The sequence below is a fragment of the Lampetra fluviatilis genome, chromosome 40, assembly GCF_964198595.1.
Source record: "Lampetra fluviatilis chromosome 40, kcLamFluv1.1, whole genome shotgun sequence".
Lineage (NCBI taxonomy): Eukaryota > Metazoa > Chordata > Hyperoartia > Petromyzontiformes > Petromyzontidae > Lampetra > Lampetra fluviatilis.
Window position 1 is genome coordinate 7,295,989 of NC_136314.1, and position 224,231 is coordinate 7,520,219.

At 51.2% G+C, this 224,231-nt stretch overlaps 6 protein-coding genes across 9 annotated transcripts; 3 read left to right on the forward strand and 3 right to left on the reverse strand.

Moving 5' to 3' along the window:
• Window positions 1-2,656: 2,656 nt before the first annotated feature.
• LOC144946183 (mitochondrial-processing peptidase subunit beta-like) lies at window positions 2,657-17,802 on the reverse strand. Its single transcript, XM_078875008.1, has 13 exons — window positions 17,676-17,802; window positions 14,397-14,543; window positions 13,088-13,174; window positions 12,460-12,589; window positions 11,790-11,988; window positions 11,271-11,350; window positions 10,401-10,516; window positions 10,070-10,213; window positions 9,445-9,605; window positions 9,123-9,208; window positions 8,405-8,493; window positions 7,643-7,718; window positions 2,657-2,899 (listed from the first exon to the last, which is right to left on the reverse strand). Exons 1-13 carry the CDS (start codon window positions 17,730-17,732, stop codon window positions 2,835-2,837), a joined length of 1,437 nt encoding a protein of 478 aa, XP_078731134.1. The 5' UTR covers window positions 17,733-17,802; the 3' UTR covers window positions 2,657-2,834.
• Window positions 17,803-18,512: 710 nt separating this feature from the next.
• On the forward strand, window positions 18,513-87,174 carry LOC144946188 (prestin-like). 2 transcript variants are annotated; one of them, XM_078875014.1, is made up of 22 exons: window positions 30,728-30,796; window positions 40,060-40,140; window positions 54,849-55,075; window positions 57,431-57,570; window positions 58,141-58,251; window positions 58,851-59,062; window positions 59,784-59,948; window positions 60,614-60,766; window positions 61,736-61,818; window positions 62,806-62,953; window positions 64,435-64,548; window positions 64,737-64,814; window positions 65,490-65,585; window positions 66,843-66,949; window positions 67,735-67,804; window positions 67,952-68,044; window positions 68,704-68,826; window positions 69,403-69,546; window positions 77,555-77,609; window positions 78,649-78,824; window positions 79,027-79,095; window positions 80,971-87,174. In XM_078875014.1, the coding sequence occupies exons 3-22, from the start codon at window positions 54,912-54,914 to the stop codon at window positions 80,992-80,994; spliced, it is 2,325 nt and encodes a 774-aa protein (XP_078731140.1). In that variant the 5' UTR covers window positions 30,728-30,796; window positions 40,060-40,140; window positions 54,849-54,911; the 3' UTR covers window positions 80,995-87,174. The 2 variants fall into 2 exon arrangements, with proteins under 2 accessions (XP_078731141.1, XP_078731140.1); XM_078875015.1 differs by lacking the exons at window positions 30,728-30,796; window positions 40,060-40,140; window positions 54,849-55,075 and adding an exon at window positions 18,513-18,516 and having other exon boundaries at window positions 57,448-57,570.
• Window positions 87,175-91,652: 4,478 nt separating this feature from the next.
• LOC144946184 (protein phosphatase 1H-like) lies at window positions 91,653-109,499 on the reverse strand. 3 transcript variants are annotated; one of them, XM_078875009.1, is made up of 12 exons: window positions 108,634-109,499; window positions 106,331-107,031; window positions 105,605-105,731; window positions 102,248-102,500; window positions 101,836-102,110; window positions 100,939-101,051; window positions 99,635-99,719; window positions 97,823-97,941; window positions 97,241-97,304; window positions 95,960-96,067; window positions 94,951-95,120; window positions 91,653-94,721 (listed from the first exon to the last, which is right to left on the reverse strand). In XM_078875009.1, the coding sequence occupies exons 2-12, from the start codon at window positions 106,894-106,896 to the stop codon at window positions 94,520-94,522; spliced, it is 2,082 nt and encodes a 693-aa protein (XP_078731135.1). In that variant the 5' UTR covers window positions 106,897-107,031; window positions 108,634-109,499; the 3' UTR covers window positions 91,653-94,519. The 3 variants fall into 3 exon arrangements, with proteins under 3 accessions (XP_078731135.1, XP_078731137.1, XP_078731136.1); XM_078875011.1 differs by lacking the exon at window positions 108,634-109,499 and adding an exon at window positions 108,558-108,575; XM_078875010.1 differs by lacking the exon at window positions 108,634-109,499 and adding an exon at window positions 108,487-108,504.
• Window positions 109,500-113,873: 4,374 nt separating this feature from the next.
• On the forward strand, window positions 113,874-120,174 carry LOC144946259 (uricase-like). The gene is given in 8 exon segments (XM_078875153.1): window positions 113,874-114,134; window positions 114,293-114,409; window positions 116,356-116,434; window positions 117,272-117,384; window positions 117,386-117,468; window positions 118,381-118,504; window positions 118,916-118,999; window positions 119,691-120,174. Coding segments are annotated over 8 exon segments (936 nt in total). The 3' UTR covers window positions 119,766-120,174.
• A 753-nt stretch (window positions 120,175-120,927) lies between these two features.
• LOC144946185 (monocarboxylate transporter 2-like) lies at window positions 120,928-150,934 on the reverse strand. Its single transcript, XM_078875012.1, has 7 exons — window positions 150,811-150,934; window positions 131,427-131,685; window positions 130,973-131,116; window positions 129,208-129,596; window positions 127,928-128,185; window positions 126,723-126,966; window positions 120,928-125,812 (listed from the first exon to the last, which is right to left on the reverse strand). Exons 2-7 carry the CDS (start codon window positions 131,641-131,643, stop codon window positions 125,529-125,531), a joined length of 1,536 nt encoding a protein of 511 aa, XP_078731138.1. The 5' UTR covers window positions 131,644-131,685; window positions 150,811-150,934; the 3' UTR covers window positions 120,928-125,528.
• A 1,294-nt stretch (window positions 150,935-152,228) lies between these two features.
• Window positions 152,229-216,836, forward strand: LOC144946260 (creatine transporter-like). Its single transcript, XM_078875154.1, has 17 exons — window positions 152,229-152,330; window positions 194,406-194,477; window positions 195,073-195,158; window positions 196,236-196,326; window positions 202,217-202,445; window positions 204,643-204,774; window positions 205,292-205,598; window positions 205,927-206,059; window positions 206,822-206,956; window positions 207,736-207,839; window positions 208,930-209,054; window positions 210,458-210,570; window positions 211,567-211,704; window positions 212,896-212,998; window positions 213,661-213,761; window positions 214,277-214,447; window positions 216,218-216,836. The coding sequence occupies exons 1-17, from the start codon at window positions 152,229-152,231 to the stop codon at window positions 216,314-216,316; spliced, it is 2,241 nt and encodes a 746-aa protein (XP_078731280.1). The 3' UTR covers window positions 216,317-216,836.
• Window positions 216,837-224,231: the final 7,395 nt, after the last annotated feature.

Sequence of the window (224,231 nt, forward strand, 5' to 3'; positions counted from 1 at the left end):
CTAGCCCTAGTCAATACCACACCAGCCCTAGTCAATACCACACTAGCCCTAGTCAATACCACACCAGCCCTAGTCAATACCACACTAGCCCTAGTCAATACCACACCAGCCCTAGTCAATACCTCACTAGCCCTAGTCAATACCACACTAGCCCTAGTCAATACCACACCAGCCCTAGTCAATACCACACCAGACCTAGTCAATACCACACCAGCCCTAGTCAATACCACACCAGCCCTAGTCAATACCACACCAGCCCTAGTCAATACCACACCAGCCCTAGTCAATACCACACCAGCCCTAGTCAATACCACACCAGCCCTAGTCAATACCACACCAGCCCTAGTCAATACCACACCAGCCCTAGTCAATACCACACTAGCCCTAGTCAATACCACACTAGCCCTAGTCAATACCACACCAGCCCTAGTCAATACCACACCAGCCCTAGTCAATAACACACTAGTCAATACCACGCCAGCCCTAGTCAATACCACACTAGCCCTAGTCAATACCACACTAGCTCTAGTCAATACCACACTAGCCCTAGTCAATACCACATCAGCCCTAGTCAATACCACACCAGCCCTAGTCAACACACCAGCCCTAGTCAATACCACACTAGCCCTAGTCAATACCACACCAGCCCTAGTCAATACCACACTAGCCCTAGTCAATACCACACCAGCCCTAGTCAATACCTCACCAGCCCTAGTCAATACCACACCAGCCCTAGTCAATACCACACTAGCCCTAGTCAATACCACACCAGCCCTAGTCAATACCACACCAGCCCTAGTCAATACCACACCAGCCCTAGTCAATACCACACTAGCCCTAGTCAATACCACACCAGCCCTAGTCAATACCACACTAGCCCTAGACAATACCATACAAGCCCTAACCATAACCACAATCGCCGACAAAATACTATCCCGAGCCATAACCACACTAGCCCTATCCATCACCACACTAGCCCGAGTCATAAACACTCGCCAACCAAATGCTTAATCTAACCACAACACTTGGCCTGGCCATAAACACACAAGGCTACCAAATTCTAACCCTAACCATAGCTACGCTAGCCCTAACTCTATTAGTCAAATACGAGCCTCATCTCAAAGAAACGAGCCCACCATCGAGTTATCGCCTTTCTGCTGACCAGATCTCCCAAAGCAGCTCGCACACGAGCATTAGCACGACGTGGTAGCTTACTCAGCCAGCTACTAACCAACCTTCAGAATTACCACTCACCCAAACCAGTGTAACCACGAGCGAATCACCCCTAAATCTCACCATAACCAAATATTTCCCCTTAAAAGGCAGTATTGACGAATTGTGAGCGTTGTTATTTGTGCATCACTGCCAACGCAACATCACTAAATCACGTTTTGAACCAATTGCTCTAATCAACCCTATCCCTAACCCCACTGAAACCACCTCTAGTCCGACCCCATTGCTCACCAGCCAATCTCCTGCAAGGACTAGGCCTCTCACTGGGACTCAGGCGAGTGGGATTCTCCGGACGAGAAAACTCCCTCCAAATGAAACGGTGAATGTGGTGCAGAATTTGACAATGATGAATATGACCCCATCGGCAAATGTCAGGTTGTCATGATGCAGACAGCTGATTGCAATTTATTACATTCATTGGTACTGCTGGCAAATATCCCAAGAATGCTGATAATTACTCAAGTTTTACGATGTATTTTGAGTGAATATAACCGGGAGATGATTTATCATGACGGTCAGACACTCGCACACACACTGTGCCCACCACAACCGGACAGCAAACCAACAAACGGACACGGAGCTTGGCGGAGTCAGAGGGGAAGTCAGAGTTCGTGCTAGGCTCAGTGCAAAGTGTAATGTGAGGTTACACCTGAATGATGATCGACTCTGCCGGCCTCAGCCCACAACCAATGGGGAGTCGAGTTAGGGGCGTGGCCCTGGGGCCGTAGAGTGGGCTCTGGAAGGTTCCGGGGATGTGGCTGAGGATTGGCTGCGAGGCATCACGTGGGCCAGGGATTAAAAGGGGCGGAGACGGACAGCACGTGGTCAGAGCTTGGAGGAACGAAGGTGGAAGCCACGTGGCGGGTGCCGTGGTCCGGAGCCTGCCACGTGGCGGGCCGCGGCAGTCTCTCTCTCTCCCTCTTACGCTGTCTGCCAACAGCGTGAAGGAGCCATGGAGCAGAGGAACGAGCATAGTGAGGGCTGTGAAAGAAACTTAATGAAGAATACTGAATTCCAGACGTTGTCCCAACGACCTTAATTACAATAGTATGTTCTATTGTTATGATTACTTTGTTATATTCTTAGTTCCTGTTTTATTAAGCTTGTTTACCCAGACTAATGACTGGGTGACTAGTTGGGTACGGTCAGGGCGAGGGCTGATGCCCTGGGTGGCTAGTTGGGTACGGCAAGGGGCTGGTACTAGTCACTGGGTGGCTAGTACCGGTATGGTCAGGGCGAGTACGCCGATGACGATCGAAGCTTCACACGTCCCCAGACTGCGCGTGCCTCCTTGCTCGCTGCATCGTGCGGCCTCTCTCAGGACGCTTGGCCTGTGCTTCCGTGGTCTCAGAAGGGCCCCCCCCCAATCCCGTCTCCCCGGCCACGCAGGGTCACGCGCACAAATTCACTCGGCGCTTCGGCTTGGCTATGACGAGACGTTCAACCTTTATTGTTCAGGGGGACGATGGACGGACGCGACGTGCGCACGCATCATCTCAGTGGGACGTGAACATTTTTGTTTTGTGTTTAGTATTGTGGAGTGGGGTGGGGGGGGGGGGTTGCGTTGGCGCGGTCGCCAGTTCCGTGTGCCACGCCAGCGGCTACAGACGCAGCCAATACATGGCACTGCGAATGCGGTTGTAGTCGGGCAGCTGCTCGATGGGACCTGCAGGCATCGGGGAAGGATGGGAAAGATGAAGCACACGGTTACAGAACGTTAACGGTCTCAACTTTGAGCGCGCCGTCTCCGCCACTACCACACAGAATCCACTGTGTCGGTGGCAGAGGTCGCAAACGGGTTTTGATTCCTTACCCGTACCCGGTCGCACCAGGGTCGCAAATGGGTACCCGTACCAGTACCCTACCCGATACCCGGCTACCCGTACCCGGCCGGGTACGGGTACCCGATTGCGACCTCTGGGATGAAGCCATGTTGCAGGCGTGGGTGGGTTGATTCTAGGAACTTGAATTGTGAGAAGAGACAAGACGTTGGGAAATGAGTGACAAACAGTTACTCACTAGTGACTCAAGGCCTACCCGTACCCGTACCCGGCCAGGTACGGGTAGCCGGGTATCGGGTAGGGTACGGGTACCGGATACCCGATCGCGACCTCTGGTCGGTGGGGCTCTGTGTCTGGGTGGAGCTGAGTGTGGGTGGAGCTGAGTGTGGGTGGAGCTGAGTGTGGGTGGAGCTGTGTATGGGTGGAGCTGTGTGTGGGTGGAGCTGTGTGTGGGTGGAGCTGTGTGTGGGTGGAGCTGTGTGTGGGTGGAGCTGTGTGTGGGTGGAGCTGTGTGTGGGTGGAGCTGTGTGTGGGTGGAGCTGAGTGTGGGTGGAGCTGTGTGTGGGTGGAGCTGTGTGTGGGTGGAGCTGTGTGTGGGTGGAGCTGAGTGTGGGTGGAGCTGTGTGTGGGTGGAGCTGTGTGTGGGTGGAGCTGTGTGTGGGTGGAGCTGTGTGTGGGTGGAGCTGAGTGTGGGTGGAGCTGTGTGTGGGTGGAGCTGTGTCTGGGTGGAGCTGTGTCTGGGTGGAGCTGTGTGTGGGTGGAGCTGTGTCTGGGTGGAGCTGAGTGTGGGTGGAGCTGTGTGTGAGTGGAGCTGTGTGTGGAGCTGTGTGTGGGTGGAGCTGTGTGTGGGTGGAGCTGAGTGTGGGTGGCGCTGAGTGTGGGTGGAGCTGAGTGTGTGTGGAGCTGAGTGTGGGTGGAGCTGTGTGTGGGTGGAGCTGAGTGTGGGTGGAGCTGAGTGTGGGTGGAGCTGTGTGTGGGTGGAGCTGTGTGTGTGTGGAGCTGAGTGTGGGTGGGTGGAGCTGTGTGTGGGTGGGGCTGAGTGTGGGTGGAGCTGAGTGTGGGTGGAGCTGAGTGTGTGTGGAGCTGAGTGTGGGTGGAGCTGTGTGTGGGTGGAGCCGAGTGTGGGTGGAGCCGAGTGTGGGTGGAGCTGTGTGTGGGTGGAGCTGAGTGTGGGTGGAGCTGTGTGTGGGTGGGTGGAGCTGTGTGTGGGTGGAGCTGAGTGTGGGTGGAGCTGTGTGTGGGTGGGGCTGAGTGTGGGTGGGGCTGAGTGTGGGTGGAGCTGAGTGTGGGTGGAGCTGAGTGTGGGTGGAGCTGAGTGTGGGTGGAGCTGAGTGTGGGTGGAGCCGTGTGTGAGTGGAGCCGAGTGTGGGTGGAGCCGAGTGTGGGTGGCGCCGAGTGTGGGTGGAGCCGAGTGTGGGTGGAGCCGTGTGTGGGTGGAGCTGAGTGTGGGTGGAGCTGAGTGTGGGTGGAGCCGAGTGTGGGTGGAGCTGTGTGTGGGTGGAGCTGTGTGTGGGTGGAGCTGTGTGTGGGTGGAGCTGAGTGTGGGTGGAGCTGAGTGTGGGTGGAGCTGTGTGTGGGTGGAGCTGAGTGTGGGTGGAGCTGTGTGTGGGTGGAGCTGTGTGTGGGTGGAGCTGAGTGTGGGTGGAGCTGTGTGTGGGTGGAGCTGAGTGTGGGTGGAGCTGTGTGTGGGTGGAGCTGTGTGTGGGTGGAGCTGAGTGTGGGTGGAGCTGAGTGTGGGTGGAGCTGTGTGTGGGTGGAGCTGTGTCTGGGTGGAGCTGAGTGTGGGTGGAGCTGTGTGTGGGTGGAGCTGTGTCTGGGTGGAGCTGAGTGTGGGTGGAGCTGTGTGTGAGTGGAGCTGTGTGTGGAGCTGTGTGTGGGTGGAGCTGTGTGTGGGTGGAGCTGAGTGTGGGTGGCGCTGAGTGTGGGTGGAGCTGAGTGTGTGTGGAGCTGTGTGTGGGTGGAGCTGAGTGTGGGTGGAGCTGTGTGTGGGTGGAGCTGAGTGTGGGTGGAGCTGAGTGTGGGTGGAGCTGTGTGTGGGTGGAGCTGTGTGTGTGTGGAGCTGAGTGTGGGTGGGTGGAGCTGTGTGTGGGTGGGGCTGAGTGTGGGTGGAGCTGAGTGTGGGTGGAGCTGAGTGTGTGTGGAGCTGAGTGTGGGTGGAGCCGAGTGTGGGTGGAGCCGAGTGTGGGTGGAGCCGAGTGTGGGTGGAGCCGAGTGTGGGTGGAGCTGAGTGTGGGTGGAGCTGTGTGTGTGTGGAGCTGAGTGTGGGTGGGTGGAGCTGTGTGTGGGTGGAGCTGAGTGTGGGTGGAGCTGTGTGTGGGTGGGGCTGAGTGTGGGTGGGGCTGAGTGTGGGTGGAGCTGAGTGTGGGTGGAGCTGAGTGTGGGTGGAGCTGAGTGTGGGTGGAGCTGAGTGTGGGTGGAGCCGTGTGTGAGTGGAGCCGAGTGTGGGTGGAGCCGAGTGTGGGTGGCGCCGAGTGTGGGTGGAGCCGAGTGTGGGTGGAGCCGTGTGTGGGTGGAGCCGAGTGTGGGTGGAGCTGAGTGTGGGTGGAGCCGAGTGTGGGTGGAGCTGTGTGTGGGTGGAGCTGTGTGTGGGTGGAGCTGTGTGTGGGTGGAGCTGTGTGTGGGTGGAGCTGTGTGTGAGTGGAGCTGTGTGTGGGTGGAGCTGTGTGTGGGTGGAGCTGAGTGTGGGTGGAGCTGTGTGTGGGTGGAGCTGTGTGTGGGTGGAGCTGTGTGTGGAGCTGAGTGTGGGTGGAGCTGAGTGTGGGTGGAGCTGAGTGTGGGTGGAGCTGAGTGTGGGTGGAGCTGTGTGTGGGTGGAGCTGTGTATGGGTGGAGCTGTGTGTGGGTGGAGCTGTGTGTGGGTGGAGCTGTGTGTGGGTGGAGCTGTGTGTGGGTGGAGCTGTGTGTGGGTGGAGCTGTGTGTGGGTGGAGCTGTGTGTGGGTGGAGCTGAGTGTGGGTGGAGCTGAGTGTGGGTGGAGCTGTGTGTGGGTGGAGCTGTGTGTGGGTGGAGCTGAGTGTGGGTGGAGCTGTGTGTGGGTGGGGAGCTGAGTGTGGGTGGAGCTGTGTGTGGGTGGAGCTGTGTGTGGGTGGAGCTGAGTGTGGGTGGAGCTGTGTGTGGGTGGAGCTGTGTCTGGGTGGAGCTGTGTCTGGGTGGAGCTGTGTGTGGGTGGAGCTGTGTCTGGGTGGAGCTGAGTGTGGGTGGAGCTGTGTGTGAGTGGAGCTGTGTGTGGAGCTGTGTGTGGGTGGAGCTGTGTGTGGGTGGAGCTGAGTGTGGGTGGAGCTGTGTGTGGGTGGAGCTGTGTGTGGGTGGAGCTGAGTGTGGGTGGAGCTGTGTGTGGGTGGAGCTGTGTCTGGGTAGAGCTGAGTGTGGGTGGAGCTGTGTGTGGGTGGAGCTGTGTCTGGGTGGAGCTGAGTGTGGGTGGAGCTGTGTGTGAGTGGAGCTGTGTGTGGAGCTGTGTGTGGGTGGAGCTGTGTGTGGGTGGAGCTGAGTGTGGGTGGCGCTGAGTGTGGGTGGAGCTGAGTGTGTGTGGAGCTGAGTGTGGGTGGAGCTGTGTGTGGGTGGAGCTGAGTGTGGGTGGAGCTGTGTGTGGGTGGAGCTGAGTGTGGGTGGAGCTGAGTGTGGGTGGAGCTGTGTGTGGGTGGAGCTGTGTGTGTGTGGAGCTGAGTGTGGGTGGGTGGAGCTGTGTGTGGGTGGGGCTGAGTGTGGGTGGAGCTGAGTGTGGGTGGAGCTGAGTGTGTGTGGAGCTGAGTGTGGGTGGAGCTGTGTGTGGGTGGAGCCGAGTGTGGGTGGAGCCGAGTGTGGGTGGAGCTGTGTGTGGGTGGAGCTGAGTGTGGGTGGAGCTGTGTGTGTGTGGAGCTGAGTGTGGGTGGGTGGAGCTGTGTGTGGGTGGAGCTGAGTGTGGGTGGAGCTGTGTGTGGGTGGGGCTGAGTGTGGGTGGGGCTGAGTGTGGGTGGAGCTGAGTGTGGGTGGAGCTGAGTGTGGGTGGAGCTGAGTGTGGGTGGAGCTGAGTGTGGGTGGAGCCGTGTGTGAGTGGAGCCGAGTGTGGGTGGAGCCGAGTGTGGGTGGCGCCGAGTGTGGGTGGAGCCGAGTGTGGGTGGAGCCGTGTGTGGGTGGAGCTGAGTGTGGGTGGAGCTGAGTGTGGGTGGAGCCGAGTGTGGGTGGAGCTGTGTGTGGGTGGAGCTGTGTGTGGGTGGAGCTGTGTGTGGGTGGAGCTGAGTGTGGGTGGAGCTGAGTGTGGGTGGAGCTGTGTGTGGGTGGAGCTGAGTGTGGGTGGAGCTGTGTGTGGGTGGAGCTGAGTGTGGGTGGAGCTGAGAGATGGTGGAGCTGAGTGTGGGTGGAGCTGTGTGTGGGTGGAGCTGAGTGTGGGTGGAGCTGAGTGTGGGTGGAGCTGTGTGTGGGTGGGGCTGTGTGTGGGTGGAGCTGAGTGTGGGTGGAGCTGAGTGTGGGTGGAGCTGAGTGTGGGTGGAGCTGAGTGTGGATGGAGCTGTGTGTGGGTGGAGCTGAGTGTGTGGGTGGGGCTGAGTGTGTGGGTGGAGCTGAGTGTGGGTGGAGCTGAGTGTGGGTGGAGCTGTGTGTGGGTGGGGCTGTGTGTGAGTTTAGTCATGAGCGTGGATCCCCCAGGCTGACTGACCGACGGCGGCAACGGCCGGGCACTTGTCGTAGATGTAGTGGGAGCAGACCCTGCGCAGAACCTTGGAATCCACAGCCTAGACACGCAGTACATACGCACACACACACACCGTGTTACACACACACAGACGCATGACATGCACGGCCACACACCACGGAACACACGAGCCTCGAATAACACACACACATCACGCTACTCACACGCACACCGTCATACACACACACGCACCGTCTTACACACACACACGCACACCGTCTTACACACACACGTACGCACCGTGTTACGCACACATTGTCACGAACGTGTTCCTCGTAATACCACACACACAATCTACGGATGCACCAAGCGACATGCACACTAACACAGCTCAGCTGTAGCGTGTTTGCAGCTTGTTGCGGAGGTCCAAGGTAGAAACCTGGCAGGCTGCCCTGGCCGATTGTACGGCGTTAACCGTAAATACACACCGATGCCCACTGGCATGCTGGTGCCGAATCACATTGCGCAGCACATTGGGGGTTACCCTCCAAATGTTTGAGATGTCATGGAAGGCAAATTTGAGTTGCCGAGGCATTTAGGCGAGCGCCATGTGAATGCAATGATGATTATGAGATCGTCATCTTGGAGTTGTCCCGGAACTGTACTCGGAGCCAACGGGGGGGGGGTGCAAGTATTGGGGAGTAATGTGGTCTCATTCACAGAGGCCACAGCGAGGCCACAGCGAGGCCTGCGGCTTCACGGGGATCAGCGCGAGCGCCCACGTACGTCGATTCGCGCCTCCAGCTCGGGCAGGGGAATGCGCCGCCCGTAGCAGAGCATCTGCCGCCCGATATCCTCGCAGATCGGAGTGGAACCTGGGTGTCGCACGCGGGCGCCACACACAGACGACGGTGTGAGAACCACGACCCCCGCCGGCCACCCCCACCACCAACGAATGCCGGGCAAGAGCCAGCACCGCGCCATCAATGCCGGGCGGTGGCCGATGGATAGTCGGGTAGGATTAGTGCGTGGTTAGCTACAGTGATTCGCGATATGCCCATAGGTTGGCTAGTTGTCTAGGGTTAGTACTCGTGGCTGGTTGGCTAGATTTGTATGTTTACAGGGAGGGATAGCACTACAGGCTGGTTGGCTCGAGATGAGGTCAACATTGGCTGATGAGGAGTTGGGCCAGCATCCGGCTGTTGGAGAGCATCACCTGTGAAGGCCGGTACGGCACATGATGGGGTGGGTGGCCAGCAGTATGCCTGGCAGTCTTCGTCTCCCCAGTGCTGATGTTTACACTCCGCACAAGATACTCATTTGAGGCCGAGCCTACCTAGGGGAGGACTTGGACTTCTTCAGATAACCGTCACTGGTGTTGGCTGCGAGCGGGAATCGAACCCGGGCTGCTGGGATCGTAGTGCAGCGCTCTAATCGCCGTCCTTACCACTGCTCGCTCGGCTACAGCACTAACGACAACACGCACACGCTCACAGGCACGCACCATCGAGCTGCAGCAGCATGTTGGTCTTGAGGAGGTTTTTGGCGCGAGTCACCTCACCGTCGGTCACGGACGTGCACAGGCGCATCCTGCAGGGCGAGATACACGGCACTGAGACACGGGACGGTGGTGACACAAAGCACAGTGGTGACACACGACATGGTGGTAAGACATTGCACGGTGGTGACACATGACATGGTGGTGATACACGGCACGGTGGTGATACACGGCACGGAGACACGGCACGGTGGTGGGAAGTTGGAGGAGCTGAAAGGGGTCGTTGGATGGCAGAGAACAGAGGACGGAGAAGACGTCGCATACGCACCACTCGGCCTGCACCCAGTGGAGCGTCTCCTCGATGCCCATGGAGTCGCACACCATGTACGTGCCCCAGAGCCCCGTGTCAGAGTAGCACGTGTTGAACGACTGGTAGCTGTGGCAGACGCTCTTCTGCGCCAAAGTCTGCGCCAGCTTGCTCGACAGGTTCTGCCAAGGAGTGGGGCGCAAGAAAACAGTGGGCGGGCCGTCCACACGGCTGACTCGACAGCTCCACAAGCAGCGCGCGGCTGAACGCGCACGGGACCGCACACACGGCTGTAAACACAAGATAGCTGGAGATGCACGCAGGCAGCTGCACGCACACAGCTGTAGGCATACAGACAGCTGAAGACACACAGCACACACACACCTGTACAGAGACAAAGACAGTTGTAGACACACACTCGCACACTACACACAGGCAGCTGGAGACAGACGCACACGCAGAGAGCTGTACACACAGGCAGCTACACACACACAGGCAGTTGTACACACACAGACAGCTACACACACACAGGCAACTGTACACACACACAGGCAGCTACACACACACAGGCAGCTGTACACACACAGACAGCTACACACACACACAGGCAGCAGTAGGCATACAGAGCGGTGGGAGTGTGACTCACGGCGCCGCCCCCGTAGGAGCGATCCCAGTTGCCGATGAGCGTGTTGGCCACCATGAGGGGGATGGTGTCGGCCTCGGGCCAGCCAACGCTCTCCACGGCCAGCGCCACGTGAGCCAGGGGCATCTTGTCGTCGCGCACCAGGATCTGCGCCGCACGCATACGGCCACGTCAGGAAGGGCGCACCACTGGCTAGGGCAGGCATCGCCACGGCCGCCCTCGCACGGCACACACGGGGGGGTCGCGGGTTCATCACGGGGGGACCTCGGGGTCATCGTGCCGGGTGATCACGGGGGGTCATTGCGGGGGGGGGGGGGGGGTCCCGGAGTCGCACCTCGCTGCCGGTGAAGCGGCACATGGGCAGCACGGGCACCTTGTCCCCCTCGTACTGGAAGGGAAGGTTGCCCAGGTGCTTCTGGGCCAACTGCACCAGCTCTTCGTGGCGGACGCCTGCATGCGACGCAGAGACGCACAGCGGCATGCGCAGAGACGTACACGCACACACGCGGAGAAATGTGTAAGAATACAAACACAGAAACAAAAATCAAGCACCCATGAAAGTGGTGGTTTATTTCCACCACTAACACTCGACCATTCCTCACTTAAAAAGATCTTGACTGAATTTAACATTCTTGTGTGCGCGTAACTGTGTGCGTGTGTGCATTCAAGTGTGTGCAAGTATGCATGTGTATCAAAGTGTGTGTAAGTATGCGTGTGTGTGCAAGTATGCGCATGTGTGTAAGTGTGCGCGTGTGCGTGTGCGAAAGTGTGTGTGCGTGTGTGTGCAAGTGTGCGTGTGTGCGCAAGTGTGCGTGTGTGTGCAAGTGTGCGCGTGTGTGTGCAAGTGTGCGTGTGTGTGCAAGTGTGCGTGCGCGTGTGTGTAAGTGTGCGTGTGTAAGTGTGCGCGTGTGTGCAAGTGTGCGCGTGTGTGCAAGTGTGCGCGTGTGTGCAAGTGTGCGCGTGTGTGTGCAAGTGTGCGCGTGTGTGCGTGCAAGTGTGCGCGTGTGTGTGCAAGTGTGCGTGTGTGTGCAAGTGTGCGTGTGTGTGCGTGTGTGCAAGTGTGCGTGTGTAAGTGTGCGCGTGTGTGCGTGTGCGTGCAAGTGTGCGTGTGTGTGCAAGTGTGCGTGTGTGTGCAAGTGTGCGTGTGTGTGCGTGTGCGTGCAAGTGTGCGCGTGTGTGCAAGTGTGCGCATCCGTGTTCGTACCTCCTGCGGCCGACAGCACCATGCGGGGCCCCTTGTAGTGGGTGCTGATGTAGTCGACCAGGTCTCCGCGCGCAATCGACCTGCACACGCCGCATGCGCCCACACCCGGCCATCAGCGCCGGCTCGTTTCACGTGGAGGCACGACCTCCGTGCCCCACGGATAAACGCGGCGCCGCTCTTGGGCGCTCGCATTGGCCGAGCACAAATACAAAAACGCGCTTAATCTACGCGGGACAACATAATTATATCTATGGGACCATTTGAACATCACGACAGCTGTATTATTCTTCACCTGAAGACGGCTGCTTGCGTTGTAGCCGAAACGTCGTGATAATTATTTTATTATGTTTTATTTTTATTATTTTATTACTTCCCTTCTACGTGACTTTACCGAAAGAACCAAGAAGCTGTATTATTGCCGCAAAGGGTTAGGCCTACTCCTTTTTCACCGTAATTATAACGGACCTCGGCTCGGCTCTAACCATACGCGAGCGAGGCGGGAGAGGCGGTAGCGCGTACTTTATGTTTTTCGTGGGCCCCAGGATGGTCCTGCCGAGCGCGGTGCCCTGGTAGGCGGTGGCGTGGAGGTAGTCGAACACCACCTCCTGCATGTTGGTCTCCACCTCCTGCATCTCGCGCAGGATCACCCCGCGCTCGCGCTCCATCTCCGCCTCGCCCAACGTGCTGTTCTGAATGATGTCCGCCAGGATCTCCACAGCTGGAGGCGCACGCGGTCACACACACATGCAGTCACAAAGACAAAGATCCCCCCCTATAGACTTAACAGACTGTTGGGGCAAGTGGTGTTAAGCAAGCACATATGCAGGCCGGCATGGCACACGAGGGGGTGGGTGGCCAGCACAACGCCAAACCACCTTCGATGGCAGACAGCTCAAGCGTGTACACGGGTCGGAGGAGCGCGGCGTCACACTCGTGTAAATGTGCTTGCTAAGGCGGTTCATAGGTCACTGGGTTCACAACGAAGAGCCCTAACCACAGCGCCACTTCTCCACCCGCACCAGGACACGGGCTGCCTGGTGCGAGCCCAGCACCAGGCCCGGCTGCGGCTACTCTCGGACAACGAGGGCCAGCAGAGCTATTGTGTGGGGGCCACCGTGACAATGATGTTGCACCGAGGAGGAGAGTGAACTTGGGTGGTGCGGGGACCACCCTGGCGCAGCGCACTCACCTTTGGGCAGGTCCTGTGCGAAGGCCTTGGCGAAGTAGACGGTCTGCTCACGCGACGTGTAGGCATTGAGGTGAGCGCCCATGTTCTCAATCTCCAGCTCCAGGTCGAGCTGGGAGCGCTTCTTCGTGCCCTATCCACGTACACATTCATGCACACACGCGCAGGCACATAAACACGCGCAGGCAAACAAAGACAAAGATCCCCCGTGTAGCCTTTAACAGACTTTTGGGGCAAGTGCTGTTGGCGAGCAACTATGAAGGCCGGCATAGCACGACACGGGATGGGTAGCTAATCCATACCCGGCCGCCTCCGTCTATCCGGTGCTGATGTTTACACATCGCACCAGGTAATCATTTTAGGTTGCGTTTACCTAAGGCAGACAGAGCACTGGCTCCAATACTCACCATTGTTTTTGTTTATGACCAGGAATCTACCTCTGGTCGTTGGGTTCGCAGCAGTGTGCTTAGCACTACACTCCCACATCCCAGACACAACACACACACCCGCACGCAGGCACAGACAGACAGACAATGGGAATGAGCCATAGCAGAGCCCTGCGGTGGTTGTGGGAGGAAGGGGAAGGCGTGGGGGTCAGGGCGCTCACGCTAGGTCACGTGACCACTCGCACCTTGAAGGCCATGTGCTCCAGGAAGTGGGCGGTCCCGTTGTTCTTCTCGTTCTCGTAGCGGCTGCCGGCGTCGATCCACAGCCCCACCTGCTCACTCCGCACATGGCGAGATGTTATCTCCCTCGCCTGGTATGCAGGAGGTCGTGGGTTCGACCCCCACCCTGATACCTGTATATTTGGAATTTGCATGGTTCTCCCCGTGGTCGCGTACATTTTTCTCCAGTTTTTCCCTCCACATTTTGAAACGTGCATTTGGCTGGTTTAGATTGCCATGTGATAAGTCACTTTGTTGAGCGATCATTTGTGGTCAGGTCGCATCTGAAAAAGCGAAGTAGGCTTTACCTGATATATAAAATAAACTAGATTTAAAGTATTTAACCAGAGCCTCCTCACAAGCACAGCCCTGATAACAGGCAACTCTAGTGTCGTAGGGCTCAATAGGTATTTAAATTACCCTTTGTTGGCTGTCATTGCAAGCACGACACAGAGGCGTTGTTTCTCTGTGTGCCTATGTGTGTGTTTCTCTGTGTCTGTGTTATCACTCTCTGCTTGTGTGTCTTTCTATGTGTCTCCGTGTCTGTGTTTTGTCTCTCTCTCAAATTTAGCAATTTTTGGAAGAACGTAATCAACCATGTAGGGTGTTGACTGTTACGTTAACCGACTCTCTGTGTTGTATTGCATTGTATTTCTAAGTTTACTAGGTTTGTTTTCTCTCTCATTTGTACCTGATGATGATTGCTTGTGTTGCAATCGAAACGTCGTATGCTATTATTTAATAAATTTTCTTTCTACGTGACTTTACAGAAAGAACCAAAGAGTAATTCCTGCAGTCACGAAAGCCCCAAATCAAGTTTTTAGCACCACTCCTGTAATTCAAAGGGCCTCTTATTGTGACAGAAGTGACTAAGTGTTCTAGAATTTGAAACACGGTTCAAAATATTCCCCATAGTACCCGATTAGCCGCAAAGTGATTGATAAATATAATGCGGGCTGTTTTAAAGTGGGAGGCCTCGTGTGGTCATGGGCCGTGTTTGTCCGATGGGCCGTAGGTTCCCCATCCCTGACTCAAGTAAAATACGACCCAGATGGTGACTGTGCTGTGCCCTTTTGTGATAGTAATGCCAAGGAGGTGAGGGTGGTGGGTGGTAAGGGGTGTGTGGTGGAGGGTGGGCAGCAATAACATCCATTGCCCCACCGGTCTGTTGAAGGTTACACAGAGGATCTGTCTTTGGGGGCAAGGGTAATGTGAGGGGTAAGTGTAAGAGTGGTGGGTGGTGTGGGTGGTGGGGGTGGTGAGGCTATCACTTACCGTGCACGTGTGTAGGCCCGAGTTCTCGGAGGCCACACGGAGGCCATTGTCGAGTGTGGACACCTGCGTCTCAGGGATGTTGAGCAGCGCCTGTGCGTAGCCCACATCACCCACGGTGCTCATGCAGCGACTCACCCGCCATGGCGCCTGCATCGGTCAACAACAGCGGAAAGCCGCTCTCATCAAATCAAGTTAAAAAAAACATCGCAAACGGCACGGCGAGAGCCGAGAAGTGTCCCCCCCGGGGCGGCGCGCGAGCCGAGCTCGGGACCGTGCTGGACGGGGGGACGACGACGACGGTGGGTGGTTCAATGATTGAGACAAAGGGAGACGTGTCAGCAGGTGGAAGAGACAAACAATAACGGGAGATAACGAATACAGGCGGGAGACGAGGGGACACCGATGGGCGATGGGTGGGGGACACACCGGACAGATGGGAGACGATTTGAGACGTCAGGGAGACAGGAGACAATTGAAGATACAGGGTCATGTAAAAAGTCAAGAGACACGTGGCAGACAGACAAGTAGAGACACAAGGTCAGATGGGAAACAGGAAGGGGAGATATGGCAGACAGTAGACAATAGGAGACATACCGGTAAAAGGGAAGACAATACGATGCATAGGGCAGACAAATATAAGAGGAAAAAGATGCAAGGTCAGATGGAGTATGACAAGGTGAGACATGGGGCAGGATGCTACATACAAGGGGGGTCCCAGGGGGTGGGGTCAGACGCAGGATAGAGACAAAATTAGATGGGAAACAGGAGGGGAGACGGCACAGGTGGAAGGGACAAGGGGTGTACAGGTTCCAGGAGACACAAGGTCAGCCTGCAGACAAGGGGATGGAAGGTGACAGGTAGGAGACCACAAGGGGAGACGCAGAGCAAGGCGAGGTCAGATGGGAGAGACAATTTCAGCGCCACTACGTGGTTCTTATTTTATCGACCCGGCCTCACTTTTGCACGAACGCATCTGATGACCGCTGGGAGACACTGGGACGCTTACGAAGCGGCAATTGCGAATCCCACACAAGCCAGCCGGCGTTTATTCATCCTGACGCGCACAACAACCAAGCGACTAGCAAATCTGCGCGATAACAAAAAAATAACCCACAGAAATCTCACAACTCACTTTCCTCCTTCACTCGAGGAAAGCCGCTCTCGTCAAATCAAGTCAAACAAACACCGCAAACGTCACGGCCAGAGCCGAGAAGTGTTACCCCCGGGGGGGGAGGGGGGGGGCACGCGAACACGCGAGCCGAGCTCGGGGGACCGTCATGCTGCTGCGGCTGCTGCTGCGGCTGCTGCTGCGGCTGCTGCTGCGGCTGCTGCTGCGGCTGCTGCTGCGGCTGCTGCTGCGGCTGCTGCTGCGGCTGCTGCTGCGGCTGCTGCTGCGGCTGCTGCTGCGGCTGCTGCTGCGGCTGCTGCTGCGGCTGCTGCTGCGGCTGCTGCTGCGGCTGCTGCTGCGGATGCTGCTGCTGCGGCTGCTGCTGCTGCGGCTGCTGCTGCTGCGGCTGCTGCTGCTGCTGCGGCTGCTGCTGCGGCTGCTGCTGCTGCTGCGGCTGCTGCTGCGGCTGCTGCGGCTGCTGCTACGGCTGCTGTGGCTGCTGCTGCTGCTACTGCTGCTGCTGCGGCTGCTGCTGCTGCGGCTGCTGCTGCTGCGGCTGCTGCGGCTGCTGCGGCTGCTGCTACGGCTGCTGCGGCTGCTGCTACGGCTGCTGCGGCTGCTGCTGCTGCGGCTGCTGCTACGGCTGCTGCTACGGCTGCTGCGGCTGCTGCTGCTGCTACTGCTGCTGCTGCTGCGGCTGCTGCGGCTGCTGCTGCTGCGGCTGCTGCTGCGGCTGCTGCGGCTGCTGCTACGGCTGCTGCGGCTACTGCTGCTGCTGCGGCTGCTGCTGCTGCGGCTGCTGCTGCGGCTGCTGCGGCTGCTGCTACGGCTGCTGCGGCTACTGCTGCTGCTGCGGCTGCTGCTGCTGCGGCTGCTGCTGCTGCTGCTGCGGCTGCTGCTGCTGCGGCTGCTGCGGATGCTGCTACGGCTACGGCCTCGCTGTAACGCAGAGGCCGCGTGCGACGAACGCCGCTCTCTGCTGCTGCCTCGGCACATCCCACTGGGACTTTTGCACAGAGCGTTGGTGTGCAGTGCTTTTTGTAAGATTTTTGCTGTTTTTTCCTGGATTTTTCTGTTTGGCATAGTCACTTTAAGATGAGTTATGCGCCTTTTGGCGTCATCTGGTCCAACACCATGTGAGACTAGGCTCTAAGGAAAGCTGTCTCGGGTGTGGACCAATCAACTTCAAGGACAGTGCACATTATCAGAGTTGTGTTTTTTGTTTGCATTATGACCGCAGGTATTGTGGTCTATGCAAACATGACTCCTTGTAAAAAAAGGTGTCAGTTTTGTTGCCAGATGAAAGGGTAAAAAAACAATTATCACTTTAAGATTCATCTTCTTGGTTCTGTCGGGGAGACAGCGTCATTCAGACGCTGTCTCCCCTAGAGACCTGATCTTCACCTGAGGACGGCTGCTTGCGTTGTGGCCGAAACGTCGTGAGAATTATTTTATTATGTTTTATTTGTATTATTTTATTATTTCCCTTCTACGTGACTTTACCGAAAGAACCAAGAAGATGAATCCCTGCAGTCACGAAAGCTTTACATCGAAAAAAAAGATGATGATGTTGATGATGATAATGTTGATGATGATGATGTTAATGATGTTGATGTTAATGATGATGATGATGTTGATGATGATGTGAATGACGCTGTCTTCACGACAGACCTGTTCTTCACCTGAGGATGGCTGCTTGCGTTGTGGCCGAAACGTCGTGAGAATTTATTTTATTATGTTTTATTTTTTATTATTTTATTATTTCCCTTCTACGTGACTTTACCGAAAGAACCAAGAAGATGAATCCCTGCAGTCACGAAAGCTTTACATCGAAATCACTTTAAGATGTTTTCTTGTTCGTGTTTCTTGTTCGTTGCGGTTGCACCCGATTCAAGAGCCGACAACTCAACAGGGTTTTAACTAATAAATGAAACTAAAAAACAACTGAAACGTCTCCCACCGTGGCCCAAATCCCCGATACCGCCGCGCGGCCTAGCGAGCCCTGCGTGGGACTAGCGTCCCCGTGACCTCGACGCCGCGCGCTTCGCAGGAGATGGCGCGTGGCCTCCCCCCCACCGCCGCCGCGATTAAGTCGGAGCGGCTTGACGAGGGGGTGACGAAGGTGGACGATGAGGAGGAGAATGAGGAGGGTGGACGAGGGAGCGACTCACCCGAGTGGCGCGACGGGTAACGCCGCGCAGAGCCCGAGACAGACACAGCGACGCCATCGTTGGATCGAATCGAAGTGCGAGAATCGTCGCGTCAATTACGCCACGAAACGATTCCTTTGCGTCAATGCTATTCGCGTGTAATCGATTCGATAATTGTGGGCGAGACGACCCCGGGACATTGAGACGGGACCTGACACGGAGAATCGATTCAAATGGTTCGATAAGTGCCGTTGGATCGAATCGATTGCAAGGTCGGGGGTTTGACACGTGGGTGTGGATCGATACAGTTGCGTAGTCGATTAATAGATTCCCACTATATTTATCTTGTCGGAATCCGATGAGCCATGAAGCTCTTTGTCACAGATGTGTCACAGACTGAACAGTCGGTCAGCAAGTTAGAACAACAACCAATACAAACAAACGACACAAGTGCAACATCGAGAAAAGGAACTCACTGAAACATAAACAAATAAAGTGCACAAGCACAAATTGCTCAAGTAACATACTGTACATTCCTGTAGATTTGTCAACACAAATAATGAAGTTGGAGACACGCTCGTGCTTGTGAGTGTGGTAGTCCACTGATGGGGGAATCAAACTTTACAGCCTCATAATACGAGGTTTGTTTTGCGTTAGATCGTGTAAATATATAAATGTGTCGTTAAAACCCGCCACCACCCGACACAGCCAACTAGTAAGTGTTGTCACGTAAACAGAACGTGCCAATTCGTCACTAGTCCAGCACACCGGTTGTGTGTTGGAGGGCAAAGCCGCACAACATTTACAATCTGAGCACGACGTTTCGCCAGGAATTGCAACCGGCATCATCAGGCGGCAGCCACTGCACACAGGATTGTAGCGAAACTACAGAATGCAATCTCCATCACGGGACCTCCTTTGCCAGTTCCAAAATATGTCTCTGGTGTGGACCAATCAGTTTCAAAGACAATGCATATATTATCAGTATGTTTTTTGTTTGCATTCCGATCACAGGCATTGTGGTTAATGCAGACATGATTCCTCGTAAAAGTTTCAGTTTCGTGTTTTAACATCTTAACAGCTGTTTTGTTTCCAGAAAAAAGGGGAAACCCTATTCTCATACAGAATGCAATGTCGAGCACCGCATCTCGTCTCGCGTGGTGGTGAAGGTGGTGGTGATGCAGCGCCTCCAGTGGCTGCAGGGGTTACACAGGCCAATCGAGTCTTAACCCGACATACACACGCAAGAGTTCAAGTTCAAGTGCATTTATTAGGTATAGCCCTGTGAGCCATTCGGCTCTTGAATCGGGTGCAACCGCAACAAACAAAAAACAAAAACATGAACAAAAAACATCTTAAAGTGAATATGTGACTAAGTGCAAACAGAAAATCCAAGAAAAGACAGCAAAATATTACAACAAAAAAAAACACCGTGCACACCAACGCTGTGTGCAAAAATTCCAGTGGGATGCAAGTCAAACAACCAACAACAACCACAAGACAACTTAGATTAAGAGACAATTCACTTCCAGTCTATACAAATAAATTGATGCACATCCCATGAGCCACACGTCCTTCTGGTAGTAGTGCATTATATCAGCAGCATCGCTTGAACACAAGCAAAACTCTGGACCGGGTTCGACATTCGATGTTTCTCATCAGCAGTGTCAGGGTGAGGGAGGGGCTTTTGTACGCAGCATGGACGGGTAGTGCCTTTTCTGTAGGATTTAATTGTTTATGTACGTGATGTTTAGATTTGTGTACAATGAATTTTAGGTGAATCTTGTAATTTTATTGTTTGTTGCGGTTGCACCCAAATCAAGAGCCGAATGGCTCACAGGGTAAATCCTGATTTAAAGCATCGTGACTGCAGGGATTCATGTTCTTGGTTCTTTCGGTAAAGTCACGTAGAAGGGAAATAATAAAATAATATAAATATAAAACAATAACAATTCTCACGACGTTTCCACTGCAACACAAGCAATCATCATCAGGTGTGAAATCCACAGCAAGAAAATTTCAAAATGTTCTTGCTGTGGATTTCACACCTTGCTGTGGATTTCACACCTTGCTGTGGATTTCACACCTGATGATGATTGCTTGTGTTGCAGTCGAAACGTTGTGAGAATTTTTATTGTTTGATATTTATATTATTTTATTATTTCCCTTCTACGTGACTTTACCGAAAGAACCAAGAATATGAATAGGGTAAATCCTAATAAATTAAACTGAAACTGAGGCTGGCTTGTACCAATGCTGCTGACCTGCCAGATGTTGCTCCTTCCGCTTGCTGACCCAGGAAAACCTCACCGAGTCCCAAGACTTGTTGTTGTTCAGGAGAGTGCTGCTACGTTTGTCGCAGTACGGGGGCGATGTTGCCGCTGCTGTGTGTGATCCCAATTGAGTCATTTGCGGGACATTTTTCAGCATTTGGGATTTTTCCACCAATACGAGTTAAGTTTTTTTTTTGTACGGAAGGAAACCGGAGGAAACCCGTTGCAGGAAAGAGGGAGAGAAAATATACAAACTCCATACGCCCGAGTCGAGAATCGAGCCCGAGAACCGAGGCGCGACTTCCACCACCCTGTCGCCCCAGATGCGACACGGCACCGTGTTGGACAGATGCCACCACTCCGATCGCTGTCAATGGAATAGCATCTGCAATGGCCCTCTCTAGCCTCTCCCCCACCCTTCCCACACCACAATTATCACCATGGTAAAGTATGGTCAAACAGCCCTCAAGGCTAACACGGTGCGGAGAAGCCTGCATCCATATACAGAGCTGTGAATTATTCTATAATTATTATTAATGATATCAGTCAAGTTATTTCTCCAGCTAGTCCCACGGCGGCTCATAATTTGAAGCAATCTCGCTGACACCGACCGAGCGTTCCTCTCCGAGGCTCGCGGTAGCCTGCGACCACTGCCCACCTCTCCACGTTGACCACGTGCTGCGTTGACCACGTGCTGCGTTGACCACGTGTTGGAGTTTGTTCGATGTGACCTCGCGGTGACCCGAGCAGAGTCACCAAGCTAGCCGGTGTCGCCCTCGCAACAATGATTCACCATTGACCTAACCCACGCAGATAGTGGGGGGTGTGCGGGGTGGCGTTCTACCAAGACGCAGATGCTGGAGTTTGACCCCAGATTCTGATGTTCACTGTGACAATGGCTTGTCTCACTGGACTGTGGACCGCGGGTCTCCCCTGCAAGTCATTGTGAACTTGCACTCGGATAGTGTTCTTGTCACCCCTGCCGTATCGACCGCAATTTGCAATCAAAGGCAACTCCTGTTTATATTTTATTCTTATATAGTCGCCTTCACTTTTGTTTTTTCACTCCAAGAGATATTCCTGTTGCCTGCCACATCCCACTTAACGCTACATCCAACGGTGCGCTCCGCTGATATGGAACTAAATAGAAAATAACAGCGTTGAGTCGAGCCAGTCGTAAAACATGTACACGTTCCTCCGCACATGCGTTTGTCCCAGGAGAGAATATCTGTTCCCCTTGGGAACAAACATTTGCACGCCTTTTGTTTTTCACATTCTACTCTTGTGTACGCCAGCAATCTGTTCAGGAGCCCGATTCCAGTGTCGAGGTCTCTGGTCACGACGAGAGGGCTTCAGCAGAGAGAGAGAGAGTTCGTGTCATTAAAGCCTTTATATTAAGTTCACTTGCTTGCTTACGACCGTGCAAATCTTTTGGTCGTTTTTTAACCCACTTCCCGTGATCCAATCGAGCTGTGCGTGACAATGTATTTTCGTGAATTTTTTTTTCCAAAATTTTACACCTTTTAGGAATTTTTTTTTATTTAATTACCAATGGCTTAATGGTGGCAGACAATCATCTGACCCATAGGTGGCAGCCATCTCAAGCCAGAGGACGAGAGGACTCTAGCCGCCCGTTTCAAAGACCAATATGGGCTGGGTTGTGGCCTATTGAACACGCATATAAAGGATTTATAGTGAAAAACTTTGTTTTTACGGGTTATTTTTTTTGCTGTTCCTCCTCCTCTGTTGATTGAGCGCAGACGACAGTGGGTTTACCGTGTGGTCCATAGTTTGAGTTGCATGGGCACAATTGCACTACTGTGGCGTGTGTCTCTAATTGTTCATTTATGAAGGAGATGCGTGCATCGACCTGGTGGTATTCTGATGTGGTCGATGGTTACACCGATGTCTTGGTGGAGGAGGAATGTCCAAGCCAAGGTGTGCAGTGTTTGGGATCGGACGCCCACGTTGTTCTGCTCTATTCTGTTCTCCGGCATTCGTTCGGGTCTGGGTGAGATTCTAGGATGGTGACATTCAATTACAACTAAAACCTTCGTGTAATACCTCTCTCCAAATGACTTTGTGAAATAACCCCCCCGCCAAACCTCCTACGCATTTCACAAGTAGTACTAATAGCATATCTGCATTTCCCATAAATATGCTAAATTCCTCTTGATATGCAAATTATTTTGTCAATGCGCCCTTCCCCCCTCCATCCCAGCTTAAATAGTCGCTCCAAGCCTGGAGTGTGTCATTCAGACTGTCTACTCAACAGACCTGCTCTCCACCTGAGGACGGCTGCTTGCGTTGTGGCCGAAACGTCGTGAGAATTATTTTATTTTGTTTTATTTTTATTATTTTATTATTTCCCTTCTACGTGACTTTACCGAAAGAACCAAGAAGACTTTGTGAAAGTTTCTCCATTTGCTTTCAGTACTGTATAGTACATTATTGCCATTTTATACTCTTTGTGTGTTGCTAACTGTGTCCTCACCAATGCAGTGCCTAACCTCTAACCCTCACCACTGGACCCTAATCACCGGACCCTAATCTTTATCGCTTAGCTTAACCCTGACGTGGGAGTACAAGTGAGCAGGTCGTGAACACACGTTCTGCCGTGGGAAAACAAATGTGGATTAATTCATCTTTGCCTGTGCCACCTTGGAGATCACATGGCAACTATAGTCTCGCTGCAGTGATCATCTGTGTTGACTGCCCTAAGCCAGGAGTAGAAATTCCTCATTCCTATGGTGGGAAATAATTCACAGGATGGCTGTTTATTTTCCACAAAGTGTTGCTGAGACTATTTGTATCGACCGCAGAGGAATGATGGGCTGAGCGGACCCCTGAGCGGAGTGTGTAAAATCGCGTCAATTCACAACCTGCTATCAGCTGATCTCTCTCATCACATCACTCAACGGCCATCGCTGGAACCACTCAATAACACTGGTCAACAACAAAAATTATTTTTTTTTGGCCTGGAATTTTGCAGCTGTTCTAGACTAATTTCAGGGTGCTGATTCCAAATCTGATCTCAGATTTGCTCTATCACATCTCATTTTTATGCTATCGGCATTCCCCATTTTCATTGATTTTACCCGAAATTAACTCTGTCACTTATGATTGCAAGTTGTTGCGAGTCAGTTACTTCTTTAGTGTTAAAATATGGTGCTGTATTTTTAGGATAGTGTGTTTATAATATCATTTTATATAGATATCCACATTTATTTAATATTTTTCTTCTGCAGTTTTTATTGAAAATGCAATATTTGATATCTCAAAAACCTGATGTGATCGACAAAAACTGATGCCAGCTTTGGAATCAGCACCCACAAATTACCTTAAAAAAACCGTTGGAATACCTTATGCCAGAAAAAGTGTGTTGACCAGTGTTATTAATCTCGATGACTGCACACAGTTGGTGTTCGTGCCCTTCTCACTGCGCAATGCCATCACAAAGACGCTGTGTGTCACAGGAGGGGGCGATGTTGCTGCGTGTGATCCCGATTGAGTAATTTGCAGGTTTTGAATTTGGCAAATTTGGACCATGACGATTCGCAGTGGATGCCCCATCCGGGAGCACGCGGCACTGTGACCTCTGTGCCATGGCTGGACAAAACTCCTTGGACGTGAGAAGACGTTTTCACTGCAGGGCTATTCTAATTTACAAGGCGACTGTCCGTAGATGTGTGCTCTATTTGTCTCCCCTGCTGTTATTACCATTTGATAATCCTAAACATTTGTGAGGCGCGTCTGATTGCCTTAGAATAGTTCTCATATTTCGCACACGATTTGGATCAAAAGCATTTGTCGTAGCTCCTCAAAAGAGTTTGGAACCACCTAGTTTCGCCTCTTGGCATCTACATTCTGCCATCGCTGTCCTCATTAATAGCTATTAAGATTTTTTATGTTGAGTATGTAATTGTGGAATGCTGTGATTCTGTCGGGAAATAAACTTCTGAATCTGATACAATGGCTCACTCGTGTTGAGTGATGTATAGGCGCAGAGTATTATTTCACGGTTAATCGGCCCACAGTATTTACTCGAGTGGCTTGCCGAATTGGAACCACAAACCTCTCCAGCAAGCGGCGAACGTGAGGGGCCACGTCACCCGGTAATGTGGCACTAACAACCCGGTAATGTGGCACTCACAACCCTGTAATGTGGCACTCACAACCCGGTAATGTGGCACTCACAACCCGGTAATATGACACTCACAACCCGGTAATGTGGCACTCACAACCCGGTAATGTGGCACTAACAGCCGCGAATGAAAGTGCGGAGCCTAGGCGAGAGAATGCAGTATCGACTGCAGTCTAGAATACAGTCTAGAAGTGTCGTACGCCACATCAATGGCTTCACTGAACGGCCGTATTGCTGCTCGCAACGCAACTCAGCCACAGTCTATAGCACCTGTTATGCACAGTGGACTCCCATCCAAGCGCTCTCCAGGCTCGCCCCTGCTTTGGTCCTGAGTTTGGCTGCTTTCCTGGCAACTCGGTCACGGGCTTACACATTGCAGTGGCGTTCAAATGAGAGAAACTCACTGAGAATAAATAATAATGGTAATACCCTCACTGCGGGAGCTGTGATTAAGAGCTGTTGGTGACAGTGAGCCGGCTAAGCCGAACTTGATTGTGACGGAGATGCTGAGTTTTCGCAGTGGGAACTCGCAAACACCTTCTCGCGCGCATTCCAGTCGCAGTGGCTTTCTCTCGCTCGAGCAAGCCAAGCTTCACCAAAGGGGTCGATTTGAGGCGCGCCAATAAAAATAACAACCACGCCTTCGAAACGTCATGTTCCACGGCGGCTAGGAGACGTTAACGACCTCGCTTGGTATACAGGAGGTCGTGGGTTCGAACCCTGACGCCTGCTGTATATTTGGAGTTTGCGTGCCTCTCTCTCTCATCATCATCATCACGGTGGCTGGGAGATTTTAACTACCTCGCCTGCTATACAGGAGGTCGTGGGTTCGATCCCGACCCTGACGCCTGCTGCTGTATATTTGGAGTTTGCGTGCCTCTCTCTCTCATCATCATCATCATCACGGTGGTTAGGAGATGTTAACTACCTCGCCTGGTATACAGGAGGCCGTGGGTTCGATCCCGACCCTGACGCCTGCTGCTGTAGATTTGGAGTTTGCGTGCCTCTCTCTTTCTCTCATCATCATCATCACGGTGGCCAGGAGATGTTAACTACCTCGCCTGGTATACAGGAGGTCGTGGGTTCGATCCCGACCCTGACGCCTGCTGCTGTATATTTGGAATTTGTGTGCCTCTCTCTCTCATCATCATCACGGTGGCTAGGAGATGTTAACTACCTCGCCTGCTATACAGGAGGTCGTGGGTTCGATCCCGACCCTGACGCCTGCTGCTGTATATTTGGAGTTTGCGTGTCTCTCTCTCTCATCATCATCATCACGGTGGCTAGGAGATGTTAACTACCTCGCCTGCTATACAGGAGGTCGTGGGTTCGATCCCGACCCTGATGCCTGCTGCTGTATATTTGGAGTTTGCGTGCCTCTCTCTCTCATCATCATCATCACGGTGGCTAGGAGATGTTAACTACCTCGCCTGCTATACAGGAGGTCGTGGGTTCGATCCCGACCCTGGCGCCTGCTGCTGTATATTTGGAGTTTGCGTGTCTCTCTCTCATCATCATCATCATCACGGTGGCTAGGAGATGTTAACAAGCCTGGTGTACAGGAGGTCGTGGGTTCGATCCCGACCCTGACGCCTGCTGCTGTAGATTTGGAGTTTGCGTGCCTCTCTCTTTCTCTCATCATCATCATCACGGTGGCTAGGAGATGTTAACTACCTCGCCTGGTATACAGGAGGTCGTGGGTTCGATCCCGACCTTGACGCCTGCTGCTGTATATTTGGAGTTTGCGTGCCTCTCTCTCTCATCATCATCATCACGGTGGCTAGGAGATGTTAACTACCTCGCCTGGTGTACAGGAGGTCGTGGGTTCGATCCCGACCCTGACGTCTGCTGCTGTATATTTGGAGTTTGCGTGTCTCTCTCTCATCATCATCATCACGGTGGCTAGGAGATGTTAACTACCTCGCCTGGTGTACAGGAGGTCGTGGGTTCGATCCCGACCCTGACGCCTGCTGCTGTATATTTGGAGTTTGCGTGTTTCTCTCCCCGTGGTTTCTCCGGCTTTTTTCCACATTTATAAACATCACGCGTCTAGGGTATTTAGCGGCTATGCATTTCCACGTAATACACCGCTTTGTTGAGTTATCATTTGCGGCCAGGTCGCTTCTGCAAAAGAGCTATATAGCTAAGAAATAGTTAATAATCGCGCTGGAGAGCAGGGCAAATGCCAGATGCGTAATTTGTTTTTCTGCTTGACTTAACCTTGATTAAAATAAAGAAATGCTTTACTCTTTCTGGCATAAATACAAGGAGGTGTTGAGATGTTGAAGCAAAAAAAAACCTATGACAAGGCATCAAGTCTGCATCAACCACACAAACTTGTGGTATAAAATGCAAGCAAATAAAAAAAATTACGCACTGTCCTTGGAAGTGATTGGCCTGCACAAGAGACGGCCTTCTTTGTGGCGTTGTCTGTCACCGGTGCTACAGAGCCAATGCCTCTAAAAGGCGACCAGTACAAGGACGATGCAAACGCCACACCACGGATGGCTCGGGATACACAGCTATAACCATCTTAATACCTGTATTTATGCCACAAAAGATAAAGCCTGTTTTTTATCATCTTGAGACAGTACTGGCAAAAAGGGTCCCATTGATTTAAAGCTTTCGTGACTGCAGGGATTCATCTTCTTGGTTCTATCGGTAAAGTCACGTAGAAGGGAAGTAATAAAATAATAAAAATAAAACATAATAAAATAATATTTTATTATGTTTATTACTTCCCTTCTACGTGACTTTACCGAAAGAACCAAGAAGAAGGGTCCCATTGACTTCGCATTGTTTGCAAATCTCTCCCCAAAATCCGTCTCCACCCACCCTCTCCTCCACGCTCCGCACGCCGCGACGCGCGGGCGAGGCCACTGCCATCCGCAGCCTCCACCGCCGCTCCGCCGGCTCTCGATCCGATCCTGGATCAGCCTCCCGGCTCCTCGTCGACTCTCCACCCCTCCCCTCGTGCTCCTCTCCTCCACTCTTGACCAGGGGGTTCTTAGCTGAACTGGCTCTACTCGGTTCAATCATTTGTACAGCCCGAGGTGTACAACTGTTCACATACTCTGTTCTGTTTTCCGATTGTGCGCTTCTAAACAAAATATTTAATAATGATAATAAAGTATTGTAGTTCGTTTCGTGAACGTATTGTGCGCTTTTTTTGTCGTTTTCATTTTGTCTGGTTGCGTTTTTTTGTGGTTAGAGAACGACCCGCGGAAGTGGATCTCACAGAGCTACGCCTCCACAATCGATTCAGGCGACCCCTGGTCCACGCAGTAGGGGACAGCACTCCCACACCAGCTCGTTATCTGCGTGACAGTCCACCCGATATTTTAAAACAATTCAGAGCTGGAATTTGGCCAGATTAAGCGCAGATCCAAATCTAACTCGCTACACGCGAATGTAATCCTCCCCTTCATCACAATTGCACTTGAGCCCACTCTCACCACGTGTCCACACTATTTCAGCGATGCCTCCCCTCATCGCTCTCGACACTGAGATGGCCTCTGCTTGCGGAGTTTGTCTCCTAGTCGATGTGCACTGATGCCTGCTTTGTTGAGGGCGATATTGGCATGCCAATTAAAGATTGATTGATGACTGACTGTGTAGTTTCAGAACGCTACTCGGTGTGTTGTTGGTGCAAGTGAAGTAGATGTCTCAGCTAGGGTGTTTAGGTCACAGTTGGACGTTGAGTTACAGAGAGACAACGTGTGTCCTTCGGTGAGTTCGGGCCGATGAGTTCAACTGAGAATTCGCGTGGGCCGTGTCCCTATCGGAAGACGCAACACGAAACACAACTCAGATGACTCCATTCGGAGGGGCAGCGGTGGCACGGTGATGAGCGCACTGCGATATAAACCTGCCACCCCGAGTTTGATTCTAAGCCACGGCTAACATCAGGGGCAAGTGATATCTGAACTAGTCCTGTTGGGTCACCCCCCCCCCACCACGCTTCACTGCTGAGATTGTGGGTGGGCACGGAGGTGTTCTGGTGCAGGGAGTGCATCGTCTCGGTCCGGTCACCAATAACTGCACAAAACAATGGTGTGCATTTACCTTGACAAATTACAGCCGTGAGAATTCATTACGTTTGTTTGATTGCCTACGACAACGTGGTCCTAATTATTCTCCACAATATGGGAGCACTGCTTTATCATCTGTGAATCCAGCAACATGAAAACAAAACAACTCCTCCCCACGTTTGCAAAACTTTTTCGGCGAACGCTTTGGGAAGAGAGGCCCCCATCCAGGGGACGATGTTTGTCACCGGTGTAATCCGCGCCGCACACGGAGAGGAGGAGGAGGAGGACACTCCGAGTCGCTTTCATTTCTGCAGATTCATTGTTGACGATCGCCGCAGCCGCCTGCGTGCGGGGTGCGCGTCTCCACTCTCCCTCCCTCCCCACGCTATCGTGCATCGGAGCGCCCGAGTGGAACGGCGAAGACGCAGCCAGCCAGCCCCCAGCGAATGTTCCGTCGGGGTCGCGGCGGGTAGGTGGAGCGCGAGTCGGCGCCAAATGGGGAGGAAAATAAAACACTGGCCCATACGCCCCGGTCCAACAACTTGTGCGGGAGGACGGTTGAGTGGAAATTACTGAGCACGTTTTGAACGGAATCAATTATTCGTAAAGCGCGCACGCGTGCACTTAATTTGCCCGGGCAGCACTAATTATTGACCAGAGGCGCGTCTTGCAGTCGCTTGGAAAATTACTTTTGAAACCACGTTTTGTTTTTACTTCATGACATAAGCTGGCTTTCTCTTGATGGTAGCCCTCGATGCTGTAGCTCGTAATCTGTCACGTGACTGCTGCTGCTGTGTGTGTCGCCGCTGTAATGACGCACCTGTAATACTGGCTCAACGAAATCAGCAACAAAAAAACTCAACTCGCTCGTCAACAACACTGAGGTCTTCAAAATATATATAATAGGCGAAATTTCTGCCAAGTTCCTTTTTCCATGTGTTCATCCCGAGTGCACTGTGCAATCTGATTAACTCCGGCAGGTAGGAGAAACATAATATCACTGCTCCATTCTCAGCAGGTAATCAGATTACTTTCATAATAAGCTATTTTGTGAGGATGAATAAAGGGGCGTTCCATAGAAATGATGATGTCAGCAGCTGATGCCCTCAGCTCACACGGGAGGGCAATCGTGGAGGTGATGCAAGCGAGGAAATAAAATCTCGTTACGTAAATTCCAAAAACTCCGGTAATCAGTAATCAGGCACTGATTCACCTCACGCACAGCATTAATAAACAGATGAGCAGGCAAGGGACAGTTGTTTCACAACCTCACCATTAGAGTGACATTTTAGTCACTCAGCCAAACAGGCAAAAGAGGCCACACTGCATGTTGGTGGGAAGTACCGGATCAGAAAGTTTCTTTGGAAATTAAAGGCAAAGCCACTGGAGTGCCTAGTGTGGGCATGCAACCCAAAATGAAGACCGTACAATAAACCACCGTAGTCTGCGCTCCTTTAATGGAGTAGGAACAGAAACACGACACGAACTCTCTCTCCTGAACTCCTCTCGTCTTGGCCATCAGACCTCGACATTGGCGTCTAGCTCTTGCACACATTGACATCGTGCACAAGAAAACGATTAGAATGTAGGATGATGGCCTGGAACATGAAGGTGATGAGAATGTGCTGAGACAGACTCGTGCCTGATAATTGATTTTTTACCCTTCCATCTGACAACAAAACTGACACCTTTTTTACAAGGAGTCATGTTTGCATAGACCACAATACCTGCAGTCATAATGCAAACAAAAAACATAACTCTGATTAAAAAAGGTGTCAGTTTTGTTGCCAGATAGAAGGGTAAAAAAACTATTATCATATTTTTTACTGGCAAATGAGGTTCCAATGGTGTAAAAGACTCGTGTCTGTTTACTAATTGCACGTCTGGAAGCCCAGGGTTTGAAGGCGTTGCTTACGCGAGTTAAGAAAACGGAGCCTCGATGAGACGCCTATCGCCTTGCGTCCGTCAGGGCGAGCAGCGGCGTTCTGTGTTGCCGTCCAAGTTGCGGAGTCAGCGAGGAGTGAGCGCCACGGGCGGGACTCTACGAATTCTAGATTTGAAGCTTTCGTGACTGCAAGGATTCATACTCTTAGTTTTTTCAGTAAAGCCACGTAGGTAAAAAATGAAATTAAAATTAATAAAAATAAAATAATAAAAATCACGACGTTTCGGAGGCAACACAAGTCTCCGTCATCAGGTGGGACCGTCACAGCCAGATTTGCTGTATCAAGTGGCCTCACTTGATACAGCCGTCACAGCCAGATTTGCTATATCAAGTGAGGCCACTTGAAACAGCAAATCTGGCTGTGACGGTCCCACCTGATGACGGAGACTTGTGTTGCCTCCGAAACGTCGTGATTTTTATTATTTTATTTTTTATTAATTTTAATTTCATTTTTTGCCTACGTGACTTTACCGCAAAAACTAAGAGTATGACTCGACGAATGTCTGAGACGCCGCCGGTGAACGAGCAAAGCGGCCGTTGCCCGACGACGCGTTCCGCCGTTTGGTTTTAATAGCCACGGTCGCGGTGAGTTAGACCGTCAGTAAGCCGCGAGACCAGCCCAGCCCAGCGCGAGCGCGCCGTGCTGATCAGACACAGCGCGTCGCTCCGTGGAACAACAACACGGAGTCAAGTCCGCTGCAAACCCGCGTCAGGCGGCTTAACGACGGCCCACGGGACATCTGCTGCAGGTCACTGAGTGGGGCATCTCTGGGTGGGGCACCTCTGGGTGAGGCATCTCTGGGTGGGGCATCTCTGGGTGGGGCATCTCTGAGTGGGGCATCTCTGGGTGGGGCATCTCTGAGTGGGGCATCTCTGGGTGGGGCATCTCTGGGTGGGGCATCTCTGAGTGGGGCATCTCTGGGTGGGGCACCTCTGGGTGAGGCATCTCTGGGTGGGGCATCTCTGGGTGGGGCATCTCTGAGTGGGGCATCTCTGGGTGGGGCATCTCTGAGTGGGGCATCTCTGGGTGGGGCATCTCTTGGTGGGGCATCTCTGAGTGGGGCATCTCTGGGTGGGGCATCTCTGGGTGGGGCATCTCTGAGTGGGGCATCTCTGAGTGGGGCATCTCTGGGTGAGGCATCTCTGGGTGGGGCATCTTTGGGTGGGGCATCTCTGGGTGGGGCACCTCTGGGTGGGGCATCTCTGGGTGGGGCATCTCTGAGTGGGGCATCTCTGAGTGGGGCATCTCTGAGTGGGGCATCTCTGGGCGGGGTATCTCTGAGTGGGGCATCTCTGAGTGGGGCATCTCTGGGTGGGGCATCTCTGAGTGGGGCATCTCTGGGTAGGGCATCTCTGGGTGGGGCATCTCTGAGTGGGGCATCTCTGGGTGGGGCATCTCTGAGTGGGGCATCTCTGGGTGAGGCATCTCTGAGTGGGGCATCTCTGAGTGGGGCATCTCTGAGTGGGGCATCTCTGGGTGAAGCATCTCTGGGTGGGGCATCTCTGAGTGGGGCATCTCTGAGTGGGGCATCTCTGAGTGGGGCATCTCTGAGTGGGGTATCTCTGAGTGGGGCATCTCTGAGTGGGGCATCTCTGGGTGGGGCATCTCTGAGTGGGGCATCTCTGAGTGGGGCATCTCTGGGTGGGGCATCTCTGAGTGGGGCATCTCTGGGTGGGGCATCTCTGGGTGGGGCATCTCTGAGTGGGGCATCTCTGGGTGGGGCATCTCTGAGTGGGGCATCTCTGGGTGGGGCATCTCTGAGTGGGGCATCTCTGGGTGGGGCATCTCTGGGTGGGGCATCTCTGGGTGGGGCATCTCTGGGTGGGGCATCTCTGAGTGGGGCATCTCTGGGTGGGAGCCCCATGTGAAACAGCGCTGGCAGGGCCACCGCACCAGGTTGTCGCGCGGGGTGGAAAATCATCGTGACTCCTCCCCCCCCCCATTACCACTGCCGTAAGAGACGGACAGACAGGGCTTGCACTTTAGACCTTCGTTGGGAAAACAAACTAATTAATTATGTTCTTGGTTCTTTCGGTAAAGTCACGTAGAATGGAAGTAATAAAATAATAAAAATAAAACATAATAAAATAATTCTCACGACGTTTCGGCTACGTGACTTTACCGAAAAAAACCAAGAAGATGATTGCTTGTGTTGCAGTCGAAACGTCGTGAGAATTTTTATTGTTTCATATTTATATTATTTTATTATTTCCCTTCTACGTGACTTTACCGAAAGAACCAAGAATATGAATCCCTGCAGTCACGAAAGCTTTAAATCAAAATTTCATTAATTATGGTTTATGTGCAGTCTTTGATGAGCACGCTCAAGAGAGCGCAGTGCACGAAGTGGGGCCAACACCCTGGGACTGAACGCGTCAGTGCGGGCTCTCAGTGCTCTGACGAGGCACAAGGCGAGATGCCTCTATCGTAAGCGTGAGAATATGTTTTAATTGACGTAGCAATGAATAATGATAATTTAGTAGGTTTGGTTCTTTTGCTAAAGTCACGTAGGTATAAACTAAATTAAATCACGACATTTCGGGCGCAACACAAGCGTCCGTCATCAGATGGGACAACCACAGCAAGAAACAATTGCTGAAGTGGGCAAAAGAGCTGCTGTAACAAGAGGCTACATAGGTAAGAAAAGGGGGGAGGAGCAAGGGGGGGGGAGATAGAGAGGGGGGGGGCACCTGATGATGATTGCTTGTGTTGCGCCCGAAACGTCGTGATTTATTTTATTTTTCACCTACGTGACTTTACCGATAGAACCAAAGAGTTCAATTCCCAGTGGAGTCATTCGCGGTGTCACTTTGGTGAATTTTGGCAAATTTGGGCCGTGACGCAGATGCACAATGGAACGAACCACCCGTTTGGGACGACCTCGCGGGCTCTTTCACGTCCACCGCGAAGAGAGGCGGCGCGCAGTGATCGTTAGGGTCGACCCACAGCGCCCGACCCGTCTCGCGTGCCTCGGCAACGAGGCCCGTAGCGTCCCCTCCTCGACCCCCCCCCCCCCCCCACACGGAGTTAGATGCCCACGGCTAGCCGGTCAGCCAGCCAGCCAGCCAAACAAGCTGAATGCCACTCGTGTTGGGGTTATTAATTAGCCTGTACCACACAGGCAAAACGCCAGTCATGCTGATTGGTTTTCTCGCTGCATTGTCACATGCAGTCATCAGAACGAGGAGATGCACACTGCGAGTGATGCACCCTGATGGAAAATCACGGACGGAGAGGGAGGTCCGTGGTCGCGCCTTCTGTCCTGTTTGCACACCGGTTTGATTGTGAATATAAACGTTGGTTATGGCCATTAATGAAGTCTCCTCTGTGTTATTGGACGTACCAGCTTGGTGATAAACTGTGGCTAAACTGTGGCTATGTTGGATGTAATTCATCCCAAATAGTAATTACAACAATTAATCTTCTTGGTTATTTCGGTAAAGTCACGTAGAAGGGAAATAATAAAATAATAAAAATAAAACATACAATAATTCTCACGACGTTTCGGCCACAACGCAAGCAGCCGTCCTCAGGTGAAGAACAGGTCTGCCGGAAAGACAGCGTCTGAATGAACACCACCAGGCTTGGCAGCGTATATTTAAGCTGGGTTGGAGGGGGAAGAGCGCCTTGACAAAATAATTTGCATATCAAGAGGAATTTAGCATATTTATAGGAAATGCAGATATGGGATTAGTCACTACTTGTGGAATGCGTAGGAGGTGGGCGGGGGGTTTTATTTTTATTATTTTATTATTTCCCTTCTACGTGACTTTACCGAAAGAACCAAGAAGATGAATCCCTGCAGTCACGAAAGCTTTAAATCGAAGCAACAATTAAAATAACAATAGTTTAAGCCTTGACTTACAGCTTCCGTGACTGCAGGCATTCATATTCTTTGGGTCTTTCGGTAAAGTCGCGTAGATAGGTTCAAAGAAAATAACAATAAAACTACGACGTATCTACGTGACTTTACCGAACGACCCAAATAATAGTAATAATTTAAGCCTTGTCTTAACCCAGTGCCGAATGAAGGCCTGCCTACGATGCATCGGCCACGTGGCGTTTTGACGACATTGGGGAAGGGCAGGGCCCAGCAGTGGGTCAGATCTCAAGCCAACACTGATGTTAGCCGTGGCTGGGACTCAACTCAAGTCGCTGGCTTCATAGCGCAGTGCACGCACCACTGCGTCACTGTGCCACTGCTGCGCGGCAATTGCAAATTAAAACTCACATCTTTTCAGATGTTCTTCTGTTTACATTGCAAATGTTCAAATGTTGACTGTTCGAGTGAGCCAAAGTTAGAAGCGGCCGGGGAAAGACGTCCATGGCTCCATTGGCAACGTTCCCCACAGAGGGGACATTGCCTAGGCAGTTCATCGGGGTGAGCGGTCTGCGCGGCCACCCAGCACTCCAGAGCAACCGCTTTTGTAACATTTATTTGCTTATCCAGGAGAGACACACTGAGTCATGTGGCTCGTTTTTATGAGGGTCCTGCCTCTGCTACATTTTTTTTATTTGAATCTGTTTCAACCAATCAATGACGAGTCGTGTTTATTATTCAGGCGTGGGAGGAGGAAACCGAAACACCCGGAGACAACCCACGCCTTGCGCGAGGGGGCAACACTATACTCCTGTACAGATGGAAACAGATGGCGATTAGTCCACTCGCTGAACTGCCTCCTCCTAGCGAGCCAGGGAACGGTTCCTCTTCGACGCGCAGGGGAAGGGAGCTTCACAACATCTTTGCGGTGATGGACAAAACCCTCGCTGCTGCCTCCACAGCGCTGGGTCAGAACAACCACGTGCAGCAGAGTGGCCACTGAAATGGCCGAGTACAGAGAAGTTTACAGTTGTTGTTGTTGTCGAATTTTGACAGAAGCTTTGTCGCGTGGCGCATGCAACGGACAACACTCACATCTTCTTGGTTCTTTCGGTAAAGTCACGTAGAAGGGAAATAATAAAATAACGGCTGCTTGCGTTGTAGCCGAAACGTCGTGAGAATTATTTTATTATGTTTTATTTTCATTATTTTATTATTTCCCTTCTACGTGACTTTACCGAAAGAACCAAGAAGATGAATCCCTGCAGTCACGAAAGCTTTACATCGAAATTTAACACTCACATTGTTGAGTCACAATGAGATGTGACTGACAGCGAGTGGCAGGCTTAACGTCAGGGGATTGCAGCTGAGGGGTGATGTAAAAGTCGCGAGAGAGACAGGCGTGTGACAGGGAGGTTTGTGGTCTGCCCGTCACGACGTGAATGTGAACCGTCGCTCGTTCTCGTCGCTGACGCTTCATTCCCGCTCCCTGTACAATTCTAGATTTGCAGCTTTCGTGACTGCAAGGATTCATACTCTTAGTTCTTTCGGTAAAGTCACGTAGGTAAAAAATTAACTTAAAATTAATAAAAAAATAAAACAATGAAAATCACGACGTTTCGGAGGCAACACAAGTCTCCGTCATCAGGTGGGACCGTCACAGCCAGATTAGTATGAATCTCTGTACAATCTTAGTGTTTGCGCTGAATGTGCGCACTTCTGTGGATGGGTGTCGCCGCCAGGACCCTAGCTGGTGTGGTGGCACGCAGGCGTGCGGTCCCAGTGCGTACACGAATAGACCTGTGGTGGCACACCACGTTGACGTTGATAATTGTTTTTTTACCCTTCTATCTGGCAACAAAACTGACACCTTTTTACAAGGAGTCATGTTTGCATAGACCACAATACCTGCAGTCATAATGCAAACAAAAAACATAACTCTGATAATGTGCACTGTCCTTAGGCTCTAAGGAAATCTGTCTCGGGTGTGGACCAATCAACTTCAAGGATAGTGCACATTATCAGAGTTATGTTTTTTGTTTGCATAATGACTGCAGGTATTGTGGTCTATGCAAACATGACTCCTTGTAAAAAGGTGTCAGTTTTGTTGCCAGATAGAAGGGTAAAAAAACAATTATCATATTTTTACTGGCAAATGAGGTTCCCATGGGGTCACGTTGACGTTGTTGAACCAGGTGAGGAATTGGGTGGCCAGGATGAGTCGCATGTGCAGGCGTGACTTGGGGCACTGCACTGTCCGGAAGGAGGCGCCGCTCACTGCTTTGTGAAAACTCCCAATTAAATGATTTGTGGGTCATTTGAAAATTTGCCAAATTTGAACCCTGATGCCGACACACAATGGCCTACTCCTGCGAATGACGTCAATGGATCGTTAATGTCCACTGTGAAGCAAACGGCGCGTGAACATTACTATGATTAGCACACGGCACCACCGCAGTATTAATCAGGGAGGCTGCTGGATTCGAACCGTGAACCTCTGCTACAAGAGGCGAACGCGAGGCCACGTCACGGCCCCGAGTGTTTAGCCGTCCAAGAGTGTGCCCCGTTGTGTAATTCATAAACTTTTCTTGGTGGCTTTTGCCGCGTGTATTGCTCCAGTAGTTTTGACCTAAATTTAGCAATGTGATTGTTATTATTATTATCATCTGCAGTCATCTGGAATGTCGCCACGTGGGTTCCGCATTTTCGGGTATCTTGGCATCCGTCTTTCCTTGCACGAGAGAACTGTTGTCTTCAGCTGTAGCCATTCACCCTCACTGACACGATGTCGGAATTGAGTGCGATACCAACACCGTTAACACGAGGTTCAAATGCGGACTTAGCATTTTGAGTGGCCACCACATTACTCGTGGCCACCAAAAACAAATTGAAATTATTTATCAAAATTTACATTAGAATGCATTGTACTTTAAATCAACAGAATAAATAAGCAGGCGATACGCCTTCTTCCCACAAAATATAAACGTGTTTTTCTACCCATTCCATCAGCCACAGCACGGTCTTGTTGTGGTGCATCACTTCAGCAGTGTCTGGTTCAACACGAGCAGAACCCTGGCCTGGTTGTGCCAAGCAGCGAATTATTATTCCGTGTTCATGAAAGAAAAATCACATTGGAGAAACCGCCACCAAACTCGTTCACAGCTTCTTAAAAATCCATCCCACGTAAGAGCAGCCACCTTGAATGGGCATCACTCCGTACGTCCGCACATCGTGACTCCTCAAGTGTCGGGGCGACTACCACCAGCACTTACTCCGCCACTATTCACTTGTTTCCGCACGATGGCAGCAGCAGCAATGCGTTCAGGAGCTCGATGCCAATGTCGAGGTCCACTGGCTATGACGAGAGGGCTTCAAGGGAGAGAGAGAGTTCGTGTCGTTTTGCTGTTCCTCGTCCATTGAAGGAGCACAGACTACAGTGGGTTTGCTAAATGGTCCATATGGTGGCATGGCAACAATCGCACTGCTGTAGCTCGTGTCTTCAATATTCATTTTTGAATGAGATGTACGCGCATTCCAGCACTGGATGCGGACTTTGCAAGGCCCCGGAGAGACACCCACACACACTGCTGATCTAACTATGACCCCAATCTTATGCCCCAGGTACTCTATATTCATATAAAGCACATGACCAAATCATGTCAGATCTCGAAAGCTCAGCAGGCGTTGACAAAGGACGGCTGTGCAGGAAATGGATGATTGAATGCACCTGTGTAGACCTTTGATTGTTCTACTCTTGTCCAAACACATATGCATTGAATCGGCCAAATATCCCACGGTCTAATAAATGTAAACCTTTGCCCCAACCTTATCTCAGCCCGCCTCCCCTCGTCCTCCACGGAGACAACGATCTCGGAACCGCTGTGCGCACAGCCACCTGTCCCCTGCTTGGGGTGTCACGGTGCGGGCAGGGGGTGGAAGGTGTGGGGGGGGGGGCATCGAATTAATGTCTATTTTTTTTTTTATAAATGACAGTACAATCTTGATTTGAAGCTTTCGTGACTGCAGGAATCCATACTCTTTGGTTCTTTCGGTAAAGTCACGTAGGTAGAAAATAAAATAAATCACGACGTTTCGGGCGCAACACAAGCGTCCATCATCAGGTGGTAAAGCATGCTACGTGACTTTACCGAAAGAACCAAAGAGTAATGACAGTACAATTCCTGAAAGGTGCGACGAAGAATTTCGAGACGACATAAAATGAAAGCAATTGACAGGGTAGATGGAGGCGAAGGCTGAGAGGCGATGGGAAACGGACGGACGATGACGTCAGCGACGTAATTCGCGGGGTTGAGGCAACGCACATCGGGTAGCGGTGTTAATAAAGTGACGACGACGTCTTCTTGGTTCTTTCGGTAAAGTCACGTAGAAGGGAAGTAATACAATAATAAAAATAAAACATAATAAAATAATTATGCTGAATTCCTCTTGATATGCAAATTCTTTTGTCAAGGCGCTCTTTCCCCCCTTCCAACCCAGCTTAAATATATGCTCCAAGCATGGTGCTGTTTCATTCAGACGCTGTCGCCTCGACAGACCTGGTTTTCACTTGAGGACGGCTGCTTGCGTTGTGGCCGAAAAGTCGTGAGAATTATTTTATTATGTTTTATTTTTATTATTTTATTACTTCCCTTCTACGTGACTTTACCGAAACAACCAAGAAGATGAATCCCTGCAGTCACGAAAGCTTTAAATCGACATTTGACGACGACGTGTTCGCGAAACGACGTTACATGGGGAGACGTAAATTGGGGGTATAACCGTATATTCATTTCAAAGGTCCTCCACCTCCGATTAGCACGGTTGGCTACCGTACGGTGCGAAAGAAATTCAACAAACATACGGCAAGGGCACAGTGACGCTCCTACACCACAATATTTGCGAGTCACTTCAAGGTGTGAACGAAGCATTGCCCTTGTGTCAGTCTGGCACCCCGCAGCCTCAGGCGTGTAGCTGCAGGGTCAGAGCCAGCTCTCACTGGTAGGAACCTCATGGTCACACCAGCCCACAGGGGATTGTTGTGTCCGTCCGTCGTGCAGGGAGGGGCTGGGTGGGGCTGGGTGGGGCTGGGTGGGGAGGGTGGGGAGGGTGGGGCTGGGTGGGGAGGGGCTGGGTGGGGAGGGTGGGAAGGGGCTGGGTGGGGAGGGTGGGGAGGGGCTGGGTGGGGGGTGGGAGCGGTGGGGCTGGGTGGGGAGGGGCTGGTCATCCCGTGGTGCCCTTATAAAACTCAACGTTTAACCTACTCACGCCGGCTTGTGCCCGCCCTCACAGTCGGCCATATTTGCGGAATACACCACGCCGCCTTTGACCCTGGCCATTGACCGAGCAACCCAACGCTCCTACCAGCTCCCTCCGCAGGAATGTGTTCTTGGTCCATGTCTTCATGTCACGAAGGCCTCAGTAGTGCTCAGCCTCAGTGGGTTTCCCAACGGTTAAATAAAGGAGAATCACACCTCCCCCGCCTACCTGCCTACCCATCCAATCTCGCACAGGCTCTAACTGCCCCCCAACCCCCCTGTTTGAGATTTCGCTTGAGTAATGATGTTCATTTCTTTAAATAAACTCTGGATGTGTTGTGTTCAGCCAGGCACTATTTTATTCGCCGTTTGATGCCATAGACCCAACAAGAACAAAATGCTTGAGAAAAAGTTTCGAGAAATTATTTTACGGATTGCCCAAAAGTAAACCCTCTTGGAAATCTCACGGCTATCCCACGATTAAATAAAGCACGCGGCTCCCACTAACACATCTCAATGTCCCATCACGGCTACATGAAGCACAGCTGTAGCCTTTGCGAGTTGTATTAAGTTGCAGGAGCGACAGAGGTAGCGGTAAGGCCTCCATCCAGCAGTGGATTGGCCCTGGCTGATGCTGATGATGATGATGCTGCTGCTGCTGCTGATGATGATGACGATGATGATGCTGCTGCTGATGATGATGCTGCTGATGATGATGATGCTGATGATGATGCTGCTGCTGCTGCTGATGATGATGCTGCTGCTGCTGCTGATGATGCTGCTGCTGATGATGCTGCTGCTGCTGATGATGATGCTGCTGCTGATGATGATGCCAGCATGACTTCACATTTATCTCGCCCGCCCCCCTCCGCCCCCACCCCCGCCCCCCGTGACGTCACACGCGCGTGTGTGTGCCTGTGCGCACCCCGCTTAAAGGCACCGCTCCGTGCCGTGGACGCTGCTTCCCGCTCACGGATGCCAACCTGGAACGTCGGGCAGCAACAGCAGCAGAAGCAGGTACGAGGCACCTCGGGCCGGACCGAGAGGACCCCCCTCGGAGCCAGGGAAAGTCCGGGCGGCGCGTCGAGGCGGAATCACCGAGGCGAGGCCTAGTCGGGCGAGTCAGACACCGGTGCTTGGATAGCGGCTTACCCGGGCGCGCTCGGCCTGGGGACCCCTGCCCGGGCGTGGTCGGGGGCCGGTGCGCGGGGTGACCCCTGTGGAGTAACGGGGGTGTGCGCTCTATGAATGGTCGCCTGTTACTGTGGCCACCGTTCGATTCGGCAGTCGTTTATTTTTTCTGGCACGTTCCTACAACGTCGTCTGCCCCATTAGCCTAGACACAGCAGCAGCAGCAGCAGCCTTGCCCTATCTACAGCTGGATGAAAGCTTTCCCACACACTGTCGCCACCGCTCGGGGTTTCGCGATGCGCGTCTGGCACGGCCCCACGAGCCGGTTTCATCGCTCCGCGTTTCCCTCCGTTGGCTGCCGCTCCGTTGTTAGTCTCGACCACCGATCGCGCCGTCCGTGTCGCTGCCCACTCGCCGCCATCGATCATCAAAGGGGGCGAGCCGGTGGGTTCATCTTCACCCTGTCTCCACGTGTTCCTCGGTGACCTTTCCGATTGTGTTCCATCTCCTTCGTCAACGCGCGTGTGTTCTCACCCACGTGTGATCGCTGTTGCTCCTCTAACCCCCCCAGTTCAGTCGTCCGTGTTCGCCCGTGAGCCACGATTCGGCGGTCCACTTGATAATAATAATAGTTTTTTTTATCTGGCAACTAGACTGACACCTTTTTTTACATGGAGTCATGTTTGCATTGACCACAATACCTGCAGTCAGAACGCAAACAAAAACACAACTCTGATAATGTATGCACTGTCCTTGAAATTGATTGGTCCACACCCGAGACAACTTTTCTTAGAGCCCAGTCTCACATGGTGTTGGACCAGATGACGCCAAAAGGCGCACAACTCAAAGACAATGCACCATCAGAGTATGAGAGCTCGGGGTAAGCATTTACACCTTGTAAAAAAGGTGTCAGTTTTGTTGCCAGATAAAAGGGTAAAAAACAATTATCATATTTTGCTACTGGCAAAGGAGGTTCCAATGGTGTAAACACGTGAGTAATGTTACAGAGTCCGGGAGCGGTGGCGCTCTGGTAAGCGCACTGTGATACCAACTCGGCGATTCGCAGCCACGACTTTACATCAGTGGTGGTTATGTGACCGGGTGTTGGGCCTCCCCTAGGTCGACTCGGCCTCCAATAGATAAACGAGTGTTTTTGTGCGGCGTGTAAACGTTAGCACTGGGGAGAGACCAAGACGGCCTGGCGTGGTGTTGCCCACAGCACACATCCGTAGCTGTGCAAGGGCTTCATAGGAGCTTGCTGAATAGCACTTGCGCAAACAGTGTTATGTGGGATACAGCGGGGTGTCTGGCTCTCAAGATAATGCAGAGTTAGTGGACCGTAGGTGACACCAGGGCAGATGGGGAACATGAAGGGATACACGGTGATGTTGTAGGCACTCTATAGACGAAGAGGCGACGGAGTAGACACCTTGAACAGGATAAGTAATCTTGATTTGAAGCTTTCGTGACTGCAGGAATCCATTCTCTTTGGTTCTTTCGGTGAAGTCACGTGGGTATAAAATAAAATAGATCACGACGTTTCGGGCACAACACAAGCGTCCGTGTTGCGCCTGAAATGTCGTGATCTATTTTATTTTATACCTACGTGACTTTACCGAAAGAACCAAAGAGTCAGGATAAGTAAGAGGCAGTGTTGCATCACAAATAGCCCAGGGGTGGACATGCACATCGCCGCGATGTAAATCTGCGACGGGAGTGATTCCCATCGAGTGGAAGACGGCTGCAAGTTTTGATGGAGAGGCCTTTGTGGCTGGAGTTTGAGGACACGGAATGGGTGTACAGCGAGATGAGAGAGGTTGGACAGAGTTCATGAAAGCATGAACTGGTGTGTAATAACGGGTTATGTAACCCGTTTGGTCATGCTAGCCCGTCTGAGTCACCAAACTCTTTACACTGCATTGGGAAAGTTCACAAATGTCTTCCTCAAAGGATTTGTTTTTTACTTCGTGTGGGTGGGAGCTGGAGCGTTACATCCAACACGCGTCCGAGGGGGTGTTACACTCGCTGTGTGCACGGACAGACAGGTTCATCCACCAACCCCCGTCGCTCTACTACTGCCCACTTCGCAGCCGTGTTCGATCGAGAAGGTGGAGCGGTCTCTTGCCGTGACCCCATCAACTGTTGCCGCCACAGAGCCGCGTTGCTGCCTTGTTGTTCCACGCCGTGCTGCTGCCGTTTCCAACGCGTTCTGCTGTTTTTATTGAGCGGAAACTGTGCATCGCACTCGCTGGCGGGGGGATTGGGTATGGGCAGGTGTTGCCCTTAAGAGTCGTGTTACATGGATACAAGGAGCGGAGCGCTGTGCTAAATACGGAACAGGGTCTGAGCGGCTTATTTTTCGAAAGCCACTGTCTCAACACGGCCAGCAGGTAACGATTAGAGACCACGAAGTGATTGCTTTATCGTCCCGTACGGTGGCCAATTTTTACACTTTGGAATTTTCTGCCTTTGCTGGGCGTGTTGAGAATCGGTTCTCCGTTGAAAAATAGACTCGTGGTGTTCATGGGCTTCTTACCTGTTCACAGATGAAGGTCCAGCACTGCTGTGTGACGAAGGTCATTCCACTGTCTGGAGTGGTACGTGTTATTTAAAGCAGTGAAATGTGTGAGGGAGTGGGGAGCAGTGGTTGGTGGACCTGAGTTTAATTCCCGGACACGGTGGACGTCAGTGACAAGCCATACATGAAAAAGTCCTGGATCTCCCACCCCCCACCTGCCACTGACCTCGATCAGTTTGGTGAAGTATGGTCAAAACCCGAACACTATGAGTGACATGGCAGAAGGCCTTTCGCGCTGAATTTTACAAAGGGTCGTGAATTCACACAGCCCTTTTTAAAGCCGCAAAGCTGTTTCATTCGCTAAGTGTTGCGTACGTGCGTGTGGGCGAATGGTGCGTCTCAGCAAATTCTGGTTCTAAAGGAAGGTTCACCACGTGTCCCAGACTCGCAGAATCTCTTACTTTCCCACTATACTTCGCACCTGTAGAGAGTGGTGGCGCAGTGGTTTGGGTTGGGCTTAGATGAGATGGGAAAGTCGGGGATGAGATGGGATGGCAGGCTATACATGGTGTTACTGCCCAGCCCGTGTTTTGGTTTTGATTATGTTATTTAGTTTTGTCTTGTTGGACTGTTTATGTTCATAGTTAAATAGTATATACATTAAAATTTGCCTTATTACATGCAGATGTTTATTTATTGCCGTAATTTGTTTATTTATGATCGGGCAGAACCCATTAACGTGTAAACTCTGTATTGTAAGGCAGATTTGGGTTAAAAATACAAACATGTTATACAGGCTGTACAATTACTGCTCTGCTTTGAACTTGATAATTTAGACATGTCTCCTACAATAACACTTAGCATTAACAGATACAATGTCCACATCTGATTGGGACCTTGTAGATAACATGACTGTTTCTTCTGCCACGACAATGTCAACCAAATGTAAAGTTAACCTGATTGCTAAATTCAACATCATGTCAAAAAAGAAGCCAGATCCACACATTAAAAAGTTAGATGTTGACAAGATTGTCATCAATCAGAGTAACAGCCCAATTTCCGATAGCCTAAAATCGGTACTAGCTAGAGGGCTGAATTTCGCAGTCACCCCCAAACACATCCCAGTGGATGATATCATTGCCCAGGTTGACGTAGCCCTCAAAGGCTTGGGTCACATCACCAGCAGACGTGGCAAGATCTGAAATCGCCGCCATCCTCAAAAACGCTAAGAAACCCATTAGTAACGTCAGCAGAGACGAGCGCTCTGAACTCGCTCAATTGAAAAAGAGAGATGACATTGTCATCCTTTCAGCCGACAAGGGCAATGCCACGGTCATCGTGGATAAAACCACATACAACAACAAAATCCAGGATCTTCTTAATGATGGCAGTTATACCAAAATCAACAAAGATCCTACCAACCATACTTTTTGTTTTTTTCAGTAAAGTCACGTAGGTAAAAAATAAAATAAATTAAAATGAAAACAACTAAATTAAATCACGACGTTTTGGGCGCAACACGAGCGGCCGGACGCTTATTTTTTACCTACGTGACTTTACCGAAAAACCCCAAAAAGTATGCATCCTTGCAGTCATGAAAACTTCAAATCTAGAATCCTACCAACCGCCTGGCTACAAAAACCCAACAATATCATCACGAATTCGACTTTTCTAATCGAACCGACCAAGCAGCTCTCTCTAAAACCTTCGGCTGCTAGACCACCCAGATTTTATGGCCTTCCAAAAATCTATAAAGAAGGTACCCCGCTCCGTCCTATCGTTTCCATCATCAACTCGCCTACCTACGAACTGGTCCGATTTCTGTCTGAGACCCTGCTTCCATTCACGGACAAGACCACCTCAGCAGTACTTAACTCAGCTCACTTGGTTTCTCTAATCAAGGACATTTCACCGTCTCCAGATGATTTGCTTGTCAGCTTCGATGTAGTCTCTCCGTTCACCAAGGTACTTGTACCTGCCACCATAGATTATTTTTTATTTTATTTTATTGTTCTACCTACGTGACTTTACCGAAATAACCAAAGAGTATGGATTCCTGCAGTCATGAAAGCTTCAAATCAAGATTAGGGTGTACAATTCTTGCATATCAGAACATTGTGACCAAGATTGTCAACATAAATAACGCAAAGATTTGTGAAAATTCTAACTATACATTGACACCGCCCAGCAGTAGCACGTTCACCGCTTATAATTCTAGCGGCCGCCCCGGTTATTGCTACACGGGCAATATAATAGTAAAATACGATGTTCCATTTGCTTTGTCAGTGGACTTTAAAGACCCCGTGATGTCATTTGCAAGAGTCGGCTGTCGTGTGCCGCCGTCGGGGCCCAACTTTTTCAAATTATCAAATGACCCCCAAACACACTCGGTTGGGATCACACGCAGCCATCACCCCCCCCTGCCCGCCCCCCTACTGGCAAGGCGATGCCCCCCAGGTCGCTCGGCAAATGGGAGCCTATCCTGGCCTCGTGAGTTCTCATCTCGTTCGGCAAAATCAACTCGAAACTTTATTATCCTGTGCTGCGGGATATTGCACAACACCGACATGATTGCTCTAACAACGCAAAGGAAATACACGAGGTACTTTATGAGAAGATACTAGACCGTGCCTGACAATTTTATGAACTCCGGTTACTGTACACGTTTACATGTAAAATGTGTAAAGCGTGTGAACGGAAGCGACAGGATTTGAGTGAATCATTAAGTCGGAATATTGACTTTATTGATTGCTTGGAAGTCTTAAGTTTTATAGTCTTCAATTTTGGCCACTGACAACGAGAGCTTATGCTGTTGCTACGAACCTACTACGGGTTCAGACTACACGTCAGCTGCCACGTGGACTCATGTTGGTGTGGAACGAATGGCCCTCGCCTCCAATTTATTGTCTTTTCCACCACAATGCACCACGACGGCGCATCACAGTTTTCTTCCCCGAGTTTGTGATGGACGGACATCGACCATTGCGGACAGAGGGCCCTTGCCTGTAACATTGGGCAACTCGGTGACTATTGATTAACATGACTCTGTTGATGAGACTCAGATATATCTAATCCAGTGTAGGATGGGACCGCTCAAAGCAATGTTGCTCAAAAGCTTTTGTCCCGGTGAACCATAAACTAACCATGCAAAAAAGATTTAACTACACATTTTTGGACCATCTTATCTGACGGGCACTCTTTTACTTTACCGAGTGTTAACATCCCCAGCGTTTAACAGTGTTCTCCTTTTTCGTATTTGATTGTCAGCCAACACTGGTAAAAACAACATGAGCATTTTCGTTCTCTTCTGTCATGTGCACCAACAGGTGCTTGTGCACAAACAGGTCCACGTACTCCTAGTCCTTTCTTTTAGCCCCCCCCTTCCAATACGTCATCATGTGCACCAACAGGGGCTAGCACACAAACACGTCCACGTCGACGTCTACGCACACCTCTTTTAGCCCCGCCCCCCCCCTCCCAATACGTTCCATTCATTGGCTACCACATTCTGATAAGCTCCCCCCCCCTCCCCCTTAACTTGTATTTAAGAACTTGCATCTTGGAATCCCTGCCTCACTTGATACAGCAAATCTGGCTGTGACGGTCCCACCTGATGACGGAGACTTGTGTTGCCTCCGAAACGTCGTGAATTTTATTATTTTATTTTTATTAATTTTAATTCCATTTTTTACCTACGTGACTTTACCGAAAAAACTTAAGAGTATGAATCCTTGCAGTCACGAAAGCTGCAAATCTAGAATGAGCCATAATCTGATGGACTGAATGGTTGGGGTTACACAGCGAGTCGGAAGCGGCTGTTGGTTAACGTCCGTCCGTCTCCTGCTCTGGGGTAAGCAGCCCACTGGAACCACACGGCTTGTCAACAGGAGCGGTTCTTTTCATTCTGCACGCTCAACCATTCGATCTCCTCGCCCCCATTCCCCCGAACCATCGCACGCCTACTCCAGTGTGTGTTATAGTCACGTGTGTGAACCGCCTGCTTGATGTATCCACTGCTGGATGAGGGCTTCACGACATCGTACGGGTTTTTGGGAGTCGTTTGACCATACTTCACCGTGCTGGTTATCGTGACTTGGTGAAAGAGGGGAGCATAGACTTTGACAGTAGAGTACCGTACAGCAATGGACGTTGTTGCACGGCTTCCTCGTGACAGCATAGCCTCGCGGCAGCCTATAGCACCTGTTTTTATAGAGTACATGGCGGTGGTCGCCATCCAGGACGGTGAAGGTGCACTCCGTACGATTTGGTCGTAGGGTTTAACCCCATGCGTTTTGAATAGGGGCTATACATTCGACGAATGTATAAATATATATGTGTGTGTGTGTGGCTCATACAGTGTGGGAATTGGTGGGTGGGTGGAGAGTGTCTTTTACAAGCCACATTCCAGAGGCCGGATCTACCAGTGGGGGCCTCATTAATTAACCCACGCTACCTGTCTGGTCAAAGACTTTCAGGAATCATTGGTGAATCAAAGGAGGGGGGTGATCAGGGTGGAAGAGAGGGCTTTTGCTGAGCTGAGCTTGATAATGAAACGCAGCATCGCAATGTGCCTTCAGGATAACGTTTTTAATCATTGCATATGTTAACTTTCTGGCCTGGGTACGAAAGTAAAAAAAAAATATGCACACTGGCAAAGTAAATGGAGCAAAAGGCAGAATATTGGGCAAAGAATCCGACACGCGGCTTGGGATCGCACAAGGGCAGTGCGAGAGGGACGTGTGGGCCAGGGAACAAACACACATCGTAGATGTGGCGTACACTCTTAAGGAAAGCGAGAGAGAGAAGGCGCGATAGGCTGATGGACAAGGTCCACGAAGGAATGGCAGCCAAAGGACATAATTCGCCTGAGAAGACGATCATTGTCGAGGTTGAGTGATGATGTGAGCTCGTCCTTGTGTGTGCACGTCTTTGTGTGTACCTAGCCTGGAACAAGCTCTATGGCGATGTAATTGCCACTTACTGACAATGAACAGCTGATGTAGTTTGTATACCTGTGTGTATATTTAACGTCTTTTTGAGTGCACACTGAGTACACACTCACGTGGTCTCGCATTGTAGTAGGTAGCGCATTGCGCTACAAGCCTGGCGACCCAAGTCCAAATACCGCTCATTACCAAAAACAGTGACGAATATTTGAACCGGTCCTCAGCCTTCCCTTGAGCGACTCTGCCTTAAATGAGTACCTTATGTGGTGTGTGTAAACAATAGCTTTGGGGAGACAAAGGTGTTCCATGCCGGCCTTAATATGTGCTCGCTAACACCACTTGCCCCAACAGTCTGTTAAAGGCTACACGGGGGATCTTTGTTTTTGTTTTCTGTGTGTGTGTGTGTGAGATGGAGGGATGAGATCAGTCGATGTCCATTAGGAAGATGGATTGTGGCTTCACAGCACTGAGAGGTTAGGGTCAGGGAGACCTTCATCTAACGGTAGATAGACCTTCGCCTGCGATGTTCTAATGATTTACCACCTCGGCAATTCCAATCCGTTTTAGAGTACGTGCAACGAATCGTACATGCAGGAAACGATTATTTGCAGAAATTAAATGCAAATGTTACCGTTAGGTTATCGGGGATGAACGAGCCAGAACAAACAAGTCCTACGATATAAACGAAACAAACGAGATAAACATAATTTATTCTCGAATCAAATCGTGACCGGATTTCTCTCTCTCTGTCTGTGATTTTCACGTGGATAGTGAGGAGCCAGCGTCAGCCGATTTGTGCACACAGCGTTGGTGTACGGTGCTTTTTCTGCAATATTTTGCTGTCTTTTCTTGGATTTTCTGTTTGCACTTAGTCACATAGTCACTTTAAGATGTTTTCTTGTTCATGTTTTTTGTTTGTTGCGGTTGCACCCGATTCAAGAGCCAAATGGCTCACAGGGCTACACCTAATAAATGAACTTGAAGTAGTGCCGTCAAGGTCTCGGCGTGCTTGGAAGTTGGCGAACCCTGTGCATCCTCGCACTGTTTATTCCACGAATGTCAACCCAACAAAGGTCATCGCCGCTTCACGGCCTGCTAACGGCGCCTGGTGGTGCGCTGAGACGCAGTCGTTCCGTCGCTGTGCACGAATGCAGGGCTACCTTGCACACAGACGCCGGCGCGGTACCTTGTACGGTGACTGAAAACACCGCGGAGAATCTTGGAGTTGTGAGTAATAAGCGAACAAAGCAATAAACTAACGAGCCAAGGGTCTGCCTCGGCCCAAAACAGAGAATCAACACCGACTCGGTGGGTTTTCCTCGACTGGATTCGTATTTTTACAGTGGCGTTTGTTGTTTTGCTTGGTGTCATCAGCAAGAACCCATCCATGGCTTCTCAGCTGCCACAGGTTTACTGCTGTGGCCAATTTCATTTTCATTGTGCCATGTCACTAAGGGACTGTGTCTTGTGTGGTCTAGGACTGGTTTTTGTTGTTGTTGTTTTGCTGCCTTGCCCAAGCTTGTATTTGTGTTGAAAATTCGGCAGGAATGTGTATACTTATGCAATTTGTATATGTACTGTCTATTTAATTTAATTATTTTTAGTGACTGCTATTGTTTGTTGTGATAGCTCGCTGACCCACACCTATTAGACATCTGTTAAAACGAGCTCCATAGCTCATGGGATTCCAGCAAGATGAATAAAGATTCTTACTCCGATTCTGAAGTCAATTTATTTTTGGTTAACGCGTGGCATCTTTCTGGCACAAATCTGCCACCCCAAAGGGCCCCACCGCATCATTTGGATTGCTTGACGCACTCTGCTGCTGCTGCGGCTTCGCTGTTGATTCCTCGCGACGTCTGTGGCCTTCTCTTGCCCTCGCTCGTCACGTTTGGCCACCCGGAGCCATTGGTTTGTGATGCCGTACCTCGCTGGTGGCAGGGCGGAAGTCAAAACCGGTGCAGTGTCTGAGAAATTGAATGGACGTCACTGGGGAGCGTCACACTGCAAGAAGAGCTTTAGGGTGAGAAATAAAACATATGGTGATGGAACAAACTTTTGGAGGGTTTGGTTTATTGCTTCTGTTGGCCACACTGCCTAATGTGGTTATAGTGGAGAATAGTCGCTTGGTGTGGGTATGGTGGCGAATGGTCACTTGGTGGGTATCGTGTATAACGGTCACTTGAATGTTTGGTCTTCTGCTGTGTGTGCAGTCATCTGTTGACTTCCTCAAGCTGTCTGTGGGAGTGACAACAGAGCTTTTCACTTTGTAGCCCAGTGGCAAATGTAGTCGCAGACTTCTGGTTACCACCGTGAGCTGTATTTTGACTGCAGGGAACGGCTATATAGGAAGCCGCAACCCAAATACACATTTCCTGTTATTTCATTTTGCTCCCCAAAGGAGCGCCCAGCCACACAGCGGCAGATGTAATCTGCTGCTTTTAATAGCAGGCTGCCTCTTCACCGACTGCTAGTTGTTTGTGTGTGTTTCTATATATATACCGTATATACTTTCTAACAACCAAAATTAACATGGAAATAAAAGTAAGTTTAGGGTGGGTGGAGCGGTGGCTCAGTGTTTAGCGCGCTGCCCTATGAACCCAGCGACCCAAATTTAATTCCGGGCCACAGCTGATATCAGTGATGAGTGATATTTAAACGGTTCCTAGCAAAGTCCCTTTACCGACGACCCGGACTCACTAGCATGGTGAAGTATGGTCATTCAACCCCCATGACCGAAAGGGTGTGGGGAGGCCTGCATCTGGCAGTGGGTTGATGATCAGTCGCATAATCGTTTGCGGCCTTGAGAATATAAGTAGCAAAATACATAAACAGACAATATGCATCCCGAACAAATATTTGCCCTCCGCATTAAATGTAAAATTTTTTTTGCAAATCCCATCAGCCACATGGCCTGCTGGCGTTGCATGTGTTCAACAGCATTGCTTTAGTAAAAACAAACTCTGGGTCGGGTTTTGACCGGCATGCAGGCTGGCGAACTGCCAGACCTTGGTAAGTAAAGTCCCTCTCTGGTAGCCGTGGGTCCCAGTTGAGGCTTGCTGTGTTTTTGAAGTCGTGTGTGCACGAGGGCTTTGCTGTGCGTTTGCATTGCACTTTGATTCGAGGCCACATTCCACCACGGCTCTCTCTCTCTTGAGAGAGCTCCTGAGGGTGGCAGCGAGGGTCCTTGAGCGATCCGCGTGCCCTGAGCTCACCCACAGACACGGCCCCCTGTGTTTTCTCGGCTTCCCATGTCTCTTGGCTCCCCGTATCTTGGATTCGCGGCCAGCGCCATGTGCTGCAGCCGCTCGTGATGTCTTGCCACGGGCAGCATTCAACACCACGGCGCACGGCTGTACTCCCGGGTCCCGTCTGCACTCTGCGGTGACGCGTACAGATTTGTCGGGCGGTCATGATGCTGGGCTGTGGTCCGGTAGCGTGGAGGCAGCGAGGGTTGCCGTCCCATTCGTTTAATTTGTGGAAGAACGCTTGGCGAACGGAGTGGAACAACCCGGACGTGCAGAATAGACTCCTCATTCGAGACCCAAAACATCACATCTCCTGGCTTTGACATTCCTCCTCCTCGGAGGCAGTGGTGTGACCATCATCCGCATGGGAACATCAACAGATCGATGCGTGCGTCTCCATCATAATCGTCGTGCGATTGTGGCCATGCAAACCGAACCATGGACCACAGTAAACCCACTGTAGTCTGCTTTACACCCTCTCTCTCTCTCCTGAAGCCCTCTTATCGTGACCAGCTGAACTTGACATTACATCTGGCTCCTGAACGTTGTGCTGCCATATCCAAGAATAGAACAGAATTTGAGGAATTGCCTCGGTACAGTCGATCATCGTGTGCCAAAATTGTAGCCCAATTGCCACGTTCCACATCGATGTACGCTTCTATATACGGTATGTGAACATTGCCGCCCATCGTACCCCGCGTGTGCCGTCCTCACGAGGACCGCGCGAGGCTAAGTAGATGGCCCCGTTCAGCCTCGTACATTTTTGTGTACGGTGCTTTTCTGCAATATTTTGCTGTCTTTTCTTGGATTTTCTGTTTGCACTCAGTCACATATTCACTTTAAGATGTTTTTTGTTCATTTTTTAGTTTTTTGTTTGTTGCTGTTGCACCCGATTCAAGAGCCGAATGGCTCACAAGGCTATACCTAATAAATGAACTTGAACTAGTAGGGGGTTGGTGCCCGCGAGTAGATTTCTCAGCAGTAGGGGGTTGGTGCCCGCGGGTAGATTTCTCAGCAGCTGCAGCTTCAAGATTATAGCCACAGGTTGGTGGTGGGCTTCGGGGGAAGCATTTGCGGTCGGGCAGTCCGCTGCAATACGAACGCTGCCAGCGCATGCGGCACCCGTTTCACCAACCATAGGATTTCTCCAGAATAAATAAAGATTCTGATTTTGGTCCATTGGCAACACACGCACCGAGTTGGGGTTGAAACGCGAAATCGTAGAATCGAAGAACACAGAGTGCTGTCTGCACCGCCACTGAATAATTACGTAACACCGTTGCGTTACTATTAACAACATATTACGAAACGCGGCTTGTGTAACTCAACTGATCGCGACCGATGCGCTGCATTCCAGACAGCTGTACGTCACGAGCAGGGCTTGTGCTGTGCCCGGCTGCACTGGAAATGCGCATATCAACGTTGGCAGGCGGCGTCTCTGGCTTGCAGAGAGCCGCGTCGTGTCAGCGGATTCTGTTATTTAGTTTCTTTTCTCCCCTCCCTTCTGGGGACGATTGAACAATCCCTTGGAATAACTTGACGAAATGTTGAATTGATACGAGCGAGTTCTTGAACACAAAATGGTGTGGGAGGGATTGCGATTCCCAAATGGCCAACGTCTACACCGCATAGGGTTTTTCCCCTTTTTTCTGGCAACAAAACTGACACCTTTTGCAAGGAATCATGCTTACACATTGACCACAATACTTGCAGTCAAATGCAAACAAAAAACAATACTCTGATAATTTATGCATTGTCTTTGAAACTGATTGGTCCACACCAGAGACAGCTTTCTTTTTGTTTTGTTGCCAGAAAAAAGGGGAAAAACCCTATTAGTATATTTTGGTACTGGCAAAGGAGGTCCCATGATGTCTACACTGCAGTCGAGGTGTTGCCATCTTCCACTTGCAGAGCTGTCGGGAGCAGACGTTGCTTTGTGTGTCCTACTAGTTTGCCGGTTGTGCTGTTGACGTCCAATTGTCGTGACATCACACGTGTCCGGAAACGGCCCCAGCAGATGACCCTGGGCACTAATCCTACCCTATTTCTGTCGTCTCTTCAATAATTCTAAATTTGAAGCTTTCGTGACTGCAAGGATTCATATTTTTAGGTTTTTTTCGGTAAAGTCACGTAGGTAAAAAATTTAAATTAATAAAAGTAAAATAAAATAAAAATCACGACGTTTCGGAGGCAACACAAGCTTCCGTCTTCAGGTGGAACCGTCACAGCACGTGGCTTTACCAAAAAAACCTAAGAATACGTCTCTTCAATAGCCCATCTTACCCACACTAGCCGGTGCGGGCTTTAAAGTCGTACCTGACCTGCTTCATGGAAATCATTATTTTCACCGCGGAAATCTGTAGATTTAAATGAAAAATCCGAACGAATGTGGTTTGGTTTTTGTGCATTCAATGGTGACCATGGTGTGTATGTATACTTGTATATACACACTTAAGAACCTAGTTTCATTATACGCCGGTTAAGTGCATCAGCTAAAGACACGGCGGTCAAAAGCTCACCCAGAGGGCACGTAGTGGTGCTGCTGCTGCGATGGCGTTTGTGAAGGGCTCTTTTTTGTCACATCCACCACCTCTGCAGAATGACATTGATCAGCCGCGGCCCGGTGACGGGATGTGCGCAAGTCCCAACGCGCCCTGCGGCGAAACATTGCTGCAGGCCTCTTTCTCGACGTACCTAATTGTGTTTTGTTTATTTAATGAGTATTTAAATAAATGATGATGATCATCCTCATGATCATTACAATCATAGTCGGCGCTTATCTATCCACGAATAGATGAAAGCTCTTCCCACACCGACTCCGTGGTGGTGGTGACGTGTGGGAGTGGTGCTGAGGTGGTGGTGGTTGTGGTGGTGTGCGGGAGCGGTGCTGAGGTGGTGGTGGTTGTGGTGGTGTGCGGGAGCGGTGCTGAGGTTGTGGTGGTTGTGGTGGTGTGCGGGAGCGGTGCTGAGGTGGTGGTGGTTGTGGTGGTGTGCGGGAGCGGTGCTGAGGTTGTGGTGGTGTGCGGGAGCGGTGCTGAGGTTGTGGTGGTTGTGGTGGTGTGCGGGAGCGGTGCTGAGGTGGTGGTGGTTGTGGTGGTGTGCGGGAGCGGTGCTGAGGTTGTGGTGGTGTGCGGGAGCGGTGCTGAGGTGGTGGTGGCGACGAGCGGGAGCGGTGCTGAGGTGGTGGTGGTTGTGGTGGTGTGCGGGAGCGGTGCTGAGGTGGTGGTGGCGACGAGCGGGAGCGGTGCTGAGGTGGTGGTTGCGGTGGTTGTGGTGGTGTGCGGGAGCGGTGCTGAGGTTGTGGTGGTTGTGGTGATGTGCGGGAGCGGTGCTGAGGTTGTGGTGGTTGTGGCAGTGTGTGGGAGCGGTGCTGTTGTGGTGGTTGTGGTGGTTGCGGTGGTTGCGGTGGTTGCGGTGGTTGCGGTGGTTGTGGCAGTGTGCGGGAGTGGTGGTGATGGTGGTGATGGTGGTGATGTTGGTGGTGGCGACGTGCGGGGAGCGGTGCCCCAACGGCCGCGCGTTCGCCGCTTGCTGCATAGTTTCGCGGCTCCAATCCGGCAGGCCGCCCTGGTTAACACTGCGCGCCGTCTGCGTCACAGCTGACGTGGAAGATCCCGTGACGTAATTTGAGAAGAGAAGGCCATTGTGTACCGGCATCTTGGTCCAAATTTGTCGAATTAGAAAAATGACATGGCACATTACTGAATTGGGATAACACACGGCAACATCACCCCTGGCTGTGCAACGACTGCAGACTGCGCGTCTCGTGAAACACACCAACGCCTTCCTGCGTGATGGCCGTACGCTTTAACAATGGCGCGAATACCAAATGTACTAAGTTATGCATTTTCTCCCTCCTCTATTGCGCGTTGTTGTGTGTAGCGTTGGCCAAGTAGGACGTGCAACTGAACCGATTGGACCACGACGCCGGCTCGCGGATCCGCGATGGCTCTGAGCGACGGGTCGCTGCCGCGGCAGCGAGAGCTGGGAGGGCGGTCCACGGAGGGCTCTGCGTGCCATCCGATGAGCCAGGCGGACCTGGAGGGGCTGGCGATGCGGGCGGAGCACCCTCCGCCCACGCTGCGGGAGCGCCTGTTCTCCTGCGTGCAGTGAGTCGCGGCATCCCCAGCGTTGCTCTGCATCGCGCTTTCGGCCGGGGACGGCTTCCGGTCAATTGCATAACACTGGTCAAGAAAAAAACACTTTTTTCTGGCCTGGACTTTTGCAGCTGTTTTAGACTAATTTCAGGGTGCCGATTCCAAATCTGATCTCAGATTTGCTCTATCACATCTCATTTTATGCTATCGGCATACCCCATTTTCATTGATTTTACCCGAAATTAACTCTGTCACTTATGATTGCAAGTTGTTGCGAGTCAGTGACTACTTTAGTGTTAAAATATGGTGCTGTATTTTTAGGATAGTGTGTTTATAATATCATTTTATGTAGATATCCACATTAATTTTATATTTTTCTTCTGCAGTTTTTATTGAAAATGCAATATTTGATCTCAAAAACCTGATGTGATGGACAAAAATTGATGCCAGATTTGGAATCAGCACCCCAAAATTACCTTAAAACCGTTGGAATACCTTATGCCAGAAAAATTGTGACCAGTGTACTCGATCGCGTCCATTGCTCGGCTCGTCGGACGACATAAAGTTAGGCGGGGGGGGGGGGGTAAAGGTCTCTCCTGTGTTCCCAAGTGTCCCGCTAGTTTCAAGTTGATTTGAAGCTTTCGTGACTGCAGGAATCCATACTCTTTGGTTCTTTCGGTAAAGTCACGTGGGTAGCACGATGTCTGTCGCAATTTTGAGAAATTTGCGGGTAATTTACGAATTTGACATTTGGATCGGGACGCCAGCGCATTATCGCCCAGCCTTACGAATTATGTCACGGGATCTTTAAGATCGACTGATGGGAGGTGATGAGAGAGGCTTGGTGACGGTAACGGCATCAACAGGCGTGGCTTGGGCTTGTCGGGGGTTTCCCTCCTTCAGGAAGCAGGATATGGGTGTGACCGTGAGTTTTAGAGGGCTGAGTGATTTACAATTGTCCGTTACTAGATGGACGAATCATCCCGGTTGTCACTGCGACCTCGTGCGATCTCCACCAAGGCACGGCGTCTCGAGACGCGTTGCATTAGTGAGACCGCAATCGCTGCCCCTTGCCAATCCACTGCTGGATGAAGGCCTCCTCACGCTGTATCAGTCATGGGGATTGTTTGACCGTGGGCAGTGCGAATTGGTCAGGGTGGGCAGGACCTGGGGCCATTTCCGATATTCCCCCCCCCCCCCCCTGCTGATGTTAGCAGTCACCAGGAGTTGACCTTTGCTCACTGGGTTCATTGCGTAGTGCGCCAGATGCCGCACCACCGCTCCTCCCTGCAATTTCATTCTGCGCTTTGTTAATGTCAAATGTTGTTGTTCTCGGAACCACTGAGATACTTGTTACCATACCAGGAAATGTAACCTTTGCCCGGCTCGGTCTCTTGTGCTTTGGATGGACACACCGCACATGTGTTCACTAAACCCCCCGTGCATCAGTCGCCGCCATTTGTACGGTACAGTTCTCCCCTACCGGTGCTCAGATTTGTATCGCCTTCGGGCAGGATTAGCGCTGAAAGAATGTCAAGAATTCCTAGGTTTTGTTTCAAACTTTTTTTTAAACTTCACGCTGCCCGAAACACGCGCACAATAAAGGTGGGCAGGCTACCCAGACCTGAAACCAGCTCTTTGTTTTTATTTGTTGACGAGGGTAAGAAACCTTCGGCCGTAAACGGCTTTACAAGAATGGGGTGCTGTACGAGCAGGCTGTGAAGGTAAGTCGTTGACTCGACAACAGTTGTGAAATCTGGCAGAGGGGTATGAGCGATGGCAAGACGTGGTGGCCCAGTGCCATCTCCACACCTCTTGACCTCAATAGCCCTTGCGAGTCACTTTTGCCATCTGAAAATGTAACAAGTTTGTACTTGTGTGTGTGCCTGTACGTGGCTTCATGTGTCCGCACGTGTCTGCGTTTGTGTGCTTCCATGCGTTTGTGTGTGTGTGTGCGCGTGCGCGTCTGTGTGTCTGTATGTATGTTGAACTTCTTTCGTATTGTACGTAGCTAACCATAGGCAACTGTGCGCGCGTGTGTGTGTGCGTGCACGTGTGGGGAGTGGTAGTGTAGCAGTTAGCGCGCTGCGCTACGAACCTGGCGACCCGAGTTCGATTCCAGCTCACGGGCAACACCAGTGACGATTATCTGAACCGGTCCCGGGCCTCCCCTAGGTCTACTCAGCCTGAAATGAGTACCTGGTGCGGTGTGTAAACATCGCCACTGGGGAGACAAAGGCGGTCGGGCGTGGTGCTGGCCACCCACCCCCTCGTGTGCCGTTCCGGCCTTCATAGGTGCTCGCTAACAGCGCTTGCCCCTACAATCTGTTAAGGCTATATGGGGGATCTTTGTCTTTGTGTTTGCAGCTGCTCTCGCGCGGACCTGAGCGCCCGGATGAAGCTCGCGTTCCCCGTACTGTCATGGCTGCCGCGCTACCGTCTGCGCGAGTGGTTTCTGGGAGACGTCTTTGCTGGCATCAGCACCGGTGTCATCCAGTTACCGCAGGGTGGGTGGCTACGCTCGCTCTCTCACTCGTGGCCCCCTCCAAGCCTCTCCTCCTCTGCCTTTCAATGATTGGCTGCCCTCTCAGTAACGCGTTTTCGATATTCATTGAGATCTACGTTGGGTTCTGTTCATTGAAAAAAAAAAATGTCGGTCGCTAATCTGCACTGTATCTGGCCAACTCTTGAAGACCACCGGCACACCCCGAGGAATATTAAGATGAACGTCAATTGTTGACGGTCAGTCGTTGATAGTTCCGTGGAAGGTCGCTCCGATTCGGCTTCTGCTCCTGGGGTCTGGAATTCTCTTCTTCTTGAACTCCTCCGTGCGGTTGACACTCTGCTGCTGCCCTTGTTCAAGTCAACACTTACGACCCCATTTGTGTTCACGTTATAGTTCCCCCCCCCCTCTTACCCCATTTGGCATCTGGAGATGTGGTTGCATTTAAATGCTGCTACGGGAATGTACATCGTATCGTATTGATGTTGGCGTTGCTGGGTTTTATTGATGCTTGCTTAACCACACTTGTCCCAACAATTTGTTGTGGCTATACGGGTGATCTTTGGCGTTCCAGGAATGGCGTACGCTCTGCTGGCCGGAGTACCTCCCATCTATGGCCTCTACGCCTCCTTCTACCCAATGCTCGTCTATTTCTTCCTCGGGACATCTCATCACATCTCCATTGGTGAGTGCGGAAGCGAGGCCGAGAATTCGCATTTCAAGTTGAATTCCTATATCTAGGTGAGAACGCAATAGATCAGGATGCAACAGTCACCTGGAGCATTACTCTGATGTCTGTAGGGGGCCTTGGTTCCAATTGAGTAATTTATCGAATGTGGCAAATTTGGAGCCCGTTGCCGGCGCACGATGGGCTACTCTTGCGAAAGACGTCGGGCAATATATAATGTCCACTGTGAGTGAAGCGGACAGCGGGTAGTGTTATCATGGTTAATACACCCGTGTTATTAACCAGGGCGGCCGCTGGGTTTAAACCGCGAACCTCTGCAACGAGCGGCGAACGCGCTACCGCTGGACTGCGTCACTGCAGTTGTTACTCTGGCGTGTGTCCATGTGTGTGCGTGCGTGGGCGTGTTATGCGCTTAGTGCACTGCGCTGCGAACCCGGCGACCCGAGTTCGAATCCTGCTCACGGCGAACACCAATGACAATTATATGAACCGGGTTCCCGCACACCGCCACGCCTGCCGTGCCGGCCTTCCCAGGTGCTCGCGTAACGGCACTTGTCCCAACAGCCTGTCGAGACTATGGGGGTGACCTTTGTCAGGCACGTTCGCGGTGCTGAGCGTCATGGTGGGCGACGTGACGGAGCGCGTGGCGCCGGACGAGGACTTCCTCCTGCCGCCGGCAAACTTGACGGGCACCAACCAGACCCTGAGCAGCATGCGATTGTCCCTGGAGGGCATCGACGTGGCAGCGCGCGACCAGGCACGCGTCTCCGTCGCCATCGCCGTCACGTTCCTCTGCGGAATCTTCCAGGTGTGGCACGCAACCACGGCACGCAACCACGGCACGCAACCACGGCACGCAACCACGGCACGCACCGCTCTGCTGGTCAGTCTATTATATAAAGACCTGGTCAGAGACTGGGCTGTTAGTCTATTGCACTGGTCAATACACTTTTTCTGGCATAAGGTATTCCAACGGTTTTAAGGTAATTTTGGGGTTCTGATTCCAAATCTGGTATCAGTTTTTGTCGATCACATCAGGTTTTTGAGATCAAATATTGAATTTTCAATAAAAACTGCAGAAGAAAAATATTAAATAAATGTGGATATCTACATAAAATGATATTATAAACACACTATCCTAAAAATACAGCACCATATTTTAACACTAAAGCAGTCACTGACTCGCAACAACTTGCAATCATAAGTGACAGAGTTAATTTCGGGTAAAATCAATGAAAATGGGGTATGCCGATAGCATAAAAATGAGATGTGATAGAGCAAATTTGGAATCAGCACCCTGAAATTAGTCTAAAACAGCTGCAAAAGTCCAGGCCAGAAAAACAGTTTTTTTTTTTGTTGACCAGTGTTGTCTAGGGAAAGCTGTCGGTGGCCACCGGCGGTCAGATGTTGGTGGTCATAAGAATGTTTTCACCTTGCTACCCACATTTCATCACTGCAGCGCATAATAACATGACCCCCCCACCCCCCCCCCACACTGCGTCCGTGCCCCGTGCACCCCGTGACGGCAGCTCTCCCTGGGTATGCTGCGGTTCGGAGTGGTTGCGACGTACCTCTCCGAGCCCATGGTGCGCGGCTTCACCACGGCCTGCTCCATCCACGTGTGCGTCACCCAGTTCAAGTACATGTTCGGCGTCAGCGTCTCGCGCTACAGCGGGCCCCTGGCCATCGTATACGTAAGCAGGCGTGCGTGCGACGTGTGGCTGTGTGCCAGTGTGTATCTGGTGTGGGGAGCGGTGGCGCAGCGGTTGGCGCGCTGCCCTACAAACCTGGCGAGCCGAGGTACGATTCCCGCTCGCGGCCAACACCAGTGACGATTATTTGGCCTCAAATGAGTACCTGGTGCTGTGTGTAAACATCGCCACTAGGGAGACAAAGGCGTCCGGGCGTGGTGCTGGCCACCCACCACCTCGTGTGCCGTTCCGGCCTTAATAGGTGCCGCTCGATAACTGCACTTATCTCAACAGTCTGAAGGCTATGCGGGGGATCTTTGTCTTTATATTTGCATATGGGGGTGTCTGTTTGTTTGGTGGCTCCACGGTGTGTCTGCACTTTGCTACAAAACCGGCAACTCGTTGAAATCTTGCTCATGATCAATAAGAGAGGTGTATATGTGAACCAATCCTGGGTCTCCGCTAGGTTGATTCGGTCCTTGCACGAGTACCTGCCACGGTGCGTATTAAACATGAGCATTGGGGAGACAAAGGTGGCCAGCTGTGGTTTTGGCCAACCTCCCCCACGTGTGCCATGCCCGGCCTTAATAAGTGCCCGCTAACAGCACCCGCCTCCAACAATCTGTAGAAGTCTATATCTTGGGGGACATTTGTCTTTGTGTGAGCAGACCACGATAGAGTTCTGTTCCCGTCTGGGCCACACCAACCTGGTGTCGCTCCTGCTGTGTGTCATCTGCACCGTGGGCCTCGCTGGGAGCAAGGAGCTGGGCGACCGCTACAGGAACCGCCTGCCCGCGCCCATCCCGCTGGAGCTCATCCTGGTACGGCTTTGTGGTGGTGGGAGTGAGGGGCTCTCGCGGGGCTGGTCGCCACGCCGACGGCCCCAACCCCAGCCGCCCCCCTCGTGCGGTGACGCGTGGCGGGCCGTTGATGCGAGGTTTGAAGCGTCGTTTATACGGCGCGCACGTACGCCGCTTTGACCCAAGCCGTGAGGGTCCGTGGGGATTATTTGAGGCGCTGTCTCCCCGACAGACCTGTTCTTCACCTGAGGACGGCTGCTTGCGTTGTGGCCGAAACGTCGTGAGAATTGGATTTTATTATGTTTTATTTTTATTATTTTATTACTTCCCTTCTACATGATGACTTTACCGAAAGAACCAAGAAGATGAATCCCTGCAGTCACGAAAGCTTTACATCCAGATATGCAAATTCTTTTGTCAAGGCGCTCTTCCCCCTCCAACCCAGCTTAAATATACGCTGCCAAGCCTGGTGTTGTGTCATTCAGACGCTGTCTTTCCGACAGACCTGTTCTTCACCTGAGGACGGCTGCTTGCGTTGTGGCCGAAACGTCGTGAGAATTATTTTATTATGTTTTATTTTTATTATTTTATTACTTCCCTTCTACGTGACTTTACCGAAAGAACCAAGAAGATTATTTGACCCTGTTGATTATTTCGGGTCGCTGTTGCAAATTAATTCTCACCTCGTTTTTAAACCAAATAAATGTGACCATACTTCACCACGCTTATCAGCGAGAGTTGAGGACCAGCAGAAAAGATGTAAAAGCGTAGAAGTATAGCACGACGGTGGATTTTACCGCACCGCCCTCTGCTGTCTAAGACGCAGCCTGATGACAGCCTGTTGGGCAGGCTGTCACCTGTCGGCACTGTCCGGGCTCAAACCCACTTAGCCTCCGAGCTCGAGTGAGATGGCGTGTTGGCTTGGCACGGGGCACGCGCGGGAGACTCGCCGCGTCCTCACTCGCGTCCCTGTGTGGTCGCGTGGCCTAGGTTGTACTTGCCACGCTCGCGTCCAGCGGCCTGGAGCTCAACGAGAAGTATGCGGTGGACATCATTGGAGACATTCCCACTGGGTGTGTATGTGTGTGTGTTTGTGTGCGCGCCAGTGGTGCAGCGGTTAGCGCGCTGCGCTATGAACCCGGCAACCCGGGTTCGATTCCCGCTCACGGCCAACACCAGTGACGATTATCTAAACTGGTCCCGGGCCTCGCCTAGGTCGACTCAGCCTCAAATGAGTACCCGGTGCGGTGTGTAAACATCGCTATTGGGGAGACGAAGGCGGTCGGGCGTGGTGCTGGCCACCCACCCCCTCGTGTACCGTTCTGGCCTTCATAGGTGCTCGCTAACAACACTTGCCCCTACAGTCTGTTAAGGCTATACGGGGGATCTTTGTGTGCGCGCCGGCACGTACGGACGCACTCGTGTGCGGCTGTACGCACGGTGGCGATGCATCTGCCAGTCATCTCGGTCAACCCGTAACACCTGGGTCTGTCCCATAACCTTGCCAGCAGCGAACCATGGATACTTTGCGTGACCTCGGGGTGCACCTGGCCTGGCACAGGTGGCATGGTGACGGCAGTTGTGTTGTGTTGGCAGCGTTAGTGCAGTGGTTCGCATGCTGCACTACACAACCAAGTGAACACAGTTCTATTCCTGCACGTGACCAACGCCAGTGACGATTCTTTGAACAGGTCCTGGGCCTTCCCTATGCCTACTCGGCCTCAAATGGGTACCTGGTGCGGTGTATAAACATCGCTATTGGGGAGACAAAGGCAGCCTGGCGTGGTGCTGGCCACCCACCCCCTCGTGTGCTGTGCCAGCCTGCATAGGTGCTCGCTAACAGAACTTGCCCCAACAGTCTGTTTAAGCTATATGGGGGATCTTTGTATTTTTGTGCGTGTGTCTGCACGCGTTGCTGTATTGGTGCGTGTCTGCTTATTGTGATTGTGTGTGATTGTGTTTGCGTGCTGTGGTTGTCTGTGTCTGTGTGCGTGTGTGTACACGTGTCTGCACGCTGTGCTGCGTGTCTGTCCGTGTGCGTGCCCACTCGCGCGCTGCAGCCTGAAGCCCCCGGTGGCCCCACCGTTCGCTCTGTTTGGCAAGGTGGTGGTGGACGCCATCACCTTGGCCATCGTGGGCTTCTCCATCGCCATCTCCATGGGCAAGACGTTCGCCCTGAAGCACGGATACAACATCGACAGCAACCAGGTGAGTGGCGCACTCCACACAACACTCCACACAACACTCCACACAACACTCCACACAACACTCCACACAACACTCCACACAACACTCCACACAACACTCCACACAACACTCCACACAACACTCCACACAACACTCCACACAACACTCCACACAACACTCCACACAACACTCCACACAACACTCCACACAACACTCCACACAACACTCCACACAACACTCCACACAACACTCCACACAACACTCCACACAACACTCCACACAACACTCCACACAACACTCCACACAACACTCCACACAACACTCCACACAACACTCCACACAACACTCCACACAACACTCCACACAACACTCCACACAACACTCCACACAACACTCCACACAACACTCCACACAACACTCCACACAACACTCCACACAACACTCCACACAACACTCCACACAACACTCCACACAACACTCCACACAACACTCCACACAACACTCCACACAACACTCCACACAACACTCCACACAACACTCCACACAACACTCCACACAACACTCCACACAACACTCCACACAACACTCCACACAACACTCCACACAACACTCCACACAACACTCCACACAACACTCCACACAACACTCCACACAACACTCCACACAACACTCCACACAACACTCCACACAACACTCCACACAACACTCCACACAACACTCCACACAACACTCCACACAACACTCCACACAACACTCCACACAACACTCCACACAACACTCCACACAACACTCCACACAACACTCCACACAACACTCCACACAACACTCCACACAACACTCCACACAACACTCCACACAACACTCCACACAACACTCCACACAACACTCCACACAACACTCCACACAACACTCCACACAACACTCCACACAACACTCCACACAACACTCCACACAACACTCCACACAACACTCCACACAACACTCCACACAACACTCCGCTTATCCCGCCGTAGTGCGACGCGTGACGATGATCATGATGATGCCTTCAATCCCCGCCCAGCTCCCCCTCCTGTGGTCAAGGGCGTGTGCCAATTGTGTGGCAAGTTGTGGTCGACTAATACTTGTGCGTCTGTCCTGTGTGTGTGTGCGAGCGCTAGTGTAGTGGTTAGCGCGCTGCACTACCAACCTGGCGACCCGGGTTCGATTCTCGCTCACGGCAAACACCAGTGACGATTATCTGAACCGGTCCCGGGCGTCCCCTAGGTCGACTCGGCCTCAAATGAGTACCTAGTTCGGTGTGTAAACATCGCCGCTAGGGAGACAAAGGCGGTCGGGCGTGGTTGCTGGCCACCCACCCCCTCGTGTACCGTTCCGGCCTTCATAGGTGCTCGCTAACAGCACTTGCCCCTACAGTCTGTTAAGGCTATACGGGGGATCTTTGATCTTTGATCTATATCTGTCTGTGTGTGCACGTCTGTGTCTGTATCTGTGTGCGCCTGTAGGAGCTGGTCGCCATCGGCCTGAGCAACATGTTCGGCTCGATCTTCCACTCGTTCACCATCAGCTGTGCCATGTCGCGGAGCCTGGTGCAGGACGCGACGGGAGGGCAAACGCAGGTACATCCATTATTGTTGGCCGTGAGCCAGAATCGAACTCGAGTCCACTTGCGCACACACACGCACGTATAGCAAATGCATTGATGACACGTATGCCCGCATACTAAATCTCTAACTTGTACAGAATTAATTTACACTGACTTATTGACGCCCGTGCCCGCCGGGATAACTCCGCGCCGTCTTTGCAGGTGGCCGGTCTGGTGTCGGCGTTGTTGGTGCTCATCGTAATTCTGGCCATCAGCAGCCTCTTCCGGCCTCTGCCCAGGGTAAGGTGGCTCTCCCCCGGCCCCTCTATCCAGAGGCTGTGAGGCTCGTGCCAAATGAGGCAGCGCAGCAAGTGGGCTGCTGTGCCGGCCGTCATAGGCGCTGCTCCCAACAGCGCTTGCCCCAACGGTCTGTGGAGGCTCCGGGGGGGATCTGTAAGCGCGTGCGCTGTACGAGTCGTTGTGCGTGCGCGCGTCGTTGTGCGTGCGCGCGTCGTTGTGCGTGCGCGCGTCGTTGTGCGTGCGCGCGTCGTTGTGCGTGCGCGCGTCGTTGTGCGTGCGCGCGTCGTTGTGCGTGCGCGCGTCGTTGTGCGTGCGCGCGTCGTTGTGCGTGCGCGCGTCGTTGTGCGTGCGCGCGTCGTTGTGCGTGCGCGCGTCGTTGTGCGTGCGCGCGTCGTTGTGCGTGCGCGCGTCGTTGTGCGTGCGCGCGTCGTTGTGCGTGCGCGCGTCGTTGTGCGTGCGCGCGTCGTTGTGCGTGCGCGCGTCGTTGTGCGTGCGCGCGTCGTTGTGCGTGCGCGCGTCGTTGTGCGTGCGCGCGCGAGTCGTTGTGCGTGCGCGCGCGAGTCGTTGTGCGTGCGCGCGCGAGTCGTTGTGCGTGCGCGCGCGAGTCGTTGTGCGTGCGCGCGCGAGTCGTTGTGCGTGCGCGCGCGAGTCGTTGTGCGTGCGCGTGCTCGGCAGGCGGCGCTGGCAGCTGTCGTTCTCGTCAACCTCAAGGGGATGTTCAAGCAGTTCGCCGACGTGCCCCAGCTGTGGAGAACCTGTCGCATCGACCTGGTGAGCGGCTCCCCTCCCCCTCTCCCTCCAGAAACACTACGAGAGTATGCGAGTTGATTTTGTTTAACCTGGCGATTAACTCGGGAGACCACGATCGTCTCGTTCGCAAGAGCGACCCGGGGCACGAGTCTGCCGGCAGGGGGCAATGATTGCTGCCGTGTGATCCCAATTGGGTGATTTGGTTTCACTTCCACCGCACCAGCCGATCGGGGAATACCGAAGCAGATGCACCTCGTGATGCCCATTGCTGGTGGAGGGGGGGGGCTGAAATCTCTGTCCCTCGTGGGTCTCTCCCTCTAGCTATGGGAACGCGGTGAAGTGGCATTGTCAAACGTCGACGGGTGGGGGACAAAGGTGCCCGAGCGTGCGCGGGTATTGGCCTCATTGCACCGCTCGTGTGCCTGTTCTAGCACCACCTGCCTGGGTTGTGTCTCTTCAGCGACGTTTGTCTTCGTACAAGCGTGTGTGTTTGTGCAAGCAGGATATATGATGGGTGTGTAATTTGACGACGCATATCTATTCACGTGGCACACATTTGACCACGTGCATCTATTCATGTGGCACAGCTGGGACAGTGCGCGCGCGCGCGTTGATGATACACAACTCCACGTCAGCACGGCGATTCATCCGACCGGAGTTTGGTTCCTGGCAGCGATGTACGACATCGCCACCGATAGCCAATTAAAATCCAACTGGGTTTGAGCCTCCCCGTGGCAGTTCAGGGAAAGATGATGACCCAGTGCGGTGGCCATGTGGGTCAGAGGTCGGAGCTGACACCGCGGAGATCCTGGGCTCGCGTCCATTTGGTTGCCCGTACCCAGTTGATGGTCATCAAGGACTGGACAGAAATAAAAATCGCACTTAATGTGGCTCATCCATTTGGCTCAATTCCAGCTCCGAGAATTAAGCACGGCAGTTTAACCGCCATACGAGGAACGCTCCTCTCTGCCGCAGGTCAGGGCTGGGAAATGGCTGCCCCCGAGTGTGGTCCAGAGTTCACGTAAAGGTCACGGATTTTTCTGCCCATGACCCTGAAAACCGAACAGGGATGAAACCGGGGGGTGGGGGAGAAAGATAAAAAACTATTTCGAAAAGGTGACTCTTCAAGTGTGGTGCGGGGGAGACAAAGGTGTCTGGGCAGCCATCGCGCTGGTTACACTACCCTCTTGTGAGCCGCTCCGGCCTTTGTAGGTGCTTCCCCTGTGGAGGCGGTCTGTGTGGCCTACAGAGCGGTCCGTCGTCCCTTGCGTGTCGCAGGCCATGTGGATGGTGACCTTCTGGGCGTCCGTGCTGCTGGGGCTGGACCTGGGCCTGGCCGTCGCAGTGTCGTTTGCTCTGCTCAGCGTCGTCATCCGCACCCAAACGTGAGCCCCAGCGGATCATCTGCGCGGGCATGGCACGCTGGTAGCGCACGCACAGCACCGGCGTCGATCTGCGACGTGGGATGACGGCGCAGGGATGATGGGGCTCGTGGTGGCATCGGTCGTGTGTGCTTCATGACCACCACGGAAACCACTACCACCGCCGCCACCGTCATCACCATGATCAACTACCACTGCCACTAGCAGGCGCTCACCTGTGATCCAGCACGGTGGAGGTGGTGAGGGTTGATGGGTCACACAGATGCTGTGAAACTCCCTTCCCGTGAGTGTCGAGCAAGAGCCGTACCCTGGCTCTGCAGGAGAACGCAGCAAAGCAAAGACTCCAGCCGTTCCGTCTGTACGGGATAGTGTTTCCCCCTCGCACGTGTGGGTTTTCTCTGGGTACTCCGGCTTCCACCCACGTGTAAACGCTCATTAATTGGTGGATAACACTTTCATAAGAAGAGAACCGCAGAGCTTGGCAATTGTTGCCACCGGCTGTGTGGCTGCCTTCCCACTCGTCTGTGGTTCCTCCTCCTGGCGCCTCTGAGTCGTCCTTTCTCTCTCTCAGAGAGCGAGCAAATGCTACGTGGTGGCACGTTGTAAGTTCACAATATCACCACCACCACCACCACCAATCATCGCTTCGGCTGAGCTGCCACTTGCACGATGGGGCCCGTTCGACACGAAACACAAGGAAGCCGGAATCGACCGCGTGCCGTTGTGAAAGGCGATGTTTGTGTGCCACCCCTCCATGTCCCCATCCCACGCCCTGCTGCCGTTCCAAGGCCCAAGTACTCGATTCTGGGCAAAATCCCCAACACCGACATCTACCTGGACCTCAAAGAATACGCGGAAGTAAGGACACGCACTCATGGAAGCGAGGATATTTGACGGCTTGTGTCCACGAAGCGCGGTGAATGTCCCGGGGCTGTTTGCCGTGCGGTCTGCGGCGAGTGTCGGTAGCGCGCGTGAACGCAGCGCCTCTCTTGTCACGTGTGCCAGGCGAAGGAGATTCCCGGGATCAGGATATTCCAGACCAACGCGTCGCTCTACTTCGCCAACGCGGATATGTACACGGAGGCGCTGATCAGCAAGGTGGGGCTGTCCTCCGTCAGTTTCATTTCCTCTTATTTCTCCATTCTGTTATTTTTTTTTCCCAACGGCTTGAGAATTAACTTTAGCCATGAACAAAAAAACAAATAGGTGGCCATGTTGCTCGGAAGTCTGAGCATTGAGCCGATACCGCTGAGAGTTCGGGGTTCACGCGTGCGTGTTAACGCGTGCGTGTGTTCTTTGTTGTGTGTGTGTGTGTGCGGTAGTGTAGTGGTTGGCGCGCTGCGCTATGAACCTAGTGACCCGGGTTCGATTCCCGCTCACGGCCAACACCAGTGACGATTATCTGAACCGGTCCTGGGCCTCCCCTAGGTCGACTCAGCCTGAAATGAGCACCTGGTGTGGTGTGTAAACATCGCCACTGGGGAGACAAAGGCGGTCGGGCGTGGTGCTGGCCACCCACCCCCTCGTGTACCGTTCCGGCCTTCATAGGTGCTGCTTAACTAACAGCACTTGCCCCTACAGTCTGTTAAGGCTATACGGGGGATCTTTGTGTGTGTGTGTGTGCATGTTTGTGTGTGTTCACACGTGCGTGTGTGTGTTCTTTGTGTTCATGTGTGTGTTAGCGTGTGTGTGTTAACGCGTGTGTGTCTGTGTGTGTGTTAACGCGTACGCGTGTGTCTGGGTGTGTCCACACGCAGACCGGTCTGGACCCCCGGTCGCTGATCGCCGTGCGCAAGAGGTTCCTCGCGCACCAGCAGCGCTTGGAGCGCAAGCGGCGTCGCGAAGCCGGGACGGAGGCAAAGAGCGCCACACTCAATCTGGTGAGGACCTCGGGCGGCCTCCCACTCGCCGCCACGGGGCTACAGCCGCAGCATCAGCCGCGTGTGGGGAGGGGGGGGGTTCGGCTTTCGCAATTGATTCTCGCGCTCGTGATGCGTGCGTTGTGCCTGCGGGAATCGACGCTTGGGAGTGCGCGCACTCGCTGCTGCGCACGTCGGTTTAGCTTGACCGCGTGAGAACCTGGGAGACGGCAACGAGTCTCGTGTGCAAGAGTCACCTGGGTGGCAGAGGTCGCAAACGGGTACCCGTACGCGTACCTGGCCGGGTATGGGTACCCGTTCCCTACCCGTACCCTACCCAAAATGAGTGACAAACGGTTACTCACCGGTGACTCACGGCCTACCCGTACCCGGCCGCACCAGGGTCGCAAACGGGTACCCGTACCCGGCCGGTTACGGGTAGCTGGGTATCGGGTACCCGGTTGCGACCTCTGCTGGGTGGTCAACGTGGCGATTCAATTTGGTCCCATTGACGCCGTGGGGTGCGGCTGTGGTGCGGCTGCGGTGAGGCGAGTGCTCTGCTCTGAGCCCGGGGCGTTGTTGTGCCGTGCGTGCCAGGACTGCGCCGAGGCGGGGCATGTGGTGCTCCCGCTGGAGGAGGGCGAGGAGCAGGGCCTCACCACGACCGCGTACCGCTTCCTCGTGCTCGACTTTGGCGCCGTGACCTTCGTGGACTCGCCCGGGGTCAAGATGCTCAAGAGGGTACGTACGCTCACCGGGCCGTGTGTGAGTGTGTGCGAGTGTGTGTGAGTGAGTGAGCGTGTGTGTGTGTGAATGAGTGCGAGTAAGCGTGTGTGTGAGTGAGTGCGAGTAAGCGTGTGTGTGTGTGTGTGAGTGAGGTGTGAGTAAGCGTGTGTGTGTGTGAGTGTGAGTAAGCGTGTGTGTGTGTGTGAGTGAGTGTGAGTAAGTGTGTGTGTGTGTGAGTGAGTGTGAGTAAGCGTGTGTGTGTGTGAGTGAGTGTGACTAAGCGTGTGTGTGTGTGTGTGTGTGAGTGAGTGTGAGTAAGCGTGTGTGTGTGTGTGTGTGAGTGAGTGTGAGTAAGCGTGTGTGTGTGTGTGTGTGAGTGAGTGTGAGTAAGCGTGTGTGTGTGTGTGTGAGTGAGTGTGAGTAAGCGTGTGTGTGTGTGTGTGTGAGTGAGTGTGAGTAAGCGTGTGTGTGTGTGTGAGTGTGAGTGAGTGTGAGTAAGCGTGTGTGTGTGTGTGAGTGTGAGTGAGTGTGAGTAAGCGTGAGTGTGAGTAAGCGTGTGTGTGTGAGTGAGTGTGAGTAAGCGTGTGTGTGTGTGTGTGTGAGTGAGTGTGAGTAAGCGTGTGTGTGTGTGTGTGTGAGTGTGAGTAAGCGTGTGTGTGTGTGTGTGTGAGTGAGTGTGAGTAAGCGTGTGTGTGTGAGTGAGTGTGAGTAAGCGTGTGTGTGTGAGTGAGTGTGAGTAAGCGTGTGTGTGTGTGTGTGAGTGAGTGTGAGTAAGCGTGTGTGTGTGTGTGTGAGTGAGTGTGAGTAAGCGTGTGTGTGTGTGTGTGTGAGTGAGTGTGAGTAAGCGTGTGTGTGTGTGTGAGTGTGAGTAAGCGTGTGTGTGTGTGTGTGAGTGAGTGTGAGTAAGCGTGTGTGTGTGTGTGTGTGAGTGAGTGTGAGTAAGCGTGTGTGTGTGTGTGTGTGTGAGTAAGCGTGTGTGTGTGTGTGTGAGTGAGTGTGAGTAAGCGTGTGTGTGTGTGTGAGTGAGTGTGAGTAAGCGTGTGTGTGTGTGTGTGAGTGAGTGTGAGTAAGCGTGTGTGTGTGTGTGTGTGTGAGTGAGTGTGAGTAAGCGTGTGTGTGTGTGTGTGTGAGTGAGTGAGTGAGTGAGTGTGAGTAAGCGTGTGTGTGTGTGTGAGTGAGTGTGAGTAAGCGTGTGTGTGTGTGTGTGTGAGTGTGAGTGAGTGTGAGTAAGCGTGTGTGTGTGAGTGAGTGTGAGTAAGCGTGTGTGTGTGTGTGTGTGAGTGTGAGTAAGCGTGTGTGTGTGTGTGTGTGTGAGTGAGTGTGAGTAAGCGTGTGTGTGTGTGTGTGTGTGTGAGTGAGTGTGAGTAAGCGTGTGTGTGTGAGTGAGTGTGAGTAAGCGTGTGTGTGTGTGTGTGAGTGAGTGTGAGTAAGCGTGTGTGTGTGTGTGTGTGAGTGAGTGTGAGTAAGCGTGTGTGTGTGTGTGAGTGTGAGTAAGCGTGTGTGTGTGTGTGTGAGTGAGTGTGAGTAAGCGTGTGTGTGTGTGTGTGTGTGTGAGTGAGTGTGAGTAAGCGTGTGTGTGTGTGTGTGTGTGAGTGAGTGTGAGTAAGCGTGTGTGTGTGTGTGTGAGTGAGTGTGAGTAAGCGTGTGTGTGTGTGTGTGAGTGAGTGTGAGTAAGCGTGTGTGTGTGTGTGTGAGTGAGTGTGAGTAAGCGTGTGTGTGTGTGTGAGTGAGTGTGAGTAAGCGTGTGTGTGTGAGTGAGTGTGAGTAAGCGTGTGTGTGTGTGTGTGAGTGAGTGTGAGTAAGCGTGTGTGTGTGTGTGTGAGTGAGTGTGAGTAAGCGTGTGTGTGTGTGTGTGTGTGAGTGAGTGTGAGTAAGCGTGTGTGTGTGTGTGTGTGTGAGTGAGTGTGAGTAAGCGTGTGTGTGTGTGTGAGTGAGTGAGTGAGTGAGTGTGAGTAAGCGTGTGTGTGTGTGTGAGTGAGTGTGAGTAAGCGTGTGTGTGTGTGTGAGTGAGTGTGAGTAAGCGTGTGTGTGTGTGTGAGTGAGTGTGAGTAAGCGTGTGTGTGTGTGTGTGTGTGAGTGAGTGTGAGTAAGCGTGTGTGTGTGTGTGTGAGTGAGTAAGCGTGTGTGTGTGTGTGTGAGTGAGTGTGAGTAAGCGTGTGTGTGTGTGTGTGAGTGAGTGTGAGTAAGCGTGTGTGTGTGTGTGTGTGTGTGAGTGAGTGTGAGTAAGCGTGTGTGTGTGTGTGTGAGTGAGTAAGCGTGTGTGTGTGTGTGTGAGTGAGTGTGAGTAAGCGTGTGTGTGTGTGTGTGTGTGAGTGAGTGTGAGTAAGCGTGTGTGTGTGTGTGTGTGAGTGAGTGTGAGTAAGCGTGTGTGTGTGTGTGTGAGTGAGTGTGAGTAAGCGTGTGTGTGTGTGTGTGTGAGTGAGTGTGAGTAAGCGTGTGTGTGTGTGTGTGAGTGAGTGTGAGTAAGCGTGTGTGTGTGTGTGTGTGTGAGTGAGTGTGAGTAAGCGTGTGTGTGTGTGTGTGTGAGTAAGCGTGTGTGTGTGTGTGTGAGTGAGTGTGAGTAAGCGTGTGTGTGTGTGTGTGTGAGTGAGTGTGAGTAAGCGTGTGTGTGTGTGTGTGTGAGTGAGTGAGTGTGAGTAAGCGTGTGTGTGTGTGTGTGTGTGAGTGAGTGTGAGTAAGCGTGTGTGTGTGTGTGTGTGTGAGTGAGTGTGAGTAAGCGTGTGTGTGTGTGTGTGAGTGAGTGTGAGTAAGCGTGTGTGTGTGTGTGTGAGTGAGTGTGAGTAAGCGTGTGTGTGTGTGTGTGAGTGAGTGTGAGTAAGCGTGTGTGTGTGTGTGTGAGTGAGTGTGAGTAAGCGTGTGTGTGTGTGTGTGTGAGTGAGTGAGTGTGAGTAAGCGTGTGTGTGTGAGTGAGTGTGAGTGAGCGTGTGTGTGTGTGTGTGTGTGAGTGAGTGAGTGAGTGTGAGTAAGCGTGTGTGAGTGTGAGTGAGCGTGAGTAAGCGTGTGTGAGTGAGTGTGAGTAAGCGTGTGTGTGTGTGTGTGAGTGAGTGTGAGTAAGCGTGTGTGTGTGAGTGAGTGTGAGTAAGCGTGTGTGTGTGTGTGTGTGAGTGTGAGTAAGCGTGTGTGTGTGTGTGTGTGTGTGAGTGTGAGTAAGCGTGTGTGTGTGTGTGTGTGAGTGAGTGTGAGTAAGCGTGTGTGTGTGTGTGTGTGTGAGTGAGTGTGAGTAAGCGTGTGTGTGTGTGTGTGTGTGAGTGAGTGTGAGTGTGAGTAAGCGTGTGTGTGTGTGTGTGAGTGAGTGAGTGTGAGTGTGAGTAAGCGTGTGTGTGTGTGTGTGTGTGAGTGAGTGAGCTCACTGCGGAGGAGAGGCTGCCACTCCTCTGTCGGGAGCTGGACCGGTACCGCCTGGATCTCTGTGGCATTCAGGAGGTCCGGTGGACCGGTTCTGGCTCCTGCCACCATGAGGGGTGGACAGTCCTCTACTCAGGGCAGGAGACTGCCAAACAACAGGGTGTGGCTCTTCTTCTGAACAAAAGAATGAAGGGGGCGTGGGAGCGTGGCGGTGAGGTGTGGGAAGCTGTAAGCCCCAGGATACTTTGGGCTCGCCTTCCCATCAACCAGAGGCGAGGAGTGGTGGTCGTGGTTACTTATGCCCCCACCGAAGACGAACATCTGTGGAGGGATGCAGGCAAAGCCGATGAGTCGGACGCTTTCTATGACCTCCTGTCACAGGTGCTGGCTAAAGTGGCCACTCGGGACAGAGTCATCTTGTTGGGTGACTTCAATGCCCGAGTTGGTCATGATACTGGCACTTGGTCTGGAGTGATTGGAAGGCATGGGCCAGATCAGCTCAATAATAACGGTAGGAGGCTGCTAGATTTTTGTGCAGCCCATGGGCTTGTAATTACTAACACGCTCTTCCGGCATCGGCGCATCCACACAACATCATGGATGCATGCCGGGTCCAAGCAAGAACATCTGCTGGACTACGTAGTGACGGACCAGCGGATGCGAGCCCATGTCCTTGACACCAGGACCTACCGTGGAGCTGATCTGCCCTCTGACCATCGACTAGTCATCTGTAAGATGCGCCTGCCATTCTTCCACTCCGGTGGTGGGTGTACACCCAGGATCCCATTCCAACCAAAAGTGGCCTGGTCTAAGTTAGCTGATGAAAGTTGCAAGCGAGAATTTCATCATCGCTTGCAGCTGGGGTTGGCATCGTCCCCCACTCCACCTGATGTCGAGGGTAAATGGGCGAGGTTTAAGACTGTGACTCATGCAGCTGCAATGGCTGCTTTGGGTACGCGGTCCAGACCTCCCCGGGAACCCTGGCTGACGGAGGAGGTGTTCAGGTTAATTGAGAAAAAGCGACAGGCCCACTCTCATCGCCTACAGCATCCCACGTCAGAGAATGAGGAGGTTTACCGCAGTCTTCGCTCGGAGGTTCGGAGAGCCGTGAGGCGCTGTAAGGATGGGTGGTGGTCGCGGGTTGCTGAGGAGATGGAGTCTGCCTCAGTGGCCCGCGATCACAAATCACTATTTAACTCCATCAAAAAAGTAACCTGCAGCGCCACACCTATTACCATCATTAGAGGAAAAAACGGTGATCCAATCTCCGACCCCCAGGAACAGGTTTGCAGATTTGCTGAGCATTTCTGTGAGGTCCTGGGGGAGGGAAAATCTCTCAGCCAGGAAAACATCATGGCACAAAGTGGGGATAACCCTGCTGAGGCTGCGGTGCCTCAAATATTGGAAGAGGTCACCCCCTGTGAGTGGCTGGCTGAGGTACCGGCTGTTGAGGAAGTACTGAGGGCGATCCGGAGTCTGAGACCAGGGAAGGCACCGGGCAGAGATGATCTCCCAGGCGAAATGCTGAGGGAGGGTGGCGTTTGTGCACAGACTGCCCTATATGACATCATAACAACAGTCTGGACCACTGGACGGGTTCCGCAGGACTGGAAGGATGCCCTGGTGGTCCCCCTCTTTAAGAAGGGGGACCGTACCGACTGTAACAACTACAGGGGCATCTCACTCCTCAGTGTGCCGGGTAAGGTCCTGGCAAGGATTATTCAACATCGCCTTGCTAGGCATGCTGAGGAGAGGCTTGCGGAGCCCCAATGTGGTTTCAGGAAAGGGCGGTCCTGCACAGATGCCATATTTTCTGTCCGTCTGCTACAGCAGAGGTGTAGGGAATTCCAAAAAGACCTACATCTCTGCTTTATTGACCTGGTCAAGGCCTATGATACCATCAGTAGGACTGGGCTCTGGGTTGTTCTTCGTGCTTTCGGAGTCCCTGACCCTCTGCTCACGATCATTAAGGACCTTCATGATGGTGAGCGGGCCCGGGTAAAACTACGTGGCCGGGAGTCGGAGCCTTTCCCTGTACACCTTGGGGTGCGACAGGGATGTCCTCTGGCTCCCACATTATTTAACATCTATTTCGACTGCGTAGTTCGTGAAGCCTTCAATAGCTGTACCGGGGGAATTACCATTTGGTACAGATACAATGGGAGGCTGATCGACGCCCGGGTGCGATCAAGGGATGGCTCCCTATTGGTCAACCACGTTATGTATGCCGATGATTTGGTAATAGCTGCTCATTCAGAAGAGGAGTTGGAGACGCTGCTGCTGAGACTGGAGCGTGCCACTAAGAGGTGGGGCCTTACCATCAGCCCCACCAAAACTAAGCACCTGCCTGGGTATTTTGTACCATCGGGCACTCCGCCCCCACAACTCCCAATCGGTGATGGGGCAGTTGTGGAGAGAGTAGAGAGTTTCCCATACCTGGGCAGTGTGCTCATGACCGGCTCCAGTTTATCAGCAGAGGTCTCACTCCGAATCAGTCGAGCGGCAATATCTTTTCATCGGTTGCGTAACGCTGTGTGGAAGCTACCTGGTCTGTCGCTCCGCACGAAGCTTCAGGTCTTCTCGGCCACGGTCATTCCCTCCCTTCTCTATGCTTGCGAAACGTGGACCCCCCTAGTGGAGCATCTTCGCCGGTTGGAAACATTTAGGCTGGCCTGCCTACGATCCATCCTGGGTTTAACCAGGCTGGATTGTGTGAGGAGCTCACAAGTCCTTGAAAGATCTGGGCAAAGTCCCATCAGTGAGCTCCTCCGGCAGGCAAGGCTGCGTTGGCTGGGTCATGTAGCCCGCATGCCCAGCCACCGCATGCCTAAACAGCTTTTGTTCGGCCGGATCGAGGGGGCTAAACGGGCGCGGCACGGGCTAGAGAAGAGATGGAGTGATGTGGTACAGGAGGACGTGGAGCTGAGTGGACTTGCCGATGACTGGTACCAGCGGTGTCAAGATCGGCCTCAGTGGAGGAGGCTCGTGAAGGACGCTACTGGGCAGTTGGAGGCAGTCGCCCTCCAACAACAACGGAGGGCGGAGGAGCGACGCTCACAACAACGAGCGGAGCGCCGGGTGGCTAAAGCACAGCAAGTTGGCACAGTAGGGGGCACAGGTGGTGCATCAGCCAGTCATCTCGGTCATCTCGGTCAGTCGACCCGTGGCACCTGCTGGGTCTGCCCCGTGACCTCCTGCCAGCGGGCGTTCGACACTTCACGTGGCCTCAGGGTGCACATGGCCTGGCACAAGCGTCGTGGTGACGTCACCGCCACTTAGTGGCGAATGGCGGTTGTTGTTGTGAGTGTGAGTAAGCGTGTGTGTGTGTGTGTGAGTGAGTGTGAGTGTGAGTAAGCGTGTGTGTGTGTGTGAGTGTGAGTAAGCGTGTGTGTGTGTGAGTGAGTGTGTGTGAGTGCGCGCTAATGTAGCGGTTAGCGCGCTGCGCTATAAACCTAGCGACCCGGGTTCGATTCCCGCTCATGGCCAACACCAGTGACGATTATTTGAACTGGTCCAGGGCCTCCCCTAGATCGACTCAGCCTGAAATGAGTACCTGGTGTGGTGTGTAAACATCGCCACTGGGGAGATAAATGCGGTCGGGCGTGGTGCTGGCCACCCACCCCCTCGTGTACCGTTCCGGCCTTCATAGGTGCTCGCTAACAGCACTTACCCCTACAGTCTGTTAAGGCTATACGGGGGATCTTTGTCTGTGTGAGTGAGTAAGCGTGTGTGTGACCGGGCGTGGTGCTGGCCACCCAACACGTACCGTTCCGGCCTTCATAGGCGTTGCTCGCCATTAGCACTTTCCCCAACAGTCTAGCGAGCGTGTGCAAGCTTGTTTAATGCGCACATTCCATGATGTCGCACGGCTCGGGCGTGTTCCTCTTAATTACTCGCTCTTAGTGGTTTGGGTCGCCTCTTTTTCCTTGAGGGTTCTTAATGGACCTAAACGTCTTGGCTCCTGACCAACGGCAAGAAACGCGAACGTTTCAGTGCGTAATCTGATTTACATAATGTAAAAATACTGGCTTTTAGTTTTATATATGCCCAGGCGTTGATGAAAATTACAACTCGCAAAGGCTGAGGAACCACAGATGAACAGGAAGGCAGCAAACCAGGCGGTGAGCCGGTGCTAACAACAATTGCCCAAGCTCTGCCGTCCTCTGTGTATGAACGTGTTTTGAAGTTTTAATATGTGTGGGAGGAAACGGGAGCTACCGGCGAGAACCTACGTGTGCGAGGGGGCAACGCTCTATCCCGTACGGAGGGGATTTTAGTCCGCATGTTGCCGTACCGCCTTCTCCTGGCGAGCCAGGGTACTGCGCTTCCACGATGCCCACGGGAAAGGAGTTTCCCAACATTTTATGCGCTCCACCAACCCGTACGGTAGCCTGATGATGACACGGCAGAGGTCGCAAACGGGTTTTGATTCCTTACCCGTACCCGGCCGCACCAGGGTCGCAAATGGGTACCCGTTCCCTACTCGTACCCGTACCCTACCCGAAATAAGTGACAAACGGTTACTCGCCAGTGACTCACGGCCTACCCGTACCCGTACCCGGTCGCAAACGGCTACCCGTACCCGGCCGGGTACGGGTAGCCGGGTATCGGGTAGGGTACGGGTATCGGGTACCCGGTTGCGAACTTTGTGACACGGTGCTTGCTCTTTCCCTTACAGATATTCCAAGAGCACAAGGAGGTGGGAGTGCAAGTGTGCCTGGCTGGTTGTAGAGGTACGTCACGCGCCTGCTCCCTCGCACGCTCGCCCAGTTCACTCGGCGCACCTCTGAATGGTTACTGCCAGTTTGGGGCGCACGCCTGGGGACATACAATGCTCGGTTCGGGCAGCGTGCAGAGCTACGAGTCGTGGTCGAGTCTTGGGTTGGGCCACGCGATGATCTGGCCCCCATCACCACTCGACACGACCAAACGGATTAAGCGCACGTGTGACGCGCCCGTTGTTGTTTCGGTTCACCTTGAAATTAAGGAGGAATGCACGGGACCAGACCTAGCGCACACAACTCGCCACCCACGTTCATGCACGCACGCACTCGCACGACTCGCGCACCCACTCTCAAATACACGCACATACTCGCACCCAACCTTTTGCTAGATTTGGTGGTCAACGCTTGAGTCTATCTGTCCGGGGAGCGGTGGCCCAGTGTTTAGCGCACAAACATCGTCACTTGGGTTTGACTCCTGGCCACGGCTAACTTTCAGTGGCAAACAATATCAGAACATCTTCTTGGTTCTTTCGGTAAAGTCACGTAGAAGGGAAATAATAAAATAATAAAAATAAAACATAATAAAATTATTCTCACGACGTTTCGGCCACAACGCAAGCTGCCCCTCCTCAGGTGAAGACCAGGTCTGTCCTCAGGTGAAGAACAGGGCTGTCGGAAAGACAGCGTCTGAATCTCATTCAGACGCTGTCTGTTCTTCACCTGAGGACGGCTGCTTGCGTTGTGGCCGAAACGTCGTGAGAATTATTTTATTACGTTTTATTTTTATTATTTTATTATTTCCCTTCTACGTGACTTTACCGAAAGAACCAAGAAGATGAATCCCTGCAGTCACGAAAGCTTTCAATCGAAAGATATCAGAACAATTCCTGGACATCCCGTAGCTCAACTTGGCCTTAAAAGAGCACCTGGCCAGCCGGGCATGGTGCCGGCCACACCACCTCCTCGTGCGCCGCCGTCCCGGCCTTCGCAGGTGCTCTGCGCTGACGGCACTTGGACACGGGGGATCTTTGTCTTTGTGTGCCGCCAGCGGTGGTGGTGACCCAGCTGGAGCGAACCGGCTTCCTGAGCGGGCCCTCCAGCAAAGCGCAGCTCTTCCTCAGCGTCCCCGACGCGGTGGCCCACTGCCAGCGCCAAGACGCGCTGCACGGCAGACCGGCGCTCGCCACACCGCCTGGAGCGCACAACCACACGGCCGACGGACGGGTGAGCGCACGCCGGCACCGACGGTCACACCGCGCAGCCAGCACGCCAGTTTGTTGTCCTTCCCCCGTACCCTCCTATTTAACACGGTTGGCTATGCAGAGTATGAATGAAGTTCTGCATACGTACACGCACAGCACTCGACAGCGCTACGTGCAGCACCGCGAGTGAGGTTCTGGTAACGGACGGACGATGTTGCCTCCAGGAGGACAAGCACGCGCATCCCGTGGAGAACGGAGGGTGCTACCCGGAGCCCAGGAGCCCCGCGCCGATGGTGAGTCCGCTCTTCTCTCCCATCGCTTCGCTCGCTCGTAGCGGGTACAGGAAATAGATACTTTATATTCTTGGTTCTTTCGGTAAAGTCACGTAGAAGGGAAATAATAAGATAATACGAATATAAAAAAATTATCACGACGTTTCGACTGCAACACAAGCAATCATCATCAGGTGTGAAATCCACAGCAAGAAAATTTGTTGTTGTTTTATATTTGTATTATTTTATTATTTCCCTTCTACGTGACTTTACCGAAAGAACCAAGAATATGAATCCCTGCAGTCACGAAAGCTTTAAATAAAAAAAATAGATACTTTGTTAAAAACACCATCAGCAGACACACGAGCAGCAACTCTATCTACACTGTGGATGTGGCTCGTGTTAATGCGTGAACGCAAGTCCGTTGTGTAAACTCGGGCCCTCAATTAATCTTGGAATGCTCCTTGCCTCAAGGGGTTCATCATGGCTATGCCAGGGCACAGAGTGGCCACGGTTGGGTGCCTGGGTCCGGGTTCAGGAGGCCTTCACTGTGAGCCTGGGTCTGGGTTCAGGAGGCCTTCACTGTGAGCCTGGGCCTGGGTTCAGGAGGCCTTTACTGTGAGCCTGGGTCTTGGTTCAGGAGGCCTTCACTGTGAGCCTGGGTCTGGGTTCAGGAGGCCTTCACTGGGAGCCTGGGTCTGGGGTTCAGGAGGCCTTCACTGTGAGCCTGGGCCTGGGTTCAGGAGGCCTTCACTTTGAGCCTGGGTCTTGGTTCAGGAGGCCTTCACTGTGAGCCTGGGTCTGGGTTCAGGAGGCCTTCACTGGGAGCCTGGGTCTTGGTTCAGGAGGCCTTCACTGGGAGCCTGGGTTCTGGAGGCCTTCGCTGTGAGCCTGGGTCTGGGTTTAGACGGCCTTCACGAACGCAGTATTTGTCTATTTTTAAAGTTTCAGTTTTTTTTTCAGTGAGAACTCCAGAGACCAGGATGTGTCATTTGCAAGAGCGACCTTCTATATATGTGGAACTTGTTTCGCACCGTACGTAGCTAACTGTGCTAATTGGTGGTGCAGGGGAAGGACAACAATAGGATGGACTGGGCCCCGCCATAACAATGTGGAATTATTTTCACTGGGTTGGAACTACCGAGAGAAATGAGGATTTCCGGAGGCATTTATTATCGGATCCGACGGCGTACCGTCGGGTCCCTGCGCTCGCTTTCCCAGCGGCCGAGCTGCGGCTGCGTGGGAACGTGATGCCGGCACGCGATCGCGCTGCCCTCTTTGAACCTGGCGTCATTGATCCCCTGGCCACAAACCCCCAGGGCTTGTCTCCAGGGGTCGGCTCACCCTGGCGAGGGCTGCCGCCCGAGGATTCCGCAGTCGTGGAGGAGCAATGAGATGCTTAGGTTGGTCGTCTTCGTAGACTCTGCTTGCATGCGGTGGCATTACAACAATCTGCGGTGCTCGGTACGCGCGTGGTGGTGGTGGTGGTACTGCTGGTGCTGGTGGTGGTGATTTTGAGCGATCAAGGTGGACGGGTTGTGATTGGTGGAGTGATGGCAATGATGGTCACGATCAAGAGTGTTTTACACGGGGTTAAGGAACGTGCGGTGATTATCGTAATGACGTTGATTTACAAAGAAACGACTGGATCAATGGTGGCGGTGGTCTTGGTTGAATTCCTGTTTGATTAATTTCAAAGTAAAGCCCAAGCACACTGTGAGGCTTTACTTGGCTCGTCGGTCCACAGCAGCGCTGCCAGAAGCGGTCACACGGTGCCCGCTGGGGGAACCGCGCTGCGCCGAGGTCGCTCGCCGACCGCTGGCGACGCAACGACGTCTCCCCGCCGTGGCGAATCCGTCCCTTGATCTCGGTGCCCGTGCGTCGTCTCCTCCGCAGGTCGTAGAGAATACAAAGATGTGACGTGCGCGCGACCGAGGAGAGGCGCTCGCAACGCCCCCTCGACCCTCGCGACGCCCTCCTCGGGAGACGAGGACGACGACGACGAGGAGGAGGAGGAGAGGTACCCCTCTTCGACCGCACGGCGCCGCGCCCGGATGCCTCGTCACGCGAGGCGGGGGGGGCCGTTTCCCGTGCCCAGAGGGTCGTGGAGTTGCAGGAAGATCAACGCGCAGAGGAACAAATGTCTGGATATATGCAGGCGGATTTGTTATCCGCACGTCACTTGAGATTTAACGCCGTGATTCATGTACAATTGATTTGGTTGCGTCTTGATTGTTGTCCGAGCTGTGGTGATTTCAGAGGAAGGGAAACATGTTTTATATATATACAGATAAGTACATATATTTAAAAAAAAAAGTTGTCTCGGAAAGGAGACTTAAAAAAACCTGTGTGTGTTGAGTTGGTTGTCTTGAGAAAAAGTTACTGTAGTTAAACCATCACCACGGTGGATTCTGTTCACACGGGGTTGGTGACTTGCGGCTGCATGGTTGTTGCGAGATGGTTGCCATGGTAACCGACGGTTGCCGTGGTAACCATATCCACCGTCAGTGGTCCACCCTGCAGCACCCTTCGTCGATGGGGTTTCCTCAGCACGCCTTGAAGTGAGCTTCCCGTAAAGCGCGGTGTGAACGTTTAAACAGCAAACACACAAGCGTCGTCGTCATCTTCATCGCTGTTGGTGATTGGCGTCGATGATGGCACAGAGCGACGGGTTAGAATGACAGCTGTAGCCAAAATGCCTCCAGGGCACCAAAAACCCTCGAGGGCAATCGCCTGCGTGTCACGTGACGAGTTTTACCGGGAGCGCGCGTAGTCGGTTGGGTTGGTGGCACGTGCGGGGATGGAGTCACGGCTGCCCAGTACCCGGGCAGTGCGTTGAGCACGTGTCGATCGAGCGGCTGCGCCACAGTCTCTGCATCAGAGTTTGAATCTTATTGCGTGTATCACTTATTGCGTTTCTCCGGTCTTGACGAATGACTTGCCCCAACGGTATAAGCCTGGGACTCATTTTCCTGGAGGCGCGTATGGGTTCCCTGGGTAGAGATGGGAAACTATTGTCATTGTAGAATGCGCAGTGTGGTCTGGCTGAGTGATGCATTTGCGTGCTTGTATGTATTCTGACGGACATCTCAAATTAATTATTTTTTATTTAAAATCGATTGGAAAATATTTCCGCTTAGTCTTCCACGAGCATCCGTGCGATGGGAAACCACGATCGCTGAGAATCCCTCGAACAAAGTTCATGTCGCCTGGCGGGATGGGACAAGAAGTCAACTCCTGTGTGTTGAGTGGGTTGGTAGCTGAGTATGTGATCGGGCAGGTGCATAGGTGAGGGGTGGGTGAACAGCCAGGTACTCTTTATTTACAGATGGGGGAAGCACCGTTGAGTTGGGGCCCCTGGGAGGTTCTGCTGGTTAGCACTCGAAATCTTGTGTGGGAGGATCCGGTGTGGCAGTTGCAAACTCCAGGATTCGGTTTTCTGCTCCTCCTAAAAGAGCCTCGGCACCATACTCGACTTGAATATGTCGTTTGATCACCATGTGCAAAATATGGTGAGGTCCTGTAATTTTAATATCAAAGCTCGATGACACATTCGACCACGATTGAGTCGTGCGTGACATAGCCAATACGGTGGCATGTAGCATAGTATCGACAAGGCTCGATTATTGCAACTTGCTACTCTACGGGACGTCTGGCAAAAACTTTAGCAAGCTGCAGCGTGTACAACATTTTTTGGCACGTGTCGTGATGGGTACTGCAAGATCTGACAATGTCCATCCGGTGCTCGCCAAGCTGCATTGGTTTCCGGTTGCCGAACGATACATTATAAGGTCGTACTCATTACACACAAAGTGCTTGTCACAAATGAACCACAGTACCTTGCTGATCTTGTCAAGGAGCATAAACGATCACGCGAAGTCTGCTCATCCTCGCAGCATCTTTTGGCTAGCCATCAAACAAAGACGGTCACCGCATCGTCGTGCGCTTTCAGATGCCCTTCTGCGGCCATCTGGAACGCTCTTCCTTCCCACATTAGGAAGCCACTGGAGCTATGCACTTTAAATCTAGATTGTAATCACATTTCTTTATAACTGCTTTTTTGTTTAGTTTTTTGTCCTTCCCCCCCCGCACCTCCGATTTAACACGGTACGCCTGCGTACGGTGCGAAAGAAGTTCAACCTACGTACGTGACCCGGCGGTCGGGCAGCGTTCCCCACATGGTGAAGCCTCCCATGCGTGCGTCTGCGACGTCCGAACGCCTCCCGGCCGCGCGGTGCGGGGGTCACGGCGCGTGACCTCCTGTCGCGAGAGCGCGAGAGCTCGAATCCCGCTCGAGGCTTCGCTCGGCCGTCGTACCCTTCAGGATCGACAAACGCGCGAATCCGGTTGTGGGAAGTCAACCGTGGATGCCCTTGACCTCACCCGCCTCTGCCATAGGAATGTGGAATTTCTACCACCGAGCTCCTCTGCGTGCTCGACAAGCAGGGGGGGAGGGGAGGGGGGCCTCAGGCCGTTTGACCGCATATGCAGCGGTCGCTTGATATCGATTTGGGGTGGGGGGCCGTGAGGCTGCAGCGGTCCGTGGCTCGAACGTGCAGATGGCACGGAGCGTCGCGGCCTCGCCTGCCAAACGTGCCTCACCACGGCACTCACGGTGACGCTATGGAATTCGCCAGATCACCGTCTCGCCTCCGTCTCTCAACGCTGCGGGCGGGTGGTCCGGTTTCCTGGTGTCGGTGACTCCTGCGTGGTCTGACCCCCCCGTCCGCCTTGGCTGCCGTGGAGATGCAGCGAAGCATTTGTGCAAATTGTTCTTGGAGGTTTTTGTCGAACGGGCCTGGTGAGAAGTTTACACTCCGCAATGTGGACTTGGGTGATGGGGTCGTGATTGGATTCCTCAATAATATAAAAAATTTCGGAAACCGTTCAAAGACGCAGATAATGACGACGGCGATGACGTCGCGTATTTTAATTCCGGTTTAATCTGCCTGATCAGCACAATCGTCCAGCACTCTAATATTCGTATGGAAAGATTATTTTAAAGAATAACGTGTTTTATGTAAATACAAATATGTTCTATTTTGAAGTCCATGAGATGAAAGTCTGTATCGATACGAGTTTTATTTCACAAAAGTGGCTTGTGTCGCTTTGGCGTTACACGCTAGCACATTACGTTTCAAAATAAATAAAAAAACACATTTCAAATCCGGTGCCTCCTCTTGGGATGCGTTCCTCGTTGGCGCAAGCGGTGGCTCGGTCTCGGGGTCCGCGCGGCGGCCGAGTAGAACGCGACCCGGAGCCCGGCACGGCCCGGCCTGGGACGGGGGGGGGGGAGGGGGCGATCCGGGGGAGCGAGCGGCCGCGGTGTGAAACCTCCGAGGGGGGCGCGTCACGTCGTCGTTTTTACCCAACTTTACGAGCGCACCGTAAAGAAAGGCTGCGACGCGTTGCGCTCGTGTGGATCGCGAGACTCTGGGACAGGGTTGTTCCAGTGCCGCGGTGCGGAATCTTTTTCGTGCGCCAGGGGCGCCACGCGTTCAGACCGAGGGTGAGGGCGGCGATGTCGCCCGTGGCGTCTGCGCTCCGGGTCGGTGCGAACCCAGGCCTCGTGGGGTGGAGGTCGCTCGCTGGGAGCAGCCGGACCTAGACACCCGGCCCCAGGCGGTGGGCGCGCCACTGGGCGGGAGGCTTCACGTGTCGTCCGTTTCATCCCGCTACTCCGGTGGCCACTGCTGAGACCCGTCTCCATCTCCGTGGCGTCTCGCATCTGCCGGGACTGTTGCTTCCACGGCGTTCACACGGCTTCACCCCCTCCCATTTGGCTTTGCTGCTGACCATGCTCTGGCGTTGGAACGACGCAATGACATGTCGATGAAATGTATTTCTTCACTCGAATGACAGACGCAATTTATCGCTTTCTCCACGTGCGATTTATTGCCAATAATCCGCAGTAGATGCTGCTGATATGCTGCGCTATCGCAGCTTCTGCCAATGCTTACATTCGGCTTAATTTGTTTCTAAACAAACATTCCACTTGCTGTGTAAAGGGAAGGCAAAGGTCTCCTTCCTCGCGCAATTACATTTTCTCAATTCGCGATCGAATTTCGATGTAAGAATTCACCTTCGTGTTGGTCTCGCCTGCGTGTTGCGTCTTCATCTCGATTGTCGCGCGAGCCGAAGCTAAACTGCGCATGGAGAGTGCACAGAGTGATGCACGGGCTCATTCGGGTGCTTGTATCCTGAAAGGCGTTTCAAAAGAAGGCCACCTTTTAAATTTCGATTTAAAGCTTTTGTGACTGCAGGGATTCATCTTCTTGGTTCTTTCGGTAAAGTCACGTAGAATGGAAATAATAAAATAATAAAAATAAAACATAAAATCATTCTCACGACGTTTCGGCCACAACGCCGTCCTCAGGTGAAGACCAGGCCTGTCGGGGAGACAGCGTCTGAATGACAGACCTGGTCTTCACCTGAGGACGGCTGCTTGCGTTGTGGCCGAAACGTCGTGAGAATTATTTCATTATGTTTTATTTTATTATTTCCATTCTACGTGACTTTACCGAAAGAACCAAGAAGATGAAGGCCACCTTTCTTTACCCAGGAAAGCCTCGCTGAGTCTCCACACTCTTTCAGGAGGGTCATCGTTACCCCCCCCCCCCATCGTCCCCCCAGAGCAGCTTTCTGTCGTTACCAATCATCAGATGTGTGCAGTGGCTTTATTTGTATGCGACTAAAACGGATTGGCGATCACGAACAGGCGGTCTGCTGGCTGGGTGTCTCAAGGACTGGAGTTGAGAAACTCGGCTCCGTTTCGACGTTTGGTCAGATCCATCGGGCAGGAAGCCGGTGGGCCGGCAGACAAACCCCCGCGCACACAAACGAGATGCCACTCGAAGCTTCGCACGGATTCGCTCCACAGGGGGACCTGGCCGACCCCATCTCTTGTGGACCCAGGCCATTTCTGTGCCAGGCACCTGCGTGCGCCGGCGGTCTCTAATCCTGCGCTAACCACGTGGCTCGGCCCAGCGCAGCCTCCGCGATCTTACGACGATTGGGGCCGGCGGGTGACCCCCGCCGGCCCGCTGCGAGCGAGCGGTCGGCGTGGACGTGAAAGCAGAGGGGGCGACGTGGCCGCGATTCGGGTGGCCACGTGATGAACCGCGCTTGCGAACTCGGTGAGGTGTGTGGTGCGTAGACCCACGGGCTCGACAAGGGCCTCGAGCGTGCTGTGCGAGAGTGCCCGATGTTGTGGACGTGTGATCTTGAAGAATGCTTGCGAACCGTACGGACTAAGTGGCATTCGCTATGCTGACCCATCTACGTGGCCCGTACTGAGAAGATGTCGCGTTGCGTTTCACTTGCGGCTCCGTTTGTTGTCGTCCACGTTGCTGCCGGTGCAGTCTCTGAGACCGCACTCCACTCCCCCAGTCGTTGCCATGTCGGCGCAGCTTGGCGTGTGGAGATTGTGTTTACTCGACTCCGTGGCGAGCGCTCTCCACAGGGACCAGCTTGTTGGAGAGTGCTCTGCTCTGCTGCAACACAGGCTGCTGCACGGTTTCTTCACTGCAGGCACCACTGCGTTGCCCGGTAGGCAGCGAGATCCTTAAATTACGGTCACCCGTCCATCAAAGTTGGGCGAAAGAGAAACGTTTTCGGAACGTAACTTCACCTTATCGACAATCAATCCCCCCCGACTCTGCCCGGTTGTTGCCAGCGTGGGTTGGTTTTCAGGCTGCAGGTGGAGGAGCTAGACTCTTGGAGGTGCGGGAGTGTGGAGAGAGACGAAGTGGGGGAACTCAGCTTGCAGGAGCTGAGCTGTGCCTCGAGGTCGGCTTGGTTAGCGCCACGTGATTTTGTTGTGGAGTTGGGTTGTTCCTCTGTGCCAATCCCAACGTCCCTCTACTACTACCAGCAGCAGCAGCACTGTCCTTGCCACAACAGAGCTGAGTCTGGTCCAGCAACGGCGTTCATCTCTGTGCCGTGTTTGGCACAGCAGACGCACGCATGCACGCACGCGTCTGCCCAGAGGTCGTCGCTGTTCGCCGTTGTCTCCCCTACTACCCGCGGCCTCCCCATTTCATTTGGACGATTGTTGAATAATTTTCTGCTGTGAACCTGTGCCTTGTAATTTATAATAAAGATTTGTATTTTAAATAAGTCTCGAGCACATTTTTTGTTTCGTCTTCGATGTGCGTTTGGTCCCTGCCATAGCAATGTGGCTGTGGCAGGGACCAATGGAGATTGCGCTCTTTTGGACCGGGAGGGCAGAGGCTGTGGGATGGATGCAGCCACAAGGGTTGCATGCTGCCCACGGACGCCCTGGCACAGCTGAGATGGCATCACTTCGTGAACGTGTGGGGCACGGCCCCTTCTCTGCTGCTGCCCCTGAAAAACGAATGCTCTGTTTATTACGAATGCTCTTGTTATTAAATGATGGTCCTCTTGAATATTTTTAATTCAGAGGTGTATTATTTTCCAATATAAAATATATATATATAAATCACGCAATCGTCAGTTTACGCTTTTAATTGTGTTCGATACAATTAGCAAAACATATATAGACATCCATAAAGTTGGATTTCAAAAACATGGTGAAGATTTTATTTGAACCCGAAACCCCCGTGCGTCCGTTGACGGCGCGAGGAACCACGCGTCCGTGTGCTGCGTGCCAAGACGGAGGAGGAAGCACGCAGACGCCCAATGTTGCACACAGTCGCAAACACACCACCCAGGGGAACAACAACAGCCACTGTAGTTAACACATTCCTCCTGCGGAGGGAGCTGGTAGGGACGTTGGGTTGCTCGGTCAATGGCCAGGGTCAACGGCGGCGTGGTGTGTGGTGTATTCCGCAAATATGCCCGACTGTGAGGGAGGGCACAAGCCGGCGTGAGTAGGTTAAACGTTGAGTTCTATAAGGGCACCACGGGGTGACCAGCCCCTCCCCACCCAGCCCCACCCCTCCCACCCCCCCACCCAGCTCCTCCCAACCTTCCCCACCCAGCCCCTCCCCACCCAGCCCCTACCCACCCTCCCCTCCCCACCCAGCCCCTCCCCTCCCCACCCCCTCCCCACCCAGCCCCTCCCTCCCCACCCAGCCCCTCCCCACCCTCCCGTCTTTACCCAGCCCCACCCCTCCCATTTTGGATGCACGACGGACGGACACAATAATCCCCTGTGGACTGGTGGAACCAGGAGGTTCCTACCAGTAACAACCGCCTCAATGTTTGACCGATAAGCTGCACAGCTTTGCAACCCAATTTCTCAGACTTAACTTCAGATTTAGCAATCTTTGGAAGAACGTAATCAACCAGGTAATGTGTTTTAACTGTTGTTAGCCTATTATTATTTCTATAAATTTTATTATTTATTTTTACCTATGTGACTTTACCGAAAAAACCTAAGAGTATGAATCATTGCAGTCACGAAAGCTTCAAATCTAGAATGTTTAACTGTTGTGTTAGCCGACTCTCTGTGTTTGTATTGCATTACATTTAGAAGTTCACTAGGTTTGTTTTCTCAAACTTCCTATTTCTCTCCCCCTGCCGTTTCCGTTTATTTCACTGCCCCCCCCCCCCCTCTATATAATGCCTCATAACAGAGGCTCTCTCTCTCTCTGTCTCTCTGTGTGTGTCTCTCTCTCTGTGTGTCTCTCCGTGTCTGTGTTTTGTCTCTCTCTCTCTCAAACTTCCAATTTCTCTCCCCCTGCCGTTTCCGTTTATTTCACTGCCCCCCCTCTATATAATGCCTCATAACAGAGGCGTTGTTCGGTCTCTCTCTCTGTCTCTCTGTGTGTCTCTCTCTGTCTCTCCGTGTCTATGTTTTGCCTCTCTCTCTCAAACTTCCAATTTCTCTCCCCCTGCCGTTTACTATTTATTCAAACTTCAGACTTAACTTCAAATGTAGCATTCTTTCACACCTGATGACGGTTGCTTGTGTTGCAATCCAAACGTGGTGTATTCGATTATTTCTTTTCTTTTCTTTCTACGTGACTTTACCCTAATATTTCATATTCTTAGTAGGTAAAAAATTAAGATGAATGAAAGTAAAATAAAATAAAATTCACGACGTATCACTTGATACAGCTATCGTGCTGTGACGGTTCCACCTGAAGACGGAAGCTTGTGTTGCCTCCGAAACGTGATTTTTATTTTATTTTACTTTTATTAATTTTAATTTTTTACCTACGTGACTTTACCGAAAAAACCTAAGAATATGAATCCTTGCAGTCACGAAAGCTTCAAACCTAGAATTTACCGTAAGAACCAAAGAGTAACCCTTGGAGGAGTTTGAGCTCCTCACTCCGTGACCGTGCTCCTCCTGTGAGCCACGATTTCAGCAAAAAAAACGTTTCGGAGCTCGGCATTTGTGCCTGACCTGGCTAACAAGCGCCATGACCTCGCCAGACGGCGGTGCACAGAACGAGGAAAACGATGCTGGAAGGTGACACTGACGGCTGCTCTGTGCTTCCAGTGTTCAGAGGCCTGCTTAAGGCGCGGCTCTGGCTGGAGCACGCATACCACACACATGTCGGTGATGTGCACGTCTTCTTCGAACGCTGGGGAGCCGGACAAGCCCCTCTCTGTACCAGCGTGGACGGCACCCTCGTGGTGTTCACCTTCTGAAGCGCTCGCTCGTCACCGTGGCGTGCGCGATGACCACCACCACCACAACCACCACCACGTGACTTTTCTTTCGTGTTGTGCGCGGTGCATTTAGCGCCACAGCGCGTGGATTTATAGCGTCTGTTTGTTTGCTGGTGACTTTGTGTGTTTCGAATCGAAATCGCCTCCAGTGCTGTTGCTGCTGGCGGCAATAAAAGTTGTTTTAAAAGTTAAAAGTTTTGTCGCTCCTTCTCGTCCTCCGATTTTGAACTCTCTCTGCCTGAAGGACTGTGCATGGCCGCTGAGATTCTCCCATTTAAAAAGAAACCAAAATTAATTCCAATCACGTGTTACGTAAACTAGAATTAGTTGTTTTTTCTATAGGGTCTGCTCCACCTTATAAAATAACATAAACTAGTAATTTAATATTGACAAATATTAACTCCTGTACTGGGATGAGCAACTAGCTTTCTTGCCCGTCCTAGGATAGGTGGATATTGCAGTAAATCTTAAATATTCAATAGAAAAATTGTTCAGCTCATGATTATTAATGAGGGCGGTGGTTGTCCCATGTGGAGTGACGTCACCCCTCATGGTTATTGTGGAGGGGTGCGGCATGTGGAGTGACGTCATCCGCTCATGATTATTAATGAGGGGAGGGGTGCGGCATGTGGAGTGCGCGACGAATATTAATGAAGGGGGGGGGCTCTTTTTGCAGTGACGTCACGCACGGATGTAACACTGCTGCGTAGACTTGTTTTTTACCGTCACTTTCTGCAAAGAAACGTCATACTTGAAGCGACTTTGCGTAATACATTATTAAATTCTGCACGACCTTCCTCTGCGTTCGTGTAAAAATCCACCCACTCATGAATATTAATGAGGGGGGGTGGGCCTCTCGTGTGGAGTGACGTCACGCGGAGGGGTGGGCCTCGTGTGGAGTGACGTCACGCGCGGGACGGACAGACATTTCAGTAAAATTTCTTGCTGTGGTTGTCACACCCGATGATGATTGCTTGTGTTGCAATCGAAACGTCGTGATTTGATTGCATTTTTTGTACTTTTTTTCCCTTTACCTCCGTGACTTTACCGAAAGAACCAGAGTATTTCTGGGTGATTATAGTAGGGGACAATGCTTGAGTAGGAGGTCGCACGTGGGCTCCGCACCCGGGTGCAGAGAGGAGGTGGAGGCAGTGGCTCTGTGGCTATTAAATCCCTCTCGTTCTTTTGTTGTCTTTTTAAATCCTTTATATTAAGTTCACTTGCTTGCTTGCTTAGGACCGTGCAAATCTTTCGGTCGTTTTTTAACCCACTTCCCGTGATCCAATCGAGCTGACATTTTCCACACAGACTCGTTGTGCGTGACAATTAATGTTCGTGAAATTTTTTTTCCAAAATTTTACACTTTTTAGGACAAAAATATTATATTTAATTACCAATTGCTTAATGCTGCCATGCAATCATCTGACCCATAGGTGGCAGCCATCTCAAGCCAGAGGACGAGAGGACTCTAGCCGCCACGCATATAAAGGATTTATAGTGAAAAACTTTGTTTTTACGGGTTATACTTGTTAAAAACTAAATCTACGAAGCGTGTAGCCCCTGAGCTAATCTACACGTATTGAACGCGCTCGTGTAAAGGTGGATTCGTGGATGATAAAAAAGGGGGATTTGAAGGCGGGACCCTGAGACTCGAAGCAGATCAGTGCGGATTGGGGGTGGGGGGGGGGGCACAGGCGAGTGCAATGGAATTCGCTGTATTGAACAGCGTTCGAGCCCCACAGACGACAACAGCCGTTGCGCTTGGTGGTTGCCCATCCGAGCACGGTGCGGGCTCAAGCAAGCCCTGCTGGGGGGTCCCGAGCTCTGACGCGACTGGGGGGGCATTCTGGGTGGTTTGGTTGTCGGCGCTTGTCATAAACCAGTGGAGGCAAAGCGCACGATACCCTTGCAGACGTAAACCACCATCGATTTGGCCACGTGGCCGACAAGCAATTGTCCAAAGCCGATTTAAATGTCTGCACGATTCGTATTTTATTAAAATCTGCGTATATATGTGCGTCTGTAATAATAACACGGTCATTTAGAATGTTGCATTGCCATTGTCGCACGAGAGACGGACATCCGCATTCGGGCTCGTGGGGGTTGTCGCGAACGAGCGAGGTGTTCGGGCTTCATCCGAGTGACTTCAGAGTTCGAGGCAGACCAAGGCTGCATGGAGATTCTTAATGACTCCCGTGTGCACCTGTGGCCACGGACTCCAAACCACGGACCCTCAAACTTCGAACTGCCCCAAATACTGTATACACGTAAAGGCTGGATGGCTGGTTGGATCTGAAATTCACCAACTTAAAAAGCAATTGCACGGCTAAATTATTTACCGATATATCTTGCATAGTTGCTGTTCATTGGGCACACGAAAAAACACAGTGATGATCGAGACTCTTGACTGAGCACCAAAGGAATAGTTATTGTTGATCCTTAACGACTCAAACGCTGAGAGCCAGACAAATGCCATCGCAAGGAATGTTAACATTCAGCACCAAATCCCGAGGCAGCTCAAGGAGCCACACGAACTCAGCACTGCGCCGAGTTGGATTTTCCATCCAACGCGGAGAGTGGCAAATCCACGTGCGGCTTTGAGTCCCAGAGGGGCACGGACTCGGATGGTTTCCTGGCAAACCGCGTTGAACGCGGCTCCGCCACGGCCACATCACTGTCTGGACTTGAGCTTCGATCGTTCACTCAGACCGCGCTTCGAATTCATCGCCCGCCCCAATTAATACTGCGGTGTAACAACCGTGATAATACTGCCAGCCGTCACCTTCACAGTAGACTTTAAAGATCCCAATGACGTCGTTCGCAAGAGTCGGTCACTCTGTGCCAGCGCCAGGGCACACATTTGAAAAATACAAGCGCAAATGACTCGACTGGATTACACAGAGCAATGATCGCTCCCTACAGCGGGAACTTGACACTCGGCGAGGTTTTCCTGGACAAACGAGCAGAAGAATATCCTGAGCGGCAGAGTGGTCAGCGCACTGCGTTACGAACCTTGCAACCCGAGTTTGAATCTCCCGGTTCCCGTAAACTTGCGTGGCCTAACCTTCTCCAGTTCTGACCTGCACATCTTTACCAAGCCGAGCACGGAATGCTGCGCGCTCGGGATTTCAGCACCCCCCCCCCCTCGGCCTCATGTCTTTGGCAGCTGCCCAAGCTCAGGCACTGAACCAGAACCACCGGAGTCACGCGTTTAAGCCTCAATCAGTCCCCAATAGTACTGCCAGGTTATGCGTAATCGCAGTTGACTTTTAAATCCCGTGGCGACTTCAATGGATAGCTGGGGCGACGCGGATTTGCGGCAGTCAGCACATCACGCGGAATTCTTGTGGATTGGACACGGAGGAGTAACGTGAAATTTAACTCTTGACACAGGAAAGCCTCTCTGCGTGTCTCCAGAACTCAACAGAGCTCTGCCGTTGAAATTTTCAGCTCCGATAGTTTCCCAGCATTCTCTCGTCGTCGTCGTTCTCCGCGAGGAAGCTGGAACGTGCGGACAAAGCACTCGCGTCCGAGAGAATACTTAAACTCGGCCCCCCCCCCGGACAGCCTGGCCAGACAACCTACTTTCTGCACTGCCTCCTGCAGGCAGCGGCAGCTGGGGTCTCGCGCGGCACCGTCGACGCGGCTTCAGCGTCGCGTTACCTCCGAGTGGTGATCGTGGCCCGATTGTCGATGTCGTGGCGAGGTTCGGGGAGGAGGGCGCAGTCAACCGAGTCGACGTCGTGCGGCCAACGTCGTGCGGCCTACGCCGCCACTTGACTCGCTGCGACTGCGGCCGCGTGCCGAGCTCCACGCTGCCGCACAACCAGAGGTCGCAACCGGGTACCCGATACCCGTACCCTACCCGATATCCGGCTACCCGTGCCCAGCCGGGTACTCGGAGGTCACGCGACGCTGGAGCCGCGTCGCCGGGTACGGGTACCCGTTTGCGACCCTGGTGCGGCCGGGTACGGGTACGGGTAGACCGTGAGTCACTGGTGAGTAACCGTTTGTCACTCATTTCGGGTAGGGTACAGGTAGGGAATCAAAACCCGTTTGCGACCTCTGCGCCCAACGCCCGTGCTTTTCCCCCTTTACAATATAATCATTTAATCACGTACAAACGAATCAAGTGGCACGTGCCAAGTAATCTAATCACAAATAGAAACGTGGAGCAATTATGCAAGTTTAAGGAACCTGCCCTGGCAATTGGCTTTACACCAACGCATTCATGGCGTGCGTTTACCCCAACGTAGAACTGCAAATGCAGGACGACCATGCCCTTGTGACCCACCGATCCTTGCCAGCAAGTGGTGGCACAATTCAATCATAGCGCGAGCCACCACCACCGTGACAGTAGTCACAAGCACCATCACGACATCAAAGAACAAACACGCAACCGAACCCTAACCCACCAGCACGGATCTCTTGGTGCTGGCTACGAAGATCGACGTTTTAAGTTCACATTATCATCGTCATCACCACGGCCACGGCTGGAGATTTAGAAACATTTCAGTGGCGGTGGGGGGTCCCCGGAATATGAAGCTCTTCACACAGGGCCCCCTACATTCATAATAAAAACATTCAATGTATTCTCCATGGTAAACGCAATGCCAATTGTCGGGTCCCAAGTGGGGGGGCGGTCGCCCCTATCAGCCCCCCGCCTATTGGATCCGCTGCTGGCCACCACCAACACCGCCACCGTCGCCACCACCACCGTCGCCACCGCCACCGTCACCACCGCCACCGTCGCCACCACCACCGTCGTCACCGTCGCCACCACCACCGTCGCCACCGTCACCACCACCACCACCATCGCTACCGCTATCACCACGAGGCTTCAGCTCGGCAGACCTCCCTGTTCAGGCTGGAGGGCTCGGGTTGGGGGGCCTGGGCTGGGGGGCCCTGGCTGGCTGCACGCGAGGCGAGGGGGGCGAGGGGGACGAGGGGGGCGCAGGGGGATGACGAACACGGAGACGTCGTCCGGGGATCCCTGGGGCCGCGTGGCCAAACGCACGAGAGCCACAGCCGCCCTCGTGAACCTGCACACACACGCACGTACGTACGTACACGCATACACACGCACGTACATACACAAATACACAAGTACATGCACACACACACACCACTAGCCCACACACACCACTAACCCACACACACCACTAGCACACACACACACACCACTAACCCACACACACCACTAACCCACACAAACCACTAGCACACACACACACAGACGCGTGGGTGAGCACGTGCGGTCACCGTGCCGACCTGCCGGGGTCGTGCGGCCGCGACGCCTTGAGCACGGAGCGGACGTGCGACGCCACCTCGTCCACGCCGAGTACGTCCCACAGCCCGTCCGTGCCCATCACCAGCACCTCGTCATCGTCGTCCTCCTCCTCATCGCCGGGGCCACCCTGCCACAGCTTGTGCACCATCACCTGCACGCGCGGACCAGCGGCGACCACGGCTCAGTCCCACCGCTCCGTCTCTCCTCCTGCTGCCGTGAAATCTGTACACATCCATTGTATCGGAGAGTCCTCGCTTCGATGCTTTTAGGATTCATTCGCTATTTATGTTTGTTCTGGCCAAACCTGCCCTCTGTAGAGCTGTACATGCAAAGGGAAATAATAAAATAATAAAAATAAAACATTATAAAATTCTCACGACGTTTCGGCCACAACACAAGCAGCCGTGCTCAGGTGAAGAACAGAGCTGTCGGAAAGACAGCGTCCTAATTAGAACGCTGTCTTTCCGACAGCTCTGTGTTGTGGCTATGTGTTGTGGCCGAAACGTCGTGAGAATTTTATATTGTATTTTTATTATTTTATTATTTCCCTTCTACGTGACTTTACCGAAAGATCCAAGAATATGAATCCCTGCAGTCACGAAAGCTTTAAATCGAAATTTAAACTGTACATGCAAGTTTTCCTCCTTTAAAAGCAGTGCATAGTACTGCATTGTTCAATGTACTACGAATACTGTACCAATGTTTTATTCTGATAGAGCAGCGTCATTCCTGCAAACCGCAGATCAAAACGGAGCCGCAGGAAGCCACAGACGAGAGGTGGGAAGGTAGCCAGAATCGTCACCAACGATTACCCAAGATCTGTGGTCCTATATTTGGATGTTTTGGTGATGCTGCATGGCAGTGTGTAGTCGTGCGTGGTTGGCGATGCTGCACGGCAGTATAGGCTGCTGCGCTACCGTACAGCATGACCATGCTGTGTGGTAGCATAGCAGGGTGGTGTAGGCTGCTGTGCTCTGGTGGAGGCCGTGCCTCCGGAGTACTGTTCAGGAAGGGTTTGATGCAGATGTCCGTGTCGTGCACCACGAGGTCGTGGTTCCCAAAGCCCCGCGTCACGCCGATCGTGCTGAACAGCCGAGCCTGAACACAGCATATGCGCCGGCGGTGTCAAGATTGGCCTCTGTGGAGGAGGAAGCTCGTGAAGGATGCTACTGGCGGTTGGAGGAAGTCGCCCTCGAGCGGAGGGCAGAGGAGCGAGGCTCACAATAACGAGCGGAGAGCCGGGCGGCTGAAACGCTGCTCGGTGGCGCAGTGGGGAGCACAGCTGCCGGTCGTCTCAGTCGACCCATGGGCACCTGAGTCTGTCCCGTGACCTCCTGCCAGCGAGCTTTCTCCACTTCACGTGTCCTCAACGTGCACCCGGCCTGGCACAAGCACTGTGGCGAACGGCGGCTGCTGTTTCTGTGCGTATAGATGTCATTACTTGTTGGCTGTGTATGTCAATCAACACTCTGGACAGCCTTGCGATGCTCTATCTGAAGGGATGGCCCTCCCAGTGGCGAGCAACTGATGAATGAAAATGAATCGAGACTCACCATTGGAACCTCATTTGCCAGTAAAAAATATGATAAATGTTTTTTTTTTGGTTTTTTGACCCTTTTATCTGGCAACAAAACTGACACCTTTTTTTACAAGGTGTAAATGCTTACCCCGAACTCTCATACTCTGATGGTGCATTGTCTTTGAGTTGTGCGCCTTTTGGCGTCATCTGGTCCAACACCATGTGAGACTAGGCTCTAAGGAAAGCTGTCTCGGGTGTGGACCAATCAGCTTCAAGGACAGTGCATACATTATCAGAGTTGTGTTTTTTGTTTGCATTATGACTGCAGGTATTGTGGTCTCTGCAAACATGACTCCATGTAAAAAAGGTGTCAGTTTTGTTGCCAGATAAAAGGGTAAAAACCAAATATCATATTTTTTACTGTCAAATGAGGTTCCAATGGTGTAAATGCTTACCCCGAGCTCTCATACTCTGATGGTGCGTTGTCTTTGAGTTGTGCGCCTTTTGGCGTCATCTGGTCCAACACCATGTGAGACTAGGCTCTAAGGAAAGCTGTCTCAGGTGTGGACCAATCAACTTCAAGGACAGTGCATACATTATCAAAGTTGTGTTTTTTGTTTGCATTATGACTGCAGGTATTGTGGTCTCTGCAATCATGACTCCTTGTAAAAAAGTTGTCTGAATCGAGACTGTGTCTGTGTCGACGTGTTGGACGGGCCGTGCGCTCGTTACGTGCCCAGGGGGCCACCCACCTGTTTCCCCATGCCGCTGATGAGCGGGAAGCGCAGGTCCTCCTCAGTAGCCGTCTTATAGCCCCTGCGGGAACACGGCCCGGCACATCCTCCGTCAGCCAGTGCCACTGGCAGCGGCATCCAACGGCCGTCCCGCGTCTCCCTTCCACAAAACTCCCCCGTCTCCCCCCTGCGTCTCCGTGTCTCCCTTTCACGTCTCTTCCTTGTCTCCCCGTGTCACCTACATCTACCCTGTGTCTCCCCTCGATATCACTCCACCTCTCCCTGGGTCTCCACTTCTTAAATCTCTCGTGGCCCACGTCTCCCTGGCATCACCTTTCCACGTCGCCTGGTGTCTCCGTCTGCGTCACTCCCCGCGTCCATACATCTCCCCCCGCGTGTGCCCCACCTCCCGTCCGTTTTCCTCTGCGTCTTCCTCTGCGTCCCCTCGTCCCCCCACCCTGTGCACCCCACCGTCTCTTTCTCTCCTCATGTCTCCCCTCCACGTGCGTCTCCCGCATTCCCACGTGACCTCCTGGCGTGTGAGGAGCCCAAGGCAGGGAGGGCAGTGGGAGCGGGGTGGAGGGAGGGGGGGCGACGAACCAGCCGGTCATGTGATGAGAGCGGTAGAGGACCCTCATGCCAAGGTCACGGCGTAGCACCCGGCACCCAAACTCCAGCGGCGTGAAGATCTCCTTCAGCAGCTCGGGGCGCTCACTCGCCTGGGTGACAGCAGCGTCAGAGACAGATCTGTCAGTCTATTGTCTAGAGACCCCGTCAGGAGGCCGGCCTGTCAGTCTATTGTCTAGAGACCCCATCAGAGACCGGTCTGTCAGTCTATTGTCTAGAGACCCCGTCAGGAGGCCGGTCTGTCAGTCTATTGTCTAGAGACCCCATCAGAGACCAGTCTGTCAGTCTATTGTCTAGAGACCCCGTCAGGAGGCCGGTCTGTCAGTCTATTGTCTAGAGACCCCATCAGAGACCAGTCTGTCAGTCTATTGTCTAGAGACCCCATCAGAGATCGGGCCGTCAGTCTATTGTCTAGAGACCCCGTCAGAGACAGGTCTGTCAGTCTATTGTCTAGAGACCCCATCAGAGACCGGTCTGTCAGTCTATTGTCTAGAGACCCCGTCAGGAGGCCGGTCTGTCAGTCTATTGTCTAGAGACCCCATCAGAGACCAGTCTGTCAGTCTATTGTCTAGAGACCCCGTCAGGAGGCCGGTCTGTCAGTCTATTGTCTAGAGACCCCATCAGAGACCAGTCTGTCAGTCTATTGTCTAGAGACCCCATCAGAGATCGGGCCGTCAGTCTATTGTCTAGAGACCCCGTCAGAGACAGGTCTGTCAGTCTATTGTCTAGAGACCCCGTCAGAGACCGGGCTGTCAGTCTATTGTCTAGAGACCCCATCAGAGACCGGGCTATCAGTCTATTGTCTAGAGACCCCATCAGAGACCGGTCTATCAGTCTATTGTCTAGAGACCCCATCAGAGACCAGTCTGTCAGTCTATTGTCTAGAGACCCCATCAGAGACCAGTCTGTCAGTCTATTGTCTAGAGACCCCGTCAGGAGGCCGGCCTGTCAGTCTATTGTCTAGAGACCCCATCAGAGACCGGTCTATCAGTCTATTGTCTAGAGACCCCGTCAGGAGGCCGGCCTGTCAGTCTATTGTCTAGAGACCCCATCAGAGACCAGTCTGTCAGTCTATTGTCTAGAGACCCCGTTAGAGACAGGTCTGTCAGTCTATTGTCTAGAGACCCCATCAGAGACCAGTCTGTCAGTCTATTGTCTAGAGACCCCGTCAGAGACAGGTCTGTCAGTCTATTGTCTAGAGACCCCATCAGAGACCAGTCTGTCAGTCTATTGTCTAGAGACCCCGTCAGAGACCGGTCTATCAGTCTATTGTCTAGAGACCCCGTCAGGAGGCCGGCCTGTCAGTCTATTGTCTAGAGACCCCATCAGAGACCAGTCTGTCAGTCTATTGTCTAGAGACCCGTTAGAGACAGGTCTGTCAGTCTATTGTCTAGAGACCCCATCAGAGACCGGTCTATCAGTCTATTGTCTAGAGACCCCGTCAGGAGGCCGGCCTGTCAGTCTATTGTCTAGAGACCCCGTCAGGAGGCCGGCCTGTCAGTCTATTGTCTAGAGACCCCATCAGAGACCGGTCTGTCAGTCTATTGTCTAGAGACCCCATCAGAGACCAGTCTGTCAGTCTATTGTCTAGAGACCCCGTCAGAGACAGGTCTGTCAGTCTATTGTCTAGAGACCCCATCAGAGGCCGGGCTGTCAGTCTATTGTCTAGAGACCCCATCAGAGGCCGGGCTGTCAGCTTCATTGTCGAGAGACCCAATCGGAACCCAGGTAAATGGGTGACAGTATGAGTGGGAGCCAAGTGAACACGCGTGGCAAGACGGTTACCAGCCGTTGCAGACGCTGCCTCTCTGTCGTGGGAGTGAATTCATGCGACATGGGGATGACGTCCCGGGCCCTCACGATGATAGCCCTGCACCCCACACACGCACGGCGCGCGCTTTCTCTCCGCCACCGCCACACGAGGGCCCCCGCGCGAGGTCGCACCCTCGCGATCGGGTGCCCGCAGGCCGTCACCCGCCGGTCGGGTCGTGGGAACGAGCGGCCTGTGGGTCCGGGTCGAGCGTCAAAACGTTCGAACCGCGCAGCAGCGGAGGACAAGATAAGCGGTGGCACTCCTTCCGAGCCTGTGGTGGACATCTCACGTCACCACCGCACGCTGCTGGACAATTACTGGGGGACCCACAAAGTGGTGCTTTAGTTGAGTGCTCTCCTAGACACTCTGCGAGTTCGAGGCAGCAAGAGGGTGGGAGTGCTCCAAGCACCGAGGACAACCATCTTTGTCTTACCAGTGCTGATATCCAACTAACCCTGAGCCTACACACACACACATGTAAACAAGACAAAGATCCCACGTATAGCCTTGACAGACTGTAGGGGCAAGTGCTGCTAGCGAGCACCTATGAAGGCCGGCACGGCACACGAAGGGGTGGGTGGCCAACACCACGCCCGGCCGCCTTTGTCTCCCTAGCGGCGATGTTTACACATCACACTAGGTACTCATTTGAGGCTGAGTCGACATAGGGGAGGCCCAGGACCGGTTCAGATAATCGTCACTTGTGTTGGCCGTGAGCGGGAATCGAACCCGGGTCGCTAGGTTTGTAGCACAGCGCGCTAACCGCTACAATACCGCTCCCCACACGTGTACACACACACACACGCACACACACACGTATACACACGTGCACACACACACACCCTTACAACAATAACCGCTATTCGCCACTAAGTGGTGGTGACGTCACCACGGCGCTTGTGCCTGGCTATGTGCACGTTAAGGCCATGCAAAGTATCGAACGCCTGCTGACAGGAGGTCGAGCTCTGGTCGGGTGCGAGGGGCTGGTAACCCCTCCACCTTCAACCCAAGTACCACTAAACCACGTGAAAAAAAATCACACACTTACACACGCACACATACACACTTACGCACAACAACTGTCATTCGCCACTAAGTGGCGGTGACGTCACCACGACGCTTACGCACACACACTTACACACATACACACACATACACACACACATACACACTTACACACATACACACTTACACATACGCACACACATACACACATACACACTTACACACACGCACACACATACACACTTACACACACGCACACACATACACACACCGGCTGTCCCCAGCGTTGGCCACGTAGAGGTGGCCCAGTGCACACAGCGCCACCATCGCAGTGCAGCCACCGCGCAGGTCGAACGACACGCGCTCCCTCTCGATCTGTCGGTCCTGCACGCGGGGGAACAGGGAGGGGATAGGGGGAGAGGGGAGAAGGAGGGAGGGATTACAAAACTGATTGGTGAGATTCTCCAGTAAGAACTTACACCATAACACAACAAAAAAGCCACAAAATCTAGCACAATCGTTTTAAGTGGGTTTGCGAGGCAAATGTAAGAGTTGCACGATTTTGAAACAGGGCCCACATCTTTCAAGGCTACTGTAAATGGTATGGCGGGGGTGAGCAGCACCGGCGCCGATTAGGCGAAGTACGGGACGTGACTCAAGACACACCGAGTAGCCGCGCACAGCTCCATCACCAAACATCCACACCCCTCGCCCTAGCACGTCTACGTGCGCCATCGCCACCCCGCTGCTTAAACGGCAGAGGTCGCAACCGGGTACCCGATACCCGCACCCTACCTGATACCCGTACCCGGCCGGTTACGGGTACGGATAGCCGTTTGCGACCCTGGTGCGGCCGGGTACGGGTATGGGTAGGCCGTTAGTCACTGGTGAGTAACCGTTTGTCACTCATTTCGGGTAGGGTACGGGTACGGGTAGGATACGGCTACCTGTACCCGGCCGGGTACGGGTACAGGTAAGGAATCAAAACCCTATGGTGTCAGTTTTGTTGCCAGATAGAAGGGTAAAAAACCAATTATCGAATCAAAACCCGTTTGCGACCTCTGTTAAACGGTGGCAACGGCGGTGTGGAGACGGACCGGGTCAAACTCGCGACCTTCCCACGGGAACCCGCGCGCTCCGCCCTCGAGCGCCGCCCGGCCTCACCCACCATCTCGAGGAAGGCGCTCTCGATGGCGCCCACGACGATCTCGCCGCGCGACACGGCGCGCCCGTGCCGCAGGCGCGCGGGCTCGGCCGGCGGCAGCGGCGCGTTGGGCGCGGCGACGGCGAACGGCGCGGGGCCATCGGCCGCCAGGACCGGCGCCACCGTCTGCAGCGCTTGGCGCAGGAGGTGGTGCAGCGTGTGGGCCGCCGTGAGGGCCACGGCCGGACCGCCGTGCCCGTCAAAGAGCGCCCAGTAGGGCAGCGCCTCCCCCACTGCGCCTGCCGGGCACGCGCGCGTCAGAGATGTGCGATACGCGAGCGAGCGATGCGTGTGACGTGGGCGATGTACGAGTGATGCGAGTATGAACGGCGCTTGTCAGCGGTGCCTGCTTGAGCGTCGCCTGTGTTGTCGGCACCTGTGAATGAGCTAACTGCTGCACCTCTGCGATTTTCCAACACCACAGTTCCAGGGTTCTCCACGTCCTCGTTCGAAATGTTCCTGGGAGTTTTAGAATCGCGGTCCACGCCGCTCCCCAGAGCGTCGTGGGAGACCATCTCGAAGTCATCGTGCAGAAGGAGCTCGGCGTCAGGAGGTTGGTGGCAGACACGGCCCGGTGGCGACAAAGCCTCAGCCTTGTCTAGGAGAGCCGTGACCGCGCCGGCGGCTGCCTGGACACGGCCCGTGGGGTGTGAGAGGGAGAGAGTGGTGTTAGGGAGAATTAGAGTGTGACAATGCCCCTTTAAAACACCGAGTGGAATTCTTTGCCAAGATCGATTCATGAATTAAATTCTGACCTCAAATCGTGGCACTTTATCGAGTCGAACTGAGTGGGTGAACCGTTACATTTTGGCTCTGGCAATTTCCACTGAGCCCTGACCACTGAACACTCACCGTTGAAGATGCGTAAACCTGTACCCGGCTTGCCGCTCAATTCCCAAACCACTAAACTCGCACCGACTTGCGAGAGCCCAACAGCAACCGTCTGATGACCTGGCACCCATCATGGGAATGTGGAATGGCCACCACCGACTAAGGGCAGCTAAAGGAGATGAGCGCCGCTCCACATTCGTGCGAGAATAGACTCTGACTTCAACGTTTCGTTTTTACTATGATCCACATTGCCCAAAGCATGCTCACGCACGCACGCACACCTGTGGTCAGGCGCAGTGCGTGGGAAGCCATTCTTAACCAGCTGCTCGTTTCCCATCGTTTGTCACGTCTCCTTTGTTTGTCGATTACGATGTTTTTACACGCTTTTATTTAACTCACTCAGTCTGTTGTATCCTCAAAAAAGAAATCTTGTAACTCAATTTTTACCCACTTCCAAATTTGCTATCGACTGCTAACTTGAAATAGCAATGTCATACTGATGACAATACTATATTCTACCATACAAAATCCAAAACATATATTTTTTAACATTTTACACGCTTTTATTTAACCTACTCTGTGTGTTGTCGTATCCTAAAATCGTGTAACTCAATTTCAACCGTATTCCCAATGTCGTATCGACTGCAAACTTGGTATAGCTATGTCATACTGATGACAATACTATATTCTATCATTGAAAATTTAAAATAAATATTTTAAACGTTTACGGCTATAATTGTCGATGCTCAACTCACGTTGCCTGTAAATCACCACGTGGTCCCTGACGTCACGGCAAGCTACGGGGAGCCATGCCGAGGGGCGGGGGATGTGGAAGGAGGGGAGGGGCGATGGGGGAAGGGGGCAGGGGGATGGGCAGCTCGGACAGTACATTTCATTAAAGCGTGTTTTTTAAAAAGTATTTTTTTATATTTTAATAGTTGGTAAACTGTCAGTGCCAGTGATGTAATGTCGAGTCTCGTCCACTTGTGGTCACAACCTCCGCCCTTTGGGGTTCTCACCATGCCTCACGAGACCTCGTGCTCAACGGTGGAAGCTCCAACTCTCTCCACGGGAGAAACTACGGAAATGAACCACTGATTATAATCTGTCTGTACGGCATCTCGTACGTATGTGTGTATCTCAGCCGAACTGGTAATGATACAGAACCAGAAATCTCTGAACCGCGCGGAAGTGGATCCATCAAAGCTGGCAATTCTCCTTTCCCAGGGTTTGCCGACATGCTTCTGAACTGCAGGGCTAATAGATAAGTGGAAGTCACACCAGTTCCCTTTTCACTCACAATGCACGCGGGCCATGTGATTCAACTCATATAACGATGTGTTTGGTCTGCGGAATTATCTCCGAGCCTCAGGAGTTGTTTTCAGGAGAGTCCTGCTCTACTGTGGATGTTTGAGCACAGTTACATTGCAAGAAAGGTTTAATGTGTGGAGACCAATATTATCCATAAGAGGTGTTTGGGTTGGATCGCGTGAATATAAATGTGTCGTTAAACCCGCCACACAGCCAATTAGTAAGGTTTGTCACGTAAAGAACAGTGCCAATTTGTGACTAATACAGCATACCAGTGTGTTGGAGAGTAAACCCACAACATTTACAATTCAAGTACAACGTCTCGCCAGCAATTACAACTAGCATCATCAGGCGACAGCCAACTCTGGCTGTGGCCTGATGATGATCGTTGTAATTACTGGCTAAACTTCATACTCAAGTTGTAAATGTTGTGGGTTTACTCTCCAATGTTGTGGGTTTACTCTCCAATGCACCGGTGTGCTGTACTAGTAATGAATTTGCACGTTTTGTTTACGTGAATGAACGTACTAACCGGCTGTGTCGGGTGGTGGCGGGTTTAACGACACATATTCATCTTCTTGGTTCTTTCGGTAAAGTCACGTAGAAGGGAAATAATAAAATAATAAAACAAAACATAATAAAGTAATAAAATATAATAAAATATTATAAAATAATATAAGAATATAATATAATAACATTTTTTTTATTTCCCTTCTGCGTGACTTTACCGAAAGAACCAAGAAGATGAATCCCTGCAGTCACGAAAGCTTTAAATCGAGACACATATTTACTCGATCTAACCCAAAAGCCTCGATTGTGTAGACAGACTGGAGAACGCAGATAGAACCTCCCACTCACTCCACGGCATGACACTCAAGGGCCCACGAGGTCAGGTTCACAACCCACTTGCTGTACTGCTTCTCCAGGCTATCCCAAAGCCCAGTAGTATTTGAGAGTTTCACTAAACTATATGCTCCACCGACGGCTGAAAAATCGCACGGAGCTTTTGAAACTCGTAAAACATGCCGGGCTGCAGAGTGGCCAACATATGGCAGTACAGTAAGTGGGTTAGAATCTGTCTGTTGCAGACTTTTTAGTGTTATACCCAGTGAACACAAGTCCCTCCCATGCAAATCATTAAGGACAAAATGAATTGGCCAAACATCCAAAATGTGGGACACAGAGCTAAAGATTTAATGTGACGCTTTTCCAGATAAAAAAAAATCAGTGGCACAGTGTAGTGTTTAAATTTCGATTTAAAGCTTTCATGACTGCAGGAATTCATCTTCTTTCTTCTTTCGGTAAAGTCACGGAACTTTACCGAAAGAACCAAGAAGAAAAAGTGTAGTGTTTGTTTAGTTTAACACGTAGGCTTTCGCGACCAATATTATCCATAAGAGTTTTTTTGGGTTAGATCGCTATTTTCACATTTCGATTTAAAGCTTTCGTGACTGCAGGGATTCATCTTCTTGGTTCTTTCGGTAAAGTCACGTAGAAGGGAAATAATAAAATAAGATAAATAAAACATTATTTTATTATTTCCTTTCTACGTGACTTTACCGAAAGAACCAATAAGATATTTTCACATTACCTGGCTCCCCAGCCGTGACGATGTGTGTAGGGGTCCGTCCGTGTGGGCTGTGGGCGGCCACTCCAGTGGCAGCATGAGGCAGGCTGCCTGGTCCTCGTTGCACCGGCTCTTGTTGTGGTTCGTGGCCCTTGACACGCGTGCGGACAGAAGCTTAACACGCGGATACCAGTGGACAATGCCGGGACCGGTGGCGAGTTACCGTCGACTGGCGCACTACATTCCTAGACCCGACAATTCCATTGCTCTATGAGACATCTCCTTTACCAGTGGCAAAATATAGTAGGTTTTTACCCTTTCAACTGGTACAAAAACTGACACCTTTATACAATGGATCATGTTTGCGCCTTTTGGCGTTATCTGGTCCAACACCAATGGAGACTGGGCTCTAAGAAAAGCTGTCTCGGGTGTGGACCAATCAACTTCAAGGGCAGTGCATATCATTATCATCATCGGAGTTGTTTCTTTTTGTTTGCATTTTGACTGCTTGTGTTGTGGTTATTGCAAACATGATCCCTTGTATAAAGGTGTCAGTTTTTGTACCAGTTGAAAGGGTAAAAACCTACTACTATAATTCCATTGCTGTTTGTGATGCACAACAAATCCTGGGGGTCAACCGCGTTTGATTTCCCCCAAAGCTCATTTGGCATAGCCAAACCTCCACAACTCACTCGACATAACCGCACTCCCACGACTCACTCGGCATAACCGCGCACCCCTACGACTCACTCAGCATAGCCGCACCCCCAAGGCAAGCCCGCCGCACCGGGGCGCACAGCCCGCACCACCGAGCAACCGTCCGGCTGCGTTTCCTGCTGCTGTTGCAGCTGCTGCTGTTGCTGCTGCTCGTGTAGCTCCCGTTGCTGCTTTCCGTGCGGAGGTTGCTGTTCTTGCTCCTCCTGCTGCTTCTCCTGCCTCTGCTCCCCCAGGTGCTGGCATTGCTCCTCCACCTGCTGCTGTTGTTGCTGCTGCTGCATCTGCTGCAGCTCGACCTGCTGCTTCTCCTCTCCCTCCTGCTGCGTCCGATGCTGCTGCTGCGGCTGTGGGTCCTGCCGCTGCTCTGCGGGCAGCACGAAGGCAGGCCGGTTTGATGGGTAGCGCTGCGGCAGCGCTCCGTAGTCGGGCCGGCTCTGGTTTCGCAACCCCTGACCCGTCGGCTTTCCCTCCCGGCCGGGTTCTGCTCCGTCACCAGGTCCCGGTTCGACTCCAGTCCCGGCTCGCGGACTCCGCGTGCCGCTCCGGTGCAGATACTGCGCGGCCATCCGAGACACGTGCTCCTGGAGGCTACTCAACATTGCCGCGGCTCGCTTGGCAGCTACGGCTACGACTGACGTGGCCGCTGCTGTCACGGTTATAGCGGCGACGTCGACTAGAACTCGAGCTATAAGTCCATGGTGGCGTCTTCACGGGACTCCTGCGACGATCTTGATCTGTGCGACAGTTTGAAGAGAAATGATCACAGGCAATGTGAGCGCAGGCAACACGACGGGCGGTGAAACGCAGGCGAAGAATCCTCTTATCCGCGATATGGACGGCCCAAATGGTAGATCCGATTAATTGTACTAATTGTAAGTAATAGGGCCGCAAATAATAGTTTTGAAGGGCTTTTCAGCTGCCACGGTTAATTGGGGTTGTAGGTAATAGGGGTTGCGGATAATAGGGGTTGCAGACAATAGGGCCTGCAGGTAATAGGGGTTGTAGGTAATAAGGGTTGCAGATAATAGGGGTTCCAGATCATAGGGCCTGCAGGTAATAGGGGTTGTAGGTAATAGGGGTTGCAGACAATAGGGCCTGCAGGTAATAGGGGTTGTAGGTAATAGGGGTTGCAGATAATAGGGGTTCCAGATCATAGGACCTGCAGGTAATAGGGGTTGTAGGTAATAGGGGTTGTAGGTAATAGGGGTTTCAGACAATAGGGCCTGCAGGTAATAGGGGTTGTAGGTAATAGGGGTTGCAGATAATAGGGGTTCCAGATCATAGGGCCTGCAGGTAATAGGGGTTGTAGGTAATAGGGGTTGCAGACAATAGGGCCTGCAGGTAATAGGGGTTGTAGGTAATAGGGGTTGTAGGTAATAGGGGTTTCCAGGTAGTAGGGTCGCGGTTCGAGGAGCTCTCACGCAGTGTAAACAACATCGGTAGCAGGAAGGGAAGCATGTACTGTACAAGTCATTTCTAAAAAAACAAAACCCCAATGCTGTCGCTACCACAAGTCAACAACACAGCAGTCAATACAACCCCCACAACGTAGACAAACCACATGGGATGGCTTACAGCAGTAGACACCAACAGCGACTCCTGGATTACCAATGGCTGTGGACAACATAGGCAGCAGCAGCAGCTGTACAGTCGGCGTACATTCATAAAAGCAACGGCACTCAATAGTGACACACATTAAGGTCACGCAGTTCGGGGTAGTCAGCAAGGGGACAACCATAACACAGAGACGGCAACAATAAACACCAAGCCATTGTAACAGCAGCCGCAGCAACAGCAGCCAACAGCAACAACAGCAGCAGCAACAACAGCAGCAACAACAGCAGTCACAGCAGCAACAGCAGCAGCAGTAACAGCAGCAACAGCAGTAACAGCAGCAGCAGTAGTCACAGCAACATCAGCGGTAGCAACATCAGCAGCCGTAGCAGCAGCAGCCGCAGAAACATCAACAACAGCAACAACAGCAGCAACAGCAGTCACAGCAGCAGCAGCAACAACAGCAGCGGTAGCAACAACAGCAACAACAGCAGTAACAGCAGTAGCAGCAGTCACAGCAACAACAACAGCAGCAACAGCAGCCGCAGCAACATCAACAACCGTAGCCCTGTGGTTTATTGGGCAGGAAGCTCCACACACACACAGCAAGTGGACAACAGCAGAGACAGCTGCACCTGAAGCAGGGACAGCTGCACCTGAAGCAGGGACAGCGACACAGCAGCTCACCACCTACACAGCTCGTCACCTGCACTGATCGTCACCTGCACTGGGCGAGTGCCCCATCATCATCATCACCATCACGAGCTCAGTGCGGAACTTACCGAGACAAGATCAGGAGGAAGCAGCAGCAGCAGCAGCGGCACTTGGGATCAGCTGATGCGAGTACAGTGCAGCCTGTAACAGATACAGCCTGTAACTAATACATACAGCGTGTAACTAACACAGCATGCAACAGACACAGCGTGTAGCTGGTACAGCTTGTAGTTGATACAGCTTGTAGCTGGTACAGCATGCAACAGGTACAGCTTGTAGTTGATACAGCTTGTAGTTGATACAGCCTGCGACTGGTACAGCTTGTAGTTGAATCGGCAGAGTTTGTAATCGCTACAGTCGAAAACCGACAAGAGGAGTCGATGCAGTCCGCGACGACGAATTTCGAGGGGGGCCCCTGGGGCGAGTTTCGAGGGGGGCCCCTGGGGCGAGTTTCGAGGGGGGCCCTTGGGGCGAGTTTCGAGGGGAGCCCTTGGGGCGACTGCGCGAGTCGAAGCCCCCGGGCACTGAGCTCGCCACTTCCTGCAGTGACCCGACTATAGAGACAAAGACAAAGCTCCCCCGTGTAGCCTTCACAGACAAGTCCCGGGGGGGAAGGGGGGCTAACACCGCGCCCGGCCGCCGATTTAAGGCTGAGTCGACCTAGGGGAGAGGCACAGGGCCGGTTCTGAACGGTTATAATTGGCGGTGAGCGGGAATCGAACTCGGATGGCCGGGTTCGTCGTCTCGTGCGCTAACCACTGCGCCACCGCTCCTCCACTGACAACCTTGAGTTCAGGGTACGGGTACCCGTTTGCGACCCTGGTGCGGCCGGGTACGGGTACGGGTAGGCCGTGAGTCACTGGTGAGTCACCGTTTGTCACTCATTTCCCAACGTCTTGTCTCTTCTCACAATTCAAGTTCCTAGAATCAACCCACCCGCGCCTGCAACATGGCTTCATCCCAGAGGTCGCAATCGGGTACCCGATACCCGTACCATACCCGTACCCGGCCGGGTACGGGTAGCCGGGTATCGGGTAGGGTACGGGTACCCATTTGCGACCCTGGTGCGGCCGGGTACGGGTAAGGAATCAAAACCCGTTTGCGACCTCCGCATCGCTGGCACCAAACATCGGCAAGTCCACTCAGCTTGACACCCTCACCTACCACACCCTCCCCTACCACACCATCCCATCTCGAGCCGTGCCAGGGCCGCTTCGCCCCCCCCGCCTCTATCCGGCCAAACAGAATCTGCACCGTGGGGCAACATCCACGTCTTTCAGGACGTGTGAGCTCCTCCTCCTCATTACACAACGCAGCGTCAATCCGTGCCAACGCTCTGTCCTCCCCACTCTCGCTCCCTCCTCCACGTGTCAAGAGTCCCCAAGTTGTAGACCACGTGGGGCTTGTTGTGTCGTAGACATTGGTTTCTGCGGGGCTTAGACCACGGGGTCGTCAACAGGAATAACAAGAAGTGTAATTGTATTATTGGTTCTTTCGGTAAAGTCACGCAGAAGGGACATAATAAATTAATATAAATATAAAACAATAAAAATTATCACGACGTTTCGACTGCAACACAAGCAATCATCATCAGGTGTGAAATCCACAGCAATTTTCTTGCTGTGGATTTCACACCTGATGATGATTGCTTGTGTTACTACGATGTCGGGGAGGGTGGGGGGAAGGGTAAACATGCCCACTCATCCAACTGCCCCCCCCCCACCCCTGAACGCCGCGCTGTCCAACCAAGTTCCTACCTGCCCACTCCGAAGGAACGTTTAACCTACTCACGCCGCCTTGTGCCCACCCTCACATTCGGCCATATTTGCGGAATACACCACGCCGCCGTTGACCCTGGCCATTGACCGAGCAACCCAACGTTACTACCAGCTCCCTCCGCAGGACAATGTGTTTATTGGTTGCGCTCTTTCATTTTCTCAATTGCCTGCCCACAATTGTTTGGCCATGGCTGGGTCGGGTGCCTTGCAATGTTACCGAAGCCATCATGAGACCTCCTTTGCCAGTATTAAATTACGTGTTGTCTCTCTCTGCTTGTGTCTGTCTGTGTGTCTCCGTGTCTGTGTGTCTCCGTGTCTGTTTTGTCTTTCAAATTTAGCAATCTTTGGAAGAACGTAATCAGCCAGGTAGGGTGTTGACTGTTGTGTTAGCCGACTCTCTGTGTTGTATTGCATTGTATTTCTAAGTTTACTAGGTTTGTTTTCTACCTGATGACGATTGCTTGTGTTGCAATCGCAACGTCGTATTCTATTATTTAATTTATTTTCTTTCCACGTGACTTTACCGAAAGAACCAAAGAGTATGATAATAGGCGTTTCCCCCTTCTGGCAATAAAATAAATCTGTCTCTGGTGTGGACCAATCAGCTTCAAAGACAATGCACATACTGTCAGAGCATGTTTCTTTTGTTTGCATGTTCACCACAAGTATGTGCGGTGAATGCAGTGACATGATTCCTTGTGTAATGCGGGCGTAAACGGCCTCGCGGATATGACGTCACGGGGGGGAGGAGTTAGGTCACGTGAGAGAGAGGGGTGAGGTCTTAAGGGAGAGATACCGGAAGAGACGAGGGAGTGTTGGAGATAGAGACAGAGTGAGGCCACGCAGGGCGGAGGTTGGAGAGTGGCGAGATCGTCACACACCCAGTAAGACTCGGCACCGTCGGCCAGCGGTGACCGAGCACGGTGGAACGGGGAGCAGCGGTGGAGCTGCAGTGAGAGCAGCCAGAGGACTGCACAGGGGACCTGCAGCGGAGCTGCAGGAGTGAGAAGGGCTACGGGAGCGAAGGCAGCTGTGGAGCTGCCAAGCGGGGAAGCTCTGAGCGAGGGCCGTGTGGGACAAGTGTAAAGAACCCAAATAAAGGACAACGGAGACAGACCCAGTGAACGAGTCCTTTATTACACTTGCAAAGGTTTCAGTTTGGTGTTTTAACATCTTAACACAGCTGTTTTATTGCCAGAAAGGGGAAAACCTATCATTACCGAAGCCAACGCATTTCATGTTTTTTCCATACCTGTTGGGTCTGCCTAGCCATACGCGTCTTGGCCCTAATCTTCTGGCCTTCTTACCGACGTCTCGTGCAGAGGCCTAATCGCCAGCATGGAGACTCTCACGAGGCCTTGGTGCCCACCTGGACACTGGGCAAGAGTGCAGCACGCGTTGGTGTGGATCCCGGGCAAGGTTTGACCACTGCTGGAAACAGAACGCGTTATTGGGGCGTTGATGATGCTGCTGCTGCTGTTGCTGCGTTGGCAGTGGTGGACAAAGAACAACGCCTGAACACATCCATCTATAATATACTGTTAAGCGCTTACTAGGCAACGCGGCTGCCTGTATTGAAGCCTGTGACTCGGCTTATGTCTGCGTGATGTATCTGACATGGCTATGATGGGCCCCATGAGTGGGAGACACGCAGACGCACCACCAAGGCAGGAACTCGGCAGCGCTGTGCTCGGTGTTTGCTGATCAAGCCATGATGATGAATCCTAAGGCAGAGACAGACACCCAACCACACCCTGAACGTGTCCCCTGGATCTCATTGGAGTTCGTTGACGACGTGACTTGGCCATTGTGAACCCCGTGGTGGGAGGAGAGAGGGACACTCTTTTTTTTCTTACGATCAGTGGAAACAAGAAGATGCTCGGTGTATTCGGCACTTTGCTTCGTTCATCATTTCGTAATTTTTTTTTTAAACTAGCTTTATGTAAAACCCCCACCTCTCGCTCACTCTCTCGCTCGCTCTCTCTCTCGCTCTCTCTCGTTCTGCACGCAGCCCTTCTTGCAGTCTGACGGCCTCCGACGGGTAGCTCATATCAGCATGCAGAGCTCCCCGTCATCTGCCACCGAGCACACGGCCTCCTCCAGCGCTCACTGCTCCTTGAAGGCCGGCACGGCGTGGGTTAGCCGCGCATGGCGGAACTCCAGCCACACCCTGGCTCCGACCAGAGCGCGGAAGATGCCCAGGCTGTTGGCCGGACGTTTCCCCTCCAGGGCCACCTTCCTCGCCCTGTAAATGGCGAGCTTGGCGTAGCCGACGAGCACGTTGACCAGCCCCTGGACACTCAGCCACAGGTTCTAATCCTTCACTGGTAGCGCCCGTGTCTCAAGTGTCCTGTCGCTGCCATTTTCAACTCCGTGTCACTCGAGCGCTTTAAAAGGCACCAGGGACAGACCTTTGCACCTCTGCGAATATTGGAATTTGTATTAATTAACAAATCTAACTGGGCAACGAGTTATCCATCTCTAGCAGGCTAAATTATAACCTTAAAAAATATGCCCGCCTGAGCATGTTTTGCTTGTTTTATGCAGATAGGTCAATTTAATATCGGGCCTTCAGAATTGAGGATCGTTTAATCGTTACATGTATTAACGTGAGCGTGCGTGAAGAGTCCGTCCTGGGTACCGTATATAACAGGGGACGCAGGCGCAGATGAGTATCACACGACCAAGAGCTTCTTCAGCGGTCTCCTGTCATCCACCTTGGGGCGACAACGCCGTGCATCTCGCCTCCGTCTCGCCTACCTGTCAGGGTCGCCGCGCGCCTGCGACTCAGCAGTAACGGTACGAGTGTCTGGATTTGCCCCCCCACCCCCCCACGTTCTAAATGCCACAGTGTCGCAATCCATCACCGTTATCAGCAATGACCTATCTACTGCTCGATGAAGACCTGGCCAAAACCGTTGCCATTTTCCACCATATGGTGATGCAACAATCCATCAATCACGGACAGCACCTGCCCACCAGCTGATATCATTGCTCCGTCTCCGAATTCATTCACCTTTTTTTTCTGGCCTGGACTTTTGCAGCTGTTCTAGACTAATTTCAGGGTGCCGATTTCAAATCTGATCTCAGATTTGCTCTATCACATCTCATTTTTATGCTATCGGCATGCCCCATTTTCATTTATTTTACCCGAAATTAACCCTGTCACTTATGATTGAAAGTTGTTGCGAGTCAGTGACTGCTTTAGTGTTAAAATATGGTGCTGTATATTTAGGATAGTGTGTTTATAATATCATTTTATGTAGATATCCACAATTATTTAATATTTTTCTTCTGCAGTTTTTATTGAAAATGCAATATTTAATATCTCAAAAACATGATGTGATAGACAAAAACTGATGCCAGATTTGGAATCAGTTTTTGTCTATCACATCAAAATTACCTTAAAACCGTTGGAATACCTTATGCCAGAAAAAGTGTGTTGACCAGTGTTATTTGCTCATTTGCCAAATTGTTTGCGCGCCCGCCCGCCTGCCCCCTCGTCCGGTGGCGGCGCAGGGAGGCCAACGATGTCGGGCAGGGAGGCTGCGCGCGGGGGGCAGCAGCAGCAGCAGCGGGTGGCAGTGCTGGACGCCGAGTACGGGAAGCGCGGCGTGCGCGTCCTGCAGCTTCGGCGCGACCCGCGCGGCCTCCACGCGGTGCGCGAGGTGCGCGCGCGGCTGCTGCTCAGCCTGGCGTCGCTCGCCGACTACGAGCGCGGGGACAACGCGGCCGTGGTGCCCACGGACACGCTCAAGAACACCGTGCACGCACTCGCGCTCGCCAACGGGGTCAGTGGCGCGCTGGGCGCGGTGGTGGGGCAGCAGCACCAGCAGCAATTGGGTCGAGCATGGGGTCGAGCTGTTACGGGATTGAGGCATGGGTTGTTGGTGCCGGTGATATGTTGTTGTTGTTGTTTTTGTTGATGGTGGTCCTGGCCCCGTGCTAGATCCGCTGTCTGGAGGAGTTTGCGAGCCAGCTGTGCGAGCACGTGATGCGCACTCACGGCCGCGTGGATCGCGTGCGCGCCTCGCTCACGGAGACGCCCTGGAGACGAATGCACCTGGTAGAGCCCCCCCCCCTCCCTTCCTCCTCCCCAATCCCAGCCGCCCACCACTCACACCTCGCTCCTCTTGTCTCGCACTTTCTACTCTATTCTGGTGCACGATGGCAGCAGCCAGAGTCTTCCCGAGGTTACGTAAAATCGGGGTGACTGCCCCGGGCCCCGTGCTTGGGGGGAGGGGGGGGCGCGCTTCAATTTCGCGGTGTCAGCTGTAATACTTTCGGTTTAGTTAGAAGGCGTGGGGGGGGGCAGTGTCGTTTCAGAATTTGAATATTTATTTTTCAGGATTCCGATGAGCTATAAAGCTCACGGATGGTCCAGTAGGGGTGGGTCAGAAAGCTACAACAGCAAACAACAACAACACGCACCGCCCTATGGACGGCCCTGGCAGCAGCAATGAGTTCACCAGCTCGATGCCCAATGTGGAGGTCCTGCCGCTTGCTACTGCAGGCCACGACGAGAGGGTTCCAGCAGAGGCAGAGAGAGAGAGGGAGGAGTTCGTGAAGTCGTGTTGCTGCTCCTCCAACGCTGAAGGAGCGCAAAGCTGTGGGTCAGACAAGGCCGTAGCCATGGAGTCAACATTGGGGGGGACCAAATCTTCCAGTGGGTTTGGGGGTACCCCCTCCAGAAAAAAAAATCTAAATTTGAAAACGAATTTCCTGCCTAAAATATAAAAACATTCACTAACACATGGGATGGACTTTTTTTATTTATGTTTAACAATAATGTATAATAGTGTATTGTATTACATTGCTCTGTTTTTTATTTTTTTTTACCTTTTATTGTTTCATTGTATGCAACGGCAGAGATTAGGAATTAATAAAGTACAACCATAACCACAATCAGATAAACAGAAATCTATTTTATAGCAATATATTGGGGAGGGGGGGGGACATTTTGAGCATATTTGAATATTGGGGGGGGGGGATGTGTCCCCCCCCCCCCCAATATATATTAAAATGACGGCCTTGGGGTCAGCTCATTGGACTTGCGGTTCAGAGGTCGCCGATTTCATTCCGTCTCCCGGCGCGGTGGTTGAATCTGCCTCTGTCCACCCATCAGTGTAAATGGGTTCAAGCGCAGAGTCTGCGATGGGCAGGTTGCGAGCGGTGGGTGAAGGTGTGGGCACGCCAGCCTTTTCCAAGACGTATGGTCAGCGTGGAAGAGTAGACCAAATACACCCTCTCTAGAGCTTCCTCGAGTGAACAGCAGGCGTCTTGTTGGTTTGTTTTGTTAAGCAGAGCAGTCGTAGTTGAGTACCTTTACTGGTGTAATGGTGTTAACTACTCGCTGTTCGCAAACTGTGAGAGAGCGGATCGTAAACAAGGTTTTCCCGCTCAATCAAACGGTCAGGGTCAAATGGGATGAGGTAGGATCCAAACGCCAGATTGGGAAGGACCAATCGGAGGGTCCCACAAGGTGGCCGGGGATTGGACAACCCGGCCACGAACAGGTATAAAAGCCAGAGCGCTGAGAGCTCTTGGCCAGTTCTGCTACACGAAGACCCAAGTCGGCCGAAGACAACTAGGACCCTGGACCAAGCCCTCCAGCCCTTATCAGGGCTCGGGCTCAGTGTAACCAGTGGTCGGGGAGAGATCCCCTAGGTCCAGCCAGAGGACGCTGGGATAGCAGGGAGATTAGATAGCCTGCAAGGTCCGGAGGCTGTGTCTCCTCAGGGTAACGGGTGAGGGGACCATATACCCCCTTAGTGTGATAGGGACTGTGTATTAAGATAATAAACAGTGTGTGCCATAAAGAAGTTTAGAAGTCCGTCCTTTACAACCTAACACTGGTATCATTCGAACCGTGTTGTTTGAGACTAATATGCTACGGTATGCGACCCTTGCCTGGGCCTCCTCTACGTCAACTCAGCCTGAAATGAGTGTAGGGAGCGGCTGTGTGAAGGAGGCGCTGTGTCTGTGTTGGCTGCTGCTGCTGCTACTGCACAGGACGGGAAGCCTCACAATCACGCGTTCGTGCTGAGCCCCGAGGTGGAGTTCTACTGTGACGTAGAGGCCCAGCAATACGGTGCAGTCTTCATCATCATCATCATCGATCAATAATCGCCAATCATCAGTCGTCATCGATCATTAACCATAATCATCATTGATACTCAATACGCAATCATCATCGTCGATAATTATCATTGATTATAATCAACATCATCAATCATCGCCCACCATCAAAGAAACATCACCGACCATCGATCATCGTCATCTTCAATTATTATCGTCATCGATTGCCATCACCCTGCTCCCCGCTGCCCCCCCCCCCTCCCCCGTTGCCCCCCCCCCGTTGCCCCCCCCCCGTTGCCCCCCCCCCCGTTGCCCCCCCCCCCCCGTTGCCCCCCCCCCCCCCGTTGCCCCCCTCCCCCGTTGCCCCCCCCCGCTGCCCCCCCCCGTTGCCCCCCCCCCCGTTGCCCCCCCTCCCCCGTTGCCCCCCCCCCTCCCCCGTTGCCCCCCCCCTCCCCCGTTGCCCCCCCCCTCCCCCGTTGCCCCCCCCCTCCCCCGTTGCCCCCCCCCTCCCCCGTTGCCCCCCCCCTCCCCCGTTGCCCCCCCCGTTGCCCCCCCCCGCTGCCCCCCCCCGCTGCTCCCCCACCCCCGTTGCCCCCCCCGTTGCCCCCCCGTTGCCCCCCCCCTCCCCCGTTGCCCCCCCCCTCCCCCGTTGCCCCCCCCGTTGCCCCCCCCGCTGCCCCCCTCCCCCCCCCCGCTGCCCCCCTCCCCCGTTGCCCCCCCCCTCCCCCGTTGCCCCCCCGTTGCCCCCCCCGCTGCCCCCCCCCCGCTGCTCCCCCACCCCCGTTGCCCCCCCCGTTGCCCCCCCTCCCGCTGCCCCCCCTCACTGCCCCCCCCCGCTGCCCCCCCACAGGGCCGCCGCTCGTCCGTTCTGGGCTGCGCGGGCTGCGCGTGCTCAAGACCGCCCAGTCGGGCTTCGAGGGCTTCGCCCGGGAGGGCTTCGCGTTGCTCGAGGAGAGCCGCGACCCGCCTCTTCTGCACCGAGATGGAGGCGCGCTGGGCCTTCCAGCGCGGCCTCCCGCTCAGCGCCCGCGACTACGACGAGGCCAGGTGCCCCGCACACTCGCTCGTTGATTTCATCACAAAGTCACCCAAACACTCGTTCACTCACGCGCTCTTAAAGGTGCATGGGAAAATGTTGATACTCCGACTGATGCTCCTGCTGTTGTGGAGTGACTCATGCAGCCAGCTATGGCTGCAGAGTTTGGTAGTACATGTTGTTTGTGTCGTTTATTGTGAAAATTCGGTCACAGTTCCTATGATCACTGTTACATTGCCTTCATGGCTTTATTTTGGTCATTTCAAAAAGTTATGGTTTGGACATGTCTGTTTGTTGTAGTACGGAATTAGACTGATGGCCTTAAATTAAGTTGTCTTGTGGTTCTTGTTGTTGTTTGACTTGCATCCCACTGGGATTTTTGCACACAGCGTTGGTGTACGGTGCTTTTTCTGAAATTTTTGCTGTTTTTTTTCCTGGATTTTCTGTTTGCACATAGTCCCATAGTCACTTTAAGATGTTTTCTTGTTCATGTTTTTGTTTTTTGTTTGCTGCGGTTGCACCCGATTCAAGAGCCGAATGGCTCACAGGGCTATTCCTAATAAATTAAACATGAAAATGAAAAACTTGAAATACTAATTTCCCCAATCAACTAATTCACGTACACATTTACTCGCCCATTCTCTCAATAGATCAAATTAATTAACGTATTCGCTCACTTATTGATTACCTCAACTGGTGCTGTGCCTCTCCGAGGCATTAAACGAGTGCCTGGTGCGGTGCGTACACATCAGTACTGAGGAGACAAAGGCGGCCGGGCGTGGTGCTGGCCACCCACCCCCTCTCGTGTGCCGTGCCGGCCTTCATAGGTGCAGCCACTAGTCACTAGCAGCTAACAGCACGTGTCCCAACACTCTGTTTGGGGCTCCGTGGGGGGGGTTGTCTGTGTCTCCGTCCGTGTGCAGGGAGCGTGTGCGCGCGTGTCTGCTCGAAGCTTTCGCCGGCCCCCCGGACACGGGGGTTTACTCCCCATCCGTGCAGCACACCCTCTACCTGGCCGGGCAGTCCGTGCTGCAGAGCCTACCGCACGTACGAGACGCGCGTGGGGGGGGGGGGCATGCACGGGGGCGCACGTGGGTGCGGCGGTGGCACCACGAAGAAATGAACTGGCCAAATGTATTGCCGTGTAACCCTCCACTACCCGGCACAGTCAGACGAATGAGATTGTCACGCGGTGCACGAGCGTTACACGACGAGCAGATTGTTGTTTTTCGGGTAGTCATTGCGTTTCTCGCAACCTACTTTAGCAATCAGATGCCAAGTCGCTAACTGTGGCGGTCACGTGGTGGAGGGTTTCACGTAAAAAAAAAATGTGGCCGGATCATCACGTGGCCTGACCCAGAAATAAATTACGAATCGTAACGTTGGCTGTGAAAACCCACGTGATGAGTTAACTGCGAATTCACGCCCGCATGCGTACTTGGCTGTGGCGCGCGTCAGGTGGAGGACATTCGTATCACCATGCCGAACCTTCACTACACCCCCATCGACCTGAGAAAGCTGGGCCTCAAAAACAATGACCAGGCGAGTCTCACCAGCAGGGTCAGAGGTCACCGCCTCTCCCTGGTCCGAGCACTGGGGTGGCCGCTCGTGTCTGCCGGCGACCCCGATACAGTGGTAGAAATTCCACGTTCCTGTGGCAGGGGTCAGATTATCTACAGGCAAGTGGCAGTCGACTTCTCACCGAAGTAGCACTCCAATCCTGGTCAGGCCTCCAGCCTCTCGTCTGGCTGGTGCTGATAACATGAGTAAAGATATGTGGGAGGTTTAATGTTGTGCCAGAGAAATAATGACCCCTACCATAAATATGGAATTTGTACCACGAAAGAAGGCTCGAATGCCAAGAGGCCCACGAGCTGTCAATATTATTTTATGCGGAGATCCAAACACTGGTCAATGTATTTAATGCTAGATTTGAAGTTTTCGTGACTGCAAGGATTCAAACTCTTTGTTTTTTTCGGTAAAGTCACGTAGGTAATTTTTTAAAATGAAAAAACAACTAAATAAATTTTGATACGGTCATTTTGTTGTGACGGTTCCACCTGAAGCTTGTGTTGCCTGCGAAACGTCGTGATTTAATTTAGTTGTATTTTCATTTCATTTTTTTACATACGAGACTTTACCGAAAAAAACGAAGAAAATGTATTTAATGATTAAATCTTTGCAGTGCTGTTGTATTAATTTGTGGTCGTCATCACCGCCACATCTTCTGCAGGTGTTTCTGCCGACAAGCAGCCCTGCTGGGCTCATCTCGGCCACGGTTTGTCGACAGGCCACGGCAAAACTCTGAACATCAGTGAACTGGAAATTAGTTTGCACGTGTCCCCCACGTGCAGGACACAGTGCCCCAGCTGGGTTCTCCGAATCTTCTACCAAAGCCTTGCACACTTTGGAAATGACCGAGCTGCACACACCGGTCCCATGCTGCCCGACACAAATGTGATGTAGAACTGTGCCGCGTCTTTTCTCAAACCCAGCAGCCATGGCATGCCTTCCATTTAGCTCTCTCCATAATATTCCTCAAGAACTTGTGAGTCTATGGGTAGTGTTAGCCGATGGGCAACGTTAGTCTCATCTCTCTCTGTGCCGTGTTCTTTCTCGAAGACGTTGGCGATCGTGGCCTACTCCATGCAGCTCTGTCTGATATTTACTCAACAAGTGTCCTCCAAATTCTGATTTGTGCCTGTATAATTTTTTTGGGCTGCATTTCCAATTAAATCTATGTCGGAAAAATGCTTGGTAATTTTCTGAATGTTAATCTGACATTTTTCTCTCTGAAATGTAATCCCCGACGCTGAGAACCGCCGTGATTCCAGGAGTGTGTCGCCCAAATACAAACAACAAGATTACATGGCACCATTTTTGGCGGTATCAAAGTTATGAAAAAAACGAGGCTTGACCCAGACTGGATGCTGCTTGGAAACAGCTATCGATTTCGTGTTTGGGCACTTAACGCCTGTATTACAGCCAGAAAAGGTACAGCCTATTCTTTTTTCACCAATAGGATTATAGCCAAACTGGGCAGGGATTTCTGCGGTAGAGGGATGAACGCAGATCATCACCCCTATTGCATCGATAAAATAGGTACCACATTGTGGGAGGTCGGTAGCCGAGACTGGTCGTCTAAAAGTTAGGGATGTGAGATTCCCATCACATTGGTCCAAGGGACACCAACAGAGATGATGGCCTCCAGCCAGAACTCATCCGAGTAGAGACCGGGAGTCGGATGGATTTTGTTGGATTCTTGGACACCTGTGAAAAAAGAGCTTCATAGCTCATCGGATTCCTCCTCCACTCTAAATAAAGATTCTGTTGACACAGTGATGAACACCACCCAGAACAAGACAAATAAGTTGGTGGCGAATGGCGGTGCCAGGCTAGGTGCACACGCACACACATGGTCACACTGCATATTAACAAGAATCTCAATCAATAATAACAACATGAACACATTTTTTTTTAAAAGGTAAATTTTCCATTTTTATTAATTTCTTTTCGCAAATACTTCTATAGCATCGGGGATAAAAGTAAATGTGTAAACAAAAATCATACAAAACAACAGGGACGCCAAACAACAAGCAGTGGCATTGCCCCCATGGCAGTGGCGCTGTGCCGTTAGCGAGTAGCACCTATGAAGGCCGGCACGGCACACGATGGGGTGGGTCGCCAGCACCGCGCCCGGCCGCCTTTGCCTCCAGCTCCTCCGGCACGCACCGCCGCACGCCCCGCTCGGCACCGCCACCGCCACCATTAACACTGCAGCGAGTAACAATGCGCGTTCCCACTGCATTTAAGCTACGAGGTGAGTCACGTACTAACTAGCGCAGACAACTAAAACAAACATGAGTACGCTCTTGTTTTTGTTTAACACTGAGAGGAAGGCAGCTACAGTACATGACTCCGAAAACAAGTTTCGTGGCATCGTCGTGTTTTTCTCTCTGCCATCGTGACGACGCGGATACACGAGCGCGAGTCCTCTGTCCTCTTTGGTAGGAGTTTGCATCTCTAAATCGGGGCGAGAGCGGCGGTGGCTCTGGAAGCTCGGCCTACGAACCCCCCTCCACCGTAGGGCTTGCACGGGATGACCCGGCTTGCACGGGATGACCTGGCTTGCACGGGATGACCCGGCTTGCACGGGATGACCCGGCTTGCACGGGATGACCCGGCTTGCACGGCGGCACAGCTGTGGGCTCCACCACGTTGCCCATGTTCGAGAGACGGACCGACCGGCACACACCGGTGCCCTGTCACTCTCTCCCACCCCCGGATTCAAAGAGTTTTGTACAAAAGCGACCATCTCGCCGTTGTGACGACGCCACATCGTGCTGACAACTCTCCTGATAAAGTGGAAGATAGCTCGTTGTTGTTGTCATCAGAGCAGCAGGGGCTTGCTGCACTGATGATGCATAATAAGGATGAAACCCATGGTTGATTTAGCATCACACAGGTCCGATGGTGCGATGGTCGCGCAGTGGTAAGTGCACCACGAACCCGGAGACCTGAGTCTGAGCAGTGGTGACGTATGATCAAACAACCCTACAACCTAAGAGTATGAACCCTACAACCGACATGCCACAGGGAGGCGGCCTTCACACAGCAGTGGATTGACAGAGGGATGTGGATTGTTACCAGTTGCTGGCTCACACAGGCGACGTGGGCAGAGTGATGGGCTCAATGTCTAAAGGTTGCGAGCTCATTTTACCAACTCCAACAACATGACGATGAGGATGATGACGATGACGATGATGTGGCTAAGCAAGCCTGACACTACTCTTGGGTAATTTCGGTAAAGTCACGTAGTTAGAAATAAAATAAAACAAATTATTTCTAACTACGTGACTTTACAGAAAGAACCAAAGAGTATGGATTCCTGCAGTCACGAAAGCTCCAAATCAAGCCTGACATTGTCCAGGAGCTCTGCTGCCCGGCCAACCAAACCGTGTCCTGGCCGTACCACCAACAGAAGATCCTCTCCGACGTACCAAAGATCCAGCGGTTCCGTTTTAAGTCATATCGACAACCGCACCCACAGTGGTTGCACCGGGCCGGTACACGTCGGCACACCACACCGGCACTTCTCACAACACCAAACCCATGCAACCGGGGCACTCTCCGCAGTGTCTCAGCCTCAAGCAACGCGTGCGTTTTATAGAGCAAGCGGCAGTGGACGTGGGCTGCCGAGGGATGACAGAGTTCACGCCGGGACCTGTACATTTCCCTGTGGGCCGGTTGCATCTGTAGGGGTGTCAGGGGAAGGATTCCCACCAATAGGAGAGGGAGTGGGCCGGTGACAGGAGAAGGGAGAGAACGGGCGGGAAGAGGGTTTGGTTGGGGGAACGAGATTGGGACGGCTGGGGACAGGTGTGGATGGGAAGAAAGGAATAAAAGACGAACCCCTTGCAACCTTGTGTCGGCTCTCCTTTACACATCCATGGTGTACGGTGATTTTTTCTGCAATATTTTGCTGTCTTTTCTTGGATTTTCTGTTTGCACTTAGTCACATATTCACTTTAAGATGTTTTTTGTTCATGTTTTTGTTTTTTGTTTGTTGCGGTTGCACCCGATTCAAGAGCCGAATGGCTCACAGGGCTACACCTAATAAATGAACTTGAATTTGACACGAGAAGACTGCGTGGGAGCAGCACAATGCAGGTCGCCGCATGGCCGACTCGGCGGGGACCGGACACAGCGGGGCGCAGCGCGATTTACTAAATAAAATGTTTGGCGTGACGTTTTCTCGATGAGGTCACACGAGAGTCGTGGCAACACATTTTCTGACGCGCCCTTGTGACGCGAGAAGGCATTCATAAATAATCCATATCACAAAATAATCAATAGCGCTGTTACGCAGAATGTAGGTGACGAAATAACCAAGCGGGCGAAACGCATCCCTCGCACGTATCTGTCCCGCTGCAAATGTTTACACTGCACGTTGAAACCGGTCCAGAATTTGCTCGTATTGGACTTGTGCTGCTAAGTTTACGCACTCTCAGCCCATGTGGTTGATGGGAAAAGTGTAAAACATTACTTCATAAACGTTCATGTGGAGGGGCGGAGAGGGGAAGGATGTGTAATGTCTGCGTAACAATTTTATAGCTTTATATCATTCACTGTGGCTATAAGGTTCACACGAATTAAAAAGTACCCGGGGAACTCGAAAATGTGAAATAACTCAATTCCGCGAAGCTGGCCGCTGTGAGCAACAGCCTACTTGCTGTGCTGCCCCCATTACAGACAACACCTGTGTATCAGCAGCTCGATACGTCACATGACTTAGCTCCCGTTGTGATCTACCAACCCTGCCCTGCTGGTACATGCACCATCTCGTTAAGCTTTCCATCGATGCAGAAGCCAAAACCATCACCTCTAACAATGTTAACAGCAAAATAAATTACCGTATTAAATGACCTTCGGTAAAACTATTGTAATTTTGCATTTGTATACAAGTGGAAATTAATCGCTTAAAATATATAAACGCATCAACTAAACGATAGTTTCTATTGTTTTAAAGTAAGTTCTTTCCTTCTTCTTGGTTCTTTCGGTAAAGTCACGTACGTGACGTACGTGACTTTACCGAAAGAACCAAGAAGATGAATCCCTGCAGTCACGAAAGCTTTAAATCGAAATTTAATTTCTTTCCTTCTTCGTGTCAATGACGACGACCGACTCTGCAGCACCTGATGGGGTGACACCGAGACTCGAGTGCCGACGATGTCCCAGTGGCCCTGGCGGTGGCTTCCGGCACGCGGCTCGCGAAGCGTTACGGCAACCAGCGACCGCGGCTTGGTCGCAGCCCACAGCGTTACGGCCCCGGCGACCCCGGCCTGCAGCCCACAGCGTCGATTGGAGACAAACGGCACCTTGAGCCGGTCTAGACTTCCCATGGGTTGACTCGGCCTCAACGGAGGAGCTGGTGCGGGCCCACTGACATAGGCACTGGCGGTGCAGTCTTCCCACGCCGGCGTGCACGCCACGCCGGCCCCAACGGGCGCCAGCCAACAGCCCCTGCCGCACCGTGGGTGCTTTGTGCGCGCGTGCGCAATTGAATACGTCATATGTATTACATACATATTTATAACTGTGTTACAGTAATGCTACAGATGCATACATAACATCCGTATTTGCATATCTTTGTATGTATACACACACGCATGCATACACACAGCTTCTATTACAAGTCCGAACTGTTACACGCCATCTAGACTCGTGTATATATTCACACGACGACACACACACACAGATCGCACGTGTGCCGTATCTGAATATATACGCAGTGCTGGGTGGGGGGGGGCACGCGGAGGCCGGAGACTCCACACGTGGGGCGCGCGAAGCTCCCTCGCCCCCTTGGGGCAATCAAACGATCAGAACCACTCAGTGGGAAGCCAACCGTGGTTGTCTCGTGGAGGGCAGGGACCCTGCCATGGGACCGAGGCGTTTTGGCGCTAAGGGTATTGAGTTTTATTTACAGGCGATTTACAGGGACGCAAGACCACGGATGGTCAGTGGAGTTTCATGATTTACGAGAACAGCAGCCGATTGCCTTTGTTGGCTACGTTGACCTCAGCGTTGGGCGACGCGACCGATGTCGGAGCGCAACGCCCAGAGACCCCGCTCCAGGAACCAGCATTAGGTTCCTTCATACGCAAAATAAAACAAAGTGGTTTAGTGCAACCGCTTAGACCAAGGCATTTCAAACAATAAACCTACCGCTGCTCATTGCTGAGAGAATCTGACTGCACGCAAGCGAGCGAGCCTGCGGGTGAGTGAGTGACCGAGTGAGTGAGTTTGCAAGCCTGCGGGTGAGTGACCGAGTGAGCGAGTTAGCGAGCGAGTCTGCGGGTGAGTGAGTGACCGAGTGAGTGAGTTTGCAAGCCTGCGGGTGAGTGAGTGACCGAGTGAGCGAGTGAGCGAGCGAGCCTGCGGGTGAGTGAGTGACCGAGTTAGTGAGTTTGCAAGCCTGCGGGCGAGTGAGTGACCGATTGAGCGAGCGGTTTTAGTGAAATCGTTGAACCTCGTTATTTCGCTCGGCGCGGCTGGGGGTTCCGAGTCGCGTTTACTCGGCGCCCTCCTCCACGCCGTTGGGGGTTTTGGCGGTGCCATCGTCACCACCCTGGGGCGAGGGGAGGGGCGAGGGGAGGGACGAAGGGAGGGGCTCAGGGCCCAGCTCAAGCCCCTCCACCCCCCGCCCATTGCGCGCCGCCTCGGCCGCCGCCTCGCGATCCACCATGCGGTAGTTGATGGCGTTGGCGACGAAGAGGTAGATGCCGGCCGTGATGACGATGGCGCCGCACACGAAGTACATGTACTTGTAGTCGCCCGTCACGTCCACCAGCCAGCCTGCGACGTCGGGCGGGGAAGCGGGTAGCGGCGATGCCGTTAGCGTGGGCTCGCTTAGTTACCGAATCGTTATCGTGGTATAATCATCGTTATCAACCGCGCTGCGATTTCCTGCCCCGAGCTCTGTATATAAATGTAGATAAGATAAACCTCTTGACATCCCCACTGACGAGATCCCGAATGGATGGCCAATGAGGAGCATCCCCCCTCCTCCCTCGTTAACGTTTTGTCCAGGGTGGTTCCTCCTCAAGAGTCTCCCTGTATCCTCAGGTTGCTTGCCCTTCGTCTGGGAGGGTGGGGGGGGGGCTATCGTTTTTGGCCCTGGCCCCCGACTCCTGAGCTGGTTGAGTGCTGCTCGCTGTCACTACCCGTGTCAGATTCTAACTCAATCTTGATTTGAAACTTTCGTGACTGCAGGAATCCATACTCTTTGGTTCTTTCGGTAAAGTCACGTAGGTAGAAAATAAAATAAATCACGACGCTTCGGGCGCAACACAAGACGGACGCTTGTGTTGCGCCCGAAACGTCGTGATTTATTTTATTTCATTTTATACCTACGTGACTTTACCAAAAGAACCCAAAAGTATGGATTCCAACTCCATTCAAGAGGAGGTGCAGTCCACCCAGACCCGGGACAATTGTTTCCAGGTCTATAGACAGGAGCATCCATGCGCGCGTGTGCGTGTGTGCGTGTGTGTGCGTACGTGTGTGCACCTGGGAGTGAAGGGGCACTGTTTGTATGTACTGTATGCTGAACTTCTTTCGGACCGTACGTAGCCAACCGTTATAACCGGAGATGCGGGAGAAGGAGAACAAACTAAACACAATAAATGTGTGCGCGCGTGTTTGCGTGTTTGCGCGTGCGTGCGCGTGCGTGTGTGCGTGAGAGAGGGGGTGAGCGAGGGGGCACCTCCGATAGGCGGACCGAGCAGCACGGGGCAGCACTCGACGATGGTGACGAGGCCCACGGCGCTGGAGAAGCGCTGCGCCCCCACCAGGTCCATGAGCGTCTCGAAGAGCACGGAGCTCACCATGCCGAACGCCATGCCGAAGAACACCGAGTACGCCACCAGCCCACCGTAGTCGCTCGCCAGCGGGCACAGCACGTGGCACACGCCGTTGAAGATCACCGCGAAGCTGAAGAAGTACTGGATCTGCGGGCGTAGAGCGTGGGGGGGGGGGGGGGCGTGGGGGGAACGGTCGTAGAGTTGGCGGCTTATTGTACGATGCACACGCCAGAGGTCGCAACCGGGTACCCGATACCCGTACCCTACCCGATACCCGGCTACCCGTACCCGGCCAGGTACGGGTACCCGTTTGCGACCCTGGTGCGGCCGGGTATGGGTACGGGTAGGCCGTGAGTCACCGGTGAGTCACCATTTGTCACTCATTCCGGGTAGGGTACGGGTAGGGAACGGGTACCCGTACCCGGCCGGCCGGGTACGGGTACCCATTTGCGACCCTGGTGCGGCCGGGTACGGGTACGGGTAAGGAATCAAAACCCGTTTTCGACCTCTGACACACGCACAGCTCGGCTCCCTGGGGCCGCAACGCTGTGCGAGCCGCGTGTCTCGCGCCCCCTATGCGCGGGCGTCTGTAACGCGGGCGTTGGAATGCGTACCATGCGTAGCGCTGGGTCCCCCGTCCTAACACCGTGGAATTTCCACCGCTGGCTCCTGTCAGCAGATGTAGACTAACAACTCCCGCCGCTCACTTGAGTCGTCGTCATCAGCCGTGGTCAATCCACTGTTGGATGAGGGCCTCCCCACACCGCGTGGGTCGGGGGTGTATTTTGACTATACTTCACCACAATGATCAGTGTGGATTTGTGAAGGTGGGGAGCATAGATGTTGAGGCAGTGTACAGTATAATTTCTACATAAAATTTCGTCAGTAATTTTCTCTCGACATTTGAACCGCAAACATTCCTGGGAAAGTCTTCATCTGCAGCACAGAGTACGTGAGCACGGCCGACCCGACTCACGGAGTCAAGTTCGAGTTGAGACCAACTCGGGTTGAGACCACTCCACTAGACTCAAACCACTTCACGTTTGCTTCTCTCCCGTGTGCCCGCGTGCCCGCGTGCCCGCGTGCCCGCGTGCCCGTGTGCCCTCACCCTTGGCCGAATCCAGCGCGAGTTGGCAATGAGGCCACAGGTGGGGCGGCACACCATGTCCACGATGGCCAGGATGGTGAGCAGGAACGCGGCCGAGTACTTCTCGATGCCCATGTGGCGAGCGTACGGCGCCAGGAACACGATGGGCGAGAAGAACCCGAGGAACATGACGACGTTTCCCGAGAGGTAGATGAGGAAGCCGCGGTGCTTGAAGAGCGACAGGTCGAGCAGCTCCTTGAAGCGCTGCAGGAATCCCTCCTTGGGTGACGCAAAAAGGATCATAGCCACGCGCATGAGCCAACGAGATCACGCCCCCCATTATCCCATCTGCAGATCCCTCCGTGGCCTCCCTATCCAACCCAGGCTCAATCGCAACACTGCTCGTCAATGCTTGCTATGAACACCTAACGGCGTTGTGTCCGAGTCAATGTTTTACACTGCAGATTGCAATGCTGGTCGATGCATTTCTGCTGTATTCTAACAAGAAACGACTGGACGCACGCACTATCATAAGGATGAATTTTAACCGGTGAATTAACGCACCTCGACACCGAGATGGCTATTCTTTGGTTCTTTCGGTAAAGTCACGTAGAAAGAAAATAAATGAATAGAATATGATGTTTCATCAGGTAGAACAAAATTTGAGAATTTTCTTTCTTTCTCAAACTGCCTATTTTTCTCCCTAAAATTTACCAGGCTCTCATAGGTCCATTCGCTCTTTCTCTACCCTAGCCGCTTCGGGGTGGATTTCCACACAACTCTCTCTAAACATTTTTTTTTACCAGACTTGCTGGTCTCTCCCCCGGCCACTGCGGGGTGGATTTCCACACAGCTCTCTCATTGACATGCTAATTTCTCTGCTCCAGCAGACCCACCTCTCTCTCTGCTCCCCTCTCTCTATTGAAGGCCATGACACAGAGGCATTGGGTCTCTGTGTGTCTATGTTGTGTGTCTCTCTCTGTGTATCTCTGTGTTGTCTCTATCTGCTTGTGTCTGTCTGTGTATCTCCGTGTCTGTGTTTTGTCTCTCTCAAATTTAGTTCTACCTGATGACGACTGCTTGTGTTGCAATCGAAACGTCACATTCTATTATTTAATTTATTGTCTTTCTACGTGACTTTACCGAAAGAACCAAAGAGTAATTCCTGCAGTCACGAAAGCTTCAAATCAACCGAGCTGGCATTAAATGGTAGGGCACAGGTGAAGGGGAGAGGCTGGCGGGAGCAGGCAAAACGGGGAAAACAAAGGCACGGCCGGAGTGCGGGTGGCCCGAGAGGTCACCTTGGGCTTTGCCGGCTGTCCGGACAGCAGGCTCACGGCCTGCGGGTTCGCCGTGTCAGCGGGCACGGGCGGCGGCGGCGTCGTGGCGTTCTCCGCGGCCACTTCCGTCGCGGACTCCGTCGCGGTCAGCGCCGCCGGCGCGGATGGCGGCGGCTTCACGGGGCGCATGAGGGCGCCGGCCACGCAGCAGTTGAGTAGCAGCCCCCCCAGGATCATGAAGCTGCCCCTCCAGCCGAAGTTGTTGAGCAGCAGCTGGTTGAGGGGCGCGAGGGTGCTGAGCATCACGGGGCTCCCGGCCATCGCCAGTCCGTTGGCGATCGGCCGCTTCTTGTAGAAGTACTTGCCGATGATGGTGAGCGCCGGCTGCAGGTTCATGGCGAGGCCGAAGCCTGCGCTCGCGTGCACGCAAAAGGACGACGACCACCACAGCAACAACGGCCGGGGAATCGGAGGTGACTGCGAGACTCTGGGGGCTAATACCAACGCTCATTTAAGGCTGAGTCAACCTAGTGAGGATGCCCAGGACTGGTAGATAAAACTCACCACCGACTCGTAGCACAGTGAGCTGACCACACATGCACCTCAAGCACACACACAGACAGAGATCCCACATATAGCCTTAACAGACTGTTGGGGCAAGTGCAGTTGGTGAACACATATGAGGACCGGCACAGCACGAGGGGTCGAGTGACCAGTATCACGCTCGCCCGCCTTTGTCTCCCCAGTGGTTATGTTTACACACCGCACCAGGTACTCATTTGAGGCTGACTCGAATTAAGGCAGACCCAGTACTGCTTCATATAATCATCACTGGTGTTCGCCGTGACCGGGAATCGAACTCGGGTTTCTGGGTTCATAGCGCAGCACGCTAACCGTTACACTACTGCTCCCCATACACACGCAGATGCACACATGGACCCTCAGGCGCATACACACACATACATGCCAACCTATACCAGTGTCAACAGCATTGACGTTAAAAGGTTACGTGACTCGAAGGTGCATAAAACACCAAAATATGATTCCCCGTTCGGTACGTGCAAAAGTGACATAACCCGGCAACTTGATACATTTTATGGAAAACTTTGTTTCAAATGTAAATGCCAATATATTTATAGTATTTTATAATTCCACTGCTGTGTTGGTCAAGGGCGATGCGTGACGATGATTTGCCACTGGACAGCACGGGCTGGTGAAGTGAGAGCCAAAACAAGTTTAAATATAATTCGCCACCGATGTTAACTGTGGCGCTGTGCCCACCCCCGACACACATTAAGGCTCCATGTTTCACGGAATAGGAGACTGCTGCTGCCTGGATTAGTATGCATGGCTGTCTCTCTCCCCACAGAAACGCGAGCCACTGACACCACATCCCTTCCCACATGTCTCCAGCACCACTCACGACTGTGAAGAGCACAGCAATCACGATGCGCGGTTAAACAGGACGTGCGACGCAGTGCTAATCTCATTATGGCACCGTGCTGCTCTTCGTGTGTGTGTGTATGTCTCGGTAGGATGTTACAGGGATGTGTTCGCGCCAACGTTCAGAAGTCAATGCAAATTTACTCTTTGTGCAGAGTCAAATCCTGGGGTTTATTTGCAAACTAAAATTTGATTGTAACGGATAACAAAAAGCCCCCACACTGTGAACCGATCCGGGGAGCGGGACCCGCTGTGTCCTTGGTTATCCCCTCGGCACAACGGCCGTCTCTAGCCATGACCCCCCGTGACCCCCGTGTGGGGGCTCCTCGCCCAGCCCACTCACCCCCGATGACCCCGATGCAGAAGTAGAGCTGCAGGATGGAGGTGCAGAACGAGGCGAGCACCATGCCAGTGCCGGCCAGCACCCCGCCCGCCACCACCACAGGCCGGCTGCCGTAGCGGTTCACCAGAATGCTGCTCACCGGGCCTACGGTGCCACACACGCACGCACATCATCCCGTCAGCGCGCGATCAACTACCGCCGGCGCTCGGAGCGCCAGCTTTGAACAGTAATCGTAGGCCGATTCCGGATGACATCGTTCGAGGTATTAGAAGTAACGTAACGTCTCATTTGGCTTCTACGGCTCAAGCGTAAAGTCAAAGTGTCTCCCTGCTCCAGCGAGTGATTGGACACTGGCTCGATCCGAGTGGCGCCTGCCCCTGTAGACTCCGTGCACGCCGGCAGCAGAACCCCCGGGTGAAGCGTGCCGCCGGGGCCTCGCACCGCGTGCACTCACCGCCCGCGTACATGATGGCCAGCATGATGGAGGAGATCCACGCGATCTCGCTGTACGTCGTCTGGAAGATCTCCTGGATCTCGCTGAAGAAGACGGTGATCGCCTTGGGGAAGGCGTACGAGAAGCCGATGGAGATGAAGGCCCCCACGACCACGGCCCAGCCCCAGCCCCCGTCCGGCGGGGGGCACGCCTGGCCGGCGGCCGCCAGCGGCGACATGGCGGCACGATCGCCCGCGTGGAGCCGCGCCGTTCGGATTTGCTGCGGAATGCAAAAACCCGTGGAGCGCGTGAACAAATGTGCGGGAACCCTTTCCTTAGGGCGTCCCCACGGCGTCCCCACGGCATCCGCGTGCGACACCGCCACGCGTGCCGGCTTCTCCAGCGGATATCCGACTCGCACGGAGGAGGCCCGGTGGCACGGAGGTCAGAGCGTCAGGCCGGCACCACCGGGATCCTGGGTTGGAACTCGCGGTTCAGCTGTCCGTAGTTTACGCTTGAGCTCCGCACAGTGTAGAGAGTCGATGGTGGTCACTAAAAAACACACCTAAATCCCAGCTGTGAGAATTTCAAATATCAGATGTTAACTGTCACGTGAGGATCATTGCTCCGGGTGGTAAAGCAGATGGGAAAGTGCTGCCCTCAATACTCTTTGGTTCTTTCGGTAAATTCACGTAGTTATAAATAAAATAAAACAAATCACGACGTTTCGATCGCTTGTGTTGCGATCGAAACGTCGTGATTTGTTTTATTTTATTTTATACCTACGTGACTTTACCGAAAGAACCAAAGAGTATGGTCCATGAGAGTTAAAGTGCCACACTGTCTCGGATTGATGGTGCTTAGGTACCGGAACAGCTCTTTTGTCAATCCACTGCTCGATGGTAGAGGGTGACCGGGCGCTGGAACAAATGTTTTTCCGGCTTTTACCTTCACACCCTATAACGCAGCCACTTTACAGTGCCTGGTTCCTGGCTGACTCAAATTTCGATTTAAAGCTTTCGTGACTGCAGGGATTCATCTTCTTGGTTCTTTCGGTAAAGTCACGTAGAATGGAAATAATAAAATAATAAAAATAAAACATTATAAAATAATTCTCACGACGTTTCGGCCACAACGCAAGCAGCCGTCCTCAGGTGAAGACCAGGTCTGTCGCTGTCTCCCCGACAGACCTGGTCTTCACCTGAGGACGGCTGCTTGCGTTGTGGCCGAAACGCCGTGAGAATTATTTTATAATGTTTTATTTTTATTATTTTATTATTTACATTCTACGTGACTTTACCGAAAGAACCAAGAAGAACCACGCAGCCTCGTCAGCGGCTCACGCGAGGAGCCTCTCCACGGTAACGCAACGCGACGCTGCCCGTCTGTGTGCGCGTCGCGTACCAACGCCAGGGAAGCACCGCAAAGGCTTGAGTCTCTCCGACGCTCGCTCGCTTGAGCGCGGGGCCAAGGCTGATGCCCGGTGCCAGAGCCAGTAAGCCAGCACCACGAAGACCTGAACTTCAATTTCCGAACGGCCACTCGAACGACATCGATCTGGGTTCTCAAGCGCAGAGAGTTGGACGGTTTCAGCGCGGTTTCAATAACACGAAAGTCAAGGTCAAAAACCAACGACTTTCCCCTCCACGGGCTCCCACCATCTTTCCAGGACCGTCACGTGCTCCCGATTGTACGCACGTGTGCGAAAACGCGGCAGAGCCGTGCGCATCCCCAGTTCTGACCCCAAGTCCGCGATGACAATTCCACATTCCTCTGGTGGGAGACAGGGATTCAAAAGGACATCCACCGTTGGCTCATTTCAATGACGATAAGATAGGCCGAGTTGGCCCCCTGTCAGGAGCTCGCAACGTTCCAACTCCGTAGAGCGCCCAGCCCGCGTGCTCTCAGCGCGCCCTCTGGCACTGTGCCGACAGAACTTGGTCAATAGCACGGTGCCCCGACCTGCAGCGGTGCTGCCAAAGGCGTTATGCAGTGCGTGAGCTCGTTGTTGCTCAGCGTTTGCGTGAAAGGCCAATACCGATTACACTGTATTCGTTTTTGGCTATGGGAGAAAACCGGAGAAGCCAGAGAAAACACAAGCATAAGAGGGAGAGAATATACAAATCAGACACAGGTACCCAAGTCGAGAATTGAACCCAGGCCCTTATTGCTGTGTGGCACGAGTGTTACCACTGTGCCACTCTGCACCACACACGAAACTGAAGTGCCGAAAAACTCGCAATGCATGCAGGATCCTGCTGAAAAGAGTCTTCGGACTCAGTGAGGCTTCCCTGGGCACATCAAGGCAATTCATTTTTTATTATTATTATGATTATTAGCCTGATGTGACCTAAGTAGACTATGCAGCTGCGTGGTGTGCAGTTACATGGAGTCGACCGCAATTACACAATTCTAAAAATATATCTCCTAAGTACTGTTGCCGGCATGGGGGGGAAGCTCAATGGAAACACTTGTGACCTCACAGCCAGGACCGCCTAGGTTCGATTCCTGACTCGGGCACCTCTCATTAGCGGAGTTTTATCTTTCCCCCCCATTCTGCATGGGCTTCCTCCGGGTGCAAGTGGTGTTGGCCAAAACATCCCAATGCCGAACTACGACGTGCAAATCACTCATCGAGCAACATCGCCTCTTGCTGCAAAAACTTGGCAGGGCCCACGTGATGAAAATCCCCGAGACCCGCCAGTTCGGCTTCCCTGGGTAGAGAAGGCGAATAGTAACCGTATGGTGGCGAGGATGGAGCCGTGTCACGAGCACACAGCAGCCTCGGAGCGGAACTCCAAGTCATTTACGCCGATTGGCAATCCATCCAGTTGATAAGACTACAGGACAAATCCATTACTCATCCATGCACCGGCGACGCTACAATCCCTCTTGCAAGATTGTGCTCGTCTCTATAAGTGAAATGTCAATGCGTGTTCTGGCAAATTAACAAACCTCGTGACATCTAGTCATTGGACTCATTAATTGTATTCATCAATATCGAGACTGGTTCCCGACATAGGACTGTGGAATTTCCACCGGATGTTCAGGGATGCAAAACTGAGATGAGCATTACTCTAAGCTTGAGTCGGATGCTTCTGACTTCTTGACCTCGTAATATAAACAAGTAAAATTGTCTCTCTGCTCACACAACCGGCTGGTACTCAACTCCACATTTCCATGGCAGAGACCAGTTTATGCCAAGGGCAACCACTGTGGATGTGGAGTGATGTGGTAGTGATTTTGTTGTGATCCTTGGTGGGTGATGGATGGAGTAGACCCCAAGCAGCGGGTGAGTACTGGTGAGGCTACGACAACGGTGCAGGAATACCAAGATGAAATCTCTACCCGGCAGGGCCTCACTCAGCGCCCACGGCTATTTCTTCCGGCAGGGTTTGGCTATGGAAAGTTTGGGAGGGCAGCCAGGGAAAACTACGCATGTTCTGCAGAGAGTCCACAAACTCCTCCGTATGGACAGGTATAGCAAACCTACCCCACCCACCTGCACCTGCGTGCAGGTGGGTGGGGTAGGTGCTTTTTCTCTTGTGAAGAGACAATACGTTGTCAGTGGACAGGCTAAATAAGGAAGATCGATCCATCAGACAAACTCGATTGTTGACTAATCGAAGAGCTGGTCACCGTCTCGGGAATTCTGTTTAGCGGCCAAAGAGGGGAGGTGTTGTTACCGTTTGGCACGCGAGCCCGAGCGGGGCCGGATTTACACCCCGTGGCACCGTGCGGTGCCGCTGCTCACTTTAGACGTGGCCAGCGCCCAGGCTGGGTTTCAGTCTTGACCTCAAATCGCCTTCCCGAGGGCAGCAGACATTAGCACTGGTGAAATGGGCTCAGGCCCTTATAGAGGAATAAACAAATTATTAAAATAATGTCGTCGTGTGTGTGTGTATGTGTACATACGGTGGTGGAAATGTTCCGGTACGTCACACAGGCACCTCTCCCGACACCAAACACGTGCCTAACGGGTACTTTGGAAGAAGAACGGTTCCTATTCCTTCACTGCCATGTTTTCATAGAGGGAAAACAAAGGTGTGTGTGTTTATTGTGAGGGTGTGAAAGTCAACTCGAGTTCGATTCCTGCGCACGGCCAACACCAGTGATGATTATCTGAACCAGTCTGGACTGCCCGTAAATTGAGTACATGGTGTAATGTGTAAACTGCCACTAGGGAGACAAAGGCAGCCGGATGTGATGCTGGCCACCCACTCCCTCGTGTGCCATGCTGGCCTAAATTGGTGCACGAAAACAGCACTAGCCCCAACAGTCTAAGGCTATAATAGGGATCTTTGTCTTTGTATGTGTGTATACCTATCGTCACGTTTTCCGTGCTTCAAACAATACCCTGGACAACCATCGCAAGCGAGATGCTCTCTCTCAAGATGAAATAATACACAAATAAACAAGTGAAGAGTGTTCCGCCTGCTACACCTTTGTCGATTTTAGGAGCCTTCCCAGAATAGCCCGAATTCTGGCTTCGCCGAGTCCGGCTTAGAGACATTTTAAATCAGGGCTCACCGGCAGACAGCCGACGGCAGCCCACGGTGTTATTATTCTCAAATAATTTCAGGTTCATTAAATAAAAATTAACCCGTAAAAACAAAGTTTTTCACTATAAATCCTTTATATGCGTGGCGGCTAGAGTCCTCTCGTCCTCTGGCTTGAGATGGCTGCCACCTATGGGTCAGATGATTGCCTGGCACCATTAAGGAATTGGTAATTAAATGTAATTTTTTTTTCCTAAAAAGTGCAAAATTTTGGAAAAAAAATATCACGAAAATTAATTGTCACGCACAAGGAGTCTGTGTGGAAAATGTCAGCTCGATTGGATCACGGGAAGTGGGTTAAAAAACGACAGAAAGATTTGCACGGTCATAAGTGCGCAAGCAAGCAAGCAAGTGCACTTAATATAAAGGATTTAAATAAGAACTCCATGTTACGCAGCCCAGGTCCTGAAAACTGCAGCAGCAGCATAACGGTGATAAAGTACACAATTGCCGCATGTACCACAACTCACACTACAAACATTGCTTAAGCAGCGTGAACCCACTTTGCTGTAACTTTACAGAAAGTAACACTAGTTTATGTTGACAGTCATCGAAGACTTACATATACAAAGACAATGTAGCCTTGTAATTTGTGAAGGCAATGGCTGCGAATGAAACACTTACCAAGGCCAGCGCAAGAGCGTGATGGGCAGCGGTGGCTATTGAAGCCAAACTTTCATGCTTATGCCGATGCTCCCAGATGGCACCAGGTACTCAATTTATGCTGAGGCTGCCTAGGGGAGGCTCTTGTGAAAATTCCGTCACAGTTCCTATGATCACTGTTTCATGGCTTTATTTTGGTGATTTCGAAAAGTGTATTGGTTTAGCCATGTTTGTTTGTTGTAGTACAGAGTTAGACTGATGGCCTTAATCTAAGTTGTCTTGTGGTTGTTGTTGGTTGTTTGACTTGCATCCCACTGGGATTTTTGCACACAGCGTTGGTGTACGGTGTTTTTTCTGCAATATTTTGCTGTCTTTTCTTGGATTTTCTGTTTGCACTCGGTCACATATTCACTTTAAGATGTCTTTTTGTTCATGTTTTAGTTTTTTGTTTGTTGCGGTTGCACCCGATTCAAGAGCCGAATGGCTCACAGGGCTATACCTAATAAATAAACTTGAACTTGCCACCGATGTTGGCCGAGAATCAATCCCAAGTAGCTGGCATTGTGGCACAGCGCGCACTGTTGCTTCACCACTCTCCACTTCTCACACGCACGAGCACGGTGATGTCGCCATAGCACTTGTGCCAGGCTAGGTACACAATAAGGCCGTCACGTGATGTGTGGAATGTCCACAGGCAGCAGGTTATGGGACAGATCTCGGCATTATGGGTTGATTGATGACTGGCAGATGCACACACACACACTATATACACTGCTGATACATACGTACATAATCATATTTATGTAAATTGCATAGGCAGGAAGACATGAATCTCTTTCTAGTTTTCCCCAATGCCTGTTTCATGGTTTCTCATGGTTATCCACCTCATCTCAACAAACCCCTTGCACTTGGGATTTGAGCGCCACTGCCTCTGTGACAATAGCAGCACCTCCATCATTGCCAAGGAAAGCCGCAACCTGATCCACGCCCTACACACAGCACCCCCACAAAGAGGTTTCGACATGGCACGATCCATCAGTGTCTCACAGCTGTCCCGAACGCACCCTGTGCAGCACCGTCACTGTACATCTCATTTGGTGATGCTGCTGCGCTGGCATTGATGCACGAGCACACTCAACGCAAATCTCAACACATTCGTCGATGACACCGTGGCCTCAAAAAGGCTTAGTATATAAAAGTATGGCGTTTTTGGCAATGGCCTTTCTTCAGAGCACACAGGGAGCACATACCAGAGGTCGCAAACGGGTTTTGATTCTTTACCCGTACCCGGCCGCACCAGGGTCGAAAACGGGTACCCGTACCCTACCCGATACCCGGCTACCCGTACCCGGCCGGGTTTTGGGTAGCGTACGGGTATCGGGTACCCGATTGCGACCTCTGGGATGAAGCCATGTTGCAGGCGTGGGTGGGTTGATTCTAGGAACTTGAATTGTGAGAAGAGACAAAACGTTGGGAAATGAGTGACAAACGGTTACTCACCAGTGACTCACAGCCCACCCGTACCCGTACCCGGCCGCACCAGGGTCGCAAACGGGTACCCGTACCCGGCCGGGTACGGGTAGCCAGGTATCGGGTAGGGTACGGGTATTGGGTACCCGGTTGCGACCTCTGGCACATACCATTCTGGCTGCTCTCCATGCATCTGCTACGAAGGGACATTGCGTGAAAAGGCGGCTCTTATTAACGTATCCTTTAAGGCAGGGGTCCTCAAACTACGGCCCGCGGGCCACATGCGGCCCGCCGAGGACATTTATCCGGCCCATGGTCACTAATTGGGCTGCGCTTGTGAGCACTAATTGGGCTGCGCTGGTGAGCACTAATTGGGCTGCGCTGGTGAGCACTCATTGGGCTGCGGTGGTGGGCACTGATTGGGCTGCGGTGGCGAGCACTGATTTGGCTGCGCTGGTGAGCACTGATTGAGCTGCGGCGGTGGGCACTCATTGGGCTGCGCTGGTGAATGGTTCAATGGGCCAATTGACTGGAATTGCCCCCCAGGCCTAAGGCTGCCAGCCCTCCCCTGGCTGCGCTTGACTGGCTCTCCCTCCCTCAGCTCCCTCACTTGCCCCTCGGCTCCACTCCCAGTGATATTCCTGTGTGCTGGGGATGTACTGCGATCTGTGAACAAAACTGCAGGTGTAATTAACTTTTTAATGGCACCACCCGCACCAGTGTGAGCCTGGGGTAAAAGCGGAGTTCCCCCAATCAGACTGCATTGATGGGCAGTGCAGTCTGTATGTCTCTGTGTGGGCAAAGTTATTGCTGGTATATTGTTTTTGTAGCGCTGTATATATATTGGTATTTTACTAATAGCAATTTTGACTCCCTAGGAAACAATGATGTCAAGAAAGAGAAAATTTGACTCGGAGTGTAAGATATTCAAAGAACAGTGGACTTATTACTTTTTCATGCAGTACAAGGAAAGAGCTGTGTGTCTGATATGCCAGAATATAGTGTCTGTGTTCAAAGAATACAATTTACGTGGACACTATAAAACTCAACATAAAGATAAATATGATTGTTTGGTCGGAGAAGTGAGAAAAGATAAAATATGAAAACTGAAAAATACATTAACAACTCAGCAAAATACTTTTGTGAAGCAGAAGCAGCTAAATATTTCATCACTGCGAGCAAGTTTTCAAGTTGCCAAGCTAATAGCGTGCACTGGCAGACCATTCGTGGAGGGAAAATTTGTTAAAGAATGCCGATTTATTTAGTACAGTGAGTCTTTCAGGACCTACAATTACACGGAGGATTGAACAATTTGCATCAGCATTTGCAAAACTCCACAAAAAAACTTTCCTATTTTTCCTTGGCACTCGACGAAAGCAATGATGTTCGTGATTCTGCACAATTTCTAATTTTTATTCGTGGGACGAATGACTATTTCGAAGTCACAGAAGAGCTTGCTGCACTGCAAAGCATCAAAGGAACAACTACAGGAGAGGATATCTATGAAAAAGTTTGCCAAACTGAATGGTTTGGAGCTGAACTGGGCTAAACTAGCCAGTGTGACAACTGATGGTGCTCCTAGCATGGTGGGGTCTAAGAAAGGAGTAATTGCTCGCATTAACCAAGAGATGGACAAACATAACCATTCTCATCCAATAGCCATACACTGCCTCATCCACCAACAAGCGCTGTGTAGTAAATCACTGAAGTGGGACTCTGTTATGAAAATTGTGGTATCTTGTGTTAACTTCATTAGAGCTCATGCACTAAACCACAGACAATTTCAGGAATTTCTGTCTGAACTAAATGTTGACTATGAAGATGTTCTGTACCACACAGAAGTCCGTTGGCTGAGTCGAGGGAGAGTTTTGAAACGTTTCTATGACTTACTTCCACAGATTACAGCTTTTCTGCTTTCAAAAAACAAAGAAGTACCAGAGCTCAATGATGCAGAATGGAAATGGCACCTTGCCTTTCTGACAGATGTAACAGATCTACTCAACAGTTTCAATGTGCAACTTCAAGGAAAGGGGAAGCTCATCTGTGATATGCAATCACATGTCAAAGCATTTGAAGTAAAATTAGGCCTCCTCATCAAACAAGTTAAGAAGGAAAACTTCTGCCATCTCCCCACAACTCAAAATCTGTTAGCGGAAAAACCATTGGTTGCAATTCCCAAACAAAACATGTGTGGATTCACTGGAAAAATTGCAAAAGGAGTTCCAATTTAGATTTAAAGAGCTTCATCTCTATGAACAGGACATACAGCTTTTCCGTAACCCATTTTCTATTGACATTGAAAATGTGGATACAATTTACCAAATGGAACTGGCTGAACTGCAGAATTGTGACTCTCTGAAAGACGCATTCAAGTCAAGCAGCCTTCATAATTTCTATGCATCTCTCCCCTCTGAGACATATCCTCATCTCAGGAACCATGCACTCAAAATGGCAACCATCTTTGGCAGCACTTATGTCTGTGAACAGACTTTTTCCAGAATGAAACATTTGAAATCTCCAACCAGATCTAGACTAACGGATGCACACTTGCATCACTTTTTACGACTAGCAGTGACAAATATGGAACCGGACATTGACCATCTCATTAGCCAAAAGCAGGCCCATAGTTCCCATTGAAATACTGGCAAGTTTGTTAATTTAACTTTACTTGTTCTTCATTTTAAATATTGTATTTGTTCCCGTTTTGTTTCTTCACTTCAAAATAAGATATATGCAGTGTGCATAGGAATTTGTTCATAGTTTTTTTTTAACTATAGTCCGGCCCTCCAACGGTCTGAGGGACAGTGAACTGGCCCCCTGTTTAAAAAGTTTGAGGACCCCTGCTTTAAGGGAATGTTATTGATAAATATGTTGAGTTTTTTTGTTATCACCGTACAGATTGAATTCAAACAGTTCATTAATTATAAATGATGAATTTAACGCCTTCATTTTTGAAGCAACCGTTTCACAGTTTTGTTGGTCACCAACTCATCACCATCATCACCAGCCATGATCTTTCCACTGCTGGATGAGGGCCTCCCATGAGCCGTCGGCATCCCTCACAATCCCGCGATGTAATAATACAACTAGCACCTGCACACGAGCCGATTCCATCGCTCCATCTCTCCACAGAGGAAGAGCCATCGGGCGCAAACAGAAATATTGGCGATATCTATTGCTCAGTGAATACCTGCTAATGAATGCAGCCGGCTGTCAGTGTGGTTACGGTAGCCAATTCAAATCCCACTCATCTGCCACCAAATCAGGCACTGAACCCAGGACACCAACACCAACAATCGCCATTCGCCACTAAGTGGCGGTGACGTCACCACGTGGCTTGTGCCAGGCTATGAACTGTGCATCGGCGCTGCCCTCTGACCCTCAAGCGAGCGGCAGCAGCCATGTGGAGAGTCGCGAGTTCGAATGGCGCTCGGGGGGTCGATTCACCCATCAATCCCTTTAGGTTCAACCAAGCCGGTTCCAGCACATGGCAAGTCAAGAGGGGTCGTCCTTTGGACTCATTCATTGACATGAGCTCCTCCCTACGCTCAAGACGGCCAGGGGAACTCGTCACTTTCAATGGAAGGTTATGCCACAGCAGCCACAAACACCGAGTGTCTAGCCACAGTTCTGTGTTGTGAAGTGTCTCACAGGTGGAGCGGTGGTACAGCGATTAGCGCACTGTGCTACGAACCCTGAGACCCGAGCTTGATTCCCAGCCACGGCTAATATCAGTGGTGAGTGAAACCTGAACTGACCCAGGGCGCCTTCCTATTTACCATCTCGCGCCCGATCAGCGTGGAGAAGTATGGTCAAACCACCGGCATGGCCGATATGGCACGGGGAGAACTTCATCCAGCAGTGTATTCACAAAGGACTAGAAATTCTTATTATGGTTATTATTATTATTATATGAAGTTAGGCACAATCTTTTTTCCTTCTCTCTTTTCTGTAGCATTAAAAACGTAGCTCATAACACATTAATTAAAGTCAGTAACAAACGAATGTTGAATTGAATTTGAACAGCTGCAGTGCACATTATCAGAGTTATGTTTTTGTTTGCATTGTGACTGCAGGTATTTTGGTCTATGCAAACATGACTCCTTGTAAAAAAAAAGGTGTCAGTTTTGTTGCCAGATAAAAGGGTAAAAAAACAATTATCATATTTTTTACTGGCAAATGAGGTTCCAATGGAGCTGCAGAGTATTCATAATTATCGGTGCAAAGCAAGCATGGGTCGGTTATTGTGCTGCAGTGCCACAAACTCATGACCGACCTCATAGGAGAGCTCCCAGGGTTCGACCCCTACTCAGGAAACGGTGCTCAGCACGAAACCGCTGCAGAGCTGCGCTTGGCCACACGACAAAAGAAGAAGATAAAGTACAAAGCAGCATTGTGAACGCTGCGAGTATTCTTCACATTTGGAAGTCCGCGCTGAGATGGCAATTGGCAGCAATGATAACGGCTCAAGGTCAATGGAATATGCTCATCTTGATGAAAAGCCTTTTCTTTGGGGATTACGGCCCATTACTGTACAAATCAATGCATGCCAAATGCAATTACGAACCACAAGGCAAGCACAGCAGTCACAGAGTCAATGTAAATGTAGAAGTGTTGGTGTGAGACCTATTCATCCTGAAGCTCATGGTCACTGACAAAAAAACAAAGAACACATTCCTGCGGAGGGAGCTGGTAGGAACGTTGGGTTGCTCGGTCAATGGCCAGGGTCAACGGCGGCGTGGTGTATTCCGCAAATATGCCCGACTGTGAGGGCGGGCACAAGCCGGCGTGAGTAGGTTAAACGTTGAGTTTTATAAGGGCACCACGGGGTGACCAGCCCCTCCCCACCCAGCCCCACCCCTGCCACACCCCACCCAGCCCCACCCTCCCCACCCAGCCCCTCCCCACCCAGCCCCTCCCCATCCTCCCCACCCTCCCCTCTCCACCCAGCCCCATCCCTCCCATTTTTGGACGCATGATGGACGGACGGACACAATAATCCCCTGTGGGCTGGTGTAACCAGGAGGTTCCTACCAGTAAAATGATCCCACCCTATGGCCTTAACAGACTGTTGGGGCAAGTGCTGTTAGCCAGCGCCTACGAAGGTCTGCACGGCACACGAGGAGGTGGGCGGCCAACACCACGCCCGGCCACCATTGTCTCCCCAGTGCTGATATTTACACACCTCACCAGGTACTCATTTAAAGCTGAATCGACCTTGGGGAGGCCCAGGACCGGTTCAGATATTCATCACAGATGTTGATCTAATGTATATGGCCTGATGTATATGCGTCAATGGGATGGAAGGTGGTGGAGCTATGGGGTAGAAGTGGGTGGGGCAATGGGATGGGAGTCAGCAGGCAGGCAGTAAGTTGACCCATGGAGACAGGTACACAGACACAAGGACATAGATACGGAGATGCAGAGCGACGTGGAGAGAGATACCGAGAGATACGTGATGAGACGGAGGCACTCGACTGTTCAGCAGCAACAACAGTGCTGATACATATTGTAATTATTTATGTCCTGGAGGCCCCAGATTAGCCTACAACACATGGGGGGTGGGGGGGGGACATCTGCCAAGGCTGAAGGAGAGGCTTTGCCACCTCTGCTTGAGCCGATGACGTCAGTGGTGCTGGCTCAAGAGGTAAACTCCTCATCCACCCAGCATCCTTTATTGTGGCAGCCATCTAAATATAGGTCAGATGTGCCAATGCGATTAGCGCGTGCATGTGGGACAATGTGTTACTGAATGTGCACCAATGCCAATAAGCTACCGCCTGCCTGTTTACAAGGAGTTCCTGTTTTGAACTGCGTTTGCTTACGTTTGGATTTTGCACCGCCATAATTACAAGGTGTGCAACAATTGGTATATTGTTTTCAATTGCGGCAATTGATCAAATCGCTGGGGGTGGAACCTCCCAGGTCTACCAATCACGACCCTCCGTGCCATTAGGTGCAGGAACCAATCTGTCAAAGGCACAGGGCCCACGTGCCATCACGTCAGGACACATATCTAACAGAGGGGGTCCTTACCTGGAAACATCTGGCTGTTCCACCAGCATTGGTTCAAGCGAGCCTGGCTCCAAGACAATGAAAGTCGAAATTGGTCCAGAGTTTGCTTGTGTTGAACCAGCACTGCTGATACCGTGCACTCTCCCAGAAGACGATGCGGCTGATGGGACTTAAATAATAATAATAATAACAGCGATGCAGCGCCATTACCTCCCTGGGGTGCGAGAGCCGCGGTGTGTGGGAGGAGGAGAGGCAATGGGGCGAGGTTCTCATGACATTATCCTGTGCATGAGAATCTTGGTTAATATCAGCCGAACTGGGCCCAAATTCGTCAGGATCTCAGAAGCTAAGTGGGGGTTGAGCCTGGATCGTGCCTGGATGGGTGACCAAAAAAGTCCTATAGATTCATCTGGGGCATACGTTGTGGGCAGCAGAGGACAGGGGAGCAAAACCATTGTTGTATTGTACTTCTATGCTCCAGTGTCTATGCTCCCTACCTCAACTAATCCGCACTGACTAAAGCAAAAACACTCAACATGTTCATCAATAACGCTGCGGCCTTAATTGAAAAATATACAATAGGCAACACTTTTGGTAATAACCCTTCTTCAAAAGGCGGTCATTTGTATGTGCTATGAAGAAGGGCTGTTGCCCTGAATGTAAGGTATGGTCAGATCAGTCTCACAACCCACACTGTGCGGGAGAGCTCCTCATCCAGCAGTGGAGTTGACGGAAGGCCTGTACAGGTGGGTAGGTTGCTTAGTGAGCTGCCTGCCTCGCCGCGCTGCAGCAGTGAGAGGGCGCTCGCAGGGATGGGGCGGTTCCCGTGACATCCCCACAGACGCCGCTCCCCGGTCTTCCCGTGTCACAGGAATTACTTGAACTCCGAATGATGTCACAGCGAGGTCACGGTGGCAGCGCCCTCCAGCCGTAGACTCAGATTTGTTCACAAGCAACATGATAATAACGAGAGCATTCGGTATTTGTGCCAGGCTTATAGCGCAAGGCAATCACGAACGAAGGTGCCGCCGTGCTTCCCAGATCAGTAATTTGCGGGTAATTTTTATTTACTTAGAAAATTTGGACCACAATGAGCTACGTCGTTTCAAAATGACATCACAGGATATTAAAGATCCACTGTGACGCTGACCGCGCATTTTTTACGGTTACTACATCCGCAGTAATAACCAAGGCGGCCTCACAGATTCCACCCGCAAACCTCCGCAACGAGCGTCGAACGCGTTGCCGCCATGCTGCCCCGGCCAAGTCGATGATGAAGATCAAACTCGTGCCAGACGGGCCGAGCTGTAAGCCACACAGCCTGTGTGTATGTACAGTATGTCACGCACTCGTAGTTTGGCCTGCACATTCCGTGTCAAGCCTGCTGTTGACCATAAATGATGACAAAATAATCGTCAGCGTCGCCGTGGAGACTTTAAGTAGCTAAATATACAAGCGGGCAATACATCGCCTCCAAATACCATATCTCGGTGCCTCGACACACAACATGAAAGTATGTTTTACACATCTCATCAGTCACACGGTCTGTCTTCTGGACACGCATGATTTCAGCAGCAGTGGTTTCAACACAAGCAAACTCTGGACTGGTTCCGACATTAGGTGTGTCATTGGTCAGGCTTGCACATACAAACATGTTATCAGGCAGGGGCAGTTGGGCAGGCAGTTAATGGGTGGGCAAGCTGTGCGGTCAGCGACCAGCAAATCAGCAAGATCTCTGAACTCGAGATAATGTCAAACGACAGTGTCACCGACCTAGCCACCGTGTATAGCAGGCGGCCCCATCTGCTATGCCACGGAGATAATGCCGAGCAAACAGACGCATGTTAGCTTTGCATCGTTTTCAGTTAACATTGTTATCGTCACTCACAAAAGCTGGCCATGGTGTGCCAACGCCGCAGCCTAAACTCGAAATTTGAAAAATGTTCCTGGATTTGTGCGATTAAATTACAACCGTCTCTTACAGCGCCAGCTGTGCTAAAGACTGGCGCCTTTTTGTTGTTGAGAATGTTGTATAACAACCACGCAATAAAATCAGCAGAGAGACTTTATTTGAGAACTGTCTACACAACACTGAAACTAAAATCTTTGGGCCCCATATTGTTCATGGGTGGATATTTTTGCACGTGACTTCCGAAAACCCCCGTGGCAAACTTTTGTGAAGCCGTACATTGCTGATGAGGCTCACCGAAAGCGAAACTTGACAACGGTCTATGGTTACCTGGTTTACTAACACGACTGGGATCAATTTGAAAATAATGCTCACAGATTACACAATTTCCTTTAACCATTTGTATAACAGTGTAGACAAACAGGACTCAAGATTTCTCTGGGAAGACATAACAGATCTCAGTGTGGGACGTTAGCGAGGAGAAAAAAAACATGCCAACCATACATGGACACAAATATGGGCCAGCCTGTTACCAGATTAAGTTCGTACAGTATCTCGCTGCTCACACAAGCATGGGGAGGAGCATCCCTCACTCCACTGGTGGCCTGAGCCAGCAGTGGAAATACCACACTCTCATGGCAAGACCCAGCGTCTCCACAGAGGACCACAGACCACGGAGTCCACTCGCTTCTGAATTTCCCACGAGCAGCACCTCGCTCACCTGAACGACTCCATTTTTGAGCGAGTCACTGATCCTTTCTGGAGGCCACGGCAAAGTAGCCGTCGGTGGGGCCCTCCACACGGCGCCCGACACGGAGTGATGCCGGTTTGTCCCTACGGCACGCGTCAACAGCCTCAAAAAGGGCATGGGGACAGAGGTGACGACCGTCGCTCACGCGCAAAGAGGATTACGTGTCGTGCTTTTGCAACGAGGTGACGGCACAGCCGGGCACGCGCCGGGCACAGCCGGGCACGCGCCGGGCACCACGAGGCGAGCGGGAGGGTGCGGCCGCACGTGCGTGACGCGAATGACAACATGTGTGCACGCGCACGGCACCGCCACAAGTCATGGAGGTCACCCTCAAGGGCCTCTGATGAACCCGTCAGGAGTTCACGTGCTCATGAGACAACGCGGGGCGATGTGGTGAAGAGGTTTCGGGATTTCGATTTAAAGCTTTCGTGACTGCAGGGATTCATCTTCTTGGTTCTTTCGGTAAAGTCACGTAGAAGGGAAGTAATAAAATAATAAAAATAAAACAATAAAATAATTCTCATGACGTTTCGGCCACAACGCAAGTAGCCGTCCTCAGGTGAAGACCTCAGGTGAAGACCTGGTCTTCACCTGAGTTGTGGCCGAAACGTCGTGAGAATTATTTTATAATGTTTTATTTTTAATATTGTATTACTTCCCTTCTACGTGACTTTACCGAAAGAACCAAGAAGAGGTTTCGGGATATCGAGGTAGTGCCAGCAGTGGATTCATCACGGTTGATGATACCGTTATGGGCCAGTGAGGCAGAGATGTTTCTCTCATTATGAGACATCTCCTTTACCAGTGGCAAAATATAGTAGTAGGTTTTTACTCTTTAAACTGGTCCCACACCAATGGAGACTAGGCTCTAAGAAAAGTTATCTCGGGTGTGGACCAATCAACTTCAAGGACAGTGCATATCATTATCATCATCAGCGTTGCTTCTTTTTGTTTGCATTTTGACTGCTTGTGTTGTGGTTATTGCAAACATGATGCCTTGTATAGAGGTGTCAGTTTTTGTACCAGTTTAAAGGGTAAAAACCTACTACTATGTTTCTCTCATTTTGTCCACTTGCCAGGAGGCTGTGGTGATATTGCACGACTGCGGTTTTATGTTCCATGAAACGTCTCGTCGCCCGCTGCAATTGCTGTTAAGTTCACACACTCACCTTCACACTCACCTTCACACTCACCCCATTCTAACACTCAAAGTCCATCACACTAACAACCATGACCAACATTCTCCCACCCTCACCCCCCACCCTCATATCTCATGCCAGGGACGTCGCGATGCGTAGAGTCTGATTAATATTGCTTCTTAAGGCTCATGATACATGAAACGTGCACGTAAAAATCAACGACTGATGCTAATAACGTGTTAATTGTATGCTACTAATAAGTTCAGGCTAATTGGGGCAAATTAAAGGATACTGACAAGGCAGAAAACTAACAGATATACAACACGTAGTAATGATGTCAAAAAGAGGCACACAAAAACTTCACTTTTGAATGAAACGGAAACCTCGAATCTCATAAAGTTCATTGCTGGGTGAGAACCACGATAGGCCAGAGGTCGCAAACGGGTTTTGATTCCTTACCCGTACCCGGCCGCACCAGGGTCGCAAATGGGTACCCGTACGGGTACCCGTTCCCTACCCGTACACTACCCGAAATGAGTGACAAACGGCTACTCACCAGTGACTCACGGCCTACCCGTACCCGGCCGTACCAGGGTCGCAAACGGCTACCCGTACCCGGCCGGGTACGGGTGGCCGGGTACGGGTAGCCGGGTATCGGGTTGCGACCTCTGCGATAGGCCTAACACACCCCACTCACCTACAGGCCCTCGCCGCTCACTCCCTCACCATCATCACCTCGCCCTCAAATCCTTTCCCTCACTCTCAAACCCTCACTTCTTATATCCTCATCCCCTCACCTTTAAACCCTTACACCGTCCTCACCTCACCGTTCAACCGGAATCTTCACGCTTTCCACGTCACCCTAAAATCCGCTCACCATCACGACTCATTCTCAAACCCTCGAAACTCCGCCCTCATCACCTCACCCTCAAACTCACCCCTCACCCCAACCCTGAAATCCTCACCCTCTCACCCTGTCCCTCACAAGCCATCTCACGGTCACTCACCCGGACCTCCATACTGTAGAGACCCACCAAGACATCACCTTTCTCCACCATCACCCAACACTCACACCACCATCACCCAACACTCACACCACCATCACCTAACACCCACACCACCATCACCCAACACTCACACCACCATCACCCTGACCCCCCCCCCCCCCGTTACATCCCCTCACACCGGGACCCCCTCCCATCCTCTCACACCGGGACCCCCTGCCATCCTCTCACACCGGGACCCCCCCCGTCACACCCCCTCATACCGAGACCCCCCCCCCCCCGTCACATCCCCTCACACCGAGACCCCCTCCCCCCGTCACACCCCCTCACACCGGGACCCCCCAACCCCCGTCACATCCCCTCACACCGGGACCCCCCCCCATCCCCTCACACCGGGACCCCCCCCCATCCCCTCACACCGGGACCCCCCCCCCCCGTCACATCCCCTCACACTGGGACCCCCCCCATCCTCTCACACCGGGACCCCCCCCGTCACACCACCTCATACCGGGACCCCCCCCCGTCACATCCCCTCACACCGGGACCCCCTCCCCCCGTCACACCCCCTCACACCGGGACCCCCCCCCCGTTACATCCCCTCACACCGGGACCCCCCCCCATCCCCTCACACCGGGACCCCCCCCGTCACATCCCCTCACACCGGGACCCCCCCCCCCCCCCGTTACGTCCCCTCACACCGGGACCCCCCCCCCCCCCCGTCACATCCCCTCACACTGGGACCCCCCCCCCATCCCCTCACACCGGGACCCCCCCCCCGTTACATCCCCTCACACCGGGACCCCCCCCATCCCCTCACACCGGGACCCCCCCCATCCCCTCACACCGGGACCCCCCCCCATCCCCTCACACCGGGACCCCCCCCCCCGTTACATCCCCTCACACCGGGACCCCCCCCATCCCCTCACACCGGGACCCCCCCCGTTACATCCCCTCACACCGGGACCCCCCCCCATCCCCTCACACCGGGACCCCCCCCCCCCCGTCACATCCCCTCACACTGGGACCCCCCCCATCCTCTCACACCGGGACCCCCCCCCCGTTACATCCCCTCACACCGGGACCCCCCCCCCCCATCCCCTCACACCGGGACCCCCCCCCATCCCCTCACACCGGGACCCCCCCCCCCCCGTCACATCCCCTCACACCGGGACCCCCCCCATCCCCTCACACCGGGACCCCCCCCCCGTCACATCCCCTCACACCGGGACCCCCCCCCCATCCCCTCACACCGGGACCCCCCCCCATCCCCTCACACCGGGACCCCCCCCCCCCGTCACATCCCCTCACACTGGGACCCCCCACCCCCCGTTACGTCCCCTCACACCGGGACCCCCCCCCCCCCGTTACATCCCCTCACACCGGGACCCCCCCCATCCCCGTTACATCCCCTCACACCGGGACCCCCCCATCCCCTCACACCGGGACCCCCCCCCCGTCACATCCCCTCACACCGGGACCCCCTCCCCCCGTCACACCCCCTAGACTCAACCCCATCCTCCTCCGCTTCCTCACCATCACCACAACAACAACATCCTCTAGCGCACACGCTCACCCCCATGCCATCACCCTTAAAATAACAACATAGATCAGCAGACAAGCCAACCCGTCCCCGTCAACATATCCACATACAAAATAACAAGTCCACCCATCGGCACCACGGCATTCTTGGGAGTGCAATTACAGCAAATTCAGCCGCATTCATCCAATAACAAAGACAACACCTCACTCAGCGAACCCTCACCCACACATCAGCATCATCATCACCATCACCTCACGTATCCGCCACTCACACTCGCCCCGGCATCGCGGGTGCCATCCCAACGAGCTCCCCGAGCAGCCGGTTGACAATGAAGGGGTGTACGGCATGTGATGGTGATGATGCTGATGGTGCTGATGGTGCTGATTCGTGCTGATGGTGATGGGGATGACGATACCTCTCGCTCGCCCTCGTGTCTCTGTGTCCCTGAGTCTCCTTGTCCCCGTGTCTTTGTGTCTCCGTGTCTCGCTGTCTCATCCACACGACTCCTCCTTTATGCACAAAAGCGACGCGACCGCGTGGGCAGAGCCTGATCCCGGAGCGGATCACCAGCTCGTGTATCCTGGAGCGGATTCCCAGAGCCTGGTGCGCGGAGCAAATTCCCAGAGTCTGAAGCCCGGAACGGATTTTCAGAGTATGGAGCCCGGAGCAGATGTAAAAAATCTGGACCCCGGAGCGGATTCCCAGAGCCTGGAACCCGGAGCAAACTCCCATAGTCTGAAGCCTGGAGCGGAATCCTAGATTCTGGAGCCCGGAGCAGATTTTAACAATTTGGTGCCCGGAGCGGATTCCCAGAGCCTGGAGCCCGGAGCAAACTCCCAGAGTCTGAAGCCCGGAGCGCACTCCTAGAATCTGGAACCCGGAGCAGATTTTAACAATCTGGAGCCCGGAGCGGATTCCCAGAGCCTGGAGCCCGGAGCAAACTCCCAGAGTCTGAAGCCCGGAGCGCACTCCTAGAATCTGGAGCCCGGAGCAGATTTTAACAATCTGGAGCCCGGAGCGGATTTCCAGAGTCTGGAGCCCGGAGCGGATTCGTCGCGTTTCGATCCCGGAGCGTATTTATCGCGCATGGATCCTGGTACGTTTACAGCACTGTCTTGGCCGTTCGTGGACCCAGGCATGAAGATGCAATAATAACACAAATATAAAACCAGGCGGAGAGCTTTAGGGTGGAGTATGGATTGTGGAGTGATAAAACCCAATAATAGCCTTCAGAATATGGTGTTTAAACCAGGAGTGGATTATCCTTTACACTGGTTGTAAATGAAGTGTTAATACCGGCTTATATAGAGACTGGAGAAGAGATAACAGTGTGAAATCCAGGAGCGGATTATCACCAAGGGGCCGTCCATAAATGACGTCACGCGATTTTGGGCGATTTTTGACCCCCCTCCCCCTTCGTCACACGGCGTCACAAAAAGTCAGACCCCCTCTCAAATATGACGTCACAAAGCTTTGCCCCCTCCCCCAAAAATAAAACATGCTTCAAATCGCTTTGAACTATTGTCATTGTAGTGCGTATTTAATGTGGCGCTGCACTCTGATGTTGTAGGAGAAAACACTTATTAAAAAGTATATTTAATTAAGTAGAACGTGTGGACCAATCGGTTTCAAGGACAATGCATATATTATCATAGTGTGTTTTTTGTTTGCATTTTGACAGCAAGTATTGTGGTTAATGCAGACATGAATCCTTGTAAAAAGGTTTCAGTTTTGTTGCCAGAAAAAAGGGGAAAACCCCTATTATAAGAATTTAATGTGGCGCTGCACTTTGACATTCCCAAAACGCTAGGGGCCGACAGAGGACCGGCTGAGATGGTCAGCAGGAGGCGGTGGTTTGACGGCACGTCCGCCTTTGCATCCCCAGTGCTAACGTTCTTAGTTAAGGACGAGTCTCCCGTCAGCCCCCTTCCCACGGTCAGTCTCGCTGCTTGATGACCACCGGCTGCGCGTGACCGCTCTGACCCCACGTGGTATCAGAGCGGATCACGTGCCTTGTATCCCGGCCCTGCACGAGCCCCCCCCCCCCGCCTGGGCCGTCCATAAATGACGTCACGCAGTTATGGGGGGGGGGGTCAGACATTTGTGACGAGGGGGTGGGGTTGAGAAATGTGACGTCACATCAAAATGCGCAACTTTAAATAAATATAGACAACACGTTCTACTTAATTAAATCGACTTTTTAAACAGGACCCTGCGGGGTGGGCTGGTAGGAACGAATAACCAAAGAATATAAACATCATGTATTATTACACTTGTTAAGCCAGGAAAGCCCCACTGAGTCAAAAGGTTTTTGTAGGGTCCTGCCAAGTGTTTGCAGTAGGGGTCGATGTTGATACACGGACGGACGGACGGACGATATAATCTATTGGTGGTCTGGTCCACTTCGTTCCTACCAGTATAAATGTTATCTCCTACAACATCAGAGTGCAGCGCCGCATTAAATATGCACTACAATGGCAATACTGTAGTTTTAAACGATTTGAAGCATGTTTTATTTTTTTTGGCGGTGGGGGGGGCAGAGCTTTGTGACGTCATATTTAAAGGGGGGCGTCTGACTTTTTGTGACGTCGTGTAACGAGGGGGGGGGGGGGGAGGTCAAAAATCGTCCAAAATCGCGTGACGTCATTTATGGACGGCCCCCAGGAGCATCTCAACAGCATCCCTCCCCACCGCCGCCGCGAGAAGTCGCGCAGCGAGCTCGCTTGGACCCACGCGCCATCACCCTGGGGATGATGAAGCTGGGAAAAGCTGAATGAAGTTCACAAGAAGTCACCAACGAACTGCTCGTCGCGAAAGAGCCGGCGACGCAGAAGTTCCCTGGGCTCAGATCTCTGACGAGGATCACGGGGGGCCACAACCCCTGAGCCGCATCCACTACGCAAGCCGTGGCAGCAGCAGCAGCAGATGCGGTTCGACTCGGTGGCGACGACGCACAGATGGGAAATAAATAATTCTAGATTTGAAGCTTTCGTGACTGCAATGATTCATATTCTTAGGTTTTTTCGGTAAAGTCACGTAGGTAAAAAATTTAAATTAATAAAAATAAAATAAAAATCACGACGTTTTGGAGGCAACACAAGCTTCCGTCTTCAGGTGGAACCGTCACAGCACGATAGCTGTATTCAGCTATCGTGCTGTGACGGTTCCACCTGTAAACAGCAATCGTGCTGTGACGGTTCCACCTGAAGACGGAAGCTTGTGTTGCCTCCGAAACGTCGTGATTTTTATTTTATTTTTATTTAACTTTTATTAATTTTCATTTTTTACCTACGTGACTTTACCGAAAAAACCTAGGAAAATGGGAAATAAATAAATGAACTCTCCGGCAGTGTGCGGCGACTGTGGTCACCACCCAGGACAAGTTCAAGTTAATTGATTAGGTGTAGCCCTGTGAGCCATTCGGCTCTTGAATCGGGTGCAACCGCAACAAACAAAAAACAAAAACATAAACAAGAAAACATCTTAAAGTGACTATGTGACTAAGTGCAAACAGAAAATCCAAGAAAAGACAGCAAAATATTGCAGAAAAAGCACCGTACACCAATGCTGTGTGCAAATATCCCAGTGGGATGCAAGTCAAACAACAACAACCACAAGACAACTTAGATTAAGGCCATCAGTCTAACTCTGTACTACAACAAACAAACATGGCCAAACAGAACCAGGGGACGGTCGACTCAACGTCCCGATTGACAAAACACGGAGGAGGAAGCATCGTCGTCATCGGCGGGAGATACTTTAGAGTTGGGGGCCGTCCATAAATGACGTCACGCGATTTTGGACGATTTTGACCCCCCCCCCCTTCGTCACACGGCGTCACAAAAGGTCAGACGCCCCCTCAAATATGACGTCACAAAGCTCTGCCCCCCCCCAAAAAATAAAACATGCTTCCAATCGCTTTAAACTATTGTCATTGTAGTGTGCATTTAATGTGGCGCTGCACTCTGATGTTGTAGGAGAAAACACTTATTAAAAAGTATATTTAATTAAGTAGAACGTGTGGACCAATCAGTTTCAAGGACAATGCATATATTATCATAGTGTGTTTTTTGTTTGCATTTTGACTGCAAGTATTGTGGTTAATGCAGATGTAGTAATTACTCAGGAGGCTTGACGACGGGATCGGAGGCACACTTATTTATTAACACAACTTGTATACAGTTAGCGAGTATACACAGGACCTAAGGGGTAACGTCCCCTTACTCGGCTAACAGGGAGACACAACATCTAAGCCCCGCTAACCTAAGCCCAAGTCCTCCACTAGGGAGCTAGGGGAGGCTACCTGTCCCAGCCCTGGTCAAGCTGGGATCCGACCCCCTGAGTTCCCAGACCTGCTCGTCAGTCTGGGCTCTCGGGGCCACGCCACCGGCTTGCCCTGGTCGGCCCTTATAAGGACAGCGAGCCAGGGGAGCTCCGGGGCCTATTCTAGCTGGTCTTCCGTCTTCGCTGGTTAAAGCTGATACCTCGACCTCGAGCCCTCCGGCTCACCCCCTCTTATAGTCCGCGGCCCCCCCGGGAGGGGCCCGTGGGGGATGCAGGTGCGGACGTCGGTGTGGCCACCTCCTATGTGTACGGCCCTAACCACGCCCCTTGTGTTTGTTTGCCATCCGCTCCCATACACAATTACACCTCTACATCACCCCCCCCTGTACAGCTCGCAGCCGTCCCCGGCTGCAACAAAACCAGAATAAAGGTGCATGCCTCCCCAAAACCGTGTGTGCCTCGCGTAAATTTAACAAGAACGATAACAGTCATAACAACAACAACAACAGGAACAGGTAGAAGAAGAAAGAGAAAAAAATAACCCGGCGCACCCTCCCGAATAAATACCCCATTCCGCAAACCCAACATATATACACGCGCTCCGGATGTCCCTCCCCCACTGTCCGCAAGGGCCCCCCAACGGCCGACCTCACAATAGTCTGCGCGTTTTGGCGCGCGTTCTCGCGGCGGGCCCGTCACAAGGGCTCGACCCGGCACGCTCAGTGGTGGTTGGTGACGGTCCGGGTGCAAGAGAGTCTGGCGTCGCTGCCGAGTGACCCCCGACCCCTCCGGGAGGGGTTGGCGGGCGTGGACCCGTCACTCCTGTTGCCTCTGGAGATGGAACAGTTGACGTCATGTTAGGCGAGAGCAGCGACGTCGGGGAGTCGGCGGACCCCTCACACGTTTGGCCATGCGTGTGTGTGTGTGAACCACGGGCCGGCGCAATGAACGGTTTCAACCTTGAGGGGTGCACGTACCACCGACGCCTCCCCCATTTGACGCGAACACATTGCGGCCGTAAGACCTGTACGACCTCCACTGGCCCCCGCCACGGCCGTACCAACTTTGACGAGGTTGCCAGTGGCACCTGGGGACAGTGCAACCATGCCCTGTCCCCTGGTTTCCATTTGAACACATATACCCGCCCCAGCCGAAGCCTCTCGTTCGCCTTCTGGCGGAGTTCAGAATTTTGCACGGCCGCTTCTCGCGCCTCAGACAATTTGCTGATGTTAAATTTAACGTGTTCGGACAAGGTAGACTTCGCCTGAGGCGCCGAGAGCTTCAGCTGGGTCGTCACAGGGGGGTTAGCCTCGCGGCCATACATTAAAAAGAAAGGGGAAAATCCGGTGGCCGCATGGGGAGCCATCCTGTAGGCCTGCAACACACCGGCTATGCGAAGGTCCCAATCTGTCTGGGATTCGGACACCTGTTGGGACAGCATAGACGTGATGGTCCGATGTAGCCGTTCCACTATCCCGTCAGTTTGAGGGTGATACGGGGAGGTCCGAATTTTTTCCGTACCCAAGAGGTCGCACACCTCGCGGAGGAGTTTTCCCGAAAAATTCTTACCCTGGTCAGTAAGCAGCCGTTCCGGAGCACCTTTGTCGAGGACATAGCCCTGGACAAAGGCCTCCGCGATGGCTGCTGCCGACTGGTTGGCCAGGGGCCAGGCCATAGGCCATCTCGTGAAGTATTCGACCCCTGTCAATAAATACCTATTCCCCCTGGGTGTAGCGGGAAATGGGCCGAGTATGTCTAGCGCAACGAGCTCGTTAACCCGGGAAACCTTTATGGACTGCAGCGGAGGGTTGGACCCCCTAGCTGGTGGCTTTCGCTGCGCGCATTGCGTGCACGACCCCAGGAGATCCCCCACGTCCTTTGCCATGCCCGGCCAGAAGAAATCGAGCTGGAGCGTGGCAAAGGTCTTGTGAACCCCCAAGTGCAGAAGCCGCTCATGAACAGCCCATACCACCTTACCCCTCAATGCTGCAGGCACCACGAGCTGCTGGCGGCGGGTTTTTCCGTCCCAGTGCATTAAAAGACCCTGGAACAACCCCCACGAGTCAATGTTCGCCACCCCCTGCCCAACCCCCCCTGCGCGACGGCGCAGAGCGAGGAGGGAGGTGTCCTCCATTTGGAGGCGTCCCCATTCCGCGACCGACAACCCCAGCAACGAATCCCTCCCTTCTTGCTCGATAGGACCCGAAGCCAAAGGCGCATCGGCGGCGGCCACGAGGACCGAATCGGTGGTGACGTTCGGGGGCCTACAACGCCCCGAACCCAGGAGGCAAGCGCACTCCGAAGTGGGTGGCAACCGTGACAGGGCGTCAGCGTTCGTGTGGCGGACGCCCTTACGATATGTGGTGACAAAGTCGTAGTCCTGGAGAATCTCCAACCATCGAGACAACTGGCCCGATGGTTGTTGAACCCGCAGAGCGTACTGTAGGGCCGCATGATCTGTACGGACGGTGAAACGCCGACCGTACAGATATGGGCGGTACTGCTGAATGAAATAAACAATTGCCAATAATTCCCGACGGGTAACGCAGTACCGTTGTTCCGCTGGAGACAGTACCCGACTACCGTAAGCCACCACATGCTCTACGCCCCCAATGAGTTGGGACAGCACGCCCCCGATGCCCGTGTTACTTGCATCTGTATCGAGCAAGAAGGGTTGTGAGAAGTCGGGGTAATTCAACGGCGGAGCCCCCACCAGGGCATTCCGGAGGGCGTGAAAAGCAGCCTCCTCCTCCAGCCCCCAATGAAACCTGACTCCCTTGGACGTCAAGGCATGCAATGGTTTCGCGATCGTAGCGAAGTCAGCCACAAACCGTCGATAGTACGACGCGAACCCAATGAAACTCCTGACCTCTCCCACCGAGGTGGGAGTCGGCCAGGAGCTGACGCATTCTGTTTTGGCGGGATCAGTGGATATCCCCGAGCGCCCAACAATGTGACCCAAATACCGCACCGATTCGCGGAGCAAATGGCACTTCTGCGGTTTAAATTTTAAATTGGCAGCCCGCATTTTGAGAAAAACAGCACGCAGCCTCTGGAGGTGTTCCTCGAAGGATTTGCTAAAGACGATGACATCGTCCAAGTAAATTAAACACGAATCCCATTGCAAGCCTGCCAAGACCAGTTCCATTAACCGCTGAAAAGTTGCCGGCGCAGAATGTAAGCCCATCGGCAAGCGGTTAAATTGGAAGAGACCTTGCGGTGTCCGAAAAGCAGTTTTAGGTTTTGATTCGTCATCCAGAGGAAGCTGCCAGAATCCAGATAGTAAATCGAGGGTGGAAAAGAATCGCGCCCCCGCCAAGGCATCGAGCGACTCATCCATTCGAGGAAGCGGGTACGCATCTGCCACAGAAATTTTGTTCAATCGCCGAAAGTCGACACAAAACCGCAGTGAGCCGTCGTGTTTTTTCACCAAAACGATCGGTGCGCCCCACGGGCTGTTGGAAGGGGAAATGATATCGGCGGCTAGCATGTCATCACCAGCCGATTTGACATGATCCTTTTCGGCGGGACTGAGCCGAAAGGGATTCTGGCGGATTGGCGCGCTGTCACCCGTGTCAATATGGTGTCGCAGCAATTTAGTACAACCAATATCAAATTTGTGTTTACTAAAAACGTCGGCAAATTCTTTCAGGAGAACTCGCAGCTGCGCACGCTGCGTGTCGGACAGATCCACAGATCCCGCGCAAAGTGCATCCAGCCATCCGTCATCACAGTCCGAATGCGGTCGCGACGGAGGATCGGTGGTTACCTGACCCACGAGTGGTTCCTCATAGGGCGCCTGCGTTGCGTGTGCAAGCACGGTCCCTTGAGGAACCACGGCCGTTCGCGATCCTACATTAAGGACTGCAATGAAGGGGTCCCCATCCCCTTTCACCATGGTCTGAGCCGCTAGCAAATCGGGTCCATTGACCCCGGCCCGAGATGGTCCCAACAAGACCCCCCGATCCGCAACCCCTTTAGCAAACGGCCGACGCAACCTAAGAGGGACGAGCATCTGAGCCCCCGGGGGTACGCGCACAGTTTTTGTCACGAGCGCCTGCACGGTGGCAAACGCCCGACGCCCCGTGGTGGGGGAAGACAAAAATGTAACACGTCGGCCCGATGGGAGCTCGATGCACCCCTGGTCAATCAAGATACGGATGGGCATTTTGGCCAAGAAATCCGTCCCCAACAGGCACGGAACCGCGAGTGAGGAGGAAACCAAAACAGGCCCGGATAATTTAATGTCTCCAATGCAAATTTTGGCGCGGATTTGCCCAATAATGCCAAGCGAGCCCCCGTTAGCAGCATAGCATGGCACGTCAACAGGGAGCAAGGGACGACTTTGAACGGGAAGGATGTTATAAATCAAATCAGATATAATGGTCGCCGATGCCCCTGTGTCAATTAAAATCCGCACCTCTACCCCATCAATATGACCGACCACAACCGATGATCCCGCCGACGCAGCAACGACACGATGGGCGAGCTCCGACCACTGACCCGGTTGGAGCGTTCGCCGCATTTCAGAACAATCGCGCGCGATGGGCGGCGATTTTCGAACCCTGTTCAGTTGAGCGCGTGAGTGTGTGTCGGATGTGTGCATGGGCCAAACGTGTGAGGTGCCACGACTCGCCGTATTTCTCTGCTGGAGCTTGGGTGGAGACGGCGTGGCGTCCTGACGAGGTGTCGCTCCGCGCTGACGGGGAGCCCGGCATCCTGACGCAACGTGGCCTTGCAGGCCACAGTTGTAGCAACGTGTGAGCGCCCCAGATGGCCTGGGCTGCTCCTGGCGGCTCGGTCCATTCCGAGCCTGCGGTGCCGCCGATCTCCATTCCCCCCGCCGCTCCACCCCGCAGACCTCCTCTGATGGGAGGGCGGTGGCCGCCATGGCATGGCCGGCCACCCCCTTGGCAGCCTTGCGACGCAGGGACCGCAAGCCCCCGTGGATGTGGCGCGCGACCAGCAGGGACGACATCTCTCCGTCGTCTTGAGCCAAGACGGCGATGTCCAGCTCATCGGCGAGTAGCAGCAGCTTTTCAGCCACCATGGCGTCCACTCCCTCCTCGTCCATCCGCGGGAAAGCTGCCTTTGCCAGGGCCAGGAGAGCCGTTCGGAAGGCCAGGGGCGATTCGTTGGCGCCCCGATGCCGATCGTGGAACAGCTGCCTGCAGTCCGAAGGCGGCCCATAGACGGCTGACAGCAGCTGCAGCGCCAGGTGCAGCGTGGCGCGCTTTTCCTTAGGCGCCGAGGTGAGGGTAGCCAGGGCGTCGTCGTCCAGCATCGCCGGCAGCGCGCATAGTGCCTCGGCGTCCGTCCAGTTCGCCATCTCTTGATGAGCGATGAACCGCCTTTTGAAGCCACCCCAATCTCCAGCCGCTCCCACGAACTCCTTGAGAGGCGGCAGTCGCTGTTGTAAGGCGACGTCCGTGGCTGCGGATCTCGCTCCCTCGTTCCCAGCCGACGTTACAGTGTGGGCGGGCTGTGAGCATGGCATCGCCGGTCGCTCCGTTGTTGACGCGCTGGCCGGCGTTGATGATGTCACGGCTTGTGCTTGGCCCTCAGCAGTCACCTGACGCAGGCCGGCCCCGCCCTCTGCTCGCACTGTAGTGATGGCGGGAAATTTAACCGCGAGCCGCGTCGGGGTGGCGGGAAATGCCGGCGTGCGTCGGCTGCTGCCGTCTTCCCGCGCAGCCCCTCCAGCTCCCAGCCGCGTGATCTCCTCCAACACGGCAGCCGCGGCGTAGAGCAGCTCCGCCAGGCGGGAGTGAGCCAGCCGAAGTCCCTCGGCCGACGCATCCCCCCCCTCCTGTCGTAGCGGCGCGGGTGTACTCGGCCCCGGCTGCTCCGATCCGACCTCGGCCATCTCTGGTGGTGATTCGGCCGCGGTGTCCTCCCTCTCCGACTCCCTGGTACGTGTCGTCCCTCGTGTGTCCATCTTTGGACGTTTTACTTCTGACACCAGATGTAGTAATTACTCAGGAGGCTTGACGACGGGATCGGAGGCACACTTATTTATTAACACAACTTGTATACAGTTAGCGAGTATACACAGGACCTAAGGGGTAACGTCCCCTTACTCGGCTAACAGGGAGACACAACATCTAAGCCCCGCTAACCTAAGCCCAAGTCCTCCACTAGGGAGCTAGGGGAGGCTACCTGTCCCAGCCCTGGTCAAGCTGGGATCCGACCCCCTGAGTTCCCAGACCTGCTCGTCAGTCTGGGCTCTCGGGGCCACGCCACCGGCTTGCCCTGGTCGGCCCTTATAAGGACAGCGAGCCAGGGGAGCTCCGGGGCCTATTCTAGCTGGTCTTCCGTCTTCGCTGGTTAAAGCTGATACCTCGACCTCGAGCCCTCCGGCTCACCCCCTCTTATAGTCCGCGGCCCCCCCGGGAGGGGCCCGTGGGGGATGCAGGTGCGGACGTCGGTGTGGCCACCTCCTATGTGTACGGCCCTAACCACGCCCCTTGTGTTTGTTTGCCATCCGCTCCCATACACAATTACACCTCTACACAGACATGAATCCTTGTAAAAAGGTTTAAGTTTTGTTGCCAGAAAAAAGGGAAAAAACCCTATTATTAGAACGTGTTGTCTATATTTATTTAAATTTGCGCATTTTGACGTGACGTCACATTTCTCAAAGCACCCCCCCCCCCTTGTCACACATCGTCACAAATGTCTGACCACCCCCCCCCCCCCCCTAGGTGCTTGACGTCATTTATGGACGGCCCCTTGAGAAAAAAGTGAAACGCCTCCAGTTGCCGTGCACGACCGCTCTCTCTCTCCCGCTGATCGTAGCGCGCCTGTTCCATTTTTGTCACAAGATGTTATTACTTGCTGATGTGTTTTATGCAGGCCTCGCTCTGTGTGAGAGAGCTCTGGTGATTAATTAATTATTACAGCGTGGGTGACTGCATCGGGCGCCAATTACCACCCTGAATGGCCGCAATTCACGACACCAATATTTTCACGAGTAACATTTTGTGTCTAAACGTCACCAGTTCCAGTTAAAGTTCCAGTTAAAGTTTCAGTTGAAGTTCCAGTTTTAAACCTCTTGCATCATCTTGACGCATATGCAAAAGAAGAAAAAAATCGCTTCATAAACTACAATAAAAATTTCGATTTAAAGCTTTCGTGACTGCAGGGATTCATCTTCTTGGTTCTTTCGGTAAAGTCACGTTAAAGGGAAATAATAAAATAATAAAAATGAAACAATAAAATAATTCTCACGACGTTTCGGCCACAACGCAATCAGCCGTCCTCAGGTGAAGACCAGGTCTGTCGGGGAGACAGCGTCTGAATGAAACACCACCACGCTTGGAGCGTATATTAAAAATTTTACTTTTCATAAAATGCGCCCAACACTTGCAATGTCACACTCGGAGCCATCATTAGCACGGCAGCCACCACTACAGCAGCCTCATGTAAAGGCGCAACCCTGCAAGTGTTGGCGGAAGAGCGACGCTAGAGGGAGCTGTGGATGGTTATTTGGTCGAACTCCTGCATGCTCACCAGACGTGTTGGAAGAGGTTGGCGTTACCCACACTTCACCCCACCAAACAAAACCGGCTTATTTGATAACAGTGCAGAGTACCCTGGTTGGAGATGTTAAATTAACTTCCCCCATTGTTTCAACTGCCGCGCCGATAGATCGAACCTCTGTATTGTAGCGCGCTAAGCATTCCACCGCTTGGCAGCTCCGTTCGTTTCTCAGTTTAGAAGCTAAACAGGTCAAATGTATTGACGTGAACGTTGAAAACCGGTAACCGTTTTTTAATCAGTTTTCACAATTCGGTAACTGGGAATGGGGAAAAAACCCCAACCAGTAATGCACAAGCTGCTCCCAGTAACACAAAAACCCTACTAGTCACGCACAAGCTGCTCCCAGTTACACAAAAACCCTATTAGTCACACACAAGCTGCTCCCAGTTACACAAAAACCCTATTAATAACTCACAAGCTGCTCCCAGTTACACAAAAACCCTATTAGTAACACACAAGCTGCTCCCAGTTACACAAAAACCCTATTAGTCACGCACAAGCTGCTCCCAGTTACACAAAAACCCTATTAGTCACGCACAAGCTGCTCCCAGTTACACAAAAACCCTATTAGTAACTCACAAGCTGCTCCCAGTTACACAAAAACCCTATTAGTCATGCACAAGCTGCTCCCAGTTACACAAAAACCCTATTAGTAACTCACAAGCTGCTCCCAGTTACAGAAAAAAACCCTATTAGTAACGCACAAGCTGCTCCCAGTTACACAAAAACCCTATTAGTCACGCACACGCTGCTCCCAGTTACACAAAAACCCTATTAGTAACACACAAGCTGCTCACAGTTACACAAAAACCCTATTAGTAACGCACAAGCTGCTCCCAGTTACACAAAAACCCTATTAATAACGCACAAGCTGCTCCCAGTTACACAAAAACCCTATTAGTCATGCACAAGCTGCTCCCAGTTACACAAAAACCCTATTAGTCACGCACACGCTGCTCCCAGTTACACAAAAACCCTATTAGTAACACACAAGCTGCTCACAGTTACACAAAAACCCTATTAGTCACGCACACACTGCTCCCAGTTACACAAAAACCCTATTAGTAACGCACAAGCTGCTCCCAGTTACACAAAAACCCTATTAGTCACGCACAAGCTGCTCACAGTAACACAAACCCCTATTAGTAACGCACAAGCTGCTCCCAGTTACACAAAAACCCTATTAGTAACACACAAGCTGCTCACAGTAAGACAAAAACCCTATTAGTAACACACACGCTGCTCCCAGTTACACAAAAACCCTATTAGTAACTCACAAGCTGCTCCCAGTTACACAAAACCCCTATTAGTAACTCACAATCTGCTCCAAGTTACACAAAACCCGTATTAGTAACACACAAGCTGCTCCCAGTTACACAAAACCCTATTAGTAACTCACAAGCTGCTCCCAGTTACACAAAAACCCTATTAGTAACTCACAATCTGCTCCAAGTTACACAAAACCCGTATTAGTAACACACAAGCTGCTCCCAGTTACACAAAAACCCTATTAGTAACACACAAGCTGCTCCCAGTAACACAAAAACCCTATTAGTAACACACAAGCTGCTCCCAGTAACACAAAAACCCTATTAGTAACACACAAGCTGCTCCCAGTAACACAAAAACCCTATTAGTCACGCACAAGCTGCTCCCAGTTACACAAAAACCCTATTAGTAACAGACAAGCTGCTCCCAGTTACACAAAAACCCTATTAGTAACTCACAATCTGCTCCAAGTTACACAAAAACCCTATTAGCAACACACAAGCTGCTCCCAGTTACACAAAAACCCTATTAGTAACTCACAAGCTGCTCCCAGTTACACAAAAACCCTATTAGTCACGCACAAGCTGCTCCCAGTTACACAAAAACCCTATTAGTAACTCACAAGCTGCTCCCAGTAACACAAAAACCCTATTAGTAACACACAAGCTGCTCCCAGTTACACAAAAACCCTATTAGTAACTCACAAGCTGCTCCCAGTAACACAAAAACCCTATTAGTCACGCACAAGCTGCTCCCAGTAACACAAAAACCCTATTAGTAACTCACAAGCTGCTCCCAGTAACACAAAAACCCTATTAGTCACGCACAAGCTGCTCACAGTAACACAAAAATACCTATTAGTAACTCACAAGCTGCTCCCAGTTACACAAAAACCCTATTAGTAACACACAAGCTGCTCCAAGTTACACAAAAACCCTATTAGTAACACACAAGCTGCTCCCAGTAACACAAAAACACTATTAGTAACTCACAAGCTGCTCGCAGTTACACAAAAACCCTATTAGTAACTCACAATCTGCTCCAAGTTACACAAAACCCTATTAGTAACTCACAAACTGCTCCCAGTTACACAAAAACCCTATTAGTAACTCATAAGCTGCTCCCAGTTACACAAAAACCCTATTAGTAACTCACAAACTGCTCCCAGTTACACAAAAACCCTATTAGTAACTCACAAACTGCTCCCAGTTACAAAAAACCCTATTAGTAACTCACAAGCTGCTCCCAGTCACACAAAAACCCTATTAGTAACACACAAGCTGCTCCCAGTAACACAAAAACCCTATTAGTAACACACAAGCTGCTCCCAGTAACACAAAAACCCTATTAGTCACGCACAAGCTGCTCCCAGTTACACAAAAACCCTATTAGTAACACACAAGCTGCTCCCAGTTACACAAAAACCCTATTAGTAACTCACAATCTGCTCCAAGTTACACAAAAACCCTATTAGTAACACACAAGCTGCTCCCAGTTACACAAAAACCCTATTAGTAACTCACAAGCTGCTCCCAGTTACACAAAAACCCTATTAGTCACGCACAAGCTGCTCCCAGTTACACAAAAACCCTATTAGTAACTCACAAGCTGCTCCCAGTAACACAAAAACCCTATTAGTAACACACAAGCTGCTCCCAGTTACACAAAAACCCTATTAGTAACTCACAAGCTGCTCCCAGTAACACAAAAACCCTATTAGTCACGCACAAGCTGCTCACAGTAACACAAAAATACCTATTAGTAACTCACAAGCTGCTCCCAGTTACACAAAAACCCTATTAGTAACACACAAGCTGCTCCCAGTTACACAAAAACCCTATTAGTCACGCACAAGCTGCTCCCAGTTACACAAAAACCCTATTAGTAACTCACAAGCTGCTCCCAGTAACACAAAAACCCTATTAGTAACACACAAGCTGCTCCCAGTAACACAAAAACCCTATTAGTAACTCACAAGCTGCTCCCAGTTACACAAAAACCCTATTAGTAACTCACAAGCTGCTCCCAGTTACACAAAAACCCTATTAGTAACTCACAAGCTGCTCCCAGTTACACAAAAACCCTATTAGTAACACACAAGCTGCTCCCAGTTACACAAAAACCCTATTAGTCACGCACAAGCTGCTCCCAGTCACACAAAAACCCTATTAGTCACGCACAAGCTGCTCCCAGTCACACAAAAACCCTATTAGTAACTCACAAGCTGCTCCCAGTCACACAAAACCCCTATTAGTCACGCACAAGCTGCTCCCAGTCACACAAAAACCCTATTAGTAACTCACAAGCTGCTCCCAGTCACACAAAAACCCAATTAGTCACGCACAAGCTGCTCCCAGTAACACGAAAACCCTATTAGTAACTCACAAGCTGCTCCCAGTTACACAAAAACCCTATTAGTAACACACAAGCTGCTCCCAGTTACACAAAAACCCTATTAGTCACGCACAAGCTGCTCCCAGTTACACAAAAACCCTATTAGTAACACACAAGCTGCTCCCAGTAACACAACAACCCTATTAGTAACACACAAGCTGCTCCCAGTTACACAAAAACCCTATTAGTAACACACAAGCTGCTCCCAGTAACACAAAAACCCTATTAGTAACACACAAGCTGCTCCCAGTTACACAAAAACCCTATTAGTAACACACAAGCTGCTCCCAGTAACACAAAAACCCTATTAGTAACACACAAGCTGCTCCCAGTAACACAAAAACCCTATTAGTCACGCACAAGCTGCTCCCAGTTACACAAAAACCCTATTAGTAACACACAAGCTGCTCCCAGTTACACAAAACCCCTATTAGTAACTCACAAGCTGCTCCCAGTAACACAAAAACCCTATTAGTCATGCACAAGCTGCTCCCAGTTACACAAAAACCCTATTAGTAACACACAAGCTGCTCCCAGTTACACAAAAACCCTATTAGTAACGCACAAGCTGCTCCCAGTTACACAAAAACCCTATTAGTCACGCACAAGCTGCTCCCAGTTACACAAAAACCCTATTAGTAACACACAAGCTGCTCCCAGTAAAACAAAAACCCTATTAGTCACGCACAAGCTGCTCCCAGTTACACAAAAACCCTATTAGTAACACACAAGCTGCTCCCAGTTACACAAAAACCCTATTAATAACACACAAGCTGCTCCCAGTTACACAAAACCCCTATTAGTAACTCACAAGCTGCTCCCAGTTACACAAAAACCCTATTAGTAACTCACAAGCTGCTCCCAGTTACACAAAAACCCTATTAATAACACACAAGCTGCTCCCAGTTACACAAAAACCCTATTAGTAACACACAAGCCGCTCCCAGTTACACAAAAAGCCCTATTAATAACACACAAGCTGCTCCCAGTTACACAAAAACCCTATTAGTAACGCACAAGCTGCTCCCAGTTACACAAAAACCCTATTAGTAACGCACAAGCTGCTCCCAGTTACACAAAAACCCTATTAATAACACACAAGCTGCTCCCAGTTACACAAAAACCCTATTAGTAACTCACAAGCTGCTCCCAGTTACACAAACACCCTATTAGTAACTCACAAGCTGCTCCCAGTTACACAAAAACCCTATTAGTAACGCACAAGCTGCTCCCAGTTACACAAAAACCCTATTGGTAACACACAAGCTGCTCCCAGTTACACAAAAACCATATTAGTAACTCACAAGCTGCTCCCAGTTACACAAAAACCCTATTAGTAACTCACAAGCTGCTCCCAGTTACACAAAAACCCTATTAGTCACGCACAAGCTGCTCCCAGTGACACAAAAACCCTATTAGTAACTCACAAGCTGCTCCCAGTAACACAAAAACCCTATTAGTAATTCACAAGCTGCTCCCAGTAACACAAAAACCCTATTAGTAACTCACAAGCTGCTCCCAGTAACACAAAACCCTATTAGTAACTCACAAGCTGCTCCCAGTTACACAAAACCCTATTAGTAACACACAAGCTGCTCCCAGTAACACAAAAACCCTATTAGTAACTCACAAGCTGCTCCCAGTAACACAAAACCCTATTAGTAACTCACAAGCTGCTCCCAGTTACACAAAACCCTATTAGTAACTCACAAGCTGCTCCCAGTTACACAAACACCCTATTAGTCACGCACAAGCTGCTCCCAGTAACACAAAAACCCTATTAGTCACTCACAAGCTGCTCCCAGTTACACAAAACCCTATTAGTAACACACAAGCTGCTCCCAGTAACACAAAAACCCTATTAGTCACACACAAGCTGCTCCCAGTTACACAAAAACCCTATTAGTAACACACAAGCTGCTCCCAGTTACACAAAAACCCTATTAGTAACTCACAAGCTGCTCCCAGTCACACAAAAACTCTATTAGTAACACACAAGCTGCTCCCAGTAACACAAAAACCCTATTAGTCACGCACAAGCTGCTCCCAGTCACACAAAAACCCTATTAGTAACTCACAAGCTGCTCCCAGTCACACGAAAACCCTATTAGTAACACACAAGCTGCTCCCAGTCACACAAAAACCCTATTAGTAACACACAAGCTGCTCCCAGTCACACAAAAACCCTATTAGTAACACACAAGCTGCTCCCAGTAACACAAAAACCCTATTAGTAACACACAAGCTGCTCCCAGTCACACAAAAACCCTATTAGTCACGCACAAGCTGCTCCCAGTAACACAAAAGCCCTATTTGTAACTCACAAGCTGCTCCCAGTCACACAAAAACCCTATTAGTCACGCACAAGCTGCTCCCAGAAACACAAAAGCCCTATTAGTGACTCACAAGCTGCTCCCAGTCACACAAAAACCCTATTAGTCACGCACAAGCTGCTCCCAGTTACACAAAAACCCTATTAGTAACACACAAGCTGCTCCCAGTTACACAAAAACCCTATTAGTAACACACAAGCTGCTCCCAGTTACACAAAAACCCTATTAGTAACACACAAGCTGCTCCAAGTTACACAAAAACCCTATTAGTAACTCACAAGCTGCTCCCAGTTACACAAAAACCCTATTAGTAACACACAAGCTGCTCCAAGTTACACAAAAATCCTATTAGTAACTCACAAGCTGCTCCCAGTTACACAAAAACCCTATTAGTAACACACAAGCTGCTCCCAGTTACACAAAAACCCTATTAGTAACACACAAGCTGCTCCCAGTTACACAAAAACCCTATTAGTAACTCACAAGCTGCTCCCAGTTACAGAAAAATCCTATTAGTAACTCACAAGCTGCTCCCAGTTACACAAAACCCTATTAGTAACACACAAGCTGCTCCCAGTAACACAAAAACCCTATTAGTAACTCACAAGCTGCTCCCAGTAACACAAAAACCCTATTAGTCACGCACAAGCTGCTCCCAGTAACACAAAAACCCTATTAGTCACTCACAAGCTGCTCCTAGTTACACAAAACCCTATTAGTCAGGCACAAGCTGCTCCCAGTTACACAAAAACCCTATTAGTAACACACAAGCTGCTCCCAGTAACACAAAAACCCTATTAGTCAGGCACAAGCTGCTCCCAGTTACACAAAAACCCTTTTAGTAACACACAAGCTGCTCCCAGTTACACAAAAACCCTATTAGTAACTCACAAGCTGCTCCCAGTGACACAAAAACCCTATTAGTAACACACAAGCTGCTCCCAGTAACACAAAAACCCTATTAGTAACACAAGCTGCTCCCAGTTACACAAAAGCCCTATTAGTAACTCACAAGCTGCTCCCAGTAACACAAAAACCATATTAGTCACGCACAAGCTGCTCCCAGTAACACAAAAACCCTATTAGTAACACATAAGCTGCTCCCAGTCACACAAAAACCCTATTAGTCACGCACAAGCTGCTCCCAGTAACACAATAACCCTATTAGTCACTCACAAGCTGCTCCCAGTTACACAAAAACCCTATTAGTCACGCACAAGCTGCTCGCAGTTACACAAAACCCTATTAGTAACACACAAGCTGCTCCCAGTAACACAAAAACCCTATTAGTAACTCACAAGCTGCTCCCAGTAACACAATAACCCTATTAGTAACACACAAGCTGCTCCCAGTAACACAAAAACCCTATTAGTAACACACAAGCTGCTCCCAGTAACACAAAAACCCTATTAGTAACACACAAGCTGCTCCCAGTAACACAAAAACCCTATTAGTCACTCACAAGCTGCTCCCAGTTACACAATAACCCTATTAGTCACGCACAAGCTGCTCGCCGTTACACAAAACCCTATTAGTAACACACAAGCTGCTCCCAGTAACACAATAACCCTATTAGTCACTCACAAGCTGCTCCCAGTTACACAAAACCCTATTAGTCACGCACAAGCTGCTCGAAGTTACACAAAACCCTATTAGTAACACACAAGCTGCTCCCAGTAACACAAAAACCCTATTAGTAACTCACAAGCTGCTCCCAGTAACACAAAACCCTATTAGTAACTCACAAGCTGCTCCCAGTAACACAAAACCCTATTAGTAACTCACAAGCTGCTCCCAGTTACACAAAACCCTATTAGTAACTCACAAGCTGCTCCCAGTTACACAAAAACCCTATTAGTAACTCACAAGCTGCTCCCAGTAACACAAAAACCCTATTAGTCACACACAAGCTGCTCCCAGTTACACAAAAACCCTATTAGTAACACACAAGCTGCTCCCAGTTACACAAAAACCCTATTAGTAACTCACAAGCTGCTCCCAGTCACACAAAAACCCTATTAGTAACACACAAGCTGCTCCCAGTAACACAAAAACCCTATTAGTCACGCACAAGCTGCTCCCAGTCACACAAAAACCCTATTAGTAACTCACAAGCTGCTCCCAGTCAAACAAAAACCCTATTAGTAACACACAAGCTGCTCCCAGTCACACAAAAACCCTATTAGTAACACACAAGCTGCTCCCAGTCACACAAAAACCCTATTAGTAACACACAAGCTGCTCCCAGTAACACAAAAACCCTATTAGTAACACACAAGCTGCTCCCAGTCACACAAAAACCCTATTAGTAACTCACAAGCTGCTCCCAGTCACACAAAAACCCTATTAGTCACGCACAAGCTGCTCCCAGTAACACAAAAGCCCTATTAGTAACTCACAAGCTGCTCCCAGTCACACAAAAACCCTATTAGTCACGCACAAGCTGCTCCCAGTTACACAAAAACCCTATTAGTAACACACAAGCTTCTCCCAGTTACACAAAAACCCTATTAGTAACACACAAGCTGCTCCCAGTTACACAAAAACCCTATTAGTAACACACAAGCTGCTCCAAGTTACACAAAAACCCTATTAGTAACACACAAGCTGCTCCCAGTTACACAAAAACCCTATTAGTAACACACAAGCTGCTCCCAGTTACACAAAAACCCTATTAGTAACTCACAAGCTGCTCCCAGTTACACAAAAATCCTATTAGTAACTCACAAGCTGCTCCCAGTTACACAAAACCCTATTAGTAACTCACAAGCTGCTCCCAGTTACACAAAAACCCTATTAGTAACTCACAAGCTGCTCCCAGTTACACAAAAACCCTATTAGTAACACACAAGCTGCTCCCAGTAACACAAAAACCCTATTAGTAACTCACAAGCTGCTCCCAGTAACACAAAAACCCTATTAGTCACGCACAAGCTGCTCCCAGTAACACAAAAACCCTATTAGTCACGCACAAGCTGCTCCCAGTTACACAAAAACCCTATTAGTAACACACAAGCTGCTCCCAGTTACACAAAAACCCTATTAGTAACTCACAAGCTGCTCCCAGTCACACAAAAACCCTATTAGTAACACACAAGCTGCTCCCAGTAACACAAAAACCCTATTAGTAACTCACAAGCTGCTCCCAGTCACACAAAAACCCTATTAGTAACACACAAGCTGCTCCCAGTTACACAAAAGCCCTATTAGTAACTCACAAGCTGCTCCCAGTAACACAAAAACCCTATTAGTCACGCACAAGCTGCTCCCAGTAACACAAAAACCCTATTAGTAACACATAAGCTGCTCGCAGTCACACAAAAACCCTATTAGTCACGCACAAGCTGCTCCCAGTAACACAAAAACCTTATTAGTCACTCACAAGCTGCTCCCACTTACACAAAAACCCTATTAGTCACGCACAAGCTGCTCACAGTTACACAAAAACCCTATTAGTCACGCACAAGCTGCTCCCAGTTACACAAAAACCCTATTAGTAACTCACAAGCTGCTCCCAATAACACAAAAACCCTATTAGTAACACACAAGCTGCTCCCAGTAACACAAAAACCCGATTAGTAACTCACAAGCTGCTCCCAGTTACAGAAAAACCCTATTAGTCACGCACAAGCTGCTCCCAGTTACACAAAACCCTATTAGTAACTCACAAGCTGCTCCCAGTAACACAAAAACCCTATTAGTAACTCACAAGCTGCTCCCAGTTACACAAAAACCCTATTAGTAACTCACAAGCTGCTCCCAGTAACACAAAAACCCTATTAGTAACACACAAGCTGCTCCAAGTTACACAAAAACCCTATTAGTAACACACAAGCTGCTCCCAGTTACACACAAACCCTATTAGTAACTCACAAGCTGCTCGCAGTTACACAAAAACCCTATTAGTCACGCACAAGCTGCTCCCAGTTACACAAAAACCCTATTAGTAACTCACAAGCTGCTCCCAGTAACACAAAAACCCTATTAGTAACACACAAGCTGCTCCCAGTAACACAAACACCCTATTAGTAACTCACAAGCTGCTCCCAGTTACACAAAAACCCTATTAGTAACTCACAAGCTGCTCCCAGTTACACAAAAACCCTATTAGTAACTCACAAGCTGCTCCCAGTTACACAAAAACCCTATTAGTAACACACAAGCTGCTCCCAGTTACACAAAAACCCTATTAGTAACGCACAAGCTGCTCCCAGTCACACAAAAACCCTATTAGTCACGCACAAGCTGCTCCCAGTCACACAAAAACCCTATTAATAACTCACAAGCTGCTCCCAGTCACACAAAACCCCTATTAGTCACGCACAAGCTGCTCCCAGTCACACAAAAACCCTATTAGTAACTCACAAGCTGCTCCCAGTCACACAAAAACCCTATTAGTAACACACAAGCTGCTCCCAGTTACACAAAAACCCTATTAGTCACGCACAAGCTGCTCCCAGTAACACAAAAAACCCTATTAGTAACTCACAAGCTGCTCCCAGCTACACAAAAACCCTATTAGTAACACACAAGCTGCTCCCAGTTACACAAAACCCTATTAGTCACGCACAAGCTGCTCCCAGTTACACAAAAACCCTATTAGTAACACACAAGCTGCTCCCAGTAACACAAAAACCTTATTAGTAACACACAAGCTGCTCCCAGTAAAACAAAAACCCTATTAGTAACACACAAGCTGCTCCCAGTTACACAAAACCCTATTAGTAACACACAAGCTGCTCCCAGTTACACAAAAACCCTATTAGTAACACACAAGCTGCTCCCAGTAACACAAAAACCCTATTAGTAACACACAAGCTGCTCCCAGTTACACAAAAACCCTATTAGTAACACACAAGCTGCTCCCAGTAACACAAAAACCCTATTAGTAACACACAAGCTGCTCCCAGTAACACAAAAACCCTATTAGTCACGCACAAGCTGCTCCCAGTTACACAAAAACCCTATTAGTAACACACAAGCTGCTCCCAGTTACACAAAAACCCTATTAGTAACGCAGAAGCTGCTCCCAGTTACACAAAAACCCTATTAGTCACGCACAAGCTGCTCCCAGTTACACAAAAACCCTATTAGTAACACACAAGCTGCTCCCAGTAAAACAAAAACCCTATTAGTCACGCACAAGCTGCTCCCAGTTACACAAAAACCCTATTAGTAACACACAAGCTGCTCCCAGTTACACAAAAACCCTATTAATAACACACAAGCTGCTCCCAGTTACACAAAACCCCTATTAGTAACTCACAAGCTGCTCCCAGTTAGACAAAAACCCTATTAGTAACTCACAAGCTGCTCCCAGTTACACAAAAACCCTATTAATAACACACAAGCTGCTCCCAGTTACACAAAAACCCTATTAGTAACACACAAGCTGCTCCCAGTTACACAAAAACCCTATTAATAACACACAAGCTGCTCCCAGTTACACAAAAACCCTATTAATAACACACAAGCTGCTCCCAGTTACACAAAAACCCTATTAGTAACGCACAAGCTGCTCCCAGTTACACAAAAACCCTATTAATAACACACAAGCTGCTCCCAGTTACACAAAAACCCTATTAGTAACTCACAGGCTGCTCCCAGTTACACAAAAACCCTATTAGTAACTCACAAGCTGCTCCAAGTTACACAAAAACCTATTAGTAACGCACAAGCTGCTCCCAGTTACACAAAAACCCTATTGGTAACACACAAGCTGCTCCCAGTTACACAAAAACCCTATTAGTAACTCACAAGCTGCTCCCAGTTACACAAAAACCCTATTAGTAACTCACAAGCTGCTCCCTGTTACACAAAAACCCTATTAGTCACGCACAAGCTGCTCCCAGTAACACAAAACCCTATTAGTAACTCACAAGCTGCTCCCAGTAACACAAAAACCCTATTAGTAACTCACAAGCTGCTCCCAGTTACACAAAAACCCTATTAGTAACACACAAGCTGCTCCCAGTTACACAAAACCCCTATTAGTAACTCACAAGCTGCTCCCAGTAACACAAAAACCCTATTAGTCACGCACAAGCTGCTCCCAGTTACACAAAAACCCTATTAGTAACACACAAGCTGCTCCCAGTTACACAAAAACCCTATTAGTAACGCAGAAGCTGCTCCCAGTTACACAAAAACCCTATTAGTCACGCACAAGCTGCTCCCAGTTACACAAAAACCCTATTAGTAACACACAAGCTGCTCCCAGTAAAACAAAAACCCTATTAGTCACGCACAAGCTGCTCCCAGTTACACAAAAACCCTATTAGTAACACACAAGCTGCTCCCAGTTACACAAAAACCCTATTAATAACACACAAGCTGCTCCCAGTTACACAAAACCCCTATTAGTAACTCACAAGCTGCTCCCAGTTAGACAAAAACCCTATTAGTAACTCACAAGCTGCTCCCAGTTACACAAAAACCCTATTAATAACACACAAGCTGCTCCCAGTTACACAAAAACCCTATTAGTAACACACAAGCTGCTCCCAGTTACACAAAAACCCTATTAGTAACGCACAAGCTTCTCCCAGTTACACAAAAACCCTATTAATAACACACAAGCTGCTCCCAGTTACACAAAAACCCTATTAGTAACTCACAGGCTGCTCCCAGTTACACAAAAACCCTATTAGTAACTCACAAGCTGCTCCCAGTTACACAAAAACCTATTAGTAACGCACAAGCTGCTCCCAGTTACACAAAAACCCTATTGGTAACACACAAGCTGCTCCCAGTTACACAAAAACCCTATTAGTAACTCACAAGCTGCTCCCTGTTACACAAAAACCCTATTAGTCACGCACAAGCTGCTCCCAGTAACACAAAACCCTATTAGTAACTCACAAGCTGCTCCCAGTTACACAAAAACCCTATTAGTAACTCACAAGCTGCTCCCAGTAACACAAAAACCCTATTAGTAACTCACAAGCTGCTCCCAGTAACACAAAAACCCTATTAGTAACTCACAAGCTGCTCTCAGTAACACAAAACCCTATTAGTAACTCACAAGCTGCTCCCAGTTACACAAAACCCTATTAGTAACACACAAGCTGCTCCCAGTAACACAAAAACCCTAATAGTAACTCACAAGCTGCTCCCAGTAACACAAAACCCTATTAGTAACTCACAAGCTGCTCCCAGTTACACAAAACCCTATTAGTAACTCACAAGCTGCTCCCAGTTACACAAAAAACCTATTAGTAACTCACAAGCTGCTCCCAGTAACACAAAAACCCTATTAGTCACGCACAAGCTGCTCCCAGTAACACAAAAACCCTATTAGTCACTCACAAGCTGCTCCCAGTTACACAAAACCCCTATTAGTAACACACAAGCTGCTCCCAGTAACACAAAAACCCTATTAGTCACACACAAGCTGCTCCTAGTTACACAAAAACCCTATTAGTAACACACAAGCTGCTCCCAGTTACACAAAAACCCTATTAGTAACTCACAACCTGCTCCAAGTCACACAAAAACCCTATTAGTAACACACAAGCTGCTCCCAGTAACACAAAAACCCTATTAGTCACGCACAAGCTGCTCCCAGTCACACAAAAACCCTATTAGTAACTCACAAGCTGCTCCCAGTCACACAAAACCCCTATTAGTAACACACAAGCTGCTCCCAGTCACACAAAAACCCTATTAGTAACACACAAGCTGCTCCCAGTAACACAAAAACCCTATTAGTAACACACAAGCTGCTCCCAGTCACACAAAAACCCTATTAGTAACTCACAAGCTGCTCCCAGTCACACAAAAACCCTATTAGTCACGCACAAGCTGCTCCCAGTAACACAAAAGCCCTATTAGTAACTCACAAGCTGCTCCCAGTCACACAAAAACCCTATTAGTCACGCACAAGCTGCTCCCAGTAACACAAAAGCCCTATTAGTAACTCACAAGCTGCTCCCAGTCACACAAAAACCCTATTAGTCACGCACAAGCTGCTCCCAGTTACACAAAAACCCTATTAGTAACACACAAGCTGCTCCCAGTTACACAAAAACCCTATTAGTAACACACAAGCTGCTCCAAGTTACACAAAAACCCTATTAGTAACTCACAAGCTGCTCCCAGTTACACAAAAACCCTATTAGTAACACACAAGCTGCTCCAAGTTACACAAAAACCCTATTAGTAACTCACAAGCTGCTCCCAGTTACACAAAAACCCTATTAGTAACACACAAGCTGCTCCCAGTTACACAAAAACCCTATTAGTAACACACAAGCTGCTCCCAGTTACACAAAAACCCTATTAGTAACTCACAAGCTGCTCCCAGTTACACAAAAATCCTATTAGTAACTCACAAGCTGCTCCCAGTTACACAAAACCCTATTAGTAACACACAAGCTGCTCCCAGTAACACAAAAACCCTATTAGTCACGCACAAGCTGCTCCCAGTAACACAAAAACCCTATTAGTCACTCACAAGCTGCTCCCAGTTACACAAAACCCTATTAGTAACACACAAGCTGCTCCCAGTAACACAAAAACCCTATTAGTCACACACAAGCTGCTCCCAGTTACACAAAAACCCTATTAGTAACACACAAGCTGCTCCCAGTTACACAAAAACCCTATTAGTAACTCACAAGCTGCTCCCAGTCACACAAAAACCCTATTAGTAACACACAAGCTGCTCCCAGTAACACAAAAACCCTATTAGTCACGCACAAGCTGCTCCCAGTCACACAAAAACCCTATTAGTAACTCACAAGCTGCTCCCAGTCAAACAAAAACCCTATTAGTAACACACAAGCTGCTCCCAGTCACACAAAAACCCTATTAGTAACACACAAGCTGCTCCCAGTCACACAAAAACCCTATTAGTAACACACAAGCTGCTCCCAGTAACACAAAAACCCTATTAGTAACACACAAGCTGCTCCCAGTCACACAAAAACCCTATTAGTAACTCACAAGCTGCTCCCAGTCACACAAAAACCCTATTAGTCACGCACAAGCTGCTCCCAGTAACACAAAAGCCCTATTAGTAACTCACAAGCTGCTCCCAGTCACACAAAAACCCTATTAGTCACGCACAAGCTGCTCCCAGTTACACAAAAACCCTATTAGTAACACACAAGCTTCTCCCAGTTACACAAAAACCCTATTAGTAACACACAAGCTGCTCCCAGTTACACAAAAACCCTATTAGTAACACACAAGCTGCTCCAAGTTACACAAAAACCCTATTAGTAACACACAAGCTGCTCCCAGTTACACAAAAACCCTATTAGTAACACACAAGCTGCACCCAGTTACACAAAAACCCTATTAGTAACTCACAAGCTGCTCCCAGTTACACAAAAACCCTATTAGTCACGCACAAGCTGCTCCCAGTAACACAAAAGCCCTATTAGTAACTCACAAGCTGCTCCCAGTCACACAAAAACCCTATTAGTCACGCACAAGCTGCTCCCAGTTACACAAAAACCCTATTAGTAACACACAAGCTTCTCCCAGTTACACAAAAACCCTATTAGTAACACACAAGCTGCTCCCAGTTACACAAAAACCCTATTAGTAACACACAAGCTGCTCCAAGTTACACAAAAACCCTATTAGTAACACACAAGCTGCTCCCAGTTACACAAAAACCCTATTAGTAACACACAAGCTGCACCCAGTTACACAAAAACCCTATTAGTAACTCACAAGCTGCTCCCAGTTACACAAAAACCCTATTAGTAACACACAAGCTGCTCCAAGTTACACAAAAACCCTATTAGTAACTCACAAGCTGCTCCCAGTTACACAAAAACCCTATTAGTAACACACAAGCTGCTCCCAGTTACACAAAAACCCTATTAGTAACACACAAGCTGCTCCCAGTTACACAAAAACCCTATTAGTAACTCACAAGCTGCTCCCAGTTACACAAAAATCCTATTAGTAACTCACAAGCTGCTCCCAGTTACACAAAACCCTATTAGTAACACACAAGCTGCTCCCAGTAACACAAAAACCCTATTAGTCACGCACAAGCTGCTCCCAGTAACACAAAAACCCTATTAGTCACTCACAAGCTGCTCCCAGTTACACAAAACCCTATTAGTAACACACAAGCTGCTCCCAGTAACACAAAAACCCTATTAGTCACACACAAGCTGCTCCCAGTTACACAAAAACCCTATTAGTAACACACAAGCTGCTCCCAGTTACACAAAAACCCTATTAGTAACTCACAAGCTGCTCCCAGTCACACAAAAACCCTATTAGTAACACACAAGCTGCTCCCAGTAACACAAAAACCCTATTAGTCACGCACAAGCTGCTCCCAGTCACACAAAAACCCTATTAGTAACTCACAAGCTGCTCCCAGTCAAACAAAAACCCTATTAGTAACACACAAGCTGCTCCCAGTCACACAAAAACCCTATTAGTAACACACAAGCTGCTCCCAGTCACACAAAAACCCTATTAGTAACACACAAGCTGCTCCCAGTAACACAAAAACCCTATTAGTAACACACAAGCTGCTCCCAGTCACACAAAAACCCTATTAGTAACTCACAAGCTGCTCCCAGTCACACAAAAACCCTATTAGTCACGCACAAGCTGCTCCCAGTAACACAAAAGCCCTATTAGTAACTCACAAGCTGCTCCCAGTCACACAAAAACCCTATTAGTCACGCACAAGCTGCTCCCAGTTACACAAAAACCCTATTAGTAACACACAAGCTTCTCCCAGTTACACAAAAACCCTATTAGTAACACACAAGCTGCTCCCAGTTACACAAAAACCCTATTAGTAACACACAAGCTGCTCCAAGTTACACAAAAACCCTATTAGTAACACACAAGCTGCTCCCAGTTACACAAAAACCCTATTAGTAACACACAAGCTGCACCCAGTTACACAAAAACCCTATTAGTAACTCACAAGCTGCTCCCAGTTACACAAAAATCATATTAGTAACTCACAAGCTGCTCCCAGTTACACAAAACCTTATTAGTAACACACAAGCTGCTCCCAGTAACACAAAAACCCTATTAGTAACTCACAAGCTGCTCCCAGTAACACAAAAACCCTATTAGTCACTCACAAGCTGCTCCCAGTTACAGAAAACCCTATTAGTAACACACAAGCTGCTCCCAGTAACAAAAAAACCCTATTAGTCACACACAAGCTGCTCCCAGTTACACAAAAACCCTATTAGTAACACACAAGCTGCTCCCAGTCACACAAAAACCATATTAGTAACACACAAGCTGCTCCCAGTAACACAAAAACCCTATTAGTCACGCACAAGCTGCTCCCAGTCACACAAAAACCCTATTAGTAACTCACAAGCTGCTCCCAGTCACACAAAAACCCTATTAGTAACACACAAGCTGCTCCCAGTCACACAAAAACCCTATTAGTAACACACAAGCTGCTCCCAGTAACACAAAAACCCTATTAGTCACGCACAAGCTGCTCCCAGTCACACAAAAACCCTATTAGTAACTCACAAGCTGCTCCCAGTCACACAAAAACCCTATTAGTAACACACAAGCTGCTCCCAGTCACACAAAAACCCTATTAGTAACACACAAGCTGCTCCCAGTAACACAAAAACCCTATTAGTAACACACAAGCTGCTCCCAGTCACACAAAAACCCTATTAGTAACTCACAAGCTGCTCCCAGTCACCAAAAAAACCCTATTAGTCACGCACAAGCTGCTCCCAGTAACACAAAAGCCCTATTAGTAACTCGCAAGCTGCTCCCAGTCACACAAAAACCCTATTAGTCACGCACAAGCTGCTCCCAGTTACACAAAAACCCTATTAGTAACACACAAGCTGCTCCCAGTCACACAAAAACCCTATTAGTAACACACAAGCTGCTCCCAGTTACACAAAAACCCTATTAGTAACTCGCAAGCTGCTCCCAGTCACACAAAAACCCTATTAGTAACACACAAGCTGCTCCCAGTTACACAAAAACCCTATTAGTAACACACAAGCTGCTCCCAGTTACACAAAAACCCTATTAGTAACTCGCAAGCTGCTCCCAGTCACACAAAAACCCTATTAGTAACACACAAGCTGCTCCCAGTTACACAAAAACCCTATTAGTAACACACAAGCTGCTCCCAGTTACACAAAAACCCTATTAGTAACTCACAAGCTGCTCCCAGTTACACAAAAACCCTATTAGTCACACACAAGCTGCTCCAAGTTACACAGAAACCCTATTAGTAACTCACAAGCTGCTCCCAGTTACACAAAAACCCTATTAGTAACACACAAGCTGCTCCCAGTTACACAAAAACCCTATTAGTAACACACAAGCTGCTCCCAGTTACACAAAAACCCTATTAGTCACACACAAGCTGCTCCAAGTTACACAAAAACCCTATTAGTAACTCACAAGCTGCTCCCAGTTACACAAAAACCCTATTAGTAACACACAAGCTGCTCCAAGTTACACAAAAACCCTATTAGTAACTCACAAGCTGCTCCCAGTTACACAAAAACCCTATTAGTAACACACAAGCTGCTCCCAGTTACACAAAAACCCTATTAGTAACACACAAGCTGCTCCCAGTTACACAAAAACCCTATTAGTAACTCACAAGCTGCTCCCAGTTACACAAAAACCCTATTAGTAACACACAAGCTGCTCCCAGTTACACAAAAACCCTATTAGTAACACACAAGCTGCTCCCAGTTACACAAAAACCCTATTAGTAACTCACAAGCTGCTCCCAGTTACACAAAAATCCTATTAGTAACTCACAAGCTGCTCCCAGTTACACAAAACCCTATTAGTAACACACAAGCTGCTCCCAGTAACACAAAAACCCTATTAGTAACTCACAAGCTGCTCCCAGTAACACAAAAACCCTATTAGTCACTCACAAGCTGCTCCCAGTAACACAAAAACCCTATTAGTCACTCACAAGCTGCTCCCAGTAACACAAAAACCCTATTAGTCACGCACAAGCTGCTCCCAGTTACACAAAAACCCTATTAGTAACACACAAGCTGCTCCCAGTTACACAAAAACCCTATTAGTAACTCACAAGCTGCTCCCAGTCACACAAAAACCCTATTAGTAACACACAAGCTGCTCCCAGTAACACAAAAACCCTATTAGTCACTCACAAGCTGCTCCCAGTTACACAAAAACCCTATTAGTAACTCACAAGCTGCTCCCAGTCACACAAAAACCCTATTAGTAACACACAAGCTGCTCCCAGTAACACAAAAACCCTATTAGTAACACACAAGCTGCTCCCAGTAACACAAAAACCCTATTAGTCACGCACAAGCTGCTCCCAGTAACACAAAAACCCTATTAGTAACACATACGCTGCTCCCAGTCACACAAAAACCCTATTAGTCACGCACAAGCTGCTCCCAGTTACACAAAAACCCTATTAGTCACGCACAAGCTGCTCCCAGTTACACAAAAACCCTATTAGTCACTCACAAGCTGCTCCCAGTTACACAAAAACCCTATTAGTCACGCACAAGCTGCTCCCAGTCACACAAAAACCCTATTAGTAACACATACGCTGCTCCCAGTCACACAAAAACCCTATTAGTAACACATACGCTGCTCCCAGTTACACAAAAACCCTATTAGTCACGCACAAGCTGCTCCCAGTAACACAAAAACCCTATTAGTAACACATACGCTGCTCCCAGTCACACAAAAACCCTATTAGTCACGCACAAGCTGCTCCCAGTCACACAAAAACCCTATTAGTCACTCACAAGCTGCTCCCAGTTACAAAAAAACCCTATTAGTAACTCACAAGCTGCTCCCAGTTACACAAATACCCTATTAGTAACTCACAAGCTGCTCCCAGTTACACAAAAACCCTATTAGTAACACACAAGCTGCTCCCAGTAACACAAAAACCCTATTAGTCACGCACAAGCTGCTCCCAGTTACACAAAAACCCTATTAGTAACTCACAAGCTGCTCCCAGTAACACAAAAACCCTATTAGTAACTCACAAGCTGCTCCCAGTTACACAAAAACCCTATTAGTAACTCACAAGCTGCTCCCAGTTACACAAAAACCCTATTAGTAACTCACAAGCTGCTCCCAGTTACACAAAAAACCCTATTAGTAACACACAAGCTGCTCCCAGTTACACAAAAACCCTATTAGTAACACACAAGCTGCTCCCAGTTACACAAAAACCCTATTAGTAACACACAAGCTGCTCCCAGTTACACAAAAACCCTATTAGTCACGCACAAGCTGCTCCCAGTCACACAAAAACCCTATTAGTCACGCACAAGCTGCTCCCAGTCACACAAAAACCCTATTAGTAACACACAAGCTGCTCCCGGTAACACAAAAACCCTATTAGTCACGCACAAGCTGCTCCCAGTAACACAAAAACCCTATTAGTAACACACAAGCTGCTCCCAGTTACACAAAAACCCTATTAGTAACACACAAGCTGCTCCCAGTTACACAAAACCCCTATTAGTAACTCACAAGCTGCTCCCAGTAACACAAAAACCCTATTAGTCACGCACAAGCTGCTCCCAGTTACACAAAAACCCTATTAGTAACGCACAAGCTGTTCCCAGTTACACAAAAACCCTATTAGTCACGCACAAGCTGCTCCCAGTTACACAATAACCCTATTAGTAACACATAAGCTGCACCCAGTTACACAAAAACCCTATTAGTAACGCACAAGCTGCTCCCAGTAACACAAAAACCCTATTAGTAACACACAAGCTGCTCCCAGTTACACAAAAACCCTATTAGTCACGCACAAGCTGCTCCCAGTAACACAAAAACCCTATTAGTAACACACAAGCTGCTCCCAGTTACACAAAAACCCTATTAGTAACGCACAAGCTGCTCCCAGTTACACAAAAACCCTATTAGTCACGCACAAGCTGCTCCCAGTTACACAAAAACCCTATTAGTAACACACAAGCTGCTCCCAGTAACACAAAAACCCTATTAGTCACGCACAAGCTGCTCCCAGTTACACAAAAACCCTATTAGTAACACAAGCTGTTCTCAGTTACACAAAAACCCTATTAGTAACGCACAAGCTGCTCCCAGTTACACAAAAACCCTATTAGTAACACACAAGCTGCTCCAAGTTACACAAAAACCCTATTAGTAACTCACAAGCTGCTCCCAGTTACACAAAAACCCTATTAGTCACGCACAAGCTGCTCCCAGTTAAACAAAAACCCTATTAGTAACACACACGCTGCTCCCAGTTACACAAAAACCCTATTAGTAACGCACAAGCTGCTCCCAGTTACACAAAAACCCTATTAGTCACGCACAAGCTGCTCCCAGTTACACAAACACCCTATTAGTAACACACAAGCTGCTCCCAGTTACACAAAAACCCTATTAGTAACGCACAAGCTGCTCCCAGTTACTCAAAACCCTATTAGTAACTCACAAGCTGCTCCCAGTTACACAAAAACCCTATTAGTAACACACAAGCTGCTCCCAGTTACTCAAAACCCTATTAGTAACACACTAGCTGCTCCAAGTTACACAAAAACCCTATTAGTAACTCACAAGCTGCTCCCAGTAACACAAAACCCCTATTAGTAACACACAAGCTGCTCCAAGTTACACAAAAACCCTATTAGTAACACACAAGCTGCTCCCAGTTACTCAAAACCCTATTAGTAACACACTAGCTGCTCCAAGTTACACAAAAACCCTATTAGTAACTCACAAGCTGCTCCCAGTAACACAAAAACCCTATTAGTAACACACAAGCTGCTCCAAGTTACACAAAACCCCTATTAGTCACGCACAAGCTGCTCCCAGTTACACAAAAACCCTATTAGTAACTCACAAGCTGCTCCCAGTAACACAAAAACCCTATTAGTCACGCACAAGCTGCTCACAGTTACACAAAACCCCTATTAGTCACGCACAAGCTGCTCCCAGTAACACAAAAACCCTATTAGTAACACACAAGCTGCTCCCAGTAACACAAAAACCCTATTAGTAACACACAAGCTGCTCCCAGTTACACAAAAACCCTATTAGTAACACACAAGCTGCTCCCAGTTACACAAAAACCCTATTAGTAACTCATAAGCTGCTCCCAGTTACACAAAACCCTATTAGTAACACACAAGCTGCTCCCAGTAACACAAAAACCCTATTAGTCACTCACAAGCTGCTCCCAGTTACACAAAACCCTATTAGTAACACACAAGCTGCTCCCAGTAACACAAAAACCCTATTAGTCACGCACAAGCTGCTCCCAGTTACACAAAAACCCTATTAGTAACTCACAAGCTGCTCCCAGTGACACAAAAACCCTATTAGTAACACACAAGCTGCTCCCAGTTACACAAAAACCCTATTAGTAACTCACAAGCTGCTCCCAGTGACACAAAAACCCTATTAGTAACACACAAGCTGCTCCCAGTAACACAAAAACCCTATTAGTAACACACAAGCTGCTCCCAGTTACACAAAAGCCCTATTAGTAACACATAAGCTGCTCCCAGTAACACAAAAACCCTATTAGTCACGCACAAGCTGCTCCCAGTAACACAAAAACCCTATTAGTCACTCACAAGCTGCTCCCAGTTACACAAAAACCCTATTAGTCACGCACAAGCTGCTCCCAGTAACACAAAACCCTATTAGTAACTCACAAGCTGCTCCCAGTGACACAAAAACCCTATTAGTCACGCACAAGCTGCTCCCAGTAACACAAAAACCCTATTAGTAACACATAAGCTGCTCCCAGTCACACAAAAACCCTATTAGTCACGCACAAGCTGCTCCCAGTAACACAAAAACCCTATTAGTCACGCACAAGCTGCTCCCAGCTACACAAAAACCCTATTAGTCACGCACAAGCTGCTCCCAGTTACACAAAACCCTATTAGTAACACACAAGCTGCTCCCAGTAACACAAAAACCCTATTAGTAACTCACAAGCTGCTCCCAGTAACACAAAACCCTATTAGTAACTCACAAGCTGCTCCCAGTTACACAAAAACCCTATTAGTCACGCACAAGCTGCTCCCAGTAACACAAAAACCCTATTAGTAACTCACAAGCTGCTCCCAGTAACACAAAAACCCTATTAGTAACTCACAAGCTGCTCCCAGTAACACAAAAACCCTATTAGTAACTCACAAGCTGCTCCCAGTAACACAAAACCCTATTAGTAACTCACAAGCTGCTCCCAGTTACACAAAACCCTATTAGTAACTCACAAGCTGCTCCCAGTTACACAAAAACCCTATTAGTAACTCACAAGCTGCTCCCAGTAACACAAAAACCCTATTAGTAACTCACAAGCTGCTCCCAGTAACACAAAAACCCTATTAGTAACTCACAAGCTGCTCCCAGTAACACAAAACCCTATTAGTAACTCACAAGCTGCTCCCAGTTACACAAAAACCCTATTAGTAACTCACAAGCTGCTCCCAGTTACACAAAAACCCTATTAGTAACTCACAAGCTGCTCCCAGTAACACAAAAACCCTATTAGTCACACACAAGCTGCTCCCAGTAACACAAAAACCCTATTAGTCACTCACAAGCTGCTCCCAGTTACACAAAACCCCTATTAGTAACACACAAGCTGCTCCCAGTAACAAAAAAACCCTATTAGTCACACACAAGCTGCTCCCAGTTACACAAAAACCCTATTAGTAACACACAAGCTGCTCCCAGTCACACAAAAACCATATTAGTAACACACAAGCTGCTCCCAATAACACAAAAACCCTATTAGTCACGCACAAGCTGCTCCCAGTCACACAAAAACCCTATTAGTAACTCACAAGCTGCTCCCAGTCACACAAAAACCCTATTAGTAACACACAAGCTGCTCCCAGTCACACAAAAACCCTATTAGTAACACACAAGCTGCTCCCAGTAACACAAAAACCCTATTAGTCACGCACAAGCTGCTCCCAGTCACACAAAAACCCTATTAGTAACTCACAAGCTGCTCCCAGTCACACAAAAACCCTATTAGTAACACACAAGCTGCTCCCAGTCACACAAAAACCCTATTAATAACACACAAGCTGCTCCCAGTAACACAAAAACCCTATTAGTAACACACAAGCTGCTCCCAGTCACACAAAAACCCTATTAGTAACTCACAAGCTGCTCCCAGTCACCAAAAAAACCCTATTAGTCACGCACAAGCTGCTCCCAGTAACACAAAAGCCCTATTAGTAACTCGCAAGCTGCTCCCAGTCACACAAAAACCCTATTAGTCACGCACAAGCTGCTCCCAGTTACACAAAAACCCTATTAGTAACACACAAGCTGCTCCCAGTCACACAAAAACCCTATTAGTAACACACAAGCTGCTCCCAGTTACACAAAAACCCTATTAGTAACTCGCAAGCTGCTCCCAGTCACACAAAAACCCTATTAGTAACACACAAGCTGCTCCCAGTTACACAAAAACCCTATTAGTAACACACAAGCTGCTCCCAGTTACACAAAAACCCTATTAGAAACACACAAGCTGCTCCCAGTTACACAAAAACCCTATTAGTAACTCACAAGCTGCTCCCAGTTACACAAAAACCCTATTAGTCACACACAAGCTGCTCCAAGTTACACAAAAACCCTATTAGTAACACACAAGCTGCTCCCAGTTACACAAAAACCCTATTAGTAACACACAAGCTGCTCCCAGTTACACAAAAACCCTATTAGTAACACACAACCTGCTCCCAGTTACACAAAAACCCTATTAGTCACACACAAGCTGCTCCAAGTTACACAAAAACCCTATTAGTAACTCACAAGCTGCTCCCAGTTACACAAAAACCCTATTAGTAACACACAAGCTGCTCCAAGTTACACAAAAACCCTATTAGTAACTCACAAGCTGCTCCCAGTTACACAAAAACCCTATTAGTAACACACAAGCTGCTCCCAGTTACACAAAAACCCTATTAGTAACACACAAGCTGCTCCCAGTTACACAAAAACCCTATTAGTAACTCACAAGCTGCTCCCAGTTACACAAAAACCCTATTAGTAACACACAAGCTGCTCCCAGTTACACAAAAACCCTATTAGTAACACACAAGCTGCTCCCAGTTACACAAAAACCCTATTAGTAACTCACAAGCTGCTCCCAGTTACACAAAAATCCTATTAGTAACTCACAAGCTGCTCCCAGTTACACAAAACCCTATTAGTAACACACAAGCTGCTCCCAGTAACACAAAAACCCTATTAGTAACTCACAAGCTGCTCCCAGTAACACAAAAACCCTATTAGTCACTCACAAGCTGCTCCCAGTAACACAAAAACCCTATTAGTCACTCACAAGCTGCTCCCAGTAACACAAAAACCCTATTAGTCACTCACAAGCTGCTCCCAGTAACACAAAAACCCTATTAGTCACTCACAAGCTGCTCCCAGTTACACAAAAACCCTATTAGTAACACACAAGCTGCTCCCAGTTACACAAAAACCCTATTAGTAACTCACAAGCTGCTCCCAGTCACACAAAAACCCTATTAGTAACACACAAGCTGCTCCCAGTAACACAAAAACCCTATTAGTCACTCACAAGCTGCTCCCAGTTACACAAAAACCCTATTAGTAACACACAAGCTGCTCCCAGTCACACAAAAACCCTATTAGTAACACACAAGCTGCTCCCAGTAACACAAAAACCCTATTAGTCACTCACAAGCTGCTCCCAGTTACACAAAAACCCTATTAGTAACTCACAAGCTGCTCCCAGTCACACAAAAACCCTATTAGTAACACACAAGCTGCTCCCAGTAACACAAAAACCCTATTAGTCACTCACAAGCTGCTCCCAGTAACACAAAAACCCTATTAGTCACGCACAAGCTGCTCCCAGTAACACAAAAACCCTATTAGTAACACATACGCTGCTCCCAGTCACACAAAAACCCTATTAGTCACGCACAAGCTGCTCCCAGTTACACAAAAACCCTATTAGTCACGCACAAGCTGCTCCCAGTTACACAAAAACCCTATTAGTCACTCACAAGCTGCTCCCAGTTACACAAAAACCCTATTAGTCACGCACAAGCTGCTCCCAGTCACACAAAAACCCTATTAGTAACACATACGCTGCTCCCAGTCACACAAAAACCCTATTAGTAACACATACGCTGCTCCCAGTTACACAAAAACCCTATTAGTCACGCACAAGCTGCTCCCAGTAACACAAAAACCCTATTAGTAACACATACGCTGCTCCCAGTCACACAAAAACCCTATTAGTCACGCACAAGCTGCTCCCAGTCACACAAAAACCCTATTAGTCACTCACAAGCTGCTCCCAGTTACACAAAAACCCTATTAGTCACGCACAAGCTGCTCGCAGTTACACAAAAACCCTATTAGTCACGCACAAGCTGCTCCCAGTTACACAAAAACCCTATTAGTAACTCACAAGCTGCTCCCAGTAACACAAAAACCCTATTAGTCACGCACAAGCTGCTCCCAGTTACACAAAAACCCTATTAGTAACTCACAAGCTGCTCCCAGTAACACAAAAACCCTATTAGTAACTCACAAGCTGCTCCCAGTTACACAAAAACCCTATTAGTAACTCACAAGCTGCTCCCAGTTACACAAAAACCCTATTAGTAACTCACAAGCTGCTCCCAGTTACACAAAAACCCTATTAGTAACTCACAAGCTGCTCCCAGTTACACAAAAAACCCTATTAGTAACACACAAGCTGCTCCCAGTTACACAAAAACCCTATTAGTAACACACAAGCTGCTCCCAGTTACACAAAAACCCTATTAGTAACACACAAGCTGCTCCCAGTTACACAAAAACCCTATTAGTCACGCACAAGCTGCTCCCAGTCACACAAAAACCCTATTAGTCACGCACAAGCTGCTCCCAGTCACACAAAAACCCTATTAGTAACACACAAGCTGCTCCCGGTAACACAAAAACCCTATTAGTCACGCACAAGCTGCTCCCAGTAACACAAAAACCCTATTAGTAACACACAAGCTGCTCCCAGTTACACAAAAACCCTATTAGTAACACACAAGCTGCTCCCAGTTACACAAAAACCCTATTAGTCACGCACAAGCTGCTCCCAGTTACACAAAAACCCTATTAGTCACGCACAAGCTGCTCCCAGTTACACAATAACCCTATTAGTAACACATAAGCTGCACCCAGTTACACAAAAACCCTATTAGTAACGCACAAGCTGCTCCCAGTAACACAAAAACCCTATTAGTAACACACAAGCTGCTCCCAGTTACACAAAAACCCTATTAGTCACGCACAAGCTGCTCCCAGTAACACAAAAACCCTATTAGTAACACACAAGCTGCTCTCAGTTACACAAAAACCCTATTAGTAACGCACAAGCTGCTCCCAGTTACACAAAAACCCTATTAGTCACGCACAAGCTGCTCCCAGTTACACAAAAACCCTATTAGTAACATACAAGCTGCTCCCAGTAACACAAAAACCCTATTAGTCACGCACAAGCTGCTCCCAGTTACACAAAAACCCTATTAGTAACACAAGCTGCTCTCAGTTACACAAAAACCCTATTAGTAACGCACAAGCTGCTCCCAGTTACACAAAAACCCTATTAGTAACACACAAGCTGCTCCAAGTTACACAAAAACCCTATTAGTCACGCACAAGCTGCTCCCAGTTAAACAAAAACCCTATTAGTAACACACACGCTGCTCCCAGTTACACAAAAACCCTATTAGTAACACACACGCTGCTCCCAGTTACACAAAAACCCTATTAGTAACGCACAAGCTGCTCCCAGTTACACAAAAACCCTATTAGTCACGCACAAGCTGCTCCCAGTTAAACAAAAACCCTATTAGTAACACACACGCTGCTCCCAGTTACACAAAAACCCTATTAGTAACGCACAAGCTGCTCCCAGTTACACGAAAACCCTATTAGTCACGCACAAGCTGCTCCCAGTTAAACAAAAACCCTATTAGTAACACACACGCTGCTCCCAGTTACACAAAAACCCTATTAGTAACGCACAAGCTGCTCCCAGTTACACGAAAACCCTATTAGTCACGCACAAGCTGCTCCCAGTTACACAAACACCCTATTAGTAACACACAAGCTGCTCCCAGTTACACAAAAACCCTATTAGTAACGCACAAGCTGCTCCCAGTTACACAAAACCCCTATTAGTAACTCACAAGCTGCTCCCAGTTACACAAAAACCCTATTAGTAACGCACAAGCTGCTCCCAGTTACACAAAAACCCTATTAGTAACTCACAAGCTGCTCCCAGTTACACAAAAACCCTATTAGTAACTCACAAGCTGCTCCCAGTTACACAAAAACCCTATTAGTCACGCACAAGCTGCTCCCAGTTACACAAAAACCCTATTAGTAACACACAAGCTGCTCCCAGTTACACAAAAACCCTATTAGTAACTCACAAGCTGCTCCCAGTCACACAAAAACCCTATTAGTAACACACAAGCTGCTCCCAGTAACACAAAAACCCTATTAGTCACTCATAAGCTGCTCCCAGTTACACAAAAACCCTATTAGTAACTCACAAGCTGCTCCCAGTCACACAAAAACCCTATTAGTAACACACAAGCTGCTCCAAGTTACACAAAAACCCTATTAGTAACTCACAAGCTGCTCCCAGTAACACAAAAACCCTATTAGTCACGCACAAGCTGCTCCCAGTAACACAAAAACCCTATTAGTAACACATACGCTGCTCCCAGTAACACAAAAACCCGATTAGTAACTCACAAGCTGCTCCCAGTTACACAAAAACCCTATAAGTCACGCACAAGCTGCTCCCAGTTACACAAAAACCCTATTAGTAACTCACAAGCTGCTCCCAGTAACACAAAAACCCTATTAGTAACTCACAAGCTGCTCCCAGTTACACAAAAACCCTATTAGTAACTCACAAGCTGCTCCCAGTTACACAAAAACCCTATTAGTAACTCACAAGCTGCTCCCAGTTACACAAAAACCCTATTAGTAACACACAAGCTGCTCCCAGTAACACAAAAACCCTATTAGTCACGCACAAGCTGCTCCCAGTTACACAAAAACCCTATTAGTAACTCACAAGCTGCTCCCAGTAACACAAAAACCCTATTAGTAACTCACAAGCTGCTCCCAATTACACAAAAACCCTATTAGTAACTCACAAGCTGCTCCCAGTTACACAAAAACCCTATTAGTAACTCACAAGCTGCTCCCAGTTACACAAAAACCCTATTAGTCACGCACAAGCTGCTCCCAGTCACACAAAAACCCTATTAGTCACGCACAAGCTGCTCCCAGTCACACAAAAACCCTATTAGTAACTCACAAGCTGCTCCCAGTCACACAAAAACCTTTTAGTCACGCACAAGCTGCTCCCAGTTACACAAAAACCCTATTAGTAACTCACAAGCTGCTCCCAGTCACACAAAAACCCTATTAGTAAGGCACAAGCTCCTCCCAGTTACACAAAAACCCTATTAGTAACTCACAAGCTACTCCCAGTCACACAAAAACCCTATTAGTCACGCACAAGCTGCTCCCAGTAACACAAAAACCCTATTAGTAACACACAAGCTGCTCCCAGTTACACAAAACCCCTATTAGTCACGCACAAGCTGCTCCCAGTTACACAAAAACCCTATTAGTAACTCACAAGCTGCTCCCAGTTACACAAAAACCCTATTAGTAACTCACAAGCTGCTCCCAGTCACACAAAAACCCTATTAGTTACTCACAAGCTGCTCCCAGTAACACAAAAACCCTATTAGTCAAGCACAAGCTGCTCCCAGTTACACAAAAACCCTATTAGTAACACACAAGCTGCTCCCACTTACACAAAAACCCTATTAGTAACACACAAGCTGCTCCCAGTTACACAAAAACCCTATTAGTAACGCACAAGCTGCTCCCAGTTACACAAAAACCCTATTAGTAACACACAAGCTGCTCCAAGTTACACAAAAACCCTATTAGTAACTCACAAGCTGCTCCCAGTTACACAAAAACCCTATTAGTAACACACAAGCTGCTCCAAGTTACACAAAAACCCTATTAGTCACGCACAAGCTGCTCCCAGTTACACAAAAACCCTATTAGTAACACACAAGCTGCTCCCAGTAACACAAAAACCCTATTAGTCACTCACAAGCTGCTCCCAGTTACACAAAACCCCTATTAGTAACGCACAAGCTGCTCCCAGTTACACAAAAACCCTATTAGTCACGCACAAGCTGCTCCCAGTTACACAAAAACCCTATTAGTAACACACAAGCTGCTCCCAGTTACACAAAACCCCTATTAGTCACGCACAAGCTGCTCCCAGTTACACAAAAACCCTATTAGTAACTCACAAGCTGCTCCCAGTTACACAAAACCCCTATTAGTCACGCACAAGCTGCTCCCAGTTACACAAAAACCCTATTAGTAACTCACAAGCTGCTCCCAGTTACACAAAAACCCTATTAGTAACACACAAGCTGCTCCCAGTTACTCAAAACCCTATTAGTAACACACAAGCTGCTCCCAGTAACACAAAACCCTATTAGTCACGCACAAGCTGCTCCCAGTTACACAAAAACCCTATTAGTAACACACAAGCTGCTCTCAGTTACTCAAAACCCTATTAGTAACACACAAGCTGCTCCCAGTAACACAAAACCCTATTAGTAACACACAAGCTGCTCCCAGTAACACAAAAACCCTATTAGTAACACACAAGCTGCTCCCAGTTACTCAAAACCCTATTAGTAACACACAAGCTGCTCCCAGTAACACAAAAACCCTATTAGTAACGCACAAGCTGCTCCCAGTTACACAAAAACCCTATTAGTCACGCACTAGCTGCTCCCAATTACACAAAAACCCTATTAGTAACACACAAGCTGCTCCCAGTTACACAAAAACCCTATTAGTCAAGCACAAGCTGCTCCCAGTTACACAAAACCCCTATTAGTAACGCACAAGCTGCTCCCAGTTACACAAAAACCCTATTAGTAACTCACAAGCTGCTCCCAGTAACACAAACTTATTTGGAAAGTCGCAGACGTCATGTGGTCGCCCTGCCCTCACAGACTCCCGACACCATTTAACACAGCACTCATTTATAAATATATTAGCAAACTTCACCAATGGAGGTTTTATATTAATCGTATAGTTCTCTCTGGACAGTAACATGCTGCACTTTACAAGAAACCCAAACGGGAAACAACCATCTACGAAACGATTTTCTGTGGATCTTATATCGTGCGACGTATCTTGGTGTCGCCATATCGCGGCGATTCTATAGTATCGATAATTACAAGGGTCGGTCCCACCTCGGGGGGAACATCCTGCCAGTGTCCGCCACGCGTAGAGACATGGGTGGTATGTTTCATAAAGCACGCTTCGTATCCTATTCTCATTTCCCTGTTCACCTTTTCGCATCCACGCGACCAGTTTCACAATTCCAATCCCCAAACCGGTATTCTCCATTGAACATACCACTGGCACCTCCTATTCAACCGCATGCCCCTCTCATCATAAACAGCCACCGCGGTGACCTTGTGGCAGAGGTCGCAAACGGGTTTTGATTCCTTACCCGTACCCGGCCGCACCAGGGTCGCAAATGGGTACCCGAACCCGTACCCGTTCCATACCCGTACCCTACCCGAAATGAGTGACAAATAGTTACTCACCAGTGACTCACGGCCTACCCGTACCCCGCCGCACCAGGGTCGCAAACGGCTACCCGTACCCGGCCGGGTACGGGTAGCCGGGTATCGGGTAGGGTACGGGTATCGGGTACCCGGTTGCGACCTCTGCCTTGTGGTGCCACGGCAGCAGAGCAACTCGGCCATTGCTGCTCTCTCTTTGCACCCCTCCACACGATCGCACGCACGCCCCCAATAAACACTCACATGCACCCCGTAGGGTCTCGGGCGGGGGTCACCTGGTACGATGGGTTTTTACCCGAGGACCCCCCTAGCAGGGATGTTCCACGGTTTCCCCGAACCAGGAGATTGGCCGAACCCCCCCCACCCCCACCCCAGGCCGGATTACATGGCGGCCCCCCTAAAAGGGGGCATAGAGCTTTACAACTCGGCCACGATGAAGCATACACGACACGGGGAGGAGGGGCGTGGTCCCCAAGGCAGACGCCCTACGGACAGCATGAACAGTGGGCCCTCAGCGTTCGTGTCACGCTTGTTGGGTGCAGCTGCGAATCATTGTCCGGGAAAAGTCTTCGCGGGCCAGCATCTTCCCCAACCCCCCCCATCATGCCCGCAAGGTGAGTGAACGTTCGGGTGGCCGATTCAGCCCAGTTCGCCATCAGCCATAGCGTGAGGATAATCGTGCATTGCGAAGGGTGGGTGATAAGAGGTTAGGCGCTGTCCGAAGGGGCCACAAGCAAGGGCTCGCTATTCGCGCCGGGAATACAACCTTGGTACCAGATTGTTGTTTGACTCGGCGTGCGTGTGTGTGGAGAGTGGTAAAGAGCGGTGGGACAGCGATTGGCGCACTGCCGGGTGTGGGTGACTCAAATTAGTGTGTGTGTATGACGCGCGCACGCATATAAAAATAATTAATTAAACAAACGTTCGCCCGCGCCAGCGCGTGTATCGCGCAGAGATACATTAGTGAGTGTATATTCCACGAGCGCAGATTAATTAAATATTTCCGCATATTAATTAATTAATTCCGAACACCTGTGGCGGCGAATTATACAATATTGCGTAATCAGCGCGGTTCGTGAGTGTGGACGCGCGAGTGGGGGGGGGGTGGCACGCGTAATAAACCCCTAGGCGGTGGTGGGCCAGCCAAAGAGCGATGTCACTCAGAGAGCACGCTGGTGCGGGGGGGGGTCACCCGATCGGGGGGCCCAGCGAGACGCGACCGAGGAGGGGGCGGGGGTGGAGGGGGTGGAGGGGAGCGGAGAGGGGGGCATCAGCCCCCACAACCTCCCTTCCCGGTAGCGCGCACTCGCGACACGGTGATGCAGAGTTAGCCTGATAACTTTGATCTAAATCGTGACTACCATTGGAACCTCATTTGCCAGAAGAAAAAATATGATAATTGTTTTTTTACCCTTTTATCTGGCAACAAAACTGACACCTTTTTAACAAGGAGTCATGTTTGCATTGACCAGAATACCTGCAGTCGGAATGCAAACAAAAAACACAACTCTGATAATGTATGCACTGTCCTTGGCATTGATTGGTCCACACCCGAAACAGCTTTCTTTAGAACCTAGTCTTACATGATGTTGGACCAGATGACGCCAAAAGGCGCACAACTCAAGGACAATGCACCATCAGAGTTTATTGCTGTGGTTGTTTCCATCTGATGCCGGGCACTTATGTTGCGCCCGAAACGTCGTGATTTAATTTATATTGTACCTATGTGACTTTACCAAAAGAACCAAAGAGTATGGATTCCTGCAGTCACGAAAACTTCAAATCTAGATTGTCTTATGGTTATATATTCTTGGTTCTTTCGGTAAAGTCACGTAGAAGGGAAATAATACAATAATAACAATACAAATTCTCACGACGTTTCGACTGCAACACAAGCAATCATCATCAGGTGTGAAATCCACGGCAAGAAAATTTGAAAAGAAGTTGTCTTATGGTGGTTATTATTTGACTTGCATCCCACTGGGATTTTTGCACACAGCGTTGAAATGCGGTGCTTTTTCTGGAAGATTTTACTGTTTTTTCCTGGATTTTTCTGCTGCGCGTAGTCACTTTAAGATTTTCTTGTTCATGTTTTTATTTTGTTGCGGTTGCACCCGAGTCAAGAGCCGCATGGCTCACAGGGTTATACCTCATAAATGAAACTGAAACTCATGGCAGAAAATCATCGCAAGCAGGGGTGTCCTCTGGGGAGGTAACCGCCTCGACACTTGGGCCAATGTGTGGCAACAAGTGGAGAAAAATGAACGCCCCCTGCCGCTAGGATCTCAAATATAACCGGCACGGCCTCTTCCGCTCTGTGACATTGTGTGTGGCTGTGTGGGTGCCTCTGTACGTGCCCGTACGGGTGTGAGATTGCGGGGTGAGAGTTACAACAGCCGTGCCCTGCTGCTGCTGCTGCCGCTGCCTGCAAGGTCCTGCAAGGTCATGCCCGCCTGCTGCCCGGTGAGTGAGCGACGTGTCAGCCAGCACAGCATCCCGCGGTACAACACAAGGGTTGGTGGTGGTGGTGGTTTCCTTCATTCATTCCCTGTCCGCGTGGTTGGTGGTGGGATATGGGGGTGGCAGGGAGCGGTGGCGCAGCGGTTAGCGCGTTGCGCTACGAACCCGGCGACCCAAGATTCCCGCTCACGACCAATAATAGCGGCGGATGTATGAACTGGTGCTGGGCAGAGGTGGGACAAAGTCATTGTTATGCAAGTCCAAGTCGAGTCGCAAGTCATCAAATTCATGACTCGAGTCTGACTCGAGTCCAAGTCACATGACTCGAGTCCACATCTCATAGGTGGGACAAAGTCATTGTTATGCAAGTCCAAGTCGAGTCGCAAGTCATCAAATTCATGACTCGAGTCTGACTCGAGTCCAAGTCACATGACTCGAGTCCACATCTCATAGGTGGGACAAAGTCATTGTTATGCAAGTCCAAGTCGAGTCGCAAGTCATCAAATTCATGACTCGAGTCTGACTCGAGTCCAAGTCACATGACTCGAGTCCACACCTCTGGTGCTGGGCGACCCCTAATATCGACTCAGCCCCAAATGAGTAGCTGGTGCGGTGTGTAAACATCGCCACTGGGGAAACAAAAGCGACCGGGCGTGGTGCTGGCCACCCACCTCCTCGTGAGCCACAGTGCCGGTCTTCATAGGTGCTCGCTAACGGCACTTGCCCCAAACGGTCCGTTAAGAGTCCACGGGATATCTTTGTCTTCGTGGGGATGGCAATGATAAGGCGCGACTCGTGTTGACAAACAGGTTGTGCCGCTTGTAAGCGCTAGGAAACCCGGCAGCTGATACCGGAGGAATTTCAAACAGCGAATGAGCGGATCGGGGTTACGTAAACGTACAAACGGCACGGCGGCCAAACTCACCGCATGCAAAAGGCGGCCAAGTCACCGCAGGTAAAAGGAGCAGCGACTTGCAACGCCTCATTCCCGGTACTGCTCGTGAGAGGCGACTCTCCACTCGAGGCCGCTCTCGATAGGGTGTTTGGCCTACTCCTCCTCCTCCATGCTGACCAGACGCTTAGGAAGAGGTGGTAGTACCCACATTTTACCCCACCAGACGCGATAGCTGCCGTTCGACCGTGGTGGGCGCATCTATTGTATACTGTATGTACTGCATGGTGGCCAGAGGCGGTGGAGGGGGGTGAGTTTGAGAAAGTTTGCCCGCCGTTACAAGCTGCCGCGCCGGGAGATAGAATAGAACCGGCGTCCTCTTCATTAATTGCAAGTGCCATGCGCATCGCACGGGCCGTGACAGCTCCTATGAGCTTCTCAGGTGCTGGGCGAGGTGGTGAGGCGTTAGTAGGATGACCGGGTCTTGGAGTCGAACCGGAGTTTGGTCAGTATGGGACTGCACCCGCCCAATGTAGTCAATGCAGACATACACAGGATTTTTCGATTTAAAGCTTTCGTGACTGCAGGGATTCATCTTCTTGGTTCTTTCGGTAAAGTCACGTAGAATGGAAATAATAAAATAATAAAAATAAAACATAATAAAATAATTCTCAGAATAATTTTATTCTCAGAATTATTTTATTAAACATTGTTAAAAATAAAATAAAAAGTCCATCCCATGTGTTAGTGAATATAACATATTATGTTTTATTTTTATTATTTTATTATTTCCATTCTACGTGACTTTACCGAAAGAACCAAGAAGATACACAGGATTAGCAAAAGAAGCGTGGCCGCGAATGTTGATGAGACACTGAATGTGCCGAGTTTATTGACAGACGTTTGTATGTGAGCGCCAAACCGGTAACCAGGCTATCGTTTTTTTTATTCGGTAATCGGTAGTGCAATAAAAACAGAAACGAACAACTTGTAACAACATCAACTAGTAACAGCAGCAACAGCTGCTTACGCTCACTGCTGTTGCGTGGAATTTGTGTTTATAAAACAAGGCCTGCCTAATGACAATAAGAATAGGGTTTACCCTTTCAGGCAATCAAACAGGTGTTAAGATTTTCGACCACCAACTATATACCTTTTGCAAAAGGCATCAGGTTTGCATTAACCGCACACTTGTGGTAAAATATGCAAACAATCAACAATGTTTGTATGTGTAGCAAGGCCGTAATAATAATATATATTGGGGGGGACGCATCCCAATATTCAAATATGCTCAAAATGTCTCCCCCAATATATTGCTATAAAAAATGATTGCTATGCTATATAAATAAAAACAACAATTTGCGAAACATTGGTCACAATATCTGGAGTTGTCTTCATACAAATCAATGCATAGATTTATGTTTATATGATTGTGGTTATGGTAGTACTTTATTAATCCCTAATCTCTGCCATTACATACAATTAAACAAGAAATGGTAAAAAAGTAAAAACAGAGCAATCGAATACAATACACTCTTAGACATTGTTCAAAATAAAAAAAAAAGTCCATCTCATGTTGTTAGTGAATTTTTAAAAATATTTTAGGCAGAAAATGAGTTTTCAAATTTAGATATTTTCTGGGTTTGGACCCCGAGACACCCTGGAAGATTTGGTCCCCCCCCAATGTTGACTCCATGGCTACGGCCTTGACGTGTCGTGACATCGCGGGTTGTCACTGTGCGGTGCCGGCCCTAGAAAGGCACGGCGTGCAATGTAACGACATCGTGGACACCACAGTGGTGTGGTGTAGTACCGGCCCTATAGGGGCTCGGTCAGCACTGGTTGACAGCGCTGGATGGCACCACGCTCGGCGTGCAATGCCAGCTCTAGAGCCTGCAGCTGCACAGATAATGGGAGAGTGCTGGCCGTAGGGAAGGGGATACTGGAGGCTGTGTGGTCACATGGTCCGGGTCGTGATCCTGCTAGAGGGTTCTGGAAGGTGGGCGTGACCAAGGGCGGAGCCAGCTACGCCGCAGAGAATATAAGCCGGGTCCCCCTGAGGGGCCGGCGTTGTTGTTCATCCTGAAGAAACCTTCGTTTGCATTTACGTTCTACCGAGTCTCCAACACGTGGACCTGGATCCGAGCTGTGGTCCCAGTCCGTAGTAGCTAGTTACACTGTAATTAGTGTTGTTAGCCTGGTGGTCACCATCATAGGTTGTTATTCTGTTAAGGGGCAGTTACCCCGTGTGTTGGTGTTAAATAAATGTGTTTCCTCCAAGAGCACGTCTTCGACACGGTTGAACCAACTACATATGTTTAAACACCAAATATCTATGTTCACCAAAGTAAAGGTCTACAGTGCAGTGGTAATTCCTTCACTACTTTAATCTGTAGAAACAGTGACACTATACAGACGACACCTGAATAAACTGGCGAGCCTACAGCTGAGACATTTGAGACAAATCGCAATAATGAATGATTCCAGGTGCTGGCGAGAGCTGCGATCCACAGGGTAGAGAGGCAACAGTTATGCCTCCTCTCAGTTGAGATGGTCAGGGCACGGAACTCGAATTCCAGAACATCGGCTTCCTAAAATCCTTCTTTACGGTGAACTCAAAGAGGCCAAAGCGTGTTCCTGTGGTGGCCAAGAACTGCGTTACAGAGACGTATTTAAAAGCCACCTCAAGACAGCCAATATCAATGTGTGGGACACATGGGGGGGGAAGAATGTTAGCCAACTGTAAGCAGTAGAGAAGTGGCTGCTGTGGTCGACTCGGTCAGAGGGTTGAAGGAAAAAGTGAAGAAACCTCTCAGCATCAACACCAGCAGCAACGGCACAACACGAATCCCATTCAGCGGACGAGCAGCAACTGGCTGACGCTTCAGCTCAAGGGCTGGCATCTCATCCCACCAGCGCGTAGGAGAATGCTGCTGCTGCTAGCTGTTCTCCGCAGTCATCATCGTTCGCGATGGACAGCCAAAGAGAAGAAGAGCGAGGTGGCGAGGGACGGGGTACGGGACGTGGTGAGCGAGGTGGTGGTGGTGAGGCGTTCGATAACCGTGGCTGGGAGTTGAACCGGAGTCTGTTGGTTTCGTATGGCACCCGCCCAAACGAATCAATGCAAACCTACACGGGGGATCAAAACAAGCCTGACTGCGAACGCTAATGGGACACTGCATGCTGAAACCTGTGAAGAGTGTTGCTTGTATTAAGCAAATAATGCTGTCGCTTATAGAAAGTAGTTGTACTTCCTGGCGAAACGTCGTACTCAGATTGTAAATGATGTGGCTTGGCTCTCCAACACACCGGTGTGCTGTACTAGTGACGAATTGGCATGCTCTGTTTAAGTTACAACCCTTACTAGTTGGCTGTGTCGGGTGGTGGTGGGTTTAACGACACATTTGTATATTTACGAGATCTAACCCAAAAAAAACCTGTATTATGGATGATATTGGTCGCGAAAGCCTGCTACTTGTTATTTCTACTTTGTTATCCGCGATTCTCAAATGCTGTTGGCAGACATCCCAAGTGTCTCCTGCGACTGTCTTTGTCTCTCCCCTCCTCGCCGTCTCACGCCGCCACTGAGAAATCTCACGCCGGCGTACTGGCACACGTCTACCACTGCCTGCTGTCGTTGTCAACACCTGATACATTAGTCGTAGGTTTTTACCCTTTTAAACTGGTATAAAACTGACACCTTTATTCAAGGCATCATGTTTGCAATAACCACAACACAAGTAGTCAAAAAAGCAAACAAAAAGAAGCAACTCTGATAATGATAATAATATGCACTGTCCTTGAAGTTGATTGGTCCACACCCGAGACGGCTTTCTTTAGAGCCTAGTCCCCATTGGTGTTGGACCAGATGACACCAGTAGGCGTACAACTCAAACACAGTGCAATATCAGAGTATTGAGAGCTCGGGGTAAGCATTTACACTATGAGATCTATTTTACCAGTAGCAAAATATAGTCGTAGGTTTTTACCCTTTTAAACTGGTACAAAACTGACACCTTTATTCAAGGCATCATGTTTAAAAGGGTAAAAACCTACGACTATATTTTGCCACTGGTAAAAGAGATCTCAACGTGTAAATACCTGATACGTGTTTGGGAGGAAAATTAATCACTCGGCAAGTCGTGGAAATATCACTTTCAACATTGATATGGCCGGGACTAGTGTTTTTTCATAGGACACCCACACTGATCGCTTCTGATAAAGATGTGTTCTTTTATCAATCCCAAGGGACTGATGGGCCGATTTGACCCGTGCTCAGAATTTGACCTCGCGACCTTCCTCCGACCATGGGTTGTGTGCTTGGCCGCAGCACCAGCTGTGTGGCTGTGAATAATTTACAGCTTCGGTTACGTGTGGGTCCTGTTCTGTGTCAATGCAGCCTATGCTGTGTCGTTCATGGGGGTGTTTACACCATACTTCACCCTTCTGGTCCGTGCCCCTTTGTGAAGGGGTGCTCAGGATCGGTTCAGATATGGCGTGCCAATGATCTTACACGAGCAAAATTCTCGATCAAGGAAATCCTCACTTCACCCACGGTCCTGCTCGGGTTGTTCAACCAACTCAGTATTTTTTAAGGTCTATAAAATTAGTACCACATTGTGGCATATTCAACAGTGGTTGTCCAATGCAGAGACTCGCCCCCGCCATAGGAATGTGTAATTTCCACCACTGGCCTCGGGGTTGATGAGCACCTCCTCAATGCTCACCTGAGCAGGAAATCACTTTGACTTTCGACGTAAACCTGGCCATCGTGACCCCGACGGGCCGTGCATGCAAGAGGCCGGCAGTGCACCCAGAGAAAGCAAACGGCCACGAGAAGGGAGCACTCAAACCCGTCACGGATAGGCCACAAACCTATTTGCTGTACTTCCTCTCACAGGTGCGTCTCTGGCCTCACAGGTGAGTATTTGACACGCGTGTCTTGCACAGTTATGGAACTGGGCGAGCAAGTGAGCGAGCGATCCGTTGTCCGTCTTTCAGGTCATGCCTCTCGCGTGCGAAACCGCGGACAGCACGGCCGACAGAGGCCGCAAGGGGCCGGGGGCGGCGGGAAGCCCAGGGAGGCCGTCGGAGGTGGCGCCCGGACAGGCAAGGCCCGGCAGGGAGAGCTGGGGGAGAAAAATGGATTTCCTGATGTCGGGCGTGGCCTACGGCGTGGGCCTGGGTAACGTATGGCGGTTCCCCTACCTCTGCTACAAGAACGGTGGAGGTGAGAGAGAGAGGGCCCTGCAGCTACGGCTACGTGCGGAATCGCACTCTCTGCTCTCCGCTATGCCTGGGCCGCACAGCCATCATTGTGCCTGGACCGTCGCTGTGCCCAGTGCCAGATTTGGGCACAAGTTAAGTAAGCTACAGCTTAGTTAGAGCCTCATATTGAGGGGCCTCTAATTTCGATAAAAGATTTTGAAGTTTAACGTTTTACATAATCTCTTTCTGAAATGGTTTATTTCCTTCCATTATGACAAAAATATATGGGCATTCCTCGAGGAGGCTTTTAAAGCTTGACATAGCTGAGGACCCAAGCAATGTCATAAAGCGGCCCTACCTGGGCCGCTGAGTGCCTGGGCCTCACAGCCTCCGCTGTGCCTGGTTGTCTGGTGGAACTGGACCTTTGCAGCGCCGGTTCTCTTGCGAATAGACAAGGAGGTCTCGGTCATAGATTCTCAGTGGTGACTGTGCCAAGGTTTTCACTCTCCGTGAGATGTTTACGCTGGACACTGCTGACCTCTCACGATGCGGTGCCTGCCCACACACGCATAATTACACGCCTGCAGCGGCACAGATAAAGGGAGGAGACATTGTTAAGTAATTTCAAGTGAACTTTCAAGTGAACTATGAAAAACCAGTTTGGCGAAACTCTCAGCGCACAGCTTCACAGGGTCTGTAGGAGGGCCGCAGAGCAGTAGGAGAGTGACCGCCATGCAACACTCGCAACTCATAGCAAGAAGCGCCTGGGTTCCATCCAATCCACTTCTGGGCTTCATCCAGCAGTGGATCGATCATCGCCGATGATGATGATGATGATGCCGATGATGAGCACCATCATCACGTAGCGTCGCAATACCGTAGTATTAAATACAGGGTGCTTCAAATAAATGGAGCTCTAGAGACCGCATGGCAAAGATCCCAGGCATTTGTTGACAATGATGGTGAACAAGTGGAGACTCTTTGACTTTTTGAAGCTATTAACATACATTTGTTATCATGTTACAGTGTATTATCTGTTCTTTTTCCATTAAAAACGATAGTCCCATATAAGTGTTAACATTTTTTAAAGCACCCTGTATAATGGTATAACATTGTGTAACATGGAAAATATCACTTAAAAAATAGACAGCTTCACAATGGGAACACATTCATATGTTTATACTTTACAGAATTGAAAATATAGCTCTCATGCACAAATAAAATTCGTAAATACAGGTAAGCCCTCGCTATGCGTGAGTTCCTAATTTGCAAGTTTAGTACATTTGCATGTTACTAAATGCATACTAATTTCCTATTTGTTACTCATCCATACTAATTCCCTATTTGTTACTAAATTTATACCAATTCTATACTTATTACGAATACTTACTAATTCCATATTTGTTACTAAATTTATACTAATTCCATATTTGTTTCTAATGCATAATAATTCCTTATTTGTTACTTAATGTGTAGTGAGTCCAACTGAGTTGCAGACGTTATCTTGGGAGCAACACTATTTATTACATCAACTCAACGCAACATCACGTAACCTACACTTGGGTGTTGATCTAACCACGCTACGGCAGAACTAGACACGGTCCCGCTATCCCGGTCCGGACCACGGGCTGGGTCCCAGACCGCGTGGCTAGAGGCTTCTTCAACCCGACGTGGATCGTCACTCACCAACAGTCAAGAACCATGAGCCCCACACGGGGGCCCCGTTATATCGGCCCGGGCTGGGGCTGGCTCCGCCTCTCGCCCCGCCCACCTTCTAGATCTCTCTGGTCCTTTTCCGAAGGCTCCCGAGAGCTCCTCTGTACCATGTGACCACCCAGCGGCCCCCGTCCACCGGTGGCCCCCCTCCAATATCATCCGGTCACGTGTCGGCAGGTCAACCAGCGTATCATGCCCCAACGTAACCCTGGCTGGCTGACGCTCTCTCTCGCCCGCACTGCACACTGTACGTGGTGCCTCTGCGCTAACCAGCGCACACCCAAGCCCCGCTAGGGCTGGTACTACGCCCAGTAACTGGGCTGCACATAATGACACCATACTATCCGCTGTGACCTTGCAGGCCCGGCACCACACAGGGACATTCACAGTCACTACAAATGCATACTAATTCCCTATTCGTTATTAAATGGGTACTAATTCCTACTGTTGGCCTCTCCCTTCGTCCTCGTGTGCCTGACGCTGCCCATCTCCCGCGTCTGCAGGGGCGTTCCTCGTGCCGTACGGGCTCACGGTGGTGTGCGTGGGCATCCCCCTCTTCTTCCTCGAGGTGGCGCTGGGGCAGCTCACGCAGCAGGGCACCGTCGGCGTGTGGAAGATCGTGCCGCTCTTCACCGGTACGGTCTTGCCGAGTGCGGCGCGGGCAGAACTCGACACGCTGTTCGGTGATAACTGTCGAGCATTGGTGCATGGGCTCGTCTTTTGTTACGTCCCTGAGCCAGTGGTGGAAATTCCCCATTCTTATGGCAGGGGCGAGTCCATTGATAGGACAACCGCTGTTGACCTTCTGAATTCCCAGCAACGTGGTGCTCGTGGTATCGATCCTGGATGTAAACTCGCGGACCTTCCGATTTGTGAGGCACTCGCTATGAAATTGGTGTTTTTGCAATAAATGGTGAAACCAATGTTTTAAATCTCTATACGAGTGATTTGCAATCTCGTATTTTTCAAGTTTTGTGAAAAAAGCCGCAATATATTGAAGTAATTGGTGACCTAGTGGAGACCATAAACAAGCTGCGCTTGAGAACCCGGTTTTTTAATCGTCAGTTCCTGGTCCCAACTCTGGATGTGCCGTGTCAGCACCTGATGTCTGACCCACGTGACCACCTCCACACGATTATTTCCGTGGTGCAGGCGTCGGTGTGGCGTCGATGGTGGTCGTCTTCCTCAGCGACCTCTACTACATCGTGGTCCTGGCCTGGTCCCTCTACTACCTCCTGCACAGCCTGACCACGGCCCAGCTGCCCTGGACCCACTGCCGGGGCTGGTGGGCGACGGCTGCCTGCTCCGAGACGTACGCGCCGTGTCCGTCCAATGCGAGCGGCCTCCTCCGCAACGTCTCGCTGTCCCGAGGCCTGGGCAGCTCGCCTGCGGCCAGCAACGCCAGCGAGGGAGCTTCGGCGTGCCAGGACACGACGTCGCCCGCCGTGGAATTCTGGGAGTGAGTGGATGCACGTTGCGCTGCAGGCAGCGGCAGGCCAGAGGTCGCTCGCTAGAGGGATCTCTGGCGTAGCTCTGCGGTATCCGTTCCAGTGGGCCGTTCTCCAAAGCCACCATCGTGCGAGAGATTCGAACGGGTTCTTCATCTTCGTAGCAGAATCGGGATCAAAATTGGGGGAATTTACAACTCTGCACAAGCGGCCAGGCGTGATGCTGGCCACCCGCCTGCTCGTGCGCCGTGCCGGCCTTAGTAGGTGTTGCCAGCTAACAACATTTGCCCCAACAGCCTACTACAGGCTCCGCGGGGAACTTTGTCTTTGTTCACACAGGCGGAACGTGCTGCGTGTGTCGTCGGGGATGCACGACCTGGGCTCCGTGAACTGGGAGATGCTGCTGTGCCTATTGGCCGTCTGGCTCCTGGTCTACTTCTCCGTGTGGAAGGGGATCAAGTTCTCCGGCAAGGTGACCGTGTGGTACTTGGCGCGGACGGCATGGCGTCCATGCACGGGCAGCGCCAGTGTTTGTACCGTGGAGAGAGGGAGAGAGGCAGTCAGTCAAGGGCAGAGGGGCAAAGCGGAAGGCATTGATTTTGGGCTTGGAACAGGGGCATGGAGTTCATGGCACAGATGGCTCGTGGAGGAGAGCTCCAAGCAATGAGGGGTGTAGTGAGAGTGGAGAGACAGGCAGCAGAGCCCGTGGAAGGCGTCGAGTCGTGCAATGTTGGGATTGGACCAGGAGCTGGTCAGGCGAGATGCTGCACTCCCACCGCTATCACTGGAGGGGTATCGTTTGGAATGTAATGACCTTTTAATAAAACCAATAAACACGATGACTGAGGATGTGTTCAAATTCCATGCAACTTGTTTGCTCCTGCAAGTATAAAAATCGAGACGACGAAGAGTGGGTCTGTGAAACGAACTGCGGCCTTGGATCGCGATAATTCACCGAATCCCCGGGGGTGAATTTCTTACCGTGTGCCGAGGGTCAGGTGACTCGGATGCGGCACCTCGCGTGCGGCCGAGTAAAGGTCAGAAAACGTAGATGCCACACGTCAGGCCAATGCTCAGGCAGGTGTTTTCACAAGTGCCTGGCGCGGCTTGTAAACACCCACCCAGTCGTACACGCCGTGCCGGGCTTCGTAGGCGCTGCTCGCTAACAGCACTTGCCCCGACCGTGTTGGAGGCTACATGGGGGATCTCTGCGTTTGTCGTGCGGGACCCGCAGGTGGTGTACGTGACGGGCACCGTGCCGTACGTGCTGCTGCTGGTGCTGCTCGTGCGAGGAGCCACGCTGCCCGGCGCTCTCGACGGCATCGTCTACTATCTCCAACCCGACTGGGGCAAACTCGCCACGCCACAGGTCGGAGGTCGGCGCTTGGATCGCGGCACTGCGGCCGTGGGAACCTGCCCCTACTAGCCCAGTGGCAGACATTGCAAATTACACGTTTCTGTGGCAGGGGCGTGTCGATCCATAGAATAAGCACTGTTTACTTCCTCGCAAAGTGGTGCTCGTTTTATCGATCCCGGAAAGGTAATGATGATGGGCTGAGTCGTGTGATGGCCCAGGATTAGCACCAACGTCCAGGTTTGTGTCCCCGGAAGGAAGCAGGGATGTGCTCTAGGAGTCTAGGACTTGAGTACAAAATGACTTGCGCAGTTCTAGAAATTGTGTGAGCTAAGATGAGGCAGTGAAGACATTAAAGCATTGTAACATTTGCAGAGAATTTTAGGGGTTATCAGGACCACTCACTGGTAAGTTGATTGTCAAAGTAAAAGTAAGTCAACCAATAATCAGTGACATAACATCATTAATTAAAATATTAATAACACTTATAATGGCATTATTAACATAAATAACGCATTCAATCAGCATGAACACACCTTAGGCACAGACCGGCAGCCATGTTACATGAGTGACACCATGTCGGCCATGTTGCATGGGGGTTGTCTTACTGCCAGCTGAATTGCTGCTGCAGTGACACCTTGCCAAGCAACCGCTTCCATGCCCACAGTGTTGGAGCGTTGATTGGGATGCCATGCACGCATACGCCGCAGGTGTGGTACATCTCCCAGTCAACTCGGTCAACCCACGGCACCAGGGTCTGTTCCGTGACCTCCTTGTTGCTGCTGCTGCTGCAGGTGTGGGTGGAGGCGAGCACGCAGGTGTTCTACTGCTACGGCGTGGGCTTCGGAGTTCTACCTGCGCTGGGCAGCTACAACAAGTTCCACAACAACTGCTACCGGTGAGTGGCGAGGGGGCGGCCGGGGGCTCCCCGCGTTGCACCACCACCCCGCGGCCAGGGCTCTCTCTCCTTTCCGTCCTTCCGCTCGCGCTCACCCCCCATGGCCCTTTCCCCCCTCTGGGGGGCTCCAACTTGTGTAACAACAACAACCGCCATTCGCCACTAAGTGGCGGTGACGTCACCACGATGCTTGTGCCAGGCCATGTGCACCTTGAGGCCACGTAAAGTGTCGAACGCCCGCTGGCAGGAGGTCATGGGGCAGACCCAGGTGCCACGGGTCGACTGACCGAGATGACCGAGATGACTGGCTGATGCACCACCTGTGCCCCCTACTGTACCAACTTGCTGTGCTTTAGCCACCCGGCGCTCCGCTCGTTGTTGTGAGCGTCGTTCCTCCACCCTCCGTTGTTGTTGGAGGGCGACTGCCTCCAATTGCCCAGTAGCGTCCTTCACGAGCCTCCTCCACAGAGGCCGATCTTGACACCGCTGGTACCAGTCATCGGCAAGTCCACTCAGCTCCACGTCCTCCTGTACCACGTCACTCCATCTCTTCTCTAGCCCGTGCCGCGCCCGTTTAGCCCCCTCGATCCGGCCGAACAAAAGCTGTTTAGGCATGCGGTGGCTGGGCATGCGGGCTACATGACCCAGCCAACACAGCCTTGCCTGCCGGAGGAGCTCACCGATGGGACTTTGCCTAGATCTTTCAAGGATTTGTGAGCTCCTCACACAATCCAGCCTGGTTAAACCCAGGATGGATCGTAGGCAGGCCAGCCTAAATGTTTCCAACCGACACTGGCTCACACGCACATTCACACGCACATTCACACAAATACAACTCGCACATCCAGACAACAATAACAGCCGCGATTCTCCACTCTGTAGCGATAACGTCACCACGGCGCTTGCGTCAGGCCAGGTGCACTCTCACACACGCTGACACATGATAGAGCTGTCAGAGGTTTGTGACGCATGTTGAGTGGCGGTAGCATTTAGCCGCAATACAACTGCATTAAAATGTTGCTGTGCGTGGTTGTGTTGCGCGTGACGGTTATCCGATGTGTTCCCACGCTGGCACCGGCACCGACACCAGGGACAGCATTATTCTGACGATCATCAACAGCGCCACAAGCCTCTTCTCCGGCTTCGTCGTGTTCTCCTTCCTGGGCTTCATGGCGCGCGAGCAGGGCGTGGACATCAGCCATGTCGCCGAGACTGGTGCCCCCACCACCGCCACCGCCACCACCGCCACCACCGCCACCGCCACCGCCACCACCGCCACCACCACCACAGCGCTCCTCCAGCACCACCTTCCCCTGTGGCTGTCACTCGCAGGGTCCTTGTGATCGGGCTGTCAGTCTATTGTCTAGAGACCCCGTCAAGAGACCCGGCTGTCAGCCTATTGTCGAGAGACCCCATCAAGAGACCGGGTTGTCAGTCTATTGTCTAGAGACCCCGTCAAGAGACCGGTCTGTCAGTCTATTGTCTAGAGACCCCGTCAAGAGACCCGGCTGTCAGCCTATTGTCTAGAGACCCCGTCTAGAGACCGGGCTGTCAGTCTATTGTCTAGAGACCCCGTCAAGAGACCCGGCAGTCAGCCTATTGTCGAGAGACCCCATCAAGAGACCGGGTTGTCAGTCTATTGTCTAGAGACCCCGTCAAGAGACCGGTCTGTCAGTCTATTGTCTAGAGACCCCGTCAAGAGACCCGGCTGTCAGCCTATTGTCTAGAGACCCCGTATAGAGACCGCGCTGTCAGTCTATTGTCTAGAGACCCCGTCAAGAGACTGGGCTGTCAGTCTATTGTCTAGAGACCCCGTCAAGAGACTAGGCTGTCAGTCTATTGTCTAGAGACCCCGTTAAGAGACTGGGCTGTCAGTCTATTGTCTAGAGACCCCGTCAAGAGACCGGGCTGTTAGTGTATTGTCTAGAGACCCCATCAAGAGACCGGGCTGTCAGCCTATTGTCTAGAGACCCCATCAAGAGACTGGGCTGTCAGTCTATTATCTAGAGACCTCGTCAAGAGACCGGGCTGTCAGTCTATTGTCTAGAGACCCCGTGAAGAGACCGGGCTGTCAGTCTATTGTCTAGAGACCCCATCAGAGACTGGGCTGTCAGTCTATTGTCTAGAGACCCCATCAAGAGACCGGGCTGTCAGTCTATTGTCTAAAGACCCCGTCCAGAGACCAGGCTGTCAGTCTATTGTCTAGAGACCCCGTGAAGAGACCGGGCTGTCAGTCTATTGTCTAGAGACCCCGTCAAGAGACTGGGCTGTCAGTCTATTGTCTAGAGACCCCGTCAAGAGACTGGGCTGTCAGTCTATTGTCTAGAGACCCCGTCAAGAGACCGGGCTGTCAGTCTATTGTCTAGAGACCCCGTGAAGAGACTGGGCTGTCAGTCTATTGTCTAGAGACCCCGTCAAGAGACTGGGCTGTCAGTCTATTGTCTAGAGACCCCGTCAAGAGACTGGGCTGTCAGTCTATTGTCTAGAAACCCTGTCAGAGACTGGGCTGTCAGTCTATTGTCCAGAGATGCCCTCCATAGGTATGTGCGTGTGTATAACGGTAGTGCGTGGTGTGTGCGTGTGTATAACGGTAGTGCGTGGTGTTTGTGTGTGTGTAGGCCCCGGGCTGGTGTTTGTGGTTTACCCGCGCGCTATCTCCCTGCTGCCGGTGCCTGCTCTCTGGGCTGCCCTGCTCTTCATCATGCTCCTGCTGCTTGGCGTGGACAGCGAGGCGAGCTCCCGCACACAGCTCTCCCTCGCCAGGAGACATTCCTCCTACTGGGAACAACGCGTGGACCACTTTAGTTCATGTAGACAAATCAACTGAGATACAGAGAAACGATGTATTTTTAATTTATTTCGCACCGTACGTAGTCAACCGTGCTATTTGAAGGTGCGGGGGAAGGATAACAAACTAATCACAAAAAGCTGTTTTCAAGAAATTAGTTTTCAATATGGTGCATAGCTCCGGTGTATTCCTAATATCAAAAGAGCATTCCAGACGGTCGCATAAACGCATCTGAAAGCACGCGATGCAGTGACCGCTTTTGTTCGATGATTAGCCAAAAGCCGCTGCAAGGATGACCGGAGTTTACGTGATGGTTTATTCTCCTTGACGAGATCAGGTTGCTATTGTAGCAGGAACTGAAATGGCGTTAGAAATAAGGGAGGTTATAATGAATGTCCTACCGAGATCGCAACGTTTGGTCACATGACTACGGTTGCTCGGGATGATGTCATCATTCCCACTGTGCGAAACAATCAGCTGTCAGGAAGACAATCCCATGCAACATGGCTGTCATATCGTTAGTCATTCTCTGGCATTCATTTAATAATGTAGATTCAATTACCCTTCTATCTGGCAACAAAACTGACACCTTTTTTACAAGGAATCATGTTTGCATAGACCACAATACCTGCAGCCATAATGCAAACAAAAAACATAACTCTGATAATATATGCACCTTTTGGCGTCATCTGGTCCAACCCATGTGAGACTAGGCTCTAAGGAAAGTTGTCTCGGGTGTGGACCAATCAACTTCAAGGACAGTGCATACATTACGACTGCAGGTATTGTGGTCTATGCAAACATGACTCCTTGTAAAAAAAAAGGTGTCAGTTTTGTTGCCAGATAGAAGGGTAAAAAAACAATTATCAATCGTGACTAATTTAGCCAAACCGCGACGTTTCTTGCCCCTCTGGTCTGCCCCCCCCTCCCGTGCCCCAGTTTGCGGGGATGGAGGGGTTTGTGACGGGGCTCACGGACCTGTTCCCATCCCAGCTGAGCGGCAAGAGGCGGCGTGAGGCCTTCACGGGTCTCTGCTGCCTCGTCAGCTTCCTCCTCTCCGTCACCATGGTGACTCAGGTAGCGGCCGCCGACTTGACGGGCTGTCTCCCTACGGCCTACACACTCACCACGTGACCACCCTCCCTCATCCCCCACGACCCCATCAAGACAAAGATCCCCCGTATAGCCTTAGGGGCCGTCCATAAATGACGTCACGCGATTTTGGACGATTTTTGACCCCCCCCCCCTTTCGTCACACGGCGTCACAAAAAGTCAGACCCCCCCCTCAAATATGACGTCATAAAGCTCTGCCCCCCCCCAAAATAAAACATGCTTCAAATCGCTTTAAACTATTGTCATTGTAGTGTGTATTTAATGTGGCGCTGCACTCTGATGTTGTAGGAGAAAACATTTATTTAAAAGTCTATTTAATTAAGTAGAACGTGTTGTCTATATTTATTTAAAATTGCGCATTGTTATGTGACGTCACGTTTCTCGTCACACATCGTCACAAATGTCTGACCCCGCCCCCCCCCACTAGGTGCGTGGCATCATTTATGGACTGCCCCTTAACAGACGTTTTTGGACAAGTGCTGTTAGCGAGCAGCTATGAAGGCCGGCAATGCGAGCACGGTTCACCGGGCCGTGCTAATGAGGTTCAGTGATATTCTTAGGTTTTTTCGGTGAAGTCACGTAGGTAAAAAAATACAATTAAAATTAATAAAAGTAAAATAAAAAATAAAATAAAAATCACGACGTTTCGGAGGCAACACAAGCCTCCGTCTTCAGGTGGAACCGTCACAGCACGATAGCTGTATCACTTGATACAGCTTGATACAGCTATCGTGCTATCGTGCTGTGACGGTTCCACCTGAAGACGGAGGCTTGTGTTGCCTCCGAAACGTCGTGATTTTTATTTTATTTCATTTTTATTTTACTTTTATTAATTTTATTTTTTTACCTACGTGACTTTACCGAAAAAACCTAAGAATATGAATCCTTGCAGTCACGAAAGCTTCAAATCTAGAATTAGGTTCAGTGATGGTGAAGCTGTTCGAAGTTTCCTGCCCGTCCATTAGGGCTCGCAGCGGCATTCACTTCACTGGCCAAGACCAAGGTTGCATCGATAAATAAACGAGAACATTAGGAATCATTTGCGAATGAGTAAACAGGCCTATAGACAAAGCATATCTACTCTTCTGCAGTGAGTGCACAAGCTGAGGGTGACTGATGTGTCTGTGCTGTGTCTGTGCTGTGTCTGTGCTGCAGGGTGGCATTTATGTGTTCCAGCTGTTTGACAGCTACGCAGCCAGCGGCATCTCCATGCTGTGGCTCATGGGCTGGGAGTGCATCGCTGTGGCCTGGGTTTACGGTAGAAAAGGCCCACTCGCTTGCTCACACACTCACCCACTCACACGCTTACCCACTCACAAACTCACACGCTCACTCTCTTACCCACTAACCCACTCACAAACTCGCACGCTCACCCACTCACACGCTCACACGCTCACACGCTCACACGCTCACCCGTCCACCCGCTCACAAACTCACACGCTCACCCACTCACACGCTCATCCACTCACACGCTCACCCATTCACAAACTCACACGCTCACCCACTTACGAATTCACATGCTCACCCACTCACAAACTCGCCCACTCACAAACTCACACGCTCACCCACTCACAAACTCACCCACTCACAAACTCACCCACTCACAAACTCACCCACTCACAAACTCACCCACTCACAAACTCACCCACTCATAAACTCACCCACTCATAAACTCACCCACTCACACATTGAATCATTCACCCACAGCCTATTGACACACATGGTTCCTTATTTAGTCCATGTGCTTACTCATCCACTCGCTTACCCACTCACTCATTACCCATATACATACCTGCTCATTCCTGTTGTCGGTGTTGTTAATGTTGTCGATGTTGTTGATGTTGTTGTTAATGTTGGCGATGTTGTTGGCGATGTTGTTGTTAATGTTGTCGATGTTGTTGGCGTTGTTGCTATGTGCAGGAGTCAATCGGTTCATGCAGGACCTGACGGCGATGCTCGGGTTCCGTCCGCACACATGGGTGCGGTGGTGCTGGAGCGTGGTCAGCCCTGCCGTGTGCTTGGTACGCACCACAGCGGCCGCCCTCCACCCTCAAGTGGCCATGACGGCACCATGGGGCCGGTACCAGACTAGGTGCGCTTTGTACGCTTCATGTAACAAAGAAGTCTTATGAAATAGCGAAGGCTTAATGGGTTTACTTGACCAAGGTGAATGGCAGATTCACTACCTGGGCCCCCAACTATACCACCTCGCCGCATTATAACCGTCCGGCACTCCGCTCGTTGTGAGCGTCGCTCCTCTGACCTCCGTTACCAGACGACTGCCTCCAACTGCCCAGTAGCGTCCTTCACGAGCCTCCTCCACAGAGGCCGATCTTGACACCGCTGGTACTGGTCATCGGAAATCCACTCAGCTCCACATCCTCCTGTAACGCATCATTCCATCTCTTCTCCAGCCCGTGCCGTGCCCATGCAGCTCACCGGTGCTGGCTGAGTGCTTCGACGCCCCAGACCACTCCTGGCTTAGCTCTGTGTTGCTGTCTGCATGTGTGTTGCGTGTTGCGTTGCCTGCGCTTAGGGGATCTTCGTGTTCCACCTGGTGCACTACGAGCGGCTCGTGTACAACGGCCGCTACGAGTACCCCGGCTGGGCCGAGGCCCTGGGCTGGCTGCTCGCGCTCTCCTCCATGCTGTGCATCCCGGCCGTGGCGCTCTACAAGCTCGCCGCTGCCAGGGGCAGCCTCGCACAGGTGGAAGGAGGGTGGGGGGTTACTCACCACTGGCTTACTCACCACTGGCTTACTCACCACTGGCTTACTCACCACAGGGCTTCTCACCACTGGGTTACTGGCCACAGGGCTCCTCGCTAGCAGATCACTCTTTGGAGAAGCAACGGTCTGTGCTGTAGTCACAGGCGGTGAATCAAGGTCCCGCTAATGTCCCGTGTGACCTTATGTGACTGTGCTGCACGGTGACAGTGATCGGGTGTCTGTTTGATTGCACATGTCTGTGTGTTTGTGTGGTGGCGTGGGTCTGTGTCGGAGGCGTGGGTCTGTGTGGTGGCGTGTGTCTGTGGGGAGCGATAATGTAGCGGTTAGCGCGCTGCGCTATGAACCCTGCGACCCGAGTTCGATTCCCGCTCACGGCCAACACCAGTGACGATTATCTGAACCGGTCCTGGGCCTCCCCTAGGTCGACTCAGCCTCAAATGAGACAAAGGCGGTCGGGCGTGGTGCTGGCCACCCACCCCCTCGTGTACCGTTGCGGCCTTCATAGGTCCTCGCTAACAGCACTTGCCCCTACAGTCTGTTAAGGCTATATGGGGGATCTTTGTGAGTCTGTATGGAAGGATTGTAACTATAGGGGCATTTATCTTAGTGTTCCGGGAAAGGTCCTGACAAGGATTATTCAACATTGCCTTTTCAGGGACGCTGAGGAGAGGCTTGCACGGATGCCATATTTTTTGTTCGTCTGCTACAGCAGAAGTGTAGGGAATTCCAACAAGACCTACATCTATGTTTTATTGACCTGGTCAAGACCTATGATACCATCAACAGGCCAGGGCTGTGGGCAGTTCTTCATGCTTTCGGAGTCCCTGAGTGGACAGTTTCCCATACCTGGGCAGTGTGCTTATGACCAGCTGCAGTTTGACAGCAGAGGTCTCGCTCCGAATCAGTCGGGCTGCATTATCTTTTCATTGGCTGCATAATGCTGTGTGGAAGCTACCTGGTCTGTCACTCCGCATGGCCACAGTTATGTGCTCCCTTTTTTATGCTTATGAAACGTGGACCCCTCTGATGGAACATCTGTGCCAGTGAGAAACATTCAGGCTGGCCTGCCTACAATCCATCCTGGGGTTAACCAGACTGCATTATGTGAATAGCTTACAAATTCTTGAAAGATCTGGACACATTTCCATCAGTGAGCTCCTCCGGCAGGCAAGGCTGCATTGGCTGGGTCATGTAGCCAGAATTCCCAGGCACCACATGCCCAAGCAGCTTCTGTTTGGCCGCATAGAGGGGGCTAAACGGGCGTGACATGGGCTGGAGAAGAGATGGACTGATGCGGTATGGGAGGATGTGGAGCTGAGTGGACTTGCCGAAGACCGGTACCAGCAGTGTCAAGATCGGCCTCTATAGAGGAGGCTCGTGAAAGATGTTACTGAGCAGTTAGAGGCAGTCACCCTCCAACAACAACTGAGGGCAGAGGAGCGACGATCATAAAAACAAACGGAGCGCCGGGCGGCAAAACTGCAGCAATTTGGCACAGTAGGGGGTACATCTCAATCAGCCAACCAATGGCACCTGGGTCTATCCCGTGACCTCCTGTTCAGGAGCCTTTGAGACTTCACGTGGCCTCAAAGTGCACCTGGCCTGGCACGGGCGCCGTGGTGACATCACTGGCAAATTGCGGGTATTGGTATTGATCTGTGTAACTGTGGCGGCGTTTGTCTGTGTAACTGTGTGGCGACGTGTGTCTGTGTGGCTGTGCGACCGCGTGTCTGGTTGTGTGTGACCCAGCGCTGGCGTCACCTGACGTCGCCCATCTCACTCGAGCTACCGCTTCACTTCCATCAGCCGCTCCCGTCGGAGCTCCCTCTGCTGCCCGCGGCTAAATAAAGGCCTGAACTCCAGGCTTGGGTCTTACTCTGCTTCAGGCTGTTCACGGTGAGCAGCCACCAGCATGAGCAATGTCGCCGACAGGACGCGTCGCTGCCTTCACCTGAACCCATTATCATCGCTATGGTTACGCTCGTTTACCCAGGAGGGCTCCACTAAGTTTTCGCAGTAGATGATTGCTCTGTGTATATTCAGTGGACCATGATGCCGGAACACGATGGCCTACTCTTGCGAATTACATCACTGGGCCGGTAACATCCACTATCAGTGAAGCAGGTGGTGCGTGTTAGTATAATGACTGTTGTTACACCGCAGTAATAACCAGGGCGGCCACTGGATCTGAACCGCGAAGCTCTGTGGCGAGCGGGGAGTGCGCTTCCGCCGGGCCACGTACACCGAGCAGCCGCCCCACACGTTTTGGCACCTCTATTGATGCCAGCAGCGTGCATTGGTGCCGTGTCCTTTTCTCTTTTATATGCGTCTCTCCACGTCGCTCGGTATTTTTTCTGCATTTCCCGTGCCTCCGATTCCATGTATGTTTCTCTTCTCCAAATTGCACATTATTGTCGCGGTCGCGAATTAAACTATTTTGATGTTTGTAACAAAAAAAGAGCTCGGCTGATGATTCACTCTGAAAACACACGAAGCAATTATTGCGGCAGAAAAACGACCACATTGCTGCAATGTTTCACCCTGTTGGTCTTTACTTTGCAAAACTGGTGAAAGTTAGCTTCACGCTTTCTGCAGAAGCGGCACAGTGAGAGCGACATGGCAGTTAAAGTGGGGCGCACTGTTAGAGCGGCACGGTGGAAACCTCGAATGGCAGTGGAGCGACTGTGATGCCATTCTGGGAGGCCAGGCTGAGGCTGTCGGGCCCACGCGGGGCCACGAATGAAAACTTCTGGAGCAGAGCGACGAGGAAGAGCTCGGCCTTGGCGAGCTGCTCGCCCAGAAACACGCGGCGGCCTGGGCACGCGACAGGCGCACACACAAAGACGCCAAACACAACAACACCACCATCGGCGTAACGCCCCACTCGCAGGCCGGTGCCGACTCGCCTACTACTGCTCAGGGATAGCTGCCACTGGGGGTGCCCTTGGAATGTTTGCGGAAAGATGTGAGCCGTTCTGAGATGCCGAGGCACGTGAGCAAGCGCCGCTATGAATGTTAAAAGATAACGACGAGTGTCGTCTCGGTCCGTCGCCCCCTCTACATTGGCGAACACTGGGAGAGACCGAGATGGTAAGGGGTCAGGTTTCACTTGGCTCGGGCCTTGCTGGAGGACACGAGTGTGAGCAAGGGGGCGCCGCCGTGTTCCCCAAGGCGTCGTTCCCTCCGTGTAAAATCACCGGGACGAGAAAAAAAACCACGATTGCGTCACACGGCTGGGCTGACGTATCAGAAACGTGGGACGCTGAGGAAGGAAAATGGAATGGAAAAGTGCGCAACGTAGCACGGAGGGTGCTTTGCTTTGAATCACATACAGACGGGAACTGTACGCCGTGGATTAGAGAACACGCGCACATTAGAGGCATCGCATTGTCTACACGACAAGAGTTCGTGGGCTAGGGCAGAATGCATCGCTAGGAGGATGGACGATGGTCAACAGTAATAACAGTGGCAGCCAAGCAATGGAATCCATCGATAGGAATGGTCCAGACATTTTTTTGTAAGGGGGAGCAACGTTTATGCAATGGTTCATGCGCTGCTGTGAACCTGGCAAACTGAGTTCAAATCCCAGCCACAGCGATGATGTCAGTAATGAGTATTTAAGGCCTCGAGACAGAGGCGTGGTTTCTCTGTGTGCCTATGTACGTCTCTCTCTCTCTATGTATCTCTGTGACATATGTCTGCTTTTATGTCTGTCTATATGTCTCTGGTTCTGTGTTTTATCTCTCTCTCAAATTTAGCATTCTCCGGAAGAACGTAATCAACCAGGTAGGGTGTTGACTGTTATGTTATCCGACTCTCTGTTGTATTACATTACATTTCTAAGTATACTAGATTTGTGTCTCTATTTCATTTATACCTCTTATTAGGTTTTTTTCGGTAAAGTCACGTAGAAAGTAAAATAAAATAAAAACAAAAATCACGACGTTTCGGAGGCAACACAAGTCTCCGTCATCAGGTGGGACCGTCACAGCCAGATTAGCTGTATCAAGTGAGGCAATGATTCAAGATGTAATCCCTTAAAAGCGAGTTGAGGGGGGAGGGAGAGGGAGGGGGGAGCTCATCAGACTATGGTAGCCAATGAAAGGAACGTATCGGGAGGGAGGGGGGGCGAGGCCAAAAGGGTGGGCGATGGACGTGGAAGCGCTTGTGCGCAAGCGGCCAATTACTGCACACGCCAACACAATGGAGCGATTGTGCGCAAGCGGCCAGCCACTGCACCCGCCAACACAATGGGCAGAGAGGAGGAGGGGAGGTCTAATACACATGATAGACAAAAGAACGAAAATGATGATGGGTACAAACTTAGGGGGAGCTCATCAGACTATTGGCGGGTGCAGTGGCTGGCCGCTTGCGCACAATCGCTCCATTGTGTTGGCGTGTGCAGTAATTGGCCGCTTGCGCACAAGCGCTTCCACGTCCATCGCCCACCCTTTTGGCCTCGCCCCCCCTCCCTCCCGATACGTTACTTTCATTGGCTACCATAGTCTGATGAGCTCCCCCTCCCTCTCCCTCCCCCCTCAACTCGCTTTTAAGGGATTACATCTTGAATCATTGCCTCACTTGATACAGCTAATCTGGCTGTGACGGTCCCACCTGATGACGGAGACTTGTGTTGCCTCCGAAACGTCGTGATTTTTGTTTTTATTTTATTTTACTTTCTACGTGACTTTACCGAAAAAACCTAAGAAGATGATTCCTTGCAGTCACGAAAGCTTCATTTATACCTGATGATGATTGCTTGTGTTGAAATCGAAACGTCGTATGCTAGTATTACATTTATTATTTTCTCTTTATACGTCACTTTACCGGTCTTCTCCTCCCAACTGCAGCCCGCACTGACCAGCGTGGTGAAGTATGGTCAAACAACCCCCATGTTCAGCACCCGTACCCGGCCGGGTACGGGTACGGGTGGGCCGTGAGTCACTGGTGAGTAACCGTTTGTCACTCATTTCCCAACGTCTTGTCTCTTCTCACAATTCAAGTTCCTAGAATCAACCCACCCGCGCCTGCAACATGGCTTCATCCCAGAGGTACCTGATACCCGTACCCTACCCGTACCCGGCCGGGTACGGGTAGGGTACCCGGCCGGGTACGGGTAGCCGGGTATCGGGTACCCGGTTGCGACCTCTGGCCAGGGGGCACTGCCCGTGCGGCTTGATGGTTGGTGGAGCGACGCGATGTGGCTGCCCCGTGTGCAGTACTCTGCCCCATATCCAGTCGCTTCAATTCTACTGGAGGGGAGCTGCCAATGTTTTACATCGCCCTGTGTAGTGGAGAGCACGGATAATTGAGTGAGTAGCAACAGCAGCAGCCGTGGTAACTGTGATGGTGATTTAGTTTCAATTAGTAATTGGCACGCGCACAGTTTTTGCAAAGCCACAGACGAGCGGGAAGGCCACCTCATCCGGCTCCGATAATTTCCCAAGCTCTGTGGTTCTACGTTGGGATGTTTGGCCAATTCCTTCAATCAGTGTTTATACAAAGGGGGGGGGGGGGGGAAATCCACTTGCTTTACTGCTACTCTGGCAAGCCAGGAGATGGCCACCTCGATGTCCACGGGTCGGGTAACACGCCCCGTGCCGCCCCGCGGAGTTGAGGTGCGGCGAGCATGGAGCGTGTGGTTGCTTCGTGTCGTTCGCGCTGCTGCGGTGTTTTCTTTGGACGTCGGGGTTCTTCATCAGCAGCAGAAGCAGAGCCCAGTAAAGTGTGGTCGACGTGGTCTCCGTGCCGGCGAAAAACAGGTTCAGCGTCACCACGAGCAGGGGAAGTACGTGTCTGGGTTGCCAGCCTCCTGCAAACACAAACCTCGCCAAGCTCACCAACCTCGCCAATGTCACCAACCGCACGACATCTGAACTCGGTTGTTTGACGAGGCGGGCGATCCGACCCGGAACTCGATCGTGAACCGGCACGAGAGCGTGAGAATCGATTTTAATCGATGGATCGGTGAAGGCCTCGCAGTCGCCGATGGTCCACGGGAGGGCCCCGAGGCCTTGGCTTGCGCTGTCTGGCGAGGAACGCGGCGATGAAGTACTGCGGCTCATCCTGCTCGGGGGCATTGCGATGGACCTCGATGAAGGACGACAGGAAGGCCTTGAGTCGGCGCACGTTCTCAAACAGCCTGGTGTGCGGCCCGGGAAGGTGGCGCAGGAACGTGAAGACGTTGTTTATCTGAGGAGCACGTCACGCCACAACGACCGGCTGTAGTAAAGGCTGCGCGAGAGTGGACGGTGCCTGGGACGCGGTGATGGACTACAGGCGGAGATAAATACAAACAATACCGCTGCTCCGAACGATGCCATTTGGATCTATGTGGTCCGGTCAGAATCCTTGTGGGATCTAAAACCCATAATGCTAGAACAGCGGTGGTACAGAGCTATGAATTCGGCGACCCGAGCTAAATTCCCACCCGTGGCTAACATCATTGGCGAGCGACATCTAAACAGATGTTGTGTTCTCCTTCACCAGTGATGTGATGTGCTGTCAAACGGCCTCATTTCTGACACAGCGTGGGGAGGCCCTCATCCAGCAGTTGACTGACAACCGGCTGCAAATGAATATTGCCGGTGTGTTGTTGAATTTCAAAACCACAGACACTCACCCGACTGACAGGACTTGCTAACAACCTCACGTTTTCACTCAGCCAGAGAAAGCAGCTTGAGGAACTCTTTGTCCTCATAGGTGAATCGCTTCCCAAAGGACAGCGAGCAGATCACGTTCGACACCGCGCAGCTGATCATTGCTTTCGGGTCCCAGGGCGCTCCTGAAACACAGCACAGACAGCCATGGAAGAGCAAGCTGGTAGCACAGCAAGCCATAGTCATGGCACAGCGAGTCACGGTACAACAAGCCCATAGCCATGGCACAGCAGGCCATGCTACAACAAGCCAACGCCATGACACAGCGAGCCAGGGACCGCACGTGGCCATCGCTTCAGGTGGTGAGGGAGGGCGACTCTGTACCTCGCATCGCCTCGAACTCGGCGGAGAGGAAGGCGGCCTCCTCCAGGATCTCCTCCTCGATGATGGAGCGCCCCATGCCGAAGTCGTGCAGCGTGCGGAGCGCGAATCGCCGCATCTGGCGCCACCGCTCCCCGCGTGAAAACAGAACCCCTGGGGGTGGGGGGCGTGCAGGTGGAGAGACGCGCTCGGCAAACTCGGCGATTGGGGCCCGCACGGAGGAGGGCCCCCCGGGATGCGTGCCCTGGGCTACCCGTCACACGGCACCGTGATGGCAATTTGTAATTGAGCACGATTGGTATTTGCGCTGTTTGTGTGCCTGCGTTTTGTGCGCGCGGGCAGTCTGTATGCACGTTGTTGAGCTTCTTTCGCACCACATGTTGTGTTAACCGTGTTAATCCAACAACAGTGGACGCCAGAGCAGCGACGCTAACAACGAGCGGAGCGCCGGCGTATAAACTTCAGCAGAGCTGGCACAGTGGAACGCACAGGCCGTGTAACTTGCCAGTCATGTCGGTCAACCCACGGCACCTGGGTCTGGTTATACGGGGGACCTTTGTCTTTGTGTGTGCATCTCTGTTCTATAGCAATACCATGCACAACCCAGTGAGCTCCGATTCCTACATTCCACAGCGTGGCCAAAGTTCAAGGCAACAGGCGTTGAGTAACGCATCGCTGCAACGTAACCGGCGTCTGTTGTGGTCGTGCTCTTTACAGCAGTTCTCGTGACCACGACCCATTACTCCGCCTTATCGTGATTACCAATCCTTTATATCCGCACACAAATTAATCCACGACGCGCTGATAGTTGGCAATGCGAGAAAGCTGTACCGTGGGGGTGGTGATGAGAAACATTGCTGGACAGGAGGAATACCTCCCGAAAGCAACTGTCTAGAGCAGGGGACCCCAACCCCCGGACCACGAACCGGTACCGGTCACGTGTCCTGTTAGGAACCGGGCCGCACAGCAGCAGGAGGTGAGAGCGGTGAGTCCGTACGTGGCCCGCCCCCATTGTTTTATTATTCACCACTTCCGTCCGCGCCTCTTTCCCGCACTGCGCACTTGTATCAGTCACAGTGTTGGTGAGCCCACAAGCTCTAACCCCTAGTAGCCACAATGAGTCAAAAAGAAACGTCGCTGGAGAGCTTCTTTGAAAAGGGGAAACGACCCTCCCACCCTGGACACTCTCTGTTCCAGCTACTCCCCTCCGGCAGAAGGCTGCTGTCCATCAGGACCAAAATCTCACGCTACAGTTTCATCCCATCCGCTGCTGGCCTCTTCAACAAGGCCAGGGGCTCAAACTGACTTTAACGCTCAAACTGACTTTAACGCTCAAACTGACTTTAACACAATATCTGCACAATGACACCCTGCCATATTTGCACTATGTTACCCTATTTGCATTTTTGTAATTTTATATTGTATAGTATAGCTATTGTATATTTTAGATTTTATTTTATTCAATTTTTATATACTTTAGCTCCTTAGTATTAGTTAGACTTGTACCTTTAGTATAGTTAGACTTGTAAACCACTTATTTAAGATTTTAAGATTCCTATATGTTGAATGTATGCACCTTCCGGCCAAAGTAAATTCCTTGTCTGTGCGAACTTTCATGGCGAATAAAACCCTTTCTGATTCTGATTCTGATGACCCCCCTGGTCCGTGAAAATATTGTCTTCCACGAAACCGGTCCCTGGTACCAAAAAGGTTGGGGACCGCTGGTCTAGAGGCAATATGCCATCTTTTGAATCGCGCGGGCACCCACACACCTGCTATTTACGACGTTCTACCCACGTCAGCTTGGGTCACGCAGACACCAGCAGGGCTACTACACGATGGCTAGAGGGCAGCGTAGCAAATGTGCTTCTCACCTTTTCTCCCAAGTTTCGAGTGTTACCTCGTTGTGTATGCAAATATGTGTAAGGATAGTGCCCGCCAGTGATGGATACTGTGGCATGAGAGGGCGGGGTCATACGAGGTGACTTAGCCGAGGAGTCGAATAAGGCTACGCCACAGGGTTCTGATACAGCAAGCCGGGCTCGGAGAGCTGCGAGTGTTCGAGAAATGGGTGTCAGCTGAGCCCGAGGAGTATTTCGCGGAGCGTGGAACGGGGCTGGAGGCTGCCGTTTGGAGTCTGGGTCCGGGCCGTCGTCGTTGTCGTCATCGTCGTCTTTTCATCGTCGAATAATTTCTTAGTCAACATCGTCGCTGGCTGCTACATCTTTATCTCCTTATGTAGTCAACCAGCTGTATAGCCAACGTCGTGTAGCAGCAACTACATACAAGTCGTCCAACTTGTATAAAGTCAGCCTACGGCCATCTGTAACTGTGTCATCGAGTCAAGTGGGCCATTTGTAAATAAATATAAATGATCAAGACTGCGTCTCCGAGTGCTCCACTACTCATGTACAGCTCCGATTGGTGGCCTCCCCATGCCGTTTCGGTCTTTGGGGTTGTTTGGTCATACTTCACCAAACTCGTTTAGGCGGAAGGTGGTGGAAGTCGTGGAAGATGTAACCACTGATGCTAAGCCATGGTCAGGAATCGAAATTGGTTCTGAGTGCAATGCGCTAAGGGGCCGTCCATAAATGACGTCACGCGATTTTGGACGATTTTTGACCCCCACCCCCCTCGTCACACGACGTCACAAGAAGTCAGCCCCCCCCTCAAATATGACGTCACAAAGCTCTGCCCCCCCCCCCCCCAAATAAAACATGCTTCCAATCGCTTTAAACTATTGTCATTGTAGTGCTTATTTAATGTGGCGCTGCACTCTGATG

Coding starts and splice junctions, on each gene's coding strand:
- LOC144946260 (XM_078875154.1), top strand. CDS start 152,229: ATGGTCAGCAGGAGGCGGTGGTTTGACGGCACGTCCGCCTTTGCATCC. Junction 152,331..194,405: donor CCGTCAGCCCCCTTCCCACG/GTCAGTCTCGCT, acceptor TGTTGGGTGCAG/CTGCGAATCATTGTCCGGGA. Junction 196,327..202,216: donor TCATGCCCGCCTGCTGCCCG/GTGAGTGAGCGA, acceptor TCCGTCTTTCAG/GTCATGCCTCTCGCGTGCGA.
- LOC144946183 (XM_078875008.1), bottom strand. CDS start 17,732: ATGGCGTCGCTGTGTCTGTCTCGGGCTCTGCGCGGCGTTACCCGTCGC. Junction 11,351..11,789: donor GGGCCCACGAAAAACATAAA/GTACGCGCTACC, acceptor CGGCGTGTGCAG/GTCGATTGCGCGCGGAGACC. Junction 9,209..9,444: donor CACTGGGTGCAGGCCGAGTG/GTGCGTATGCGA, acceptor CTCGCCCTGCAG/GATGCGCCTGTGCACGTCCG.
- LOC144946184 (XM_078875009.1), bottom strand. CDS start 106,896: ATGTTGAGTAGCCTCCAGGAGCACGTGTCTCGGATGGCCGCGCAGTAT. Junction 105,732..106,330: donor TGGGGGTGCGGCTATGCTGA/GTGAGTCGTAGG, acceptor ACGCGTGTCAAG/GGCCACGAACCACAACAAGA. Junction 96,068..97,240: donor TCAGCGGCATGGGGAAACAG/GTGGGTGGCCCC, acceptor TGCTGTGTTCAG/GCTCGGCTGTTCAGCACGAT.
- LOC144946185 (XM_078875012.1), bottom strand. CDS start 131,643: ATGTCGCCGCTGGCGGCCGCCGGCCAGGCGTGCCCCCCGCCGGACGGG. Junction 128,186..129,207: donor GACAGCCGGCAAAGCCCAAG/GTGACCTCTCGG, acceptor GCGTCACCCAAG/GAGGGATTCCTGCAGCGCTT. Junction 125,813..126,722: donor GCTCGGTCCGCCTATCGGAG/GTGCCCCCTCGC, acceptor CCGACGTCGCAG/GCTGGCTGGTGGACGTGACG.
- LOC144946188 (XM_078875014.1), top strand. CDS start 54,912: ATGGCTCTGAGCGACGGGTCGCTGCCGCGGCAGCGAGAGCTGGGAGGG. Junction 64,549..64,736: donor CGACGGGAGGGCAAACGCAG/GTACATCCATTA, acceptor CCGTCTTTGCAG/GTGGCCGGTCTGGTGTCGGC. Junction 65,586..66,842: donor GAACCTGTCGCATCGACCTG/GTGAGCGGCTCC, acceptor TGCGTGTCGCAG/GCCATGTGGATGGTGACCTT.